At 41.3% G+C, this 231,306-nt stretch overlaps 1 protein-coding gene and 2 non-coding genes across 6 annotated transcripts; 1 reads left to right on the top strand and 2 right to left on the bottom strand.

Annotated features, from left to right (window-relative positions):
* Positions 1-29,446: 29,446 nt before the first annotated feature.
* LOC126210071 (speckle targeted PIP5K1A-regulated poly(A) polymerase-like) lies at positions 29,447-197,449 on the bottom strand. Of its 4 annotated transcripts, none has more exons than XM_049939193.1 (10): positions 197,070-197,449; positions 196,712-196,839; positions 175,125-175,236; positions 171,300-171,391; positions 170,350-170,652; positions 150,458-150,680; positions 129,464-129,690; positions 119,206-119,272; positions 38,379-38,476; positions 29,447-29,548 (listed from the first exon to the last, which is right to left on the bottom strand). In XM_049939193.1, exons 2-9 carry the CDS (start codon positions 196,755-196,757, stop codon positions 38,389-38,391), a joined length of 1,158 nt encoding a protein of 385 aa, XP_049795150.1. In that variant the 5' UTR covers positions 196,758-196,839; positions 197,070-197,449; the 3' UTR covers positions 29,447-29,548; positions 38,379-38,388. The 4 variants fall into 4 exon arrangements, 1 of the variants encoding a protein (XP_049795150.1); XR_007540605.1 differs by lacking the exon at positions 29,447-29,548 and adding an exon at positions 120,917-121,245 and having other exon boundaries at positions 38,439-38,476; XR_007540603.1 differs by lacking the exons at positions 29,447-29,548; positions 38,379-38,476 and adding exons at positions 99,022-99,093; positions 120,917-121,245.
* On the bottom strand, positions 112,066-112,139 carry Trnas-cga (transfer RNA serine (anticodon CGA)). The gene has a single exon. It is a non-coding gene; the product is annotated as a tRNA-Ser (tRNA).
* Trnas-cga (transfer RNA serine (anticodon CGA)) lies at positions 112,335-112,408 on the top strand. Its single transcript has one exon. It is a non-coding gene; the product is annotated as a tRNA-Ser (tRNA).
* Positions 197,450-231,306: the final 33,857 nt, after the last annotated feature.

Below are 231,306 nucleotides of genomic sequence, written 5' to 3'. Positions count from 1 at the left end.
CTGCTCTCAGTCATTAAGTGAAGCCCTTCGGCCACGGTGTTGTCCTCGGTGAGAGGTAATGACTGAAATTTGCTATTCTCAGCACACTCTTGATTCAGTGGATCTCAGAATACTGAATTCCTCAATGATTTCCAAAATGGAATGTCCCATGCACGTATCTCCAACTACCATCTCGCATCCAAAGTCTGTTAATGCCCATCGTGCGGCCATAATCACGTCGGAAACTTTTTTACGTGAATCCCCAGAGAACAAATGACACCTCTGCCAATGTACTGCCCTTTTATACCTAGTGTACATGACAGTACTGCCATCTTTATATGGGTGTATCACTATCCCACATCTGTCCCTGGATTATCATAATGGAATTTTAAGCTGTGTTCCCATGCTATAATAAATAGGCCCCATCTTCTCAATTTTTTTTATCCAAACAAAAGAAAACACTTTTTTCTTGCAAGAAGGTGGACGCTCTAATTCATTATTAAAATTAAATTATGCTCTGTGCAGAATTATACCAAGTAACTTCCCTTCATTCCTTTCACTCAGTCCATGTTTCCTACTAGTTTTCCTTCTCTTCCTTCTCCTACAACCACATCTCAGTCCCCCATCACAGTTAAAATTTTCAGCTCCCTAAACTATCTGAACAATTTCTTTTTTATCTTGTCAAATGTTCTTTCAATTTCTGGTGAGCAATAAGCACATAAACTTATGCTACGGTGATAGGTGTTGCTTTATATATACCTTCGCTAGGAAAATGCACTGACTATGCATTCATAGTAACTTACCTGCACTCTAATTTTGTTACTGCTTATTAGACTGCAACTTCATTACTTCTGTTTGATTTTGTGGTGATAACCCTATCCTCACATGACTACAAGTCCTGTTTTTCCCATAATATCCAACCTCAACATACCCATTCCTCTTCTTAAATTCTCCAACCTACCTATTCAGCAATTTTAAATGCCACACTGTTCCCTTCCACCACATAATGTCACTCAGTTGTGTGGATGACTCAAGCTGTGTGACTCACTTTCCCATACTTGCATCTTTGGTGTTCCAGTGTAGGTTCGAGCTGCTGGTCCCTCACCTATACAATCAAAAAAGCAGGCTCACACTGGCAGTCATTAATTTTAACCCTGAAGGTCATGGTGGAGGCAGCAGACAAAGGTTCAAGAATTTTACGAAACTGCAGTGACAATTAAAGATTTGTGCGACATATGAACAAGGAAGGAAGATTAAGAGTTTAACATCCCTTTGGGAGTGTGGTCATTAGAGATGGGGCACAATCTCATATTACAAAACTGTGCAGTAAAATGTGCTCTGATACGAAACTTCTAGGCAGATTAAAACTGTGAGAAACTACATTCAGACTGGCCAGATTTGATCTGGAGCTGATATGCCTCCCTGAATCCTGGAAGTGGCATGTTAACACTATCTGGACAGGTACTTTCCTTCACTTGGACGTTTCATCATAACTGGATGAATCCATCATTTTCTTATGTGGTTACATCATCTGTGACTCACTTTTGATGTGAATTTGTACATGGTACCAGTGACTGTGTCAATTTCTAACAATGACCTATAATGATAATCAGGGGCGCCAACTTATAGAAAATATTGAGGGGGGGGGGGGTCCCATACTGGGGGTCACGCCCCGGGAAATTTTCTAAATTTTAGATGAAAAAAATGAGTTTTAAAGTTTTTTTTAAGTATTTTAGAGTCATACGATCAACATTAGAACCCCAAAACCTGTACTTTCGATAACTCAACACTCCAGGAAACTCGACAAGCATGACACAATTTTTGGCTTTGAAAAAAGAAACAAAACATAAAACACGCATGGTATTTTCGTAAAAAGCTAATTTAATTTAGAGTAATACCTATGCTTATAGACTATTACAGAGCAGTGAATATATAGCTCTGAAAAGGCTGAAATTACATTTAAATACATCCTAAACTATCATTAAAAGAATAAAACATAAAATATTGCTGTTGCACAGTTACAGCACTTTGATTAATAAGTGAAATAGCCAATGTAAGCTTACTTTAAATAAGGCTCAGAGTTCATTAAATAAAAACAATATCTCAAAGTTAATGCTTTCTCAAAGTTAATGCTTTAGTACAGTTAACAAAATTAATACAGTATGCCTAATACTTTTAGTCAAAAAGTATGTAAATAGCGGGTTTTAGTTGCGTCTTACACCCTAAAAATATTTAAGTATTTGAAAATAACTAATACAGTACTATAGTAATATAGTAATAAACTAGTACTAAATTTCAAAACTGGAAATTTAACATTATGTATGTATTTAATTCTCTATTTTATAAAGATTTTTAATATTGCTCCAAATGCCATTATTAGGGCTATAGTGTCTTTAGCAAGGTGCAAATGTCAACTGTCTGATTGGATTACTGAATGTGAAGTCATAGATGACTGATCGGATATCCAATTCATCCAAAACATCTCGGTGGGCATGAAGAACAGCCAAGTTGTTCAATCACTTCTGTCCCATTGTTGATTGGAGATATGACTTCAGATGTTCCTGTCGTAGTTTGAACTACTTGGAGAAGCTTAATGCACATCACTACTTCACACAACATTTCTCCAACTGCAGGCTCTTGTGTAATGTACTTTCTTATATCACGCATGTTTTTTAAGACCAGTTGTTTTTTATTAGCGATATCGGCAAACATATTTAAGTGTAAGCGCAGTCTCTCAATGTCTGAGTCATTTTTGAAAAACTCAGTTGATTTTTCCATATTTGTTTCACCTCTGTTTACTAAAAGCAAGCACTTTTGTTCAATTGCAATGACCTGTGTGAGTCCAGTTGAAGCAAACCGCTCAGTAATGCAAGATTGCACCACTTCACAAACTTCAATGTAAATAGCTTTGTAGTATTCCTTTGGGGTTTTGAAAGTGCACGGTGAGCTGGCTTCTTTGTTTTCATACTTCTTTGGTGTACCTCAATTCCGAGGAAGCGAAGGATCATCAACTTGTGATGGTTTTTCATTTAAACACAATCCCCAAAAGTGTTCAAAACTATCATGCCTTCCAGTCAATATACAAGTCAAGCCCACATATATTTTTTCCAGATCAGCAACACTAAGATGAAGGCATTGAATTTTTCATTGATATCCTCTACTGGGTTCATTGCAGGACAATAAAGACATGAAAAGAAGTAAGTCTTGAATTGTAACATTGACTCAAGGTAGCCTGAACATTTGTAACCTGCCTCTGTTTTGTCCTCTGCAGAAAATGTTTCGAAAAACTCTTATAAGTTTTTCAGTATTTTCAAGATACTAGAAACTCGCATAGTCCATCGAGTTGGGCAAAGGGGTCGTAGACCAGCTTGGTCGTTGGTGCTCTCACGGCGTATGCTTCTGAAAAGTCCCTTCCGTTGGATTTCCTTACGGTGTTTATGAAGCCATAATAACCTCATAGATGTAAGCTGGCGGAGACTGTCTACAACTGCCAAGTCTAAACTGTGAGCGGTGCAGTGCACATAATGTGTTATTGGTTGTATATCCAAAACTAACTTTTTTAGTCCTTTGAACTTACCTCTCATATTCGAGGCACCATCATAGCACTGTCCTCTTAAGTTATCCATTGACAAATGAAGATGAGCAAAAACGTCTTTTAAAATACTAAACAGAGTTTGTGATTCAGTGTTGGGGGTCTCGTATAAGCCAATAAAGTTTTTGTTGATGATTAAGGAACCATCAACAGTATGAATACAAAATGACAAAATAAATTGAAGAATCACTTGTTTCATCAACCATAATAGAAAAATGTTCAGTCTTCTTGATTGAAGCCAATACCTTTCTCAACACAGACTTTCATAGTAGATCAATGATCTCGTTTTGAATATCGTGGGATGTCCACTTATACCCCGAACCAATCTTTAAACTCAGGTATGTCATTCTTTTGGAGTTCCTACAATTGAAAAAAATTTGAGTTCACATTTTTGTGCCCTCAATTGCTAGTCCTTGTCGGCATAGAAATTGCATGGCACTAAAAATGTCTCAAGAGCTAAACGGCCTTTCGTCATATCACTATCTAACTGTTCATTCAATAGGGAGGCCACACTTCAGTTAGTGACAGAATTTAGTTTCAGAACACCTTCTTTATGCATAAACATATTTTCATGAAGACAGAATTTTTCCAAAGCCTTTTTTCAGTTAGAAAACCCTATGGAAGTAAATGCATCTTATTTTTTTGAAGAAAATTGTAATAGATTTTTAGCATCTGCCTCTTTGCAGATTTTGCAAAAAACTTTTTCAGTAGATGCTTCATATTCTAGCCATGTATATTTGATCAACCAAGACTTCTGAAATGATCTTCCTTACTGGATTGTTCAGGTTTCGGCTGTGAACAGTTCTAGTCTGAAGCAATTGACAACACAATAATTGTTGGAGGTTGACTTGCACTATCATCAACTTCCAAGCGCACCTTTTTGGTAACAAATTTATCCATTGCAAACTTAATTCACAATACACTAAGAGACTAAAGTAAACGAATAAAATACAGTCATATAAAATAGTCCACTAGACACTAAAGTCGAAGCACGAAACGCGTCTGCAGCATGCACTGTATGAAAGTATCCACACTGAATGATGTGGCAGCAGGGTGGACTTTATATAGCCACAGCATCATAATGTATTGAAGAGTCAAGGCGACATGAGGCGGAGAGTTGCAGGTGCTTCTGCTCCAGTCCTTTCGATGTCGCCGCGGCCGCAGCGCTGGCCTGTCGGCGCCAGACTTTACCCAAAGGTTCGCGCACCAGGACAAATTCTAAGTGTGCCCGCAGCACCATAACACTATCGTGATTCACACCACTCATTTTCAGTTAACCTGCTTACTACCGTAATAATTAATTGTTTTAACTCATTACTGAATGTATTTTAAAAATTAACTATGATCAAACAATGAAAACCTTGGAGTCAGCACATGAGGTGACAGTGGGCTCGGGCCCCCTCAGGCCCCTTGGAGTCAGCACCTGAGGTGACAGTGTTGTTTAATGAGAATGGTCTTACTCTGTAAACAGAAGTCTAGTAAAAGTCTGAATCTTTTCCTGCATCTCTTTGGTCCTGGAGGTGGTTGTCACACAAATGGTGTACTTGGAGTGATGATGTGAACGTGGTAACTCCTGGGGGAGGATTACCCATTGCTGTATGAACCTCCCTATTTCCGTCAGATGCTTGCAACTAATTTGCATTCCATGTGCAAGAAATTCTGAATTCACTAATGCATATTTGTAACTTTTAAATGAAGGCCCTTTCAACATCACCATAAGGCTTCTTAAGTCAACTAACTGCATTTCTGTATAGGTTCTCCTTGAGGACAACAGTATTTAAGGTCTTTCTCAAAACTGTTTCACTTCTAATATAATGATTTACACAACAAGTGGTAACTGAACTAAACCTGCAGTGTTTTTATTCATTTATTTAACTGATCTGGTCGGAACCATCAGGCCCTCTCTTACATTGGACCAGGGTTTCACACATGCAGTACGTTTCTCACGATATTGTTACCTAAAAAACAACAATTTTAATATGACAAATAGTGTTAAAATGATTTTAATGTCTGAAGTGGCACTGTGAGTAACTAATACTGACTATGAACTAATTAAGTTAATACTGGCAATACTTTTACTGCTGCAGATGTGCCACTAATAGAGATGATGATGATGATGATGATGATGATGATGATGATGATGATGATGATGATGATGACAATACATACTGGGAAATGAGGAAGATATGGGTGGAAAGAAGGGTGTACAAAACTAACAAGCATGTACAGGGGCAATGATAATCCTTACTGTTGCTTTCGCAGATATGTCATTAACTGTCTTCTGAAGCTGGAGATGTTATTCAGTTCTCTAATATAATGCACGAGGTTATTACAAAGTCAGGTTTCTGCTACCAAGGAGGACTTTGAGAAAATGCCTGAACAATGGAATTGGACTGACAGGATTTCACTCTGATATGGGAGTGGGTGTTTCTGCCACATTGTTCTCTTGGTCTGTTCATAATTCTATAATGCAGTGGCAGTAAGTGCTTACACTGTTCTGAAATGTATGCATAAGTAAGGTATCATTGCCAACACTTTTTATTTTTACTTAACACATGGTAGTAATTCAACAAACACACATGCAAGTTATATGATATAATGGTTTTATGAAAATTTTGTTTTTATTTGGTGAAAAAGGAGAAAAAGATTGTAGAGTTAAAGTATTTTCAAGTATTTGAAAAAAACAAATAAATAAATAAAAGTTACCTAGGACCCTAAGAAAGGAAGGACACAGAAGAAAGGGCAAGCTGGAAGCTAAAATAAATTTTCTATGTTATCTGGAAACCTGAAATGTCTAGAAGGTGTACTTGTCTTATAACTAGGTGGATCTACAGAAGACAGGTCTCTGTGAAATCAACTGCCAAACTTTCTAACGCCCCCCAGCTCTACTTAGACATAAAATGTAACCTGTGGAACAGTACTGTACACAAAAACAAGACGATATTGCTTGAAGCAATTCTGACAAAGCCCACAGTAAATGTGAACAGGAACTGCATGTCCATGCAGATGTGGCATCCAGAGACACTTAGGCCAAAGGTAAGAGAGATGTTGGTGTGAAACAAGTACTAGCTATGAAGTAAGTGTTAACTTTTAACTTTTTACGAGTTCCCCCAGGTTCCTTATATAGTGTACGGTCCCCACAAGCACACAGAAGTGTCGCAACACGACGTGGCATGGACTCGACTAATATCTGAAGTAGTGCTGGAGGGAATTGACACCATGAATCCTGCAGGGCTGTCCATAAATCTGTAGGACTACAATGGGGTGGAGATCTCTTCGGAACAGCAAGTTGCACAGCATCCCATATATGCTTAATAATGTTCACGTATGGGAAGTTTGGTGGCCAGTGAAAGTGTTTAAACTCAGAAGAGTGTTCCTGGAGCCACTGTGTAGCAATTATGGACATTTCGGGTGTCACATTGTCCTGCCGGAATTACCGAAGTCCTTCGGAATGCACACACGACATGAATGGATGCAGGTAATCAGACAGAATGTTTACATACGTGTCACCAGTCAAGAGTCGTATCCAGATGTATCAAGGGTCCCATATCACTCCATCTGCACATGCCCCACACCATTACAGAGCTTCCACCAGCTTGAGCAGCCTCCTGTTGACGTGGGGTCCTTGGATTCACGAGGTTGTCTCTAAATCCGTAAAATTTGAAACAAGACTTGTCTGACCAAGCACCAAGTTTCCAGTCATCAACTGTCCAATGTTGGTGTTGATGAGCCCAAGTGAGGTGTAAAGCTTTATGTCGTGAAGTCGTCAAGGGTACACGAGTGGGCCTTCGGCTCCAAAAGCCCGTATTGATGTTTCATTGAATGGTTTGCCTGCTGACACTTGATGGTCTAAGATTGAAATCTGCAGCAATTTCCGGAAGTGTTGCACTTCTGTCACGTTGAACGATTGTCTTCAGTCATCGTCGGTCTTTTTGCGACCACAGCAATGTCGGAGATTTGATATTCTACTGGATTCCTGATATTTACAGTACGCTTGTGGAATGGTCATACAGGAAAATCCCCACTTCATCACTACCTTGGAGATGCTATGTCCCATCGCTCGTGCGCTGACTATAACACCACACTCAAACTCTCTTAAATCTTGATAACATGCCATTGTAGCAGTAGTAACCCATCTAACAACTGCGCCAGACGCTTGTTGTCTTATATAAGCATTGCCGACCGCAGTTCTGTATTCTGCTTGTTTGTATATATCTGTATTTGAATACATGCCTATACCAATTTGTGGGCGCTTCAGTGTATTTACTAGTCATTCACACTGAAACCATCACATTAGTGCTAAATGTGTCACAGATATGTAAGCTATATTACCAAAACCCAGATCTCAGTACCACATGCAGCATAGGGGCACCATAAATTTTATTTTCAATATTTCACTTAATTACAAACCTCTTAGGCAAATATCTTTCTGTTGAGGCTGAATTCAGCATAATAGAGCACGAGCTCTTTGTCCACTCTAATCTATTATAATGAGATGAAATCCATCTCCAAGCACTGCCAACATTGAAAACAACTGAAAATGTTCAAAAATTATTTGAATCAAGACATTTTCTGCTCTGGGGTGTAAATTACTTTATTTATATGTGAAATTCACCAGTCTCAACCTTTTGGTCATTTGCAACTGAAACATTGTCCATTCCATGGTGGAATATAAATAACGGAAGGAGTAAAACTAATAGCCTCTTATGTGTACAAGGTGTCCCAGGAGGAATGGTCAATACTCAGGGATATGACAGGAACGATCATTCGAAGCAAAGACAGTCTAGTAAACACGGGCTATAAAATACATAGCTTAAAAGCTGTGAACACTTGTTTATCTTCATTACTGTGAAACACATCTCTTCTACTGAAGAAGTGCTGATAACTTGTAGGTTAAGCATTTTAGAGCCTATGTTAATAAGACTTTTATGCGTTGAATGACTGTTCTTGTCACATTCCAGAATCTTGACCCTTCCTCCTCGGACACCCTTTATATCAGTAAACTGTCAACTCTTTAAAAAATTGGACTGCCACGTGTAAAACACCTTCAAACATCTGACTTGTTTATGAATGAGTTAATTTTCTGAATAAAATCTTATCTATTTTCAAGTCTTGTCAATTCAAATAAAACACTCGAGCTTTGGATGGCTATATCCACCATTGTAATCAGGATTAAAAACCACTGACTGAATGGCTGGTATGGTTTTCCACTTATGTAGGTATGACTGCAACCTCTGACACCAAATAGAGAGTCTTCATACATCCATATTTAAATTGGATGAAGGTGGGACACAGCTGGTATAATTTTTGTTGAAAATGAAACTCCTCCATCTGTACTTAAGATTTTATATTTATTTGGCCACTAGTTTCGATGTTATGTCAACGCCATCTTCAGGCCCCTACACTTTGATGAAATCAATTGTGTATTGCTCAGTACACACAATAGATTTCATCAAAGTGTACAGGCCTGAAGATGGCATTGACGTAACATCGAAACTAGCAGCCAAATAAATATAAAATCTTAAGTGCAGCTGGAGGAGTTTCATTTTTAACATAAACCAAGTAGAGAGGGCTGAAATGACACATGCACAGAAGGCGAATTGGGCATCTCTTAGTAGCTCTGGCCCGCTGTTGGACCAAGTGACATCAGTTGGTGTGAGGGGCCAGTGCCATGTTTGAAACTCCCACCTCCCTACAAGCATCAAGCAGGACACTTAGAGAACGTAACAGACCTACTAAGGAGACTGCCTACACTACGCTTGTCTGTCCTCTTTTAGAATACTGTTGCGCGGTGTGGGATCCTTACCAGATAGGACTGACTGAGTACATCAAAAAACTTCAAAGAAAGGTAGCGCATTTTGTATTATCGTGAAATATGGGAGAGTGTGTCACAGAAATGATACAGGATTTGGGATGGACATCATTAAAAGAAAGGCATTTTTCATTGCGACAGAATCTTCTCACGAAATTCCAATCACCAACTTTCTCCTCCAAATGCGAAAATATTTGTTGACACCGACTTACATAGGGAGGAATGCTCACAAAGATAAAATAAGTGAAATTAGAGCTCGTACGGAAAGATATAGGTGTTCATTCTTCCCGCGGGCTATACGAGATTGGAATAATAGAGAATTATGAAGGTAGTTCGATGAACCCTCTGCCAGGCACTTAAATGTGGTTTGCAGAGTATCCATGTAGATGTAGATGTAGAAGCTCTGTCTTTGATTTCTTTCAATGTCGAACGCGCATTCCCATGCACTATAAAGTTTGTATCCCTGGTTCATGCTACAATAGTTGCTGTTTATTCTGATCTCTGCTGCCTCCTTTATAACAATGTTGATGCACAAGCCAAGACCCTTGTCTTTTCAAACCGAATTTTGTGTCCCTTTTCCAGGCAGTGTTCAGCTATGGCCAATTTGTCAAACTCTCTTTGTTCAAGATACCACCTTTGCTTCGTACAATGCTCTGCAACTGTGCAAATAGTTTGAACTATATAGATGCTGCTTCATTTGCAAGGGACACCATACACACTGAGCACACAAACAGAAATAGGTCGCAGCATATCTCGTATCTTGGGGGTGGACCAGAACATTGGTCACAGTCTGTGTCCGTATGTCCTAACTTGCTGCTTGGTGCAGAGAGGGCCACTGAAAGCTCAAAATGTTTTAGTCAAACTGACGTGGCTTGAAAACCGAGAGGATTTTATTCAGACATGCCATCGTGAAAGACTCCGAGAACACTGAGTTCATGTGTTAAACATTTGACATTAAACCAAGAAAAAATTTAGCAAAGGTTTAAATTTTTTTTAATTGGTTGGTAGTCACTATCTGCTCTCATTAGCAAAACAACAGAAGAGTATAGTCTAGGTAATTTATGCTCCATTTTAAGCAAAAGTTACTTTTTCACATATCTCTCTGTTTATGACATAATATCTCCTGAACTATATGTCACACAGTAATAAAATTTTGTACTTACATTCAGTTGTATCTGCGGATACCATCTGCAAAATGTGTTGTCAATAGAGTTCGCCATAAAGAAATAATAAATTAAAACAATGGGCTTGATGCTGAAGTTTCATTGCATGAACAGTGAAAATGTAGTAAGTGATAAACTTTTTTCCTTTCATCATCTTACAGAGGATGTCAGGGAATAAAGGTTTGAACTTATGTGTAAAGTTTGTTTGATGTCACTAGTTGCTCTCATTCTTGAATACTGGATGAATATACAATTTGCACACTGCAACTTATGCTGTCTCAAGATGTACACACAGTTTACAACTGTAATGCTTTATCTTACTGTGTTAAACCTTTTTATATTAAAGATTATACCTCTTAATGAGTAGATATGACAAAATTTTAAATTTTTAAATTTGATCAATAATTATATGAAATACTAAAAACAAAATTTTTGTTGCGCCTGTCTATATATGTATATACATGTATTGCTACCTGGAGAAATATAGTATTGGAATAAGATGCCATTACCTGTCTTAGGTGAAAGCTAGAGATAGGAAGGGTGTGTGACACGAAATATAAACAAAACTAGCTACATTAATGTCAGATTCATATTTTTCTGAGTTTATGGGTTGATTGGTGATGTACTGATGATTTCACCCTTAGGGCTGGGTGTGGTGGTAGGAATGGGAGACATGTAAAGTATAACTCTGTAGCACTGGGAAACATCAGCCACACTTAGTACCTTCTCATACCACTTGCCATCTAGAAAAAGACCCTCATTTACTCCAGGCAAACTGCTGTCCTCCAAATCATTGCCAGTGATGCAAACACATAAATAAAATTTCTAGTAATGGAAACTGCTGTGCTTCGCAGGGCAGCAGAGGGTCAGTCAATATTAGTATTCTGTTTCTTGACTTCCTATAATTCTTACACTTTGTTGATTTGCTACTGTTCTGCTGCTTATATTATATGACCAAAAAATCTCACTTCTCCTCTGCTCTTATGTTATTTTCTGAGGCTGCTGCTACTTTCCTTTAAGATGTAACAAACAAAAAATACAATTCTCAATAAGGTATGCCACACAAATACATCATGAACTTCAAGTTAGTTTGAACAAAACCAGTGACAAATGCAAGAGCACTTCTGACTCACATCCACTAGATACAATTGTTACCAGACAAGAGCAAGTGCTAAAAATCTTGATTCATTTAGCGGCAAGCGAAAATGACTCAAGAGATGTATTTTGCTCGATTGAGCATCTAACTGATAGCAAAAATGGGCAAGAACAAAAAAAAAAAAAAAAAAAAAAAAAGGATAAAGCTACTTTACAACCGTTAAACCTTGTTTATGGGCCAACTGGAGGGATCCTTCCACTCCATTTAATGCCTAAAACCCAGTGTCTCGTTCAGATTCATTGATGACATTTTCATGAGCTGGACTTGTGATAAGCACATTCTTTGCTCATTCCTCCATAAACTCAGTAACTACTTCAAAATCCATTTCACAAAGTCCTTTTCAACTCATCGAACTATCTTCTTGATGTCGACATAAAACTCTCAGATTGCTCTGTAAATACGCCCCTCCATATAGAGTGAGCCAACTTCTGACAGTGCCTCAATTTTGAAGCTGTCATCTATTCAAAAAGTTTCTTCTTTATGGCCTTGCCACCCAGAGATACCACATCTGCAGTGGAAATCAGGAGTTACTGAAACATACCAATAACCTTATCAGGGTCTTCATTGACAAACAATGTCCTTTGTAGCTCGTCCACAAGCAGATCTCCCATGCCATCTGTTCCTCCAAAACCTGTTAACCAGCCATTGACCACCACTCCTCTGAACACCCAGCATCACCCTGGTCTCGGAAAGCTCAACCACATCCTTCAACAGGGCTTCGAATACTCCTTGTCATATCCCTATCCTTCAATTACACCGACATCACCCAAAGCCTTGTGGACCACCTCATATGCCCACCCACAACCTTCTACCACAGGCATTTCCTACTTTGCAAAAGACAGCGCTACATGTGAAAGCAGCCATGTATATCAGCTATACTATGCAGCATTCTATATGGGCACAAGAGGCAACCAAATGTCTGCTCGAATGGATGGCCACTGCCAAACTGTGGCCCACTGTGAGCACCACCATCCATTTGCCGAACATGCTGTGCACCACAACAAGTTTCTCTGACCTACGCAGCCAGGAATTCTCTCTCTGGCATATCCTACATTCTTGCAATCCCCCTGGCCTAAATCTCTGCTAACCTGTTACCCACTGCCTCACCTTTCCCTTCCCTCCTTTGTCGTCATTCCCATTGCTTTTTCCCCATCAATATTGTTTTCTACCGTGTTCCACGACTCCCCCCCCCCCCCATGTGCCCCCAATCCCCCCCCCCCCCCCCCCCGTTCCCTGTTTCCACCACTTACACTTATCTGTTGCTCTGGAACATGGAGAGGTGCTGTTTTCCCATCAAAAACAGTGGGAGTTTTGTTTTACACATTCTCCTGTCTCACTCACATACATACTCATACCTTCTCATGGCAGCAATTTTGTAACCATACTGCTGAGCTTGTGTACGGAACCTTGCTTTAAGATATACAACACTCGAAAATTTTCATCTTTCCCACATTATTTATGTTAAATGTTAATAAAAACCACTTATAAAGTATTTGTTGGGTTTGCCTTTCACATCCCTACAATTCTGTCTGTACAACTATTCTAATTATAGAATAAAAATGCCCCATGAATTTGTAAAGAAAAATCACCCACGGTTAGCAGATTAATGAAGGGACACATTGACTTGGGCCAAGTACCACACGCCATATTCTGCTGTTTCTCCACCAGATGCAGTACGTGCCCTAGATTTCAGAGGATACCACACTCCACGCACAGTCTTCACAGGGTGCCACAGAAAGTGTGGCCAGTTGCCTCCTAGATGGCGCACATAACAGGAACAGTATCCTGCAGTCACGGGTTAATATGTCGAGCTGACACACAGCCTGGTATCACTGTCCAGTTTCAGTTCCAGTTGTCTACAGTTCTCATCTGCAGTCATTAGCTGCTGACCAGTTCCAGTGGACAGTTAACGCTGAGTGTTGGAGATTAGTCGAAACGGTAGTCGAAGTGTTCATCTATTGAGAAACTCAACTCAAACTCTAATTGCATTCCAAACTGAACTTCATTTAGATCAGTTATTAATTATCTGCCGTGTTACACTAGATTAGATTCAGAACTATACCTCAGTGCCATGACTTTTCACAAAGCAAAAGCTGGGTATATTTTAGTGTACATTACAGGGTGATTCAAAAAGAATACCACAACTTTAGGAATTTAAAACTCTGCAACGACAAAAGGCAGAGCTAAGCACTATCTGTCGGCAAATTAAGGGAGCTATAAAGTTTCATTTAGTTGTACATTTGTTCGCTTGAGGCGCTGTTGACTAGGCGTCAGCGTCAGTTGATGCTAAGATGGCGACCGCTCAACAGAAAGCTTTTTGTGTTATTGAGTACGGCAGAAGTGAATCGACGACAGTTGTTCAGCGTGCATTTCGAACGAAGTATGGTGTTAAACCTCCTGATAGGTGGTGTATTAAACGTTGGTATAAACATTTTACAGAGAATGGGTGTTTGTGCAAAGGGAAAAGTTCTGGACGGCCGAGAACGAGTGATGAAAATGTAGCACGCATCCAGCAAGCATTTGTTCGCAGCCCAGGAAAATCGACTCGCAGAGCTAGCAGAGAGCTGCAAATTCCACAATCAACTGTATGGAGAGTCCTACGAAAAAGGTTAGTTATGAAACCTTATCATCTGAAATTGGTTCAAGCACTGTCTGCAGCTGATAAGATTAAAAGAATCGATTTCTGTGATTTTATCCTTGCTCAAATGGAAACAGATGAATCTTTCGTTTCAAAGATTGTGTTTAGTGATGAAGCAACTTTCCACACTAACGGGAAAGTCAACCGTCACAATGTCTGTATATGGGGCACTGAGAATCCACGGGAAACAACTCAGTATGAACGTGACTCGCCTAAGGTGAACGTTTTCTGTGCCATTTCAGCCAATAAAGTTTTTGGTCCCTTTTTCTTCGAAGGTGCTACTGTAACTGGACTACAGTATCTGGAGATGTTAGAGAATTGGCTGTTCCCTCAGCTCGAACAAGAAGCACAACAATTCATATTTCAGCAGGATGGAGCGCCACCACATTGGCACTTATCTGTCCGTAACTACCTGAACGTCAACTACCCGAGGCGATGGATCGGCCGCCAGGTAGCCCGTGACAGAGCACTTCATCACTGGCCTCCAAGAAGCCTTGATCTTACCCCTTGTGATTTTTTTCTTATGGGGGTATGTTAAGGATATGGTGTTTCGGCCACCTCTCCCAGCCACCATTGATGATTTGAAACGAGAAATAACAGCAGCTATCCAAACTGTTACGCCTGATATGCTATACAGAGTGTGGAACGAGTTGGAGTATCGGGTTGATATTGCTCGAGTGTCTGGAGGGGGCCATATTGAACATCTCTGAACTTGTTTTTGAGTGAAAAAAAAACCTTTTTAAATACTCTTTGTAATGATGTATAACAGAAGGTTATATTATGTTTCTTTCATTAAATACACATTTTTAAAGTTGTGGTATTCTTTTTGAATCACCCTGTATTTTAATAAATTTTTGTTCTTGTTTCTCATGTGTTGTTCCAGTATACTGTTCAGACATAGTGGCCTGTGACATGACCACAGCTAGTGTGCAAGTAGAGGCTACCCTCCTGTAGCCACAGAACCCTGTAGCTGGGGGTTCACTTCCTACCACCAAAATAATTGGTGAATACAACACATACCAATGACAGTTTCTGAAAGTCAAGCACCAATGTTATACTCCTTCCTTATTTCTAAGACAAAAGCCTCTATTACCTTCGTAACCGATTAAGACTTTCAGATGGCAACAGGTGCACCCACTTCATGTTTGTCCACTTCCTTGGAATTCTTGCAGGTAAGTGTGCCCAGCAGGATCAGAAAGATCCAAAAGTTGCTATATCTGGTGGTGAGACAAACATTGCTCTTCTGCCAACACTTTATTTGCACAGCACATTCTTCAGTTACCAATGAAAGGAGTCAAATCTGACTGGGGAGAACACTGAACACAAATGTTACCCACTGAAATCTATGAATGCTTCTCCTGTGGTGGATTTATGTGAATGATTTCTCTGACCAGAGACTATTTTTCCTAAAAGGACATGTTCTACATTCTGGACAACCTCCTCACTACAGATCTATTAAAACAAAGTACATTCAATCTAATCTAAAAACAATGATCCACTATCCACCCTGAAGAAACATGTTAGCCCACAACCATTCACTACTTTCATTTCTAACATTACAATATCCAGAGATGCTAAAAGCAGTTCTAGCTGTTGGCTTCAGTGGATGAACAGAAATGCCGACTTATACTTGAAGCTTATTATGACTCGTTGAGCGGGAGTCTCAATTAACAAACACTCAGAGTTCCCTTTGTTCTTTGATCCGATATAGTAATGAAGACATCTGACCACTTTCATCTGAATATTTCCTGACTTATTGTAAGATGAACCTCATTACAAAGTACAATAGGAATGTGTTCTCCAAAAGAATTACATTGCACTTCTACATGATATGGCATGACACAAAATGCCACTGTAGGTCTAAAGAATGGCAATTCTGGCAGCTTCTATTTGAGTCCAAAGCTAAGATGTCCTACCCAATTGATTCATGGAAAGAGCAGGGAAGGAATGGAATTTGCTGTGCATAGATGAAACTTCTGACAGTGCTTACAATATAATTTTGTAATACATATTCAGTGAAGTGCTACAAGAATAGTACCACTTTCAGCTCTGGTCCTTTAGTAACTTAGTGGTTAATGCAGAAAGCGGAGAAGTTGATATTTTCCACAGAAAAAAATTCATTGTCCAAACCATCACCTCAGGCATATGTCTAGTATAACAATCTATAATACTAAATGGCTAATCCATTTCATGGTTGGAATTGCAGGTTGCCAATCTAACAGCTTCCAGGAAACAAAACTTTGATTTTCAGTATTTCATACAATTACTATTTCAAATGTTGTTTAATGCAGTAAGACAAGTAGTACATTTAGAAACCACATGTATGTCTTAAAGGGCGTAATTTGATGTGTAAAAATTACCCAGGCTCTATTCTTCAAGTACTTGAGAATGAGAACACTTAGCAGCTACCAACAAACTTTATACGTAATTTTAAATCTTTTGAAACTTTTCTCCCATTTCTTCTTGACCCCTCACCCCTCGCCTCAAAAAAAAAAAACCACACACACACACACACACAACGAATGGAAAAACAATAAATTTTCGCCATTCATATGGCAAAAGTTCAGTATCTGGCATGATATTTTAGTTTATTACTTCTTGATTATTAACTCTATCCACAACACATTTTGCAGACAGGATGCATATATACCACTGAATGTAGCTGAAAAACTATATCATTGTAGGATATGAAACTCACGAGATACGATGTCATAAGTCAGATGCTTAAAAAATTGGCTTTCACCTCTGCCTTACTTCTGGTCTTCCATTCTAATTGTTCATTCTTGGCAATTGCACAAACTGTGTTATCAAACTGTTCAGCATTTAAGAGATTGTCAGTTCCTTATTTTCCTATCCTTTCATATATTATTCTGCTCGGCAGCTGAGATCTACTAGATGTCAAGCCGATTGTGGGATGATTTTTGCATTTCTCTGCATTTGCTGTTTTGGAATTGAATGGATGATATTCTTTCAAAAGTCTGATGCTATTTCTCCAGTCTCATAGGTCTTACAAACTAACTTGAATAACTGTTTGGTTGTCACTTCCCCCGATAGGTTTGGAAATTCTGCAGGGATTTCATCTATCCAATTTGCCCTATTTAGCAGCAGGGTTTCCAAAGCTCTGTTGTACTCTGAATCTAACACCATCTACCTCCATATTTTTCTCTGTTACATTAGCACACAGTTCCTCCCAACTTGTACAAATCCTCAATGTGCCCTTTCCACCGATCTGTTCTCTTTGTGTTTAACAGTGGAATACCTACAGCACTCTGTGATGACATCTTTACTTTTAAATTTCGGCGTTTCACTTGAATCTTTACATATTATATATGTAGGTTCTACAGCTCCTCCTAAACTACTGGATCAATCTGAACCAAACTTGTTACACATATCATTTACAGTCTGGAAAGAAGTGCTGTGAGGTAAAAAAGACCTATATATCAACAGGATGGGGGTGAGAATGAAAAAGAAGTGTAGCCCACAACACGCAAATACTCAGACTTTATTCCTACAGTATTCGAGAAAGGGAGCACTTAGCCCCTTGCAACAAACTTAACACATAATTTCATACCTTCAAGAAACTTTTTGTTGATGATATTCCCCCTCCCCCCCCCCACCCCATCTTCCCCCCAACACACACAAGGATGAAAGAGAAAAAGTTTATCACTTACTGCATTTTTGCTGTTTCTTTAGAACTGCCACATGTCATGATGTTTTAATTTATTACTTCCTTACTATCAGTTCTATTACCTACATATTTCACAGACTGTATCCACACATGCTGCTGAATGTACCTGTAAAATTATATCACTGTACAACACACAGTTCAGGAGATATGAAGTCACAAACATTAAACTGCGTGAAAACAAAACTACAAGGCGAAATTCACTAGGGATACATGTGAAATATATGGGACATGTGAATACACAAGTGAAGCTGCAGGTAAAATGCTGGTCCTAAACCCCTGGATGAATTTCAACCAAACTTGGTACATATGTTAGTTAATATTGGGCAAAAAATGGGGACAGGGAAGGAGGGAGGGAGGGGAGATGGACATGGATAGCAGACAGGTGTGAGGAGGAGACAGAGGGAGGGGGAGGTGAGTCAATAAAAGACTGGAATAAATACATGCCTGGCAATGCCCAATACTCGGCTAGTTTCTTTATATGTTGAATCTGTCCACCTACAGTGGATTCTTTTTTCTAGTTGGTAAGTGCTAGACACAAATCCAAAGATCTGGGTCAGATCCCCAGTCAGTTCTAAGATTTTTTTGTCCCTTATTGCTTCTTTTGCATTTGACAATGTGAAAATTCCTACAATGTACCACAGTTCAAAGTCCACATCATATTTAAGTTATGGATATAATTTTTTGTCTTATGATGTGGTGGCGGTACAGGTTTAACCATGGAGCAGGTTTATTTGGAGAGAGGGATCCTTAAGAGGTAAGCCACTCAACCTTTATTTACAAAGTTTATCTACACAGCAAATGACTACAGCACAATGTTTGTATACGTTGGTACTTTGGCAGATACTTTGGTTAATAACACATTCACTTCAGAATTATAAACAGCAGTCAATTTTAGAAACACGGCAGACTTTCGTTCAAACAGTAACACATATGCAGTGGGCTTCTGCCTGTTAAAATAACTAGATATAAACAGGGTTCTAACCCACTAAAGATGTAACCGACTAGAGTTACAAAATAGACTGGCATCACCCCCACAAACGATTTTAAAAACATTTGTGGACTTCTGCCCTCAGCAAAACTGAGAACTATATCTCTAATTTATATCACTTTAGTGTGGGTTCTGGCCCACTTAAATCTGAGCAAAATTCTTTAAAGAAAGTAATGGGCTTGTGTCCAAACAGTTAAGCACACACCAGGCTTCTTCCCCTTAAAACAATAGAGAACTTAAACTATAATTTAAGCTTTAAACAATTAAGGTTCTAAAACCTCTAAGGGTTCAGTAAAGGTAATTTTTAAAAGAGCATCAAACCAGAGTTTACAGCACAGAGCCATTGACAATACTTTACACATTTACAGTAAAATAAAGTGTCTGGGTGCCACTGCTAATGAACACTCAGCATTCTTTCTCAAAAAACTGCAAGGCAGTGAGCCTTTATCAGAGGCTTGCAAATTGAGTCATCTAAGGAAACTGGATGTAAAAATACAAAATTCACAAAGCAATAACACCTCTAATCAATACAGCCAATAAACTTTACGCAGACATGTTAACACAGAGAAAAAGGTATGTTCCTTAAATTGGCATGTGCTCAGTTTCACTGGGCTAGTGTCAATATTTTCAGACTGCCTTTGGGCTCAAGTGCCATTGAGCCCATACCTTATGCCAATTAATCTCTACAGTACACAATGACGAATGGGCTTCTAAAACAGAGAGAGAAGCAGAATCAGTTTATACATTAAGACAGTCACACACACCTCAAATGACTTCTAAAAATAGGCATAAGCTGATAACCAAAAAAGATCTCAAATTATGACAATTATTGAACAGTCACTTTTCTTTCTGACATCTAGAAAACCTCACAGCTCAGGAAAGTTTACAGATGACTATTACGCAGAGCAGTCTGGACTAACATTTCCAAGAAAAGCAATGTTTTATCCCCATTAGAATTCAAACCTGAGGTGCACCAGGACCAATAAAACACAACTTCACTGCACTGAGGAAGGTCTATCCTTGGGAGAACCAGCTGAATGCTCACTGTCAACTTAACAGCAGGACAAAAACTCATGAGCACAGCTTTGGAACAACAACAGCACCTCAGGCCATGGCCAGTAAGCCACACCATCACTTGCTATCTCTATGTTCTGTACATGCACCCTGTTTAACACTTCCCTTTGGCCTTGGTATGCACCCTCTATCCCAGAGAAGGAAACTAATATCTTTGCACCAAGGCTCGACTGCAGAGAGGAACCAATAGATGCACATCATGTAAGCCAGTTTGAAAGATGGAGGAAAAAGAAATGTGAGCATTTACCACCTTCCACAGGACTATGCCTAGTAAAGCGCTAAAGTGTTCAAACCATTGTATGAATTGAGGACAATTTTACTTACTTAAAGCGAAGATAATAAGAGGTAAGAATGAAATAAGAAAAGAAAATAATGGAGAATTGGCACCAGAAGATTAGAAAGAAGGCCGAGGTAAGAAGATGGAGATTAGGAGAGGCTGAGGTCAAGATGATTGTGGAACTTTTGGAGTCAAAATCCTTGTCACCCACCCATGCTTCCTTATGCAAGTTCCTCTCTGTTTGTTTGTATTTTTATCAGCTGGATTCTTCATTCATGCTACTTTGCCTCTCTGAGTGTGAATACTGATCCTTGCCTTTAGGACACAGCACATTGGTATCCACATCCAATGCTATGTTTTCTTTCTCCTGAAATTATTTTCCAAATTTTGTTTATCTCCAATAAAACCACAGACATAGTGTGTGGTACGGACATAAAAATCCATAAACAAGACTAATTTAACTTAACTTAATTACTCAGTACATTCTTTTAACAATTTCACATGTTGTTGTTGTTGTTGTGGTCTTCAGTCCTGAGACTGGTTTGATGCAGCTCTCCATGCTACTCTATCCTGTGCAAGCTTCTTCATCTCCCAGTACCTACTGCAACCTACATCCTTCTGAATCTGCTTAGTGTATTCATCTCTTGGTCTCCCCCTACGATTTTTACCCTCCACGATGCCCTCCAATACTAAATTGGTGATCCCTTGATGCCTCAGAACATGTCCTACCAACCAATCCCTTCTTCTGGTCAAGTTGTGCCACAAACTCTTCTTCTCCCCAATCCTATTCAGTACCTCCTCATTAGTTATGTAATCTACCCATCTAATCTTCAGCATTCTTCTGTAGCACCACATTTCGAAAGCTTCTATTCTCTTCTTGTCCAAACTATTTACCGTCCATGTTTCACTTCCATACATGGCTACACTCCATACAAATACTTTCAGAAATGACTTCCTGACACTTAAATCTATACTCGATGTTAACAAATTTCTCTTCTTCAGAAACGCTTTCCTTGCAATTGCCAGTCTACATTTTATATCCTCTCTACTTCGACCATCATCAGTTATTTTGCTCCCCAAATAGCAAAACTCCTTTACTACTTTAAGTGTCTCATTTCCTAATCTAATACCCTCAACATCACCCGACTTAATTCGACTACATTCAATTATCCTCATTTTCCTTTTGTTGATGTTCATCTTATATCCTCCCTTCAAGACACCATCCATTCCGTTCAACTGCTCTTCCAAGTCCTTTGCTGTCTCTGACAGAATTACAATGTCATCGGCGAACCTCAAAGTTTTTATTTCTTCTCCATGGATTTTAATACCTATTCCGAATTTTTCTTTTGTTTCCTTTACTGCTTGCTCAATATACAGATTGAATAACATCGGGGAGAGGCTACAGCCCTGTCTTACTCCCTTCCCAAGCACTGCTTCCCTTTCATGTCCCTCGACACTTATAACTGCCATCTGGTTTCTGTACAAATTGTAAATAGCCTTTCGCTCCCTGTATTTTACCCCTGCCACCTTTAGAATTTGAAAGAGAGTATTCCAGTCAACATTGTCAAAAGGTTTCTCTAAGTCTACAAATGCCAGAAACGTAGGTTTGCCTTTCCTTAATCTTTCTTCTACAATAAGTCGTAAGGTCAGTATTGCCTCACGTGTTCCAGTATTTCTACGGAATCCAAACTGATCTTCCCCGAGGTCGGCTTCTACTAGTTTTTCCACTCATCTGTAAAGAATTCGTGTTAGTATTTTGCAGCTGTGGCTTATTAAACTGATTGTTCGGTAATTCTCACATCTGTCAACACCTGCTTTCTTTGGGATTGGAATTATATTCTTCTTGAAGTCTGAGGATATTTCGCCTGTCTCGTACATCTTGCTTACCAGATGGTAGAGTTTTGTCAGGACTGGCTCTCCCAAGGCCGTCAGTAGTTTCAATGGAATGTTGTCTACTCCGGGGGCCTTGTTTCGACTCAGGTCTTTCAGTGCTCTGTCAAACTCTTCACGCAGTATCATATCTCCCATTTCATCTTCATCTACATCCTCTTCCATTTCCATAATATTGTCCTCAAGTACATCGCCCTTGTATAGACCCTCTATATACTCCTTCAACCTTTCTGCTTTCCCTTCCTTGCTTAGAACTGGGTTTCCATCTGAGCTCTTGATGTTCATACAAGTGGTTCTCTTATCTCCAAAGGTCTGTTTAATTTTCCTGTAGGCAGTATCTATCTTACCCCTAGTGAGATAAGCCTCTACATCCTTACATTTGTCCTCTAGCCATCCCTGCTTAGCCATTTTGCACTTCCTGTCGATCTCATTTTTGAGACGTTTGTATTCCGTTTTGCCTGCTTCATTTACTGCATTTGTATATTTTCTCCTTTCATCAATTAAATTCAATATTTCTTCTGTTACCCAAGGATTTCTACTAGCCCTCGTCTTTTTACCTACTTGATCCTCTGCTGCCTTCACTACTTCATCCCTCGAAGCTACCCATTCTTCTTCTACTGTATTTCTTTCCCCCATTCCTGTCAATTGTTCCCTTATGCTCTCCCTGAAACTCTGTACAACCTCTGGTTCTTTCAGTTTATCCAGGTCCCATCTCCTTAAATTCTCACCTTTTTGCAGTTTCTTCAGTTTTAATCTACAGGTCATAACAAATAGATTGTGGTCAGAGTCCACATCTGCCCCTGGAAATGTCTTACAGTTTAAAACCTGGTTCCTAAATCTCTGTCTTACCATTATATAATCTATCTGATACCTTTTAGTATCTCCAGGGTTCTTCCATGTATACAACCTTCTATCATGATTCTTAAACCAAGTGTTAGCTATGATTAAGTTGTGCTCTGTGCAAAATTCTACCAGGCGGCTTCCTCTTTCATTTCTTAGCCCCAATCCATATTCACCTACTATGTTTCCTTCTCTCCCTTTTCCTACACTCGAATTCCAGTCACCCATGACTATTAAATTTTCGTCTCCCTTCACTAACTGAATAATTTCTTTTATTTCATCATACATTTCTTCAATTTCTTCGTCATCTGCAGAGCTAGTTGGCATATAAACTTGTACTACTGTAGTAGGTGTGGGCTTCGTATCTATCTTGGCCACAATAATGCGTTCACTAAGCTGTTTGTAGTACCTTATCCGCGTTCCTATTTTCCTATTCATTATTAAACCTACTCCTGCATTACCCCTATTTGACTTTGTGTTTATAACTCTGTAGTCACCTGACCAGAAGTCTTGTTCCTCCTGCCATCGAACTTCACTAATTCCCACTATATCTAACTTTAACCTATCCATTTCCCTTTTCAAATTTTCTATCCTACCTGCCCGATTAAGGGACCTGACATTCCACGCTCCGATCCGTAGAACGCCAGTTTTCTTTCTCCTGATAACGACATCCTCTTGAGTAGTCCCCGCCCGGAGATCCGAATGGGGGACTATTTTACCTCCAGAATATTTTACCCAAGAGGACGCCATCATTTAATCATACAGTAAAGCTGCATGCCCTCGTGAAAAATTACGGCTGTAGTTTCCCCTTGCTTTCAGCCATTCGCAGTACCAGCACAGCAAGGCCGTTTTGGTTATTGTTACAAGGCCAGATCAGTCAATCATCCAGACTGTTGCCCTTGCAGCTACTGAAAAGGCTGCTGCCCCTCTTCAGGAACCACACGTTTGTCTGGCCTCTCAATAGATACCCCTCCGTTGTGGTTGTACCTACGGTACGGCTATCTGTATCGCTGAGGCACGCAAGCCTCCCCACCAACGGCAAGGTCCATGGTTCATGGAGGGTGGATGGTGGGGGGTGGGGGGGGGGGAATTTCACATAAAGCAATATAATTTTCAATATGGTACATATTCATGTAAACTAGGGGATTCAGCTGAAAAAGAAAACTAGTGTCCATGTATTTTTCTAAATTTATAACCAGCAATGTTTTCTGTAACACAAAATTCTATTGTTTCTTGTAGCTCATCCAAAAAATTTAAATCCAACAAAGCCATTTTTAAAGCATTACATAGTTCTTAGAATACCAGGTCTTACACAATTCTTTATAAGACCCATACCTACTGTGAAAGAGTCAGTCTGTGGTGACTTTGTAATAGAATAACACCTATGTCTGCCTATTTGGAAAATTTACAACAGCCAGTCCAGTAGATACATTAAAATAGGGGTTCCCAGACAGTGTTACACACGACATTAGTGGTACGCAAAAAGACATTTAAGGTGGTATGCATAGGACTAGAGAAAACACACACTGATACAAGTAAAGTTATCCCCTTATGTTATTCTATTTTTAAAGTACAATGATAGTGAGGACACTGATTGATAAAGGCAACATCAGTAAAATGTTGAAGACAATGGATTTATTGTTGAATGTTTGTTCCAAACTGCACACAGGAAGGTCAGACTGTACCATCCTCAAAGCATCCTTAAGTAAAGTACTCATTGCTGCCTCAACCAGGAACAATTCATCTAATTTTGATGATGCCAGTATTTTTATAGTGTCTCGTTGGTGTATTATCAAACATCTGTGCCACATTGCAGCTGCTACCAACTTAATGCATTGTACCAATGAGTGGCACTGCAGCAGTCATTACACAGTGAACAGTTTATTTTTGTTGCTGTTGCTTTGTCGGGTGTTACACTCCAGTTTCTCTGTATTTATTTACTGCAATACATATTCCATAGGTCCTTTTTTGCATGGTAATGCATGGATGTGGAATGAGTCAAAACATTTAATTTATTAGTATGTTTGTGTCATCAAAGACCACAAACAATGATTAAGAATACAAATTAGAAAATAATAATAAAAAGCACAATCAGTAAGTTCTAATTACACTCACAAAGAGAGGTTAAGATACAATTTTCAGTTATTTTTTAAACAATTGTTTATAAAGTAAATAAGACCATCCTGTTCATTTACAGAACACAAATTAATGTAATTAAAGTAACAAGATACATTAAAGCAAGAATACACAGAAATACTTGGGAAATAATCGTATCTATCTCTGCTAAAGAATTCATCTAGAGAACAAAAACTTTTTCTTCAGGCAAGAACTCCTTTAATTTACTTTTAAACAGTATATTATTACCTTGTAGTCAACTAATATAACTGGGAAGTGCACTGAATATTTCTGTGCTTGTGTATTTTACACCTGTTTGCACCAGAGACAATTTTTTCACATTACACTGTGTGTTCCATTTCCTTCTTGTATTGTGACAATGGCATGGCTCATTTGTTTCAGTCTGAGAAGGAATGTGAAGCATGAGTTTCATGATTGAAAAGATATATTATAAAATACTGGTTAGTATCCATATTCGTTGAAAAAGATTACAGCATGAGGTTCTTGGAAGCACGCCACACAAAATTCATACAACCTTTTTTCTGACTTGCAAAGACATTTTTCGACAGCAGTGAACTGCCCCAGAAGATTATTTCAGAACACACAAGTGAATGGGAGTAACCAAAGTAGTCAGATTTTGAGACGCTGATGTCTCTGATTTTGGCGGTTATCCAGATGGAAAATGTTACTGAACTAAGCCTTTCAGGGTTTGATGAATGTGTTGTTCCCAGTTAAGCCTGTTATTTATATGGCTACCTAAGAATTTCAAACAATGTACCTTCTTATCTGCTGCCTCTCATGTACAGTGTTTATGTCCTGTGGGTTTTTGTAATCAAAATGGAAACGAATGTAATTGGTCTTGCTGAGGTTTATTGATAGAGAATTTCCCATGAACTAGTTCAGAACATCTATAAGTAATTGGTTGGCATTTAACTCTGGGTCAGTGGATGTTTTACTGTCTATCACAATATTTGTGTCATCTGCAAACATTGTAAAGTTGCTTGCTTTGTTTGAGGATGGAGGTAGGTCATCAATACTCATATATACGAGAAACAGCAGGGAACCAAAGACAGAACCTTGTGGAACTTCATAATGTAATATTCCCCAGTTGGAATTACCCCTCCTGCCTGCATGTTGTTACCATCTATTACTGTTTTCTGTTGTCTGCCCTGTAGGTAGGATTTGAGCCAGTTGCCCATTTGTCCTCAGAGTACGTAGTGGCTTGCTTTTTCTATAAGTATTCTTTGATCGACACGGATGAAGGTCTTAGACAGATCACAAAATATGCTAGCAGGCAATGTCTTCCTGTCAAGGCATTCCAAAACATTACTGGCAAGTGAAAATATAGCTTCATTTGTGGAGATACCTTCTCTGAATCCAAAGTGGTTTTTATTCATTATTGCAAAGTTTTTTAGGTGATTGACTACCTGGCATATATTAATTTTTCGAGGACTTTACAAAATGCAGTCAAAAGAGAGAGAGGATGATAGCTTGTAACATCTTTCTCGTAGAACAGCTTCACAACAGCATACTTCACCCTGTCAGGGAAGATACATGAGCTAGGACTTCACTGAATTGATTACAGTAGGCTTTTAGCAGTTTGCTGAAAATGTTGTCCGCCAGCTGAATTTTCACTTCTTAAAGAAATCACGGTTTCTTCCTACTCCCTGCATCGTCATAGGGGCTATACCTATTTGCTCAAAGGAATTTGGGAAATGGGCCTTCAGTATTTTTAAGGCCTTTTTTAAGGAGACACTGTGTTCTATTTTCTCAGTTAACACTTAAAAAGTGCTCATTTTAGCTGCAATCACTCGATTTTGTATTTGCCTATTTTCATCATTCAGAATAATGTTTTGGGTCATACTGGGGCAATTTGCACCAGTCTCACTCATCACTTTCCATACAGTTACAAATTTATTAATTTTCGAGCACAGATACAAACTTTTTCACTTCTGAATAACATTAGTTACTATTTGATAATATATTTTTATAGTGATTAAAGTGGTTGGCGCCATCTGAATTTTTTGAAGTGATGTACAGTTCTCGTTTCCTTTTGCATGAATTCTTGATACCAGTGGTTATCCAGGGCCTTTGGGTTGAGTGGTAGGGGTGGGGGGTGGGGGCTTTGGTTAGGGTCTTACATATGCTCTTTTTGGAAGGTACTTTAAAACATCAGTGCCACTTCAGCACTAAGATTATACTTGAAATTGGCATTATGTAAATTATACACAGATCTCCAGTCTACTTCTTGAATATGTGATTAAATTCTGGAGAGTTTCATCATTAATTATCCTAGCTATTTTCCAGTGGAGGCCACTTTCATTTTCACAGAGTGTCTTTGTCCATACTGGTCAGAGAGATCATTCAGGACTTGCCTGGTAGTTGTATCACCTATTTTGACCTGGTCTATAAATATGTCATTAGTGCGCTTGTATCTGAAGTTATTCCAGTAGGGAAACCAACTACAGATGCAAGATTGTAAGTGGACATCAAATTTTCTAAGTCTGATCTGTCTCTGGAATTTGTTAGAAAGTTTACATTGACCCATCTCTCCTGCATTTGAATATGTATATTAGGAGAGCATCTAACTGCTTCAGAAAGAGACTTAAGTTCTCTGAAGGTGCTCTGTATAGTGTTACCACACTTACAAATGTTCTAAACATAATTCTGCAAATAAATTGCTCTACATGTGACATTATTTTCAAGTAGATGGCAACACCACCTCTTTTTTTATATTTTCTAGAGAGTGATGTTGCTATGTAAGAATTATTTATCACAAGTTTTTCTATACCAGAAGTAACATGGCACTCACTAAAGCACAGAACATGGACATAAACTGTATCTTGTGGCTCACAGATATTTTTCACTACCCATTTCCCCAAGCTGGTCTGTTTCCACACACTGAAAGATTGGGACGACACAGTTTTATCTTATTTTTTCACCAGTCTATTGTCCAACATACTGTTCTTCACCTCTGTGGGAGTTGTCACTCAACCTTCTGCCCCCCCCCCCCCCCTCAGGGTTAGTTAAAAAGTGATCAAGCTATAGTGGAGCACCCAACTTTCTAAAAACATCAAGTGACACACAGTGACGAAAAGTCTGAGAACCCCTACATTAAATGAGAAAAGTGTACCAAGCTCACCACATGCTGCTTTTTACCCAATAATTAAGTTACAATTTTTGATAATTACATTTGATGTGAACTTATAGATGATACCAATGACTGTGTCAACCTCTAACAATGACCTACCATGACAGTGTTGTTCAATGAGAACAAAGTCTTACTGTCTACTTTTAACATTAATGATTCTATGTATGTTGAAGAAAAGTGTGATAACCTGTCTAAACTGTTGCTGTTGTCTTGTGTGATCTATTAAGTAACTACATTCACTGTGTACTTGTCACACTTATTGTTTAACATCAAAGTTGATGTTAAGTTACTGCTTCTGACTGCAACTACAGAACTACTGCTGAGAGTAGTATGCAGCTGTACCAAATTGAAGTTTGTGAGACCCATACTAGCCATAAACAGTAATTCAGATAATATCAAAATAATATTAAAGTGTTTGAACTCTAAGTTTGTACATGGGTTACATTACTGACAACAACCTATTTTCACCACCAAAATTTCAGCCAGTTTTCAACAACAGCACCAGCTACCAAGGACATCTACACATATAACGCCTTCACTTGCCTCTGGAATATATTTATTTGAGCTTATTTTCTGCCTTCTTTCAGTTATGATACAGCATCAGAAGTTTGCACGTAGTTACTGTCCGAAATTTGGTAGAACTTTTTATGCGCAAATTTAAAACTTCATACTATCTTAAGTTGGATAGTTAGCTTGTCCCTTGAAACATTACTCAAATTTAAATTTGCCATGAATGAATCTTGTATACACAGTAAAAACAAATACTAACCCAAGATACTTTGTCAGGCCTGCTGCAACTGAAACAATAAACACTCTCATATTGCCTCCAACTGCTGGATACTTGCGTAGAGAGGTTAATATGCATTATGAACAGACTTCAGCAGACTTTTTGTTATTCCTTAATAACCATTAATTTTAAGATTTGCAATTTTTATTGTTCAATAAGAGCATTTAAAGAAAATATTAGATTGGTAAGTTTAATATAGAATAAATTATTATATATTGTATCATTCAGAAGAAAATCATCTAGGTTACACAGAACTCTTACATAACATGTACCAAAATCAATAGTAACTTACTTCTGCATCCATAAGTTCTCGATTTAACAAACTATATTGATCATTTTGCAGTATAACGCTATTTTCAAGCTGCTGTAATGCAATTGCCTTCTCCTATAGCTGCTGCCTAAAAGACAAACACATTTTTGTACAACACATTAGTCGAGAGAACGTACAGGCCATCTCGAATCTTTTGAGTCACATTAAAACAGGTTAGAGTGGCTCCACAACTGATTCTATTGAGATAGGGAACAAACGGTCAGAAATGCATTTTTATTGTCTTACGCACATTGTTGTTGTTGTGGTCTTCAGTCCTGAGACTGGTTTGATGCAGCTCTCCATGCTACTCTACCCTGTGCAAGCTTCTTCATCTCCCAGTACCTACTGCAACCTACATCCTTCTGAATCTGCTTAGTGTATTCATCTCTTGGTCTCCCTCTACGATTTTTACCCTCCACGCTGCCCTCCAATGCTAAATTTGTGATCCCTTGATGCCTCAAAACATGTCCTACCAACTGATCCCTTCTTCTAGTCAAGTTGTGCCACAAACTTCTCTTCTCCCCAATCCTATTCAATACCTCCTCATTAGTTACGTGATCTACCCACCTTATCTTCAGCACATACACAGTATATATCCCGTAGCAACAACGTAGCGCATAGTAGTTGTTCAAAGTGATAACCGCCAGTCTCAATTAATGTATTGCATTTACGCTGCACTCTCGTAAAGATTCTGGGTGTCAGGTACACTGGAACAGGCAGCAGGTGATAAACAGCATACACCCCTGACGACCAGACAGACATACTGCACACAACTTAGCTCATAACATGTGTATCACATGTCAACCACATGCATCACACCAGTGCATTAACCTGTGATGCGCGCGCGCACACACACACACACACACACACAAAACACTAAACCTGTGATGCACACACACACACACACAAAACACTAATAAGTAAAAACTTAAAAGTGACTATATGTTACGTCCAATCGAAGGAAGGAAAGCGAGGTAAGAACAAAGACTTCCCCTTGGAGAAAAGTCCACAGATTACGCGGTCGAGACAGCAGAGGTCCCTAAGCAAATATTATGTCCTTCACCACATTGCTACAACAGATAAAAAGTAAAACACAATCAACAGCCCGCACCTCGTCTACTAAAACGACCAATAACTCAGATGGTAAACATACACTGAAATGCAAGCACTTAAAAAAGGGGCATTGGGTCAGGAAATGGTGAACCGTTGAAAGTCGATGACAATGAGAACAAAGAAGTGGGGTATCACCATGTAAAAAATGATGGTGGTTAAAATGACAGTGCCAAATATGCAACTCAGCAAAAATAATTTCCTCATGACGAGAGGGACAAGAGGATGTCGCCAAGCTGTTGGGAGAGGTTTAACTGCCCAGAGTTTGTTCTACATCTACATCTACATCTACATCTACATTTATACTCTGCAAGCCACCCAACGGTGTGTGGCGGAGGGCACTTTATGTGCCACTGTCATTACCTCCCTTTTCTGTTCCAGTCGCGTATGGTTCGCGGGAAGAACGACTGTCTGAAAGCCTCCATGGGCGCTTGAATCTCTCTAATTTTACATTCGTGATCTCCTCGGGAGGTATAAGTAGGGGGAAGTAATATATTCGATACCTCATCCTGAAACGCACCCTCTTGAAACCTGGCGAGCAAGCTACACCGCGATGCAGAGCGCCTCTCTTGCAGAGTCTGCCACTTGAGTTTGCTAAACATCTCTGTAACGCTATCACGGTTACCAAATAACCCTGTCACGAAACGCGCCGCTCTTCTTCGGATCTTCTCTATCTCCTCCGTCAACCCGATCTGGTACGGATCCCACACTGATGAGCAATACTCAAGTATAGGTCAAACGAGTGTTTTGTAAGCCACCTCCTTTGTTGATGGACTACATTTTCTAAGGACTCTCCCCTGAATCTCAACCTGGTACCCACCTTACCAACAATTAATTTTATGTGATCATTCCACTTCAAATCGTCCTGCATGCATACTCCCAGATATTTTACAGAAGTAACTGCTACCAGTGATTGTTCCGCTATCATATAATCATACAATAAAGGATCCTTCTTTCTATGTATTCGCAATACATTACATTTATCTATTTTAAGGGTCAGTTGCCACTCCCTGCACCAAGTGCCTATCCGCTGCAGATCTTCCTGCATTTCGCTACAATTTTCTAATGCTGCAACTTCTCTGTATACTACAGCATCATCCGCTAAAAACCGCATGGAACTTTCGACACTATAGAATAGTGAATAGAAGACCAGTGATGAAGCCAATGTGGCACCATCTGCTGACAGACTGCAACACAGAGATCATCAAAAGAAATGTAGGTGCTAGCAGGCAGGTTGAGGTAGGAGGACTGCAGCCTTGGCAGAAGTGTCAGCAGTCCCATTTCCTGTCAGACCAATGTGACCAGGAACGACATGAACATCTTTGTGGTTCCCTCAATAGAGAACATGAGGCAGCTTTCTTGGACCTTATGCACTAACTGTGTACAGCACACAGAGGCTCTCAAGGGCACCAACAGAATTGGAGCAGATGACACAATTAAAAAGCCTGTGTTGCCAGATGTATTGGGTGGCTTGATAGAGGGTGAAGAGTTCTGCTGTAAAAATCGAGCAGTGTTCTGAAACCCGATGCCAAAAGTGGTTGGTGCCAATGACGAATGCACACCCAACATCGCGGTCAGTCTTAGAGCCATCAGTGTACACAAAGGTACTACCACTAAGTTGCATGCGAAGATCAAGAAACTTACAGTGACAGAACCAATCCAGAGTAATGTCCGTGGGAAGTGAATGAAGTCCAAGATGAACGTAGGCTGCTGCACGAAGCCAGGGGTAACAGAGAAGAAGGGCACACCCCACACTGGTGGTCAAGAGAGTCATCGAAAAAAGGGGCACAGGATGGGTCGCCACGTACGGAAGACAAATGGCATGTGTATCTGCTGAGGAAGACATCACACTTATATGACAGTGGTAGTTTGGCAGCTTCTGCATCGACACTCTCAATTGGGCTAGTGTAAACAGGCATCAGTGGCAAAACATATTCCACAATGGTGAATTGTTTTAAGAAGGTGTAAGATGGATGGACGTGTAGAGGAATGAATGAAGCACCTATAGCCTAGTGTCGAACAGACAAGGGATTGGTATAAATGGAGGAGGGTGGTCTGATCCACTCCCCAGGAAGTACTGCTTAGGACAAGTAACACACTGAGGAACCCGATACAGCGTGTGGCCAGGTCAGACATGTGAAGGACCCAGAAAGTTTTCCATTAAGTATGAGCCCAAGAATTTCGCAGTTTCAGTGAACGGAAGAGCAACAGGCTCAAGATGTAAAGCAGTGGAAGAAACCCATTGCACCACTAGAAATTCAAGTGAACAGTTTTGTTAGTGGAAAAGCGAAAGCCACTGTCAGTGCACCATAAATAATGAGGGTCAAGACATCGCTGAAGACGCCACTCGAGGAGCCCAAGTCCATGGAGAACTGCGACAGATTGCAAATTCATCAAAGAAAAAGGAGCTGGAGATTCCTGGCAGGTGACAGTCCTTAACAGGGTTAATGGCAATAGCAAAGAGGATGATGCTCAAGACGGAGCCTTGAGGTACCCTTTTCTTGTGGATAAAGGTGTCCAACAAGGCCAAACTGATGCACATTTTGAAAACTCCATCTTTTACAAATTCCTGAAGGAAATGGGGGCAAGAGGCCTTGGAAGCTCTACATGTGTACAGTACAGAGGATATTCGTCCTCCAGCAGGTGACTCCAAATAAAAAAACATGGCCATGGGTTGGTAATTCCACACAAAAATGTTCATGACACTGGTTGAAAAAATGACAAGATGGTCAACTGCAGAATGGTGCGCATGAAATCCACATTATGCAGTGGTTAGTAGACTGCATGACTCTAGCCACCTTACCAGCCAGCCATGAATCACACTTTCCGTCACCTTGCAAACAGAAGAAAATGGGGTGGTAGCTCTAAGGAAGGTGTCTGTCCTTATTGTGCTTAGCTATGGCTAAGACAGTGGCTTGAAACCGCACCTGAGAAACATGCCATCTCCCCAAATGCAATTGTACATACGAAGGATAAAGTCCTTGCCCGCAAGAGAAAGGCGCTGCAACATCTGAATGTGAACATTGTCTGGCCCTGGGGCAGAAAATCAGGATAGGGTGAGAGCATGGTCAAGCTCCCTCACAATAAAGGCTGCACTGTAGCATGCACGATTCTGAGAGGAGAAGGATATCACCCGAGTTGCTGGGTGAGGAAGGTAGAGTGGCAGTGTGTGGAACTCAAAATCTCCACAGAATGGTGGACCAAGGTGTTGGAGATAGCAGTAGGGTCCACAATGACATCATCTGCTATGGTCCAGTCAGAAATCAGGGAATGAACCTTGGTCTCAGGGAGTTGACACATACTGCTGACCAGCAGGAACTGTGGAAGGAAGAGCCTAAAGGGACCTCTTCCTAGCTGGAGGAGAATGAAGTGTCTCTGACCTGGGGTTAGGGACCAGTGCCGCTAGCAGGTGGGGAGCGAATGCTTCCAAAGTGGGTGCAGTGGAAGCAACAGAAGGTCCCCCAACCGCCTAGGAGGCAGGTATCAGCGGGCAGCTCTGAGGGCCCGCTGTAAGACGTGCAACCGAGGAAGGCACCATTGACAGAGAAGGTGACGACATTGCAGATGCAACATCAGACTGCAGCATTGCCTGGGACTTAGATGCTCATACTTTTTTCTGGCCTCTTGATATGTGAGTTTATCCAGGGTCTTAAACTCTTGGATTTTCTTCTCAGTTAAAAATGGAGCAAACTGGTGAGCAGGGAGAGTGGAGCTCGCCACAGTTTATGCAGATGGGGGGAGGGGCACAAGGGCTTAATATATTAGCTTTTCCAGGGTCTTACACTCTTGGATTATCCTTTCACACTTAAAAACGTAGCAATCTGTTGAACAGGGGAAGCAACGGGGTGAGGGGGGGGGGAGGGGGGGGGGGGCACAAGGAACATTCTCATGCAGAGGACATCCACAATCCCTGCAGACAAGGGTAGTGGTGCAATGGGAAGTCATATGTCCAAATTTCATACACATGAAGCATCTCATAGGAGGAGAAACACAGGGTTTCATGTCACACTGACATACCATCACTTTCACATTCTCAGACAGAGTATCACCTTGATAGGCAAGATGAAGGCCCAAGTAGTAACTCTGTTTCCCCTCGGTCTCCTATGGACACGACAGATGAATGGCACAGTCTGTCGCTCTAAGGTGGTCCGCAACTCGTCATCATTCGGCAAAAGAAGATCACAGTGAAAGATGATGCCTTGGACCACATTGAGACTCTTGTGGGGAGTGACAGTTATGGAAATGTGACCTAACTTTTCACAAGTAAGCAGTGTGCTTTTGACTGGGCAGGAGATGATGTCTTAGTGAGGGGAAACTGATCTTCATCTTGGAGTTGGCTGTAACTTCCCTGTATTTGTCCTCAATGTGTTCAACAAAAAATAAAGGCTTTGTAGCCAAATGGTGTCCCAGTCAGTCCTGGTGCATATCAGGTATTTGGTGGAGGATTTTGCTCCTTGTCGTCTAGTACTGCATTGCTCCTGCAGCACAGCCAGGAAAGGTAACGTGTTGGGATTTCATTTCATTGCATCGTATGAGGCCTTTCCAAGTGAAGAGACTGCTGAGGTGTGCAATCACTAGCAGATGAAAGTTTAAGTCGCTTCATGTGTGAACTACCTGTCATGGTGCCACCCACTTGGAAGTGGGGCTCTCCCCATGGGTGCCACCCAGCCACAGTAATGGCTACCTGGTCAGTAATCCATTCCTGAGAGTTCCTGTATCTCAGTCATGAGGGGCACATACTCCATGGCATACATGGGGAACATGCAGCACAGGCGCGAACACTCCTCACGGTGTCACCCAGCCACAGTAATGACTACCTGGTTAGTAATCCATTCCTGGGAGTTCCTGTGCCCCAGTCATGAAGGGCACATACTCCATCGCATAAGTGGGGTGCGTGCAGTGCAGACACCAACAGTGTGATTCCTGTGTGGTAAGGGAGCTGCCATCGTGCAAGTGCTTTACGACCCCCCCTCCCCACGATGGGATGGCTACTGTGATGGAGTTTGAGCATACGACAACAGGAAGGAAGGGTGCCAGGGTGGAAGGGCACAGCGGCGGAGCATATACCACAGTGGGTGACCTTCCCTGCATGACACACACTTCTGTAAAATTTGGAAAAGGTGTCAGATCAAACCCAATAATGGGAACCATATAATTGTTAACGGAAGGTGAAGACAGCGGTGAGAGCAAAATCAGAAATCAAAACCAAAATCGTGAACCAAGTCTAGGCAGGGTATGCACAAAAAGGACCATCTGACCGAAAGCCAGAGGAGGGAAGAGAGAGTCAAAGTGGAGGTATGCAGCACAGAAAGAAGAAGTAGGATTTCAGTTGTCCACTGCATCAAACAGCTTATGATTTGTTCATTGTGAGGTGTGCTACTGTGTATAGTGCATGATGCATAGTCAAAGGTGGAACATTACTTGAGAAAGTTGGCAGACATGCATTTAATGTACAGTGTGACAGGATGTAGTAGTGCCCATAAAGCAGCACGAATGAACAGAGTGTGCTTTCCCAACAGGTGTCATCGTGACTGGAAGAGGGTTGTCTCTGTGGATACCAATTTATAAGAGACAGGGTCGTTCATACCACAAAGAGCCATTCAAGGTTACAAACAAAGACCTTTCTGAACATCAGACATTGAGGAGATGGTGTTGGATCGTGTGGCTGACCACCCGTCAATAAGCACCCCTAAATTTGCCCGTGAAATGCACACTTCGAAGGACATAGTGTGGAGACTACAGCCATATCATAAAGAATGTGAGCAAATACTGGAAGCAATGGATTTTGAGTCCTGTGTTCATTTCTATCAGTTGATTATCTGCCACAGTGCTGTAGTTCTGAACTTCATACAGTCTGTATTGTTCACAGATGAGGCTTCATTCACTCATGACGGTGTTTTCAACAGCCATGTCTAGAGTGAGGGCAACCTGTACGCCACCCACACCAGAGTGGCCACCAGCAATGATTCTCTGTCAACATATGGATGGACGTTGTTCAAGATCACCTAATGGGACCTTATCTGCTGCTGCCTCCCAATTTGACTGGTCCAAGTTAGCTGATACTCCTGTGAGCTGTGCTGCCACAGTTATTGGAGACTATAACTCTTGTTGTCCATGAAAGGATGTGGTTTCTCCTGTACAGAGAGAGACCAGCCCAGTTCAAGATTAATGCCCATGAGCACCTGATCAACACTTACCCTCAATGCTGGATTGGAAGGCGAGATCTGTCCACAGCCAGCGCAACACTGGATGTCACACTTCTGGACTTTTGCCTCTGGGGTCACATCAAGACATTGGTGTATGAACCCCTCTCCCCCCCTCCCCATAGAAATGAATGAAGAACTGCTTGTTAGAGACCAAGCTGTCTGTTTCCTGGTACAACAGACACGGGACCTCCAAGAGAGTGTGGCAGAACTTCATGTGCTGTTGCCACGCATGCACTGAGACTGGCAGTCTCATTGGTGTTATGCGGTATACACTGTGAATGACCATAACAGAATAAATATGCATTTTCCATCCATTGGTTCCCTATCTCAGTATAATCAGTTGTGGATTCACTATCATATGTTTCAATTTGACCCAAAAGGTTTGAGACACCCTGTATATTACTATGTAAATTATCTCATTATTGCATTAGAAATAGAAGGAGAAAAGCAAACATGATCTAAAGTGTTGCGGCCAAAGATAACAGAGAGGCTAGCCTATCAAAAAACAGACAAATAGTATAGAAAATGTTATACACTTTAGAAACAGACGTGCAAAGAAGACGTTATTTGAGACACACAATTAACATCTAAACAGCCTCCAGCAATACCTCTTTAAGGAAAATGAAGGTTGCTATTTAATGTACAGCCACTGACAAGATCATTAGAGATGTAGTTCAATCTCATATGGCATAAGATTATAATGGAAATAATGTTCTCTCACATCGCACCAAAATAACACAGAGGAGTTTACCATTTGCAGTTCGGTGTAAGTGGTGTAGAAAAACAAGTATTTGAAGTAAATGGTCATAAACAGGAGTGCCTGGCAACAGGCAATTGGTATCCAACAGCATATATAAGAAACTAGAATAAGATTTAATTGATTAGAACATTTTAAGACCTAGCCTTGCACTGCCTAGTACCCAATCATGACACATAGGCAGTGTAATCCCAAATTAGCCCTCGTGAATGTGCATTTCAGAGGTTTATTAGGAAAATGAAAGCAGTTGGCAAGTTAGCACTGCCTCAAATTTCTGAGGGAAATGGCATATAATGACAGAACAATATTGGTGAGTACCCCAAAGTGATGACAAAGTACAGCATGCTCAGTACTGTCCAAACACAAGTCATCAAATGGAATATGACTTACTGACAAAAATTTTGATACACAGGTAGATAAGGAGCTCCCTAGAATATTATATGCCTCAAGTATTACAATAAATGCCCTAGGCGAGGGTGGGGGACATGAGTTGATAAATGAGTTTCCACAATCCAAATCATTTGGTGAAATGGGTGTTTATCAATTATCCTTGTAAGTCAGGGATAAGTGTAGGAGGCAAGGCACATTATTTGTCACGAGTAGCGCAGCCATGTCCCCATAACTTCTCACACTAGTGGTGCTGTCTTTTCAGTGAGTACTGAAGGTGCTTAACATAGGAGCACTGTACAGCTCCTGTACAGAGAGACACAAAAAAGTCTCCCAGTATCAAGACTCAATTTCTCTGCACTTGCCCCAAACCCATTCAAGTTTCGCAGCAAAATGGGAGCAACCTTAACTGAAGTCAGACCACCCTCCCTACTCCTGTAATCAGAAATTATAATTACCTCATGTTTTTCAGCTAATTTTCCACAACCAGGATTTGTTCAGACCTTTCTTTGTTGACACCTTGCAGCTTTTCTGTCTGTTCTCACTCAGTATTGCTCTGAAACACACAATACAAACAATTATTTGCACACAAGTAAAACAGAAAAGACTAACAGCATACTAAACTTTACTTACTACATGGGTTATAACAGTCCAGTAAAACACCAATTCTTTCAAGAATCAAACTACCATTTATACAACAGCTTCACACTTCTGTTACATATGAGTTAATGCATTAAATAAATTACAATAAGTGCATAAGTGAGAAAAAGTTTAGAAAAGATTTGAAATTATATTTAAAGTTTGTTGGAAATCACTAAGTGCTCCCATATAAGAACAACAGATGAGTATAGTCTAGGGAATTTTCACTTCATTTTACAGAGAAGATAATTTTTCACACATCTCAATGTTAATGATGTAATGTGTATGTGTTGCACAGTGATCTATTTGGTAGGTACATTCAGTGATATATGCAGATATTTTCTACACAGTGTGTTTCAGATTGAGTTACTAGTAAAGAAGTAACCATTTAAAATATCATGCCCAATGTTGCAAATTAACTGCATGGACAGCAAAAATGTAGTGTTTTCATATTTTTGTCTACTCCTTTCCAGGTAGTGACTTATGATTTGATCACCGCTGCATGAACTTGCACAAACCACTGATTCATTCACTTCATTTCAATACATACCCCAAACTGAAACGGTTGTTGCACATGATAATTACCCACCTATCTACTGTTGCCTTCCAGTCTTTTTCCTCCATATTCTCTGCACTATCATCATGCACTGCTATATCGTCTCTAGAATATATGCAGCTATAGAATATACTCTTAATGGCCTCCATTATTTATATTATTCAATAATTGCACAACTGATTTTACAGTTGTATAGAACCAACAGTAATTCATACTGATGCCTTTCCTTTCCTATTTCACAATTACTCTACACACTATGAGTTCACTATGTTTTCTCAAGCCAGCTCTTGTGTTTGCACACAGTTGTTCCTCTCAGCTTTGAAGGGAAGGCTATACACTTTGAAATCACGAGAAATACTAACTTTAACCTTATATGAGGAGTGTTAACAACACCTCTGAATAGCAACTGCTGAGAGTGAGCTTGGTACTTGCGACTGTTGCTCTGGCAAGATTTGACAAAAAGTTGGGAGTTTAACATAGTCCAGAATGGTTCATCTGTATCCTATCTGTAGTTACTGAAGTGAACTCACTGGTCATGGTGTGTGTGTGTGTGTGTGTGTGTGTGTGTGTGTGTGTGTGTGTGTGTGTGTGTGTGTGCGCGCGCGTGTGTAACTTTGTTGCAAACTAGAGAGAAATTTACAAAAACATTTTAACTGCTCAACTAAACATATGGAATGGATTGCACAAGTTGTACACAGTTCTAAAAGAATTGAAATGTTTCAAAGAGGGCAGACGGTCGATCGATGGAGACCTGTGGTGTGGGTGGCCTTCCTGAAAATATATGTTCACAATATGGGGAGTCTTCTAGTTGTGATACACACATATACTGTCAGCTGGCAGTCAGAGTGGTTTCCACTGAAGTTGTGGCATAAAATTTTACTGGCCATCTAAACTCTATCACTTCAAAATTCATCCCTTGCTTATTGAAAGGTGAATGAAATAGAACAGCATCAGAAATCAATCAAGAATGCAAAAGCGATGAAATTTCCTCATAATATTGTGCCAGGAGACAAGACATGTCTATGTCAATAATCCTAAAATGAAAATGAAATGTCACTGTAGGCTGAGAAGGAATTTGCTTGACCGCAGAAAGTGACAATTGGAAAGTTAGTGAATACCTTGAGTTTACTCCACAGTAGGAGTACAGTTAAGAAAGAACTATACCAAAAGGTTCAGAAAAATCTGTGCAGGAAGAGAGCTGAACTGTAGAGAATAAATGTGGATATTGTATCTTAACAACATATGAATTCACACACACGATACAGGTATGCAGCAAAATTGTCACAATTCACTTACATAACTCTCTCAGTTTGCCACAGGCAGTCATCCTGCTCCTCAAAATTAGTATTACACTGAAAAGAAACTATTTTGAGAGAGCCCACAAGACCTTAGAAACCTGATATGAGAACTTGGCACAATTCCAGAGAATGGATTTCAACAAGGGAAGAAATGCCAGGAATAGTGTGTTGCCAGAGGAGGGGATTACTATGTTACGGACAGAGTCTAAAATGTACAACATAAAAATTAAAATGTTTGCAACACAAGATTGTTCCTTTTTAACATCTTTTCTAGATTAACCTACTTTTATATAAAAAAAAAAAAAGCTTTGACATTCCAGCAAAAGGTACGCCATTACAGCTAAGTTGCCAGCCCATTGGGGCAAAGGTAGTAGAGGACACGAGGACACTGTTTCTTCAGTGTGCCCCAAAGCCAACTGAGATGTGCACGCACACAATTTACGCAGATATTAAGTAATGAGAATATCAAAAGTTATGGCTGACTCAAACAATACAAACTGCAAGTTGGAATATTGTTGTTGTTGGCTGTTTTAAGAAACCTGACTTCTAGATAATGTCCATTTTTCCTCGAACAGACAGGGCTACATGACTGTATATCAGATATGGCCGACCAAGGTCTAATAAAGGTCAACAAAGGTGACGGAAGGGACAAAAAAGAAGAAAGAGAGACAAAGGATGAAATGCAGGTGAGGTGCCCCATTTAGGGATAGCTGAAGCCCCAAAAGCAGAGTGCCATGAGGGGACATACATCCCCCATCCCTCCACCACTTACCAGGGGTACCCACCCTCCCACTCAGAAAATGTTTAGGGAAGACTAGCAACATGGACACAGCAAGAGGAACACAGATAGACAAAAGACAAACCAGTCAAACAGATCTCACGAGATGGGGAGGGGGGGCAGGGGCAGGAGAGGGGGGGGGGGAGGAAGAGTGAAAGAGCAGGTGTGGTGAGTTGAGGGCCTGGGTGGACCACGAAGCCCAGTCAGCCACAGCCCAGTCTGGGTAGAGGTGGCAATAGGTGTTCTGCCAACTCCTCAGTGAGCCTATATGGTTAAGTGGCCCTTCCTGAAAGAGAGTGATAAAAGCCCCTACCACAGATAAAATGTAAAACTAAGTCAGCCGCTGAGACATTGTCTCCTAACACTAGGGGTAGCACGTCAGGAAGATAAAGAGTCCACCACAGGGCAGCTAGGTCAGTACAGTTCAGCAAAATGTGGACTACTGACAAACGGGAACCACGTCAGTGGGGTGGGTCCTCATGTCAGTTAAGATGGCCGTGGGTCAGCCAAGTATGGTTGATGTGGCGCTGGCAAGAACGGTACTGTCCTTACTAGAGGCCTACATGAAGGTCTTCCACAGATCTGTAGTGTTGTTTATCACAGACAGTTTGTTTGGTGAAGTCAAAGAGAGCCATTCCGTATTCCCTGTCCCTAAAACTTGACAGCATAATACTGATCAAAGGTCTGTTGCCAGACTACCAATCTCAAGAGTCGGCTTACTGGTAGCGAGTTTGGCAAAGCTATCAGCGAGTTCATTCTCTGATATTCCCACGTGGTCTGGGATCCAGATGAAGGTCACTGAGTGTCCACATTGTTCAAGGGCATACAGGCCATCCTGGATAGCCATGACCAAGGGTAGCACTGGTCAAGAGCTTGCAAACAGTTCAAGAAGTTGCTGCAGATGAGATGAGAAAGGATTCACTGGTGCAGGAATGGACATGCTTCAGTGCACGAGAGAAGGCTGCCAACTCAGCAATGAAAACACTTCAGCATATCCCACATGAGTATAAGCAAAGCCTACGACCAGCAACCATCAAGCCATCTGTATAGACAACTTCGGAACCCTGGGATGCACCAAGGACGGGGAAAAATTGGTGGCAGAGGGCCTCGGGATGAACCGAGTCTTTAGGACCTTGTGATAGGTCAAGACAAAGCTGTGGCTGGGGGATGCACCATGGAGGTGAACAGGAGTGGGCCTGAAGGAGAGGTAGTAAAGCCAACTGGAATTCAGGAAGGAGGGACAAAACAGAGACTGTTATCGTAATCCCTGATCTGGGCCGCCATTGCAGGAGACAGATTTCCATGTTTGGAAAGAGGAGACAATTGTTCGGATGTTTAGGAGACTGATGAACAATGTGTAACATAATTGACAAGTTGTTGTTGGGACCTGATATGCAATGGGTGGACCCCAGCCTCCACAAGGAAGCTGTTCACCGGGCTAACCTGAAGAGCTTTTGTCACAAGTCGAATCCCACAGTGGTATATCAGATCCAGTATCTGCAATGATGAGGGTGAAGTCTAACCATACATCAGACTCCCATAATCAAAACAGGATTGTATCAATGGTTTGTAAAGCTGCAGACGGGAAGTGTGATCTGCACCCTAGCTGATGTTACTCAGACAGCGAACATTTTTGCTTAGCTGGCAAAGATGTGAAATCCACGTCATCTGAGCATCGAAGACCTGTCCTAAAAAGCAATAGAACCATCACATTGAATAGTTGGCAATCGAGGTGAAGTTCTGGTTGGTCAGTTAGCTGATTTGTGGGAGAGGACCACAAAGTGAGGTCATCAGTCCCATGATTTAGGATGGTATAAATCAATGTAGGAACAACACAACCAGCATTCCAGTCAAGGGGAAGGGCAAATGGACGTCAGGGCAGACAGAAGAAGAAAGAACAGGAGGGGAGTAGGTGGAAACAGTTCAAAAATGGTTCAAATGGCTCTGATCACTATGGGACTTAACATCTGAGGTCATCAGTCCCCTAGAACTTAGAACTACTTAAACCTAACTAACCTAAGGACATCACACACACCCATGTCCGAGGCAGGATTCAAACCTGCGACCGCAGCGGTCGCGCGGTTCCAGACTGTAGCGCCTAGAACTGCTCAGCCACTCCGGCCAGCTAGGTGAAAACAGGAAAGAGCAGGGGTGCCCCAGAAATGCTAGCATAGTGAGGCACCAGCATCACCACCAAACTGTCCCGACACCCCACTATACCATTATCGCGATACAATGAGGGGAACACCTGGTGAAGGAGACAATAAAAGGGGAAACAAAACAGCACAACAACGATATGTAGGGGAAAGATGTGGAGCACCTGACCAGTGAGGAGGCAAGGCCAAGGCCTCTACCACCAACAGCTATGCTAACTGTGGGTTTCAAATTCCAGGGCAAGGACTTATACTTGAGAGTACAAATCACTTTGCAAAAAAGACCTGAGGACGGATGTAACCGTGCAAGGGTCATCTACTAACACCCGAGGTAGGTGAGAGGGTATATTTAGTGTGAAGGGCCAAAAGGTGGGGGCAGTTCAGCAAAATATGGACCACCACGAGTGGAGCCTGCAACAACAAGGGGTTGGAGGGGGGAGGGGGACGGGGGGTGACTCATTGCAGAGTAAAAACCAATAGGTCAACCCAGTATGGCCAACACTACGACAGCAGAGGATGGTAGATTCCTCCTGGGGCAGGCAGAGGGTAGAACGCCACATGGTGGGTGTCTGCAGACGGGTAGTGCGATCTGCAGCCTAGCTGGTGTTACTCAGACAGCGAACATTTTTGCTTAAGCTGGCAAAGATGTGGAATCCACGTCATCTGATCATCGAATACCAGTCCTAAAAAGCAATAGTTCTTCATCACATTGAATAGTAGGTCATCGAGGTGAAATTCTGGTTGGTCGGTTAGCTGATTTGTGGGAGAGGACCACAAAGTGAGGTCATCAGTCCCATGATTTATGTGAGAAGTTTATTAGAGGGGAGGGTAGCCTCCCAAGAGTAAGCCACGATTGAGAAGAAAACGGATTTGATGATAGCTGCAAACCAGCCCGCAGATAGGTCACTGAGAATACGGGGTAGGTGGATGGCTATGGATGGAATCAGTTTCAGGAGCTGAAATGCGGGAAGAAGAGAGGGCCAGAAGAAGCAACCCATTCAGTAAAAGGTTCACCTTCAGATTCTGCCTGACAAAGGGGAAAACATAAGTGGAAAGCTTCAACCTGCTGTTTCTGGAGGAGGAAGGCTATTGGATAGGATGTCGATGCCATTGCAAAATGTGTTGCGAGGTGTTTGACAACAACTCATGGTTCTCTAAAAAGGCAACCATGAAGGGCACAGCCCAGAATGGAAGACTGCCACTGACAACCTACGAGGGTGTGGAGTGTACCCCACACCCACGCAAAAGGGACAGAAGAACCTAGGGAGCAGACAAAGTGTTTCCAATACACCTATTTGCTCTGCTTGATTAAGTAATGGGCTTTGGAGTGAAGACATTTACAGGTAAAAAGATTGGTGGAGGACAGGTTCCGCTTAAGATGTTGCAGGGCATGACAATGACCACATATGGTGGTGACAACAGACATGCTCCACCATGGAACTACCCAATTGTGAACAGGGCCCATCAAGCGGGGAACAACAACGCTGGCACTGTGGATTGTCTTTTCGGATATATCACAGATGACTTCATCAATACAACCTGCCAAAGAATATGGAAACATGACCTGGGAGGAATATAGAGGCCTACTAACACAGTGGAAAGCCCAGGAGGTAACCTGGCCAGCAGGAGGTGGGAAGGGAACGAGAGAATCAACATGAAGTGTCCACTACCACAGAGGTCATTGTGTGGCGACAGGTGGAAGGGAGAAAGAAGGGGAGGGGAAGAGAGCAGAAGATCAATGGCAGAAAAAATGCCATATGCAGCATAAAATGAGTAAGGGAACCGTCACTGAGAAGGCACAGGTCGTGGTCCGCAAGAAATTGGTCAATGAGGGGTCTGTCAGGACGGGGATAGAGATTGCAAACCGAGTGGACTTGAACGGAAATCACTTCCAATGGTGTACGAAGTGGGACCCGTGTACTAACAATACCCATACAGGCCAATGAGCAGACACCACAGGAAGCCATCAAAGGGCCCACTCTATTCCGATAGAAAGTGTGGAACCCACAAGCAGTCAGTGAGTGAGCATCAGTAAAATGAGATTCTTGGACAATAACACAAGCCACTACGTAAAATGCAATACGGGATTGCAACTCTGAGAGGTGATGGTAGTATCCATTAAAGTTATGTTGAATTATCATGGAGTGGGTATCCAAATAAGAGGCTAACAGGCCGGGTTCAATCCCACTGCCATGTCACCATCTGTCACCACCGACGGCGAGGTGACATACATCAGATGTCAACTCACGATTGACTGATTAATTGAGAGGATTTATGGCACCAAACAGTGAGGTCATCAGTCCCACAATTCCGAAGTCACTCACAGTGAAAGAGGGTCTGCTAAAATTGGATGGATCAAGGCAGGACAGTCAAATTATAAAAAAAATAACGTTAAAGCACACACAGTAAAAGGCATAAAAGGTGAGACCGAATCTAAAAATGGGGAAAAAAGAGTGGTGTTTCCAAGGGGGAGTGGTCATGAAGTCCCAAATCAAGAAGACATGAGGGGAGGTCCCAACCACAACCACCCTGCCCCTGCTCCAGGAGTAAAGTAAAACCTTGTACCTGGAAATAAAAACCACTTTCATGGAGGAAACTGAGGACCAGTCCAACCATCTGTGAATCATCTGCTAATATTAAAATTAAGGAATCCAAAAGACCATAATCAGCATGAAGGGCCAAAAGTAGGGGACATTCCATCAATATGTGAGATACCATCAGTCTGTCTCCACAGCCACATTCTGGGAGCAGTTCGTTATGCACGAGGAAAAAAAGAGTAAGCCTGTTATGATCCGTGCATAGATGGCATAAAACAGTGGACTACTACTGAGAAGAACAGAAGGAAGAGTGCCAAAGTGAAGTAGACTCCATGATTGTGTGGAGTTTATTACTGTGAGCAGTAGCACACCAGATGTCATTCCACCTTTGGGCAAAGAGAGATCTGACATAGATCTGCATATCCACTTCTCTAGCCAAACGGCCAGCCAATTTATTATCTGGGATTCCCACGAATGGGACCCAGAGAAAGACAACTGGGCAGGCGGCAAGGCCAAGGACAGAGAGAAGGTCACGGATAGCAGAGACCAAAGGGTGACGAGAGTAGCATCGGTCGACAGACTGCCGGCTGCTCATTGAGTCTGAACAAATTAAAGCACTGTGGAGGAGGGCTGAGAAACATAATAGAGGGTTCTGTGAGTGACTAGAAGCTCTGCTGTGAACACACTATATAATCCCAGCAATAAATGGTATTCTAAGCCAGAAGGAGACATGAAAGTATACCCCACCTTATTAATCGTCTTAGAACCATCAGTGTAGAAGATGGTCGCACTGTGGAACTCTGCAAGGATGGCACATACCAGATGCTGGAAAACCATAGGGGTGACAGAGACCTTAGGACCATGGAATAGGTCAGCCCTAATCTGTGGTGTAGACACCATCCAAGAGGGGGGGGGGGGGGGGGGGAGTGGCTTGGGAGGAAATACATGATGTGCAATCCAGTGAGTGGAGATAGAGATCCCGACAGAGGGAAGTGAGATGCACACCAACTGGCAGTCCCAGCTGTGGGCAGTTGTCAGGAGGGAGACATTCCTCGTTTGCTAGGGGAACAGGGTACACAGGATGATCAGGGAATTGGCGATTGCGTAAGAAACCAGGAGTTGGCTCAGTCGTATTTGTAGAGGGGGAACCCCAACTTCTGTGAGGAGACTGTCAATGGGACTAGTACGAAAGCCACCAATAGCCAGACGCACCCCACAATGGTGAATAGGGTCGAGTAGTTACAAAGTGGAAGGAGCCACTGAGCCATAAACCTGACAACCATAATCTAGTCTGGACAAGACCAGAGCACGGTAAGGACGGAGAAGAGTGTACGGTCTGCACCCAGAGATGTGTGGGCCAGGAGGTGGAGAGCATTAAGCTTCCAGTGCACGTAGTCTTTAGGTGGCGAATATGGGGCAGCTGTGAAAAATACGGTCCAAAACTGTGCTACAACATCGAGGAGCTGGTCACCTAAACAAAGTTCTGGATTGAGGTGTAGTGTGGGTCAAAGACAAAAATGCATAACCCACATTTTGGAGGGAGAAAACTGGAAGCTATGGGAGATGGACCACACAGAGGTCTGTCGAAAGCTGACCTGGAGATAGTGCTCAGCAGATGCTACTGAGTGGGAGGTGCACTAGACGCAAAAATTGTCAACGTGCAATACCAGGGTAACCGACAGAGGTTACAAGCCCACTGATGACTATCAGGAAGAGTGTGATATTAGCACAGAATCCTGTGGGATACCATTCTCCTGAAACCAAGGGGCACTGAGTGAAGTGTCAATTTGAGCCCGGAAGAGCCAGCCGTGAAGGATAACTAAAATGTGATGGTGCCAAGCCGTGCCATATGCTTCATGTAGATCAAAGAAATCCATGACAAGGTGCCAGCAGTTAGTAAATGAAAAGCCTGTCAGACTGCTGTTTCCAAGCAGAGTATATGGTCAGATGGAGATTGTGCTGCCCAGGAACCACACTGATATAGGGACAAAATGACCTGAGATTCAAGTACCCAACATAATATAAAGCTAACCATCCTCTCTAGCAATTCACAAAGTACATTTGTCTGGCTAATCAGGCGGTAGCTGTCGAGAGATGTCGGGTTCTTCCTTGGCTTAAGGACGGGGATAACTGTACTGTCTCACCATTGTGACAGGAAAGCACCTGTGAGCCAAAAGCGATTGAAGACCCTGAAAAGATGTCCAAGTGTTGGATTATCTGGATGTGGATGGAATCTGAGCCTGGGACTGTGTCACTGGAAGAGGTAAGAGCCTGCAAGAATTCCCATTCAGTGAAGGGTTCATTATATGGCCCAGTGTTGTGAGGGTTGAAACAGAGGCAGGTGTGTTCAATCTAGCATTTCTGCCGGAGAAAGGCACCAGGATAGGAAGAGGAATGCCAATGCTGTTGCAAAGTATGTCACGAGGTGCTCTGCAAGGACCAATGGATCAGTGCACAGAGCAGCTTGTAGGTTAAGACCCTGGACAGTTGACTGGCGCTGGTGGCCCAGAAGGCTACAGAGCTCGGACCAAAACCTGCGATGAAGAGGGATATGTCCCCGGGGAGGCACACATCCCCTTTTTACTTTGTTTAATAAGGTAACCAGCCTTAGCACGGAGATGATTAAAAGTGAGGGGGATGGTCTGTGAAGAGTGTCATTTAAATTCCAGCAGCATCCATCGGCAGTCCTGGAAAGCGACTGCTACATCCTCGGTCCGACACGGTACCAGCCGACGAAGAGAGGGACCTGTGGATAGGGGAACAGCATTGCCAGCTGCACGAAGAATAGTGGCAGAGACGCCTCACACGACCACATCAATGCAATTCGAGAGGGAGGTGTCGAAGTGCACGGCAGACCTATATAAAGGCCAAATGGCGCTGTGGAATGCCCAATGTGGGGGCCTGTCTGTCGGGCGGCAGCAAGGTAACGACAGAATCACCGGAAAGTGGTCACTGTCACAAAGATAATCAAGGGAGGACCAATGTATGGAAGCCACACGGGCATGGGAGGAGACAGTGAGATTGGTAGCAGTAAAGGTGCCATGAGCAGCACTGAAATGGGCAGGGGAACCATCACCACTGCGGAGACACAAATCGGTAATAAGCTGGTCAATGAGGAGACCCCCACCTGTGGGAGTGGCACTCCCCCACAGTGGGCACTGGGCGTTTAAGCCCCGAAGGGGGAGAAACGGGTGTAGGAGTTGCTGTGTTAAGGTGGACAGTTCAACATAAGGAACTGGCCTACCTGGAGGGAGCTAGACATTGCAAACACTGATTGCCAGGGTCATTAGCACTCTAACCACTATCACTTCCAGGTTGGTACATAGAGGCATCTAGTCACTAATGGCATCAGAGCAAACCAAAGTGCAAACGCCACCAGATGCTACCCTGGAGCTGGCAGGGTAACAACAGAAAGCCTGATAATGACGAAATGTTGGACAGTGGTCATCTTGAAGAACAAGACACGACGCAGAACAGGAGGAAACAAGACGTTGTATTTCCTTCAGGTGATAATAGTATCTGTTGGAATTCCACTAGCAAGAGTCCAAGTTAGACATAAAGATGTAGAGAGGAGCTCATATCTCTCGGTCAGCACTCGTCACCGACAAGGGTGGGGTGACATCCGTAAATAAGATTTCAGACTCGGGCTGCAAGGGAGGAGACGGTACCTCCAGGGGCTCCCGGGCGGCCTTGTCTTGGGATTTTTCTTCTTCTCATTCGGAAGTGAAGGAGGCTAGGGCACAGAGAGAGTACAGGCATGTGCAAGATCTGGAACTGAAAGAGAGTGTGTGACCTTGGGGTGCACATGTGGTACATCTCCCCAAGGCAGAGCCACATCACTGGCAGGGGCCAAAGAAGGGGGACACTTCTTTGACCAGGAAGGAGGAGTGGCTCCATGGGAGGGCATGGGAACTGCAGGGGAAGGGGAGGAGAGACAGGGACACAGCTTGGGTAAGGAAGAGAGAGGAGGGAGAAAGGATATAACAAGAGGCAAAAGTTGAAGAAAGTGACATTGGATGGGGTGTGTCACATTTTTGGCAAGCCTCAGCATAAGGCAGGCAATCCAGGGACTTGTACTCTTGTATCTTCTTTTCTCTCATGTAAGCAGGGCAATCTAGCAAACGAGGAGAGTGGTGGTCTACTTTGGAGGGAAAGGTGAATGATCACCTAGCCATCTCCAAGAATGGTACAAGATTCCATTGAACATTATACAGGAGCTGTACTCATCCATTCTGAGATGACTGGAAGCTGTTTTGAATGGCAACATTTTTCCTACACAATATTATGTATGGTAATATGATGTGTCTTTGGTGTTCCAATGTCGTCCTGCTCCTCCCCGTAGCACGAGGCCAGTCCTAGACTGCCTTGAAATAGAAGAAATAGCTCCATCTAAGGCTTCATTAGAACAATAAAGGACACTGAGGCCCTTGCACATTGTACCACACAGGATTTCTGAAACCATCTGTCCTCATCCAATCCAGAAGTGTACAATGGACACTTGTACACAGAGTTGGAGATCTTCAGTTGCTGAGCACTGTCTAAATATAGGATGCAGAATGGAGTCCAAACATGTTTGGTATGGCTTTCTCTTTCTGCAACAATATTATCAAAACTGACTGTATTTCCCAAAACCACACAAGGAAAAATTAACTAACAGAGACATAGAATACACACAAAGCAAGGAACAGTATCCAGTTATGGCTATACTAAGATCAGTGATACTATAGAGTGTAACAGTAACAGAAGTAAGAATTTTTCCATGTATGCAGATCTGGCAGCCCATCCACCAGATTTGTTGGCTATCTGTCAACCAAATGCATTGTTATCCGGGTGCCTGACCCATCATACATTCGAGCTCATTTTACAGGACAGTTAATGAGGTTCATAAACAGCAGTCAACTACATAACCTGAAACTGAGAAAGGTTGAGCTGCTGCACTACACAAGACAAAAGGAGGTCCGACAATATTTGGAGGTATCCCATGACTTGTCACCACAGTGTAAGTGATAAATGTAGGAATGTATTACAAAACCCCTATGTATTGCTCCCATAGGGCTTGGACAATGGGATTAGAGGAATTACACCACACACAGGAATTTAAGCAATAATTCTTCCTGTGATCTAAATGTGAATGGAATGGGAAAAAGCCCTAATAACTGGTACATTGTGAGGTACCCACTTCCATGTGAACCACACCGGTTTTCTGAGTATAGTTTCAGATGGAGGAGTTTAGAACATTCCAAGAGTACACAGAAGAATCTTTTGACATTCTTTAAATACATATCATTCAGAATGAAATGCTGAAAATGAAATTAGATGGCATAAGTTACACAGTGACACCCCTTACATTTTTTTAGTTTAGTTTTATTAACGGTATTTGTACCGGTCTTTCCAAGTGAAATCAACCCATTAAAAAAAATTTTTTTTAATACAAAAAGATGAATATCGATGATTTAGAATTTTGTAAGTTTTTGTAATTTTATTCTACCTACCAAAATAAGTTAAAATCCAAAATTAAAATTCTTTTGGGCATTTCATTTTCGAAAGTTTCCAAAATTGTGCAATTCTTTTCATGTTTTCTTTATCTCAAAAACTTCTTCTTCTTCAGTAGCGCTACAGCCCTTGGTAAGCCTTAGCTTCTTCAACAATCTTCCTCCACACTGACGTTTGCAAAAGCCATCATTACGATTACGATGGCATGGTCTCTAACACCACACTGTAGCCTGGCAATCCCCAAGAGGTTTGGAAATGAAAGTTACAGACAACTAAAATTATGTAGAAAATGATACACACATAAAATACGAACTTACGCAACAACTGAAGCGGTATGCAAATTTCCTTTCACTATCGCAGATGCATTACATATATGGGCAACCGAGGTAACTTTGTACCAGATCTTCCCAGTTTTTGAAAATACCAGACACAAAGTAAATTAGACAAAAAAAAAAAAAAAAAAAAACATACAACACACTGTTACGTTCGTTGTTAATGCTACCTTGTGAAAATAAGAAGTATACGAATTACGCACTATTAGAGAAAATACTGGTACATAGTTACACTGTCATTCAGGCTGACTTTAAACCAGTCCTTATAAAAAATATATTTTTCCTGTATCTGTTGCTATGGGTAACTTTGGATCACACCAATATGACATCAGCTGTTAATAAGAAGGAAAAACAAACATTGTTAATTCAATACTGGTGGTTTACTTTGAAATTTCAAGATACGTATACCGATGTGGCAGTGTTTAATTTCAATCACTGCTGTCAGAAACTCTCGTCACAGCCATCGCAATTAAAGAATAGCATAAGCCTAAGTTCTTGTAGCAAATTTTTCAGGGCAAGTGAAATATGAACTACATATCACAGTAGTAACAACATACTACAAAATAATGCAAACCGTTCTCCAACCACTTTAAACAAATGTAGTGTGTCATACAAAGACATTCCACCCTGGCTGGTAAAACGTTATCCTGACAGTGCTTTTTCATTATATATCTTATTAAAGTACCTGACACCTCTCATAAATAATATATGCCCATAGAGTTTCAAGTGAAAATGTACCTGTACTGTTTTCAGAGTCATATTTGCGCTCAAAATGCTGTCACTAGCACACAGTAACAAAATGTATGACTTCTTCGTTAAAGCTTTAAACCCACAGTTGCCCAACCTGAGAAACTAAACTAGCTTCTCCCTACATCCAGAGGTTGGAATTTAACCACAATGTTTTCGACATTGCCAACCCCAGCAAACAATTGCCCTGTAGCCATTATCCAATGCTTTGAGTATTATACTTTGTTTGTGCATTGGTCATGGTTTCTTTCTTATTTTTAATGAGTAAACCTAGTTCATTACAGAGTTCAAGTTGATAATGTTTGTTTTTTTTCTTTGGGCGCTCAACTGTGCGGTCATCAGTGCCCATAAAAAGTTCCAATTTTTCACACAGTCCAATTTTGTTACTCAGTCCAATTTAGCCACTGTCACAAATGATGATGATGATAACACAAACACCCAGTCCCTGGGCAGAGAAAATCCCCAACCCAGCTGGGTATCGAACCCGGGACCCACGATCCAGAGACAGCAACGCTAGCCACTAGACCACGAACTGTGGACACTGGGCTCGAGTACTATCCTCAAAACACTAGAAGGAATTGGCAATTACTATGATCTTTGTATCAGTTCTGCTTTTGCATGAGCACAGAATGCAGACATTGTGGTCGATCACTCGCTCCGTTCCTCGCCACTCTGTTTACGATCGCGGCTGGCTGTGGTTATTTATAAATTGTGCGCACTCTACCTGAAGGTGCTACAAACAAGTGCTTATTTTGCTGTATAATGTTGAACTGGAACGTATTTTTATGAGAGATATATGCGCTCAGTAATGACACAGTGCTGGCAACGGCTAGGCAGTGACGCTACGAACTATGGATACTGAAAAGATTGGGGTTACAGGTCTAACGTTTTTGATGTGATTTTAACATCAAATTGTGTGGCTACTGGCAATTTAAATTAAGCACGCAACAACAAGATATAATAACACATGACACAATCACTTCTCGGTGTTGACATCTTCAATACTGCAAATGGCCGTTATTCGGGTCTACATTTAACCAAAATTACATAATCTCCCTGCTCTTAGAATCAGAAAATTTGCAAGAAAGATTTCCGCTGGTGGTTGCTAATGCATTAATTGTTGAAATTTCCAGTTTTTTATATCACATGCTGGTTGCATATTGGAATTTTGCCAGCCTGATTTGGTCTACTCAGTTCTTCCAGACTTCTCCCCTCTTTTCTTTGAACTTGGCACTGTCTGAAGTGCAGTTTTGCATGTAAGATAAGATTTTACATGTATCAGAACACGTTTAAGAAAGTTCTGCAACCCCAATCCCAACTTATTCTGAACAAAATTTAAAATAATAATAATAATAATAATAATAATAATTATACTGGATAATAATAATTATTATACTGGAACAGAACCATTATAACAGATAAAACAACACCACATAACAAACCTGACATCATACTCACCAATAAAAAGAAGAAATTAACACAACTAATCGAAATATCCATACCCAATACAACAAATATACAAAAGAAAACATGAGAAAAAATTGAAAAATACATCCAACTGGCTGAGGAAGTCAAGGACATGTGGCATCAGGATAAAGTTGACATTATACCAATTATACTATCAAACTACAGGAGTCATACCACACATTATCCACCAGTACATCAATGCAATACAGCTACATCCAAACTTATATATACAATTACAGAAATCCGTAATTATTGATACATGTTCAATTACCCGAAAGTTCCTAAATGCAATATAACATATACCGTACAGTTAAAAGGAAGTGACGCTTGATCAAGGTCCACGTCACTTTCCATTTTTAACCAGACTTAACGTCTGAGAAAGTAAAGAAATAATAAGATAAAAGCGTGTTGAGAGAGCTGGATTTCACAATCCCTCGTCTCATAGAAAGGGAATGTGTAATGTCTCAACATGGACTGAGCGATAAACTTTTTTTCCTTCCATAATTTTGTAGGGGCTGTCAGTGAGAAAAAGTTTTGCAGATGTTTAACATTGTGTGTAAAGTTTGTTGCAAGTCAATAAGTGCAATCTTTCTTAATCTGGATGAACTTAATCCGGGTAATTAGTGCACTATGAGCTACTCTGTCTCAAGCCATATACCAGCATATACCAGCCAAAGGCCAAAACTGTAGTGCCACCACACACTGCAAATAGCAGAAGAGGCAGAGCAGAGGGACGGCAGAGCAGTAGACCTTCTGCTCTTCAGTGCATAACAGTCGCACAGCACAGCACTCCAAGTTTGAAAGGAAGTGGCATTTTAAAGTTGTCTTGGAGGTCTTGTTGGAAAACATCTTACAGTGAGAAAACCTGTGTTATCTGTTTCCTCTTATTTCGTTTGTAATCTCCTCCCTCCTTCCTAATTTCAGTTATTGTCCACAATAAACAAAGTCTTTTACAAAAAATTTGAGAGGAGCGAAGATTACAAATTAACTTTCTAGTTTACTTAGCTTTTCGTGTAGAGTTGGCTCCAGTTCTTCTTGTGCAGGGGTCTGACTCTCAAATCTGAAATTCTCACATTTTAGGTCCTCATGGTTGAATTGATCTAAATAAAATTGAAGATTGTTGTTGCAGAATTTTTGTTGCTATGTTAATATATTTTGTAACATTTTAATATATCATAGAGTCTTTTGAGTTTTAACATTAACAAAGACAAAATAACATAGTTTGCAAAATACAAATATACATTCAGCCTTATGTTTACTATTATTTCACTCCGCAGTAATAACAATATTTCAAAGGACTTACAATTTTTCTTGACAAATGGATTTCTATTCGTTTCGATTATTTTTTTCAGAAATGAATCCAGAAATAAACATAATAAACAATACTAGGTTGCGTAATTAATAATAGAAATTTGAAGTGTGCTAAATCATTCGTAATTTCAAATGTTTCTAAAAAAAATAATTTTGACTGTACATTCAGAACTAGTATCTATCGACTATAACATCCAAAATAAAGTAATTCATTTTCATACATTTTAGATTGAAATATAACATATTGTGTACAAAATTATATGAAAGTTTTCAGAAAAGCATCTGAGATAATATCGACTTGTCCAAAATTCAAAAAATAATATTGTTACCGGTATTGACAACTACTGTCGAGGAAAAGTAATGCTAGAGGAGGATGTCCCGTTACACATTACAAACAGCACTGACATGTAGGCTTAACCCACACAGACGCCCATGAGTGTTAACAAGCCACTTCCAAGATTCGGCCAGGTGCTCTGGCCATGGATCGAAGGGCTGGATTGCCGGATAGCCTGTATGTGGCTTTTAGGCAGTTTTCCACATTTTCACATGGATACATTACACACAAACAGTTTGGGGTACACATATTCCTCCTGAGGTGGGAACTGTGTAGTGACAGGAAGGGCATCCAGCCAGCCCTTAAACTAACTCTACCAAATCCAATAGTAATCATACTGACACTGCATAGAGCTGCAAAAAAGAAAGAAGAAGATTTCTCTGCAGCCCCTATAAATTATTCAGGTATTGCTATAAACATGGGTTCAATGGCCAGATTTAGTGATGCAAAGATTTTGTCAAATTCAATGTTAGGGAAAAAAAACTAAATGATTAATGGAAAATCTCATATAAAGATGTGAAACAAATACTAACAAAGAGATAGAGGGGCTGGCCAGTACTTAGCTCAGTACAGCCGATAGATACACAAATATATACATAAATAAATATTTTCGTCACCAACTGTGCTAGTTTCATCTTCCTCCTATTATCTTGTTCCGTTTGTAGTCCACTTCTCTTTTTTTTTATTCATTGATTTATTTATTTAACATTCCATAGTTTTAACGTTCGTTATTCGCTGTTTTCCAGCCAACAATCACTGCCAACAATCTCTTCCACACCTACCAGTATCATCCATTTCCGTCGATTTCGTGTTGCTGGCGATATTTTTGTGCCATTGGCTATCTTTCTCTGCCACAGGAAATTTTTTTGGGACATTTCTGCGCCACCCGCGAACTTTTTTGCGGCACGCGCGATCTTTTTTGCGGGACGCGCGATCTTTTTTGCGGCACGCGCGATCCTTTTTTTCGCCACTCGCTATCTCTGTTTTTGAGCAACGTGTGTTCTTTTCCCCTGATCTGGCCATACTTGCTTAGTCTGGTCAACTTTTTCCGTATTTTTCTCATTTAGTGGTCTTCCTTTGGTATTGAATATTACCAACACAATTTCTTTCTTTCTCGTCCTTCCCTCCGTGTTTTATTCCTTCTTATGATTACTATTTTAACTTTAGTTATTTAATTTCCCTACCCACCAGTTACCCACTATGTACCCTAATCCTATACCACATTATTTACATTCATTCCGGAAACATGCATTCACCGTAGCCAAACTGCAATCCCACATACTTTTCCTCTGGTCCTGCTTAACCTTTGGAATTACCCCTAAAGGACTTACCTTAAAAGTTCCCATCTCTGGGTGCAATTCCTCCTTCCACCAGTCTCTCCTGGACTTCCAGAACCTTCAATCCTTAGCCCTTACCCAACTTGTCCTGAATCTCTACACTACTTCATGTAACCACCACTCCCAACAGCTCCTATCTCTCTTCAAAGTCCTCCACCTCTCAAACCCTTGCTTGGAGAACACACTCAGGAACATCATCCTAGAAGCCAGCTGCAAACTTGAGTTCCATGCCACACACCACCTGAAAAAACTATCCATGGTGCTAGTGCAACACCTAAGAAGTGGGGTCCCTCTCCCTATCCCTCACAAACACCAACCACAACAAAACCTTCAACAAACCCCCCTCATAGCCAACAAACCTAGCCTAGCCACCCTACTCAATCTCCCCATCCCAGCACATACCCAACACAGACCAAATCTCAACTATAACCACAGTCAAATGCCACATATCACCAGTCCCAATTCAGTTCTAAACCTCTCATCCAGATCTCTCTCTCCCCCAGACACATCTGTTCTATCAAAAGGCTTAACCTTTAGCCCCACGCCTAAATTCAACCACACTGCCCTGGTTAAAGATCTCCTCTCATTCCCCCGGAACCTCAACTGGAAATATCACTTCACTACCCAAACACAGCCCCCAAATACTAGACCCAGTGTTGAACCCTGTCTAGAACAGTTCCGACCGCCTTCTCAAAGGGATCCTCCTCCCCTCCCCCAAAACCATCCCTTGCAGACATTTCAGGAATTCCTCACGTCCAGTGTTGCCTCCCAGGCCTCCTTGAAGAACATCCCGACAACCCCCAACATCACCCCAGCTGAATCCCGTGCCATTAAGGAGCTGAAAATAGACCGCTCTATTGTCATCCTCCCAGCGGATAAAGACTCCACAACTGTCGTACTTGACTGTGTGGAGTATGTGGCAGAAGGACTGCGTCAACTCTCCGACACCTCAACCTACAAAGCTGTTACCCAGGATCCCATTCCCTCCATCCAGACTGAGCTGCAGAAAATCCTAAAAATCCAAGGTCCCTCACAAGGCCTCACAACGGCTTCCATAGACTTACTCACTCCACCTGAGCCACGTACCCCTACCTTCTACCTATTACCCAAAATCCACAAAGGGAACCATCCTGGCCATCCCATTGTAGCAGGCTTCAAAGCCCCAACAGAACGTATCTCAGCTCTGGTAGACCAACACCTCCAACCTATCACCTGCAGACTCCCAACCTACATCAAAGACACAAACCACTTCCTAGAACGCCTCAAATCCATTCCCACTCCTCTCCCACCTGAAACCTTTCTTGTCACCATAGATGCTACATCCCTTTACACAAACATCCCACATACCCATGGTCTCTCTGCCCTTGAGCACTACCTCTCCCAACGCCCACCCGAAGGTCTTCCAAAAACCTCATTCCTTATCATACTTACCAACTTCATCCTCACGCATAATTACTTCACTTTTGAAGGCCAGACCTACAAATAAATCAGGAGAATGGCCATGGGAACCAGGATGGCTCCGTCCTATGCCAACCTCTTCATGGGCCGCATGGAGGAGGCTTTCCTGAAGACCCAACAGCTGCTTCCCCTGGTCTGGTATAGGTTTATAGATGACATCTTTGTGGTCTGGACTCATGGTGAAGAAACACTCCTTAATTTCCTCCACAACCTCAACTCCTTTTCGAATCTGAATTTCACCTGGTCCTTCTCCAAAACCCAAGCCACCTTCCTGGATGTTGACCTTCATCTTGTTGAAGCTCACATTCACACCTCTGTCCATATCAAACCCACAAACAAACAACAGCACCTTCACTTTGATAGCTGCCATCCATTCCACATCAAATGCTCCCTTCCCTACAGCCTAGGTATTCGTGGCAAACGTATCTGCTCCAGCGACGAATCCCTCAACAATTACACCAATAACCTGACCAGTGCTTTCCTCTCCCGCAACTATCCTGCAGACCTTGTCCACAAACAGATCTCCCGAGCAATACATTCCTCCCCGTCCAACAACAATGTTCCTACCCCCAGACCACACAGAAGCATCCCACTTGTCACCCAATATTATCCTGGCCTCGAAAACATCAACAAATTACTCCGCCAGGGATATGACTTTCTCAAGTGAACCCCTGAAATGAGATCATCCCTTGACAAAATTCTCCCCACACCACCCAGAGTTGCCTTTCGTCGCCCCCCTAACCTCTGTAACATCCTTGTTAAACCCTACAATATTCCCAGACTACCTTCTCTACCCAGCGGTTCCTACCCCTGTAACCGACCCCGCTGCAAAACCTGCCCCATGCATCCCCCCACAACCACGTACTCCAGCCCCGCTACTGGTAAAACATACACAATTCAAGGCAGAGCCACGTGTGAAACTAGACATGTCATTTATCAACTGACATGCCTGCACTGCACAGCCTTTTACATTGGTATGACAACAACTAAACTGGCTGAGCGCATGAACGGACACAGACGAACTGTCCGCCTAGGAGATGTCCAATACCCAGTAGTGGAGCATGCCCTCCAGCATAATTCTAGGGACCTGCTACACTGTATGTGCCATTTGGCTTCTCCCACCCAACACCAGTCCCTCTGAACTCCGGAGATGGGAACTTGCACTCCAACACATCCTTTCATCCCGCCATCCCCCTGGACTGAACCTACGTTAAACAACCTCACTCCCATTCACTCTTCAGTCTTCTCCTCTTTCCCTTTCCTCTTCAGCCATTCACGCATCTTTTCATCCTACATAGTTGTGTTTATCTTTATACTATATACCTCTTTACTTCTGTATGCATCCTCTTTGGTTTGAAGCTGGCACAGTACTTACAGTAGAATATCTTTGGCTTCCCTCTGACAACCATGCCTCCATCCTTGCTACCCCCCCTGTTTTCCTTTCCCTGTTGCTTCATAACCTGGGTTGTGAGTAACTGAATCTTCTTTCCCTTCATCCCTTTCTTTCCCCTCTCTCCTCCCTGATGAAGGAACATTTGTTCCGAAAGCTAGGAACGTAAATTTTCGTTTCTGTTTTTTGTGTATCTATCGGCTGTACTGAGCTGAAAAAAAAACCTGATTGATGAGATATTTCCTGGACAATAAAATTGAGCCCCTTACTGTTTTTTAGACGATGCATTTGTTACCCATTCACTATGCAGAACAGTGCCAGGAGGGCTGAATAAAGTCCAAGGTAGAGATTAGGAGAGTTTGACATGAGGATGACTCTGAGACTTTTGAAGTATTAAAGTCTTTGTCTCTCTGTTTGTTTTTCACCATTTTGTTCTGTTCCCTCTCATTCCATTCTTATGTCTTTTATGTTCTTATATTAACCAAGTAAAGATGTCTTCAATCTTGTAACATTTAGGCAAGCAATTTGGCTACCTAAAATTGGTATGCGGCAAGGTAAATTTGTGCAGCTGAGTGTTGGTTGGTAGTTCCGGCACAGCATGTCCAGCCCAGGAACTGTATGCAGTAGATGCACCAGAAATGGCACAGTTTAAGGCGGTCTGAAATATGGTCACTTACAGCTCTCAGAGATTCAAAAATAAATCACAGTTTAATAATAAAGCATATCTGAAAACATATGTGATCTCAGAAAGTTTTGGATGATAGCATAGCACTGTAGCTACCATCCATGGAAGCTGCATGTCTCTCTCTCTTATTTACTGTGCATTAATATCTTTTTCATTATGCAAATATTTGTCAGAACATCATATCCACCACAATAACTGGTAACTGAATGCAGAATGAATACCACATCTCTTGTAATACTTCTGTAGTTATTTACGGAAAATGTCACCATTTTTTCAACAATTTTATTTAAATTTCATTACAACAAATACTAAAAAATCAACATAATTTGAAAGTGGTCAATTACATGTGTAAGTTGACACCACCATTGAAAAGAATGCCAAAAGATGCTTCTAACACGCAGACATAAGTAACTGTTAAACAATACTTATATTTCCTTGTCATTTAACACAAGTGCAAAAGTGAAAGAATGCTAGATTATTTATTTATGAAAATCTGTTATTTATATTCATTGCAAATGATCCGAGAGTGACAATTTTTATAATATTCCTGTATTTAATATGAGTTTAGTGCAGAAGGTGGACACATTGTGTCATAGCATGTCTGTAGACCATAAGAACGACATATCTTTGATGGGGATGAGAGTTAGACAGTAGCAGAACACTACTGGAGTCAGGTTGAGACAGACCCTTTTTGAGTGATGCGCAAAGTCAAGGGAGCGATTCAGGACTCATTTCATTGATATCTGGTGCAAGGCAGAAGTGCCTGTGGTTATATTCTGTCATGTAAGTGATACATTCTGGCTGGTGAATGGCTGCTAGAAAACTTTAACTTGCTTGCACTACAGACTTGAGAATAGACAGAGTATAAGTTCCTACTCATCATCTCTTGTGTGGTATTGAGTAAATCATCATGCTGAGCTTTTGAATTATTTTGAGGTGAGGAATATTTGTATAGTGTGTTCACGAAACGGGCTTAGTTTTTTGCAAATCTTGGGCAGCTATTTAGCCTGGGGATTCTGCTATCATTATTGCTGTGCAGTTACTGCAACTTTATTGCATTTTAATGTGGTTATCTTTCTGTCAGTATTATAATGAAAATCATAGGACCACTCTCTGTTGATTTCAGATTACTTTCTTCAGTCAACATTATTTAACAGGATCCTATGGTGTCACCTACATCAATGCCAGATGTTAGAATAAAATCCTTTTATACATTATTTATTTATCATTTATGTAATATATCTGATTATTTTATCAATTCACGAGTCTGGCCGATGTGTAGACTATTTGATTGCAAGACCACAGGTACTGGTTACTAACTGCAGGCAGTTAGCTGCTGGGCATGAAAACAGGTGTGTATAGCTTGATCCTACAACTTCTTCAAGCCATTCTGTTTTAAAGAGAGCTATGCTTAGCCCAGTTGCCTGAGGTCCAAGTAACTGCAGGTAAAGTTGCAATAAATTGGGATTTTCTCATCCTGGATAAAATCTAATGCCATTATAAATGCTACTGGAATTCTAACAATTTACAATACGGTTTGTGACCCATAGTTCAAAACTACAACACGATAGGCAGTTTGCATGGGGGTACTGGGAATAAGATTTCTGCAGCACTTCAGTGCATGATAACTAGTAACAGTAATTACACGTGGTGAAGTTAACCGTGGAAAGTCAAGAATGAGGAATACGCAACGAAGAGGCCTGCTGAGTGCCAGCAGAGATTTCGACGGTGGTGAGAGCAACAGCGGCAGACACAGCACTGTGGACCACTGGCAGCAACTTCAAGTTCACCTGCGTCGGCAACATCTTTGCCGTTAGCAGCATCTACACTTTTGACAGCAGCAGTAGCACAACATTAGCAGCCTGCATAATCGATAAGTTAAGTATTTGCATCGATAATGTAAATATGTGTGAATCCATGTGGTTCGTGTCAATTTATTTATTTATTTATTTCATATTCCGTAGATCTCGTATTGTGAGCACGTCACACGAGATGTGGAACGAGTCAAACATACAAAACAACAAACATACAAAAAGATACAAAACAGTCTTCATTAAATATATAAAAAATGTTCTACATAACTGCATATAGTTAATACAAAGTTTAGAGCAAAAACAGATATTGTACATATAACAGCAGATTTCTTTGAGTGTTAATACAAAATTTCATGTTTTAATTTGGAGAAAAATTGCAAGCACATTTCTTTGTTAACAAGATGGATAATTCTATCTAAATGCTATTTCCCTTTTTGCATCATAAAACTCTTCTAATGTATAAACAGACATATTTAACAAATATTCCTTTAGTTTTGCTTTAAAAAGAGATTCGTTTTCTCTTAAACATTTTAGCTGGTCAGGGAGATGGTTAAAAATTTTTGTTCCTAACCATTTGACACCTCTCTGAACAACTGTCCTTAAGTTCACAATGAGGATTTGCTTTCCCTCTTGTATTATATTTGTGATAGTTCTTATTTGATGGAAATTGTGCAGGGTTCTTAATTACAAAACACATCAGCGAATATATGTACTGGGATACAGTGGTCATTATTTGCAGCTTTTTGAAAAGGTTACGGCATGATGTCCTAGGGGGTACTCTGCACATAATTCTAATGGCCCTTTTCTGGGTCACAAAAATTTTCTTTGCCGAAGCTAAATTTCCCCAGAAGATAATTCCGTAACATATAACGGAGTGAAAATACCCATAGTATGCAGACTTCATAGTGGTTAAATCTTCAATGGAAGACGTCATTCTGATAGCATACATAGCCGAGCTCAATTTTTTTAGGGTCTGTTGTATATGGAAGGACCAGTTCATTTTGTACTCCAAGAAATTTAGACACATCCATTCTTTCTATTGGTTGATTTCCACATGTTACATTTATTTCTCTCACTCTTTTTGTTTTTGTAAGGAACTGGATAAAATTTGTCTTACTTGAGTTTAGAGAGAGCTTACAATGGATAAGGAACCTACCAGTCTGCATGGTTCAAGTAATGCTAGTGGGCCAGTTAGTTCTAAATCGGAAAGTAGTAATGTCAATATGGAACTTACTGACAGAACAGATAGTCAGAAATCAGAGAGGGGAAGTAAGCTTTCAGATTATATGAATTTTGCTTGAACTACAATCTAATGTAGGGGCATTTAATACGAAGATGGAAATTCAAATATTGAAATGGTAGGCAAAAAACTGAAAATGAGAGACAAATGCATAAAGTGTAAAAGTCAAAGTGGGAAAAATTAAGTCATATACTGAAGGTATCATTGAGACAAAATTAGAGGTTATCCTTAAACCTCTAATTTTGTCTCAAATTTCTGAGGTCAGCCTAGTTAATACCAGAGTTGAAATAGTGGAAAAAGATTTCGGTGACAAGTTGGAAAACATCAGGACAAGCTGGGCAGTGGTGTAAAGAATTGTATACAGAAGCAAGGTAAGCTTCAGGAAGGGACCACTAAAGCTGTGTCGGAATGTGAGGAAGAGGTGATTCAAATTATACAGCATTTTGAATCAGAAATAAACAACAAAGCTTTGCGGCAGGAACAGTAGATTGAAGATGTGCGGGCAGAATTAAATTCTTTAGCAGCGAATCAGGCTTCTTCTGCGGAAGATATTCCATGGGTTAATTCAGAAATGACAAGATGTTTTGGAAGCGATGGAAAATCAGTTGATTTTATTGCTGGGTGTGGAGATGATTTTGGGCAATGAATGTTGGGAGAGGCTAAAATTAAGTTCACAAAAAGACATCTAGAGGACAACACTCAATCATGGGTAAATTTAATGTGTGCTTCATTTTTGAGAGTTGTTCCTGAACAAATACTGGAGTGACCAGAGCAGACATGACTTCAGAATGAGTTCCTAAACAGCCCCCAATTTTCAAACATGGAAGTTGGTTAATGCAGGATTTTTGTTTGCATGAACTGGCTAATGTCCTGCATAAAAATTGTCCTTCGGGAGTGTTCATGGAAATCACAACCCTTGAGACATAATTAACAGAATTTTTACAATGTGATTTGTTCACAGGTCTGGCAAATTCCACTGATAAATTTTAGATTTTATGGAAAAACTGTAACAGGCATTGAAATTAAAGCCGCATAAAGGGAACAATAGACAGGAAAATGGGTATCAGAATAATAACCATAACAATAATCAAAATAATTATCACTGCAATAATAATTTTCAGAGGGGAAGTGGAATGGGAATTTTCACACTGGGAATCAAAACTGGGAATGAAGATTTGAGGGGCAGGCACTGCATGAAATGCAACGACAGAATAAGAGTTTGGAAACCTATAGGTTGCTGCATCAAAGGTCTGGAGATGGAAAAATAAATGACCATCAAAAGGACACATTTTTGGCAGAGAAGCTATAAATATTTAAATTGGAGAGAGTGAGGTGCAAGAATAAGATGGGGAACAATTTTAAGCAATACAACCATAAAGAGGCACAAGAAATATCATGGAATGTATTAAGAAGGTGGATAATGATGATATGGGGATGAAAAATTTATTTTGTGAAAGGGAAGTGAAAGATGGAATGAATGATGGAAAATTCTGTGCCAGAAGAGAGGCTGCAGTGGATCTGGATTTGCTGTAAGTGGAATGTATTATGACTTTGATTAGGTGCTAGTCAATAGTGACAATTATAATAATGTAGATGACAGTAATGTACATGATTTTGTATTTGTGGAAGTAAGTGAAGCTATTGGGGAAGACAGTGTTTTAGTAGTCACATCAGTTGGTGACAAATTTTATTATGTTATGGCAGAACTGGTAGTACATTGTTAAAGGGAGGAAGAGATACCGATTTAGATATCTCAGAGGAAGGGACTTGTGAATTCATTTCTATTGATGGAAGTGAACTGATGGTGCCTGATGAAAACATGAACTGTGAGCGAATGTTAAAGGATAAATGTAAAAATATTATGTTAGACAGTAGATCAAAATATAAAGTGGCAGAGGGATAAGAGAGGAGAGGGAATGTAAGTAGATCCAAATTTGGCAAAATTTGAGTGTACTGTGAATTCTGATGTGAAGTATGTGAAGTGATGCAGCAGCATCATTTTGCATGGTGTGTCAGTGGAGGGAGGTTGATGGAATTATTGTGGTGATTTTTATAATGTATTGACAGATGTATGGAGTTTAAGATATACTGACAGATGTTAATGGAGTTAATAGTGATAAGGTTTGTAGTGATTTGGAAGAAATAGGTGAGTTTTTGTTAAAGGGAGATGAAGTTGTAAACTGTGTGGTCATGAGAAGGTTACAGTTACTGTTCTCCTTACTTTGGAGGAAGCAAACAGTATAGTTGATGCTAATAGAGGTAGGTAGGGAGAACATAAAAATAGGTAATGGGAAGACATTGATTTAGAAGGTGATGATTATGAAGAAAGAAACTGTGCATTTCTCGAATCTAAAAGTGATGTTCCAGCAGTACTCACAAACTTTATATGTAAAAGTGCGAGTCCATTGGTAAACAACAAATAAGGCATGAAATTTGAACAGGTAAAAAAAGTGCAAAAAAGTGAGGTTCAAAAGATACTCATACTGGAGAGAGAAAAGTTATAAAAGGCAATGGTGGTAGAATTATACCTTGTGAAAGAAGAACATGGGATGTGTAGGCATGTATACAGGGTGTTACAAAAAGGTACGGCCAAACTTTCAGGAAACATTCCTCACACACAAAGAAAGAAAATATGTTATGTGGCCATGTGTCCAGAAACACTTTCTTTCCATGTTAGAGCTCATTTTATTACTTCTCTTCAAATCACATTAATCATGGAATGGAAACACACAGCAACAGAACGTACCAGCGTGACTTCAAACACTTTGTTACAGGAAATGTTCAAAATGTCCTCCGTTAGCGAGGATACATGCATTCACCCTCCGTCGCATGGAATCCCCGATGCGCTGATGCAGCCCTGGAGAATGGCGTATTGTATCACAGCTGTCCACAATACGAGCACGAAGAGTCTCTACATTTGGTACCAGGGTTGTGTAGACAAGAGATTTCAAATGCCCCTATAAATGAAAGTCAAGAGGGTTGAGGTCAGGAGAGCGTAGAGGCCATGGAATTGGTCCGCCTCTACCAATCCATCGGTCACTGAATCTGTTGTTGAGAAGCGTACGAACACTTTGACTGAAATGTGCAGGAGCTCCATCGTGCATGAACCACATGTAGTGTCGTACTTGTAAAGGCACATGTTCTAGCAGCACAGGTAGAGTATCCCATATGAAATCATGATAACGTGCTCCATTGAGCGTAGGTGGAAGAACATGGGACCCAATCAAGACTTCACCAACAATGCCTGCCCAAATGTTCACAGAAAATCTGTGTTGATGACATGATTGCACAATTCCGTGCGGATTCTCGTCAGCCCACACATGTTGATTGTGAAAATTTACAATTTGATCACGCTGGAATGAAGCCTCATCCGTAAAGAGAACATTTGTACTGAAATGAGGATTGACACATTGTTGGATGAACCATTCGCAGAAGTGTACCCGTGGAGGCCAATCAGCTGCCAATAGTGCCTGCACACGCTGTACATGGTACAGAAACAACTGGTTCTCCCATAGCACTCTCCATACAGTGATGTGGTCAACGTTACCTTGTACAGCAGCAACTTCTCTGACGCTGACATTAGGGTTATCGTCAACCGCACGAAGAATTGCCTCGTCCATTGCAGGTGTCCTTGTCGTTCTAGGTCTTCCCCAGTCACGAGTCATAGGCTGGAATGTTCCGTGCTCCCTAAGAACGTCTTCCTGTCTGGACACCTTCGTTCTGGAAATCTGTCTCGATACAAACGTACCGCGCCGCGGCTATTGCCCCGTGCTAATCCATACATCAAATGGGCATCTACCAACTCCGCGTTTGTAAACATTGCACTGATTGCAAAACCACGTTTGTGATGAACACTAACCTGTTGATGCTACGTACTGATGTGCTTGATGCTAGTACTGTAGAGCAATGAGTCACATGTCAACACAAGCACCAAAGTCAACATTACCTTCCTTCAATTGGGCCAACTGGCGGTGAATCGAGGAAGTACAGTACATACTGACGAAACTAAAATGAGCTCTAACATGGAAATTAAGCGTTTCCGGACACATGTCCACATAACATCTTTTCTTTATTTGTGTGTGAGGAATGTTTCCTGAAAGTTTGGCCGTACCTTTTTGTAACACCCTGTATAAGTGCATTTTCAAGTGTAGAATTTACGAATTTTGCGGATTATTTCTATTTAGTGTAAGCTAGTAGTGATGAATTTAAGATGTGTGTGTTAAAATAAGAGGCGCCATTTAGCGCACGAAATGCGTAAACATTGGCCTCACAAATTGGGTATGCAGAGGTCGTAAACTATAATTAATTTCATTATGCATAAAGTAGTAAAGGAGTTTTGCTATTTAGGGAGTAAAATAATTGATGATGGTCGAAGTAGAGAGGATATAAAATGTAGACTGGCAATGGCAAGGAAAGCGTTTCTTAAGAAGAGAAATTTGTTAACATCGAGTATAGATTTAAGTGTCAGGAAGTCGTTTCTGAAAGTATTTGTATGGAGTGTAGCCACGTATGGAAGAGAAACATGGACGATAACTAGTTTGGACAAGAAGAGAATAGAAGCTTTCGAAATGTGGTGCTGCAGAAGAATGCAGCAGATTAGATGCAATGAGGAGGTACTGAACAGAATTGGGGAGAAGAGGAATTTGTGGCACAACTTGGCTAGAAGAAGGGATCGGTTGGTAGGACATGTTCTGAGGCATCAAGGGATCACAAATTTAGCATTGGAGGGCAGCGTGGAGGGTAAAAATCGTAGAGGGAGACCAAGAGATGAATACACTAAGCAGATTCAGAAGGATGTAGGTTGCAGTAGGTACTGGGAGATGAAGAAGCTTGCACAGGATAGAGTAGCATGGAGAGCTGCATCAAACCAGTCTCAGGACTGAAGACCACAACAACAACAACAACAACATTCATAAAAGTGAGGAATCTAATTTGTACTGTAAGAAGACTTGGGGAAAGTTTCAAGGGGTTATTTAAATGTGTTACATACTCACATACTACTGTGCCTACTGTTTTCATACTCAAGGCAGACCAAAATTTCGATATTAGTTCCCTCATGATGTCTCCTGCCCTTAAGGAGGAGGCAGTCAAAGTGTTCCGTGTTCCCAAAACTGGCTGCTCTTCACTAGCACTTGCCCACTGAGCATGTGAATGCCAGATGGCCTCAGATGGGAGTGTATCTCCACCTCCTCCAGGAAGCTAAGGAGACTGCTGTTATCAACTTTGTGTGGCAACTATGATTTTATCTTGGAACTCTTCCATTTGGTCCGTGTTTGCATAGAAAAAACAGGCAGACTCAATTTCTGATATTACTGTTTTTGTGTAGCAACCTGACACCTGACCTCAGAGACAGTATCGTGTATCCATTCTCAACAGATTGGGCCGTCCAGCTGGATCTCTCAACTACATCCAAAGCTATGAGCTCACCAAACCTGATCTCAAGACTTTTACCTGTCTGTCCAATGTAACAGGTGTCACAACCTGGACATTCTATCCTGTACACACCTTATTCATGGTGCACAATTCTTTCATCAACCCCATTAGTGAAGATATGACCAAGGTTGTAGTTGAAAAGGAAAACTTGTGAGGTGATGGCCTATTTCAGAACTTTCTCCTCACATTTTATTCTATTTGCACAAGAGAAACTCTTGCTTCATTTACTTTCTGATTAAGTTTTTACTTGTTAACTTTTCACTGGTATTGTGTGCTGATTACATGACTGGTTAGGTACAGCTCTCTGCACTGAACCTAACATTTCATTCTTGTAGTAGTTTTTTCCCAATAAATACCTCTGGTCTTGACCGGGGGGGTCTCCTTTCTCCTCGGGTGAAAACAGAAGAAATTTCACATGTTTTGGAAGAGCTGCTGGTCACACAAAGGGCAGCTCCTATGCTAGAAGACCACATGGACAGTCAAGCAAACCTTTCAGGGATTATTGTCCTGGCTCATCCTCTGCAGATAATGAGTGATGGAATGGAAGACTGCTGTCCTCCATAGCAGAACAGAAAATCACTGACGGAAGGGGGTGTGAGCTCTGCTTGACAGTAACCTTTGGGTGAAGTCCTCAGTTGTCCACTTGCTGTTATCCTGCTGTGTGCGATTGACATACATTTTTCCCCAAGAAAAATAAATAGCCACTCATGTGTCTACAAATTTCCAAACTCTGCTCTTCCCTTGGAAATGCCTTGCAAAGCCCAACCAAGTTTCCAAAATTTCTGACTATATACGTATTACACTGGTGCATGCACCATTAACTTTGTGGTGGGAGCTAGGGAATGGACTCCCGCATCCCTGATTGGGAGAGTAATTAGGCCCTTTCTGGGATTGGCTAGAAAATACTGCACAGGGTGCCTTTCCCAGGCATGAAAGGAGGGCACCAAAAATTGAGAGCGGTATTAGGATTTGTATTCAGATTCATACAGGCATTCTGATTTGAACTTCTACTTGGTGAGGCTACTCTGGACTCTGTGCTCAAATGTATTTTTCTTGACTTCGGTCCTCTGCCAAGTCTATGAAGTTTCACTTTAAACTTATGCATGTCTGCAGCAAGTAATGAGAAGGATGACGAGATACATGATTTGCAATCTCATAACATCGGTTCAGCCCAGCAACAGTTAACAGCAGCCGCAGTTTGGTGCACCCTGACTTGCTGGTAACCACCTAAATGGCAGACATGGTAAGATCATGTTTGCATTGCGTACTCCCACCTTCACAAATCATGATACAGTGGAGGAGAGTAGTTCATTCCTGGTTTCTATTTTTTAGTTTACCTAACTTTATCTACATGCTTCACACATGGGTATGTACGTGTTTCTTCCTTCAAAGGGGATTCTTTTCACAACCGCTAATGTTTTGTTTTATACTCGAGTTAACTCACTGGAAATCACCCCCGCCTACTGACATTTCTTTCTGATTCTTCCTTTATTCTTGATCAGTTGCATGCTGCTGTTTGGATCCATACCTCTTCTGTGTAATTACATAGTTTTGAAATCATGGTTGAAAATATAATTTTTGTCCTTTATGTGTCTGGGTACTATCTCAGTCATAAATGTCTAGCAACATGCTGGTGGTGACCATAACAACCATTCATTTTCTTATCATTCTATTTCAATTACGTAAATGCATTTCCAATTGTTTTGTAACCTCAACATTTGTGTCTTCTGAGTAATTTTTACAGACTGCTTGAATAAATATTCTTTTTACAAGATCAGACTCTGTCATTGAGCAACCATTAACCCAAATTATTCTACTGAAATGGCCAAGTCCTCCAACCATAAGCAACAGGTGAGGCCCCTAGCAAGTTCAGGTACTTATCAAATGAAGTTTCCCTGTTTGTGTGCAGCAGTTAATTTTTTCAAGCAGCCTATTAGCTCCATAGCGGTAATTATCATTTTATATGAACTTGGATGATACAGTTTGCATCAGTCTAATTTTCATACCCAAAGAGCACCTGAATGACAAGAGGTTGTGTTCACAGCACAAGCAGCTTTAGGTCTTGTTTCTTGAAAACCATTGCTATTTTTGTGCTAAAGGTGCCATAGTATGGCAGACACATGTATTTGTTAATTGTATCTTCCATTTCTTTATTACCTAAAGGTTATTTTACATGTGGTATTTTTTTTCAATATTTTTGTAAATTATATCTACTTAATGACGGGTAGTTGTGCACCCTGGCACTCCACTGAATGGTGCATAATTCTTTTTCTTTTTGTTCAGCTGGAGAAAGTGGGAGCTTAAGAAGACTGTTAATAGAAAAAAATTCTTATGCTGATATGGGTGACCTGAGTGGTAGTCAACAATAATATCACATGTAATTTTTTTTCTGAAAATTCAGACTGTTTCCCATTATCATTCCTGATGTTTACGCCTAAGAAGTTAATGGAACCATTGGTTTCTGTCTGACAGCTGAACTTGATATATTCCATTACATTATCAGCAGTTGTAGAGATTACGATGACATTGTCATTAACTGATGGGAGATAGTTGTCAACATATCTGAGGTAGTACACTGCATTCTGCAGTAGTGTATCTGTATTTTGCATGTAGTGTAAAAGACTGGTAATTGTAATGTCAATGGTTCAGATCTCACCAACAGAAAGTTATTTTTTTTTAATTTCAATCCCATATTTTTCAACAAGTGCAAATGTACACTAACATACACTGCCTGACAAAAACTGAAGCACCAACAAGACGTGGTGAGATGTCTAAGTAGCTAACTCACTCATAGCGGTTATGTAAGTAGAACAGCCAATGGAGGCCATTAGTGTTGTTCATCTTTAATGTTGTTGCCAGGCTGGTACGGTATACAAAGGACACAAACAGCATCAGATGTTCAGTGCCCAATGCGAATGGCACAGAGATGCCATAAACTTGTGTGAGACAGCATCATCAGCACATGATAGGTGCCTCATTATGGGTCTCCATTTGGCCCACTGGTCGGAACGTGCAATGCCCAGATTTGTGGAGCTCTCAGATGTGACAGTGGCCGTATGCTGGACTGCATGGGAACCTGAGGTTCCGATCGATCACGTGTGACCTCACTGGTGGTGGTGGTGGTGGTGGTGGTGGTGGTGGTGGTTGGGGGGGGGGGGGCAGGGATACCCACGCATAGAGTGCCATCAACACCACTGGAGCAGTGCCACGATCAGCAAACACGGATTGCAGATAAATGGTGTCACACTGTGTTTCCTTTTGAGTGACAGCACTGCGGTGCCATTTTTCAACAGAATAATGCTTGTCTACACGTGGCACATGTGTCTGTAAAATATCTGCACAATTTTGAGATACTCCTGTAACCAGCAAGACCTCCAGACCTGTCCCTGATGAACGAGAGGCCAGCTCGGATGCCAACTCTTTCCCAGTGCCAGTATTGAAGGTCATCGAGGACCAATTAGAACAGTTGTGGGCCAGATTGCTTCAGGGAGAGATACAATGGCTTTATGACACACTTCCATACTGAATCAATGCAAGCATTTGGGCCAGATGGGGACCAACGTTATATTGATAAGTGGTCTCATACTGCCATCGCTGTGTTCATTGTAAATTTGACTTTATTCTGTAATCAATGAAAGAACATCACATATGCTCATTGTATAGTTTCATTTTCTCTTCTGTGTGCTTTACTTTTTTTGTCAGGCACAGAGCAACACTTTTTAATAACAATTACATCTCTCTATTTTGAATTACTAGTCACATGAAAATTTCAGTCTTCACAGCAAGTGAAAATTTGTCACAAAATTGTGTAACTCCAAATAGAAAATGATAATTTATTTCTACAGACTGAATAGTACTAGCCTATTGCTATGTATAATTCTTTGTTTAACAATAAGACATTTACACATATGTATCAAATTTTAATTTATTTTCATAAGGCTAGTGAGAGTCAAACCAGTGATTTTAAGGTTACAACAGTGTGCGATTTGCAGGGGGGGGGGGGGGGGGGATTTCCCCCCTCTGCATCAGACCATCCCCTCGTCTGGCTTTAGTTTATGCATCCCAACCTGGGATTTTTGCTTTCGTCTAAGGTGTGTCATCTATTTACTTGGGAGCTTGCGAGGGAAGTAGTGTGGCAGTCATACCGCAGCAGTCGTACCGCAGAGTTGGGTGAGCTGGGGGCTGAAAGTCCCACCCCGGGCCCTGATGCAGGGTGGTGACCGGCCCGGTACCTGTGCGAACATTTACCGTTAGGCCACCTTTTGGCAACGGTATGGCGCGGACTAACGCGCCTGGGACGAAAGCACACATTACTAAATAACGCACCATCGTCTGCTTCTAGTTCCTAGGATACTATTTCGTGGACCTTCTTTAAATACTCTTCCACCATCGTTTTCTTTTCCTTTGGTTTTCATTTCCGCTGTTAGCTGCATGTGCAAGTTCCAAGTAGGCCGCCACTGCGATACTTTATTGTCATTTATACTGTAAGACGGACACACATGTGGCACAAATTCTGTTGCTTTGGTATAAATTAACCTGCCGCATGCAACACACACCACAACATGTTGCCTGTTGTAGCATGCTACAATACGACGCACACCACATTTCCGTAGCATGCCACAATGTTGAAAGACGTCGCACCAGCGTAAACGAGGCTTTACAGCCAGGTCTGTACTGTATGGTGGATGTGATGTGTTGCGTATGAAACTGAAACCTGCAATCAGATCCAAACGTCGTGGAAAACTGAAGAGGTGTCATCCTGCAGCAAGATAATGCTCGCCCACATTCTGCCAAACGGACAGCCGACGGAATAAAGGAGTTGAGATTCGAGGTGCCGGAACATCCACCATACAGTACAGACCTGGCTCCAAGTGATTTTCACATGTTTGGACCCTTAACGGAAGCACTACAGGGAAGAAGATTTGAAAGCGATGAAGACGTCATTGCTGCAGTGAAAAATTCGTTAGAGATGCAACCGAAAAACGTATTTTCTGATGGGGGAAGAAAAAAAAAAGAAAAAAAAAACACCAAAACTCGTAAAACGTCGGGAAAACTGCATTGAAGTCCAGGGAGGTTACGTAGAAAAATAACGCATGTTTCAGTTTTCTATCATCAGAATAATTACAGATTTTCACAAATGTGCCTTTACTTTTTGAATTCCCGTCGTATACCTGTATGTAGATGATTTTGTAAATAAGCTTTACCTATAATTTACTTTTAAAGATATAACAAGGGATGGCTTTTCTGATAGCGCATACACGTGAATAGCGAGTTTCGGCATTAACATCTATTTATAAATAACTGTTTAACCATGGGTAACGCCATGGTCCAAGCTAGTAACACATGTAATTCTACTAACCCCCTAAGACATCCCCCCCACTGGTAAAAGCACAAATCGCACACTGGGTTACAATAGTTTTACACTACACATCCAGCTACCGGTGGTTATGTGAAATATCTGCAAATATTTTCCTATTTAACAGTGCTCGAAAATCGTCTTATGTTTGTGTCGTACAGCTTTACAAAATTGATATCTGAGCACTGAGCTTAAAATCCTGTTAAGTATGAAGGAAACCTAAGAGAGTAAGTCTGTAAGGCTCCCTTAGATATTTTACCAATGAAACATCATCCTACTGATATTGAATTCAAACATTACACCAATATTCCGCCTACTAATCTGCATGAACATACATTTATTCACATTTAAATCAAACTGTCACTCACTGCACGAAATATACAGTGCAGACACATTAACGTGACTATCACCCGTGTCTGACGTCGATGTGCAATAACGGAAGGTGACGGCGTTAAAAGTGGAGGGTGTATAAAGCGTGTCGGGGGTGAGGAAACATGGAAGTCATCAGCATAATGTGGAAATTGAGCGAAGTATCTGACATCCAAAACAGCACGATCATTGGCTTTCAGGCCGTGGAAGCATTTCCGAAATGGGCAAGTTGTTAACTGTTCACAACCCGCCGTGGTAGAAGTATACCACACACTGGAAAATGGCACTATCCACAACCAGCACTAAGGGAACTGTGGTGCACCACAAGCCACAGTTGACAGGGGTGAACGACAGCTGTGGAGATGTTCACGGGTGAATAGATGCGCAACTGAGCACCCAGATGAACCGACAGTGTCTCCTCAATGGCCGTTCAGCAAATGTTGATGTGTATGGGGCCCCCCACAGCAGGTGCCCAGTTTATGCATCCGTGCTGGCTGCTGTTCACTGTTGACAAAGACTGGAATTTGCACATCAGTACTTTAGCTGGACACCCACTGAGTGATGTCAGGCAGCCATCACATTTTAAACTCAATCAGTCAGGAAGCTGTTGGCGAGTACGGCACGAAACATTGGGAAGCAAACATCCTACAACAATTATCTGAAAGGTCCCATGTGAAGAAGAGAGCATTACAATCTGGGAATCGTTTTGTCATTCTGAAAGGCACAATGGACTAACCCAAGTATGCGTCTGTCCTTTGGGATCGTGTTCACCTCTCCGTGCACTTTGTTTTTCCCCAGCACGATGGCATCTGCTATCGAGACAACGCGGTGTGTTCTAGCTTGCAGTGTACATGCATAGTTTGAAGAGCACAAGGATGATTTTACTGTATTCGCCTGGCCAACAAACTACCATGATTTAAACCCAATATACTGGGTGAGTCACAAACTATTGACACCTAGAATAACTCTGAAAGTAAGATAGGAGCTGAAAGGTTTGTGGGACAGAAGTTGCATGGGACAATGGGGGCCATAATATGACGGTTTTTTGTTGCTTGGTGGGGTTGCTTCAGCGATATGAAGGTAAACTTTTTTTTAAATGGGATGCTATAGTTTGGTACTTATTTTGTGATAGTGGTTATTGAGACGAATCCAATGATGTGTAACAGTAAGGTCTTTGAAGGTCAATGAAGGTCACAAAGGTGGTATGAGCGTCCATTTGCAGAAGGTGTTTGAAATGATGGCTACAGGTATCAATGCAGTGCTGCAATCTTCTTGTCAGGGACTGAGTGCTATTCCTTATCGCATCGACACTTATCGAAGCACATATTCTTACAATTCTCTCTCGCATATCTTCAGCTTTGTGTACAGTGATTTGTCACTCCATTCTTCCACTGTTCAATCGTCCAATGATTACACTCCTTACACCAAGTGAGTCGTCGTTTGGCATTTACCGGCGTGATGTGTGGCTTATGAGCAGCCGCTTGACCATGAAATCCAAGTTTTCTCACCTCCCACCTGTCATAGTACTTACAGTGGATCCTGATGCAGTATGGAATTCCTGTGTGATGGTCTGGATAGATGTCAGCCTATTACACATTATGACCCTCTTCAACTGTCGGCGGTCTGTCAGTCAACAGACTAGGTCAGTCTGTATACTTTTGTGCTGTATCTGCCCCTTCATGGTTCCACTTCACTATCACATCATCAGAAACAGTGGACCTAGGGATGTTTAGGAGTCTGGAAATCTCATGTACAGACGTATGACACAAGTGACACCTGATCACCTGACCATGTTCGAAGTCCATGAATTCCGCGTGTCACCTCGTTCTACTCTCTCACGATGTCTAATGACTACTGAGGTAGCTGATACGGAGTACCTGGCAGTAGGTGGCAGCACAATTCATCTAATATGAAAAACATATATTTTTGTGGGTGTTCGGATACTTTTGCTGACATAGTGTATCTTCTATGAGTATGATAAGAATTTACGAGTGGTATAAAAGTTTCAAAGAGGGGGCTAGAAGCCATTTAATACTACAACCACCTTTAACACCCTAGCACATCAACTACTGATGACAGTGTGGAGGAAGTAACGAAAACGGTTCTCGAAAATTGCCAAATCACAATCAATGAGGTTGTTGCTGATGTCTGTGTATCCTTTCGCTCATCGGAAGCAATTTTTTTCAGATGTTTTGGGTACGAATGATGTAGCAGCAAAGTTTACTCTGAAATGTTGAATTTTGATGACTATGTGTAGACATCACTCAGGGATTGCTGAATGAAGTTGACAATGATCCATAACTTCTGAAGGAGGTTTTAACAGGTGATGAAACACGAGTATATGGGTTCGGCATTGAAACCGATGCCCAATTGTCCCAATGAAAACTACATGAACAGCCAAGACCGAAAAAAAAAAAAAAAAATTGACAGGTTTGGGAAAAAGTGCTGATCCAAGTGTATTATATCTGAGGGCCATCACTTTCAAGAGGAAAAATTTGATCTTGATGAATAAATAAAGATTCTTTGAGAAAAACAAAAATCTCCATTACTTTTTGATTACTCCTCATACTCTTACAATGATGAAATACCTGTCAGCTCAGTTGTAAATAAAATTACCTTGTCCTTGAGCATGCTGCATTTTTATTTTCTGACAATGGATGTTTATGTTTATTAAGAAAAACAACAGCTACATACTCTGAAACAAGCCCCTGGTCTACCTCCTATACTACTTAGCTGTTATGTTCATTTACTACTTCAAAGCATTTATGTAACTTTACACAGACCACTATTGGGTTTCTATGTATTGGCAAAAGCCAGGAACTGTCAACTATGAATATTAGAGTTTACATTCCTGAGTTCTGATAAATTCTAGAAGTGGTTAATGAGGTATTCTTTTGTGTTGTTTTTTTAAATATTTCGAGATATTCAATTACTTGCCAGAGGTTCACCCGCAACTTGCAACCTGTTATGTAATTCTGCACCAGATTAGAAAACTCCCAGCTGAACCTTAGAGAGGGCTGCAGAGTCTATTACGAAAGCATTTCTTCTCTGGTACTGTGGTTGTGAACTGCAGGAATCAACCTAAATTCACTCTTGTGAATTGTGTGTTATTGGCACGTAGATGTAATAATCCCAAGGTCCCTGCAAGATGTGTGGTTATCAACTTTACCTGATTTTTTATGTCATGTTTCACCTTAGCTGCCATGTTCCAGAAGATTATGTCATAGGGCAGAAATGAGTGAAAGTATGCTATCTGCAGATCAAAATACTGGAGAGGGGATTCAATGTGCAGAACAAGCAGAACTGAGCTTTTTTGTTAACTTAACCACACTGGTGCTATTTCAGTTTATTATCCATCTGGGTGTTCAGGAACTTAACACATGGAGTCTCATCCAGTGTATATCTTGTGATCTCTATTTCTGGTAGCTATAAGTAATTTTTATTTGTTTGGTAATCCATAATATGAGTATTTGCAGGTTTAAGAATTAAGCTCTGGGCAGAGTGTCCCTTCCATCACTGTCCTTCCTGTGTTTGGGCCTTTTATCAATATAGCTGTGTTATTAGGAAACATTACAGTTTTTGAAGATTCCTCCAATGTCCAATGTAAATCATTTATGTACACCGTGGACAGGAGTAGATCAAGAACGACCCTACAGCACACCATATATAAAGTTTCAGCATAATTTAAAGGACTAATTGTCAACAGTCAGTGATATGACAGGAAAGATCATTTGAAGAAAAAGTGTCTAGTGAATACGAGTTCTACAATTCATACCTTAAAAGTTACGAGCATCATCTTCGATACTGTGAAACAAATTGCATCTTCTGCAAGTTTGTTGCTTTCCATATTTAGGGAGAATGTAGTATGTGCCAGAAGAAAATTTTTAAAGTAAACAGGGGCACTAATAGCATACCCTAAGACCCATGAGCACTTGTTCAATAGAAGAGATGCTTCGCATTGGTTGGGTGGGTGGGTGGAGAAGGGACCAAACTATGCAGTCATCAGTCCCTCCAACCATGGATTAACTAAAACCGATAAAATCCCATATTAAAAGCTGGAACTACAATGTCCATAAAATGATAAACTATTGACAGGGAAGGAAGAAAATGGACGGAAGAAGAGGCGAGGGAAAGAAAGTGACTAATGATAGGGGCGTAAAGGAAGAAGCACAGGAGACAAGAGAGAAGCTCAAGACATAACAGACCCCATACGGAAAGGAGTGGGAAGGCAGAGGGCTGGGGTGAACCACCAAGTCCAGTTGAAGCCAATCCAGTCGGGGCAAGAGGGCCTGGCCTGCCATCCCCTCCACACACCAATAAGGTGGAAGGTCCCACCATTAAATAAAGTGGTAAAAACCCCGCATCACAAATAAAATATAAAACGAGATCTGCCACTGAGGTAGTGTCAGCCAACACCAGGGGTAGTGAGTCTGGAAAGCTAAAAGTCCGTCGCAGAGCTGCTAAGTTGGGACAGCCCAATAAGATGTGAGCCTCAGTCAACATCGATTCACAACGACAGAGAGGGGGAGTCCTCACAACATAGGAGACAACCTTAAGTCAGCCAAGTATGGCCAATGCGGAGCCGGCATAGGACGACAGAGGCCTTACGAGAGGCCCAGGAGGAGGACCGCCACGGAGTTGTAGAATCCTTAATCGCCCTGAGCTTGTTCGGCGAAGAAAGAGTGTGCCAATCTGCATCCCACAGGCCCAAAACCTGACGATATAATGCCAAGCAAAGGTCTATTTCCAAATGCCAATAGCAAGCGATGGCCTGGTAGTAGCTAATTTAGCCAGTCGATCGGCAAGTTCATTGCCAGGAATCCCGACACGGCCTGGGGTCCAAATGAAAACCACCAAGCATCCAGTTGATCAAGGAGAGAAAGGGAGTCCTGGATAGTGATGACAAATGGGAGGCAAGGGAAGCACTGGCCGATAGCATGCAAACTGCTCAATGAGTTACTACAGATAGTGAAGGATAGTCCTGAGCAGGAGCGGTAATGGTCCAGTGCACACAAGATAGCTACCATTCAGCAGTAAAAACACTACAGCCATCTGACAAGGAACGAAGTTCCATGCATCGTGCATAGGTGTAAGCACAACCAGTGTGGCTAGCAACTATGGAGCTTCTGAACCCTGAAAGGAACTGAGGACACAGTAGAACTGGTGGCAAAGAGCCATTGGAGGGACAGAATCCTTTGAATCGACTGAGAGATCAAGACGGAGCTGTGGCCGAGAGACACACCACGGAGGGGTACGTGCGTGAGCAGAGAAAAGAGTTGCTGGAGCTCAGAAAAGAGCGATTGAAAGTGGACAGCCGTGGTAAGCCCACATCATGGCTGTCGCTGCGGCAGGGTGATCTCCATGTCTGGATAAAGGAGACAATAATTAAGGCGCTTTGGGGTGCAGCGAATGCTAAGTGCATAAGATATCAGCTGTTGTTGGTGCAAAACTCGCAGTGGTGGAATCCCCGTCTCTGTGAGAAGGCTAAGTACGGGTCTAGTCCGGAAGGCACCAGTCTCAAGTTGGACCCCACAGTGGTGGATCGGGTCCAGTATCTGCAACGTTGAAGGCAATGCAGAACCATAAACAGGACTTCCATAGTCTAAATGAGACTGGACCAGCATTTGATACAATCTAAGGGCAACAGAGCGGTCTGCACCCCAGGTGGTATTGCACAGACACCTAAGAACATTGAGATGGGACCAGCACATCCAATTCAGCTGGCAAAGATGAGGGAGTCATGTCAACCGTGCATCAAAGACCAGACCCAAGAAGCGATGGGTGTCCACCACATCAAGGGGCTGGCCATCGAAGAACAGGTCCGGATGGGGATGGACTGTGCGGCGACGGCAGAAATGCATGACACACGACTTGGCCACCGAAAACTGAAAGCCATGGGAGAGAGCCCAAGAGTGCGCCCAGCAGATTGCCCCTGTAGATGGCGTTCTGCAGCGCCCATTACAGAGGAAGCGACGTAGATACAAAAATCATCAGCATACAAAGAGGGGGACACTGTCGGACCAATCTCTGTCACGAGACCATTAATGGCTACGAGAAAGAGAGGGACACTCAGCACGGAATCCTGTGGAACCCCATTTTCTTGCTGATGGGGAATGCTGTAGGAGGAGCCACCTTGGACCCAAAAGGAGCACCAAGAAAGGAAGTTATGGATAAAAATGGGCAGAGCACCACAAAGGCCCCATTCGTGAAGGGTGGCGAGGATGTGGTGGTGCCATAGGCTTTATGCAGGAGGTGTTGCGGATGGGCGAAAGCCGACCGGATAGCAGACTCTAGGTGGACCAAGTTATCCTCTTAGAGCGGCCACAGTGAAAACCACTTTGAGTCGATGACAAAAGGTCATGGGATTCAAGGATCCAAAACAGCCGCCGATTCACCATGCATTCAAGGGGCTTGCAGAGGGTGTTGGTAAGGCTAATTGGACAGTAGCTATTCAACTGAAGAGGTGGCTTCCCTGGCTTCAACACCAGAACAACAATGCTTTCCTGCCACTGGGTAGGAAAGACTCCCTCACTCCACAGACGGCTGAAGAGAGTCAATATGCGATGGTGGCCAGCCACCGATAAGTGTTGGAGCATTTGGTTATGTATCCAATCTGATCCAGGAGCCGTGTTGGGACGAAGGGCGAGGGCGATGGCGAATTCCCATTCGTTGAATGGGGCATTATAGGGCTCCAAGCAGCGAGAAGCAAAAGACAAAGGCAGTCATTATGGACGCTCTTTCAGGAGAAGGAATGTGGGTGGATACTGAGCCAATGCCAAAGCTTGAGCACAGTGTTGAGCGAAATTTTCTGCTACAAAGTCCGGACTGGGAAGGACAACACCATGCACAGAAATTCCTGCAACCCCAGTGGGAGGACGGTGGCCAAAAATCCGCCTGAGTTTTGCCCAGACTTGTGAAGAGGGGGTGTATTGTCCTATGGCAGCTACATATTGTTCCCAGCAAATCTGTTTCTGAAATTTGATTAGGTAGTGGGCCCAGGTGCGGAGTCTTGTAAAGACTAGAAGAAGGGCAGCAGACAGGTGCCGCTTGAAGTGTTTAAGAGTATGGTGGCGGTCTTTTATGGCTGCAGCAATTTCCAGACTCCACAACGGGACCATCTTCCGACGAGGGGGTGGGGGGACACCTGTGGACGAAGGGATTGCTGAATCAGCTGCTGAAAGAATGGCGTCAGTTAAAGTCTGTGTAGATTCATCAACACAGTCGTGTGGCAATACAGGAGGGATGTGGGCAGAGGAGAAGGCACCCCAATCAGCCTTAGAGATGGCCCACCTGGGAGAGTCACGGAGCGAGAGACGCTGAAGGAAGCTCAAAACAATCGGGTAATGGTTGCTGTCCACGTAAATCATCGTGGACACCCCACTGAATGGAGGGAAGAAGGCCCGGACTGCAGATAAGGATGGGATAATATCCACATAGGTGGGGTCAGACACTGTTGGTTCATTGACTGGATGAGGGGGAGGCTGTACCTCAGGGGGTACCAGAGGGGCCTTGCCCTGGTTCTTGTGTTTCTGCTTCTTCTCTTGGGAAGGAAGAGAATGGCAGATTTCAGCAAGGGCGGGCACGGAATTACACCGAGCAATCTTAGTGCCCACCAGCCGCGGATCGCACTGCCGATGTGGAGCAGCAGATCACATTTCAGGAGCGTGCCGGGAAGAGGAGTCGCAGGAGGGAGCTCAAATACTGGCGGCGAGCATGGGGAATACTGTCCATGACAATTTACACACACTGGTGGGGGAGCACAGGCACTCCCCCATAGAGGGGGCACCCACAGTCACCGCAGAGGGGATCAGCGGTGCAGCGGGAAGACGTGTGTCCAAACCGTAAGCATTCAAAGCATCTTATCAGTGGTGGTTTTACGTCACAACGATACACCATTACCTTGACCTTCTCTGGGAGGACATACCCCTCGAAAGGCAGGATAAAGGCGCACGTAGTGGTGCAATTGTTTGGAGGGCCTCACTGCAAACGGCAGATAAAATGAACCCCTCACCGCTTGAGGTTAGCATGGAGCTCCTCGTCAGTTTGGAGAAGATGATCCCAGTGGAAAATAATGCCCTGTACCGAGTTCAAAGGTTGGTGGGGCGTGACAGACTGGGACATCACCGAGACGGTCACAAGCACACAGGGCATCAAATTGGGCAGCAGAAGATGTCTTTATGAGCAAAGCACCGGACCGCATTTTACTCATCAATTCCACTTTGCCACACTCATCTTCAATAGTCTCCACATAAAAAACAAAGGCCTGGTCGTGGCAAAACTTCTGCCATCCATCCTGGGAAGGAGTCACGTCTGCAACCACTCTTAGAGACGGCCACACAATGGCGAAGATGGTGAAGCTTTTGTCGCTTCATGCAACAAGGTGTCCACCCTAGTACTACCCAATATGATCAGGGGCTTGTCCTGTGGGAGCCATCCAGCCACAGCAAGGGCCATCTAGCACGGCGGCCATTGCCGGGAGTTCTGGTGCCCCAAAGTGATGAGCATCGAGTCTTGGGCATACACGAGGTGTTAACAGCTCAGGTACTAGCAGTGTGATCCCTGTGGTTTCAGGGGGCTCAGCTAAGTGGGTACTTAATAGCCCCACCACACGGACTGGCTACCGTGCCGGTGACCTAGCAGGAGGGGGGCCAGGGTGCAAAGGGAAAGGGGGAGGGGAGGGGGAGAGGAACCTGCACCAAGGAAGCTAGGTATGGAGTTGACCTCCAAATGGCTCATACTGAACAGAAAATTTTGGAAATGGAGGTCAAACCCAAAGAGGACCAAAAGGTCTGAAAAAGGAGATGGAAACAGCAAACTAAACAATAGTACAGAGCAAAACAAAGCCAGGAGGATAGCCAGGTCAACATGAAGTCTGCTAAAGAGGAAAAGAGGGGGCAGGGATAAAGGAGCAAGGTTAGGGAGGGAGAGGAACAGGGAAGATAATGCGGCCTGGAAAGGAAAGGAGACTGCAGTAGTTCAGGGCCTTGTGCACACCACACACGTGCCCACAAAAGACTGTGGGCCCCCTGGGGATACTTCGCAGTAGTGAAGATGAACAAGTGCTCATAGCTCTTAAGGTATGCATTTTAGAGCTCATATTTACTAGATTTTTTTGCTTGGAATGATCATTCCTCTCATGTCCCTGAATACTGACCACTACTCCTGGGGCACCCTGTATATTGCTTTCTCAAGAGAGACATTCACAGAAGCCAAACTGTACTGTTGTTGAAAGGTTATTCTCAGAAAGGTGGTTCAAACATTGAGAACAGATGAAGCAGGGAGATTGGACTGTAATTAGATATGAGTTGCTAATCTTCCCTTTCATAAAATGTTCTTACTACTTTGTACTTCAGTCTTTCAGGAAATTCTCCTAAACTCCAACTGATTACGAAGGTAACTTAAGTGTGGGACTACTGAGTCAGCACGAGGTTGTAGCACCTCGACTGAGATACCATCATCGCTTATGTTTTCTATCCGTAACTTCTGTGTCCTAAACAAGTACCATAGCATGGCAATAGACTATAGCATGAGGATGTGTGCTTGCCCCAGGACAGTGACAGCTAGTGGGTTTATCTATCCTTCAAGAGTACCCTGCATCATCTGCAAGTGAGTAGGTTCATGCAGTTAGGTTCTGTGTGCAGTTTCTGAAGAATTTAGCGTTGCAAGATTAAAGGATCTTGTGAAGGACAGAAAAATTAAGTCCTTTAGATTACCAATCTTTAATTGAGACCAAGTCTACATGCAAATAAAGAGTGTTAATACAGAATAATTTTTTTAACATTAAAATATATATTAAAGAAAAACTGCACACTTTTGAGAAAGTATAGTAGCATAAATGTATGTTTCATCATCTTGCAAACAACAGTTTCTACTTAAGTGTTTATCTGATACTGTAGTCTACAATATTTCTAAGCTGGTACATTACTATATCACAGCAGAATTTCAGGTAAGTATCTTCTCTTAACGTTTTCACAATATACATCCACACAATCTCATCAGCATAAACATTTTCATTCATAAAAAAAGGAAGTATTCATGGAAAATGTGGAAGACAAAAGTTTTGGTAAAGTTTATGTTAACAATAAAAGTGACACTTTCCACTCAATGAAAAAGCAAGAAGTGAATAGAAAGGATCTCCTAGGCTACCTTCATTCTCCTTTTCAGATTTGTAAGTTAGAAAAAATAAGAATGTAGACAGGAAAAACACAATCTGAACCCCATGTCAGCTGACTTATGAGGTATACAAACTGAATCTTAAGCAATAAATTCCAGAGAGGCCTCTGCCAATTCTTTTTAAATTGCTGCCTCTTTCTCCAAGTGGCTGCAGTATTTTTCCGAAATGCATTAAGAGTGGTTTTCATGGTTAGCTCTCTGCTAGTTTCTGTTAAGGGAATTGTTAAGTAAACATTTTCTGCGTCACAAGTACATAAAAAGATGGTGTTTCATTGCAAACATTGTTTACTTAAATATCAAACTTAGTAGTAATACTATTAGTTTCTCAGTCAGTTAAACCACTTCTTCTGTAAGTTATTTATTATCTATGAATGATTCAAGACACATTCATCCTGTGTCAGGAACTGGTGATAAACATCAAAATGGTCAGGGTATTAAAAAATTATGGTACAGGCAGTTATTTGACACAACTACTTAGCAATAGAAGAAAAAGGCAAATGAAAAAGTAAATGGATAAAAGTGACATACAGAAAATGCAAGAGTTTCCAGCAAACTATAACATGAACATGACAGAATATGCTGATAAATTGTAAGACACAACTGCTTACCACTTCTTACCTACAGAAGGTAAAAATTTAGCACTAACAATTCATATGCATGAAAGAAAATGCTCATGATGCATAGTTCTCAGAACTATTAGTTCCTTCCTCAGCGAGGAAGGACAGATAAGTTGGGATCACCACCTGTTGTGTGGAAAAGGTTACATATTGACAAAAAAAGGTGGGAGGGTTAGGACAGGGGTAGAGACACTAGGAAGTCAAAGGTAACGCAGTGCCAGATTCATTCTAGAGGAGGAGATGATGATGACGACGACGACGACGACGACGACGATACTGAGAAGTAAAGACAGATTAAGATGAAGATAAGTGAATAACATAATTAAGAACTACGATGGAAAAAAATTAAATTAAAAAAAAAGTTGAGAAAGGGGATGAGAGCAGGACAGGAGCATGAAGATGAAAAGTAAAGGCAAAGGAAAATAACTAAATGCGACAATGTATAAAAATACAATGGACATAATATACAAAAATACAACGAAAAAAATTTGTGAGAGAGGTGTGTTTACAAAGGTTATGTCCAGGGTATTGAACTATTCGGTAATATTTGAGAGTATGAGAAATTCAGAACAATGCCAAAACAGGACAAACTTATGTTGGGCTGGTGGCAAATGGCACAGTAGTTAACAAAGAATTGTGAAAAAATAATAATGTAGTTTTTTCACAGTGACATTCTTGAAAAAATGCTTCACAGACTTTTTGCAGAGTCAGATTTGTCAGTCTTGAGCTTTCAAAGACTCCCTCTCTCCTCAAGAGAGATTTCAGTAGCTGTCGGGTACTTTATCTGGCCAAATTGTCATCAAGGAGACATCACAGAATGTGGGATGTCCGTATTTCACTAGAAAGTATGTCCATGTCTGCAACAGAAGAACATTGGTAGCGAGGGTGATACCCCCTGACGATGATGACTAAGGAAGTTGTCAAAAGCCCAAGTATTCGTGTGTGTGTGTGTGTGTGTGTGTGTGTGTGTGTGTGTGTGTGTGTGTGTGTGTGTGTGTGTGTGTGTGTCTTGGTAATTCACAACATGGTCCCATTGCTGAGATTGTATATTACTTCTCTCTGTCTTTAACTTTTTTATTCCAATAATATCTTGGAACATGTAATGATTATCATAAGCTGGAAAACTGATTCCAGGCAATAAAAAAGGTCTAATCAGTAAGCTATTAGAAGGTGGGTTATGCCACTAGAAAACACACAGAATCAGCAGGGATGCATATGATCAAGATGTGGAGGCCATGTTAATTTTTTCACAGAGCTGTTTTACTGTGAATATTCCTGTGCAGAGGAAGTGCTATTTGTTGCATAACCAAGTGTAAGCAGTCTTGTTTAGAATCATTTCTTCCAGTTTGAGACTAAATTGCTGACAGAGAAGCATTTTTAATTTCTCATGCTGCCAAATGCAAGGAACACACACTATCGAGTGCCAATACGTTTCCCAGGTCTGTGTCGTTGATGCTAACTTCACATCTTATCCACAAATGACTACCAAAAGTTGCAAACTAATATGAAACGTAAGTAAAATATAATCATTTCCAACATTATTTTCATATCATTTCTTCTAAGCAAAATTTCCAAATGACAAAAGTGGAATAACGTAAAACAGGAATTCTCCTTTTAATGACTAAGTGCAGTATCTGAAAACTAAATAAATAAATAAAAGTTGCAGCATGCATCAAAATCAGTCTTGTCAAACTAACTGGGTACAGGAACTGTGGATGGGCTGGTTGCAATGCAAAGAATCAGTACTGAACCTCAAGCCTTTGAGTTTCCAACATAGAGGCAGACGCAAAGGTACATAATATATTACAACATTTTCTTTAATTACATGCAGGTGTAAATAAACAAAAGTTAACCAAGACTAACTTCACCAGACAATAGAGTAAAGTGTTAAAGGGAACTAGACTTTTTGGAAATTACTCATCCTCTTTTCCTATGTAAGACAACCTTGAGTCTGAAACACTGGGCTTCGTCAGGTTTTGTTTTTATCTGTGACTGTATTTTACTATTTGAGAGATGAACTCTTATTCTAATCCATTAGAGTTTCCTTTCAAGTGTCTACACCAGAATCCTCAGATTTTTGTCGGTATTCTCATTAATGACCTTCTGGAATAGGTAAGGTCTGCACCTAGAGTAGCGATCAGATTGCAGTTTTCCTATCACTTATTGAATATATATCCTATAAATATATGTAACTGGAAAATATCATACACAAAATTATTGACTCCTATTGACTAAAATGGCATTCTTTGGTTAGAAAAATACAAGTCTGAGACACACTATCTGCAAAAATAACATCAATTGTTCTATCAAGACAATGATTGTACTATTGATTTTACATCACAACATCAGATGGGAAAAAGTCCCTTTTTTACCTCTTAATTCTATACCCAGCACTCACAATACCCTTGTCACATGCAATGGCACTGGCCTACATTGCCATATTTAGTTTCTCACAATACCCTTTCTTATGTGCAAACTAAATGTTTCACATAGAACTATGTCAAACACTACATTAAGTTTTTGTATTCTATAGATCCAAAGCAGAAGGAGAACCTTAAGGGATGTGGACCAAGTAATCAGGTTCTACATCAGCGTGCAACCTAAATACCATGGTACACTTTATGAAAGATGGTTAAAAATTTTAGAGAGGAAAAAAAAAATGCTTTTCAAAAGTGATTCACTCATTTCTACATATCTTTTAACATTCACACACACAACAAAACATGCAAAATACAAATATAAGTTTTCACGAAAAACAAAGCTACTGTCATCAAGGAATGGAGGTTTCTGCATTAAACAACAGACCACCACCTTACATGTGAGTGTAAAGTTTTTTTACAATGTGTCCCTTTAATCTGCTTTATGCAGTTCAAATCTACTGCACATTTTACAATTCTCTGTCTTCATAACACCAGAATGCTACAATTCAGAGCATATTTAATTTCGAACTGCCTGTTGAGTGATTCAGCACTACCTTTACCTAAAGCAAGGCACAGTACCAGACATAATTTTGTTTGCTATTAATTTACACAATGTTAAAAATACTGGATTCTACAGTGCGTTATACTGTTGGCAAATCACAAAAGCCTCAGTTACCCTGAACAGAGTGACAATAATCAATATTTAAATGACAACATGGGAGTTTCACAATCACAGAATGACAAATAATATTACTAAAGGAACAGGATTACCTTCCATTTATCATGGAAAACCAATATGCTTTCTCAACGACAAAATTTTACATTTATTTAATAGAAAGGAAGATGAGCTTATGAATAATCTTCCAAATCAGATGTGACTAAAAAGCACAATTATTAAATACTGCAATTTTCTTTATAAATACAATTACACTATGACTAGAGAAGGAATAATACTCCATAGGAAGTGTAAGAAAACAAAACTAGCCTTATATTCTTTGCATTTTAACAACTATTCAATCACGTCTCCTCCTTCCAATGAATATTAACTAGTTTCAGTAGTCTTTCAGATTCAGTGATATCATGTAGTTATGTCCACCATCTATGTACCACAGCCAAGACTCCCTCTTCTTTCTTCAGTTATCAGTTGCAAGAATCAGTATTTTTAATTTTGCAACGATTTGGCCTAAATATGGCATCTTTCTTTTCTTTATTATATTGGATAGTTCTCAGACACCACATCTTTAACAATAACCAAACTGAAAAGGTCATAGACAGCATATATTTTCATTTCAGTTAAGTGTTTTGAAAGTAACATTTACCACTGATCTCTATCTTACCAAAAATTATTGGATGAAAGAAAAATTATTGGATGAAAGAAAAATTATTGGATGAAAGAAAAATTATTGGATGAAAGAAAAATTATTGGATGAAAGAAAAATTATTGGATGAAAGAAAAATTATTGGATGAAAGAAAAATGAAATCCAATGCCCTAATATCTCTACCAAAACAAATAGAACCAGGTTATTATGTAACTAGTATGGGTATGAGGAAAGGGACATCAATTGGCACTTGTATTTTTGATAGACTTCGACAAAAAATTGTGTGTCTAATTTGAAAACGTGGACAGCTACTCAGCAGCACTCTCACGGATATAGATTTTGCTGCTTGGGAAATAAGCAGCATGTGTTATGTAAAAGTTAGGGAGTCACCAACTTGGAGAACGTCAGAAGGTTGAAAAAACAAGATAGATGAGCTTCTTGTATGCCTAGAAGATGTGGAGAATTCTGTCGTGATATGTTCTGTGCCTCTTTGAACACCATGACCCCACAGAGATGGAGAAGTTATGTATCAGAGGTTACAGACTAGCATCATTTTTGTGTAGAGTTAACATGAAAAAGGAGGAAATTCAACATATATAAAAGATGGACAAAAAGGTTAAAAAAATTAATTGTAAATGTTCAACATCTAGCCATATTTAAACATTAAGTTGTGATGTGTACATAAAATAGCTCATTCCACATCATTACAATTTCATTGCAAATGATCCACAGAACATGAAACTAACTCACTTTGCTGGAAGGACAAGCTGCTGCTTGACCAAGAGGCACCATATTCACAGTAACAACTATTTCCTGAAAGAGTATGCTCTACAGCCACAATACATCCAAAATGAGTTTCACAAAGGCAACTGTGACTGAAAAGAACAGCTGATCAGACTGAAGTTTTCAACTGTAGGAAATGCCACTTGTTTCCACAAAATACACTTTTAAGTTAGTGAGACAGTTATGGGATTACATAACTAAACGGAAGGTCAGGTTCATTTGAAACAGTAAAGTCCAACAATGAAGATGCATAATGGATGACATTTTAAAAGCATTCAAAAGAAATGATCCAACAATTAATACTTAAGTTTTTGCCAATGATTGAATTATTTGGGGAGAGAGACATACATGGAGGTATGAACTACACTAGGTATATTGCATTAAGAGTTCACAAAAAATTATCTCAAAATCAGTAAAACCAAGACAACTGATTTGTTACTGAGTAGGAACTTTACAACAGCCCATGTACAGATTGCAGTTGAGGTGACAGATGCAGTGGACAAGTTCTGGTACTTACATAACGTTTCCTCCGTCAACACAATACATCCAGAGATTGGAAACCACTTACAAATATTATCCTACAGGGTGTTAGATACTTCGGTACGTTGTTCTGTCTCTGTCTATAAAAAACAAAAGCAGATAAAATAAGAAAAGAAGATCTGACAACAGCTAGGATTAGAAAGAAGCCCATTTGAGACCCTCTAATCAAAGTGCTTGCAGGGAGCCGGACACCCCTCGGGATTATTTCTATCGCTGAAGACACTGAGAAGGTGACCTTTTGACAGCTGGGAGAAGCAGATCCACAAAATTCGAGGCACTGACTCACATCAAATGAAGGAGAAACAGCTTTAGAAGGACAAGAAAAGTTGGATAAGGCATATCTACAAATGTACCTGGCTTCCTGGAACAAAAATAATGACTACTATTTTTGAAAATTCTCACCTCTTTAATGGGCTGAGGAATGCCCACTTGTGGGACTCCTCTCATTAACAGGAGACCTTAGGCAGTGCAGTTAATAGTTATTAAACAGGATACAATGGTGATGTGGGTGGAGTGTCATGTATTAGCAAAGTCTTTAGTGACTTGCGTCATACTGAAAGAACTGACGGTAATGACTCTTTTTGCCATTTTAATGATGAGGGCTGGTGTCTTTGCCAGCTTGGACGTGTGTTTCAGGCAGTTTCCTCACATCTGCCAAGGTGAACTTGGCTAGTACAATTGTCCCACCACTGTTACAAAGTTCAAAAACATTTTGAAGATGTTCTCACACTTTGAAAGATGGTGTAGATAAACAGCGTACACATGACAGGAAAGACATCTGGCCACCTACCAGTAACATTACGAAATGCAGAACAACCAGCTGAAGCCCTGAATATACGACATACGACCTGGAAAAAGAAGAAGACTGCGAAAGACAACTAGCATTTTTTTTGGAGACAAAAATTGCAAGTGTAATATGAACATTTACTGTTTGTGGACTAACTTTGAAAAGATATAAAACATTCACCAAAATATCTTGGACACTATCTCGAGTGAAAAATGCCTATGACATTAATAAAAAGATGCAAATAATTGAAGTGCTGAGAACAATAAGACCCTAAAATACATCACCGCTGATTTTGAGATTGTAGATTTAATGCAGGATCCTGACATCTGTGGATCTTATAGTAAGTCAGCTTTATCTGTGCTGAAGGCCCACACTGTATATATGCTGTCTCACCCATTCCCCTGATATTCACTTCAATGTGGGATTGACGACAGTGTGCTTTAGACCCTTGTGGTTGTGAGTGACTTAACGGAGAATGGTTGTGATGATGCAGGTGTGCCTGGAAAGTTTGAAATGAAATCCAGGGTCAGACAGGGTGATACTTCACTGCCTATTTAGTACGACTTGAGCTGGAATGGGGCATTAAAAATGTAATAAGCAACAAAGAAATGGTGTAGGACTGAACAACTGTTGTAAATGGTAAGATAATTACGAGCAGAAAGCTCAACAGAATAAACAGCATAACAGACTGCAAAAGGGGGTCTGAAGATCTGTTGGAGTGAAATTGCATATGTGCTGCTTTTAAGATCAGGCTCACTGGCTGCAAGTGAAATAAATGCAACTGAATGAGAGAATGAAAAATACTTCAGTACCCACTGAAATTGGAGGTGCTCACTCTGTGCCTCTCCTGGAGAATTTAAGTGCAAAGAACATCACTTTGAAAAATGTAACACGTGGTAGTGGTCTTATGACCAATAAAGTATCTGAGCACAGATTTCAAGAGCACCAATTTCAGAACTTTCTAGAATATATTGGCAACCGACTTGGAAGTCGGTATTATTGCAGTGCAGGTGTACTGGCTTAGTAGGATCCAATCGTCAACTCTTTTTTTTATCTTTTTGGATGAGAGATATATTTACAGAAATGTGTAACACATGTTGCTGAACTGAAATAGCCTTCGTGGAAAAGTTACCTCACAGTCTTTGCCAATACAATCTGAAATTCTTGAACACTTCACTTCTGAGTAGGGATCAACAGATAATGAATTTCATCAACTGTATACAAGCATTCAAAATGACATTGTCACTTTGGGACAGTCGGTTACACAAAGGAAATGCACATACAGCTTTATAATATCGGCAGCCACAGCCTTTCATCTGTTGTTCTGCTTTCCTAGGTTTGCCATTATAAACAGTGTCTCCTATTACCTGATGTACACCCTTGATTCTGAAAGCTTGTTACTGCTAAGTTTCATAACCTTATTAAGTTTTTTAATACTTTTATTCCTTCATCTGCATTCAGTTTCCACATGGACACACATGTCCGCCCAGCAGCTTAATTAACTTCTACTTCTTGCTTCCTGATTTTTAATCTTCCATAACTGTTCCTTTCTGGGGTTTTTTATGTCTGCAGTAGTGGGACTGGTTAACGGGTTTCGTTTCTCACGCAGACACTATACTGATGGTATCTAATTTTATGCTCCTAGTATTACCTTTCAGTTGTATTTATTACAGTAACTACCGTTCTTTATGCCACAGTGCCTCATCCCCCTTCCCCTTTTCATGGGGTTGTGTTCTATGAATATGAATGTTTAAGCCATCTCTGTGTGCTGACCTATGTGACACTACACTACATACTTCTACTCTGTTTTATTTTAATTCACTATCCTTAATTTTTTAAATATATAAGGATGCTTTCCTTTCTATGTACAACCACATGAGGGTGCTGCAAATATGGGTGTGAATAAATCATCAATTAACAGCTGTTTATGGTTTTATTCAAGTTCAAATCACCATGAAGGAAATGCAGCTCATTTTCCAAAAATACATTCACTGAAGGACTCTGATATTAATACAGACTTTGAACGCTAGCCTCCTACTCAATGTAATCTTTAGGAAGAATTCCAATTTTGATTTAACAAGGTGATAGTGCTAGAGGTTGTTTTTCATGTCTGTATTCTGTAAATATCAACGAGACTTGAGCTTGTCTGAACGTAAATGACCAGTTGTGTGGCAAGAAATATAAAGACAAATTCTAGATTTCTACAAGTGTTTTCCTCAGAATCAATTTACTAGTTTATACAAGATGGCTGCAGGTATAATATTACTGATTGGTTTCCTGTTCAACTTAGAACAAGTGTTTCCAACAATGAGAGACAATAAAATGCCTCTGATGAGAATCGGTCAGATTAGGATCTGAAGTGCACACTATGTCTACCACACACACACACACACACACACACACACACACACACACACACACACACACACACACACACACACAACTATTGCACTGAATACAGGCACTCTCGTAGAACGGGGGAAAATAATATAACGAAGTATGTGGGAATTGGTTAAAAATTGTTGCTTATGTAATGTCTGACTAAATAAAATGAGAAATATGTAATTACTTAATAGTAAATTTTATGCTTAGCTTATTTGTCTGATTTATAGCAGTGCAACCTCATTTGCAGGGACTTGCATGTTTCTGGCTCCAAAATTAATTAGCCTGAGAAATACACGGTATCTGCATCATTCCATCTCAAGTCTCCTCACAGCTCTCTACAAGCTACCCCACATTGTTACGATGCTGTGGAGGAGGCACAGCGCTCGCTGCTCACTGGCTCGGGCTGCTGTCTACTCGCAGAGTGTGTTGACTGAAAAGCCCTGCTCTGTGTTATCTCAGAGTAAGTTCTGTAGAGGAGGAGATCACTGAAACCGCCTATTAAATTAGAACTACATCTCAATCAAGTCTCAAACACAAAACCCCACTTTTTGCGGGCAATGTTCTTATTGACTGAGCTTTCCAGGCACGACTGTAGCCTGTCCCCACAGCTTCAATTCTATGAGCACCTCTCTCCTACCTTCCAAACAGTGAGATACGTCTTTAAATTTTCTGTTTTTAATTTAACAAGGATTAAGATCTGGACAACTCAACAATAGCTGAAAAAGTACGTGCACATGTCTGCAGTCGCAATTTATTTATTTTGTCTAGAGGCTAAGGGTTTCGGTACAGTATGCCATCCTCAGGCCATCCCCTGGCACGCAGTCATCATAATTGCTTCCCAAGTAGATGTGTCAAACACTGACGAACCTTCTTGAGAAGGAAGTGTGACAACTGTGTCCCAGGGGATGGCCCCGAGTTGCTCGGTTGGTTGGTTGACTGATTTGGTGGAGGGCCCAAACAGCTAGGTCAACGGACCCATGATCTAACATGGCAGAAATCAAGAGAGGAACAACACAAACAGCACAGTCTAGCCAAGGGAAAGCAATAACGTGCAACCAAAGAGGGAAAAGAAACGCCAGGGCAGCAACAAGAGGAGGAGAAACCACTTTCGTGAAGAAAACAGAACAGACTTAACTGTGCAAGGGTCATCCGCTAAAACCCGAGACAAGGAAGGTGGGAGGACATATTTAGTGTGAAGGACCAAAATGCAGGGGCAGTCCAGCAAAATACGGATCACCGTGAGGGGAGCCCCGAAACTACAAATGAGAATCTGTTCATTTCGGAGTAAAAAACTGTAGGTCAACCTAGTACGGCCGATACGGAGACGGCAGAGGACGGTAAATTCCCGCCAGGACAGGTCGAGGGAAGAACGTCACTTGGTGGGACAGGATGGCCCGAGGATGGTATCGTGTACTGAAACTGGTAACCAGTAGGCAAAATAAATCTTGATTGTAGACAAAAACGTATACCAGGCAATTCAGAAAGTAAGGAACAATAGGTTGCGAAATGGAAACCACTGAGAAAACCTGATGAAGCTTTGCACAGTGTTGGGCAGTGTCACTAGTATGCCTGTAGATAGCGTCACATCACTCTTGTCAGTTCTGAATGCACAGCGAGTGCATAAAGATGCCTAGAAAATAGTGTCTCCCAGCAAGTACAGGTGCCTGCCGAGAGATTGTCAGATTTCATGAAAGCCCGCATAATGTAACTGTTGTGCAGTTGCTTCTTCGTGACTATTCTCAACTGTACACTGCAGGGCCAATGAAAATGCTCCTGCAGCATATTTGGTGCAAAGTGTGATCATCCAGTGTACAGCACGGACGTGGCTACCTCTGATTTTCATCTCAGCTCAAGTGAACCATTGACTACGAAGCCAACACTTTGGCACACACAACGAGCAGCAGTACAGCACAGAAAATTGTTGGAAAGCACAGGAGGCTGCCTTCTACAATGAGGGTGTTGGAAAGTTTGTACAACACTACAACAGATGTCCAAGTCGGAACGGCGACTATTACAGAAGTAAAAGTAAGGTGCAACTAACTAATGCAAACCTAACAGTTTTGATTTTCACTGTGGTTTCCATTTCGTGACCGATTATTCCTCAATTTCCGCCTAACCTTCGTAGTTTTTTTTTTTGTTGGTACTGTGTCTGACACTATTCCACTGACAAAATGTGGGGAATATGTTGACAAAAGTTGTTTTAAGAAAGGGTTTGAATTCTGCTATCACACTGAAGCTCTCCTCATTAACATCTTTTATCGAAAGAACTGAACCAAGCTGTCTGAAACCTACAAGATAATGCTGCTGATGAAATAGGGCGTGAAGTGCCAAATATTAAGACGACACCAAATGCACAAAAGTAACACATCCTTGTCTGATAGAACTACATTTTATAACCTCCAGAACAATTCCCAGAGGGTGATTCATTCTGCTGACAAAGGTAATGCCACTGTTTTGCTACTAAGAGACATATATGGTTCAAATGGCTCTGAGCACTATGGGACTTAACATCTATGGTCATCAGTCCCCTAGAACTTAGAACTAGTTAAACCTAACTAACCTAAGGACAGCACACAACACCCAGCCATCACGAGGCAGAGACATCTATGTCAAGAAGAACAACTTATTTGAAGACCCAACATATTATCTCAATACTGACAAGAGCTCCACTGCCTGTGTTCAAAGAAATACTGCTTTGCTTCTGAAATATACCTCTCTGTGCAAGGAAACTACAACAGACTGATGAGTTTCAGATCTGTACCTTCCAAATTATACAGGTTTCCCAAGCCCTACAATTTAATATAGAAACAGAATAGTGGTCCAGAACAAAATGGAAGTCATAAACCACACTTGCAGCAGATACTACAAATGTTAAGTAGTAGACCAATAGTGACTAAAATAGGTGGACCTACTTATTGGTTGGTCAAACTTTTAGCCTTGATGTCGAGACCTTTTAATGGTAAATGAGAACATTGCACCCGTAACTCAGCAGATTTTAATAGTAGGTTAACAAATTTGAAATTTAAAAGTTCTGATTTACTACTGACATCGATGTCATCTCCTTGTTTACCCGATTAGTAACAAGTTTTACGAAGACACAGCTGCATTATTTAAGCAGGTGCTAACCTCCACTTACTTTCTATTCCATAACCAACATTTTGAACAAACTGATGAGGGCACCATGGCTTGCCCCCTCTCACCTGTGTCACCTGTGATAGCTAATTTTAAATGGAGGATTTTGGAGAAAATTCACTCAATCTTCAGTTTTAAAACTGACACTGTTCTGGAGATATGTTGACACATTCACAGTTTGGCCCTGTGTCAAGAGAAAAAGTGATTGAGTTTCTTGAACATCTTAACTATTCATTAAAATCTCAAACTTACCTTGGAATAGTAAATTAATGGCTGTCTACTGTTTTTGAATGTAATAGCTTGACATAAGGAGGACGGGCTTTTAGTGCACTGCACGTACTGTAAGCTCATCCTTACCAATTTATACTTTAAGGTGTATAGCTGCCACCATCTCTTGCAAACTATAAGCATACTTGAAACTTTCGTATGTAGGGCCCATGTAGTACCTGACACTCGATAGCTTCTACGGTGAAATGGTTCATGTGAAAAATGTATTCAATAAAACTGGATACGCAAAACATCAAAATAGCTCTGCAAGCAAAAATGCCGAATGATCAAAGGAAGAGCAAGAAGAAAGAGGTGTAAAAGCAACGGACTTTCTACAGTATGTGGTAACGTTTCTCCAAAGACTGCCAGAATAGTCAGGATGCATGAAGCGGATGTGATCTTCCTCCCACTGGCCAAAATGGCAGCTCTTCTGGGATCTGTTAAAAATGATCTTTTACAAAGGGCAGATATATATGAAATTCCTCACAAGTGTGGAAAAAAGTTACATAGGGCAAATAACACAAACAGGACAAGAACATTGCATCGAACACCAGTAACACACACGCCTTCTGAAGTCCAACAAGTCTACAGTGGTTGAACACTGCCCATTCCCTAGATTGCAGAAAAGTAGATACTCACCACAAACCCACTCTATTGGGATTTGGTGATCAAGGAAGCTATAGAAACGTAATTAGCAGACAACCTGATCAATTGAGACAAATGTTTCCAGCTCAACAAATCATGCAAATCACTGATTTTGTGTGCACACCCAGAGGAACTATCTTTCTGAGTCTTCAATAACTGGCATTTCAACATGTGCTGTCCATTTTAATAATCAGCCACATAGTAAGCACTGTGGATTTGCTGACTTTGCATTTTCTTTGTTTCAGCCTCAGATGCATTAAATTTTATCTTTGACTGACACTCTCATTGTCAACAGTGTTATCTCTGAGGCACATGTGATTACTCAACAGTATCGTGTCAAGTGGTTTAAATTCTGCCAGTGACTCACCTCTAAGATTATTGTAAGGTTTTTTATGAGCTGAAATATCAGGAGAGGAAATATTACTATACCAGGTGCACATCCAAAAGATGATGAAACATAATTTCACTGTCCGTATGTAAATATAGAAATACTTTAAATACAATAAGAAGCTGCCTTTATCCTTCAACCCCTACTAAACTTTTAAATCAAATATGATTTTCAACAACTACAAAAGTTCGACAATGCCGATAATCATTAGAACACAATCCACATACAAAATGTTACAAAACTTTGAAAAAAGAAAACTTAAATGCAGCACTTCAGATTCATTTTCTCCTGCAATAACTTAGAACTTTACATACATTTTTAATTTTTTTTTAAATTCATCTTCCTTTCTATGAGATTCCTGTTCTATACATATGTACATAGCCTTTCCCAAAATGAAAAGATTCAACACTGCCATAAAAAAATTCAGTTTCTCCAAGAAACCAAGCTTTATGTTGGGCAGTAACTTTTATGAGACTAATTGCAGAATTACATTATTTTCTTCCAGCAACATTTTAACAATTTTGATATTAACCAATGGAAAACTTAAAAGACATGACCATATATACAAACAGAATCAACTAATATAATATACTGTGCAGTGCCCTAAGTCAACAAAACATATTATACATTTTCTTTGTTGTCTTCACTGTCATATGCACAAACTTCATACTGAAATTTTGTGGTTGTTTGCCCAAACTTGTTAGGGCTGAATACTGCCATAATTTAAGCCCTACTAATGCAATCAGCAAAATCACAATAGACACTTATGTGCATCAAGTATAGTGCCTTAAATAAATTAATATATTATCATGAATACAGATATGTTTCGATACCATATGCTGCTTTACATGTTACGTGCAAAATCAGAAGTGGTTAGGGTAGATTATATGCTATTGTAGCTGGAAGATAAATGAAGTATCACACAGTCACAAGATGCTTTGGTGCTCGGCTTGACCAAAAAACAAAATTGGAAGTCACTGGTGCTGCACCTTTAAACAAAGAAAAGAAATATTATGAGAACAAATTTCACAATTGAGCCACAAAAAAGTGCACACACTATCTGATCAAAAGTATTTAGACTCTTCACTGTAACGCAGGACTGTTCAACAGACTAGTATGAAATGAAACAAGGAATGTTGCATTATCAGCTGGGAAGCAGCAACAGAAAAAACAAGTGGGAAGCATCAACAGAAGAATGGATTGGGGAGGGGAGCACAGTGTCTCTGAATGTGGAAGAATTGTTTCAGATTCACTGATGACATCTTCGTGATCTACAGTGAGGGTGATGACACCCTATCCACATTTCTTCAAAATATCAACACTTCCTCCTCATTCACCTCACACGGTCCTCCTGAACCCAACAAGCCACCTTCCTCGTGTTGGCCTCCACCTCGAAGGGGGTTATATGAGCACTTCAATTCATATCAAACCTACCAACCACGAGAAATACCTCTAATTCGACAGCTGCCACTTGTTCTGTACCGAGAAGCCACTTCCGTACAGACTAGCCACCTGTGGCTGTCACATCTGCAGTGATGAGCGGACACTCTCCAAATATTGAGGCCTTCACAGATGGAAATTATCCTCCCAACCTTGTACAGAAACAGATCTCCCGTGTCTTATCTCTTTAATCACCCCCCCCCCCCCCATCCCAACATATGGCCACTAAGCAGCATTCCCCTCTTGACTCAGAACCACTTTGGACTGGAGCAGCTGAATCACATTCTCTCCCAGGGTTTCATTGTGCCCACCCACTATCCTTCTCACCTCTCCCAAGGTGGTATTTCACAGCCCTTCGAACCTACATGATATCCTTGTCCATACCTACTCTACCCAACCCCTTCCTCATGTCCCATATCCCTGCAATAGACCCAGATGCAAAACCTGCCCCACGCATCCCCCCCACCACTACCTATCCCAGTCTGGTCACAAGTATCACCTATTCCACCGAACGCAGGGCTATCTGTGAAAGCAACTGTGATTTAAAAGCTAAGCTACAACCACTGTGCTGTGTTCTACACGGGTACAACAATCGACTAGCTGTCTGCCGCAAGAATGGCAACTGTCAAAACTGTGGCCGAAAGACAGCTGGACCACCCAGTTGCTGAGCATGCTGCCTTACACATTCTTCACTTTAACGGCTGCTTCACAACCTGCACCATATCTGTATCCTTATCAACATCAGTTTTTCTAAAATGCGCAGGTGGAGAACCTCCCTGAAATGCATCCTACATTCACATAAACCCACTGGCCCCAACCTTCGTTAGTAGCTGTCCTTCACACATCAATCCCCTTCCTTGCTTCCACTCCAGAATTTCAGAGCCTTCTACTCCACCAGCACACCTTCTAGTCTTCAGCCCCCCCCCCCTCCCCCAACCCACTTCTTTCCTTATAACTTCCCAACTGCACCAAGATGCCCCACCCTGCCCCTGCGTGTTTCCATGAGCAGCACTTTACCATCCCTCACCCCTACACTGCTATCCCTTCCCTCCCCAGCCCAGCCTCCTCCTCCTCCTCCTGACCCCCACCACTCAGACTGCTCCTCCGAACATTCAACGTTGCTCGCAGTCTGGCCTCAGTGAGCAGAGACAGTGGTCGTGTGTGTGTGTGTGTGTGTGTGTGTGTGTGTGTGGCCAAAAGCTCACATATTTAGCAGTCTTTTGTTGTGCATGTCTGCAACTGTGCATGTCTGTATGGTGAGTAGCAACCTATCATTTCCATAATATTGTCAAATCAACAACTGTCATTTAGACCTTCCAAATCAGTGAAGTGGAAACGCGAAAGAACAATCACAGCTAAATCAAAACGAGGCAGACCTCATGTAGTGACTGACAGGTCCTTCAAGCATTACCGAGGGTGGTTGTAAAAAATTGCACAAAACCAGTGAAAAGAATCACTCTTGAGTTCCAAAATGCTACCAGCAGCTTCACTAGTGCAATGACTGAGCACAGAGAGTTAAAAAGAATGGCGTCAATGATCAAGCACCTCCCTATTAGCCACATACTTCTATACCCAGGTATTAAGTGATGCTTCAGGTGGTGCATTAAGGGAGGCCCCTAGACAGTGGATGACACGAAACAAGTTATCTGGAGCGATGAATCAACTGTACCCTATGGCAATCCAATCAAAGGGTCTGGGTTTGGCAAATGTATGGATAATGATAGCTGCCATCACGTGTAACGCCCAACAGTGAAGTATGGAGGAAATGGTGTTATGGTATGGGATTCTTCTCATGATTAGGATGTGGTCCCCTCACTGTGCTCGAGAAAATACGAGGGTTGTTCAATAAGTAATACCCCACATTCTTTTCCTCAGAACATATTTATTGTTAAAAGTCAGAATTTGGTGACAAGTTACATAACATGTCTTGTCCACATCCTATTTTTCTACGTAGTCTCCATGACGTTCTTTGGCTGTACACTAAAGTTGTGGAAGGGCATGTACTCCCTGCTGGTAAAAGCTATGGTCCTGTACGTGTAGTCATGTTATCACTGTGTGACTGACACTTGTCACCTTCAAAGTGTGTGCCCTGTGGAGAATCTTTAAGCGACCCAAAGAGCTGGAAGTCTGTGGGTGGCAGGTCTGAACTGTAGGGTGGATGAGGCAATGAAGTCCAACCCAATTTGGCTATGTTTCCCTGGTTTATCAGAATTGTGTGTGGGCATGCATTATTGTGGTGGAGCAAGATTTCTACTGGATTCTTGTCCAATCAAAATCGTCGGAAATGGTTCTCGAGTTTATTTAGAGTCTTCAAGTATGCCTCCGAATTAATGGTTGACCTTCTTGGCATCACATCCACGAGAATCACACCATCAAAATCCCGGAAGACTGTCCCAGTAGTGGGGGTTGCGTTGAATTTCTTATCTTGTGGTGAATGAGGATGATGTCACTCCGTGGACTGCATTTTTGTTTCTAGCGCATAGTGGTGCACCCAGCTTTCGTCCCCTGTAACAATCCGTGACAAAAGCCTTTGCGTTGGTCTCAAAACACTCCAACAATTCAGATGAAATGACCTTTCTTTGAATCTTGTGGTCCTCTGTGAGCATTTGTGGAACCCACTGTGAGCACCTCTTTGAATATCTGAGGGTCTCTATCATTGCACACACACTTCCAAAGCTGACCGACAACTGTAGAGCCAATTGCCGAGTTGTGATGCTCCGGTCGGCACGAACAATGGCATCTTCACGATTCAGCATGTCTGGAGCAGTGTCTGTGACAGGACGTACCAAGCATGGGTGATCACAGAGCTGTTTCTGCATTTCCTGAGGCTGTAACTTTCTTTACCCATCACCCAGCTGTACTCCTATCAACTGCAGCATTGCCAAACACTGCACACAAATGTTTACGGATGTTTGCCACAGTTTCTTTTTCTGCACACAAGAATTCAACAATAGCATGCTGCTTGTAACTTGAGTCATATGTAGACGCCATTTTGATGCTATACTACAGCTCTGCAACCTGCCTGAACAGTTCGAAACTTAACTGGTGCACATAATAAGCAACAAATGTGAATCATCAACAAGGATGCTTGTCTACGTATATTAATGGCTTTTTTTTTTTTTTTTTTAATGTGAGGCATTACTTACTGAACAATCCTTGTAAACGCTGAAATACATAGATACATTTCACCGAAATGTGTACTGTGTACAGCAGAAGAACAGTTCAGAGTTGAAGACTGATCATATTGGCATAGCAATGCACACTGTAATAAAGCAGCATCAGTGAGGCAATTGTTTGTGGAGAATAACATTTCTGAAATGAACTGTCCTGCCCAGAGACCCAACCTGAACCCAATTTAACACCACTGGGATGAGGTAGCATGTTGACTTTGCTCTAGATCCCAGCATCCAACATAATTATCTCTGCTGGTTTTGGCCCTTGAGGACAAATGGGCTACCATTCCTCCACAGACATTCAGACACCTCACTGAAAGTGTCCCAAGCAAAGATCAAGCCATCACAAAGGCGAAGGGTCGACCTCCCTCATTAATGTCCGCTAATAAGTGTCTGGATACTTTTGAACAGATAGTGGAATAATACACAGGTCTACGTCTAACAAAAATAGGAAAGCCAAACATTCAATGCAATACAGACAAAATAGACTGCCCTTACAGACTGACAACATAATGTATGGAAACCAATTACAACTTTCACCAACAAGCATTAGTTCCTACAGACAAAGCAGAGAAGAAATGGGACTACCCAGCAGTTCAGGAGACTAGATGCTCATTACCAGCACTCATAACTTCTTCATTCAGGGAAAATGGTTGTTGCCCTAAATTCCATTGAGATTATAAAAGACAAAAAGTGTGGGAAGCCATCCATTCTCTATCCTGGCTCGTGTATTCTGCACATTTCTTCAGTTAGAATTACAGATCAATATCACTTACGTCCGTCCATTGCCGGGATACTGGAAAACATTCCAAACTCGACATTACGGTATTCCTGCAGGTATAGAAGCCCCATTGAGGGAACTGACATGGATTTATAGAAAAACACCTGCAGAAGTACAGCTTGTTTATTCACACACAGCACACTGCAAATATTATCGGGTGGCAGTTACAGAAGCAGCCAGAAACATTTGCATCGTGTAATGGGATAATATCTTTGGATACAGCATGACAGGAAAATGGTTTTTTTTTTTTTTTTTTTTTTTTTTTTTTTTTTTTTTTTTTTAAGGAGAATCATTTCGACTTATTGACTCTTCACATTCAAGAATACCTTTGGGGTTTGATGACTGTTTCAGTGCATTAACCCACAATGACTCACGTCAATGTATTTGAGAACTGGCAATTGTGATTAGCTGTGATCATTCCACCATTGTGTGACATTGCAATCTGGAAGGTTCACAAAATCAAGTCTATGGGAATTGTATGCCCTAAGCCAAAATCATAAAAATTACTGAATGGTCATAAGTGAATTCTGCTTGCTCACCATATGAATTGGCTCATGAACAACACCAACCATTACTATCATTCATATCCCGTATCATTACTGATGGCTGGAAATGGTGTCTCTATGCTAACATAAGGGGAAGAAAAGGAAATGGTTGAGCCCAAACAAAGCAACAGCTACCCTTATATAGACCTGTGTGCATCCACAAAAGATAATGTTAGGCATCTGGTGGAACAGTGACAGTGGGGTGTACTACGAATTGCTTCTCCGAGGTGTAATCATCACTGCTTACACTTATTGTCAACAACTGATAAGTCTTGCAGATGCAGTCCAAGAACAAACAGGAAGACTGTGTGAAGTGATGCTACTCCACAATAACACACGCCCGCATTCTGCCAGACTGACAAAAAACACTATACAGTAGTTGGTTTGGGAAGTCATTCCACACATACGTTATTCACCAGATCTTGCAACCTCAGATTTTTCAGCTTTTCTGCACTCCTTTTAACAACCTTCAAAGAACTTTCTTTCTAGATGAAGATGTGCTCCAAACATGGCTCAACAAGTTATTTGCCCCAAAATCACAATATTTCCTACAGTTGTGGAAAGAAAAACTTACCCCAGTGTTGGCAGACTGTTGTAAATAGTGAAGGAGAATATATTATTGATGACTGAGGTCTAGGAGTCTACAGATTACCTCTAGGAAACTTTCAGCTATTTATGAGAAATCACGAGGCATTACAAGAAGAAACAATAGTTTGTGGAGATTTCAGTGTAGATTTCTTAAAAGATACGAACAGGAAAACTGAACTAAAATTTTTATTTTGGTGTTTCTGCCTAATTTAAGTAGTCAGGTTTCCACCTTGTGTGCAGCAAAATAATGGGACACTGACCGGTAACATTTTCTGATCATGATGCACAATTAATGGAAATAAACAGTACAGCACCTTACAATCCAGAGTCAGGTTCATACAAAGCAGTGAGGCTTACTAATAAGACCAATATAGCGTGTTTCAAGAGCAAGCTAAGAGGGATGGTATGAGATGAGGTATATGTAGAAAGAGATGCTAATGTCAAATTGAATTTATTCCTTTGTAAATTCGTGTCAATATTTGACAGTTGCTTTCCTAAATTATTATCCAAAAGATCCATTAAAAAACCAAGATGATCATGGAAAACTAAGGGAACTAAAATCTCATGTAAATGGAGGAGGGAAATTTATGTAAACATCTGAGTAAGTAAAAACTAGACATTACTTGCATGCTACAAAAAATACTGTAGTATTTTATGGAAAATCATTAAAATGACCAGAAGTATTCATGTCCTGAAAGAAAGAAATAATGCAGATAATAAGATTAAAACTACATGTGGGGCATTGTCAAACAGGAGACAGGGCAGCCAGTGTACAAGATTCGTAACAATTAGACTTAATGACAATGCTATGATTGATAATTCACAAGTTTCAAGCACTTGTGACAATCACTTCCTAAACATAGCAGCAAATATAGGACTAAATGGTTCAGTTGAAGAAGCAAGAGAATATTCCACAAAGCTTTAAGCAACTGTTCACCGAAATTAATAAAATTATGAAAATTCTAAAAAACAAAAGTTTTTATGGGACTGATGGAATTTCAAACAATTGTAAAAAGTTGTTCCAGCTTAATAAGTAATGTCCTTAGTGATATATGCAATGAATCACTGGCACATGGAACTTTTCCAGGTAGGTTAAAATATGCAATTAGTAAACCACTTCATATGAAAGGTGACAAGACAGACTTAAATGATTATCATCCAGTTTCCTTACTGTTCATGTATTTCCAAAATCATCGAAAAAGTAATGCACTCGAGAGCAGTCATATACTGAAGTTGAAACAATTTACTTCGCATATCATACTTTGGATTCCAGAAAGGTTTCTCATCTGACAATGATATTTATACATTCACTGGTCAAACAGTACAAGCATTAAATAATAATTTATCACCAGTTGGTATTTTCTGTGACCTCTCCAGTCTTCGATTGTGTACATCATGATACACTCTTAGAAAAGCTCAAGTTTTTACGGAACTGATGGTTTTTCACACAGCTGGTTTAAATCCTACTTGACGAATAGAAGTGAAAGGTTGTGCTGAATAATTCAGACACAATGTCAGAAAATTTTAGTGACTAGGGTAAAAAAAAAAATAATCACAAAGGGAGTCCTACAGGGTTCAATGTTGGGTCCACTCCTATTCCTTATACATGTGAATGATGATCCACTTAACAGTCAACAAGCAAAATTGGTACTTTTCACATTTCTACTTAATAATACTGTCCAGAATAATTTTGTGGGGTAATACATCACTTAGAAAGAAAGTACCGATTGCACAAAAGCGAGCAATGAGATAATATGTGGTGTTCATCCACAGACATCATGTAGGTATCTCTTCAAGGAGCTGGGCATTTTAACTGACCTATCATGATACAATTGCAAATGTAACTCATTATAAATAATCCATCACAGTTTGAGAAGAACAGTGAAGAACGTACCTACAACACTAGAAGCAAGAAATTAACCTCTATTACTCATTGTTAAAGCTGCTGGAGGTTCAGAGGGGAGTTGAATATACAGCAATAAAAATTTTTGATCATTTGCCAATAACATAAAATGTCTGACAGATAGTGAAGCGTGTTTTAAACCTAATTTAAAACCATTTCTCATGAACAACTCCTTCCTATTCCATTGACGAATTTCTACTTAGAGAGAGAGAGAGAGAGAGAGAGAGAGAGAGAGAGAGAGAGAGAGAGAGGGGGGGGGGGGGGGGAGGATGACGACAAGGAATAAGAGGAAGAAGAAGAAGTAGTAGTAGTAGTAGTAGTAGTAGTAGTAGTAGTAGTAGTGTTCATTAATGTTACCACTAATCATATACACATCCTGTAAATTGACTCTTTCCATATAATTTCAATAAAAGACTAATTCAAATGATCTACAGAACATGTAACAAACAAACTAACTAAACAATTTCCTTCCATTCTGCCCTCTCGTTTACCTTCCTTCTCTATCCACTGATTCCTAGGGTTCTAATGTTTTCTTCCATGTCACCTAATCATCATTTACACGGTCGGCATTTTTATTTTCTTCCTGTCGGTTTCCACAGGAAGGTTTTCCTTGAAGTTCTCATGTTCTCCAGCCTTAGGGTGTGCCCCAGCTAGGCTATACTTTTAATTATCTTTACAATATCAAGCTCTGTACAAGAGAATCCAACTCAGAATTGGTCCTAGCTCTCCAAGTACCATCATTATTTCTAATCCCTCAATAAATTTTCCACCGTATTCTTCATTCAAGTCATCAGTGCTGATTAGCGTCTGTGCTTCATATTCATATGTATCCAGTGTCATAATCATAACCTTATACAATGAGGGGAAAAAAATCAAAGTACCAACAAGGAGTTGTACAGCATAAACAAAAGTTGGTAGGTTTATTTCTACATCTGAAAAATGACGTCTATTCAAATTTAGTGTCAGTCCAACAAGAGCCACTATGAGGATGCAATCAGATTTGCTTTATATACACACTGTAACAGTCATGAGTGTTAGTTACCTATGAGATTGGACGTGGCAAATGATGTTAACCAAGAATCCCTTTAAGGTGAGAAAGATGCCATTATCAACATCTCAATGATTTGAACAAGGCCTTGTAATAGGGCTACAACTAGCTGGATGTTCTTCTGTGATACTGCAAAAAGACTTAACAAGAATGAAGCCACTATACATGACTGCTCGCAACGGTGGTTAAGGAGAATGTATGATAGCAAGAAGATTGGTCTCCGGATGGCTACGTGGCACTTCCGAGGGTGAAGACCGTCGTGTTCAGTGTATGGCTCTGGAACATCTTACTGCACCTACAGCAGCAGTTTGAGCACCAGTTGGCACAACAGTAATATAACAAACTGTTACAAATGAGTTACTTCAAAGACAGCTCTGAGCCATACACTCTGTAGTGGGCATCCCATAGACCCCACTACCATGCGACTTCAGTGGTGTCAATCGTGAGCTCATTGGCACGCAGGGTAGAAGTCTGTTGTGTCTTCTGATGAAAGCTGGTTCTGCACCAGTGCCAGTGATGGCACAGTATTGGTTGGAAGGCGGCCAGTTGAGAGCCTACAACCAACCTGTCTGTCTGCTAGACACACTGGACCTATACCTGGAGTTACGGTCAGGTATGTGATTTCATATGACAGCAGTAACACCCTCATTATCCCACATACCTTGACTGCTAATTTGTTCGTCAATATGGTGATTTGATCTATTGTGCTGCCATTCATGAACAGCATTCCAGTGGGTGTTTTCCACCACGATAATGGCTGCCCACATAATGTTGTTGCAACCCAACATACTCTACAGTGTCGACACATTGCCTTGGCCTGCTCAATCACCACATCTGTCTCCAATCGAGCACATATGGGACATCATCGGACAACTCCAGCGTCATCCACAAACAGCGTCATCCACCACAAACAGCGTCATCCACCACAAACAGCGTCATCCACCACAAACAGCGTCATCCACCACAAACAGCGTCATCCACCACAAACAGCGTCATCCACCACAAACAGCGTCATCCACAAACAGCGTCATCCACAAACAGCGTCATCCACAAACAGCGTCAACCTTCCATGCATTGACATACCAACTGCAACAGGCATGGAACTCCATCCCACAAACTGATATCCAGCACCTGTACAACACCATGGATGCACATTTGCATGCTTACATTCAACATTGTGGTGGTTACACCACTTATAGATGAACCAGCATTTCACATTTCCAATGGCTTATCTTGCACTTACATTAACTTGTACTCCTGCAATGTTAATCACTTACATACGCTTGTTACCTAGACAAATGAATTCCTGAAATTTGATTACTCTACCTTTATTTTTTGTTGTTGCAATGTTTTCCCCATGGTGTATATAGTCATTTTGAGCTGTCTATTTACCATTTAGGTGTCCATAGCTTTTTAAATGTATGATAACACCTATTAGCACTTAAAATGTGGGCTTTTATTTCAGTGCTCATGGAATTTACTTTATCAAGAGTAGCTCCTACGTATTCAAAATCTTCTTAATGCTCAAAATTAAAACCTTTTGCTGACCATTATCCAAGTTGTTGTTGTTGTGGTCTTCAGTCCTGAGACTGGTTTGATGCAGCTCTCCATGCTACTCTATCCTGTGCAAGCTGCTTCATCTCCCAGTACCTACTGCAGCCTACATCCTTCTGAATCTGCTTAGTGTATTCATCTTTTGGTTTCCCTCTACGATTTTTACCCTCCACACTGCCCTCCAATACTAAATTGGTGATCCCTTGATGCCTCAGAACATGTCCTACCAACCGATCCCTTCTTCTGTTCAAGTTGTGCCACAAACTTCTCTTCTCCCCAATCCTATTCAATACTTCCTCATTAGTTATGTGATCTACCCATCTAATCCTCAGCATTCTTCTGTAGCACCACATTTCGAAAGCTTCTATTCTCTTCTTGTCCAAACTATTTACCGTCCATGTTTCACTTCCATACATGGCTACACTCCATACAAATACTTTCAGAAATGGCTTCCTGACACTTAAATCTATACTCGATGTTAACAAATTTCTCTTCTTCAGAAACGCTTTCCTTGCCATTGCCAGTCTACATTTTATATCCTCTCTACTTCAACCATCATCAGTTATTTTGCTCCCCAAATAGTAAAACTCCTTTACTACTTTAAGTGTCTCATTTCCTAATCTAATTCCCTCAGCATCACTCGACTTAATTCGACTACATTCCATTATCCTCGTTTTGCTTTTGTTGATGTTCATCTTATATCCTCCTTTCAAGACGCTATCCATTCCATTCAACTGCTCTTCCAAGTCCTTTGCTGTCTCTGACAGAATTACAATGTCATCGGCGAACCTCAAAGTTTTTATTTCTTCTCCATGGATTTTAATACCTACTCCGAATTTTTCTTTTGTTTCCTTTACTGCTTGCTCAATATACAGATTGAATAACATCGGGGAGAGGCTACAACCCTGTCTTACTCCCTTCCCAACAACTGCTTCCCTTTCATGTCCTTTGACTCTTATAACTGCCATCTGGTTTCTGTACAGATTGTAAATAGCCTTTCGCTCCCTGTATTTTACCCCTGCCACCTTTAGAATTTGAAAGAGAGTATTCCAGTCAACATTGTCAAAAGGTTTCTCTAAGTCTACAAATGCCAGAAACGTAGGTTTGCCTTTCCTTAATCTTTCTTCTACAATAAGTCGTAAGGTCAGTATTGCCTCACGTGTTCCAGTATTTCTACGGAATCCAAACTGATCTTCCCCGAGGTCGGCTTCTACTAGTTTTTCCATTCGTCTGTAAAGAATCCGTGTTAGTATTTTGCAGCTGTGGCTTATTAAACTGATTGTTCGGTAATTTTCACATCTGTCAACACCCGCTTTCTTTGGGATTGGAATTATTATATTCTTCTTGAAGTCTGAGGGTATTTCGCCTGTTTCATACATCTTGCTCACCAAATGGTAGAGTATTGTCAGAACTGGCTCTCCCAAGGCCGTCAGTAGTTCCAATGGAATGTTGTCTACTCCTGGGGCCTTGTTTCGACTCAGGTCTTTCAGTGCTCAGTCAAACTCTTCACGCAGTATTGTATCTCCCATTTCATCTTCATCTACATCCTCTTCCATTTCCATAATATTGTCCTCAAGTACATCTCCCTTGTATAGACCCTCTATATACTCCTTCCACCTTTCTGCTTTCCCTTCTTTGCTTAGAACTGGGTTTCCATCTGAGCTCTTGATGTTCATACAAGTGGTTCTCTTATCTCCAAAGGTCTCTCTAATTTTCCCGTAGGCAGTATCTATCTTACCCCTAGTGAGACAAGCCTCTACATCCTTACATTTGTCCTCTAGCCATCCCTGCTTAGCCATTTTGCACTTCCTGTCGATCTCATTTTTGAAACGTTTGTATTCCTTTTTGCCTGCTTCATTTACTGCATTTTTATATTTTGTCCTTTCATCAATTAAATTCAATATTTCTTCTGTTACCCAAGGATTTCTACTAGCCCTCGTCGTTTTACCTACTTGATCCTCTGCTGCCTTCACTACTTCATCCCTCAAAGCTACCCATTCTTCTTCTACTGTATTTCTTTCCCCCATTCCTGTCAATTGTTCCCTTATGCTCTCCCTGAATCTCTGTACAACCTCTGGTTCTTTCAGTTTATCCAGGTCCCATCTCCTTAAATTCTCACCTTTTTGCAGTTTCTTCAGTTTTAATCTACAGGTCATAACCAATAGATTGTGGTCAGAGGCCACATCTGCCCCTGGAAATGTCTTACAATTTAAAACCTGGTTCCTAAATCTCTGTCTTACCATTATATAATCTATCTGATACCTTTCAGTATCTCCAGGGTTCTTCCATGTATACAACCTTCTTTCATCATTCTTAAACCAAGTGTTAGCTATGATTAAGTTGTGATCTGTGCAAAATTCTACCATGCGGCTTCCTCTTACATTTCTTAGCCCCAATCCATATTCACCTACTACGTTTCCTTCTCTCCCTTTTCCTACCACCGAATTCCAGTCACCCGTGACTATTAAATTTTCGTCTCCCTTCACTACCTGAATAATTTCTTTTATTTCATCATACATTTCTTCAATTTCTTCGTCATCTGCAGAGCTAGTTGGCATATAAACTTGTACTACTGTAGTAGGTGTGGGCTTCGTATCTATCTTGGCAACAATAATGCATTCACTATGCTGTTTGTAGTAGCAAGTTATCAACAGAAATATCTGCGCTTATAACCTTAATACCCTTTTATGTACTGTGAAGGGTGGTATTGCACAATAGACGTCTTTTCCTGTCAAGACAGAGAGAAATCCAATGTCCGCCCTATTCACACCATTTCTTAGTATTACACAAAATATTTACATACTGTAATGAGCCCTAGATGTTTCCCAACAATCTTTTAGTTGGATACTACAAAAGGTTTGCAGAATGATATTTTCACTCTGAGCGGAGTGTGCGCTGATATGAAACTTCCTGGCAGATTAAAACTGTGTGCACCGACCGAGACTTGAACTCGGGACCTTTGCCTTTCGCGGGCAAGTGCTCTACCATCTGAGCTACCGAAGCACGACTCACGCCCGGCCCTCACAGCTTTACTTCTGCCAGTATCTCGTCTCCTACCTGCCAAACTTTACAGAAGCTCTCCTGCGACCTTGCAGAACTAGCACTCCTGAAAGAAAGGATACTGCGGAAACATGGCTTAGCCAGGTAGGAGACGAGATACTGGCAGAAGTAAAGCTGTGAGGGCCGGGCGTGAGTCGTGCTTCGGTAGCTCAGATGGTAGAGCACTTGCCCGCGAAAGGCAAAGGTCCCGAGTTCGAGTCTCGGTCGGTGCACACAGTTTTAATCTGCCAGGAAGTTTCAAGTTTCCTACAAAAGGTGTTCAAAACATTTTGCACAGTCGTCTATTTTTTTATTTTTTGCAGGAGGCGAACGAAATTTTTTGTGAACATACTTGGAACATTTAGCTATAAGTTGGTATATAAAAGCATTTTATTTTATTTACAGGTGAGCCATAACGGATCATGAAGTAGATGTCAGGTTGCGACAACTGTCGGTGATGGAGTTCCTCTTCAAGACCGTTGATAACTCTGCCACATCGATTCACAGGAAGTTGCTCTCTGTTACTGTGTGCCACTGGACAAGCTGCGACGTGCCATCAAGACCCACAGACCACAGCTTCAGGGTCAGCTCATCAGACTACGCCATGACAATGCCAAACCCTATACAGCCCTTACGACACAGGAGAAAATCAGAAAAATGGGTTGGAAAATTGTAACTCATCCTCCCTACAGCCCGGACTTGGCTCCATCTGATTTTTACCTCTTTGGCCGTCTGAAGGTCCACCTGCACGGTAAAACATTTGATAGTGAGAAAGACCTTTTTTCTGTGTCAAGTGATGGTGTAAAAGTCAATCCCCAGAATTTTACCAAAGTGAATTTACACAATGGAAAGAACGTTGGGTCAGATGCATCACAGATGATGGAGGCTACATTGAGTAGGCTCAATGTATAGCTACATGTTCCAAGTATGTTCACAAAAAAATTCATCATCCTCCTCCAAAAAATTAAAGAATTAGAGAGGACTGTGCAAAACTTTTTGAACACCCTTTGTATCAGGTTCTCTCTCTTTGTTACGGACATAATCATTCATTTATCCACATGTAAAGAGGTCCCATCCATTACACCAAGTGGAAATTTATCCATCTTTCTCCATTTCTTTACAATTGTCCAACAACCAACTTCAATTCATTTTCATTAATTAACACACTTTGTTCCATAAATACCATCATGAGGGAGGGAGCCTTCAGGGATTTATACCTACATCTATACTCTGAACCACGGACATGCACGGTAGAGGGTTTATCCCACTGTACCAGTTATCGAGACTCTTTGCCGGCCTAGTCACATACGGAGCACGGGAATAATTATTAAATGTCTGTGCTTGGTTTAATTAACCTAATCTTGTCATCACAATTCCTGTGGGAGCGGTGTGTAAGGGGTTCTAGTATATTCTTAGAGACATCCTTCAAAGCCAGTTCTTGAAATTTTCTTGATATTCTTGGGATACTTTCTATCTTCAAGAGTTATGTGGAATGAGTCAGGTCGGACATTAATCGGATGATGCAATCACTGCTGGCAATTTCTGTAAATTATACTAATAAATTATGGCTAGCACTAATTTACTGAAATGGATATTTATAGTAATTATGTGGTCATGCAGAAAACTAATGCCTCCAAAGATTTTTAAATAAACAAATGTAATTAACATTCTACATCTTTATTCTTCATGTCTACATATGCCACTAGATATGGCTCTGAACTGTAGTGTGTAACATGGTGGTGTATAACGTACTTACACAGTCCAGTCACATTAATATGACCCCCTGTCAAGAGCCTGAATAACCACCGTTTGCAGTGTTGACATGCAGGAAGAGAGTCAATGAGGTTCTGGAAGGTACTAACTGGGATATGGAGCCATGTAAACTCCATGTCTGTGGCCAGCTGCACTAGGCTTCTCAGTTGAGGAGCCACGGTGCAAATAGCTCTATCAGTGTGGTCAAACAGATTCTTCATCGAGTTTCAATTTGGGAAGTTTGGTGGTCAGTGGAGAACAGTAACCTTACCCTGGTGTTCTTCCAATCGTGCACATACACTGCAAGCTGTGCAACTCACTGTGTTGTGCTCCTGGTAGATGCCACCGTGCCAATGAACAAACTGCATGTAAGGGTGGACATGGTGGGCAAGGATAGATGCATACCTGCATTGATCCACTGAGGCTTCCAGAATAAAGGGATCATCCAGGGAATATGCCACAAGAATGTTCTCTAGACCATAATTTTTCCTGCCGAGTTTACTTTCAAACGTTTCACGATTTCCAGCCTTTGTCACCAATGAACAGCAGTCAGAATGGGTGCACAAACCAGTTGCCTGTTGTGGGGACTCCATGCAGCAATGTCTGCCGAATAGTCGGTAAGGAGAGACCGCTGGTAGCCCCCGATTTATCTGAGCAGTTCGTTGCTCGACAGTTGCATATCTATTCCCCCGCACACATCCCCAAACATCTATCATTCACACCTGTCACTTACATCCCGTGGTGCAACACAGTTGCCTCAGCACCTGTTTTGGAGAGCACCGTTTTGCCGTGCACAGTATACTTTAAGCATGTAAGAGTTTACAAACTTAGCCATTTCTGAAATGCTTCCAACTTTGGCCCTGAAAGGTGCCCTTTCAAACGTCAGATGCACTGCTCTGTTTCCACATTAAGAGAACAACTGCACTGTCTTCCCTGTCTCCCAACATACTTTACATACCCTCCACTGCTAGTGATGCTACCTGCCGTCTTAGCGTTTATTGCACACTGACATCTAATATAGGCGGTGGTAACATTAACGTGACTGGACCTCGTATGTCGGTGCGTGACAAGCAAAATGCTGTAATCGAACCGAAAGAGCTCAGCCACATACGATGCCCCCTTTCCTTCAGCACGACTATGTCGGACCACACACGAGCGCTGCAACATCCGCAACAATGCGCCGCCTCGGGTTCGCTGTCACCGACCGCCCTCCACAGAGTCTCGACTTTACTCCATCTGGTTTTCTCCAGTTTCCAAAATTTTAACACCTTTCAGATCTTCACTTTGACAGTGATGATATGGTGCAAGCACAGGTGAGGTTATGGCTCCATCAATGAAGTTAAACAGTCTGCAGTGATGACATCAGCAAACCGCTTTCTCGTTGGGAGCTGTGTTCGTGCTAGGATACTATGTTGAGAAATGAGCAGATGCTATAAAGTATGTTAATAATGTTTGTTTTATTTCAAAAGCTTTGAGGGTTGCCACATAAAAAATATGGAGGCATTACTTTTCAATACATCATCTTACATCAAAATTACTTGACATATCCGCGTTAGGAGAAAACTCGCTACTTTGAAAAAGTAACTGCACCCCTTTATATATTATTCAGCTGCTGTTTTTAACTAATACTTCGAACAAAGCAATTTAACCTTATACGAAACCACCAGCAGCTATCAATATAGTGGCAGAGTATGGATCAACTTAATGCAGTTATTAAAACAACTCAGAATTTGGACTCGAGTCCACGTATCCTGATAAACTGAAGTAGTAGCTGATGAAGTATTCATTTACTTTGTGTTTAAATAATTTGGGATTTTCAGTTTCCTGCCCGATGTCCAAAAGATACCAGTTACAGATGTTAGCACCAGAATATAAAACTCCATTCTGCACCCTACAGATGGATATGTAGTCTGTATGGAAATTTTAAACATTTTTGGAATATGACTATTAACAGCCATCAAGTAATGTATAAAATGTGTGTTTCATCATCAGCTGCTTTTTTATTTAAAACCCTAATATCAATCAGTTTCAGTCATAGACCATCTCCACGGATTAGGGTTAAAACAGTTTTAGCCACATATCACATTTGTCACTAGTTAAATAATGAATTCAGTATACCAGATAGGGCTTTTAAAGGCAAACACAGTTTGTTGAATGAAGCTGCACAAACATCCAGTCAGATGTAATTCTTCAGGGTTTCAAAGCAAGGCATTGTCATGTTGATTCATCGGATTTCTGCCAATTATTCGAGTCTCTGCTGCATGATATTTCAACTACATGACTGGCAGTCTTCTACAGGCGCTGTCTGATACTGATTCAAGTGTGGAACGAGCCCTGTATTTATGCCTATGTTGTGCTAGGCACTCCCTCTGCAGTCTGCGCTGCACACCACGGATAGGGTGCCAAACGTGGCACGGACTGCAGAGGGAGCACCTAGTACAACATAGGCATAAATTCCAGACTCGCTCCACACTGGAATCAGTGTCAGACAGCACCTGAAGAAGGCTGCGAGTCACGCAATTGAAATATCATGCAGGGATGACACAAGTAACAGGCAGAAACCCGATTAATCAACAGTCCAGTCAGAACTTGATATGACTTCAAAGTAGAGCAAAGACTGGCAACTTGCTTTAAATGTTCATAAATGTAAAATTGTGTCCTTCACAAAACTTAAAAATTGCTGTACCTATGACTACAATATCAACAATTCACAACTGGAAGTAGTCAACTCGTATGAATATGGGTAACAATTTGTAGAGTTTGAAATGAAACAAACAGGTTCACTAACAGGTAAAGCAGATGTCACTTTGGTCCATGTAGAATAATAGGGAAATGCAATCAGTCTACAACGGAAACTGCTTACAAATCACTTGTGCAAACAGTTCTAGAATACTACTCGAGTTTGTGGGACCCATACCAAATAGGACTAACAGGGGATGTTTAACGTATACAGAAAAGGGCAGCACGAAAGGTCACAGGTATGTTTGACCCTTGGGAAAGTGTCGCAGAGATGTCGAGGAAACTGAACTGGTAATCTCTTTTAGATAGGCACAAACTATCCCCACGATGAATCGATGAATCAATGAATATACTACTACACAACTACCTACATTCTGCTCCTAGAGAGATAAAGGGGAAAAGATTTGACTGATTAAAGTGTGCACAGAGGTGTTTAAAGCAATCGTTCTTATCACACACTATATATGAATGGAGCTAGGAGATTCCTACTCCTTCCACACTATTCAACTGATGTTGCTACCTTTACTTCAGACAAAGTATTTGGTTTCCACACGTTAACAACCATTTTTCTTGTTTTCCAATTTAAGTGCCCCTGACCACTATAAATTAAAGTTCTCACTTACTGTGTGTCCCTGGTAAACTACTTCACATTTTTTATCCTGCAAATTCTCTCTGAATAGTGTAACTGAGTCAGCATTTACCATTATGTGAAAATCTGCTTTTCCTTCATTAGACCTGGTTGGTAGGAGTGCATTATTGCTGCAATTTGACAATAATGTTACTGAGGGGTTAAACCAAAGCTCGACATAAGTAACTACAATGACGGAAGAAACAATCGCAAGACCAAGGAGGAATTATGTGACAACCTAAAGTTGGTAGATGTGTTTCTACACACGAAAGATGGTGTCTATTCAAATTTCATGCCAATCTTATAGGAATAGCTAGTAGGCCGCCATGAGGATGCAAATCAGATTTCCTTTAAATACACACTGTGACGGTTGTGCGAGAGAGGGTCGGATGTGGTGAGTCTATGTTAGCTAAGAACGCCTTTATGACAACAAAAATGACATCATCGACACCTCACTGCATTTGAACAAGGTCATAATTGGGCTACGAGAGCTGACTGTTCCTTCAGCAATATTGCAGAGAGACTTGGAAGGAATGTAGCCAACGTGCACGATTGCAGTGGTGGTCACAAGATGTACAGTCACAGGAAGATTGGGCTCCGGACAGCCACGTACCGAGAGAGAAGACCACTGTGTTTGGCATACAGTTCTGGTGCATCACTAGAGCAGCTGTTGGCACCACTGTGACACAACGAACTGTTACAAATCTGTTACTTCCAGGAAAGTTTGAGTGTGCATTCCACTGCCCCCCAAACCGCTGTCACCTGCCATTTCAGTGGCATCAAGTGAGAGCTAATTGGAAGGCAGGGTGAAGGTCTGTTGCATTTTCTGACGAAAGCTGGTTCTGCCTCAGTGCCAATGATGGCCACGTGTTGGTTAGGAGGAGACCAGTTCAGGACCTGCTACCAACTTGTCTGTGTGCTAGACGCACTGGACCTAAGCCTGGATTTATTGTGATTTAGTATGACAGCACAAGCACTCTTGTGATTATCCCATGTACCCTGACTGCAAATTTTTATGTCTGTCTGATTCAACCTGTTGGGCTGTCATTCTTGCAGAGCATTCCAGGGAGTGTTCTCCACCAGGATAATGCTCATCCACACACCACTTTTGTAACCCAACTCGCTATACAGAGTGTCAGTACGTCGCCTCGGCCTGCTCGATGACCAGATCTGTCTCCAATTGAACACATGGAGGACATCACTGGACGACAACCTCGACGTCGTCCACAAACAGCATCGACCGTCCCTGTATCGACTGACCGCGTGCGACAGGCTTGGAACTCCATCCCACAAACTGACATCCAGCACACGTGTACAACACAATGAATGCACCTTTTCACACTTGCATTCAACATTCTGGCAGTTAAACAAGTTATTGATGTACCACCATTTCACATTTATGAGGGCTTATCCTGCACTTACATTAGTCTGTGATCTTGCAATGTTAGTCACTTAAATATGTTTGTTATCAAGACAAATGTATTCTTGAAATTTTCATTACTCTACATAATTAGTTTTTGGTATTGCAATTTTTTTCCTTCACTGTATGTGCTCTAATCAAACAATGGAAAAGGCAGGATGGAACTTAACACTTACACTGTATGTGCTCTCAATCAACTATCAAGAGGTGACATCTACATTCAAATTTTCACACACAATCACTTAACAATTATTTCTACTAAATCTTACTAGTACTCACTAATCGCTTCGTTACGTATTAAGCATTTCCTACTGGATTCTATATATATATTGCTATCTTGTGTGTGCCCATGACCATTTCTGAAATACAGCACTCAAACGGTTGGTCAATTCAGTATTCACTGAGGTCTATGGCCTGGTACTTTATTGCATTTTTTATGTATGTAGCCACTCCCCTTTCTCATATTACAATTATATAATGTGATATCTTACTTGTATTCCTCTAGGTGCACCTCTTCAACTTCTGTGACTCCCAGATGTTCTGCTACGGACTGCACATCTGAAAAATGAATTTAGATTTTTCTTTGTCCAGTGTTGATATGAGAAGCTCATTTCTGTTTCTGAATAAGCTTCTTACATCTTGATCTTACATCTTACTCCAGACATATGATTATTAGTTATCATACTGAGCTAGCTATTAAGTTTTGTTTCTCCATTTATTATTGCAACTTTATCTATAGTTATTCAACTACTCTGATTTTCAGAAACATTTACCCTTAAGAAGGTCTAGGTATTGTGTCAGAACGGTTTCTTCATTTCACAATGCCACTTAAGAAAACTCACTAGATTCACTTCATAGTACAATAAATTTCTTAGTTAGAATTTTATTTTTAAAATCAGTACTCAGTGAATTATAAATGAAACAACTCATTTCATTATCAAGTAGCCTTGCCTCAAATAGTTCCATGTAACCTGAGGAAAAGTGAGGGTCATTGTAGAAGTAAAGGAGATTTGTGTCACCACACATTTTCATTAAAGAAAACCTTTTTACAACATATTTTGATACCTTAGCTATTTTTCTACATAGTCTGTGTTCAAATTTAAACATTGGTCATAGAAATCCATAAGCTTTCCAGTGGCTTCTGCATACTCTCACTGCCGTTAAGTTGTTGAACCAGTCACTAATGGCCCCTTATTTCATTGTCTTTCCCATAGAACTTTACTCCCTAGAAAAATCCTTCGATTTGGGAAAAGATAGTCATCACTTGGCAGCCAAGTCTGGGCTATAAGGCAGATTTTCAAAAACTTTCCATCTAAACTGACAAAGAAAATCCTTCAGAACCCAGGCAAACAATCATTTAGGAATAACAATGCTGCTGGACAACAATCGACATCATTTGTTTTGAATGGCACGAGTTAGTCTTCGACATGTTTGACAGTAGGCCACTGCATTTATGGTCTCTCCTCTACGGATGAAATCAACTGAGCAGGATGCCCTCTATTCCAAAACATTGTGGCCATAACCCTTCCATTCCTCAGAATTTGTTTTGGTTTTGTCGAGGATCTTAATTGATGCCATCCCATTGGCTGGTACTTTGTTTCTGGACCTTTAAGTGAAAAGCAGATCTCAGCATCAGTAACAAAGTGGTTCAAAAATTCTTCACCGTCCATGTTGTACTGAGAGATAGATAGATAGATAGATAGATAGATAGAGAGAGAGAGAGAGAGAGAGAGAGAGAGAGAGAGAGAGAGAGGGGGGGGGGGTCAGTGCAGCTCCCATTTTTCATTCATTTTCAAGTTCGTTAGCCGCAAGTCGAGGGACAAACCTGGCACGCACATATATTCATTCATCTGCCATTACAAATGGTGCACTATTTTAAAAGTGAAGCTTCGTTTGACACATTTCCATCTACTCTGATTATCTGCCTGTAATTTTCAACTGGGCAGACTATTTCTGCATCCAGAAACCATACCACACTACAAATTGTACATTCTGTGGGATTGTCATAGAATAACACATTTTAAAATTGTACAAATAAACAGTAAATGACATTTCGCTCTCACTGTTAGTGTCATACTGGCACTGACGATCGTGAAGATCTCCAACACTGTAGTGGGGGTGGGGGCAGAAAATTGTGCAGCTCCTCATTTCAAAATGTTCTTTACTTTTAGAATATCAGGAAAGTAATAAAGATTAACTCACTTGCCATCAGCGAGAAGTCATCTCCCTCACTGTCAACGCACTGGTCGCGCAGAGTCGACACAGTGCCACGTCACTGACGTTCACGGTCAGGTTTCGACTCAGGTTGAACGGGTCGAGAACCACCATCGCCGCAGATTTCGTAGGCACGATGCGCGGCACCGACTGGCGTGACACGAACGCTCCATCCAGCGGAGATGCTGCCATCTTCTGCCAGTCGATCCGCTGGAAGCACTGCAGGAAGCCCAGCAGCAGTTCACGGACAGACCGCCTGTCGTGGGGATCTGTGATGCGGAACTGTTCTCTGTTGTTGCAAAATGCGGTTTCCCAACCTGGAAATCGAAAGCACCATCCTGTGTTGCATTCATCTTTTAAGTAGGCATGACAGATATCTCTGTCTGCACTCTGTTAATTCACAGTGTGTTGGATGGATATATACGTCTGGCACATTTTGTGGCTAATAGCAAATGGGAATACCGAGTTATCGGTCAGCCATTTAAACTGCGGTATTAGTTGAGCATCGTCCACAAAATGGCAGCTCTTCAAGCATCACAACATATTCTGGGCTACCTACAACATTTTCCACTTTAGCGTGCATTAACAGTATGCGTTCAATGAAGCAGCCACAAAAGTGTACCTTTTCCATCTGCATTTACTGATGTGTTAGTGAGTAATTCTAGAAGCCTCATCAGATTTGGAGACAGAGCAGCTGCTTTTAGAAAGTGACAAAATTTGACAGATGGTTCTGGAAATTTCCAGGATACAGATGTTGCAGCTAGTGAAAGTGACTTCAGTCCAGAAAAATCTGGCTAGTACAGTGACCGATTCGGAAATACCGACAACAAAGCACTACTGTAGCTCACAGTGCCTAGTCCATTTCTGTACAGGAAGCACGGTGGTGAACAACGTAGAATGAGCTTCACGACTAGTCTCGGCAAACAGTTACTCGTACCTTCGCCATGAGGGCACGAGTAGGACACTCACCTCGAACACCGAAAGTAACGTGTCTTAAAGCCAGGCATTTTCCAGACCTTCTGCCACCCACAATGAAGAAATGACCGATAAGGAGGTGTGTGTGTTGTGCACACGGAAAGGCCTTCGGAAAGAGACTTCATACTGGTGCGCAGAACTCCAAGTATCCTTGTGTGTAGCACCTTACTTTAAAATGTTTTGCACTGAAAACAACTTTTAATATCGTGAAAATAAATTTTCGTTAACTTCTGCAACATATTTTATTCATTCCCACCCAGTATCAATTTCAATTAAAAATGAAGGAAAATTTATGTGAGGAAGAGGTGTGCTCACAAACTACCCACCTAACGGGTTCATTTCCCCACGATAGCTGTGTCGGTGGATAGAATTACTAAACTGAAAGGCAAAGGTCGCGAGTTAGAGTCTCCGTCTGGCACACAGTTTTAATCTGCCAGGAAGTTTCAAGTAGCTCCTCAATTTGCCTCATAAGTGCTGAGAGGAGCCTGCTTTCCAACAGCACTTAGCAGACCAGACAGTCACTCATCCAAGTGCTAGCCGAGCCTGACAACACTTAACTTCCTTGATACAGTGAGAATTGGTGTTACCACTGTGGCAAGGCCATTGCTAGATTAAATTTCAGGCTAACTATAATTAAAGTTCCAGTTTCAAAATGCTGTAAGAAAGAACTGCTGAGAATGATATCAAATTTGAATATCACTATCAAAGAAGGGGGGAAATGTTATTGGGGGGAGGGAGGGGGATATAACTAAAATTTTCCCACGAGATGGTGCTGTAAGCATCACAACATAAATAGGTTTGGCTACAAATGACAGATGAATTGCAATATGGTGGCTATGATTGAAAAACATGGACACTGTAACGTGCAACTCAATGTGCATGACTGTACAAGTTAGGCAGTCAATAGCTGTGGCACAGTTAGTTTAACCCATACACCATGCAAAGATCGTATCATATTAGACGGGAAATATTGGTTTTTAATTGTCTTGAGGCCAAAAACCACATAAATGCAATATGACATCAGTTTCTAGTTGTGAGACAGGCGCAAGACATGTTCAGTATGCTGACCACTGTTTTCTGCCCCAAGCTGAAATCAAGACAGCACATTCCACGGCAGATCACAGTGTCTCAGGGGATCCGTTCAGAATGTGTTGCGCAGTGCGTGCCTTCAGTTCAGCTATGTTCGTAATCAGGGCACTGAACACAGAATCTTTCGGATAACCCGACATCCAGAAGTCACCCAGATTAAGATTAGATTATATGGGCAGGAAGACTGTACGGAAATGACAGCTGATCATTCTAGCATTTCCAAAATGCATCTGCAGCAGTCACTTCACTGGCTGTGCAATGTGCGAGGGAACAGTATCTTGCATAAAAATGCTTCTTCACACACACATATCCAAACTGTTGAAGTGTTGGAATGGCATTGCTGTGCAGAAAACTCTCATCGCAGTTACCACTGACAATACAGATAACATGACCCGCAGGGCTCGCTCCTCGAAAAAATACAGCCCTATGATGAACAATGCTGTCAACCCACACCACAGAAGTTTCCTTTGGAGAATGAAGTGGTACTGGTTTATGTGTGAGCAAATTTTCTGTTGTAAATAGTCTTGACGTGTTTACCGCCGGATCACGTTACGCAAATTCCACAATATTTCCTCGGAGCAACTGTCTGACATCTTCAGGTGGTTGAACCACCTGAAGATGTCTGACAGTTGCTCCGAGGAAATATTGTGGAATTTGCACAATGTGATTCGGCAGCAAACACGTGAAGACTATTTACAACACATCTGCCGAGAAAGCTTGAAGAGTCACATCAGATTTTCTGTTGTCCATATTCCGCAATTGCGTGTCTTGACACAATTTTTAAGATGGAAATGGGCTTCATCTATCCACACAATGTTCCATGACCATTCATTGTCCATGTATCAGCTGTCCACCAGGATGAATGGCCACCACCAAACTGTTGCCAAGAAGGAACAGCTGCAACAAGCAGTTGAGCACAGCATGCTAGATTTCAGTGGCTGCTTCACGACCTGGGCCATCTGGATTCTTCTCTCCTCCACCACACTATCCTCATTACTCCACATCCCAAGCACCTCCTTCCTCTTGTACTGCACCTGGGTCTCTTCAGTCCAGCATGCCACCTTCTTAACATTTACCACCTCTCTGAAGACTCCATAAAAACCCCTGTCCATACCAGGCCCACTAACATCAACAATACCTGTATTTCAATAGCAGTCATCCCTTCCACACTAAAGTGTCTCTCCCATATACGATATTGCAGAGCCTGTATTGTGCAGAAATATGATGCATGCACATCCAAAGGAACTTTCCAACATATTTCCCAACAACACAGGCACTGCAATATTGTATTTATCTACCAACACCGGGCAATCAACTTTAAATTAAAATGTCACCCCTCTATAGGAATATATATAATGGGTGTATGAGTGCAGGTTGTAAACACGTGGTTGACGAGATACGAAAGTCTGAGTCTCCTCACGAGTAGTGCTCCAATACCCTAACTGTAAGGCGACTGCTAGAGATAAGTGGGAAATCTGTGTTCAACTCCCAGCCTGGCATAAATGTTCATTACTTTCATTCCATTATATAGCTGACAGTTGTCCATATTTGCAGATGTGAATACATTTGATGGATGTTTCCCATATGGTTTGGCCACCTGTGAACAGTGTATCTGCTATGGCTACCAATCCCTTGCCTATTTCACTGGAAGTCTTATTAACACCTTCTCAGACATGCAACACTCACAAACCTAGGCCACAGACAAGGTTCCTGTGCCGTATCCATGTGCACCCCCCAATCCTTGAACCAATCCTATGAATCAGCTGCACAGGAGCACTCCCCCTCATCACCATGGCCTTCAATAACTTAAAGAGTATCTCTTGCTAGGGCTTCGAGTATTTCTCATAGTGCCTGGTAATGAGAAATGCAATATCCAAGATTTGTATTGTATTTTATGTAATTGGGGACCTAGAAACAACCGAGAGGCTTCATACCCACCATAGCCCTCAGTAGTTCACGACCCCACAACAGGCTACAGCATTCCACTCACCCCTCCACTGCCCCACATCGAACCCAGTGTTATCCTATCCAGGATACTTCCCACCCCTTCAAAAATTGTAAAGTTGTATTCCGCAACCCATCCAATCTGTGAAATACCCTAGCCCACACCCATTCCCATCTTCTAGCCATAAGGGCCAAATCCCTATGGAAGACCCAGGTGCAAGACCTATCTTGTACACCCTCTACCATTTTTTCCTCCACTCCCATCACAGGTGAACCCTATCCTATCAGAGGCAGGGCCACCTGTCAAAGCACTCCCGTCATATACCAGCTCTGCTACAATTTCTGATCAGTATTTTACGTGGGCATGGATATTAAGGGAAAGCAGAAAGGTGGAAGGAGTATATAGAGGGTCTATACAAGGGCGATGTATTTGAGGACAGTATTATGGAAAGGGAAGGGGATGTAGATGAAGATGAAATGGGAGAGATGATACTGCGTGAAGAGTTTGACAGAGCACTGAAAGACCTGAGTCAAAACAAGGCCCAAGGAGTAGACAACATTCCATTAGAACTACTGATGGCCTTGGGAGAGCCAGTCCTGACAAAACTCTACCATCTGGTGAGCAAGATGTATGAGGCAGACGAAATACCCTCAGTCTTCAAGAAAAATATAATAATTCCAATCCCAAAGAAAGCAGGTGCTGACAGATGTGAAAATTACCGAACTATCAGTTTAATAAGTCACGGCTGCAAAATACTAACGTGAATTCTTTACAGACGAATGGAAAAACTAGTAGAAGCCGACCTAGGGGAAAATAAATTTGGATTCCGTAGAAATACTGGAACACGTGAGGCAATACTGACCCTACGACTTATCTTAGAAGAAAGATTAAGGAAAGGCAAACCTACATTTCTAGCATTTGTAGACTTAGAGAAAGCTTTTGACAATGTTGACTGGAATACTCTCTTTCAAATTCTGAAGGTGGCAGGGGTAAAATACAGGGAGCGAAAGGCTATTTACAATTTGTATAGAATCCAAATGGCAGTTATAAGAGTTGAGGGGCGAAAGGGAAGCAGTGGCTGGGAAGGGAGTGAGACAGGGTTGTAGGCTCTCCCCGAATTCAATCTGTATATTGAGCAACCAGTGAAGGAAACAAAAGAAAAATTCGGAGTAGGTATTAAAATCCATGGAGAAGAAACAAAAACTTTGAGGTTCGCCAATGACATTGTAATTCTGTCAGAGAGAGCAAAGGACTTGGAAGAGCAGTTGAACGGAATGGACAGTGTCTTGAAAGGAGGATATAACATGAACATCAACAAAAGCAAAACGAGGATAATGGAATGTAGTCGAATTAAGTCGGGTGATGCTGAGGGAATTAGATTAGGAAATGAGACACTTAAAGTAGTAAAGGAGTTTTGCTATTTGGGGAGCAAAATAACTGATGATGGTCGATGTAGAGAGGATATAAAATGTAGACTGGCAATGGCAAGGAAAGCGTTTCTGAAGAAGAGAAATTTGTTAACATCTAGTATAGATTTAAGTGTCAAGAAGTCGTTTCTGAAATTATTTGTATGGAGTGTAGCCATGTATGGAAGTGAAACATGGACGGTAAATAGTTTAGACAAGAAGAGAAAAGAAGCTTTCGAAATGTGGTGCTACAGAAGAATGCTGAAAATTAGATGGGTAGATCACATAACTAATGAGGAGGTGTTGAATAGGATTGGGGAGAAGAGAAGTTTGTGGCACAACTTGACTAGAAGAAGGGATCGGTTGGTAAGACATGTTCTGAGACATCGAGGGATCACCAATTTAGTATTGGAGGGCAGTGTGGAGGGTAAAAATCGTAGAGGTAGACCAAGAGATGAATACACCAAGCAGATTCAGAAGGATGTAGGTTGCAGTAGGTACTGGGAGATGAAGCAGCTTGCACAGGATAGAGTAGCATGGAGAGCTGCATCAAACCAGTCTCAGGACTGAAGACCACAACAACAACATGGATATTAACCAACAAACTGCTGAATGAAACATGCTCTATTTCGACAGCCGCTTTACAACCTACGCTACCTGGATCCTTCCCCCAAACACCAGCTTCACTTAACTATGTAGATGGGATTTAGTTCTTGCAACACGTCCTTATATCCCACAACTATTCTGCCCTGAATCTCTGTTTGCCCCTGCCCCATACCCAACTCTCCTGTTGCCCCAGACCCACAACTTCATTCATTGTGCGTTCACACCCTCTACTCCACAGTCTTGCACTTCCTCTGCTCTACAGGGGGGTGGACAAAAACTTGAAAACAATAATAACACAACACATTACTATACATAATGCTGTGTAGGAAAACCATTGACACTCAAAATGGCTTCCATTCACCTCAGAATGATGAAATACAGGCCTTGTATGGTTCTGAAGGGAATCTTATACCATTCTTCCTGCAAAACAGAGGCAATTTCAGGTAATAACGACGGAGATGGATAGTGATCATGCACCGTTCTCTCCTAACTGGACCACAGACAATGAATAATATTTACATTTGGTGACTGTGGTGGCTGGGGGATAAGCAACAATCCATCTTTGTCCTGGTTGGTTGGTTGGTTTAGGGGAGGGGACCAAACAACGAGGTCATCAGTCCCAAAGGATGAGGAAGAAAATCAGCTGTGCCCTTTCAAAGGGACCATCCCAGAATTTGACCAAGTGAGGTGGCGCAGTGGTTAGCACACTGGACTCGCATTCAGGAGGACGACGGTTCACTCCCGTCTCCGGCCATCCTGATTTAGGTTTTCCGTGATTTCCCTAAATCGTTTCAGGCAAATGCCGGAATGGTTCCTTTGAAAGGGCACGGCCGATTTCCTTCCCAATCCTTCCCTAACCCGAGCTTGCGCTCCGTCTCTAATGACCTCGTTGTTGACGGGACGTTAAACACTAACCACCACCACCACCACCACCAACATCCCAGAATTTGCTTGAAGCGATTTAGGAAAATCATGGAAAGCCTAAATCAAGATGGCAGGATGTGGGTTTGAACTTTCCAGTCCTGCACGATGCAACTTGCGGGAATGCGGGCCCTGTCATCTTGGAACACGGTATCGCCACTGGGAACAAACACCTGATCAGCCAAAATGGTCACAATCCTTGGCAGTAAGGCAACCTTGCAAGGTAACTGTGGGGACCACAGAATACCTGAATGTGCATTCCCAAATCATCACTGAAGCCCCAACATGTTTCACTTTTTGGATGTAAACTTAGCCAGAAGTTGCAAACAGTGTGCAACAGGTCTCAACTGACCAAATGACTCTTCTGTTAATCCACAGCCCATGTTTTATGTTTTTGGCACCACGTTTTGCTATTACAGGCTTCTGCGTCAATAAATCAGTGGTTTTGGAACTCTGCAAATTGCAGCTTATGGAGCTCCCTTTCTAGTGTTTCGGTGCCGACAGGTTCACGAGCGCAACATTGTTCTGAAGTGACTTTTGCAGGCACTGTCCTCTTATTTTCCATCTCAATCTCTCATCACACACTTTCATTCACGTTGTGACTTACTGTAAGACTTTTCCACTTTCCCTGTACGCACTATAAATATTCAATACGGTGCCGCTCGCAACACCAAACACATCAGCTATGTCGGTTATGGAACCCACACTACGCCAAACAAGAGTTTGCCCACATTTGAATTCACTTAGCTCCGATGTAATTCACTCAAAACTACACAAAACTCTGTTCTGATCACAATTGGCACTTTCAGTGTATTGACGGTGTTGAACAGGTGCCGTTCATGGTCAAATACAGGTGCCACCTGTATGTTCGGCTAGCATCTGTATTTCTGTTCAAGCATGCTTTTCGTGCAGTGTTTCCCTATGTATGTCCAACCCCTTAGCCTCTCTTCTCAGTCCACTCCTCCACATCATTCTTGTGCTGTGCATCTGCCACCTCTCCCTCTCTGAACTCAACATCAGTGTCAGTCCCTGCCGCCCCCTCCCCAGCCACCACTGCTTCTTTGTTTTCCTTCACCCGCTACAGTGTGTGATGAAACCCCTCACCCGAGTCTTTCTAAATTGCAGTGTTGGCACAACATAGCCACACATATGTGTATTTTGTTAGTTGTGAAGATGGATGCATCCACAGCCCGGCAACATCCTGTCTTGCTTACTTGCTTAACTTCAACTCGCCACTTCAACTAAACAGTGTAATATATCACACCTCCCCCAGCTGTATCATTGATAAGGATAGTAGCTGAAGTAATGAATTAAAATTTGTGCCAAGGTTGGGACTTTAACATGTGTCTCCTGCTTACTAGGGAGATGTGCCCTCCACTACTACACCTGGCACTGCAGCTAACACAGCTGTACAGAATAATTCCATCAGATCAATAGATCCCCCAGCTGGACCGTGACTCTCTTTGAATAAAAGCCACTCTAGTTGCCGATATGTATTTTAATTGAGTCTGTGACCAGGAACCTTACTGTTTTATTGAACTGACCTCACACAAACACTACTGCAAGAATAGGGGAAGTGCGTACATCACCAACCTGCAACCTTGATGCTGTAGTCCGCAGCTTCCTTTATACCCTTTATGGGAGGCAGGATGGGAGGCTTCACCGTCTGTAGGAAGGTGAAGGTGACCATAGCGAGAGCATGGGACGTCAGCTCCGGTCTCGGCGAGTTCCTGGCTACTGGCGTCAAGTCTATGCTGTAAACCCAGCGCTTGAGGAACAACAGGAGGGGCCGGATGCGGTTGTCCAGAGACATCACAAATCTGGGAACAGAAATGAAAGCTAGACTATGAAAGCTAGACTATGAAAGCTAGACTATGAAAGCTAGACTATGAAAGCTAGACTATGAAAGCTAGACTATGAAAGCTAGACTATGAAAGCTAGACTATGAAAGCTAGACTATGAAAGCTAGACTATGAAAGCTAGACTATGAAAGCTAGACTATGAAAGCTAGACTATGAAAGCTAGACTATGAAAGCTAGACTATGAAAGCTAGACTATGAAAGCTAGACTATGAAAGCTAGACTATGAAAGCTAGACTATGAAAGCTAGACTATGAAAGCTAGACTATGAAAGCTAGACTATGAAAGCTAGACTATGAAAGCTAGACTATGTCAGAAGACACAGCCATCGCTACAGACAAAAGTTGAAAAAGTGAATCAAAAAGTAAAGTCCTCACTACCATAGCTCACTAACAGGAAGTCCTCGGGGAAAAGGAAATTTGCAGGCCAAGCATCGTCTCTTGACCACATACCATATACTTAATTTTAGTTTCATATAAACAACACTAATAATATTAATATAAATTATCTACAGAAGAATGAAACAAGCAGTATAATGCAAGTTGGGGAAGATCAGTTTACTTTCCAGAGAAATGTTGGCACATGTGAGGCAGTACTAACTATGACTTAAGTATCTTAGAATATAGACTGACAAAAGGCAAACCCACATTTGTAGATAATGTTAACTGGAATGACTAAAAAAATTCTGAAGTTATGAAGTTATAAAGGATGAAAAGCAGGGAGTGAAAGGTTATTTACAACTTGTATATAACTAATTGAAGACATGGAGTCTGTAATGAGTCCGCAATCATTTTTGGCACTTTATTTTCACAAGACCGTCTTAATCACACAGATTTCTTACACTTTATTACTGGTTTCAGCATACTGCCATCCTCAGATCTGTTACAAAGATAAATATTGTGTAAGTGACAGGTTCAATAAGTTAACACTGAATCCAACAAGTCTTAGTGAAACATAAATATAAAAAATTATAAAATGTTTATAGCCACGTATGGCAGCCACACATACAATTAATATATTCTGATGTAAATCATTGTCAAGTTAAACATGTGAGTACATGGTATGTGCTGGTAATAATCAGATTGTGTCTGGTATTTATACATGAGACTAATACCAGCAGAGGGCACTTTAGTTAGAGTACTTATTAAACCAGTGTCGCCAATGTGAGGATTAAATTGCGGCATGCACAGTCATTAGTTAAATTTTTTTTTAACTACTACCCATAGCAAAATGAGCATCTGACAATAAAACTTAACAGATGTGAAATTGGATTTATACTTAAAACACCATAAAAAGTACAAATACTGATATAATACAGCCACAAGCTTGACTAGGTAAAACATACAACCTGTATAAGCTAATATAAAAAGTTTAACAATAAAATAAATACCTAATTTTTTTTTTTTTTTTTTTTTTTTTTTTTTTTTTTTTTTACTTCTAACGCATAGTTACTATTTTATTAATTGTTTTACAATTATGTTTGTGGTAACTGATCTTTCAGGTTGGAAAATTTTCTAGATATTTTATTTCATTATTACACTGTTTAGATTAGCTTATACAGGTTGTATGTTATACCTAGTCAAGCTAGTGGCTGTATTATATAAGTATTTGTACATTTTAAGGTATTTTAAGTATGAATGTTTAAAAAAAATTTTTCTAATGACTGTGCATGCCACAATTTAATCATCACATTGGCGACACTGGTATAATATGTGCTCTAGCTAAAGTGCCCTCTGCTGGCATTAGTCTCTTGTATAAATACCAGATGCAATCTGAGTATTACCAGCACGTATCATGTACTCACATGTTTAACTTGACGATGATTTACATCAGAATATTTTAATCATGTGTACGGCTGCCATAAGTGGCTATAAACATTTTATAATCTTTCATATTTATATATCACTACGACTTATTAGATTCAGTGTTTACTTATTGAACCTGTCGCTTACACAATATTTATCTTTGTAACAGATCTGAGGATGACAGTATGCCAAAACTGGTAATAAAGTGTAAGAAATCTGTTTGATCAATATCTGTGTGAAAATAAACTTGTATATAAGCCAGACGGCAGTTATAAGATTCAAAGGACATCAGAGGGAGGCAAGAGTTGAATAGGGAGGGAGAAACTTCAGTGGCCTACCCACCCTCTGTTTCCTTTCCCCATCCCCTGTGTTATACAATTTGCACATGCAACATTCTGTGAGCAGCTGATTGTGAAAGTTCATATGTGGCATGAAAACCCATGACTGAGACATTCCCAATATTTTAGCAGATGTTTGGGTCCAAGAGCCTCTGAAAATTTCAAGTTCTGAGACAAGATGTTCCAAGAGGCTCTCAACAGACAGGAATACTAAGAACTGTACTGCTCAAAAAGGAGTATATAGAACTATTTTTATTTACAATTCTCTTGTGGTTTTTGTGACAGTTTGATATGTACATAGCAAAAAAAAAAATACTTTAACAACCATTTTAAATGACACCATAATCATATTACTACCACATTTTGCACTTCGATTTAAAAGCAATCCACAATTTGCTCTTCTTGGGGGCAAAAGGACTAGAAATAGCAGAAAATGATATGACACACTTACAGAAGAAAACAGTGACTTTAGTAATGCCTGGCATTTTCAGGGTGGGAGAAAGTGATCTTACATTATTTCTTAAAATTTAAAAAGTTCTTTTTCAAAAATCTTAAGCTTGTGTGTGTGTGTGTGTGTGTGTGTGTGTGTGTGTGTGTGTGTGTGTGTGTGTGCGCGCGCGCGCGCGCAGCGCGATATGTATTCATTAAAATATGATGACTAGATTAGTTGACAATGCAACCATCCTCAGATCTGTTCACAGGCACAAAAAAGTCACCTTAGGGAAAAGAAATTTATTTCACAGAATAATCTTCAAGCTTAAAATGTTTGAAGAGAAACACAAATACAGAAGTAATAATCTCTCATTCATGGTAAAAATGTCAGCATATAATGTGTGGAACGAGTATAATTTTTTATATATAAATATGACTGAACTACAAGCAACTATACAGCGTTACACCTGTAGGAATAAACAAATACATAGTAAACAGCAACATAAAATCTGAAGTTAAAAGCTGTGACAATATTCAAAAAGAAGAACATACCATGGAAAATAGAATCAAAGTCAAATCTAAGACACAAAAAGGTCATCATTACACAATATAACTTGTCAACAGCAAAACAAAATATTTCTGTGTCTAGAAGAACTAACTTCATTATTAGACATAACATAGCCGGCCGCGGTGGTCTAGCGGTTCTAGGCGTGCAGTCCGGAACCGCGCGACTGCTACGGTCGCAGGTTCGAATCCTGCCTCGGGCATGGATGTGTGTGATGTCCTTAGGTTAGTTAGGTTTAAGTAGTTCTAAGTTCTCGGGGACTGATGACCTCAGAAGTTAAGTCCCATAGTGCTCAGAGCCATTTTAGACATAACATAACTGAATGCTGCGTGCACTTGTGCACGTGAAATCAAAAGTTGACACGTGGTGTGCAAGCACAAGCAAATGTATTTAGTTACATAGATCAACATATAAAACGAATAAAAGGTAACAGTTAAAACTGTGTGTGGAAACAACAATGTAATAATTAAAAATACTTGAGAAGGAAATTCCAAATATACAGAAAACAGAGGCCAGAGTCCGTATTAGTTACAAGAAAGTTACAAGCAGAACACGAAACAGCAATGAGGCCAACTGCCACAATGAAATAAAAGAATTAAAAATCATTATATTGTCAACATATCATATCACAAAAAATGGTTCAAATGGCTCTGAGCACTATGGGACTCAACTGCTGAGGTCATTAGTCCCCTAGAACTTAGAACTAGTTAAACCTAACTAACCTAAGGACATAACAAACATCCATGCCCGAGGCAGGATTCGAACCTGCGACCGTAGCGGTCTTGCGGTTCCAGACTGCAGCGCCTTTAACCGCACAGCCATATCATATCACAACATTAAATTAAAATCTATGGCGAGAAGACTGCCGATGCAGATGGGGCGCCACCTCGTGACGAGAAGGCAACCTGACTTGTAGTCAAGTGCGAAAGTGCAGCTAGATGGCGGAAAGCGGCACTAGAAGCGAACAGTCCTGAGGCCAAAATGTTGCAGTCTATTGTCATAATAATGAGCCAAAAAATTCAATATCAGTTTGCCTTTGTTTTGGCTGGCACAAGTGAATGCAGCATTCACTTATGTTATGGCTATGAATGGGTAACAGTCAAGCTAGTCCTACTGTCTATTGGACACAGAAACAGTTTATTTTGCTGTAAAAATGTTACGTGGTTTAACAATGACCTTTTTATGTTTTACATTTGACTTATTTCATTACCCAGAGCATGTTCTTGCTCTTGAATACTGTCACAACTTTTAACATCAGATTTTATGTTTCATTGTTTACTATGTATTTGCTTGATTCATTTATTTTTACAGGCTTAGAACCAGTCTCATTTTTGTTGTGCTGTCACAACGAAAATATTTCAATGATCTTTGCTTTTATACCAGTGCCAGTTATTGCACAATACGATCATTCCTGGTACATCCAATTTTTGTTCAAGTTGTCTCTCATATGAGCATCATGTGTAAAATGTTTTACCTTCAGTGTAACACTGTAAAGTTGCACGTAGTTAATTGTGATATAATTTTTATATATTATGCTCATTCCATGAGTTTTATGTTAAAATTTTTACCACGAGTGATAGGTTATCACATTTGTATGTGTGTGTTCTTTCAAAAACTAAGCTTAAAGATTATTCTGCCAAAAAGAAATTTTGCCTAATGTCACTTTTTTTATGCTTGTTCACAGACCTGAGGAGGTTGCATTGACAACTGGAACTAGTCTAATCATTGTGTTTTAATTTCTATACACATACGTGATCTAGACAAATTAAAAATATTTTCAGAACAGATTTTTTAAAATTTTAAGACAAGAAAAAGGGTATAAGACTGTTCTTGAATTATGCTACAGAATGAAGAACAAATTGTGCCAATTCAGAGTCAAGGGGTCAACTGAACCTAACACCCCAATTCACTTATATCTGTAGAACTCTGCCTCCTGTTTTGTGATAACACTAAATGAGCTTCCCTTCTTTGAACGTTTTCGAAGGCCTATGTCAGTCCTATCTGATGCAGATCCCACACCTCACAGTAATACTCCAGAAGAGGGTTGACAATCGTGGTGTAAGCCGTCTCTTTTTTCACCTAACAATGTTATGGTGTCCATATCATACACGTGCAAACAGGAAGAGAACACAACATCGATGATAATGTTTCTTCTGGCTACTTTATTTTTGGAATGTAGATCATGGTGACTGACTGAACTGTAGCAAAGCTCATGGTCTAGATTTGGTGAAAGGTGTGCGAGTACGAAAAGATTAGTAGTTGTGACAGACTGATCTGTAGTGTAGTGCATGGTCTAGTAAGATTTGAAGACATCAGTTTGGTTGTGGGACGGTGTAGCAAATGACTCAGTTCATCCAAGCCGAATATTTTGCTGGAAGAGGGTGTAGGGGATCCATGATCCCACGAACATAGATGCTAGTATCCGACGCCCAGGTCGATAGTAGACAGGAGTCGATTGTCAAGCGCTGCAGGAGGCAGGGAGATGAGTGTCGAGTGAGGAGTAGTACTGGGGAGTGTCAAGTGAGAAGTAGTGCGGGAGAGGCAGGCAAGAAAGGTGGTCGAGTGAGTTGTAAACGGTAAAATTCACCAGAGTACGACGAGTGAGCAGGTCCCCCTGATCGTCGTGGGGTTGACCCTCACTAATACTGATTCACGAGTGATATGAAACAGATAGTGACAAGTGCCGAATTATGTGTTTCGCGTCAACCGCGTCGGCCAGCAACAACCATGGATTGCAGTGAGGATTGTTGTGAATGTTAATCATCATCATTGCGTGTGACGAAGTACCTAAAATCAACAACTAATAAAAGACAGAACCGTAATTAAATGTGTAAGGCAAAGGTAGCAACTGCCTCAGAATTTGTGTGTTAGTAGGAAATATATATCAGTTTGTACGTCGCAACCTTTGTGGTCCTTAATAATAGACAAACTTTCAATCATTCCACTATTCAGTTGCAAAACAGCCGCACTCGGTTGAAATACCCCCGAAACCACGGCAGGAAAACCGATAGCCTTTCATCCATTAAGCACACGGTCATATAATCATAATTATTAACTATTTGGCGGCTTCGGTAAATTACATAAAATCCAGTAAAAGGAATTTAATCGGGGGGTGTTTCAAGGGCCATATTTGAAGTGATAAATGATTAGAAGAAAGTGTGAAATGCATCATGAAAGACACTGCCACAGAGACAGCACTACGGAAACTGTTTAGTCAAGCACCATCCAGGCTACTGGTGGAAGTGCTTACAAGACCCAAAATGGTCAAAGAGACTCCTGCCAATTAGTGGTTGTGCCTCAACATCGCATCCATTCAAATCTGCTCATTAGTCAAGCCTATAATGATGTGATAATGCTGTCCTGATGCCTGTGAAAGCTTTAACTACCTCCTGCCTACTTTTTGTTCCCGCAATGAAAATGCCGAGTCAGTCGCAACTGTAATGACACGAAAGTATTTTTGCCACACTTTTGCTCCACCACTAGACTAACATTTGAAAGTTAGCTCGCTCAAAAATTTTGTTGTAATTGAGAGATCTGCATACTGAAGTGAAAATAAAAACTGCATTTATTGTTGTAAAAGAATATATACCGTTTCTGCGCACGTTAGTGTGTGTTGCCAAGTTTTTGGAGCGACAAGGAGTCGTCATGTAATTCTGCAGTGTGTGCAACAAGTCTGTGCAGTGCACAACTGTCACAGAGTCCCCAGCACTCTGGCCAACCCGTCTCTGAAATGTGTAGGTTCCACAACAACATTTACAATTCTACAAACAAGTTACTCTGTGTAAAAACATTTTTGTTTTAAATGATTATTTGTTAGGACTGGGCCAGTAAGATTTCTACGAACTACAGACAGATTACCAAATTAGTCTGACTTACACACAACTCTTCTAAAGTGCTTTGAAATTCGCCACACATTTTTTTGACAACGATAAAATTTTACAATGAAACATAGAGGACTGCCATACAATACGAGGAAACTGAAATAGTACCGCAGCAAATTATAATCAAATCGGCAATAACTATAATGTGCAAGTACTGAGGTTTATTCTTGTGGAGAAGCTGATTCCCCACAACTCCAAGTCATCATTAGCACAACATGTTGCAGCACTTCATACGTGTTGTAAATTCTGATTACTGGGAAATAAATTATTTTTCTTTTTAATTTTTCGTGAAATTTGATTTGAACCATATTAGAATATGCATCAACGTGCCATCCAATCAGCAATTGAGAGTCACCTCCGAGTGCCTTGTAAAACTATCCAACTTTGTATGTAGTCTGTGCAAAGAACATTTTTTCTGTTTTCTTCAGTAGCAGGTAATGATGAAAACATACCTTTTTTATTAAATATTTGGGTGTAATGTAAATAGTAGAAGTAGTTGTAAACATTTGAGAAAGCTGTGCTTAAGTCAGTACATATGCCAAAGTAACTATGTTGTGAGAGGAGCTGCGGTGAGGGAGGAGGGGTGAAGGATAAGGACTAGTGAGATTTAGGAAAAGGAGGCAGGGTTCGGAAAAGTCACCCAGAACTCCAGGTCAGGGAAGACTTACTGGATAGGATGTTGGGGACTGCACTCAACGAGATTTGAATAGGTTTTCAAATCCTGTCCAGTGCAGTCCCCCACTCACTCATTGCAGTCCCCAACATTCGGATTTCCATTCTCATCCCTTCTAGTATGGCTTCATGACCTGCTGTTCTAGGAAACTTTTCTGAACTCTACCCCTTTTCTTAAACCTCACCAGTCTTTTCATTCACACCTCTTTTTTCCCTTCAACCCTTCCAGATCCAAAAGCTTGCATAGATAACACTTTTGTACATTGTTCTCCTGCCACCACTTGGTGGGTACAATTACATTATATTTTCAAAATTTTATTAGTTTTGTTGATTAGCAGATGACAGACTCTTTTACCAAAAAGAATGGTGTTCCAGAAAAAGTGGATAAATGTGATCATAAATTTGAGTGAAGGTAGTTCACAATGAATTGGCAGATGTGCAATTATTCTGTAGCTGTGTTAGTTTCACTGTTGAAAATGCTGCCAGATTTCTAGATCAACTTTGCACAAGAGCAGATAAAATATTTGAGTATAGACTTTTGTTTGTTTGTAAATTAAAACTTTTGGCACTAAAATTCATTTCAAAGAATCACCGGTTTTGTTTCACATAACAGAAATGATAATTAGAATGTGAAGACCACCAGTTGTTTTGTGGCAATATACAATTTTTTTTTTGTTTGGAAATAAATTTTGTATTTTGTGCCTAGCTAATATTAATGTAGTTTGCATATCGTGAACGTGGCTCTGCAACACTACCAGGTTATTTATTACACAACATATTATGCAAACAAATACTGTTTGAAGGCCTCACTATAACCCAATTTTCCTTTATATTTATTTTTTAAAAGTACTACTCGGTCAGCTGGCCTGGAAGTAGTAGTGTTATAACCTTGTTGACATAGGTTGTATTTCTTCATCGTGTAATTAGCATTTTTATATGAATAATTAAGCAGAAGAAATGGTGTTGGCTGCTTCTTAAAGATTAGTATGCAAGAGCATATTAAACGTAGTTTATGGTGCTCAGTGTTACTGTTTCATTCAGGGAACAATCTGAAAATCAGAAGTAGTTTGAGTAATAATCATGGGAAGTAGTTCGATCAATAAGTTCAATAACCCAACACTAAAAATTCACAGTTTCACATGAGCCTGAACAAACAACATCACAACAGTTATCAACCTTAATTAAATTATAGTTCCCAATTTGAATGATGTCTTTCCAAAATAAGACACACTGAACACTGTGCGAGTGTGTGCGCCTAATAAATAAAATGTCGTGTGACTAGGGTCTCCCATCGGGTAGACCGTTTGCCGGGTGAAAGTCCTTGAATTTGACGCTACTTTGGCACCTTGTGCGTCGATGGGAATGAAATGATGACAATTAGTACAACACAACACCCAGTCACTGAGTGGAGAAAATCTCCGACCCAGCCGGGAATCGAACCTGGGCCCTTAGGACTGACATTCTGTCACGCTGACCACTCAGTTACCGGGGCCGGACTGTGCCTAATAACCTCCTTAAACATTATCTGGAAAACTGGGTTGTGGGGTGCAATCAGTGGTTCATGTCCGAGCCATGTCAGTGAATCTGAAACATGTGAGGGGTTTTGGATTCTGGGTTGTTACGAAGGATTACCCTACGTGGTCCACGAGTAAATTAGCAGAAGAGTGCCGTGAGGGCGCCCATTGCTGTACCATGGATTTGTCTGCAGGTGACGACTTCAGAGAAGAAGTAATTGTGGGCAAGGATATAACTGGTGATGGTGACCACGAAGGAGGGTCTAAGTATGGAATCAGTCAGGCATTTGGAAAGGCAGTGTTCAACAGCAGCAAAGCCACAGGCGTTGGGGATGTTAGTGTACAGGGTATGTGATCAGCAGGGTATCGTACAGTAAAGCATCAGGAATTGCGGAGAGTTGGATGGGGAAGTGGTCTTTTATATAGTAGGGTAATTTCTGGGCAACAGGCTGAAGATTCTGGTCAATGAGAGTAGAGATTCTCTCAGTGGGGGCACAGAAACTGGCCACAATGGAGTGTTCTGGGTAGTTAGGTTTATGGACTTTTGAAAGCATGTAGAATTTTGGAGTACAGAAAGTGACAGGGGGTAAGGACTCAGATGGACTCAGGGGAGAGGTTCTGGGATGGGCCTAAGGATTTGAGGAGATCCTGTTGGATTTCTGGAACAGGGTCACTGTGGCAATGTTTGCAGGTGCACAAATTTAACAGCTGGCAGTGTCCCCTGCCAGGTAATCCCTGCAGTTCAAGACCACAGTGGTTTAGCCTTTGTCAGCAGGGAGGATTACTACTGACATGGATAAAATCGTCCTCCTTACTAATTTAGTAATTAAAAGAGTTCAAAAAGTTCACTTAACTAAATAATAATTCCATGTGGCTCAACAGCCTGATACAAAGCTTTCAACTGGATGCCGCTTTGTCCATAAAGTACTCCAGTGATCCTAGCAGATAAAGGGAACCATTCATGGTACAATTGGGCATTGATTCTGTGACCTTCCAGTTTCCAGACTAGTGTTTTACCACCAGGCATGACAGCCATCAGATGAGTCAGCAGGGTTTTACATCACAATTACAAGTGGCATATAAATTGTACCCTGTACCTAACTGACCAACCAGTGTTCCATTTGCTTAATAAAGGTGTTGTTGGTTGGTTGGTTTGTGGGATTAAAGGGACCAGACTGCTATGGTCATCGGTCCCTATTTCCAAAAAACTAAAACCACCCAAAGAGAATAAAAAATGAACAACAGGAAAGATAGCAGACGAAACAGGACAAGAAATAATCCAACAGAGATCAGACAAAACAAATTAAAACACACAGAGTGTGACGGTGGCTGGCCGACCATAGAGAGAGAGAGAGAGAGAGAGAGAGAGAGAGAGAGAGAGAGAGAGAGAAAAAAAGAGGAAAAGCCAACCACCAAGAACACATTAAAAACCCAATTTAAAATCAGAGGCTAAAAGCCAGAATAAAAAAAAAAAAAGAAGAAGAAGAAGAAGAAGAAGAAGAAGCCACGAGATTAAACGATAAAAACCCCCTGCCCGAATAAAATGCAAAACTAAGTCCACCATGGCAGAGTCATCTATTAAAAGGGCAGAGAGCGTGTCAGGCAGCGCAAATGTCTGCTTGAGCACAGCTAAAAGTGGACAGTCCAACAAAATGTGGACCACTGTCAATGCCGAGCCACAGCGACATAGAGGTGGGTCCTCACGGCACAATATGTGGCCGTGCGTCAGCCGAGTACAGTCGTCGTCTCTTTGATGGCACGGAGCTTGTTAGGGGTGGCCAGACCGCGCCATTCAGCGGCATAAGACGGCCCTCAAATCAGTCTCCAGGAGGCCAATGTCTAGAGTGGGTTCACTGGTGGCCTGTTTGGCCAGGCAGTCAACATGTTCATTGCCCGGAATACCAACATGACCGAGGGTCCACACAAAGACCACAGAGTGGCCGCAACGGGCAAGAGTATGCAGGGACTAATGGATAGCCATCACCAGATGAGAACGAGGGAAACACTGGTCGAGAGCTCATAAACCGCTCAGGGAATCGCTACAGATAACGAAGGACTCACCTGAGCAGGAGCAGATATACTCTAGGGCACGAAAGATGACGACCAGCTCAGCAGTGTAAACGCTGCAGCCATCCGGCAAGGAACGTTGTTTGGAATGGTCCCCTAGAGTTAGCGCATAACCGACACGACCAGCAACCATCGAACCGTCAGTGTATACAACGCCGGAGCCCTCATACGTGGCCAGGATGGAATAAAAGCGGTGGCGGAAGGCCTCTGGAGAGACTGAGCCCTTCGGGCCCTGTGCCAAGTCGAGCCGAAGGCAAGGGTGAGGAACACACCATGGGGGTGGAATGCAAAGTGGCCCGGAAAGGAGGTGGAACAGTGAAAACGCTAAGCCCGGAGAGAAGCTCTTTGACGCGGACCGTGATCGTACAACCTGACCAGGGCCGACATTCTGGCAGATGGACAACCGATTGCGGGAACAGGAGACGATAGTTTGGATGCCCGGGCAAGCTAAAAACATGGGCAGCATAAGCGGCCAGCAAATGTTGGCGCCGTAACCGCAGGGGAGGGACACCTGCCTCCACTAGTATGCTGTCCACAGGGCTGGTCCGGAAGGCACCAGTGGCAAGTCGTATTCCGCTGTGTAAGATTAGGTCCAGCACCCGCAACGCAGACGGGGATGCTGAGCCATAAGCCAGGCTCCCATAATCCAGACGAGACTGGATTAATGAATGCCTGGTAGAGCCTGAATGCCTGAACAGAATGCCTGAACAGGGTAAATCGGTGGGCGCCCCAGCTGGTGTGGCTCAAGCATCGCAGAGCATTTAGATGCCGCCAACATGCCTGTTTAAGCTGCTGAATATGAGGCAGCCAAGTCAACCGGGCATCAAAAACCACACCCAAAAACCTATGCGACTATACCACAGTAAGAACTTCGCCATCAAGATAAAGCCGTGGCTCCGGGTGAACAATGCGTCGCCGGCAGAAACGCATAACGCAGGTCTTGGCTGCCGAAAACTGGAACCCATGAGCTACAGCCCAAGACTGCGCCTTACGGATAGCGCCCTGTAGTTGACGTTCAGCAGCTGCAATGCCAATAGAGCTGTAGTAAAGGCAGAAGTCGTCAGCATACAGGGAAGCAGAGACAGAATTTCCCACCACTGCAGCGAGCCCGTTTATGGCAATTAAAAACAGGTAGACATTGAGGACAGATCCCTGTGGTACCCCGTTCTCCTGGACTTGGGAGGAACTATGGGAGGCCGCGACTTGCACGCGGAAGGTACGATACGACAGAAAATTGCGGATAAAGATCGGCAGAGGGCCCCGAAGACCCCATCCATGAAGCGTAGAAAGGATGTGATGACGCCATGTTGAATCGTACGCCTTCCGCATGTCGAAAAAGACAGCGACCAGGTGCTGACGGTGCGCAAAGGCAGTATGGATGGCCGACTCCAGGCTCACCAGATTGTCGGCGGCGGAGCGGCCTTAACGGAACCCACCCTGAGACGGAGCCAGAAGGCCCCGAGACTCCAGTACCCAATCCAACCGCCGGCTCACCATCCGTTCAAGCAACTTGCAAAGAACGTTGGTGAGGCTAATGGGACGGTAGCTGTCCACCGCCAAAGGGTTCTTGCCTGGTTTCAGAATGGGGATAACAATACTTTCCCGCCATTGCGACGGAAACTCACCATCGACCCAAATACGATTGTAAAGGTCGAGGAGCCGCCGCGGGCAGTCCACTGAAAGGTGTTTCAGCATCTGACAGTGGATGTTATCTGGCCCAGGATCAGTATCAGGACAAGCGGCGAGGGCACTGTGAAATTCCCACTCACCGAATGGAACATTGTAGGATTCCGGATGGTGGGTTCGAAAAGAAAGGCTCCGACGTTCCACCCGTTCTTTAATGGAGCGGAAGGCCAGTGGGTAATTGGAAGAAGCGGAACTCAGAGCAAAATGCTCTGCCAAGCTGTTGGCAATTTCGTCGGAGTCTGTACAAACTGCTCCATTCAGTGAGAGCGCAGGGACGCTGACGGGGGTCCGATAGTCATAGAGGCGACGGATTTTGGCCCAGACGTGCAGACATGGAGGCCAATGGTGGACACATACCGCTCCCAGCACTCCTGCTTGCTTTGGCGGATAAGGCGGCGGACCCGCGCACGCAGCCGTTTGAAGGTGATGAGGTGTTCAATGCAGGGATGTTGCTTGTGATGCTGTAGTGCCCGCCGGCGATCTTTAACGATGACGGTGGTGACCGATTGAACCACCGCATCAATGTCATCATTAGAGAGAGGCTCAATAGCAGCAGTGGAGGAAAACAAGTCCCAGTCAGCCTTATTCATAGCCCATCTGCTAGGGTGCCCAGAAGAGTGACGCTGTGGCAGTGACAGAAAGATCGGAAAGTGGTCACTACCACACAGGTCGTCATGCACTCTCCATTGGACAGACGGTAAGAGGCTAGGGCTGCAGATCGAAAGGTCAATGGCGGAGTATGTGCCATGTGCCACACTGAAGTGCGTGAAGGCACCATCATTTAAAATGGAAAGATCGAGCTGCGCCAATAAATGCTCGACGGTGGCGCCTCGACCTGTTGCCACTGACCCACCCCACAGAGGGTTATGGGCATTGAAGTCGCCCAGTAACAAGAAAGGTGGTGGAAATTGGGCTATCAGCACAGCCAGGACACGCTGCGCAACATCACCATCCGGTGGAAGGTAAAGACTGCAGACGGTAACAGCCTGTGGCGTCCACACCCGAACAGCGACAGCCTCTAAAGGTGTTTGGAGAGGGACAGACTCGCTGTGCAGAGAGTGAAGGACATAGAGGCAGACGCCACCAGACACCCTTTCATAAGCTGCCCGGCTCTTATAATAACCCCGATAGCCGCAGAGGGTGGGGGTTCGGCATTGCTGGAAACCAAGTTTCCTGAAGAGCAATGCAGAAGAAAGGGTGAAGGCTGATAAGTTGTCGGAGCTCAGCTAGATGGTGGAAGAAACCGCTGCAGTTCCACTGGAGGATGATATTGTCCATGGCAGAGAAAGGAGTGAAGGGACTGGGAAGGCAATTTACGCCGCTTGTTCACTCGCTGCCACCGATTCAGTACCCGTGCGAGTGACATCCATGGCGTCTGAGGGACCGGCGAGATCAAGGTCCTCAGCGGACGCCAGAATCTCGACCTCATACTCATTCGCAGAGTTTGAAGGGTGCGGTGGGGTCGGTGCCACAGCAAGTTCTTTGGCCTTAGAGGTCTTGCACTTGGACTTCTCGCACTGAACCTTGGTTTTCACCGGCTGGGAAGGCTTCACCGAATCAGTCTCCGGGACGGAGGAGGATCGCAAAGCCCTACGACCAGCCGCTGGTGGGGACTTGTGCCACTGTTGGGCGTCATCCTTCCCGCTGGTGGAAGCCTGGGAAGGGAGGGTCCCAAGGGAACCCTTATGGGCGAGGAGAGCAGCCGAAAAAGTTAGACGCTTCTCCGGCTGAGAAGCGGGGACGGACATCCCCGATGGGTGGGAGGATGTTGCTCCTGAGGTAGGTGGTGCAGGAGCAACCGGTTGGGTAGAGCCCCCCCACGGGCAAGGGGGCAGGATGAGTTGTACTTCTCATCAAGCTGGCTGGAAGTCTCGAAACTGACGGGGCTCGCACAGTTGTTGTAGCAGCTGCGTAAGAAGATTTCATTCGCACAGGATGTAGTCTGTCATATTTCCTTTTGGCCTCAGTATAGGTCAGCCGGTCCAGGGTCTTATATTCCATGATTTTGCACTCTTTCTGAAAGACTTTGCAGTCTGGCGAGCAAGGTGAATGATGCTCTCCGCAGTTGACACAGGTGGGAGGCGGGGCACATGGAGTATTGGGATGCGATGGGCATCCGCAATCTCGACATGTGAGGCTGGAAGTGCAGCAGGAAGACATGTGGCCGAACTTCCAGCACTTAAAGCACCGCATTGGGGGAGGGATATAGGGCTTGACGTCACAACGGTAGACCATCACCTTGACCTTCTCCGGTAATGTATCACCCTCGAAGGCCAAGATGAAGGCACCGGTAGCAACCTGATTGTCCCTCGGGCCCCGATGAACGCGCCGGATGAAATGAACACCTCTACGCTCCAAGTTGGCGCGCAGCTCGTCATCAGACTGCAATAGTAGGTCCCTATGGAAAATAACACCCTGGACCATATTTAAACTCTTATGTGGTGTAATGGTAACATTAACATACCCCAACTTGTCACAAGCAAGTAACGTGCGTGACTGGGCGGAGGATGCCATTTGTATCAGCACTGACCCAGAGCGCATTTTGGACAAGCACTCCACCTCCCCAAACTTGTCCTCTAAATGCTCGATGAAGAACTGAGGCTTTGTGGATAGGAAAGACTCCCCATCAGCTCTCGTGCAAACTAAGAATCGGGGTGAATAACTGTTACCTCCATCCTGAGACTTACGCTCCTCCCACGGCGTGGCCAGGGAGGGGAACGTTTTCGGATCTTACTTCTGAGCATTAAATTGAGCACGAGAATGCTTAGAGACTGCTGGCGGCTGGCCACCAGCGAGAGATGATGTACCACGCTTCATTGCAGGTCATCCGCCCTGATGCCACCTACTCCGACCAAGGGCCCTCCCCACGGGCACCACCCAGCCCCAGCAATAGCCACCTGGCAGGATGGCCATTGTTGGGAGTCCTGATGCCCCAGGGAGATGGGCATCTCCTCCTTGGCATACGTGGGGGGTTAACGGCGCAGGCATCAGTAGAGCGATCCCTGTGTTGTCAGGGGGCTACAACCAACAGGGTACATGGCGGCCCCACCACAACGGACTGGCTACCGTGCTGGATGTTAGGTGACATGTGGTCCATGGTTGCCGTCAGTGCAGAAAGTGGCACTGCACAACGCAAGGTGTAAAGTGCACGCAGGAACGTATCCATGCCCAAGAGATGGAGAGCGGGCAGGGCTGCAATGCAACGACAAAGAAGCTGGCAAAAGGTCTGATCGCAAGATGGACACAATGCACCAAGTAAGGCGCCCTTCCCCAATCGGCTTGCTTTTCGGAAAAATTTTGAGAGATGGAGGTCAAACCCAACAGGGGACCATCACATACGGCCGAAACGTTTGAGACTCCTATTAGTTGCCTCTTACGACAGGCAGGAATACCGCGGGACTATTCTAACCCATGAACCCGCAGGGGGGAAAGGTGTTGTATCAAAATCAGTTTCATGAAATAAAAAGAAACAATCTCAAATTTCAACCACGTCTATTGCCAATTCCATCAGAGAAAGTTTATGGGGCCTACTTGCTCACATACACTAACAATGGCTGATGCCTGAATTAGCCACACACATCAGATTCTCTATCAAAGTCCATATTTGCAGATGCACACCTACCCTGATTTCACATAACATTATGTTCCTGTTGATCAAACCACATATGCAGATGCACAGTGTAGGTACCTTGGGTAACACAGATGATCTACTAACTGGAGTTGACAGAAAGCAAATGGAAACATCTATGGAGAATGTAAGTTAGCAAAACAAAGAAGGGAGCAAGAATGGAGTTTAACATCCTGATGACAATGGGGTGATTAGAAACGGAGGAAAGATTGGAATAGGGAATGGATGGGGAAGGGAACTGGATGAGTCCTTTACAAGGGAACCGTACCAGCATTTGCTTTACGAGATGTAGGGCAATAACAGAAGAACTAAATCTCAATGGCTGGATGGAGATTTGCACCATCAACCTCCCGAACGCAAACTTAGTGGGCTACCCCATAACTACACCACCTCTCGCATTGTTAGCAGAACAGTAATAGCAATGTTTTCTTAAGAGGGATATCTGGAAAGAAAGAATGAATGAATACAAGATTTTTTTTACAGAAACATAAATGTGTATATTTCAACGAAACATACAGGAACAGCAGCATAGGTATTATATAAGTTTTCCACACAACCATTTACTTCAATGCATTTTGCCAACCGTGCAATAAGTTTTGGAACACCTGCATTATATATCTTCTGCAAACTCCTTAAGCTGTTTCTCCACTTTGATTTTCATCCCATCACCATCAAAAAATTTCTCCAATTTACGAAATAATTAATAGTCACTAGGTGCCAAATCGGGAGTGTTTGAGGGATTCCAATGAAATGCAGTCAAGAACCCCTACATTGCTCTAGCAGATTGCAGTCCAGCATTGTCACAGAGGAGGCAGACTCGCTTCTTCAACACTGCACAGTGTTTGCTCTGTATGGCATTGCGGAGTTTTCTGGGGGGTCTCTCAGTCTCGTGCACAGATGACTGTTTTGCCTCTCGGCAAGAATTCAACAAGCAAAACACTTTTCTGTACAAGAAAACAGTTGCCATGACTTTTAGAGGTGATTGCCGAGTTTAGAATTTTTTTGTAGAAGGGAAACGAGTATGGTGCCACTGCACTGATTGTGACTTGTTCTCTGGGTTATGGTAGTAAAACCATACTACATCCCCTATCACTAAAGAGTTCAGGTAAGTATGTCACCTACAAAATGATTGAGAAACTTTTGCATGACCTAGACACTCTTGATTTTGTGTTCTGCAGTAGAACCTTTGAGAGCCATCACATGCACCACTTGCAATATCCTAGTCGATCAGTCACAATTCGTGAACAACAGTTTGAGAAACTTCAGGACACAGTCTGCGCAGATCATCAATGGTTACACAGCGATCAGAATGAAAGTGTTCCAGTTTTCGCACCAGTTCATCAGTCACTGTGGATGGGTATCCACTTCTCTCTTTAGTGTGAATTTCCATTCTTCTGAAGGTGAAATTCCATACCAAATTTGTCACGTGTTGCTGTGATATGACCTCCTTCCCATACATGGATATTTTTTGCGATGAATTGGAGCAGCACCTTGCCCTTAGCATTTAGGTAGTGTACACACTGTGTGCTTTGCACGTGGTAGGAAATGTAGTAAGATTGCTCATTTTTAACTGTCAACCCAATGAGAGTAGCTGCGCTGCAGACGACTGTTACCATTACTTCATTTCAGAGTGTGCTACCACATACAACAGCTAATCCCTGGCAGCGCTATAGCTCTTGTAACCTTACTTTCTGGATATTCCTCATATTTATAAAATGGGCACATGTAATACAATACCGATAGATAAGCAGCACTTCTACCTTCTCTTTGCTGGTGTGAAAACGTGATCAGAAAGTAACAGGAATGTGTGTTGTTATTAAAGAATTTTTATTTGTTCACCAACATCTACTTGTTCCCCTTCAAAATAATCCCCCACCCCCTCAGATGAACACTTGTGCCAGCATTTTTTACAATCTTAGAAGCATTATTTCATCAATGGTGGCAAAATGATGTCCTTTTACAGGAACAGAAAGAACTTGCAGAGGGATCATGTCCGGTGTATGGGGTGGCTGAGACAACATACCAGTTTTATTTTCTGACAAAAAATCTTAACACTCATCGAGGTGAAGCAGGAGTATTATTGTGATGCAATTTCCGCAAGTGGTTTTGCCACAATTCTAGTCATTTTCTTCAGACTGCTTCATGCAAACAGTGCACAACTTCCATGTAGTATTGCTTATTGACCATATGAGCATAAGGCAAGAATGCATGAAGCACTATCCCATTGTAATCTAGGTAAATGGTGATGAGAACCTTTATGTGTGATCAAACCTGGAATTTTTTTTTTTTGTCTTGGGTCTTCAGGCAGTTTCCATTGGGACGATTGGGTCCCTGTTTCGATGTCACACCCTTATACTTACATTTTATCATCTGTTATAATCTCTTTTAGAAGTTCTGGATCACTGTTTACTTCATCAGCAATTCCTGAGCTAAGTCTACGCAATGTCGCTTTTGGTCTAAATTCAAGAATTTTGGAACAAACTTTACTGCTGTATGTTTCATGGCCACAACATCCAAAAACATTACTTGGTATGAGCCAAAGGCTATTTTAACATCAGCAACCTCTCTTACGGTGATTTTCCAAAACCATTTTCTTTACTTCTTCCACACTGTCATCAGTAATTAATGTGCTCGAGTGTCCAGAGCGGTCATCATCTCCAACGTGTTCTTTACCCTGTTTCAAAATTTATACCACTTGTAAACTCTTGACCTATTCACTTGCCAAAAGCCACAGTCAATACTTCAAATCTGGTGCTGCACTTTATTCCTTTTTTCAAGCAAAATTTAATACAAATTCTTTCAGCCACCTTTCTCAAAAGTAAAAATTCACTGAGCAGTCAAAAACAAGTATAACCTTTTCGACCTTCAACAATAAACTAAATCTTTAAAACAGCTGAAAATGTGAAGATACGTGATGATCACTTGTACCAACAAGACAAGAAATGAAACTTCCTGTTGCATTAAAACTTTGTACTGGACCAAGACTTGAATTCGGGAGCTTTGTGTTTCGCAGGCAAGTGCTCTACTGACTGAACTACCTGAGCACGACTCATGAACCATCCTCACAGCTTTACATCTGCCAGTACCTTGTCTCCTACTTGCCAAACTTCACAGAAGCTCTCCTGTGACTCTTGCAAGACTAGCAATCCTGGAAGAAGGGCTAGTGTGAAACATGGCTTAGCCACAGCCTGAGGGTTGTTTCAAAAATGAAATTTTCACTCTGCAGCTGTGTGTGTGTGTGTGTGTGTGTGTGTGTGTGTGTGTGTGTGTGCGCGCGCGCGCGCTGATATGAAACTTCTAGGAGTGCTAGTCTTGCAAATATTGCAGGAGAGCTGCTGTGAATTTTGAAAGGTGGGAGGTGAGGTATTGGCAGGCATAAAGCTGTGAGGACACGCCACGAGTCATGCCCAGGTAGCTCAGCTGGCAGAGCACTTGGCTGTGAAAGGAAAACGTCCCCAGTTTAACTCTCAGTCCAGCACACAGTTTTTATCTACCATGAAGTTTCATAAAAGCACACAGCCTGATACAGAGTGAAAATTTCACTCGGAAAGATAAGTAATTTTGAAAAGCCAGCAGATTAAAAAATTCCCATGACTCTTTGATCACATCTCATTTTGTACACTGTGACTGCTCAAACCTTCAACTGAAGACGGATCACTGACTGACTGACTGACATGCATTTTCCTTTTGTTTAGTGTCAACTTCAGCAAGTTGACGGAATACATTACCCAGAAAGCCTGCACTGTGTGCTGGTACAGTTGAGACAAATTTCATTTTATGTTCTCTTTTTAAAAATAATGTCATGTTTATATTAATGGTACACTGTGATACTTTCTAGATAAGTCTTGAGGAGATGGAAGGGATAACCAAATAAAAATGGGTGCTATTTAAAAAAGTGTTACTGTTCAAATCTTTGGAATGAACAACTTTACAGGAAAGGCAATCAAGGTAGTTAATGTCCTGCAGTTAATGCTATGTTTGATTGATTCATTTTAAATTGTGCTTCTGGATAAGAAGTTATCTGGTGTGGTCAAAATGAATGGAACACCCTGCACAGTTATCCTGAATCCTAATGTAACTACAGCAAAATTCATAAAAGAGGAGGATGCAGTCTGTGCACATTCCCGAGCAGTAGCTTACCTCAACAGCCGAGCATTGCGGCAACCGATGCCATTCGTGAAGGCTGCGTCACAGCGCGTGTTGCTGGGACAGTGGAGGAACTTGACGATGGGCACACGTGCCCTGGGAATGGCCGTCACGTGGTTGAACTCGGGCCATGCCTTAGCTAGCTGTCGTTTCACGGTCTGCACAATGGATACCAGTTCCTCCACGTTCGGGACATACTCGCCGTAGAACGTGTCACCTGAAGGCACGACAGTGCTGTGGCGTTATTTATTTTGCACATGTGAAACATGGTATATTAAAAATTTACTCTGTTGTGGATAAGAAATAATGACTGTATAGAAGGATTGATTATTATATTTTACTAGTAAACCCGGCAATAATTTGCAACTGCTAAATAAGCATGAGAATTGGATATATGTTCTGATCTCCTCCTCCTCCCCCCCCCTCTCCCCCCTTCCCCTCCCCCTACCTCTGTCCATCACCTCCTGCTCCCTATACATTTCGTATCCCACACTCACTCTATCCATCTCCTCCTTCCTCATCTCTCTGTCCATATCCTCCTTCCCCTTCTTTATATCTACTACTTCCTTGTGTTTCTCTCCACCTCTTCCTCTCCCCTCTCTATGACCTTACGTACTGTTATAGTAAACAGAACCTTGATTGGAATAGAAGTGAAAATGAATTGGTAAATCTGTTGGAATCATTAGTAAACTGGGTATGAGAGAGACCTTTCAAGCTGCTGGACAGGTAAAGTAGTAAATTCAATGACAGTATTTCGCTGTTTTCTGCTAAAAATGACTGCAAAAAGCAAAACAAAACCACGCATTTTCACAGCACACACTTGCATGTCCTTCCTCACAGCCACGATTTGCCTGCAAACGCTGCATACGTACCACGAACTGACACAAATTCAATCCTTGCAACACACCAAAGATACAATCACCACAGATAACACACTGAACTATTGTTTTCAATTGTACTCTTTTTGATAAAATATCAATATTCTATCAGAATTTGTTGTTATTAAAACATGTGACAGCAGAACTGTCAAACCAACAATCACATTTTCTTCATTGAAATTTTCATAAAAAAACACCATCCGAATTTCGGACTTTTCTGGTGGATTTTCTTTCATGCAGACCTTGTCCTGACAAATAAGGCCATAAACATGACATTATTTCAGTGATTACAAAACAGTAATTTTTAGAAAACTGTGGCAGTGTAAATGCACTAATCTTCGTCGGAGTACCGGACAGGTGAAGACTCTTCACAATCTCAATTTGACAACAGATGGGAAGTGCCGCTGTCGTGCGTGCCAGCGTACATATTCGGAGCTGAAGGGGAATCCGCTTTGAGTGAGAACCTTGTGGGAGCCCCATTAGAAAGTCAATCGCCGCCACCTAGTATTACTAGTGGCGCGATTCCACAATTTAGGTCTTGCATAACCCCAAGGACGCCGGCAGGCCAGGACGTGCCTGACTGGCTTGGACATGTTCCAGATGGTGATGCAATGCCTAAGCATCATCGTGGATATAAAAAGAGCAGCGATTCGTTTCTTATTACAGTCGATGCTTCTTCTGTTGGTGGCAAACAACACTTTGTTAATACTATTCTTTCTGTTTGGTCTGTTTTGGAGTATTGTGTGTCTGAGGAACCTTTTGCTCGAGGTAATTTGACACATTTGCATTGTTATGTGAAGTTGAAAGTTAAGATGTTTTTAGAAGAAGTTCGTTCTGGTTTGGAATCCATGTTCGGTAGTATTAATGGTGTGTTTGATGTTCAAAATTGTAGAAGCCGGAAATCTGCTTTAATATACATTACTAAACATGACTCACAACCTTTATCTAATTGCAATGATTCAAAAAAATGGCTCTGAGCACTAAGGGACTCAACTTCTGAGGTCATTAGTCCCCTAGAACTTAGAAATAGTTAAATCTAACTAACCTAAGGACATCACACACATCCATGCCCGAGGCAGGATTCGAACCTGCGACCGTAGCGGTCTCGCGGTTCCAGACTGCGGCGCCTAGAACCGCATGCCCACTTCGGCCGGTGCAACGATTCAGCTTTGTCATTTAATGTTCGTTTACGCAGATGGGCTGAGCGAACTAGTAGGTTTGATTATACAGATCCATTTTTAGTTAATAATTGGAGTCGTATATGTTTCATTAGAAGTACTTTGATTCCTTTCAGACTAATCGGGTCATTGTGCATTCTTTGAGCGAGTGTCATTTAAGTTATAATGGCTGGGCGGGCCACATCGTACGCTGGTATAACAAGGCGTTTCGGTCCACGGAGGTTCGTAAGAAGCAATTATATTTATTTGATGATACAAATATTGGCAAGTCAACTTTAGTGGAGAAGGTGTTGTCAAAAAAGCAGCACGTATATTTGCCATTTTGTTCCGAATTCGGATTTGGTGGTTACGATAGTTTTATTCACAAGGTAATTGTTTTTGAAGAGTTTGAGTGGTCCAGTTGGCGTCAATATGCATCTGTTCTGAAGCGTATAGTTGAAGGCCGACCAGTGACCGTTAATGTTAAGAATAAGCCTGGTATGGTTATTACACACCATGGCTTGGTGATATTTGTATCGAATTAATTTAGTATTGGAGACGAAGCACTTATTTCCAGACTCGAAGTTGTACATGCAGATTGTCATATTGTCCATTGTCGTTCATTTAAGGATGAGGTGGATGCAGCGGATGCGTCAGACGTGGAGGCCGCACAAGAGGTTGTCAGTATATCATCGGATGAGGATGTACCGGAAGTTTCATGCTGCACACCCTCGGTGTTGGATACGCCGACAGACGAATCTAACTAGGCCCATATTTGGTCGAATGTGTAGGTGGCGTACTGAGTTCACTCAAACAGATGGTGTACATTTTGAGTATGGTAAAATGGCCACTCTTGAGAAGCATGATGAGAAAGTGAAGAACTTTTCTACATTGCAACATTATGATATTACCGATGAGTAAGTTTTTTTGTAACAAATATGACACTGTAATTATTAACAAGATTGTAATGTATGTGTATAGGGTCAATGTTAGGATTGAGAGACTAACTCTTGACGATAAAGCTAACAAAAATATATTTGAAGATCAGGGTGCACTGGAGAAAGTTCGTATAGCCTGCAGCAATAAGATGGGTGCTTTTGATTTGAATCCACAGAGGGCATCTGGTGTACCTTGGCGTAAATATACTAGAAGTAATAGGTTTAAGTTTATAATGTATTCTAAGCCGGAACAGAGTGCTGATATAACGAAAGTGAAATCCCGGACAGATCTAGAAAAGGAATGTTAAATTAAAAATTGCCTGTTTCAAGGTACTAACCTGTTTTATATTGGACTACAAATTGCTGGTGATGAACCTGAGAAAAATGATAATGTTCAGAGTGAAGTCAAGTATGTCACATTTATTCTAAGAAATAGAGTTTATATGACATTTTGTAAGAGGAAAGGTAATTTAACTTTCTGAATAAAAGTATTTGTTTACAGCTAATGTCTGCGTTGGAGTTTTTTTTATGCCAAGTGGGACCACGTCCAAAATTACCCGGACGATCTACGCCTCACCTTCCTTGTTCCCAATAGTCAACAGAGGATTGACGAACTTGCTATTACCGGGAATGAGCTGACGTATGAGCTCGTCCCACACACATTCTACCAGGGACAGATCTGGGGTTCTAGATGGCCACAGAAGTTCCTCAGTGTCATGTAAACAGTTCATAAGACATGTGACACGTGTGGAACAGCACTGAAATACTGAAAAATAGCAACACGATACTGTCACGGGAAAGGTAACACGTGAGGATGTAGGATCTTCACTCTGTACAGTTGTGCTGTCAGAGTTTTACTGCGCCCTACCAGCCGTGAACTTGTATCATACCCGATGGCTCCCTACACTGCAATGCCAGGTGCAACACTGCTGTGACCTCTCTCCAGGTCACAGCTGGATTTGCCAACAATGATCATACAGGGTAGTGCAGAACTGCGATTCATCACTGAACTCAATACAGTGCTATTCAGCAGCAGCCTATGCTTCAATGTCATGGCAGCACTGAAATGCTTCTGTATTTTTTGTGGTGTTAATGACTGCCTACACATGGCGTGTTCAGTTCCTAGTTCGACTGCTGCTAGTTTCCGACCAATGTTGCAGGGGCTCCATTACTTTTCCTCAAGACTGCAGGCACACATGTGAAAGGGTTACAATGTGTTTGGTGCACAATACGGTGATCCTACCCTATGGTCGTCAGATGTGATCGACTGAACCTTGACAATCGGTACACTTGCCCTCACGTTCCCACACAGTCTGACATCGGGCCACCGTCACATTCGACTGCACCTCAAATCTAGATATTGCACGATTCTACCTGGCAACCAAATGGAGAACCACAATGATGCCACTTTCAAACTCTTCAGGCACTGATAACGCTGTCTCACACGAGTATGCAGCAACTCTGGTCCTTCACAGTGTTTGCTCGTCTCTCTCACCCCTTATACATCCTTCCTTTCCGGGTAACACTAACTGGTTGCTATTCTGTCACAAGAACTGCAATGCCAATACTTTACACACTCACTTCTGATGTTTATATATACAAAAGTTACATTGACATCCGACCACATCTTCCGGGTCAGGCAGCTTATTATAAAATACAGAGAGCAAATGGCTGTCTACAACTTCCAGAGAAACCAAACTGTAGCTGTAAGAATCAATGAACATTTCAGGCTGGCGGCAGTTGAGAAAGGACTGAGACAATTTTGTAGCCTATCCTCCACATTATTCAATCCGTACACTGAGCATGTAGTGAAGAAAATTAAGGAGAAATGTGGGAAACAAAATACACGAAGAAGGAATAATGTTATGAGATTGTAATTCTGTCACAGGCAGCAAGCATTTTGAATAGCTGTCGAATGGAATGGATATTACTTTGGAAAGAGGTTACAAGATGGACAGCAATTAAAGTAAAACAAGAGTAATGACGTGTAGTTCAATTAGGTGAGATGGTGCTAAGGACATCAGATAACAAAATGAGACGCAAAGCAGTAGAAGAGTTTTGGTAACTAACAAGGGAAGGTCCCCAGGTGTGGGATTGAATTTCCAAAAAAAATAAAAATAAAAAAAATGATAAGTCTAAAGAGTGACATTGTGGTATAGTGGTCAAGGTATGTTCCTGATGTGCATAAGCTGTGGTTTTGAATCTCATTAGGTACTTTATTTTTAAATCTTTATTGAAATGATTTCAAGCACTATTTTTATTGAATTATTAGGTTTAAAGATACTTTTTTAATTTTTTATTCCTTGTCACATCAATTTAATCATTTTATATACTATTTCACTGCCTTGAAAAAAGAATGGCTAAGTAATTGATCTTATTTTGGTTTACCCATCATTTAGTAAGTATCCAAACTCTGTATGTTGCAAAGATGCTACATAAACATGCCCATGCCAAAAAGAGCAAAAGGAAAAATGAATATTTCTTTATCTTCTAATGTTTGCTTAAGCCAATATCAAATCTTTTCACTCCTCAACTGTCTGTCTTTTCCCATATGATTCCAGATGGATCTATTGCACGAGTAAGCACGTGTACCTGTGTAAAAATTGTTTTTTTTTACAATGCATCTTCTGGAAAGGGAATCAGTTTCTTTCATTTCTAAAATATTCCTTCTGGAAACTATACCTGGAAGTATAACAACCTACAGTCGACTAGAACAACAGCAACCTCAATTGTAATTTTATTTTACTGCATTCTTTGTCACGGCAATGGATGATGTTGCTTCTCTTCAAGAAAGACGAGATAAATATCATTCTGTTAAACGGAGAATTAATATACTAATCAATTAGACTGTTTCACTGGTAACTGTAGTGAGAGACTGTGGAGTCGAAATAATCTACATTATTTATACCTCCCTTATGTCACCAGTGCCTTAGTAGCTACTATAATTGGTGGTTGTAAAAAGGATGGTGCCATGTACATGTAACTAAAGTAATTAAAATACACAAAACATGTAAAAATTTTCTGTTGTATTAATTATCTTTTGTTTTCTTTGTTGCATGAATTGGATACTGTTAAGAGAAAGTTAATAAACATCACAAAAGAATGATACACATTGACAGAGAAAAAGATTTGTATGGAAACTACAAGAAAAAGAAATAATTAAACCCAATGAGAAGGTAGGAAAATTCTAATTTATAGTTTGCATGGCTGTGCTTGGTAGCGCCTTCCTCATATCTAACAGTAATAGTAGAACAGTAGTCCCACACCCACCCTCTCTGACAAATATGGACTTTAGAGTATAATTGTATTATTCAGCTGTATTGTTTTGCAATACACAAAAAGATGAGCAATAACATAAAGGAAGTATAGATCTAGCACTAGTACAAGCAAAAGCAAGGGAATCAGTTTGTTTGTCATAAGACCAGAAAGATGTGCTAAAGGAACTAATACTACGGTATGTGTATATATTTGAAAAGTGCCCACGACTAATAAAAGGTTACACATATAAAATAGATGTTTAACCATGTGAAACATTTCGGTTTTCATCATAGCCCACACTCTGGTCCAAGGAGGAGACAATGAGGAAGGAAACAGAGGATGATAGATTGGGGTGTCATACAATGCTTATATTCGCCCTATCTTAGTCCTATTCTAGCTATCGCAAAATCCAACAGCAGCATCAGGCTCATACTCAGTGCACAGAATACAATAAAAGAGTCATCGTTCCTGTTAGGGCACATCCTGACAACTTATAAGAACAGTTGCTAAAGTTCCATAAAGTAAAAAACCTTACCATAATCTATTTAAAGTCGTCATATTGGCAGATGGCTTTCCATGAAGCTAGTAGGAAATACACAGCCTTTATCTGTGGGGGCAGAAGCTATGAATTTTGTGTCTTGCCTTTCAGCTTAAATGTGAGCGCACGTGTCTACTTTTCTGCTTTAGGTGGTTTTAGATCAGCGTTTGCGTGGGTGAGTTGCTGACTGCAACACCTACCTGGGAAGAGCTGTTGCAACTTTTGGAACAAGTACTACACCGATTCTCAGAATGTGGTGTTACAGAAAATTTAAAGTAGTCTGAATTTAGGAAGGAAAGGGGAAAGAAAAAAAGAAAAAAAAAAAAAAAAAAAAAAAAAAAATTTCCAAGGCATTTTGCCAGATTCAGGGAAACTGGATGCAATCAGACTTTCTTTTTTTTTGAAGCGGGGGGAAAATAACTCAAAGCTTATCTGGGCTTAGTGTCTTTCTTTAGAAATTTTATTCCTGGCCAGCTGCTGAACAGCTATGCCCTGTTTAACTGTTTACAGAGGAATACCCCATGGATATGGACCAATCGATGTCAAATGTCAACATAAAAGAAGCTCTACTCAATGCAAATATATTGCATAATCCAGACATGTAACAAGAGTTTTGTTTAAGAACTGATGTGTCTTCACAGAGTCTGGGGCAAGCTTATTTCAGATCACCGAGACAGATGGACAACCAACACCCAAGATAATTAGTTTTGCAAGCAGAACTCTTACTGGATGTGAGTGATTACATTGAGTAACGGAGCTCAAAGCTCTCTCTACAGTGCAGGCTTTTAAGAAATTAGAGTATTATTTGTGGGTAAAACACACCAAAGTCTACTGTGACCACCAAGCACTTTATTTTCTGTTGATGTGTAAACTGCTGCACAGAAGAATAGCCAGATGGTGTCTTTACTTGTGGGAATTCAGTTCAGAGGTAGTGTACATCAAAGGTAAACAAAACAAAGTTGCTAACACCTTGTTTAGGCTACCCAAAGGGTTAAATGAATTTTTACAACTCGTCTAACAGAATTCTGAAATTCGCATCCCACTTATGCAAGACAAAACATACCAACACTATTATGTAAAAATGTGCAATAGCCTGGAGCAGTTTTAAGAAGATCCATGCTGGAAAAGAGTAAGACCCAAACTGTGTGAAGGAGATGATGATGACTGAAAAATTTTTTATACTGTTTATAAAAGAGTACTGTTTCACCGACGTACACCTAACCAAGAATGGTGATGAGAATGTTTACCTGAAAAGTTTGTAGATCATTTCATTCTTGACACTCACAATGTATGGGGTCATTAGGGTGCTTCTAAATGCAACAATAAGGTAAACCGGTACTGCCACTTTCCCAACATGTGGCACCAAATTTTCCAAGCAATCCGAACATGTGTGACTTTTCAGAAGACCAAACACCCCAACAAGACAAAATTAATTGAACTGCATTCAACAGTTCCCACAAAACCTCTACAATTAGTATCCTTGGATGCTGCCAATGCTTATCCAAAAGGAAAATGGGGTGTTAAGTATGTTAATTGCCTTATATGATGGTCTTTCCAGGTATGTTAAGTTATACGCAGTGAGATCAGTGACCACCAATTCTATTATTAGAAGATTTATAACAACTATCTCCTGAGAGTAGGGAAGCCACAATTACTGTTGGCTGATAATGCATCTTACTTCACAAGTAACAGATGGCAGGAATTCATGACCAAAAATAAAACAAAACACATATTGGTATCACGATTTCCACCCCAAAGCAAAAAATGGTCTGAGCACTATGGGACTTAACATCTGAGGTCATCAGTCCCCCAGAACTTAGAACTACTTAAACTTAACTAACCTAAGGACATCACACACATCCATGCCCGAGGCAGGATTCGAACGTGTGACCATAGCGGTCGCGCGGTTCCAGACTGAAGCGGCCAGCCCACCCCAAAGCAACTCTCATAGCAAGGGTGTTTAAGGAATTTAACAGACTTATACGATGCTATACACCACAGAAACATACAAAATGGACTGAGTTGTTCTAACAATTTCAGCAAATCATTAACAACTTGCCATACACTTCAACAGGTTTTACACCAACGGAATTAATGTTCCAGAAATGAGAAATGGACGAGTGGTAAAAACCACTGCCTAAAGTACCTAAGGGAGATATGAGATTTGAAAAAAAAATACACCAGGCCTTGATTAATCTAGGAGAAAAGGCTATCCAGAGAAAAAAAGTCTTGTGGTATAAATATTAGGATGCACTATACAATTCCACATAGGACAACAGGTATTACTGCAAATGCACCCAAAGTTTATCAAAGATGGAAAACTTAACCACAAATGGCAACTCTTATACAATGGCCCATTTATAATTACCTAAGTACCTCATCCAGGATCATACACACCAGCTTATCCTAAAAGTGGAAATGACAAGAGCCTTTATCCACACAAGGATCTAAACAAATTTGTATGTTGAATGGCTTTGACAAAATGTTAAACCAACTCGTGAAGTTGATATGCTTACATGTAGTGAAAACTATATATATAAATTATGAAAGATGTTCACTTAGGTTTAGGATATGTGTCTTGTTGTTTATGTGTGTGTAAACATAAATAAGGTAAGTCATTAATTGTTTCAGAATTTGTTCACTGACAAAAGCATGTTGTGAAATAAGTGATAAACTGAGTTTAATTGCCATGATGTGAATTCACTACTAAAATACAGACACCTTCCAAACACAAATTGATAAATGTGATGGGGAGAAGTAAATGATGTAATATTGAGACACGAAGCAATGTGCAAGAACAATAGAAATTTGCATCACAAGACAGGGACAACAGTGGACGATTAAAGAAAAAACAAATGGGACTAACATGCTGCTTACACACTAGGTCACTATTTACAACATATGCACAAAAGTCTACATTGTGGGCACATACAAAATAAACTATGCACTATAGTATAGGAAATCTGTATACAATTTGAAGGAATGATGGTTCTTGGATATGCTCATGCTGGAAAAGCTACAAGAGGGGGCAATGACACCATGCCTCATCTAGGAAGATACCTATTAGTTTCATGTGCAATAATTGTATGAATATGGAATAGGTGGCAAAGGTAAGTTGAAGTGATAGGCATGCTGTTAATATCTGCACTCTCACAAAAAAGGGTTGAATTCTGAGAATTAGTTAGAAAAATAATGAACTAAAAACATTTGCGTACAGTGCAAAAAGATATATGCTATAAGCGTGAATGTCATGGTGATTCGCTTTGGAACAACGATATACTTAGTTGCTAAGTTTTAATATTAAGTGCTTTTTTTTTTAACATGGAATGATGCAAGAACAGATAGCAGTAATGACGAGAAAAATAATTTAGGTAGCTGGTATGAAAAGAAATGGGCCACACTGCAATACGAGTAATTATTTATACATAAATATGAGCATGAATCTGATAGCGTGAATGTCATGTGAGAATATAAAGATGTTATAGTATGTGAAATGTAATTAAGTGGAGATTATATACTACCAAAGGGTAAAAATACGGGCTTGGACCATACATTGAAGAATGCATGTAACAGATATAAATGCCTAATGCAAGTATTCAGGACGCAATTACACATGATAAAGGCTTATCTGAATGTCCTTACACAAACATTTCCATGACGCTCTCCTGTAAATCAAGCAAAACCAAGCCATTCACACCAAATTTCTTTGTACACTTTCAATTTGTGTTAGTCTTATTTGGTATATGTCTCACACACTTGTGTAATTTTCTAAGATATGACCGACAAGAGATTTGTAAGCAGTCTCCTCCATGAAATGACTGCTTTCGGAACATCCTGCCAATGTGCCACAGTTTGCCGCCTGTTTACTCTGTCTGGGCCTATGTGAGCACTGTATGCTATGTCCCCTCAAATCATTACAAGCAGGTGTTTTTGCAAGAGTTAACTGGTTAAATTGTGAATAACTGACAATGTAATCACAGGATAGTATTTTTTGCTTTTGTTTTGTGAAGTATTATTTTTCATTTCTGTACATTTAAAGCACACTGGCAGTTTTTCTACCACTTTAAAATCTACTTTATAAGTGACTGAATATTTCTGCAGCTTTTTTCAGGCAGTGCTTCATTAGGGATATCTGCATCATCTAAAAAAAGCATTAGGTCACTATTAATTTTGAAATGGCGAAGGCTAAAAAGACAGTGCCCAATATACAACCCATCTAAAACCATCTCCTGGCGATGCCAAAGCGACACCACTTGCCGACAGATGGCAACACAGAGATCATTGGAGGGAACGAAAGAACTAGCAGAGCGAGGTATGAGGACTGCAGTTTTTGCAGCAGCATGAGCGACCTTGTTTCCTTTCAGACCAACGTGACCCACATAAACATTAAAGTGGCTCCATCACATCAAGAGTGAACAAGTGAAAGCTGGCCTGGAACTGTTGCACTAAGGGATGGACGGTGTACAACACACACAGGCTCTGAAGGGAACAGAGAATCACAACAGATGACAACTAAAAAGCCTGTGTCGCCAGATGTACTGTGTAGCCCGATACAGGGCAAAGAGCGCTACTGTAAATACTGCTCAGTATTCCAGAAGCCAATGTTCAAAAACATAGGCGCCAATGATGAAGGCACACCTGACACCACGGTCAGTCTGAGAGCCTTCTGTGTGAGGCCCAAGCAACTTATGGTGATAAAACGAGGCTGGAGTAGTGGTCCTTCGGAAGAGAATTAAGTTCAAGGTGAACACGGGTTGTCGCACAAAGCCAAGGTCGTGAACGGTTCACACCCATCGGTGGCAGGTAGCGTAAAGTCAAGCTGCTAGAGCAACAACTGAAAGCAAACTCCGGGACGTAATAGAGAAGATGGGCGTGCCCCATACTGGCGATCAAAGGAGTTATGAAGGACACGTACAATAGGTGGCCAGGCACGGCAGATAAACGACATGCGTATCTGCTGACAAAAATTACAGCAGAATGACAGCAGTAGTTTGTCAGCTTCTGCATACAGGCTCTTAATTGGGCTAGTGTAAAAGGTACCAGTGGCCAAACAGACAAGTGACAGGTACAAACGGAGGAGGGTGGTCCAGTTCGCTCCCCAGGAAATACTGCCGAGGACACACAGGACATTGAGGGACCACATATAGCGGGTGGCCAGGTAAGATGTGTGGGAGGACCAAAAGAGTTTAGGAATTTTGTAGTTTCAACAAATGGAACAGCAACATGCTCAAGATGTAGAGACGGTGGAAGAAACCAATCGCGCCACCAGAAATTCATACAAATGGTTATGTCAGTGGAAAGGCGAAAGCCATTGTTGATGCTCCACGAGTAAAGACGGTCAAGACAATCCTGAAGTGCCACTCGAGGCGACAAGTCCGTGCAAAACTGCAACAGAAGGCAAAATCATTAATGAAAAGGGAGCCAGAGATGCCAGGCGGGAGAGAGGCCATAATAGGATTAATGGCGATACCAAAGAGGACCACGCTAAGGATGGAACACTGAGGCACACCATTTTCCTGGATAAAGGCGTCCGAGAAGGCAGAACCCACATGTACCTTGAAAACTCTGTCTTTTAAAAATTCTTGGAGGAAATGACATGTGAATCCTCTGAAGCCCCATGTGCATAGAGTACTGGGAATACCAGTCCTCCAGCAGGTGTCATAGGCTTTCTCCAAATCAAAAAACATGGCCACAGTCTGGGATTTCCACAGAAAACCATGTTATGGGTTGACAAAGTGACAAGATGGCCAACTGCAGAGTGGCGCACTCTAAGGCCACACTGTGCAGTGGGGTTAGTAAATTGTGGGACTCTAGCCACCATACCAGCTGGGCACGAATCATACATTCCATCACATTGCACACACAGCTGGTGAGAGAAATGGGGGCGGTAGCTAGAAGGAAGGTGTTTGCCCTTACCAGGCTTAGGTATGGGTATGACAGTGGCTTCACACCAGCATCTGAGAAATGTGGCCTCTGCCCAGATGCGATTGTACATATGAAGGAGAAAGTGCTTGCCTGCAAGAGAAAGATTCTGCAACTGAATGTGACCACTGTCTGGTCCTGGGGCAGAGGATTGGGATGAAGTGAGAGCATGATCTAGCTCACTCATACTAAAGGCAGCATTGCAGCACTCACGATTCTGAGAGGAGAACGGTATTGCCCGAGCCTGCTCCACTTGTTTCCTATGTAGGGAGGCAGGATGATAGTGGGTGGAGCTCGAAATCGTTGCAAAATAGTGGCCCAAGGCGGAGATAGCAATAAGGTACACTATGACATCCACTACTACTGTCAGTTTGGAAATTTGTGAATGGACCTTTGTCCCAGAGAGCCGTCAGAGGTTGGCCCATAAGACAGAAACAGAAGAGGGAATGGAACTGTTAAAAGAACTAGTAAATGATATCCAGCTAGTTCTTTTGCTATTCCGAAGAACACAATGACGCTGCACACATCTGGTTATAATGAATGCAGTTAGCCATCATACGATGACAGTTAAAAAATGATGAGAACATGACTCCACACGCAAATTGTGTCGCAGCACACTTCAAGTCCACCAAAGGGGTTGGGACACGGTGCAGAAAAGATGAAGTGCAAGGAATGGAACATTCTGCGGCAGTAAGGATAACACTGGTAAAGTATTCTACCTGGTCACCACACCTGGAGAAATGCTGTCCGTCAAAGGTCGCCAGGGAGGAGTAAAGCCTTCAGTGGCCTTTTAGGTGTGCACATAGATGGGGTGGAAGTCAGCAAACAGACAGCGCAAGAGAAATGGTTACTCGAGTACGTCTCAGACGGAACAGACCACTCTAGATGACAGGCAGGCTGGGCAGTGCAGAAGGAGAGGTCCAAATGGGAATAGGTATGCATGGAGTCTGAAAGGAATATGAGTGCTCCTGTGTTAAGGCAAATGATATTAAATTGATTGGAAGGTCAGCCGAGAGGGCTACTCTCGGACAGGTTCTGGGAGAACCCCAAAGGGGGTGGTACGGACGGAAGTCACCGAGCAGCATAAAGGGCCGAGGGAGTCTCCCAATAAGCTGGATGAAGTCCACCCTGGTGACACCGAACGACGGAGGGATGTGAACGGTACAAAGGGAAAAGGTGAAGTGAGGAAGCAAAATGCTGACTGCAACAGTTTGAAGCCAGTTAGTCAGGGAGATGGTTTGACTATAAATGTCATTCCGGATGACCAGCATGACTCCCCCACGAGATGGAATACCATGCTCGGGGGAGGGGGGGGGGGGGAGGGGGGAAGATCAAAGTGGACTGGAGAGACTTGCTAGAGGCCCAAGTGGTCATGAGGGTGCAATTTTGCTTCCTGGAGGCAGAAAAAGTGGACACTGTGATTCGAAGAGCAACTGTAATTTGACTGATCTAAGGCCACAAATGTTTCATTGGAGTTTAGTCATGACGAGGAAAGGGGAGGAGGGAAAAATGACAGGGTGTCACCTCGACGGCTGCCAAGTGCCGGCCTTCAAAGACTCACTGCTACAGAGTGCAGAAGATGGAGGATCTCGGTCCACGAGATCTACAGAGACTGATGCCTCTCTTTCTGTTGGTCCGCGGAGTCCAGGGCAGAAAAACAATTGGCGGTGCAAACCGGCGAAACGGAGGTCGGCTGGGTGAGTGCATCACGTGGTGACACCACTGAAGAGGATCTCCGAGTCGGTGAAGGAGAAGACTGTTTGCCTCAGTTTGATTTCTCGGGACTTCCGAGTGTGGCAGATGACAATTCAGACTTTTGTTGGCTGGAGGGATGTAAAAAGTCTACGCGGGAGTATTCCGTGTGTCATCTCTGGCTTGCCAGTTGTGTGGCAGGTGACTTGGCCCTGTGAGGAAAGTATGGTGGTTTGTTGCACAGCTGCAAGAGAAGACGGGGATGTTACCTCGACACTTGGCAATTTGAGGTCGCACGTCGGCATGGCCATGTCCTTCGTGGAGCGAGATGTACCAAAAACATTACTGTAAGAGCTGGATGGTAAACTGCAGGGTTTCCGACTAGCCAGCAACTTGCGAGCAACAGAGTACAGCACCTTTTCCTCAACCCGGATCTCCTGGACAGCCCACTCATTGAGATACACGGGACAATCTCGTTACAAGGCTGCACGATTGTCATTGCAACAGGTGCGGCAGGGAGAAGGAAGTGGACAATCACGCTCGTGAGCATCCTTACCACAGGTTACACAATTGGCCGGGTGTCGACAGGACGTGCGAGTGTGGTTGCAACTGTTACACCAGTAGCAGTGCGTCGGGCCTGACTTTGATAACTACATAGCCTGCTCTGATGGTGGAGGGAAGTACTACTCTATCAAATGTCAAAACAAGCGCGTGTGGGCATTAAGGATGCATCTACCTTTTTCATCACCCGATGCACTGTAATGACACCCTGATCAGAGAGGTATGTCTGGATTTCTGCATAGATCAGACCATCAAGCAGCCTAGTGTAAATACCACCGTGCGAAGAATTCAGTGTGCTACGGGCCTCGACACGAACGTGACAGCCGTGGAGGAGCGAAGCTGCGAGCAGTTGTTGGGCTCGAGAATCAGAAATCGTCTCCAAAAGCGAAGTGCCATTGTGTAAATGAGAGCAGGACTTCACAGGGCCAGCAATTGCATCAACACCTTTCTCAAAAACAAACGGATTTACCGTCGCAAAGGACTGACCGTCTCCAGTACGTGAAACCACAAGGAAGTGAGGTGCAACTGGGAGCGTCTTCGAAACGTTAGCCTCATTTCGTTTCCGTTTAGTAGATGTTGACTGTGAAGAAGATGAGTGGCTCATTGTGAGAGAATCCCCCAAGATTGCCAGCCTCTCTGATGGTGCACTCCTTTCAAATGGGGGCCTTCTCAGAGGGGCGCACCCACCTTTGGTGATCGTTCACACATCAGGTCACACCTCCTAAACACCTGATAGAGAGACCTATTGGCAATTTGGAAAGATAACAGCTCAGGCAAGGCAATTTCCCCTCCCTGGGCCTGGCCTGTACCAGGGGGTACATACAAAACCTACCTGTTGATACAGGGCTGTGAATTACACGTTTCCCAGTGATTTCATCCGTAAATTATTGTTGTCGTCGTCTTCAGTCCTGTGACTGGTTTGATGCAGGTCTCCATGCTACTCTATCCTGTGCAAGCTGCTTCATCTCCCAGTACCTACTGCAGCCTACATCCTTCTGAATCTGCTTAGTGTATTCATCTCTGTCTCCCTCTACGATTTTTACCCTCCATGCTGCCCTCCAGTACCAAATTGGTGATCCCTTGATGCCTCAGAACATGTCCTACCAACTGATCCCTTCTTCTAGTCAAGTTGTGCCACAAACTCCTCTTCTCCCCAATTCTATTCAATACCTCCTCATTAGTTATGTGATCTACCCATCTAATCTTCAGCATTCTTGTGTAGCACCACATTTCGAAAGCTTCTATTCTCTTCTTGTCTAAACTATTTATCATCCGTGTTTCACTTCCATACATGGCTAAACTCCATACAAATACTTTCAGAAAAGACTTCCTGACTACTCGATGTTAACAAATTTCTCTTCTTCAGAAACGCTTTCCTTGCCATTGCCAATCTACATTTTATATCCTCTCTACTTTGACCATCATCAGTTATTTTGCTCCCCAAATAGCAAAATTCCTTTACCATTTTAAGTGTCATTTCCTAATCTAATTCCCTCAGCATCACAGGATTTAATTCGACTACATTCCATTATCCTCATTTTGCTTTTGTTGATGTTCATCTTATACCCTCCTTTCAAGACACTGTCCATTCCGTTCAACTGCCCTTCCAAATCCTTTGCTGCCTCTGAGGTTTGCCAATGACATTGTAATACCTACTACGAACTTTTGTTTCCTTTACTGCTTGCTCAATATACAGATTGAATAGCATTCGTAAATAGACATATTAAAAAAGGGTAGGAAGATTTTTCTGTTTAGAAAAAGTGACAAAAAGCAGATTTCAGAGTACTTGACAGCTCAACACAAAAGTTTTGTCTTAAGTACAGATAGTGTTGAAGATCAGTGGACCAAGTTCAAAACCATCGTACAATATGCATTACATGAGTATGTGCCAGGCAAGATCGTAAGAGATGGAAAAGAGCCACCGTGGTACAACAACCGAGTTAGAAAACTGCTGCGGGAAGCAAAGGGAACTTCACAGCAAACATAAACATAGCCAACGCCTAGTAACACAAACAAAAATTGCGCGAAGCAAAATGTAATGAGAGGAGGGCCATGCGAGAGGCGTTCAATGAATTCGAAAATAAAGTGCTATGTACTGACTTTGCAGAAAATCCTAAGAAATTTTGGTCTTATGTCAAAGTGGTAGGTGGATCAAAACAAAATGTCCAGACACTCTGTGACCAAAATGGTACTGAAACAGAGGATGACAGAATAAAGGCCAAAATACTAAATGTCTTTTTCCAAAGCTGTTTCACAGAGGAAGACTGCACTGTAGTTCCTTCTCTAGATTGTCGCACAGATGACAAAATGGTAGATATTGAAATAGATGACAGAGGGATAGAGAAACAATTAAAATCGCTCAAAAGAGGAACGGCCGCTGGACCGGATAGGATACCAGTTCGATTTTACACAGAGTATGTGAAGGAACTTGCCCCCCTTCTTGCAGCGGTGTACCGTGGGTCTCTAGAAGAGCGTAACATTCCAAAAGATTGGAAAAGGGCACAGGTCATCCCCATTTTCAAGAAGGGACGTCCAACAGATGTGCAGAATGATATACCTATATCTCTAACGTCTATCAGTTGTAGAATTTTGGAACACGTATTATGTTCGAGTATAGTGACTTTTCTGGAGACTAGAAATCTACTCTGTAGAAATCAGAATGGGTTTCGAAAAAGACGATCGTGTGAAACCCAGCTCGTGCTATTCGTCCACGAGACTCGGAGGGCCATAGACACAGGTTCCCAGGCAGATGCCGTGTTTCTTGACTTCTGCAAGGCGTTTGTTACAGTTCTCCCACAGTCGTTTAATGAACAAAGTAAGAGAATATGGACTATCAGACCAATTGTGTCATAGGACTGAAGAGTTCCTAGATAACAGAATGCAGCATGTCATTCTCAATGTTGAGAAGTCTTCCAAAGTAAGAGTGATTTCAGGTGTGCCGCAGGGGAGTGTCGTAGGACCGTTGCTATTCACTACATATATAAATGACCTTGTGGATAACATCAGAAGTTCACCAAGGCTTTTTGCGGATGATGCTGTAGTATATCGAGAGGTTGTAACAATTGAAAATTGTACTGAAATGCAGGAGGATCTGCAGCGAATTAACGCATGGTGCAGGGAATGGCAATTGAATCTCAATGAAGACAAGTGTAATGTGCTGCGAATACGTAGAAAGAAAGATCCTTTATCATTTAGCTACAATATAGCACGTCAGCAACTGGAAGCAGTTAATTCCATAAATTATCTGGGAGTAGGCATTAGGAGTGATTTAAAATGGAATGACCATATAAAATTAATCGTTGATAAAGCAGATGCCAAACAGATTCATTGGAAGAATCCTAATGATATGTAGTCCGGAAACAAAGGAAGTAGGTTACAGTACACTTGTTCACCCACTGCTTGAATACTGCTCCCCGGTGTGGGATCCATACCAGATAGGGTTGATAGAAGAGATAGAGAAGATCCAACGGAGAGCAGCGCGCTTCGTTACAGGGTCATTTAGTAATCGCGAAAGCGTTATGGAGATGATAGATAAACTCCAGTGGAGGACTCTGCAAGAGAGACGCTCAGTAGTTCAGTACAGGATTTTGTTTAAGTTTAGAGAACATACCTTCACTGACTAGTCAAGCAGTATATTGCTCCCTCCTACATATATCTCGCGAAGAGACCATGAGCATAAAATCAGAGAGATTAGAGTCCAAACAGAGGCATCCCAACAATCTTTCTTTCCACGAACAATACAAGACTGGAATAGAAGGGAGAACTGATAGGGGCACTCAATGTACCCTCCGCACACCGTCAGGTGGCTTGCGGAGTATGACGTGTGAGCCAGCCTTCAGGACCACACAGGGAGGAAGAAGAAAAAGAGGAACCTCAAACGCAGAAGAAGAGGAAGGATAGGAGAAGGGGAACAAAGAAAGGGAAGAGGAACAAAAAGCAGTGGAGAGACTTTTCTGATGTTAGGCTACTGAAAATGCAGAATACGTTCCAAAAAACATCCCAGACATGTTCATCAAGGGGGAAGAATATGGAGAGGATCGACATGCAGCACAAAACGGAAAAGATACTGCAAAGGCTGGAGCCCTGTGGTAGCCAAGCACAAACTCACCAAAGAGTGGTGAGCCCCCTGGGGGGCTTTTGAGCTGTCATCTGTTTATACTGTCATTTAACTATTTAAAAATCTGCTAACTAAGTATGCATCAGCACAGGACTGTGTCATCAAATTTTAGCAACAATGCACTGGCTAGGGCATCGCTCCTTGTCGACAGCTGTCGGGCAAAACCCGAGTCTCCCGTTGTGCCCCATCCACCCTATTCTCCAGGCCTAGCCTTCAACAGACCTCTTCCTGTTTCCCTACGTAAAGTGACATCATTTCCAAATTGTGAAGAAGATTCAGAATAATGTGACAAGAACCCTTCATTCAATCCCTGAAAGTTTTTTTCCAGGTTTTCCAAAAGTGGGAGAAATGTTGGGAATGATGTATTGCCAGTGGAGGGGATTACGTTGAGGGAGAGAGTACTTAACACAGTAGAGTGAGCAGTGAAGTGGTCTCTCTCTCTCTCTCTCTCTCTCTCTCTCTCTCTCTCTCTCTCACACACACACACACACACACACACACACACACACACACAAAACAACTATAAAGGTCTCCAAAAATAAAGGTCTCTGTTAGTAATCCATACATATAAATAGTACATCAAAAATTATAATGTCTGTAAAAAGTGCGACTGAAGTACGTCACATTTATGATTTTAGTGTAGGGCTAAAATTAATGTTAAAGACTGCTAGGAATGATCTGTGTATCTTATGGGTCAAAGAAGGAGACTAATCAAAACGCCAAGCTTTATACATAATGTGCAGTGAATAATATTTAAAATTAACCAGGTTTTCATTCAACACTTCCTCATATTGTAAACATGTAAATTTCCAAGCAGGTACTTACCACAGTCTATGAAGATGTCGAGGTCACTTGTCTCCAGAGCAGTACCAGAGACACGAGAGCCAAATGGGTACACTCTCACGTTGGGAACTAACTCGTCAGGAAGTATCCTCTCTAGCACGGCACACACCGGATGACGTTCCCGACTGCCGGCACCATCATCGATGCCATCATCAAAGTCCAAAGTCAATTTATCGGCCGTACTAACCAGATCGGCAATTTTCTGGTTAAAAGAGTCCTCATTCTTCAAGACTGCCTTTATGTCTGGATCTAGTGTAAATGTCTCGTGCATGTTGACCAGTCCCGCTGCAGAAAAATAACCACACAATAATAAATAATACATCTCCATTGGACACAATTACGAACAAGCCTGTCATGTTCCCAAGGCTTGGGCATTTCTACCAGTTCTCACGATCTAGCAGTCCATACTACATACTCCACAGTCTCTGTGATATGCTTTCATAATGAAATGTTGACAATTTTTAACAAAATTGTATGTTACAGATTACAGTGGGCCAAATCTACAGACATTAAACTCATTAAACTGTCACCTAATACAAGTGCATTTTAACTGAAATGTAGTCAATAGATTATGATGGATAATATGAACTACATGGAAAAGCAGACACCAGGAGCTGGATGGGCACCATAGACTAGAACGATATGAATTACACACATGGTGCAAGCCAAGCAAGAGGTCCAAACCAAACAAATCAAATAACTAAATGAATGAACATGTACAGTGTTGGCAAAACAGGTAAAGGTGTTAACATCTTACACCTAAACCTGTACAACTGCCAAACACCATGTGTGTCATTTAAATGCAGTTCAATGTTCGGTATGAAGAGAGAAAATATGAAAAGAAATGCCTGTAGCAATTCCATACAGATATAGCAGCATGCAAGTACTTAAGCTAAACATGTGTATCTGTTACAGTAGTTCAAAATACTCACAAATGGACTTCCATTCGGGCTCATGTGAAGCACGCACTGTATTCGTTTTCACTCGAACTGGGTGGCTCGACAATACTTTACCAACTGAGATCCTGAAAGGAATTAGTATACATTGTTATCTTAACCACAGACTGATTTCCATGATCAAAGAAAAGTAGGGACTAATCTGAAAAACAGATGCAAGTTTAAAAAGGAAACAACAATTATTTATTTAAATAAAGTGTGCTCTTTCTGCACAAGTGGCACACACAAGCCCCACACACAAATTAGTGGCTCTTAAAGATGTGACTGTACTTCAGTGATTAAAAAATCATAGCAAATGAACAACTAGATTCTCGAAATGAGCAAACTGCTGGTTTCTTGTTAGTGGGAATTTGCATTACCTTAGGCCCAGATGCTCACAATGATTAGGTTGCGAAGCATATCACATACATGTTTTCTTTCCTGAGGTAAGCTGGCTTGCAGCTGTTTTAACTGACTCTCCATATCCTGGATATATTGGCACGAACGTGGATTCGGCCCCTACCTGGTCCTACATCATCTTTCAAGGGCAGACTGCGGAATCTCACTGACCAAGGAAGTACAAAGTTTCTCCACAAAGTATCAGCTCCAGTTCTATTTTGATGCTCCTATAAGCTGAACTGTTGTCTATGCATTAGACTAGTTGGCAGGGGTTGTTAAGTATCCCAATACAACTGACCCCAGCTCTCTTCAAACACCTCAGGAGTTGAGACATGTGAAACTACATTTGGTGCTCCACTTTTAGCCGCAATGTACCATTCACTTGAAAAACTGTTCCAATGACATGAGGTGGTTTTGGAAGGCCACAATGACTCCAATATCAAAAACTGAAGAAAATGTGACGTGAGTGAACTTTAAATTTTGACCGATGGCCAGAAGTTCAACTGGGTGGCTGACTGAAGAACTTCTGGAACAGTGAAGAAATGATGCTACTTTTCTTGGACAGTCTTATAATGGGAGATGAGGTTTGGGGATTTTGAACACGGCCCTGAGACAGAGCTCCAAGGGGCACATCTGACTGTCACCACACCCGAAGAATGCATGCACGAGTAGATCCAAAGTAAAGGCAATGCTCATGGTCTTTTACGTTAGTGGTAACATCCACTACAAAGAGACTGTCACTGCTGCCTTTTATATGGACGTGTCCAAAAAAAAAAAAAAAAAAAAAAAAAAAGTGTCTGTCATGTCAAACCACACATCACAAGTTCCCAGCCACACTGCCTTCTCGGTGAGGTATTATCTGGTTAAAAACGAAGTGTCAATGCTGCACCAGTCCCACTCCACAAGTTTCTTCTTTGTTTTTCTGGTTCAAGATAACCTAAAAGGCCACCATCCTGAGACTACTGACAACACAGAAATTGCTGTAACACTTGCCTAAATAAAATTACAACACAGGCCTTTCAGGATGCCTCCAACTCTTGGAAATCTTAGTGGCAGAAATGTATTTACATAGGTGGGTCCCATTTTGGAGAATATTGAGGCTCTGTACAGTATTTATCTATGAATTAGTATTTGTGGACTTACAAGGAGAGTCCCCCAGTGGTCTGATTGAGTTTTTGAAACAATGTGTATGGTGATGTAGGTTAGGGTCCCGTGTATATCTTACGTACAAGATATACATTTTTTTATATTAATCATCATACAAACATTTGCACTTCGGACAAAACAACTATGATGAAGATTTAAACAAAAGAACAGATTATAAATAAATATGCAAAATGTGGAACAGAAATAATGAATGCAATGACATGGACAAGAACATTAGATGATCAAATGGAGGAAAATTAATAATAAAAAAAATTACAGTCACATGCACAAAGCTTCCAAATGAAAAAAAATTACAGGAAGGAAAAAAAATTTAAAGTACATGTGAAAGTTAATATTATGGTTAAAATAACAACACAGGATTTGAAAATTAAAAAAATATATATATATTTAAACCAATTAATTGAGTAAACATAATGATCAAAGTAATTTTGGCAAAGATTTCAAAATCAAAAAATTTTGAAGCACCTGACACGATTCAAACCTATACCCTTCTGCATATCAGTCTGATAAGTTAGGCACTACACTACAATTATATTTATTACTGTCAGTTTTCAGGATCTAAAACATAACACAAAATTATGACATTTTTTTTATGGATTACTTGCAAATGTGGGCCCACCAGGGCAAGATACCTCGAATTCTAACCTACAACACAGTCCAAATGGTTTCAAAAAGTATCCCGCTCTCCTTGTTAGTGACATTACTTTCCGGGCAAACCTAGTACACCAACATCACACAGGCAGTTCATAGGGATGTGTTGTATGTTAGTGAATGTTGTCCTGTTGAAAAATCCCAGCAGTGTACTGTCTCACAAGAGGTATCACATGGTACACTACTGTGCTGTTCAAATTACTGGAACATTACCAAACATGACCTGAAGTCATACCAGATGGCTCCCCACATTGCATTTGAGATAGTACAGGAGTATGCCCCTTCAAAGTCTGGACAGAATGCATCCCCTTTGCATGCTGTGTCATACTCTTAACGCGACAGTCACATGAGGCAATCCCTTCGTGCTAGGAGTGTGCAAACAGTCATGAAATCATTTACTTCCTTTCCTGGCACATTTTGTAATTAGCTACTTGGTTGCAAAAAGTTTTTTCCTTGTGTAATCAAGCGAGTTGTGAGTAACATGTATTCTGTCAGCTTCTCACAATGTCCCAAAATTTAGTGCCCCTGCCCTTGCCCCAACCCCTCATGGGGTTTGCTGGGACACAACTGGCTCAGGCCTCAATAACTCCAAAAGATAACTATTGTGGTTGCACATATGTGTGGATAGCGATTTTCGGCATTAACATTTCTTTATGAAAACTGTTTAACAGTGGGATGCAGCTATCAAGTTAATATTCCAAACTTTTTGTATTTTAATTCCTCAGTCAGTCCCTTCAATTTGTGCACAACCTTTTGAATCACCCCGTATGATACGCATTTCATACTTCACACTGTTACATAATTAATAAATTCATTTATCCAGTGAATATATAAACCTAATAGAGTTAATATTAACAATTTAAATATTTTATTAATGTGCAGTGTAAATTAGTTGTCATCAACAGGAAAGTAAGTAAACGCTGAACTTTTAACTGCACAGAAACTGAAAATAAAGGAAAGTGAAACTTAAAATTTTTTTGAACAAAATCCCCACCTCCCTAAGATCTAATCCTGCCAGAGCCAATGCTGCTAATGCTCTACACTGTCGTTTCACATGTATTCTGGTACCACACTGAACACTTATACATAATTACTACGAAGGATTTGTTACAAAGTCTTTTCTGATGGTACTCATCTTGAGTAGGGCCTTTTACAGACGTGAAGTGTGGATGATAAACAGTTCAGACGAAATGTGGTGCTACATAAGAATACTGAAGACCAGAAGTTTAGATCACAGAATTCATTACAAGTTATTCACTCAAATTAGGATAAGAGACCTTTGTGGTACAACTGGACTAAAATGGGGATTGGTTGATAGGACATCTTCAGACTGGAATCCTAACAACAGTTATCATCAGTAATGGAATTAAAGAGTAGCAAACAGATCATGAAAGGTAGGTGACTTGATTGAAATGAACAATCCAAACTTATAGATTTATTGTGTCTGATAACTTAACATTATACTGAATTTTTAAATACTTCCCTTAAAATGGACATTATCTGCTAAAGCACAGAAATAAAATAATAATGAAAGATCACTTCAGAAAATGCATGATAACATTGAAAGTACATAGAAATAATACATCACCCCTTGGGGAAACTTACCTGTCTGCAAACTCTATTACAGCATTGTCATTGCCAAGTCCAATGTACGTAATAATACCGAATTTCTGAAGTCCCCAATATATATCAATTATCTTTGCACCTTTCGGAACCTCTGCAACCAAACACATTGTACTTTAATCACTAACATAGGGTAACTAAAAAGTTATTTTATATGTAACCTGCTGAAATACAGTAACAAACTTTTCAGTATTTAAGCAACTTCAATTCCAAGAATATCTTCTAGCATCAATTGTCCCCAATTTTCTGTCCACACCCAATACGAATATGTGTTCCATAAACAAAGCCAATGTAATCGTGGATGGGTACTGAATAGGAACTGATAGTGGAAACAGGAGAGTCTTTGTCCTAAGCAGAGTGGTTGTCCAGATACCAGCAAGAAGTGACCGGTTGTAACTCGTGCAATGTGCTGCATACGAGTAAAGAAGCAGCTATGTGCCAGGCCTCATTCATGTAAGAGTGGATCCTACTACACGATGTGTCAAATACATGTCTGGTGATGATTGTTGATCGCAAGAATGTCTCTGAGCTGTGATCGATATTCACTGCTGGCGAGGATACTAAATCAGAAATGTAACAGATTCTGATAAATGACAATATTATGAAAAGGATAGATTGCTACCCACCATATAGCAGAGATGTTGAGTCACAAGTTTTGGAATGAGATAGGAGTGAGGGGAAGGTGAGTGGGGAGTGGTTGGTAGGATGAGGTACAAGTTCGTGTGGCACAGGAAAGTATGGAAAATAAAGAGCAAAAATATGCGAGAGTGATGCAGGAAGAAGAGTGATCAATTTGAACATCTAGATTTATGATATCGATGGGAGTAATGAGGGACACGAGACGCTGCACCAACAATCAGCACAGTCTTGCAAGCATGTGTTGTGCAAGACGAGACAGTCGATACGGTGCAGCTTATAAATAAGAGGGTGTGCTGCAGTTTGGAAGACAAGTGAAACACAGGACAGAAGAGAAAGGAGGACAGACACAGAGTATAGTAATATGTTCAAAAATAGTAACAAAGGTAAACAGCTCTGGGTTATGAGATGGAAGAAAGCCATTAGGCAAAAATCAAACAATAAAAAACTCAGGATGGAATAATGACAATATTATGAAAAGGACAGATTGCCACTCACCATATAGCAAACTGAGACTCAACATATCCGCTATATGATGAATAGCAATCTATCCTTTTCATAATGTTTTCATTATTCCAGCCTGAATTTTCTACTGTTTGATCCTGGTAAATTATAGTTACTTCTGTACTTATTGTAAAGGGGGGAGGGGGGGGGGGGTACGGGATGGATGGGCATTGAATTAATAAGCGTAGTCTGCGAGTTGCTCCTGATGACAGCAGTCAAAGCTCCAAGAAACAGTGGAACTCACGTGACCGATGCTAAATAATGTTTTGTTCTTGTTTTGTTTGCAGAATGAGACAGAACTGTCATCAGCACTTTTACACTTGTACTTACAGAATACATTTGTAATGAGATGTAAAATATCATTCGTAGAATGGGATGTTCCAGATCCTTGATCTCCATTGGCTGATTAAAGATGTTCAGAGGTTAAGGTAGTTAGTAAGTAGGAAACACCCCACTTTTGGGAAGTTTCTCGTGGTTTGTGCAGATCAAAGTTGTACCGATCCTGTGCTACCAGCGATGAGGGCCACAGACTGGTGCTTCTACCTGCTCGGTGGAGTCATTTTCTCTGTGAAGCCAGGAGTGAAGGGCTTGGAGTGGATATGACCTCCGTGGCATCAAAGAAACCATCGCTGAAAAGACAACAGATGTTCAGATTTTATTGTTAAAAACTGTTCCAAGTCTACTGTGAGACACACTCGCACAAAAATCTAACTGGAATTTCACACCTATCCAGTCAAGAAATGGGAACAAGTTAGGATTGTATGTTATAGGAAATACATCGAGTTCAACTTCTCTGGGTATGTTACGCTGCTACACAGAAGAAAAATTCTCTTTCACCACACTGATGCTGTGGATCAAACTCCACGGGGGAGGAGAAGTTGGTTCACGGTTCAAGGGTACTGTGTAAGAGGACCCTTACTGCATTGACCTTGTACAGAGACAGAAAACACGGGAGAATTGGAAAATTGAGCTGCAGATCAAGTACTGGACTCTTTCAATGGCCCACTTCTATTACCCCCAGCAGGAAAATAAACCATGAAACATTCCACTAACAAATGAAAATGTGTGTCAGACCACACTTCTAACCAAGACTCGACTCAACCATAGCCTATATGAGCATGCCTTAAGACCTGATCCAAACTTTCCTACCACCGATGTTCCTATCGACACTACTACTCATTAGTACCAAATACCTGTTAGAGGATGTCAATATGGTGTGTGTTCCCCTTTGCCTTTACAATGGCTTGTATTCTGGTGGGGTCACTTCCAATGATGTGTCTGAATTTCTGTGGAGGAATAGCAGCCCCTTCTTTCTCAAGAACTGAAACCACAGAAGGTAGTGATGTTGAACACCAAAGTGAATGTTACGGCTCTTACCAAGGGTCTTCTGCTCGCATGAGGTTGGGACTCCAGGTAGGCTAGTCCATTACAGGAATGTTACTGTCCACAAACCATTACCACACAGAAGCTGCTTTATGACCAGTCAGATTGTCACGTTGACACCAATATCAGCTCCGAACTGTTTCTTTACTGTACGCAGGTCAATTCTGTAACGTGTGTTCCTATGCTTCTGCATTTAGGATTGTTTTCGTATGTGCAATAAGGAAACTACACCCTTACCACAAAGAACAAACCCCGTACTGTAACATCACCTATTTTGTACTTCACTGTTACCACTACACATGATAGAGGGTAACATTTCCAATGGATTTGCCAAACCCAAAACCTTCCATTGGATTGCCACACAGTATAGCATGATTCATCACCCCAAATAGCTCGTTCCCACAGTCATTGACGCCCCAGTTGTGTTTTCTTTAACCACCTCAAGCATCACTTAGCACTGATTGCAGAAATGGGTGCCTTATGAGGAGCTGCTCAACCACTTTATTCCATTACTTTTAACTGCCTATGCACAGTCATTGTGTTTGTTGGACTCTTTGTAAAGTTTTTGAAATCACAAGTGGCTCATCCTGCTGATTTCATGCAATCTTGTGTAACCACACTTTGCAATGCTTGGTAGTCACTGCTTGTCAGTAAACAATGTCTGCCTGGTACGGTTTAGTTGTGGTTGTTCCTTCCCATTTCCATTTCACAATCACAATCACCAGCAGTCAACTCTGGTAACATTAGAAGGGTTGAAACGTCCCCAACAGATTGTTTGCTCAGGTTATGTCTAATGACTGGTCCACATTCGAAGTCGTCAAGCTCTTCTGACAAAAGTATACTGCGGTTATGACTTCTCTACTGACAACACAATACTCCCTAGTTTCCAGCCTCTAGTGATCAATTACACATTACACATATATGTCCAGATACACTACTGGCCATTAAAATTGCTACACCAAGAAGAAATGCAGATGATAAATAGGTATTCATTGGACGAATATATTATACTAGAACTGACATGTGATTACATTTTCACGCAATTTGGGTGCATAGATCGTGAGAAATCAGTATCCAGAACAACCACCTCTGGCCGTAACAATGGCCTTGATACACCTGGGCATTGAGCCAAGCAGAGCTAAGATGGCGTGTACAGGTACAGCTGCCCATGCAGCTTCAACACGATACCTCAGTTCATCAAGAGTAGTGACTGGCATATTGTAACGAGCCAGTTGCTCAGCCACCATTGAGCAGACGTTTTCAATTGGTGAGAGATCTGGAGAATGTGCTAGCCAGGGCAGCAGTCGAACATTTTCTGTATCCAGAAAGGCCCGTACAGGACCTGCAACATGCAGTCGTGCATTATCCTGCTGAAATGTAGGGTTTCACCGGGATCGAATCAAGGGGAGAGCCACGGATCATATCACACCTGAAATGTAACGTCCACTGTTCAAAGTGCCATCAATGCAAACAAGAGGTGACCGAGATGTGTAACCAATGGCACCCCCATACCATCACACCAGGTGATACGCCAGTACGGCGATGACGAATACACGCTTCCATGCTGCTGCAAATGTCGTCAAACTGTTCGTGCAGATGGTTGTTGTCTTGCAAATGTCCCCATCTGTTGACTCAGGGATCGAGACGTGGCTGCATGATCCGTTACAGCTATGCGGATAAGATGCCTGTCATCTCGACTGCAAGTGATACGAGGCCGTTGGAATCCAGCACGGCGTTCCGTATTGCCCTCCTGAACCCTCCAATTCCATATTCTGCTAACAGTCATTGGATCTCCACCAAAGCAAGCAGCAATGTCGCGATACGATAAATCACAATCTCGATAGGCTACAATCCGACCTTTATCAAAGTCGGAAACATGATGGTACGCATTTCTCCTCCTTACACGAGGCATCACAACAATGCTTCATCAGGCAATGCCGGTCAACTGCTGTTTGTGTGTGAGAACTCAGTTGGAAACTTTCCTCATGTCAGCACGTTGTAGGTGTCGCCACCGGCGCCAACCTTGTGTGAATGCTCTGAAAAGGTAATCATTTGCACATCACAGCATGTTCTTCCTGTTGGTTAAATTTCGTGTCTGTAGCACATCATCTTCGTGGTGTAGCAATTTTAATGGCCAGTAGTGTACATTTGACTGACAGTTACTGCAAACAGAAATGCATTCTGTAGAGTATGTGGTAGTAACACCAATGTGGGACCAGATTTGACTGTGTTTTGTGGCATATACTGCCATGAAGTATGTTGTGTGTATGTCTGGGGGTGTGTGAGAAGGGGGGGGGGGGGGGGGGGGAACACATACACGCAATGAACATTTCGAAAGGTTTTTGCTGGAATGTGGTGCTACAGAAGAATTCTGAATATTAGATGGCTAGAGCCAGCATCTAATAAGGAAGTGCAGGATCAAATTGGGGAGAAAACAATCCTACGGCACAACTTGACTAAGATAAGGGATTAGTTGGCAGAACATAGCCAGATGGAAAAAATCTTCAGTTTGAAAATGAAGAGCAGTCACAGAGAGAGAGAGAGAGAGAGAGAGAGAGAGAGAGAGAGAGAGAGAGAGACTGAAAATGTAGCACTTCATTTTCAAGATGGTAGCAAGAGATGGCGGCTGTCATCTTTCTAAAAAGATAACTAAAAGTTCACCTATTTTTATGATATTGCTAACTGGAAGAATGAATGCGTGGCATATAACCACTTCTTTCATGTGAAATAATAATTATAAATGTCTCATCCTTGGAGTACCAAACTTTAATCAGCCAAGAAAATGGAATAATGGTAAATTGCCAGAACAGCTCTTTAGCACATTCTACTAGTCCCATTACATATGACACTGATAATACAGTCAGTGTGTACATGAAGTCCAGGAACACTTTCCATTATTTATTGCGCAAGAACCAAACATTGTACAGATATCATACTTATGTCATTTTGAAGAGAAACCCTGAAAGTCTCCTCCCCCCCCCGTCCCCCTCCCTTCATGTATACCTCCACAGTGTAGTTTGGTAATTTGCTGATAGCACTGGTCACAAACATGGCGAGTTCAGGTGCGGAGCGAGCTTTCTGTGTGTTGGAGTTCGACAAAAACAAGTGTGCTACAGCTGTTCAATGGATGTTTAGAATCAAGTACGGTAAGAAGCCACCAACAAGGAAGGTAATTTACCACTGGCACAACAAATTTGTTCCGACGGGTTGCTTGGGCCCGGCAAAGAGAAGTGAATGTCCCCGTGTGAGTGAAGTGAATGCGGAGCACTTACGAGAGCCATTCGTAAGGAGTCCAAAGAAATCTGTGTCTCGTACATCCCGTGTTTGTAAAAAACTTTCAGAGTTTCACTGCAAAATGCAATATGTATGTCATCTGTACAACATCTAGTGCTTGTGCAATAAATAATTTAAAGTGTTCCCGGACTTTATGTACACCCTGTATATTTAATTTAACAGCAATGATGCAACCAAAGACCAGGAAAGCTGCCTCAAGCCTTGGTGCGGTAAAAATGGAGCAAATTTTGGCCACTGGGAGTACCAAGTTTCTCAACAGCCTGGCACTACTTTCGATACTATGTGGGCTGTGTGTTGCTAACTGTGGGAGAACCTTGTGGTGGGTAACAGTTAAGACAGTTTCATCAGGTCACTCTAGTTTTGGTCTTGGCATCACAAGACAGGTGATGGGAGAGATACTCAATGAACAAATTTGAATGGCAAAGCTATATAGCTGTCACCATCTCATTATTAAAAGTACAGTAACATAGACACTCTTACTCTGTCTCTATCAACACTGCTGTGCCAACGTGAGAGCAGTTTTTTCCATGAGGTGAGCTTGTCTTATCATTGCTTTCCTTGCAGCACACTATATCCTCTAAATTAAATTCTCATTAGGTCCTTTTTACGTTAAATTATTCCTTCGGATGAAGAAGTACAGAAGAGCAAAATGTTTACAACAAACACACACACACACACACACACACACACACACACACACACACACACACACACACGAAAGAAAGAAAGAAAGAGAGAGAGAGAGGGGGGGGGGGGGGGGAGTTCTGACGAACTGTTCCATTTCATTTCCACGTGCCCTTTGCCCACAAATATGTGCCAACTTCAAGATAATGAATATGGTTCTGGTAGGAAACTTTCAACTACTTCCTGACTGCCAAAGACATCAACAAACTATTTTTACTCATTTTTCTCTTATCAATATAACTTTTTATTGTGTTTCATAATTGTGGCTGGAAAGATACATTATTCCTTGCAAGTCACCAAGAAAATCCCCTATATTCAAAATCACAGGACACTAACTTCTCCTGCAAGTAGAAAGAAGTTCTAATTCCTTGAGCAAGGGATAAATATGTGTGTTTGGGAGGGCAGGGGGGGGAGGAGGGGGGGCACTGTCGGGCTGCCAGGAATAAGATGTCAGGAGGGGACCAAAAGAACAACATTCTGAGTCCAACTTTCCCTAATGATCTAAAGTGGAATGACCACATGAAAAATATTAGGAAAACACATCCAGGCCATATTCATTCAGTGAAGCTTTAGGAAATTTAATTCATCCACAAATAAAGTAGCTTTCAAAACACTTGCTCAACCTATTCTCCAGCACCACAGGACCCTTGGCAAGTTGGATTAACATAAATGATAGAGAAGAGTCAATGAAGAGCAATGACTTTCATTGCAGGCTCATACTGTTGGCACAAGAGCATTTAAGGGGGCACTCAACAAAGTACAGAGGTAGACACTACAAGAAAAAGTGTTGCGCAACACAGAAAGGTGAGTACAGATGAGTAGGGAAAACAATGCTCTAAGTTTGAATAAGTATCAGAGGTGTGCTTATTGCCACAGTTACACTGTGTTAAATATCCAGGCATAAAACAAATGCAACACAAAAAGAACAAGCATGTAAGGTCAGTTGTAGGGAAGGCAAATAGTCAACTACCATTTATTAGGAGAACTCTAGAAAAGTGCAGCTTATGTATGATGGTTTACTGAAAAATAATGCCTCCAAATTTTACATGTGAGAACTATTAAAGCTTTTTAAATAAAACAAACTTTTCATTTTCATGTCTACATAATTATTTCTCATTATAGTCACACTGAGAAACATTTCTCCCAACAAGAGCCTAGTTTGATGATACCATCCCTGCGGAATGTTTCACTTCACTGATGGGGCCACAATCTCATCACTGCTTACACCGCTCCATCATTATCAAATTGAGGTCCTCTAAAGTGTTCCTTCAGTTTTGGAAACAGATGAACATCAGATAAGGCCAAGTCAGGGCTGCATGGAAGATGACAATGAACCCAAGGCGTTTGATTGTTGCAGATGTCGCAGCACTCTCATGTGGTCCGACATTGTCATGCTGAAAGAATGTGCGCCATGTGTGGACAAACTCTCAGATTTCCCGCTTTCAATTATAGCATGCTGCTTCTCATGCTCCAACCTAGTTATGTTACACTAGCCATATTATGCACTACAATTTGGAGCTTTCAAGTGGCAGATGGTTGCAGCACTTGTCAGCAAAGGAGGAAAGTCGACCAAGTAATACACGACGTGAGTAACTTAATCGATACTAAAAAGTTAAGAAATTTGGAGGAATTACTTTTCAGCATGCCCACGTATATAGGAGACTGCATACAAAACAATTGAACACCACTCAAGTGTTTGGGATCCCCACCATGTGGAATTAAATGAAGACACTGAAGCATTCAGAGATGTGCTGTTAGATTTGTTACTGGTAGGCCAACCAACATACAAGTGTTAAAGAAATACGCCGAGAACTCAAATGGGAATCCCTGGAGGGAAGAAGACATTCTTTTCACGAAACACTACCAAAAAAATTTAGAGAACTGACATTTGTGACAGTTTGTAGAATGATTATACTGCTACCTATATCTTGGCAAAGGACTGTGAAAAGAAGGTCTCATAGGGAAGCATATAGACAATTTGCTCACTCCATTCGCAAATGGAACAGGAAAGCGAATGAGCAGCAGTAGTACAGGCTACCCTCCACTATGCACCATACGGTACCTTGCAGAATAACTATATGGATGGTTTACTTTCAAAATTCTGAATGTGTATGTTCCAAGAAGAGCTGAGCAACTTCCTTCCACAAACCTCATACAAAATGACTACTCTGGGAAAAATCAGAAATTGGAACTTGTATGGAGAGAGTGTCAACGTTGTGCCTTTATACCACACACACGAATGGAACAGGAAAGGGGGAGGTGTACAATGCTATCAGAAGTACATCCCATCACACACTGTATGGTGATCTGCAGGGTAAGGCTGTAGATGTTTATGAGCTTATTAATCTTGCAATGTCTAAAATGTATGCCGAGTCTTTACTTTTAACACTTCCTATAATTGATTACAGGAATAGCTCGTTACAGCACTTGCTGTACATGCCTGAATCTAAGCTGGTGGACATAGCTTGGTAGAGCAAAACGGCAGGTTACTGAATACCACTGGAGAAAATATTACAACCCATAATGAATCAAAACAGGGCTAAAGACAATACGCGAATACTGACTTTTTGTAAAATCTTTATGGCTCTGAGCACTATGGGACTCAACTGCCGAGGTCATTAGTCCCCTAGAACTTAGAACTAGTTAAGCCTAACTAACCTAAGGACATCACAAACATCCATGCCCGAGGCAGGATTCGAACCTGCGACCGTAGCGGTCTTGCGGTTCCAGACTGCAGCGCCTTTAACCGCACGGCCACTTCAGCCGGCGTAAAATCTTTATCAGCCAAGATTAAATATAGGACATTTTATAGCTAGTTTTGAGCATTATCGGTCACTTGCAGATCAAAATACACACAGAAATGTGTAAGTTAAGAGGACACTTTGTCAATTGACTGTTAACCACCCAAGGGACTGTCAGCATCAAACTCATGCTTGTAACATGAGTAAAAAAATTGTAAGTATAGACAAGCACTGTCCTTTTTGCAGTTCAAAGCGACAAACACAATAGGCATACTGTCTGGAGTCCGCGAGTAAAAATGGCAAGGGGTGTGTGTGTGTGTGTGTGTGTGTGTGTGTGTGTGTGTGTGTGTGTGTTTTTTTTTGAGGGAGGGGGGGGGGGGACTGAGGACAGAAGTAACATTTTCCATATTGCATTTTTTTTTATTTGCTCACTGTAAATGAACTGACTACTGTGTGTGTGTTCTGTGGGACTTTCCCAACACAATTAAATTTAGCTTCCCTACAATTACATAAAACTTGTATTTGTGAAATTAATTTGAAAGCATCAATGTACGTGTTAGTTTTGTCTGTGTTACTGGGACAAAAATTACCACTGGTAGGGTACACAAGTAGCCTAATAAGCAAAACATTTTGTCATCTAAATGATTCATAGATCTACTTAAAGTAAATTTCCAATACAAAACATTAAAAACAAACATAAATAAACAGCAGAAAAACATAAAATTTCAGTTACATTTGCAATTTTCAAAATAACAAATAATAATACTGTACGACTCCAGGCGTCATGATTAAATGTTTGTGAGTCAATTACACATAAGAGTACTGCATATCTTAAGTCCTTTTCAGATCTGGAGTTGACACACATGCATATCATCCTCTTTGGTACAAGCAAAATGAGACCAAACCTTACATTCCCAACACTCCCAGTTCATTTTAGAACAGTTGTGGCAGTAAGGTACAAGACATACAAAGCAGTAGTTATCTTCATCTTCTGATGATATTTCTTTACGTTTTTTCTGCTGTTGTGCTCTTGGCCTGCTGCTTTCTTTGTCTGCGAACAGGCTCTTACCTCTCGTTCTAAAGCCAATTTCTCTGGAGTATCGGTCAAAATTGCAGACTTTCTCTGCTGCCTCCCTCTTCATGTGTCTGCCTGGGGCCTGTTTTTGGGAACAGTTGAATAGCTTCAGGTGCAAAGGCTAGGCAAATTGAAGGAGACGACTGTAAAACACCTAGGCCCTGCGTTGCAGGCTGCGACACCTGGAAATGATTTCTCACATCTTGCTGCTGGATCAGCATTAAATATGTTCAAAACTTCAGACAGTCCAGTGAAAATCACTAACGGCTCTGCCAAGGACAGAGTTTGCTTTTCACGATCAGAAGTTTGTGGCACTGGGCAGTCAGTGACAGCAGATAGGCCAAAATCAATTTCACTGAACACACTCCTATTGAACGGTACAATGCCTGTGCAGTGATAGCCTACTGCAATGTTTTTGGGAGTTACAGCAAGTGGAAGTGCTTCCCTTACAACTGAAGGGTTGTCAAACTGACATGGTCTTTGCTGGACAATTCCTGATCCAGCCCTCAGCAAAAGCATTGACCATATTTTTAAATGGGCCATAAAATGAACGGTCTAGAGGCTGCATACAGTGTGGTGGGAATGACAACGTAAGAAATGAAATTAGCGTACAGCATTGCTGGCCGGGAGGCCCCATCAGGGAAGTTCGGCCGCCGAGTGCGAGTCTTATTTCAGTCTACGCCACATTGAGCAACTCGCGTGCTGGTTTGAGGATGAAATAATGATGAGGACAACACAAGACCCAGTCCACGAGCGGAGACAATCTCCAACCTGACCGGGGAATCGAACCCGGGCCTGCTGCATGGGACGCAAGCACGTTACCATCCAACTAAACAGGCGGTTTTCAGAAATATTCAGGCTTCTGATGGATTTAAGAGATTTGTGATTGTCAAGAAGCAGTAAACATTAGTGCTCAGGAGTTGGTTTACCAAATATTTCAAAGTGGTGCAAGAACACCAAAAATTTTTCTTCCTGCATCCAATCACTCACATTTCCTGCTCCAATGCAACCGTCTCGAACAAAATGGTCACAATACCTTAAGCAAGGGAATAGAAAGAGAGGAGAAGTACTGCTCCTCTGAGCATTGATAGCAATAGCAACTGTGACGAGGGTGCTCCTTTTGACCAAAGTGATGGCTCCTACCTGCTTTATTCCCTGTTCAGCAACAATCCTGTTTCGTTTCTGGATAGTGGTGATACCTGTCCTGTCCGTAATCCAGATCTCCATGGGCTTGAACTTTTGGCCAGGTTGCCAAAAAAGGCATTCAAATTTGTCGGATTAAAACTCGTTGCTTGAGAGAGACTTGTGGCTTGAGGCGACTGAATAAACAACTGCGGATTCCTCTTCATGAATGATCAAAACTAGTTGGGACCAGCACTTTGGTTATCTACGCAAGTCAATGGAATTGGTATATTGTTTACTGTAGCCAGTTCGTGAGCTAATTTCCAGATATCCTTGGTACAAGTCTGTAAAATATTGCCAATGCATTAATCACACATTCAGCCATTATTTTTTCCTTCTTCATCAGAGAACACTCATTTTATGCTTCTATATCACACATGAGGCATCAGGGTACTGCCATCACTCACACTTCTGTTTCTTTTTAATGAACTGATGCAAAGTCACATGGCACACAATGTGTTTCTTTGCTGCTACTCTAACACTTATGTTATAATTTTTAATATCATCTGTCACAATTTGATACACAGATAAAGAAGTTAGTCCTCTCGTAGTTGTCCTAACTCATGTTCGTGGCATAATTTCCTGTAATAAAATAACTAAGGAAACAACGGATTTGTAGCAATGTCTCCTAACATATTATATGTAATTTACTGATGCTAGTGGGAAAAACAGGGGATCTGAGTTTCTAATACCATTTTCTCAGTGACGGGGACAAAAGGAACAGTGTTACTTTTGTCCCCTACCACACTTTTTTTTGTTAAATTCATGTTCTGGTACAATCTGCACAATCTACATAAATAATAATAACATTGATAATGGTGACATAAAACAGAGTTTTACACACGGTTAAATTATTATAGTAGACTTAAGTAGTCTCAGGCAACTGAAGCCACACAGCGAGTAGCAGCACCAGTGCATGATGGGAGTGGCGACAGGGTGGGGTTAAGGAAGAGGCTGGGGTGGGGAGGGGGAGGGATAGTAGGGTAGGAGTGGCAGACAGTAAGGTGCTGCTGGGGAGAGGGCAGGGACAAGGTGGAGAAAGAATAGGGCAGCAATGTGCAGTCTGGTGGTCAGTCAGAGGACAGGGGAGAGGTGGGTTAATGGAAAAGGAGAGAAGTAAAAAGACTGGGTGTGATGGTGGATTACGGCTGTGTTGTGCTGGAATGGGAACAGGGAAGGGGCTGGATGGGTGAGGACAATTACTAGGTTCAGGCCAGGAGGGTTATGGGAACATAGGATATACTGCAGGGAAAGTTCCCACCTGCGCAATTGAGAAAAGCTGGTGTTGGCGGGAAGGATCCATATGGCACAGGCTGTGAAACAGTCCTTGAAATAAAAGATATCATGTTTGGTAGTGTGTTCAGCAACAGGGTGGATTCATATGGTACAGGCTGTGAAGCAGTCATTGAAGTCAAGGATATCATGTCTGGCAGCACGTTCAGCAACAGGGTGGTTCACTTGTTTCTTGGCCACAGTTTGTCAGTGGCCATTCATGCAGACAGACAGCTTGCTGGTTATCACGCCCTCATAAAGTGCAGCACAGTGGTTGTAAGCTTAGCTTGTAGATCACGTGACAGCTTTCACAGGTAGCCCTGCCTTTCATGGGACAGGTGATGTTTGTGACCAGACTGGAGTAGGTGGTGGTGGTACGATGTATGGGACAGGTCTTGTATCTAGGTCTATTACAGGGGTATGAGCCATGAGGTAAGGGGTTGGGAGCACGAGTTTTACAGAGGTGGACAAGGATATTGTGTAGGTTCGGTTGACGTCGGAATAACACTGCGAGAGGCTGGGAAGGATAGTGGGCAGAATATTTCTAATTTCAGGGCATGAGGAGAGGTAGTTGGTGCCCTGGTGGAGAATGTAATTCAGTTGCTCCAGTACTGGGTGGTACTGAGGAGGTGGTGGGAGACTGGAAAGATAAGGCAAGGGAGATTTGTTTTTGTACAATGTTGGGAGGATTATTATGTTCTGTGAAGGCTTCTGTGAGATTCTCAGTATATTTTGAGAGGGACCACTTCTCACTGCAGATGTGACGACCATAGGTGGCTAGGCTGTATGGAAGAGACCTCTTGGTATGGAACAGGTGACAACTGTTTAAGTGGAGGTAGGCTATTGCTGGTAGTTAGTAGGTTTGCTATGGGTGGAGGTACTGAGGTAGCCATCTCTGAGGTGGAAGTCAACATCTAGGAAGTTGTCTCAGACTGCAGTCGTGTGTGTTTGAGTTACGTGTGTCACATCTCTAAGTTGATAGCATCAGGTACCTACATATGATCGAAGAGCTTTGAAAGAACAGTAGAAAGTTTGCAGAATGTTTCATGATACATCAAAAGCCATCTACTGTATGCCATATTACAATGTTAGATAAACTGCACAGATATTTTTGTGTGTATGTGGGAGGGAGGGGGGGGGGGGGGGTTTGCACACACTGCTGTCGCTTAATGTTTTGATTTTTTTATCCATCCATTTATACTGTATTTCCAAAAATTGATTATTTTCATTGGTATAATGTAAACAATATAATGGAAACATTAAAATTTCATTTTCAATTGGTGAAGTACTGGGTAGCACCAGGCTCAGTAATTGGTCCACTAATGTTCATATTACATGTGAATGATACAGCAGTAAAAGAAAATGTAATCATGTATGTAGATGACACATCTCTCTTAAGTGTAGCTCAGTAAATGAATCTATTTATATTTTAAAAAACACCCACCTTACTTGCAAAGAGAATAACAAATGGAGAGAAACTAAATGCAAGACTTAGGGCACACTGCTAACAGAAGCCGTCAGCAAAAGGTTTCTGGGGATGACAATGGACAGATTTATGACTTGGGAAAATTATCTAGAAAAGATTTGTTCAAAAATAAGCAATAACATACTTTAATGAAGAAAATGCCCCACCCAGTTGATGTAGATACACTATCAAAGACATTATGGACTAAATCATTCTCATTTATTGCACTACATAATAATAATAATAATAATAATAATAATAATAATAATAATAATAATAATACAGGGGTACGGTATCAAATATGCATATTAACAGACAACTGGAGGAGGGAGGGGAGAGAGGGGGGGGGGGGGGAGAAGAGAAGAATCATCAAGTGAGTCTTTTCCCGGGCCTCCCGTGGAGGCCCGGGAAAAGAATAGGCCTCCGGTATGTTCTGCCAGTCGTAAAAGGCGACGAAAAGAACAAACCACTAATAGGGCTAACCCCCCTTTTAGTGTGATTAGTTGGTTCAGGACAGAACTAAAGAAGCCTCGGACAAGCGCCGTCATGGTCGGGGACGACGCTTGAACCCTATGCCCGCCCACAATGGTAACGACACCGCTAGCCAACTGGAAAATGATTTAAATCCAAATAGAGGTGTTTTGCAGGATATGCTTCCTGCAACCACCCTAGAAGGAAAACAAAGACAGAGGATGAGATGGTCAGATGAAGTTAATCGACACCTCATGTTCTGTTATTACCAAGCAACAAACCTAGGAACCAACACAACTGGATACAGATCACAAGTATACACAACATTTATTACCAGATACCCAGAATTAAAATTTTTAACAGAACAACGACTAGCTGATCAGATCCGTGTAATAATCAAAAATAACAGGATACCCCAGTCAGAATTAGAAAACATCAAACAACAAGTACAACAAATACTGGAACAAAATAATGTGCAATCAGAAGAAGAAGAAAATACAGTAATGGACTCAAACATCCCAGAGCAAACAAACAAAGAACAACACGCACCAATTAAACAATCAGAGGAAAACGAAATCTTAAGACAGCCACCAGAACAAGCACAAATAGAACACAAAGTGACACAGATGCTAGATATAGAAGAAAAATTTCAGCTAACATATATAGAATACAAAGACACAAATACAGACATAAGACCATTCTTGCATAGACCACCAAATAACCCACAAGTCGAAACAACAATAAAAACTATCAACACAATCATACACAACAAAATAAATGAAAACACAACTATGGAAGAGTTACAACTACTGGTTTATATAGGAGCACTCACTACACTAAATATACACACTAGACACAGATCAGAACCAACCAACACACAGAAGAAACCCACAAAACCAGCATGGCAACACAGGCTACAGATCAGAATAAAAAAACTGAGAAAAGACATCGGACAGCTAACACAATTTATAAGAAATGAAATCTCGGAAAAAAAACGAAAAAGGTTAGGTAAAATCTCACAACAAGAAGCGACAGAGCAATTAGACGAAAAGAAGCAGAAATTACAAGCATTAGCCAAACGACTCAGAAGATACAAAAAAAGTGAAAATAGAAGGAAACGAAACCAAACATTCAACACAAACCAAAAGAAATTTTACCAGACAATAGATAACACACACATTAAAATAAACAATCCACCAAACATAACAGACGTGGAACACTTCTGGAGCAACATATGGTCAAACCCGGTACAACATAACAGGCATGCACGGTGGATACAAACAGAAACAGACACATACAAGATGATACCACAAATGCCTGAAGTGATAATTTTGCAACATGAAGTCACCCAAGCAATTAATTCTACTCACAATTGGAAAGCCCCTGGAAATGATAAAATAGCAAATTTCTGGTTAAAGAAGTTCACCTCAACACATTCACATCTAACTAAATTATTTAACAGTTACATTGCAGACCCATACACATTCTCTGATACACTTACACATGGAATAACTTATCTGAAACCTAAAGATCAAGCAGACACATCAAACCCAGCTAAATATCGCCCCATAACATGCCTACCAACAATATACAAAATATTAACTTCAATCATCAAACAGAAATTAATGACACATACAACACAGAACAAAATTATAAATGAAGAACAAAAAGGCTGTTGCAAAGGAGCACGAGGATGTAAAGAGCAACTGATAATAGATGCAGAGGTGACATATCAAGCTAAAACTAAACAAAGGTCGCTACACTACACATACATTGATTACCAAAAAGCTTTTGATAGTGTACCCCACTCATGGTTACTACAGATACTGGAAATATACAAAATAGATCCTAAATTGATACAGTTCCTAAACATAGTAATGAAAAATTGGAAAACCACACTTAATATCCAAACAAATTCAAATAATATCACATCACAGCCAATACAGATTAAGCGTGGAATATACCAAGGAGACTCATTAAGTCCTTTCTGGTTCTGCCTTGCTCTGAACCCACTATCCAACATGCTAAATAATACAAATTATGGATACAATATTACTGGAACATACCCACACAAAATCACACATTTGCTATACATGGATGATCTAAAACTACTGGCAGCAACAAATCAACAACTCAACCAATTACTAAAGATAACAGAAGTATTCAGCAGTGATATAAGTATGGCCTTTGGAACAGACAAATGTAAGAAAAATAGCATAGTCAAGGGAAAACACACTAAACAAGAAGATTACATATTGGATAACCACAGCGACTGCATAGAAGCGATGGAAAAAACAGATGCCTATAAATATCTAGGATACAGACAAAAAATAGGAATAGATAATACAAATATTAAAGAAGAACTAAAAGAAAAATATAGACAAAGACTAACAAAACTACTGAAAACAGAATTGACAGCAAGAAACAAGACAAAAGCTATAAATACATATGCCATACCAATATTGACCTACTCATTTGGAGTAGTGAAATGGAGTAACACAGACCTAGAAGCACTCAATACACTTACACGATCACAATGCCACAAATATAGAATACATCACATACATTCAGCAATAGAAAGATTCACATTAAGCAGAAAGGAAGGAGGAAGGGGCTTTATCGATATAAAAAACCTACATTATGGACAGGTAGACAATTTAAGAAAATTCTTTATAGAACGAGCAGAAACTAGCAAAATACACAAAGCAATCACTCATATAAATACATCGGCTACACCACTACAATTTCATAACCACCTCTACAACCCTTTAGACCACATAACATCAACAGATACGAAGCAAGTAAATTGGAAAAAGAAAACACTTCATGGCAAGCACCCGTATCATCTAACACAGCCACACATCGATCAAGACGCATCCAACACATGGCTAAGAAAAGGCAATATATACAGTGAGACAGAAGGATTCATGATTGCAATACAGGATCAAACAATAAACACCAGGTATTACAGCAAGCATATTATTAAAGATCCCAATACCACAACAGATAAATGCAGACTTTGTAAACAACAAATAGAAACAGTAGATCACATCACAAGCGGATGTACAATACTAGCAAATACAGAATACCCCAGAAGACATGACAATGTCGCAAAAATAATACATCAACAGCTTGCCTTACAACATAAACTTTTAAAACAACAAGTTCCTACATACAAGTATGCACCACAAAATGTACTGGAGAATGATGAATACAAATTATACTGGAACAGAACCATTATAACAGATAAAACAACGCCACATAACAAACCTGACATCATAGTCACCAACAAAAAGAAGAAATTAACACAACTAATCGAAATATCCATACCCAATACAACAAATATACAAAAGAAAACATGAGAAAAAATTGAAAAATACATCCAACTGGCTGAGGAAGTCAAGGACATGTGGCATCAGGATAAAGTTGACATTATACCAATTATACTATCAACTACAGGAGTCATACCACACAATATCCACCAGTACATCAATGCAATACAGCTACATACAAACATATATATACAACTACAAAAATCCGTAATTATTGATACATGTTCAATTACCCGAAAGTTCCTAAATGCAATATAACACATACCGTACAGTTAATAGGAAGTGACGCTTGATCAAGGTCCGCGTCACTTTCCATTCTCAACCAGACTTAACGTCTGAGAAAGTAAAGAAATAATAATAATAATAATACAGGGGTACGGTAGCAAATATGCATATTAACAGACAACTGGAGGAGGGAGGGGAGAGAGGGGGGGGGGGGGAGAAGAGAAGAATCATCAAGTGAGTCTTGTAAAACGAAATTCAAGGAATATAAGATTTTTGAAAGTACCCCACGTACATATTTGAAACTATCATAGATCTTAAAGTTTAGACCAATGTTAAACAGAGGGCTAAACAATTACAGCACTAGAGCCAAAGATGTCTAGGACATCAACAGTACCCCACTCTAAATGGCTGACAAAGATGCTACTAAAGGAAGGATCTTGTTACACAACTATCCAGCAATTTACAAAATTTAAAATTTCCCAACCACTTTTCAAAATAAAAGTAAGAGAGTGCTTAAAAACAACATGCTTGAATAGTGTTAAGGAATATTAGAAAGAATTTGCAGTACTAAAGCAACATTCTGAGTACTGAGCTAACGTATACTGTGTCAATTAAAAGTAAACATGAAAATTTTCTTATGTTTCACCAACACCTTATGATTGCAGCAGAAATTGAAATCTGTTGCCTATATATACTAAATTAAATTAGTATTAAAGTTTTTATATATAGTTATGTTTTCATTAACTATTGTACGTTACATGTATGTGCAAGTCAGTTGTAAAATAATAATACATGTGCTCAACTTGTCATTTACCCTGTACCTGCAACTATCAACCTATTCTGATGCATCTAATGTTCCTCTAAACAGTGATCAAAGAACGAATGAATAAATAAATCATGATGTGAGTTAAGAGTGTATTAAGGGCAGAAACATTTTTATCGAAACATTGTGTCTCCCAGTCTTTGTAAATATACATGTTTAATTTTATTAAAAGAAATTTATTCAAGAAAACTGTCAAATTATGGGACATTTGCTGCCTAGTACTTATTTCCAGAAGCTGAGATATTTAGAACTCCCTGTAGACACACAATGACGTACGTGACACTACATCTATGTAGATACTCCACAAGCCACCATAAGGTGCTTGGCAGGGAGGGTAACCAGTAACACACGTTTTCATTCCCTTTTGTGTTCCATTCACAAATGGAGTGAGGAAAAAACAACTGGCTATATCTTATCTTGTGATCGTGATCATTATGCGAGGTGTACACTGGGGGCAATAAGATTGTTCCACAGTCTGTTGCAAATGTCCATTCTCTAAAGTTCTCAATAATGTTTTGCAAAAATAATATCTTCCCTCCAGAGATTCCCATTTGAGTTCATGAAGCATTTTCACAATACTTGTGTGTTGATCAAACTTAGTGGTAACAAATCTAGCAACATGCCTTTGAATTAGTCTAATTAATTTGAGCTGGTAGGGATACCAAACACATTAGCAGTACTAATGCATGGGTTACACAAGTTCTGTATATGCTGACTGCTTTATAGATGAGCTACACTTTCCTAAGATTTCCCCACAAACCTAAGTCACCCATCCACCTTCCTCAACCAACCATACGCACTTGTTTCCTTTCACACTGCTTTGCAACATTACACCTGTAGAATCAAAGGACGTGATGGTGTCACAAAGGACAAACTGTGCAAAATTATTGTTCCTGCCCATCTTCAGTAACAAACATTTTCCACATTTACATCTTTCACTCATCGCACCAAATAGAAATTCTATTTTAGTTGTCTTGTATTCTACCAGTCACAGAAACATGACATTCCTGTACTTCTACATCATAACTAGCAAACAACGTCTGACTGCTGCTCACCCTACCCATCAGATTCCTTATGAATCTAGAAAACAAGATCAATCCTTTCACACTTCTCCAGCTTTCAGAACTATTAGTTGCTTCTCTTCTCAGGGAAAGGGGGAGGATGGGAGAGAGGGGTAGGTTATCTTCATATTGTCACTGGTATAGTAAACAGCAGGGAGACATGGCATATAGCAACAGAGCAGTAAGAATAATAACTGACATGACAACCGTGGCATCCTATTAAGGCCAGCTGTTAGGTATGATGTGATTTTCTGCAGACTTTTTCAATCTCACATTGATATAAACCTGGTAAAGTTAACAATGTGAATGGTGCCATTTAAAAATAATCTCAACATTAGACTGCTGCAGTCTAAGCACTACCACCATTTCCAACACTTCAGATGTTACTGTTACATTAAAGCTGATGTTCTTACCTAAAAGTTTCCCACATTATCTTTAGCTTTAAAATGAGTTATACATTTGCTTTTCAGCTCACAGAGTTTAGAAACAAAAAGGGATAAAGGAAAGATGTTTGAAAAAAAAAAAAAGAAAAATTGAACATTTCATAGATCAGCTCATAATAACAAAACATTCAAAATTTAAATAACTGGAATACCTACATCAGGTAACAAATGCATTTTACTTTTGTTTTTTTTTCACATGCTGTGAAACACTATCATATAGGACTGCTGATTAAAATAAGTTATAAGAAACAGAACTTACTGTTTCAATTGCAGTTTAATGGTATTTTTGCGCCAAGTAAGTGGGGACAAACAATGGGGGAAGCAATGTGTTACACTATCAAAATATATGTACTGACACTGCACAGATAAGATATATTTTGTTGGCAGAGGATGGTCACAACTCACTATTATACATATTTTCTTATGGGTTATTGCAGAGAGAGACAACCATAAACTGAAACAAAACTTTCGGAGTAGGCCTACATTTCAATTTCAGACTGCTATTATTGAATTTTACTATTATTTTTCCCACTATTGTGGAGAATTAATCGTCTTTCACTCTGTGCTGAAGTAATAACTTAAGCTCGAATTAACCTTATTTGCAACGAAAAGCAGTATAAGTTATCTGTCATCATAATGACAACTGATAACACTCCTACCCCCAGCATACAACGCCCCCCCCCCCCAAAAAAAAAAAAAAAAAAAAAAAAAAAAAAAAAAAAAAAAAAGAGGGAATTATTTTTCAATATGGCGGGGACGTAAACATTAGGCTTTGATATCTGTCAATCTGTTACCATTATCAGATTTTCCGGTTTCACATTCGTTGGTTTCGTCAACTCAGAACCAAATCTAGACGTCGGACAACGCTACAGATCAGTCAGTTACCACAACTGAGATTTAGGGGAGAGGGGGGCGGCGTCAATACGTAAGTTTCACCAAGGAGAAACTGCCAACATATCGGTAAAGATTACAACGTACCTTTTAATAAGATGCGAGGAACGGCATCTCCTGCTCCCTGACTCATTTTGTTCTTGTAGTATGTTACGTCTTTCAGTAGCCCACGAAGTACAGAAAATGATAGATCAAATAAATCCTAACGGGTGTTCCTGCAAACATGAGTATGTCTAACATAATAACTGAATGACGGTTGTAAAAAACTTTATAATAAAATTATAAAATACAACTAAGTGTTTTAAATTAAATTTGTGGTGACAAATATTTTAGCATTCTCCTGTTGAGTCGTAACTCAATCCCAGAGACAAAGATAGTATTCACTTACAACAGCTATATAAATGACAAGCAATAATGAAACTGCTCCTCTCACTGATGTACTCACACACAAAATTAGTAGCACCGTCCTTCCTTCAAGCCCCAGTAAATGACTTTGGCTACTTGCCATCTTTACGGGGAATACCTCAAATCACATGCTATTTAAATCAATATATACCATTTCCTAATTTATTACAAGTTTAAGTTATAAAATATCGCTAGTTACAAGAACTGTAGTTACATTCATCTCCTCAATCTCACATCCAAGCAGCTACCAGCTACCCATTCCATAAAACTACTACAAAACACAGTATACAAACATCTGTTTGTACTTGTAGCTTTATATCGATTAACTCTGACAAGCCGGCGTATACGTTTCTTTCTGTCTTAATTTCTTCAAACGTATAACAATTTCAACCGAAGTTAAAGTATTTCCATCGAGCTCGTGCGGTCTTTTATATTTGAAGGGACAGTGCGGGTATAATTATCTTTTCCATTTTGCATTAACACTATTCCAATGAATAACTTTTAGATGAAATCAATTTCCCTAGTACGGTAGTGATGATTTCAGCTGATGTACGAGAATATGAGGGTCACGTATTACCATTCATAGAAATTTAGAGGGCTATTTGTGCAAACTTTTATAGTAATCAACGAAAGGAACTTCATTCAGTTTCAGTACTTCGTGGTTGGCAATGCAGTAGCGTCAGTTGAGATGTGATCTTTGGCTTGTTGCCATAGTAACTACTAGCTACAGAGTATACATAGTTAAAATTATATCATCTATACGTCAAAGTTTAATTTCAGACCTCCTAGTTTATTGCACGTATTGCATAAGTGACATTTCTACAGCGGAAGGTACACGCGTTTTGCGCTCTCATTTGTTGTAGTCTCTCATACGTTTTGCATTAGAAATTAATCAGTGCATAAAGCGTTTTGCCCCTATCACGGTTACCGATACGGAATGTCAAATCATTTTACAAGGTATTGATTGACGCCTACGTACGGTCACAGACAATTCTGTCGCATGGTACAGTTTCCTGGGGATGTTAAAATATCGCACGGTGAGGAAACCTTATTTGGTGATAAAGTCATCAAGGTAACTTTTTACAAGCAGGGTATCTTTGTACCACTTATCACTTCTGCTCCAACTACTTCCACTATTTTGTACCGTACTAAAAGTAACAGTTTTATTTCGTCTGCGATTTCTGTTTAGTATTTCAGTTGTCCTTCCAACTCACCAGAAGCCCTTAAAAAGGCTTGTGATTACCCTTTAATTGCGTTCGATATAGAATTTTTTGTTTGTTTTTGTAAGCTTAACTTTGTACCAGCATCAAAATTACTGTAATGGGGCATAGTTAGTTTACATTTTCATTTTTCCAAGCACAACTGCAGATGTAAAATGTTACAATGTCTGTTGCCATTTGTAATTCATTTTGTGTCCAATATTTACAAAAAATGGTACAAAGTTACCCCGATTGTACACCAACTTGGCGCAACATGACTTCTTGGTACTACTCAAGCAGAACCACCGTTTTATCATTGTTCACTGTAGCAAATATAAAAGGACAGCGCTCAGTATCGCGACAATGATTTTGCTTTGTTTACGAGTAAATTTCTACTTTATTTTATTTGTTAAATACATATTAATGTAAAGAGAATCGGTCAAGTGTACTCCACTTTCAAAACTTTACAGGAGTTTACGTGAAGTATATATTTTTTACTTACTTTATACTCTTTGCAATGGCGTTTTCGGGGGAAAATAGTTTCTCAAGGTTGTTTGAAAGTAATCGTGCAGGCATAAATTTTTAAAAATCGTATTTTATATTCAAATTATTATGGTATCTGTAGTTTTCAATACTTTTATCTATTAGTAGATGCATACACTACGCTTTTTAGTAAAAATATTGGGTCAGTTCTAGTGTCCGATTCCACTCGTCGGCTTGAACAAGGCTTGAGTCATACCTACGCTACATAGAGGCAATCTTTGAAAGCAACCAGTGACCTCCATAGTATAGAGACCACTGAAAGCAACTTATCATATTCGTAAGCAAACGAAGGTAGCATACAATAAAATTACAAACACAGTTCACATGATTAATTACTTTGCCACAAATTATACCGACAAGAATTAAAGGTAAGGAAAATAAATAATAACATAAAAGAGAAGTGTACATATCTGAAATAAATTATTATCGTTATTTATTCGAGTATGAAAAGCACAGAGAACCTTTAAATCAAGTACAGTATAGCGCATGATGAAATCATAATATTATAAATCAGCGTTAAATTTTAATACTAATTGTTAAATCTAACAGGACGACTGAACAGGTACCGAAAATAGACAAAAAATAGGGTCTAAAAAATACTGGAACTGGAACTGACCTACGTAGGTTAATTCCAACCATTCCAAGGTTCGTTATTTAGATCGTTGTAACAACGAGCGTGTGTACTAAATTGTCACTTGTAATTGCTGTCTGAACTACTGCAAAAAAGTTACTAATATTGGAATCGGTAACTAGATTTGACCTACATAAAAGGTCGGTTCTATTTACTGACTCCAATTTTTGCTAGAAACAGCAGTAGAAATGCTATTAATCACGTCTAAGTGCATACAACTACAAAAATAATTTACACATGAATCATGGAGCGGTTGGAATCTGTAACTGGAATTTACCGACTTAGGTTAATTCTAGTTATCTTTATTTTTTGTAGGTATTCGTTTGTCATGTACTGGCTTTTCTTATAGAAGTTTAGTGTGTCGGTTTCTCCACATTTTATGCTACTGTTTCATATTTGTTGTAATTCATTTAATTTTCCCGTTTTTCTTTTACATTTTGGTTTCTCTCTGTCCAAAACCCCATCTTTCCTGCGCTCCTCCCACTAGATTCAATAATTAATAGTAATATTAATGCTGTGTTATAACAGTATGACTTTGCCATGTGCTTTACGATAATGCAATTTAAAGGTTCTCTGTGCTTTTATAGTTGCAGAAATTTCTAGAGTACTTCTTACCAGAAATGAAAATTTGTTTTTGAATCTTTCACTTAATTAGTTTCGTTATCTTCAGTTCGTTTCGATATTATCGCAGAAGAAGCTGAATAGCACAGCCACTATGGTATAGTGGTTATGATACTAGACTGTTGCGTGGAGGGTCGTGAGTTCAAAACTCACGTGAACTGTAAAATCTTAATCTCTATATTCAGTTCGAGTACATTCTAGAAGTATCCACAAATGTCAAGAATCATTGTACTGGAATGTTCTGTAACTGTATATATATACTATTTGTTCTGACCGGAGGCAGTTCGCTCCACACTCTTGTATGTGCAAGTGCTGAATAAACCTTTGTTAAGTTAAGTTAGTGTTTGTCATTCATCTAATTACACCTTCTTCTAAGTGACATTATTCTTGTGGAGGCGCCGGGTATTGGAACTTGTGATAGCACACATTATCGACAACACAGTGGCTCCCATCAAGCCACGACAGAGCCGCCGTTTACGCGGCGAGAAACCCGAGTTCGAGCCATATTCAACAGATTGCAATCTATCGGAGACAGAAGAAGACAAGGGCGTTATGATGACAGCAACTGTGTGCCCCCAAATGAGACATCCTTCCTGGTTCTCTGGTGACGATGGCCAAGATCTCAAGAAGTGGCTGAAGTTATATATGCGTATAGCCAGAAGCTACAGAAGAATGCTGAAGATTAGATGGGTCAATCACATAACTAATGAGGAGGTATTGAATAGAATTGGGGAGAAGAGGAGTTTGTGGCACAACTTCACTAGAAGAAGGGATCGGTTGGTAGGTCATATTCTGATTCGTCAAGAGATCACCAATTTAATATTGGAAGGCAGCGTGGAGGGTAAAAATCGTAGAGGGAGACCAAGAGATGAATACACCAAGCAGATTCAGAAGGATGTAGCCTGCAGTACATACTGGGAGATGAAGCAGCTTGCACAGGATAGAGTAGCATGGAGAGCTGCATCAAACCAGTCTCAGGACTGAAGACTACAACAACAACAACAACAGCCAAATTTAACAAATGGGATGACACCGTGTGTTTGGCTAACATATTTTTCTACTTGGAGGGCACTGCCAAGGAATGGTATGAGAACAACGAGGACAAGTTCACAAGCTGGGAAGTATTCCAGGCGGAATTGCGCAAGTATTTCGGCAACACACAATGACAGAAGTGCAAGGCTGAAGATAAATTAAAGTGCAGGGCACAGTGTCCAGGAGAAACTACAGCATCCTACACTCAAGACACCTTGGAGCTGTGTAAAGTAGTGGATCCTAGAATGAAGGAGGAAGATAAGGTTGCACGTCTCAAGAAGGGTGTTGCTGTGGGCATGTATTAAGACCTACTCCTGAAGGTTTCGACAGCAGACGACTTCATAAAATAGTGCCAGTATATCGAGAAAATGCATCAAAAAAGAATTACATGTACGAAGTTTGAACGGCTTCCAAACGTCATATCGATGTCAGTGTTGGAGGAAGAAACTGATTTCACAAGTGTTCTTCGTCAGATAGTAAGGGAGGAAGTTCAGAAGGCACTTGGATTGTACAGGGAGCAAAAAACCGAGACGCTTAAAGAGGTCATAAGGGAGGAAGTGGAACAGACATTGAACCCAGTCTCTCGTCCTTCATTTCCCTTTAAAACAGTGAAAAAGTCGAGACCCAGGAGGAATTACGTTCCTACAATGCCACACGAGGAACTTGTTTGGGAACCAAGGAAGACTGATGTCTGGAGGACCCAGGATAACCAACCAGTATGTTTCCACTGCGGACAACCGGAACATGTGGGGTGCTATTGTCTAGAAAGGCGGCGGATATTTTATGACGCGCACAGCATAAGACAGCAGACCGATCTTAACCGACGCCAACTCTGAAACGACGAAGACGAACAAGAAGAAGTGGGTGCAGGACGACATAGATCACCATCGCCGCAAGCTAGCCGCTGGAGAGGACGTTCCCCAACACGCCAATCAAGGTCTCCACCGCCGTTTAGAAGCTCCAGCCGATCACATAGCTGTCGCAACCTGGAAAACTAAAGGGTGCTACATTCCTTGGAAGTGAGGCGGCCGAGAGAAAAATCCTCCACCGTCGATCACTACAAAAAAGATAAAAACCTACCTCGATATCCTCATAGATGGCCGACCTGTCATATTCTGTCATTTCGGAGAAGTACTGTTGCCAGTTGAAGAAAACCGTATTCCTGAACAACAAAACATCTCTGCTGAAGGTAGCTAATGGGAAACATCTAAAACCAACAGGAAGATGTAACATTCATGAGGGTATAAGTAGCCATACGCAGCCCAAATTCATCATCTTACAAGAGTGTAGTCATGACGTCTTTCGTGGATGGGACTTTTTGAAAGCTTCTCAGACAATTATAGATTGTGGTTGCTCGAAGATTATGCTAGACGGGATGGGATACTGTGGACAGGAAGATGTGCATCTGAGTCTGTGGAGAATATGTGTGCTGGATGAAGTGATCATTCCTGCAGTCAGCGCTAGAAAGGTAACTGTCATGTGTCAAGCCATGCATCAATTCATGGATCTTGTAGTGGAATGTAAGAGAACCATACCACTGAAGAATAACTTGGTCATCCCAGCCTCTGTCGTCTCGTTTAAGAATGGATTCGGTGAATTGTGAATAGTTAACTGTCGCCGAGAACTGCAGATCCTTCCAAGATGCATGTGCATAGCAAACGCTGAGCCGTTAATTGAAGAACAGCTGATCATCATAGAAACCTCCCATGTCGAGTCTGTGGGCAAAATTAGCGCTACCACTAAAAGACAAGATCTTCTAGCTCGACTATCACCAGATCTCACTAAGGAACAACAGAAGAAGCTACTTGCTATTCTTCAAGAGTTCTCTGGATGCTTCAATCCACAGGTGAAGAGCAAATTAGAAAAATCGATGGTGAAGCACCGGATTAGTTCTGGAGACCATCCACCAATAAGCCAGAGAGCATACCGTGTGTCAGCAATGGAACGTCGAATAATTCGCGAGGAGGTAGAGAAAATGATGAAGAATGACATCATTCAGCCTTCGCAGAGCCCATGGTCGTCACCAATGGTCCTCATCAGGAAGAAGGATGGCAGTTGGTACTTTTGTGTTGATTACAGAAACTTAATAAGATAACTAAAAAGGACATTTACCCTCTTCCACGAATTGACAATGCATTAGATTGTCTGAAGGGGGATAAGTTTTTCTCAGCCATGGGTCAAATGGCTCTGAGCACTATGGGACTTAACTTCTGTGGTCATCAGAACTACTTAAACCTAACTAACCTCAGAACATCACACACATCCATGCCCGAGGCAGGATTCGAACCTGCGACCGTAGTGGTCGCGCGGTTCCAGACTGTAGCGCCTAGAACTGCTCGGCCACCCCGGCCGGCTCTCAACCAAGGACATGTACTCGGGATGTAGTATGTAATGAAGAACAGTTTCGTGAATTAATTAAAACTGCGCGGTTCTTATTTCTAGTATTCGTCAGTAATGCTTCTGTTGAGAGGTTGTTCTTAATACGAGGATTGGAAAATGAGTAATCACTTCTGTCTCTAAGCTGGTCGTAGGTTGTGTTCCAAAGATGCAGGACCTTACCACCATTTTGCAGGACAATGCATGTACAGTGCAAGCTGTTACTGATTTATTTGACTGATGGGGCTGCTAAGTGCTATACCACCTCCTGCACTCCCCTGACTTAAGCCCTCGTGAGTTCAACTCGATTTCTAAACTGAAGGAAACACTTCAAGGCATTCACTTCAGAACTGATACAAATTTGTCGGGCAATAGACCGCGCCGCTCGAACTATCAACACAACTGGCACTGCTAAGAGTATCCTACGACTTCCACATTGCTGGCAACGGGTTATACACAATGCTGGTGACTACTTTGAAGGCCAGTAAAACTTTGAAACACGTATCTACTTTGTACGAGCCGTAAATAAATAGTTGCCACTATTAAAGTTCCAACCCTCGTAGATGCATACCGTAGTGGGCAAAGTAGAGAAACGACTTAACAGTTGAACCTGTAAAAGAGACTGCAATGGTAAAATTTAATTTGCGTAAAATTTTATTTGTGTCTACAAAAAGAACTTTTAAAGAAGATCCAGTCCACTGAAAAATATACACGGGGCATGGGCTCTAAAGTAATGTAGGTACGTGTATAAAATTTTTATTTATCTCTTATTTCGTATGTAATATAGCCATTTGACATCATAAAATTGAACTAAGAATGTACCATTCGGCAGTCCTAAAGGGATTAGTCCAGATCTCAATAAGAAACATGATATTCACTACCGTGCGGGAATCGTACTTTCTTAGTTAAAACAAAACAAAAACAAAAAATAAAAAAAATAAAAAATCCAAACTAGACCCGATTACCCGAGCTAGGCTATGGGTTAGACGTGTGTCAATCACAGTGTTGCATTAAAAAAATTCTAGCACATGACATCAGTATTGTTTACTTTATTCTATCCTTTTATCGACATCCGAACTACAACCGTCTTAAAATTAAAAGCGTGTTGAGGGATTATCCTCATATTGGTGTTCCAGCATACGGTAACGCTAATTACAATGCAAGTGATGGGATTTTGACTTATTGCCAAACAAGTCAGGGTGATTTCATATGGATTGGTAGGTGTGGTTCATCGTGAGAATTTTGTTAACAGTTAAAAGAAAACTGCAAGAAAGAAATGTTGGTTCAGTTAGCTATAAATGTCGATATGGGCTGACTTTGAGAGTATTGGAAAATTTATTTCCATACTGGGCTTCCATGGCTAATCCCATTATGATAGACTATTATTTTGACAGCCTTTCAGATGCCGCAAAGAAACCAGGCTTATCTCTTCTAAGCAAGTTGGAAGATCATTTGTGTATTGTCCAAGAAACCAGCTTGATATTTGTTAGGCCTAATGAGGTTGCAACTGACATTGGAAAGAAGATCGCATGTACCTACACAGAAGGGAAGAAACTATGCTTTGGTAGGCTGTGTTTGTGCTAATGGCATTAGGATAACCCTGTTTATAATTTTCAAATGTTCTCGGTTCAATGAAGATTACAATAGGGAGGGACTGTCTGCTGTACACCAAGGTTCGTCTGTCTGAAAAGGGGCGAATTACCGAAGAATTATTTTTAAAACATTAAAATTTTTTCTTGAATCTAACAGAACAACGCCTGTGCCATTGCTGATGGATTCACTTGCAGCACTTATTTCTTCACAAGTACTTGAGCTTGCTAGCCGAAGTGATACCTGTTTACTTACATTCCCTTCTCACACAGCATACAAAAGCTAGAAAAGTTTTAAAAAATCCAGTGAACATGACTGGACTTCTGACACATGTGACGACCAATATTAAACTGACAAAAGAGAAAAAAGTGGAAAGAAATGGGTGCAATGATCATTCTGCCTCACTCCATACCATGAACTTTGCCGAAGCGAATTTGCAATGGGACATATTTGCATGTGTGATCTCTGCAGTTTCAGCAATGAGTGAGGTGATATTACTTAGAAAAGAAGAAATAGGCTAATCTTTTAATATGTGCTGATAAATTAACGTTATTCAATTCCTTTTCTTTAATTAATGTTAACTTTTAAACCTCAACAATTTACTAGGGATTTGAACTAAAGTTATTTTTTATAAATGCTATTTTTATTATAAATATCTAATTTTTTGCTAATTTTTGTTTTCTTATGCTTTTTACTGTTTAGGAATACTGGATTTGTCGCTGAATTAGGTATCTTTGTCCTACGTTGATTACTGAAACAGCAGAAGAACATCGTCAGATTCATGTGTACTGTATCTTGCATCCATTACTTTGTTAACTGCAATTCCTAACTGTCTCCTCCGTATACATTTATGAGATTATAATCTTTCTGCTCAGCATACTAAAATTATTTTAGGAGAATCATTTCAGCCACATGCACAACATGAGACATAAAAAAATTTTATGCCGTCCTCACACTAATTGCATAGGCTCTCAGTATACATATTGTACATTATAGTTCCCCCACCACAATTTCCCGTCTCTGTGTGAAGGTCTGTCATTGACTATATAATAACAGGTCAGGAATTCAGGAAGGCTGTGAGGGACACACGTGTATTCAGGGGATTCTTTGATGACACTGATCATTATTTAATCTGCAGTGAAATTGGTATTGTGAGGCCGAAAGTGCAGGAGGTCAGGTCCATACGTAGGAGGATAAGAGTGGAGAAACTTCAGGATAAGGAAATCAGGCACAAGTACATAACAGTGATCTCAGAAAGGTACCAGTTAGTTGAATGTAGTCAATTACAGTCATTGGAAAAGGAATGGACAAGGTACAGGGACACAATACAAGAAGTGGCTAAAGAATGTCTTGGAACAGTAGTGTGTAAAGGTAGGATGAAGCAAACAGCTTGGTGGAATGACACAGTCAAGGCAGCCTGTAAAAGGAAAAAGAAGGCGTATCAAAAATGGCTACATACTAGAACTCAGGTAGACAGAGAAAGTTATGTTGAAGAAAGAAACAAAGCCAAACAGATAATTGCAGCATCCAAGAAGAAATCTTGGGAAGACTTTGGAAACAGGTTGGAGACTTTGGGTCAAGCTGCTGGAAAACCATTCTGGAGTGTAATTAGCAGTCTTCGAAAGGGAGGGAGGTAAGAAGGAAATGACAAGTATTTTGGACAGGTCAGGAAAACTGCTGGTGAATCCTGTCGATTACTTGGACAGATGGAGGGAATATTTTGAAGAGTTGCTCAATGTAGGTGAAAATACGATCAGTAATGTTTCAGATTTCGATGTACAATGGGATAGGAATGATGATGGAAATAGGATCACATTTCAGGAAGTGGAGAAAATGGTCAATAGATTGCAGTGCAGTAAAGCAGCTGGGGTGGATGAAATTAAGTCAGAACTCATAAAATATAGTGGAATGTCAGGTCTTAATGGCTACACAGGATAATTGAAATGGCCTGGGAGTCGGGACAGGTTCCATCAGACTGGCTAAAAGCAGTAATCACACCAATCTTTAAACATGGAAACAGAAAAAGATTGTAACAACTACAGAAGTATCTCTTTAATCAGCGTTGTGGGTAATATCTTCTCAGGTATTGTTGAAAGGAAAGTGCGAGTATTAGTTGAGGACCAATTGGATGAAAATCAGTGTGGGTTTAGGCCTCTTAGAGGTTGTCAGGACCAGATCTTTAGCTTACGGCAAATAATGGAGAAGTGTTATGAGTGGAACAGGGAATTGTATCTATGCTTTATAGATCTAGAAAAGGCATATGACCGGGTTCCTAGAAGGAAGTTATTGTCTGTTCTACGAGATTATGGAATAGGAGGCAAAATTTTGCAAGCAATTAAAGGTCTTTACATGGATAGTCAGGCAGCAGTTAGAGTTGATGGTAAATTGAGTTCATGGTTTAGAGTAGTTTCAGGGGTAAGACAAGGCTGCAACCTGTCTCCACTGTTGTTCATATTATTTATGGATCATATGTTGAAAACAATAGACTGGCTGGGTGAGATTAAGATATGTGAACACAAAATAAGCAGTCTTGCATATGCGGATGACTTAGTTGTGATGGCAGATTCGATTGAAAGTTTGCAAAGTAATATTTCAGAGCTAGATCAGAAATGTAAGGACTATGGTATGAATATTAGCATCTCCAAAACAAAAGTAATGTCAGTGGGAAAGAGATAGAAACGGATTGAGTGCCAAATAGGAGGAACAAAGAACAGGTGGACAGTTTCAAATACTTAGGATGCATATTCTCACAGGATGGCAACATAGTGAAAGAACTGGAAGCGAGGTGTAGCAAAGCTAATGCAGTGAGCGTTCAGCTACGATCTACTCTCTTCTGCAAGAAGGAAATCAGACTAAGAAGTAAGTAAGACTAAGTTATCTGTGCACTGTTCAATCTTTCGACCAACTTTGTTATATGGGAGCGAAAGCTGGGTGGATTCAGGTTACCTTATCAATAAGGTTGAGGTTACGGATATGAAAGAAGCTAGGATGATTGCAGGTACTAGTAGATGGGAACAATGGCAGGAGGGTGTCCACAATGAGGAAATCAAAGAACAACTGGGAATGAACTCTATAGATGTAGCAGTCAGGGCGAACAGGCGTAGATGGTGGGGTCATGTTACACGCATGGGAGAAGCAAGGTTACCCAAGAGACTCATGGGTTCAGCAGTAGAGGGTAGGGGGAGTCGGGGCAGACCAAGGAGAAGGTACCTGGATTCGGTTAAGAATGATTTTGAAGTAATGGCTTAACATCAGAAGAGGCACCAATGTTAGGACTGAATAGGGGATCATGGAGGAATTTTTTAAGGGGGACTATGCTCCAGACTGAACGCTGAAAGGCATAATCAGTCTTAAATGATGATGATGATGATATGTGAAGGTTAATCTTAGGAAGTACTGCAGTGATTTTGATACCGTTTTCACCAATAGACTGAAGAGGAAGGTTTGTGTACATACTTCATAAATATTTCGTGAAAACTAGTTAAACTATGATGAACTGAAGGCACCAGCAGAGTTTTATGTCTGTATATGACAGTTAAAATCAGAATCAGAAATTGAGTTTGTGACGCAGTTTGCACTAATAAAAATGGTTCAAATGGCTCTGAGCACTATGGGACTCAACTGCTGTGGTCATAAGTCCCCTAGAACTTAGAACTACTTAAACCTAACTAACCTAAGGACAGCACACAACACCCAGCCATCACGAGGCAGAGAAAATCACTGACCCCGGCACTAATAAATATACTTCTTTCACGAGGAAGGTTTGAGCAGGCTATACAGGGTAGAGAAAAATTGTGTCACGAAATTTTAACCCTGGATAGCTGATGCCAGTAGGAACCAAAATTACTGATGTTGTGTACGTCGACAACGCACCATTTTTAAACTTCGAAAACTTGGCGCCATGCGTTCCGATTGGCCGTGGGATTGCCCTGTTGCCGTTCGTCGGTTGACGGGCAGCGCAATGGTTGTCGGTTCACACATACAAACGTCCCTCGGCCCATCAATGCCCCAACGTGATACGCGCACGTGTCGAATACGTCTTGCGATCTGCGGCAGGCAAAGCATTCGCGGTCAAGCGTTGTTCAGAGTATCCAGCGACAGGGCAGTCCCGCGGCCAATCGAAGCGCGTGGCGCAAAGTTTCCGTAGTATAATAACTGTGCTTTGTCGAGCTACGCTACTTTAGTCATTTTGGTTCCTACTAGCGGCAGCCATCCAGGGTTAAAATTTCGTGACACTTTTTCTCCACCCTGTATCATTTATTATCGTTATGCCAGACAAGTCGTCCAGCCAGAGGCGGGGTGGATCATGTAAATAATACACTAGCATTTTCCCCGTGGCTTCACCAGCGTAGACAAAAAAAAAAAAAAAAAAAAAAAAAAAAAAACAGGTTCAAATGGCTCTAAGCACGACGGGACTTAACATCTGAGGTCATCAAGTCCCCTAGACTTAGTACTACTTAAACCTAACTAACCTAAGGACATCACACACATCCATGCCCGAGGCAGGATTCGAACCTGTGACCGTAGCAGCAGCGCGGTTCCGGACTGAAGCTCCTAGAACCACTCGGTCACAGCGGCCGGCGACCGAGCGTTAACAATCGACACATACAGGGCATAGGCAAATAATGTTAAAACCTGTACTTATTTGGGAATGATTTATTAATAGGGTGTCGGACCTCCATTTGACCGTAATACAGCTAGATTCTTCTCAGAATGCTGGCATACAATGATTGTATAGTCTCCGCTGGAATGTTATGCCACTCTTCGATCAGGACCTCTTCTAACTCTTGTAATGACGAGGGAGGCGGAAATTTGCTCCGGAGTCTGCGCTCCAATACCGCTCGCAAGGGTTCGATAATATTCAGGTCTGGGGGCTGTGCTGGCCACGGAAGGCGCTGCAGTTCAGTTGCGTGCTGGTCATACCACGATTGTACTGTCCTTGCAGAGTGAATGGGTGCATTATCATCCTGAAATGTGGCATCATTGTTGAGGAACCTAAATTTTTCAAATAATCGTTGGCTTTAACACGGCCTTTGAGAGTAATGATGGGGACAACAGAATCCATGATATGGCTGTCCACACCACCATACTTCCACCTCCATACTTAACCGTTGGAAGCAAGCAATCAGGATTGTAGGCTGCTTTTGGCGTTCTCCAGACGTAAACCAGGCCCGATGTTGAAAACGTTGACTCATCGGCCCACATGACGTGTTTCCACCATGTTTTATGCTTCTTTGCTTTCCAGAACGAGATTTTCACTCTGCAGCAGAGCGTGCACTGTTGTGAAACTTCCTGGCAGATTAAAACTGTGTGCCGGACCGAGACTCGAACTCGCCCGACTCCCCCAGACTGTGGCTAAGCCATGTCTTCGCAATATCCTTTCTTCCAGGAGTGCTAGTTCTGCAAGGTTTGCAGGAGAGCTTATGTGAAGTTTGGAAGGTAGGAGACGAGGTACTGGAAGAAGTAAAGCCGTGAGGAGGGGGTGTGAGTCGTGCTTGGGTAGCTCAGATGGTAGAGCACTTGCCCGCGAAAGACAAAGGTCCCGAGTTCGAGTCTCGGACCAGCACACAGTTTTAATCTGCCAGGAAGTTTCTTTGCTTTGGTTGTCGTCACTAATGGTTTGGGTATAGCATCTCGTCCATGAACATTCGCTTTATGGAGTTCTCGACGGACAGTGTCGACAGATACGAGGTGCTATTGATCTCTGCAGTCACTTTAGCCTCCGTATCTTGTGTTCTTTTGACACAATACGACGATCTCTGTCATTCACTTTTGATTTGCGCTCACTATTATGTTTACACAATGATGTGTTCCCATGTTTTGTGTAGCCTGTCATAACTGTTGCTCTTGAAGCATTAAATAAGTTGGCTGCCTTGGTTACTGATGCGCCAGCTACTCGGGTCCCCACAATCTGCCCTCTTTTGAAACTGTTAGGTCTTTCATTGCACTTCGACTTCGGCTTCTGAATGCAAATACGAAGTGTGCACTACTCGTAAACAATCTGCACTGAAACAATCCGTACTGAACACGCACAGTCCAGCTCGAGGGTCAATTCTAGTGTCCGATACCACCCGTCGTCTTTGACCAATGACGTAATTTGTGATGTTATTTTGTTTGTGTCGGAGATTGCTGTCTATGAACGTGAAATGATTTCTCTGGATTTCCTCGTTATGCGCGTATATTAAAAATTCAGTGTGGATTGTTTTGTTTTCATCTCGTAATTTGTTTTCGGCATCTTTTGTTAATGAAAGTAGTCGTGATTTATAAGTAGTCGTGATTTATGAGGTCTTGATTTCACACTCTGTTCGTTATGGTGAGTCAGTTGTTTTTACTGCCAAAATTCTGCTTCAAAAAATGAGTGGCCGTAAATCAACTATAAAATTTTTGCAACCATTGAGCGTCATTGCTGAATTTTGCAAGTGCAGTGTCTGTGGAGATTATATGGTTTTGACGAAGGTTGCGTTATCACGAACTTTCGACGAATACATGTGGAGGTGCAGAAAAAATAACATATGGAGATCCATACGCAGGGGGACGTGGTTCGAAAGATCGAGGCTGAATTTAGAAGTAATTGTCATGCTAGCATAATATTTTTGCTATGAATATTCTTGCAAATCTGTCATGCACGAAGCAGGGGTCTCGTGTGGCGATGTAGTCGACTGGTTCTTGTTTTGTAGAGAAGTCTGCGGGGAATTTATGAAGAATAGGGGGTCATTGGGGGTAGGGGAGGAGGGGCAGGGGTTATAGGTATAGTAGATGAGTTACATTTTGGAAAGAGAAAGTACGAACTGGGGTTCACTAACAAGATCATTTTTAAGCACGTTTCTGATATAAGATTTTTGCGCAACAAACAGTAATATTGGAATCGGTAACTAGAAATGACCTCCAACATAGGTTGCTTCTAGTTACCGATTCCATCTATTCGATCTATTCGACGGTTCATTATTTAGATCGTTCTTGTAGTACGTGTGGAAAATATAAAATATATGCACTTGTAATTACTCTCGTGTTATTTATTTCAGTCATCTTCAATTCGTTTAAATGAAATTCGCGCGTAAATAATAGTCGGGTTAAATGTATTATTTTATGGCATGCTACATTCGTTTAAGAGTATGATTTGTTCCATTCATAGATTGTCGTCCATTGCAGCATCTCTGCCTTACGTATGACGTCATTGGTCAAAGGCCGACGGGTTGTATCGGACACTAGAATTTATCCCAGCTCGATACGTGCCTTACCTGTGATGTTGACCGTCTCATTACTACCACTATTCAAATTATTTTGCATATCCCCTGCATATTGCAGAACCGTATACCGAGGTCTCTTCTTTTCTTGTTTCTTGATCCCGGCTTCTTGAGATCTCTTGTGAAGAGTCACGATAAAAGTTTAACACTGGCGTGGGACAATCTGCTGTGGGTGAATTCGTTTCCGACTAATAATCTGTCCAGTTAATGTGAAATAATAATGTATGATAGAAGTGTTCAGATAAACCTTATTACACTTCCACAAGAATTTAATGATTCCACCTGGCACAATTTATTCAGAATTGGAAGCTGATTGCTCTGCTTTAATGAAGTAATTCCCGATCAGTTATATTGGAATTTATTACTGGTTTTGATGAGAACTGGTGCTTGGCAGTGTTGATGAGTATTCAAAATCTACTTGCAATTAATGTTCATTTATCAATAAGAATAGTGTTCGTCGGTGAAATGCAATATCAATGAAGTTACACAACAGTTGGTAATTTAACTTTTGAAACCGCTGGTTTATTGGCATTTCTAGAAAAGAACACTCTTATACTGTCATTCGATCAGCAAATTTCGTGTAACAGTTTGTATGTGTAATGGGACTTATTACGTCGCAAATCGTTCTAATGAATGAACTGATTTGCATGACAGTGTTGCTAAGCAACGTGATCTACAAGGTGATGTGTGTTCAAATTAAAACAAAACCTCGATATTTTGAATAAATTTTCGGTTCGTTTTTATCAAAAATCAGTATTTGTCTCGAAGAGTAATTTCAAACTTCGTGCATTAAGACCAAGTACGTTTGAAATTATTATACACGATTTAATGGAAAGCTCAATCACGCGCTAGCGCGAAACGTGTTTCAAATCGAGCGCGGAGGTTTCAATTTTCCCTGATGGGCTAAACGACTTTTTGTAATAATATGATGTGTCTATCTCACGTAAAGTCTAAATGAAACTGGATATTCGGCTCAAAATCACAACATTAAATTCACCGCACAGGTCAGCGAACTGTACACGTGCACTTTTAGCGCTCTAAGTGGTAACTCGTCTAACGTAAGAGTAAAAGCCGCACATAAATTCACACTTTTTACATGCATACAAAAATCAAAACACCCTTATATTAAACAGATAAATTATGGTATGCAATTACTAATTAAACATTTCCTATTCCAAATAAACTTCAAGAACTTGTATTTCATAATCAATAAAATTGTATCCCGTGAAAGAAATTATTAGTCTGCTAAAACGGATTCACATTACTGTCAACTCGTGTCTGGATGATGACGTCACGAATCGATACTTCCTTGGATCGAACGAAATACCTGTACTGAAAAATACTATCAGTTGAGTAATGTACACGTGGTCGTGTGGTAGCGTTCTCGCTTCCCGCGCCAGGGTCCCCGGGTTCGATTCCCGGCGGGGTCAGGGATTTTCTTTGCCTCGAGATGGCTGGGTGTTGTGTGATGTCCTTAGGTTAGTTAGGTTTAAGTAGTTCTAAGTTCTAGGGGACTGATGACCATAGATGTTAAGTCCCATAGTGCTCAGAGCCATTTGAACCATTTTTTTTTTTGAGTAATTTACAGGCTTTTATGACAAATTTGGTACCCCTAGCATCGCTACAACCGGTTTAAGTCACAAGCAATACAAGTGGCCCCTTATGGCGCCAACCTGAGAGGGGAGCCATAAGTACCCCAATTAAAAAAAAAAAATTATTCGGAGAGTATCTAATTAGGAGGGAAGACCTCCCATTTCCACGCCACTAAGTTTAGATTTGTTTTTAATGTTCTTATCAAGAGTCCAGAAACGGCATCTAATGTTGAGGGAAGAGGGGGAGGGAAACAGGGGTTGCAATATCATAGGTGACTTGCACGGAAAAATGGAGTGGGGGTGCCAAATGACGTGTTCGTTGTGTGAAAAAACGGAGGGGTGGGGCAAATGATACATTTCTAGTGTGGAAAAATGGAGGGGGAAGGGGCGCCAAAAGATGTCACTTATGCGGAAAAATGTTTGATTCAACGGCATTGTTCCTTCTCCATCTTTCTGCGTCCACCTATTTCTCCTCCCATCTCTCTGTTCATGTCATCCCCTACACCTTTATCTGTCCATCTCTACCTTCCTAGTGTCGCAACCAGACGAAACTACTGCCGTTCAGCCGTAATTGTGGATTATTTGAAAAAACTGGAAGAAGTCTCACCAAACTAGAAGACAAATATTAGTTCAAACTGGTCTCTTGAGGTAGAATGTTTGACATTTACAACAGTACAGTATCTTCCAAAACCTTAACAACTCATTTGTCGGGGACGACGATGTTGAGTGCTGTAGCTGAAATGGACAGAGATCTTGCGTGCTAACACTATATTGTCCTCAGGTGCTTGTATAACGTCCCCAACTTTTACATGAAATTTACCCAACGTAATGTAACTATGCCGGACACTACAGGAGAATATACCGATAATCATACAAAGATCACAATGTGTGATTAATATAAATAGCAGTGAAACAAGGTCCCCGCTCTCATTTTTGCTCGGCTGATTTGCTCTTTTCTTTTTGCTATTGTGCTTGACTCTTTCTGTCAGGTTGATTCATGTTACGCAATTAATTCTGCGGATTCGATGCAATGGTCATAGTAGAGCTTTCTTGGACTGTTACTTAATTATTTGCAACTGGAACTGTTATTAGAAATCAGAATACGAAGAGCGTGCATTTGAATATCGCGCGTTTCATGTGAGGATCTTTTATTGTAAATATTATGCTGTGTGGAAGTTGAGTTTTATTTCTTTAAAATATACCGTTAAAATTTAACCATGTTTCCAATACAAATCTGTCCTTCCTATACAGGTTCCTAATTATGTGTCTTTTTCTTAACCTACAGTTTGTGTGCGCCGTTTCATGCACCGTAATCTGTTTGTGAAACAAGATAGCACCTGCAATCATTTTAAAATTACGAAGTCTGATAATCAGTTTAACACTAATTTCCGCAAGGAAACATATTTAAATTCACGATCAGTAACAAATTTTACTAAAGATTTGTTCTCTAAGCCAAAGTCGTAGATCGTTGCTACTTTAAGAAGAAATTGCAATAACTTTCGTAAAAGTTCAGAATTAATTCAGTCATTTAATGAAAGACGCCCCAGTTTCTTTTTACGCTGCCGTCATTGCTTTTCATTTTAATATAAAAATTGTTCACAACCCGAAATTGCCCTCTGTATTAATTGCAAGTAAAATAATTAAATCCCAATCAATGAGCGGTGACGTTAAATTGGCGACCTCAGAGGACTGCCACGGCATAAATAATAAATGAAATTTTATTGTGTATATAATTGTTGCAATTTCATATTTTAAATTATATATATTTTCTGTTCTATGTATGAAACACATAACTAATGTTTGCAATTTAGAAACATCAAGAGAGTGAACCAAGAAAAGGAATAATAAATGCAATAACGCGATAAAAATGGCAATTGTAAGGTAAGAAAAACAGTTCAAGGCCAAGTCTTGTACTTCGTGTTAGAAAATAGATGGAACTGAACTCCTTTCCTTTGTAAATTTATAAAATTATTTCGTGTAACTTCACTAGCGGCAACAAACAATCCGCATATGCATTTATCATCTCCATTGTCGGATGTGTTGAACAACGAAACACCGCACAACACTTACACGAATGAGGGGTATTGTCATGTGATACGGGGGCGGTAAATGCTTTGACAACATCTTGTTGCAAGAGAGTTGGCTCAAACATCGTCAATGTCAGACGTACATCCCAGACAAGAAAGGGGTCAACACCCCGTTGTATTCATAAAGAGTTTCAGAGAGATACTGCCCAGATCGTAGTCAGATAGCTGGAGAAGACAATTTGCTGCCTCACATGTACAACGTGATGGTGCGCTGTGGGCATCGGAAATTATAGAGAAATGCGAAACATTGACAATTCGAGAGAGCAGTTATCAAAGTACTGGTCTCCAGCCCAGCAAGAGAGATTAAGAAAAGTGTACTCACCAGAACTTCACAACAATAAACAAGGTATTCTACGTAAGTACTTCGAGAAATATATCAATAAGACAAGATCCTGGGATAATACCATATATACTATGTGATCAAAAGTATCCGGGCACCCCCAAAACAACACGTTTTTCATATTAGATGCATTGTGCTGCCACCTTCTGCCACGCACTCCATATCAGCGACCTCAGTAGTCATTAGACATTGTGAGAGAGCAGAATGGGGCGCTCCGCGGAACTCACGGACTTCGAACGTGGTCAGGTGATTGGGTGTCTCTGGTGTCACACGTCTATACGCGAGATTTCCACATTCCTAAACATCCCTAGGTCCACTGTTTCCGATGTGGAGTGGAAACGTACAGCACAGAAGCGTACAGGCCGACCTCGTCTGTTGACCGACAGACCGTCGACAATTGAAGAGGTATCTATCCAGAGCATAACACAGGAATTTCAAACTGCACCAGGATACAGTCCAAGTACTACGACAGTTAGGCAGGAACTGAGAAAACTTGGATTTCATTGTCGAGCGGCTGCTAATAAGCCACACATCACGCCGGTAAATGCCAAACGACGCCTTGCTTGGTGTAAGGAACGCAAACATTGGACGATTGAACAGTGGAAAAGCGTTGTGTGGAGTGACGAATCACGGTACACAATATGACGATCTGATGGCAGGGTGTGGGTATGGCGAATGCCCGGTGAACGTCATCTGCCAGCGTGTGTAGTGTCAACAGTAAAATTCGGAGGCGGTGGTGTTATGGTGTGGTCGTGTTTTAATGGAGGGGGCTTGCACCCCTTGTCGTTTTGCGTGGCACTATCAGAGCACAGGCCTACATTGATGTTTTAAGTACCTTCTTGCTTCCCACTGTTGAAGAACAATTCTGGGGTGGCGATTGCATCTTTCAACACGATCGAGCAACTGTTCATAATGCACGGCATGTGGCCGAGTGGTTACAAGATAATAACATTCCTGTAACGGACTGGCCTGGACAGAGTCCTGATCTGAATCCTATAGAGCAGCTTCGGAATGTTTTGGTACGCCGACTTCGTGGCAGGCCTCACCGATCGACATCGATACCTCTCCTCAGTGCAACACTCGGTGAAGAATGGGCTGCCATTCCCCAAGAAACCTTCCAACACCTGATTGAACGAATGCCTGCGAGAGTGAAAGCTGTCATCAAGGCAAAGGGATGGCCAACACCATATTGAATTCCAGAATTACCGATGGAGGGCGACACGAAATTGTAACTCATTTTCAGCCAGGTGTCCGGACACTTTTGATCACATAGTGTAAGTAAAAGATGTTATACGAATTTTAAAGACAAAGTTACCTTTAAATTTAAGAGAAAAGCTATTGCATGCTCCTGAAAATGGCCTTGAGCAGTTGATCTCTGCTGCTGACTCGATAGACTCGTTACGTGAGTACACAAAGCCGTGGAGTCAAGACAAACGGTATGGTAATAGCGAGGACAATGCGTAACAGAATAACAGTGGTAATAGGAACCGAACCGAAACCAAACCAGTAGCGGTAACGGTAATGGGAATGTAAATAACCGAAATGCATCCTAGCAAGGTTATGGAAATAACCATGCACAGGAAGATAACAACCGACAGCACTTCGGAAAGAAAAGAAGGTATGATAATCGGTGTAATCCCGGTTATCGGGAAAACAACCACAGGATTAATCAGGGCAACAAATGGTTCTGAGCACTATGGGACTTAACATCTTAGGTCATCAGTCCCCTAGAGCTTAGAACTACTTAAACCTAACTAACCTAAGGACATCACACACATCCATGCCCGAGGCAGGATCCGAACCTGCGACCGTAGCAGTCCCGCGGTTCCGGACTGCAGCGCCTAGAACCGCACGGCCACCGCGGCCGGCTAATCAGGGTAACAACATAATACCCCAAACAACGAACAACCGAATTGACAATCGAATACTGCACCACGAAACAGTGGGCAATAGTATTCGATACAGGATAAAAACCCAAACCAAAGAAATCTGAGTAATAATAGTGTAAAATGGCGGACACAAAACCAGCCCGTGAGGCTAATTGAAGTGATTGAAAGCCATCAGCCTTCAAATAGCCTGCTTACAAACTAAATGAGTAACAAAACGATTGCCAAAGTCAGTGCTATTAAAGACTTTCAGAGAAAGCTGCTGAACGTGAAATTCATGTGCAAAGAAACTAAATTGTGCAAAGGAACTAGTCTGTGAGCACAGTGAACATACTAGAGTTACAAAGAGCAGAATAACGTTGACGCTTACCTTCGTGAATTTTCCAATCAAACTGCACCTCGACAATGTTCCGTGTTAATCTCTAGATTGTCGCGGTGGAATATGAGCCACGTGATCACCCAGTACTTGTAGCATTTCAGAACATAGAGACTTGTCACCGCTAAGATATCAACGCCCTTTTAGTGCCAATGGTGATAGCGTGATATCCCAATAAATGAACTGCAATGCTCATTGCAAGCAAATAACCATCATGAAGCAATCGGAAAGAAGCGACAACGTGGGCAACAGTACAGATAGGAAAACTTCACTGGTGCAAACAAAACGCAAAAAAAAAGAAATAAATGGATAACGCTCTGTAAACTATCGCTACAAACAGAATATACAAGCATTATATGCATCCACAAGACAATATATGTACTAACACACCCTCTTTCAGCTAAATCGCGTAACTGTATGTTGTTGTATATTAATGCTTAGGACAATATACGAGGGTTGGAAATTTAATAGTGGTAACTATTTATTTACAGCTCGTATAAAATAGATACGTGTTTCAAAGTTTTACTGACCCTCAAAGTAGTCACTAGCATTGTGTATAACCCGTTGCCAGCGATGTGGAAGTCGTAGGACACTCTTAGCAGTGCCAGTTGTGTTGACAGCTCGAGCGGCGCGGTCTATTGGCCGACGAATTTGTAGCAGTTCGGAAGCGAATGCCGTGAAGTGTTTCCTTCAGTTTAGAAATCGAGTTGAACTTATTTATTTATTTTTTATTTATTTATTTACTTATTTTTTTAATTTTTTTTTTTTTTTTTTTTTTTTTTTTTTTTTTTACGAGAGCTTAAGTCAGGGGAGTGTACTAGGTGGTATAGCACTTAGCAGCTCCATCAATCACACAAATCAGTAACGGCTTGCACTGTAGTGCTTGAGCATTCTCCTGCAAAATGATTGTCAGCTCCTGCAGAAAGTGTCATCACTTCTGAGCTGGTCGTAGGTTGTGTTCCAAAAATGAACAGCATAGAGATAGAAGTGATGACACTTTCTGCAGGTCCTGACCATCATTTTGCAGGACAATGCTTAAGCACGATCAGTACAAGCTGTTACTGATTTATTTGTCTGATGGTGCTGCTACGTGCTACACCACCTACTGCACTCCCCTGACTTAAGCCCTCGTGAGTTCAACTCTATTTCTAAACTGAAGAAAACACTTCACGGCATTCGCTTCAGAACTGCTACAAATTCGTCGGCCAATAGCCCGTGCCGCTCGAACTGTCAGCACAAATGGCACTGCTAAGAGTATCCTGCGACTTCCACATCGCTGGCAACGGGTTATACACAATGCTAAAAATGGTTCAAATGGCTCTGAGCACTATGGGACTCAACTGCTGAGGTCATTAGTCCCCTAGAACTTAGAACTAGTTAAACCTAACTAACCTAAGGACATCACAAACATCCATGCCCGAGGCAGGATTCGAACCTGCGACCGTAGCGGTCTTGCGGTTCCAGACTGCAGCGCCTTTAACCGCACGGCCACTTTGGCCGGCTATACACAATGCTGGTGACTACTTTGAAGGTCAGTAAAACTTTGAAACACGTATCTATTTTGTACGAGCTATAAATAAATAGTTGCCACTATTAAAGTTCCAACCCTCGTACGTACTAACGCACCCTCTTTCAACCAAACCGCGTAACTGTATGCTTATTGTATATTAATGCTTAATCGATTGTATTCCATGTGCCCCATACCCGAGATGCCTGTCCTGCGCAAGAACCTAGTAACCGGTATCCAGTAACCAGCTGCAAATCCTGGCATGTGTTCCCATGTTCCTGTCCGCACCGGAGGGTTCTGGCATCGGCTACCATCTACCACCGAGAACCGTCGTTCCTGGAATCCGTCGTAAGGTCTATCGTCACATCTGCAAATCATTGGATTCGACGTAAAACTGTGAAAAATTCTTAATCGAGCTCAGTTTTGTAAAGACTTACGATTTTGATTTGTGAGAAAGAACGTTTATCACAAACTCACATAATGAGACCTGAAAAAAAATAATTAAAAAAATGTAATAATCCTGTTTGACATGTGTTATCATGAACATTTCATGGACTTCAGAATTTAATGTGCTTTCAAAATTACGTCTTAAAATCCCTATGAATTTCTGCAATGTTTGTGCTGTCTTCCAACATATAAAATAGCATTGTACATTGCTAAACAAATATTCAGATAAATTTCAATGAAGAAATAGTCTAAGGGCTCTACGTCCACCATTTGCTTTTTACCCCGTTTTCCTTGGGATCGCGCCTCAATATGTGGACGAATAAGTACAGTCGCGGTACAAATCAGAACACAAGCCTCAGTCAAATAACAAGAGCAACTGTGAAGTGAAAATGTAAATGTAAATGTACTCAAATAACTGCTTTTTTTCTGAAATGAAAGAAGAGGCATCCATGTAACATATAAAACTGTGAACTTATGCCCATGAACTATGGAAACAAGGAATGAAGTGACTTCATTTAAATGTTGATCTCTTGCATGCTCACACTATATTGTCCTCAGGTGGTAGTATAACGTCCCCACCTTTTACACGAAATTTACCCAACGTAATGTAACTATGCCGGACACCACAGGAGAATATACCGATAATCATACAAAGATCAAAATGTGTGATTAATATAAATAGCAGTGAAACAAGGTCCCCGCTCTCATTTTTGCTCGGCTCATTTTCTCTTTTCTTTTTGCTATTGTGCTTGACTCTTTCTGTCAGGTTGATTCATGTTACGGAATTAATTCTGCGGATTCGATGAAATGGTCATAGTAGAGCTTTCTTGGACTATTACTTAATTATTTGCAACTGGAACTGTTATTAGAAATCAGAATACGAAGAGCGTGCATTTGAATATCGCGCGTTTCATGTAGAGGATCTTTCATTTTAAATATTCGGCTGTATGGAATCGTGTAAGTTGAGTTTTATTTCCCTAACAAATACTGTCGAAGTTTAACCCCGATAGCTGAGTGGTCAGCGAGGAGGTCTGGCACGCAAAGGCGTCCGGGTTCGTATCCCGGATGGGTCGGAAATTTTCTCCGCTCAGGGACTGGGTGTTGTGTTGTCCTCATTATCATTTCAACATCATCAGTGGAAGGCAACGGGAAACCACCACTGGAATCACTACCCTAGACGCTCATGCGGTGGACCTCTCTGACGAGGCTTCCCCCATGACAAGACCTGCCGTAATGCAGAACACAAAGTTTTTTTCGTGTCCTTCCTTTATAGATCGATATTTTTGTGTCTTAAATGCGGAAGCATTTCTTTTGGTTATTACACTTGGCGTGCGCCATTTCATGAGCCGTAGTCTTTTGTTTGTGAAACACGATAAATCTGCAATCATTTTAATATTACGAAGTCCGATAATCAGTTTCATACAAATTTCTGCAACGAAATATATTTTATTTCACGTTCAGTAACAAATTTCACCAGAAGATTTGCTCTCCAAGCAAAAACTGTGGACCGTTGCTTCTTTCAGAAGAAATTTCATTAACTTTCATAAAAGTTCAGAATTAATTTAGTCATTCAATGAAGGTGGCTCCAGTTTCTTTTAACATTGCTGCCATTACTTTTCATTTTAATATAGAAATTGTTCACAACCCAAACTTGCCTTCCACATTAGCTGCAAGTAGAATAATTAAATCCCAATTAACGGGCGATGACGTTAAAAGTGGTACTTCCATCTTAATTGTGTAGTACAAGTCATGTTCGGAAACAAGTACCGTTTCGCTTAGCCGCCAATGCAGCACTGTTGTTGCAGAATGAGATTTTCACTCTGCAGCGGAGTGTGCGCTGATATGAAACTTCCTGGCAGATTAAAACTGTGTGCCCGACCGAGACTCGAACTCGGGACCTTTGCCTTTCGCGGGCAAGTGCTCTACCATCTGAGCTACCGAAGCACGACTCACGCCCGGTCCTCACAGCTTTACTTCTGCCAGTAACTCGTCTCCTAGCTTCCTAGCTCAGATGGTAGAGCACTTGCCCGCGAAAGGCAAAGGTCCCGAGTTCGAGTCTCGGTCGGGCACACAGTTTTAATCTGCCAGGAAGTTTCACTGTTGTTGCAGTTCCGCACGTTCGCACTCGTCTCTCAGGTTCACTGTCTTTCCACAGATGCCACTGTGTTGTGTTTACATTTTTTTCCTTTCTATCGGCTTCTAGCATACAAACTTTTTAACCATCACAAATAAATGTACTGACACACATAACAAGGTAACATTTTTTCTTCGTCATACATATTGTTTAGGGCATACATTCATATGTTTTCAGATCGAAATTATTGTAATCAGTTACGAAATACAGTTGACTGCTAAAAATTTATTCGTTAATTAAGTTCCTTAGTTAAGTTCAATCCATTTTAGATTGTTATGTCTTCTTTCGCTAGAAACCCGGGTATTGCATCGTCTGTACTCTCCTGGTTGTGTCTCCGAGAATTGGAATCGTGCAGTGACAAAGTCTTAATAGCTCCTTTAAAAAGTTGACTCTGCCTTTCTCATAGCATCTTCACTGAAATAAGATATGATTTACATCACCAATTGTTTCCTCTTCACGTTGACAGTAGGGTGTCTCCGATACGCCGATTCTATGTAAGTGGGCAGGGAAAGATCCATAACTGAGATGCATTCTCACAATTTTCCTTGAATGTTTGAAGTTCGCAAACCATGTCTGTCTTGGTATGAATGTCTATATACGTGCACAGCTTTTACCTCTTGTTTGTTGGCTTTCATGCCATTCTTCCTGCCATGAGAGAATCTATTGTTGTTTTACTTTTAGGAGGTATTCTGTGTATGGGAGTTTAATGTCCATAGGTCTTCCACTGTTAATCGCATCTCTCGCTAGTTGATCTGCTTTGTCATTGTATAGAAAGTCGGAATGTGATTTGACCCATATATATTCTTTAACTTGGCCAGTCTTCTTAGCTTTGTGATAATGATCCAGTATGTCGAGGGCGTATTTACTAGTTCTTTTGTCCCAATTCCTGTAACTAATGGATTTCAGAACGCTTTGAGAGTCAGTGATTATTACTGCCTTGGGTATTTTGAGAGATCTTGCATATTTGATTGCCTCTATAATAGCGAAAGTTTCAGCAAGAAATATGGAAGCATCACCTGGTAGTTGAAACTTCCTTTCTTCTGCAGATTCTGGACAGAAGAAAGCACATCCGGTATGATTTTGCGTCCCCATTTTTGAACCGTCTGTCTATAGTTTAAGATATCCTGTCCACTTTTCTTCCAGGTGCGATATAGGTGAAAACTGCCCATATCCTTTTCCTTTGCTGGAATAGTCGACATATGTTACAGGAATATCGTGATAAGAACTGTGATAGTCATATAAGAACATTGGAAGCACCTCACTTCGATATACTTTATTTTGGAGACATTTCCAGTCTTCGTACCGTTTGTAGATATACAGGGTGAGTCACCTAACGTTACCGCTGGATGTATTTCGTAAACCACATCAAATACTGACGAATCGATTCCACAGACCGAACGTGAGGAGAGGGGGTAGTGTAATTGGTTAATACAAACCATAAAAAAATGCACGGAAGTATGTTTTTTAACACAAACCTACGTTTTTTTAAATGGAACCCCGTTAGTTTTGTTAGCACATCTGAACATATAAACAAATACGTAATCAGTGCCGTTTGTTGCATTGTAAAATGTTAATTACATCCGGAGATATTGTAACCTAAATTTGACGCTTGAGTACCACTCCTCCGCTGTTCGATCGTGTGTATCGGAGAGCACCGAATTACGTAGGGATCCAAAGGGAACGATGATGGACCTTAGGTACAGAAGAGACTGGAACAACACATTACGTCCACACGCTAACACCCATTTTATTGGTCTTTTTCACTGACACACATGTACATTACCATGAGGGATGAGGTACACGTACACACGTGGTTTCCGTTTTCAATTACGGAGTGGAATAGAATGTGTCCCGACATGTGAGGTCAATAGATGTTCAATGTGGTGGCCATCATTTGCTGCACACAATTGCAATCTCTGGCATAATGAATGTCGTACACGCCGCAGTACATCTGGTGTAATGTCGCCGCAGGCTGCCACAATACGTTGTTTCATATCCTCTGGGGTTGTAGGCACATCACGGTACACATTCTCCTTTAACGTACCCCACAGAAAGAAGTCCAGAGGTGTAAGATCAGGAGAACGGGCTGGCCAATTTATGCGTCCTCCACGCCCTATGAATCGCCCGTCGAACGTGTACCTCACCCCTCATGGTAATGTACATGTGCGTCAGTGAAAAAGACCAATAAAAAGGTGTTAGCATGTGGACGTAATGTGCTGTTCCAGTCTCTTCTGTACCTAAGGTCCATCACCGTTCCCTTTGGAACCCTACGTAATTCGGTGCTCTCCGATACACGCGATCGAACAGCGGAGTGGTACTCAAGCGTCAACTTTAGGTTACAATATCTCCGGATGTAATTAACATTTTACAATGCAACAAACGGCACTGATTACGTATTTGTTTATATGTTCAGATGTGCTAACAAAACTAACGGGGTTCCATTTAAAAAAACGTAGGTTTGTGTTGAAAAACATACTTCCGTGCATTTTTTTATGGTTTGTATTAACCAAATACACTAGCCCCTCTCCTCACGTTCGGTCTGCGGAATCGATTCGTCAGTATTTGATGTGGTTTTCGAAATATATCCAGCGGTAATGTTAGGTGACTCACCCTGTATAACTGCTGTTTCCTGACGTTTCTGTTATTCCCGATTTGAGAGAGCGTTTCGCACTTTTTATCAGTGGATGTTTAGTATCTGCCATCCGCTGTAAGATATAACGATCACACGTTATTGTTCTGTGAATATGTAAGAGGCATTTCCGATGCTTCCAGGAGAAGGGCGTTGGTGGGAGAACAATGCATAGCTCCGAGGCAGATGCATAAGCTTCTGTACTGCAGTTTATACAGTAGTGCTAGGTACTTGTTAGCAGCAGTGTTATAGACCGTGCATCCATAGTCTATACGGGAACGTATCAACGTGCGGTAGAGAGTGAGTAGTGTGTTGGGATGAGCCTCCCACCATACTCTTGTCACTGATTTGATAAGGTTCAATGCTTTTTCACACGTACTGACGAGGGTTTGAATATGAGGTATCCAACTCATTCTGGAATCGAAGAGAACACCAAGAAACCTCGCCTGGGATTTTAGTGGTATTTTATGACCAGTATGTCTTACACTATTCAAGCAGCCTGACATAGTTTGGTTCGTGAAAGGAACAAGTACCGATTTTTCTGCCGAAGTCTGTAACCCACCTCTACGTAATGTTGGATCCAGTGTGCCCATAGCCTTTGATAGCTCGCACACAGTCTGATCCATTCCTTTCGTCGACACATACGAACATATATCATCTACGTACTGGAGGATTTTAACTGGAAAAGGGATAATCCTCGCCAGCTCGTTAGTATATAGTGCAAAGAGTAGGGGGCTGAGGACAGCTCCTTGTCGAAGACATGCTGTAAGACGACGTGGTCCAATTAATTTATTTTGGAACCGAACCCATATGTGTCTTTCAGCGAGGAAAGTGCTGATTCCATAAATCAGTTGTGGCGGGATTCCAATGGTTTACAACATTTGTTAGTTATCGTTTAAAATGTTTAAGACAATCTCTGAGCCCTCCAACTGTGAAGTGCGATCTGCAATACGGTTTTCGAACGCAAAGGAGAATGTTAAGCCAGCTGAACTTTATTGTCAACTTGTAGAGATTTGTGGTGAAAACGTAATGACTGATGGAATGGTGAGAAAGTGGGTGAGACAATTCAGTGATGGACGAAACTGTAATCATAACGTAGCACGGAGAGGGTGGCCTTCTGTTGTCAATGATGTTATGGTTGTAAAAGTAGAATTCAAACAGACAGTTCACAATAAGAATGCTTTGTGACGAGTTTCCACAAAATTCAAAAATTTTGCTTGAGATTATCACAAATCACTTAAAGTTTCGCGAATTCTGTTCCCGTTCGGTTCCGAAAATGCTTACGAATGTTCACAAAACGAAGTGACTTGGCAGTGCTTCGACATTTATTATCCGATACAGTGATGAAGGAGGTGAATTCTTTAACAGAACTGTGACTGGTGATGAAACTTGGGTTTTTCATGTCATTACAGAATCAAAACAGTCGATGGAGTGGAGGCACTCACGATCCCCCAAAAAACAAAAATTCGAAACGACGTTTTCAGCACAAGACATCATGTGCACTATGTTCTGGGACAGACACAGTATTCTGCTAACTGAGTTAGTTCCCAGAAGTTAAACCGTCAACGCAATACGATTCTTTGAAACACTGAGAAAACTTCGGCGCGCAATTCGAAATAGATGTGGAATGCCCAGTCAAGCCATCGTGTTGCTTCATGACAACGCACATCTTCATTTTGCTGATCTCACTCAAGACTTATTCAGCGATAAGGCTGTGAGCAGCTCGGTCAGGCGCCGTACAATCCCGCTCTCGCACCTTCTGACTACCACTTGGCCGTGTACTTGAAGCGTGATTTTGGACGGAGGCGCTATGGCACCGATAGCGACATCTTTCTATAAAGAAAAAACAGAAAAGTTGTTTTCCCGCTATCGCAAATGTCTGAACAATGGTGGCAACTAATGTAAGATGGCTATTTTTGGTGATTTTATTGAATGTTTTAATAGTTGTAAAGGAAAATGATACACGAAGGTCATTCAATAATTAAAGAGACAAATTGGTCTGGAGGAAACAAGTGTTTATTATTTTTATCATACAATGAAGGCTTTCACGAGCGGATGTTTCAGCTGCTGAGAATACTTACGGGTTGTACGGCCGTGGTCCATGAACTCTTCTGTCCCTGACGTTTCGTCCAAGACTACATTGGACATCTTCGGAGGTGCTCCTGGTTGCGCTGAGTCTTGCCGACTGACGAGTCGGAAGTCGAAGAGTGGCCTAAATACTGTGGAAAGTGGGCGTGGTCTATATTTCACGTGTTAGCAGAGATAAACCCTGTCAAAGATAAAATATAACTATCGATCATAGTACGTCAAAGATAAAAATTTCTCATCAATTCTGTAGCACCATATATCGCTGAGTTTCATGGTTTCTTCTTTTCTGTTAAAATTATCCCCATGTTTATGTATTTTGATGGATTCTCTATATAGCCGTGGATAATAGTTCGTAATAGTACATAAAACTTCAGTTTCCGAGTTTCACTAGGTGATCACGTGACTGAAGAGCATGTTCCTCCACAGCTTACTAGTCTGTTTTCCCTAGTCGGTAAAGACTTTTATGTTCCTTCAACCGTGCATTCACACTTCTCTTTGTAGTTCCAATGTAGACCTTACCACACGTGCACGGAATCTTGTATACAAACTTGCAGACAGAGGGGGACCTTTATCCTTAATGGAACGAAGTGCTTGGCCTATTTTCTTAGTTGGTCTGAGAATCGGTCGAACGTTATGTTTCCTTAAAAAATTCAAATGGCTCCAAGCACTATGGGACTTAACATCTAAGGTCATCAGTCCCCTAGACTTAGAACTACTTAAACCTAACTAACCTAAGGACATCACACAAATCCATGCCCGAGGCAGGATTCGAACCTGCGACCATAGCAGCAGCATGGTTCCGGACTGAATCCCCTAGAACCGCTCGGCCACAGCAGTCGGCCGTTTCCTTAAAATCTTGCCAATTTGATCCGTTACTTTTTTGATGAAGGGTAGAGAAACTGTGTTCTTCCATCGCCGTGTCCTATCGTTGTCCTTAGACCTCCTATTATTCGGTTGCAAAACTCTATTTCTTTCCTTACTAGAGCACCCATTCTTCTCAAAGCGTGCTTTAGATGTTTTGACTCGGCTTCCAGGTATTCCAGTATACAAATCCTTTTAGCTCTGTCCACTAGACTTTTAATTACACCTCTTTTCTGTTGTGGATGATGATTGGAATCCTTATGCAAGTATTTTACAAAACAATACTTTTTCTACTTCTCAACACAATCCCCTTGAACATTTATGCAATTGTTCCAATGGGCTACAAGCTTTTTTATTCCAGCTTCAAAGAACTCTTTATTTTGATGTTTGAACCAATTTCCCACAAACTTTTTCATGTCCTCATTGTACTGGAACCTCTTCCCACATAATGCCTCCTTCAGAGCACCAAGCAAATGGAAATCACTAGGTGCTAAATCAGAACTGTAAGGGGGATGGGGCAGTACTTCCCAGCCCATTTTGTCGATGGTTTCACGGGTTAGTTGAGCAATATGAGGACGTGCGTCGTCTTGCTGGAGAAACACACATCTCTCTCTCGTTGCTGGCTTCACCTTATTTAAAATCAAATCCAAGGAGTATTGGCTGTTTATTCTACGCTGCTCTTCGAGATAATAACAAAAAAATTGGACCTTCAGTTTCTCAAAAAACCGTCAACATGAGTTTCCCTGCTGATGCTTGGGTTCTGAATTTTTTCTTGACAGGTGAGTTGGTGAGCTTCGACTCCATGCTTTGTCTTTATGATTCTGGCTTATAATAGTGACACCAAGTTTCATCATAAGTTAAAATTTTGTTTTTGTGCTCACCTTCTCTTTCATAACGTTCCTTTAGCTCTGTGCACACTCTCAACCTAGTTTCCTTGTGTAGCCACCTCAACTCCTTTGGGACCAATCTTGCACATGTTTTGCGTTACTTCAGCTCGTTACAGAAAATGTTATGAGCTGTACCAGTACTAACTTGAACCTTATCAACCATCATTTCCACAGTCACATGGCGGGAATAATGTCATTAATTCGACTTTCAAGTGAGGGAGTTGAAACTACAAATTGTCGGCGAGGACGGAATTCGTCAGTCACTGAGTCGCGACCATTTTTGAACTGCTATCCACTTGTAAAAATTTGCACGATTCATACAACCTTCACCATAAACTGTAGATACTCTACAGTATATATTCACTGGTTTCTCGCCTTCAGCAAGTAAAAAATGAATAACATAACGTTGTTCAACTAATGTGGACGTTTCAAGCGGACTCGCCATCTTGAGATGTATTTTTGAGGTTATAAACAAAACAATGTTGATACATCAGCTGATCAGAGCTGATCCCAGTGATGCCAACTTAAAGCCATAAAAGTACCAAACTTGCCAACCTAACAGTTTTCCCCCAGACCAATTTGTCTCCTTAATTATTAAATGATCCTCATAGTTGAAGAACTGTGGTCGTGGAAACAGTTGTTAAGCAACAGTATCTGTGTCTGTAGTTGTAGAATCTTTGACAGTAGTGTAGTATACCTGCGCTGTGCAACAGGTGGGGTTCGTTGAGTGTACAGTGTAATGCATGTATGCACCTTTGGAACTGTGTTAGATGCAAATTTTAGTACGAGGAGGAATGATGACTCAGAACAATGGTTGGATAGCATACAGACACAAAAATGATTTTGAAATGAAGAATAAGATATTATTTGATGAGGTAAAAAGTTTATTTTTTTTATTTTTCTAGACTTTTATTGTTGGCCCACTTCACACTCGTCACAGTCGAGTTTTTGATAGTTATTCTGTTGATTGATATTCCGCGTTAATTTACTGTACAATGGAAGTTATTAGAGTAAAAGAATTTTCATATTAGAGTCTATAATAATAATTCCAGTCCCAAAGAAAGCAGGTGTCGACAGGTGTGAAAATTACCGAACTCTCAGTTTAATAAGCCACGGCTGCAAAATACTAACACGAATTCCTTACAGACGAATGGAAAAACCTGTAGAAGCCGACCTTGGGGAAGATCAGTTTGGATTCTGTAGAAATGTTGGAACACGCGAGGCAATACTGACTCTATGACTTATCTTAGAAGATAGATTAAGGAAAGGCAAATGTTCGTTTCTAACATTTATAGAGTTAGAGACAGTGTTGAATGGCATGCACCCTTTCAAATTCTAAGGTGACAGGGGTAAAATACAGGGAGCGAACGGCTATTTGCTATTTTTATAAAAACCATATGGCATTTATAAGAGTCGAGGGGCACGAAAGGGATCAGTGATTGAAAAGGGAGTGAGACAGGGTTGTAGCCTATCCCTGATGTTACTCAATCCGTATATTGAGCAAGCAGTAAAGGAAACAAAAGAAAAATTTGGATTAGGAATTAAAATCAATGGAGAGGAAATAAAAACTTTGAGGTTTGCCGATGTCATTGTATTTCTGTCAGAGACGGCAAAAGGCCTGGAAGAGCAGTTGAACGGAATGGACAGTGTCTTGAAAGGAGGATGTAAGATGAACATCAACAAAAGCAAAACGAGGATAATGGAATGTAGTCGAATTAAGTCGGGTGATACTGAGGGAATTAGATTAGGAAATGAGACACTTAAAGTAGTAAAGGAGTTTTGCTATTTGGGGAGCCAAATCACTGATGATGGTCGAAGTAGAGAGGATATAAAATGTAGACTGGCAATGGCAAGGAAAGCATTTCTGAAGAAGTGAAATTTGTTAACATCGAGTATAGGTTTAAGTGTCAGGAAGTCGTTTCTGAAAGTATTTGTATGGAGTGTAGCCTTGTATGGAAGTGAAACATAGACGATAAATACACTACTGGCCACTAAAATTGCTACAACAAGAAGAAATGCAGATGATAAACGGGTATTCATTGGACGAATATATTATACTAGAACTGACATGTGATTACAATTAAACGCAATTTTGGTGCATAAATCCGGAGAAATCAGTACCCAGAACAACCACACCTGGCCGTAATACCGGCCTTGATACGTCTGGGCATTGCGTCAAACAGAGCTTGGATGGCGTGTACAGGTAC

The sequence above is a fragment of the Schistocerca nitens genome, chromosome 10 (assembly GCF_023898315.1).
Source record: "Schistocerca nitens isolate TAMUIC-IGC-003100 chromosome 10, iqSchNite1.1, whole genome shotgun sequence".
Lineage (NCBI taxonomy): Eukaryota > Metazoa > Arthropoda > Insecta > Orthoptera > Acrididae > Schistocerca > Schistocerca nitens.
The sequence above is the reverse complement of the archived record's forward strand: the minus strand, read 5'-3'. Positions and strand labels throughout refer to the sequence as shown.

What these genes read in the sequence shown, in the direction of transcription:
- LOC126210071 (XM_049939193.1), bottom strand. Translation starts at nt 196,757, where the DNA reads ATGAGTCAGGGAGCAGGAGATGCCGTTCCTCGCATCTTATTAAAAG. An exon ending in TCCTCGCATCTTATTAAAAG is followed by an intron (nt 175,237 to 196,711) that starts GTACGTTGTAAT and finishes GTTTGGTTGCAG; the next exon opens with AGGTTCCGAAAGGTGCAAAG. An exon ending in CTACAGCATCAAGGTTGCAG is followed by an intron (nt 119,273 to 129,463) that starts GTTGGTGATGTA and finishes TTCATTTTTCAG; the next exon opens with ATGTGCAGTCCGTAGCAGAA.